Genomic DNA, 288,358 nt, shown 5'->3' with positions numbered 1-288,358 from the left:
CTTTTGTAGCTATTTTGATGTATACATAATAGACTTTAAACCAAAACTAATCAAAAGATTCAGAAAGACATCACATACTCATCAAAGGAAAATCCCACCAAGATGATAATTCAATTCTCAACATTTATGCTCCTAATACAAGGATACCCAGGTTTGTAAAAGAAAAGCCACCACATCCCACATTGACACTCACATAATGATTATGGGAGACTTTCAACAAACAGGCCATTCAGACAAAAATTAACCTAAAAGTACGCTGGAGCTAACAATCATTAAAAATCAATGAACCTAACACATCTTTATAGAACATTTCACCCAAATATCAAGAATATACATTTCCTGAACCTCATGAAACTTTCTGTAAAATTGACCACATTCAGACAAAAAGCAAGTTTAAATAGGTACGAGAAAATTGAAATAATACCCTGGATCCTATCAGACTATCATCCATTAAAGCTGAATATCATCAACATCAAAAAATGCAGAAAACGTACAAATTCCTGGAAATGGAATAATTTTCTACTGAATGAAAATGAGTCAAGACAGAAATTTAAAAAAAAAGAAATGAAAGACTTTATAGAATTGATTGAAAATAAATATACAGTATATGGACACATGGGACACAACAAAAGATCACAGAACACCTGAAAGATCTAGAACATAATGAAGAAATCACACGCAGAAGACTTAGATAACAAGGAACAATCAAACTTGGGCCTGAAATCAATAAAATAGAAGCAAAGAGAACAATAAAAAGTGTCGATGAAACAAAAAGTTAATTCTTTCATATTTTAACAACAAGATAGATAAAACCCTTATCGAAACTAAGTAAAGATGGACAAAGAATATCCAAATTTACAAAAACAGAAACAAAAAGGGGGACATAAGAACAAACACTGATGAAATCCAGAGAATCATAAGGATATACTTTAAAAACCTGTAGAACACAAAATTGGCAAATCTAAAACAAATGGATAATTTCCTAACCAAAGTTAAATGAAGATCAGATATACAATTTAAATAGATATATGATCCCCAATGACATAGAAGCAATCATTAAAAGTCTTCCAACCAAATAGAAGTCAAGGCTTGGTAGATTTAGTACAGAATTCTACCAGATTTTAAAAGAAAAGTTAATGTTAATACTGCTCAAATTACAAAACAGAAACCAAAAGGAACATTGTCCAATTTATTTCAGGAGTCTACAGTTTTCATGATACTCAAAACACATAAAGAAGCAACAAAGAAAAGAAATTACATAACACCATACAGTATGAATACAGATGCAAAAATACTCAATAAAATACTTGCAAACCGAATCGAAGAACACATCAAAAAACATCATCCACCGTGATCAAGTAGGCTTCATCCCAGAGATATATGGATGGCTCAATATACAAAAATCAGTCAGTGCAATCCACCATATCATAAACTGAAAGAAATACAAGACACATCATCATTTCATTAGATGCTGAAAATGACTTTGACAATATCTAACACCCCTTCATGATAAAAGTCCTGGAGAGATTAGTGATACAGATGGTATAACTAAACATAATAAAAGCATAGAGATGACATAACTAAACATAATAAAAGCAATTTTCATCAAACCCAAATAAAATCATATTAAATGGATGGACATTTAAAACAATTCCACTAAAATCAGGAACAAGAAGTGTTGTATACTTTCTTCAAATCTATTCAATATAGCGCTTGCAGTTTTACCTCTAGCAATACAACAACTGGAGTTCAAGGACATACAAACTAGAAAGCAAGAAGTCAAAGTATCCTTATTTTCAGATGATATGATAGTATACATGAGTGATCCTAAATATCCCACCAGAGAAGTCCTACAGTTGAAAAATATCTTCAGGAAAGAAGCTGTATCCAAGAATAACTCAAAGAATGGATCAGCATCCCTCCTATATATAAATGACAAATGGACTGAGAAAGAAATTAGAGAGCAACACCTTTCACAATAGCCTCAGATAATAGAAAAGATCCAGAGGTAACAAGTGAGTAAAAGACTTGTTTGATAAAAACTGCAAGTCTTTCAAGAAGATATCAACAGAGTAAAAGATCGTTTTGCTCATTGATGGGTAGGGTTAAGATAGTAAGGATGGCCATTTTACCAAAAGCAACCTAAATATTCAATACAATCACTATCAAAATTGCAACACAATTCTTTACAGACCTTGAAAAAACTATTCTGTATTTCATATAAAAAACAAAAAAATGCAGGATACCTAATACAATAATGAACAATAAAAGGACTGCAGAGGAATCACCATTTTAAGCTGTACTACAGAACTATAGTTTTGGTGTAAAATCAGACATGTTGATCAAATTAGAGACCCAGACATTTATCTACACACTTATGAATACTTCAAATATGTTCAACAACTATGGAAATTAATTTGGTGGGTGGTTCCTCAGGAAAAGTAGAAATCACTCTATCTTAAGATCCACCTATACCACCCTTGGGTATATACCCAAAGGATGCGCTATTCTGCCTCAAGGACACTTGTATAACCATGTCCAATGCACTTTATTCATTATAGTCAGAAACCAAAAATAACCTAGATGTCCCTCAACTGAAGAATGGGAGAACAAAATAGTTATGTAATGGAGTAGTGCTTGGCTGTCAAAAATAACATTATGACATTTTTACATAATCAAACAGAACTAGAAAATAATTATCCCGAATGAGGTAGCCCAAAATCAGAGATATAAATATGGTGTATGTTCATCTATTATTAGATATTAGCCATTATGTAAATGATACCTACAACCCACAGATCCTGTGAGGTTAGGTGAAGATGAGCGATCTGGAGAGGATGCAGAGATAGCCCTAAGAGTGGGTGGGAAAAGGATCTGGAGGTGGTGTCAGCTGTAGGATAGAGATATGGTTGAAGGGTCTAATGTGGGGAGAGATGGCTGGAATTGTGAGGACTTTGGGAAAAAATGTAGGAACCTTATGCAGTGGAAACTTCCTGGAATCTATGAAGATGATCCTAATGAGAACTCCTGTAATGGGGGATATGGAGACTCAACAGGCCATCTCTTATTGCCAGGAGAGACTTCAAATGGTGGAACTGGGTTGCATTCAGTTGAGTTGTTGGTTAACTGGGCCCCATGGACGCCCTGAAATAACTTAGGCTATTGCTAAGGTAAAGGGTTGCTTTCCACAAAGTCATCAGTGCCTCCTTGCTGAGGAAAGCATACACACATCTCATTGAATGTGGAGGAGTCAAGCTGGCACCTACAGAAGACTTCAGCTCTACTTTCTAGTTGCTTTGGAAATGGAAGGTACATTGAAAGCTACTAAAAGAGAAATGTGGAAACCAATCCAGTACCAAACACTTTGACCTACAATCTGTCAGGCCTGTTAAATATGATAGCATGAATGTGGTATAACAAACCAATTTTTTTTTTAATTTAAGGCCTACTCCACAGGAAGGAATCCATACCTGAGGCTGCAGAGAGTAGATATCCCAGACACCTATGGTAAAACCAAACACTATCAATTAAAAAAGGAAAATTAAAATTAATCTCAATATCCAGCTAGTCAGATCAGTGCCTTATGTACTCATCTTTAGAGAGGCTTCACGGTAGCAGACGAGAACAGATCCAGAGACCCACAGCCAGGCATTATTCAGGGAGAGTCTAAATGGGAGGTCTCCATCAAATCCCTCCCCTCAGAGCTCAGAGAATCCTGTGTGGAGGAAGAGGCAAAAAGATTATAATAGCCAGAGGGAGCAGAAGGTACCAGAAGAAGAAAATGCTCTGAATCAACTAAGCAGGGCACATATGAGCTCTCAGAGACTAAAGCAGAGATCCTAGGCCCTACATGGGTCTGCACCAGGTCCTCTGTGTAAATATCATAGCTATTAGCTTAGTGTTGTTATGGACTCCTGACTGTGAGAACGAGTGTGTCTCTTTTGACTGCTTTGGAGACAGTTTTCCTCCTGTTGGATTTCTGTCTAACTTGGATATGGTAGTTTTTGCTTCATCTTATTATACTTTTTGTCATTGCTTTTCCAAAAAGGAAACTGTGTGTAAGCTCATGTAGTTATTTAAACTACTATAAAGTAAAAGCTTTGTTATGCGCTATCAGAATCCACATTAGAATCAAATGTCTTTAAGTTATAAGAGGTAACTTATTGAATTGAAAATGTTTTTGACTTGTCCCTACTTTAGTGGACACTGTATTAGGGATATGACATTTTACCATGAAAGACGTGCTGAGGGTCTGAAGAGTTGGTCCTTGTCTAGGCACTAGGATGGTTTCCAATCAATCTTCCTGGCGTTTTCCTGAGAGCTTTTGAATAAAAACCATTTCCATTAACTCGGATTATCCCACATCTGAACCATGATTCTGGAAAGTGGAAAATTATTTATTTGCTAGCAAAAGTGTACAATGGTAATTTCTTACTAAATTCTAATTTTTCCCACACCAGAAGCTGCATCTGCCAGTAATCCCCAGGTACCAAACTCACTGGGCAGATTTCTTCCCCCAAATCTCTTTCCTGAAATCGTTCTGTCTTCTGTGTGAGTGGATATGCAGATCAGGGGCAGAACTTGGCCTCCATCAGCAACCCTCCAAAAGAGATCAGTTAGCCAACAGAGAGACTCTCTAATTGGAGGTTTATGGTAATAGGAACGCTCCCCACCTTCAAGGCAGCTCTTAGCACTTGGAGCCTGCAGGAGGACTGTGAGCCAGCTTGATAGACAGCTAGTCCCTCTCCAGCCTCACCTATGTTGGAGAGGCCCAAGGTCAGCAGCCTGGTGATGCCAGGCTCCGAATCAATGTCTACTGCAATTAGTACTGCTTCCAAATCTTGTCAACTCACCTATGCTGCTGTGTTCTTGACCCTTGGGCTCAGGCGCTTTCTCCCAATAACAGAGCTGAAGAGAAAGGAAAAGAAAAATAGAAAAAGAAAAGGTTGGTCTGTGTAAGACATGAGTGTGTAGCCTTTGAAATCACACAGGGTTTGATGGTAGGAGGGATTATTCAGGCCTAGGGAGAAAGTAAGAGCTAGCAGTGTTCAGACACACTTGGAAAGTAGGATTCAAGTCAGAGTTCTTAAACCATTCCTGTCATTATGCAGCTGTGAATCTGTTCTGGAGAATGGGGCTAAGTTCTGCTGGGATTGAATACAAAGCAGTGTGTAGTTTTCTAAATATTAATACTTCCTTAAATTCTTCTGTCTCCACTTTTTTTAATGGGTAGCAGATTCTACAACTTCACAATCACTTTGTTATTAAAATCAATCTGGTTTGCTCTAAAACTCCATTACTATTCTTGCTTGCCTTGCTGTAAGATTTTAATTGAGGCTCTGAGGACTAATATTTCCATTTTATTGACGGCATGGTTTCAAATTCAGTTCATGCCCAACAATTCTGGCCTCTGGGTGGAGAAATGGTGGAAAGGGATTAGAGGGGTCTCTCAGAAAAGACCTCAGGAGTCTCATCATCAATTCTCTCTCTTAGAGGATGTGGATCACTGCTTTTAGGACATTTACAGATAGATGGTGGATGTGGTTTTCATGGACCAGGATGCAAACTTACAGTTGAACTTCTAGTGGTAGAATACCACTATTCTTTCTGTAATCTGACACTGGTCCAGATGCTGGGGTGTCTAAGGACTACAGTACTGTCCTGTTGAATCTTAGCCTTGTTTTACTAGACCTCTCTAATCAGTGCCACCAATCCCTTCATATTTTTTTCCCAATGAGGTAAGACCCCTAGGAGTACTCCCTCTTAATGTCCCTGTATTAAAAGAGTGATCCCACAAATAGTGATGTGAAAAGATGAGAAAGAGAGAGCATATGAATAGAAAAGACAACTCCTTGAGCAATGGAGGAGGGAGTCCTTTAAAAGGAAAATAGGATTCTCCCCTTGCTCTTTCCTCTTCTTCCTTCCCATATCTTTTCATTTTTGTTTCCTCTACTCTCTTACTCTACCTCTCTCTCTCCATTTCTTAAATTCTTCACTTCCCTTCTTTTTCTCTTCTGTTCCCATACTCTTCAGTCGTTTATGCTCTCTTTCCCCTTCTTTTCTTCTCTACCATATCCTTTACTCCTCTTAGTCTTTCTGTCTCTCCATTATGTCTGTCTTTTCTCTGTGTAAATTTTGTTTTCTTTGTGTATTTCTTATCTCTCCTCTCTGCTTCTCTCTTTGTCTCTCTTTCTTCCTTCTGTCTCTTTCCATCTCCTCTCTCTTTCCCTCTACCACCTTCTCCTTACTGGCTGATGAGATGGGTAATTTATTCTGCCTTGCTGTTCCCACCTTCACCAGGGGTAATGAACTCATCTACAACATTCTCTCTCTCTCTCTCTCTCTCTCTCTCTCTCTCTCTCTCTCTCTCTCTCTCTTTCTAGTTTAAAGGCTGAGGAATATTGTTCATACAACTGTCACCCCTTATAATATGTATTATTTATATATTCTCTCTCTTTTCTTAATGAGGTAGGACCTCAGTTTTACAGTGAACACAATCACACTCAGTAGCCTATTCCTCACAGCGTTGGACTCCACCTCACAGGCAACATCCTGCCCAAGCCTCCCAAGAGGCTAGTGCATGAGTCAACACGCATGCCCTTTTTTCTCTTATGCGTTAACTGTCTCACATATTTTCTTGTAGTAATTGGAACCTCACAGACACAATCCCTTTCAGCATCAGCCTCAGAAAACACTGAATATTTTTTAATACTCTAGGGGCAAGAGTGGAATGATACTCACTATCTCCTTGATATCACTCTCCTTTTCTTAATTTCTCCAGAATCAAAGATGATACAGGTATGTGTACTCATATAGGCCTTCTGTTTCCAGGTTCAATGTGTACACACTCTGCAAAGATCCACTTTCCTAATCAAATCCTCTTATTCTACTGTCCAGCATTGTCAATGTGGCCAAATCAGTCTGAAGACGAACACAGAGGATGAACTTGTTTCATCTTCATTCTTGTTACAGCATACGAGTACAGCAGATGTTGACTGAAGAATGATCACCCAATTAAAGGATCACCAGACTATTTTTTACATGTAACGTAAAAGAACCCTCCTAATATTATTTAAAAGGAAGCTATGAAGACACTGGTTAGGAATATATTTTTCTCTACTTTCATTATAGGAATATATTATTTCCTATAACGAAGGAAAGCTGCTACAGTTTAAGTTTGGGAACAACAAGCTGAACGAGAGGTATGCAGAAGTGTAGACAAAAGCTATTTCTAATACCAGGAGGGAAAACAAATCAAAAGAGAAAGTATATACATCCATAAGGGTTTCTAGATGTCACACCTAGGCAGGCAATGTTATATAAAATATTAAGCAGTTCTAATGCTGGCTGAGGAAATTTATGGAGTCTGAAGTGCTTCTCTTAAATCATATCCAGTCTTTAGCCAGGCCTGCATGAAGACTTAGCTATGATTCTTTGTTTCTTGAGTTTGGCTAAAACTATAAAGAAATGAGAATTACCTGGGGAGGAAGGATATTAAACATTGAGAAGATGTGGCCCTAAGCAGAACTGCACAAGTTTCTGTAAGCTCGAGATGTTTGTTTTTCTGTCAAGCTTGTTTTATGAATATATATATATATATATATATATTATTGCTTTAGTTATTCCTATTCAATTTTTTCATTTACTTTCCAATGAATATTTTTTAGCAATTGTTAGGGATAAAGGGAGATGCTGGAAGACATAAGGAATGACAGTTGTATGAACAATGTTCTCCAGCCTTGAAAAATCTCTTTGCTTTGGGAAAAATGTATTTTACGTGTGGACAACTACTATAATGAATTATTGTTATACAGGCGCTTAATTAATTGAATTAAAGATTCTAATTAAAAGAATAACTATGAAGACTTCACTTATTTATTTATCCTAACAAATGAGAAAAATTATCTGGTCCATCTTCACCCTGTTCTCATCTGGGTAATAAGAGTATGGCCTAAGTCATGCCTCTCTCTCTCTCTCTCTCTCTCTCTCTCTCTCTGTGTGTGTGTGTGTGTGTGTGTGTGTCCCTCTTTTTCTTACACACACACACACACACACACACACACACACACACACACACACACACACACACACTATGGATACCAAATGTTGGAATAGATAGATTTATAGATGGATGGATAGATAGATTGATGTGTATAGATTTTTTCCAAACAGCCTTTGCTACAAATTACTGTGTAGCTAAGAACAATCTTAATATCTGCCATACCTATCACATGCTAAAATTAATGTATTCACCTCCATATCCAGTTTAAATGGCTTGTGAGACTGAACTCAGAATTTCAGAAATTCAAGCACTATACTCACTGTCTAGTTCTCAATTATTATTAATGGTAACGTAATTTTATCAAGTAGCCTTGCTCTACAGTGTGAGATTTGTGACTTTTCAGAAATAGCGTTCTAGGGAAAGGGGTTAATAATCATTCTGTTGTTAATCTTAACTGTCAAGTTTATAAGACTTGGAATCACTAGGAAAATGGGACACTGAGTAGGCCTGTAGGAGATTATCTTGATTATATTAATTTATATGGGAAGATCTGCCCACTGTTTGAGGCACATAGTTCCTAGGGATAGTCTCATGACATGAACTGCATAAAACAGAAGTGGGTCAGCCAGCATTCTTCATTATCTGTGTCTTGTCTACCAATGCCTTGTGACCGGCTGCCCAAGCTTCTATGACTTCCCTGCAATGATAGACTACAACCTCAACTAGAATGTAAAGTAAACCTTTCTTTCTTAAGCTACTGTTTCGTGGGGTATTTTTTGTCACAGCAACAGAAAAGTAGTAAGATAAACAGATGTAAAATATTGTAGTTTAAATGCTGAGAATGTCCTCAAGTAGGGAAACTATACAGATGGATAGGTAATTAGCATGGGATTTCTTTTATGTGAGGACAGTACAATATCCCACTCAGAAAGCAGCTCGTCCAACAGAACAATCCTCAAAGAAGTCTTTCAAAAGACATTTGTGGGAAGGAGCCACCTACAGGATAGCTTCTCAGATAGGAGCTGGCTGAGGAGAACCACTAGTGGTCCTAGGCCTGTTCAAGGTAAAGCAGGGTTTGGTCCAAACTTGGCTGTAGACTACAGGAAGAAATTCTATTTGATTCCAATGTAGCATGACTGGAGCATTGGGTAAGCATTTGTAAATTAACACTCTACAATCATCTCAGGGAATGATTCGAAAAAACAAAGTAAATAAACACCATCTTTAATTCTATTCCACTGGTCTATCTGCCTGACTCTGTACCAATACCATGCAGTTTTTATCACTATTGCTCTGTAATACTGCTTGAGTTCAGGGATAGTGATTCCCCCTGAAGTCCTTTTATTGTTGAGGATAGTTTTAGCTATCCTGGGTTTTTGGTTATTCCAAATGAATTTGCAAATTGTTCTGTCTAACTCTCTGAAGAATTGGATTGGTATTTTGATGGGGATTGCATTGAATCTGTAGATCGCTTTTGGTAAAATGGCCATTTTTACTATTAATCCTGCCAGTCCATGAGCATGGGAGATCTTTCCATCTTCTGAGATCTTCTTCAATTTCTTTCTTGACAGGCTTGAAGTTCTTATCATATAGATCTTTCACTTGCTTGGTTTAAAGTCACACCGAGGTATTTTATATTATTTGGGACTATTATGAAGGGTGTCATTTCCCTAATTTCTTTCTCAGTTTGTTTCTCTTTTGTGGAGAGGAAAGTTATTGATTTATTTGAGTTAATTTTATACCCATCCACTTTGCTGAAGGTGTTTATCGGGTTTAGTAGTTCTCTGGTGGAACTTCTGGGATCACTTAAATATATAATCATATCACCTGCAAATAGTGATATTTTGACTTCTTTCTTTCCAATCTGTATCCCTTTGATCTTTTGTTGTCGGATTGCTCTGGCTAGGACCTCGAGAACTATATAGAATAAGTAGGGAGAGAGTGGGCAGCCTTGTCTAGTCCCTGATTTTAGTGGGATTGTTTCAAGTTTCTCTCCATTTAGTTTAATATTAACTACTAGTTTGCTGTGTATGACTTTTATTATGTTTAGGTATGGGCCTTGAATTCCTGTTCTTTCCAGGACTTTTATCATGACGGGGGTGTTGAATTTTGTCAAATGCTTTCTCAGCATCTAGTGAAATGATCATATCATCCTGAGTGAGGTAACCTAATCACAGAAAAACACACATGGTATGCATTCATTGATAAGTGGATATTAGCCCAAATGCTCGAATTATCCTAAATGCACAGAACACATGAAACTCAAGAAGGATGACCAAAATGTGAATGCTTTACTTCTTCTTTAAAAGGGGAACAAGGATACCCTTGGTAGGGGATAGGGAGGCAAAGTTTAGAACAGAGACTGAAGGAATGCCCATTTAGAGCCCACCCCACATGTGGCCTATACATATACAGCCACCAAACTAGATAAGATGGATGAAGCAAAGAAGTGCAGGCTGACAGGAGCCAGATGTAAATCTCTCCTGAGAGACACAGCCAGAATACAGCAAATACATAGGCAAATGTCAGTTGCAAACCACAAATCTAAGAATGGGACCCCCGTTGAAGGATTCAGAGAAAGGACTGAAAGAGCTTAAAGGGGCTTGAGACTCCATATGAACAACAATGCCAACCAACCAGAGCTTCCAGGGACTAAGCCACTTCCCAAAGAATATACATGGACTGACCCTGGGCTCCAACTGCATAGGTAGCAATGAATAGCCTAGTAAGGGCACCAGTGGAAGGGGAAGCCCTTGGTCCTGCCAAGACTGAATCCCCAGTGAACATGATTGTTGGGGGGAGGGCGGTAATGGGGGGAGCATGGGGGGACATCCATATACAAGTGGAGGGGGAGTGGCTAGGAGGATGTTGACCTGGAAACTGGGAAAGGGAATAACAATTGAAATGTAAATAAGAAATACCCAATTTAATAAAGATGGAGAAGAAAAAAAAAAAACTATTGGGCTGGAAAGATGGCTCAGCAGTTAAGAGCACTGACTGCACTTCCAGTAGGTCCTGAGTTCAAATCCCAGCAACCACATGGTGGCTCACAACCATCTGTAATGGGTTCCGATGCCCTCTTCTGGTGTGTCTGAAGATAGCTACAGTGTATCCATAAATAAAATAATTAGAAATTTGAAAGAAGAAAAAAGAAAAAAAGAAAGAAACACAAAACTCTCTTTGCATTTTTGGGAGTGATAGTGGCATTGACTGTGAACCCTTTATAGCAGGGAACAACTAAAATTTGTGTTGACTTTTCTTAGGTGTTCCTTCCAGTGAAGGGAAGATTCATAGACAGTTGTTGCACAGCTAGTATTGAGAGAACTTTTTTCTACTAAGTTATATGGTGTTGTTGGCATTGGTGAAGAAACACACAAACACACACATACCAATAGCCTTGTTGGGGCACCAGTAGAAGTGGAAGCTCTTGGTCCTGCCAAGGTCAGACCCCCAGTGCAGGGGAATATGGAGGGGCAGTAGTGGGGATGTATAGGGGGAATACCCTTATGGGAGATGGGGAGGGGAGGGAATGGGGGCTTATGGACAGAAAACCAGAAAGGGGAATAACATTTGAAATGTAGGTAAAGAAATGTATCTAATAAAAAAATTAAAAAAAGAAAAATTATTTTTATTTCTTTTACTTCATAGTAAAGTCTTGGATTCCAAGTGATCTCAACTACAAATATATCTTCTGATTTGTCAGTAAGACTCAGCCAGTACTGGTTTTCTCTTTTCTACATAGAAAGGGAGTAATTACCTGGTGGATCAGGCCCTGGGCAGCACTGGGTATTTCAGGGAAACCTAAGCACAGGAACATGAAGAAACAGTGTGTATTGACTGTTGTTTCCTTTGAAACTGGAGGAATGTTCGCTAATGCTTCACAAAAACTGTCTTAATATACAGTTACTATAGAGCTCAGATTTCTGACGGATTAAGTGCTATTAAATTACCTTCCTGGGAGAGTGCTGACAGATCACAAGATGAATTAGTTCAGGCCATCTTCTTCCGGTCTTTAGCTCCTTTCAGACTTCCCTCCTTCAGCCAAAGGAAAGAAAGGTGAATAAAAGAAACAGGATCTGAAAGTTATGACTCTCTAAATTTCTCCAGGGTGGAGGACATGAGAAATGGCATTGCCTTGCTATGGGAGGCAGATGGGTTTTTGTCAGATTGAAGGGAGATTTTCTACACTATTTTCCCACTTGTGGTAGACTATGATCCATAATGCTTCATTTTTCCCTTTAGGAAGAATTTTCCAGTTGACAGACTCAACAGTCGTATCCCATCTGTTCCAATGCCCAGGAAAGGAGGGCAGGATAGGGACAGCAAGTGGACTCAGTATTTCTACATACAGGCACGAGTGGGTTTAAGAATTCCTGATCTTTCATTGTGTTTTGATGGATGAAGCAAACGTAAAAATTTATACAACATATTGCTATTGTCATAAATTTATGTTGGAAGATTTGTATAAAAATGTATAGCTATATTGTCCACTGTGCATCCTACACACTGAGGATGTGTGACATAGAGATCATGTGTGTGCGATACCTGCAGGTGAAGAGTGATGGGTAGTACTAGTGATGTAGTTTAGAAAGAGTAGTGGCATTTTTTCTGCTTTTTTTTTTACTTTGCATGAATAACACATTTATAGAAAAGTCTCACATAGGAAAATATGAAAGCTAGTTTGAGAAAATGGGATTAATATTTTCTACAATGACAAGTTTGTATTTTTTTTTCCCTGCAGAGGTAAAATTTACACATTATCCTAGGTTTGTCTTTAATACTCCTATTTTACAGTTGGCAGATTAACTTTGTATGAATCTTGGATAGGCTTTCTTGATACCTGGTGACTTGGCTTGCAGCTTGGTTGTAGCCTTACCAAATGAATGATGGCCCCAGACTTATTTCAGCTTTGCAGATTTGGCCCCACATTAGCCTTATTTCCAGTCCACCTTTCATCCTTAAAAAAGTTACAGAAAACAAAGCAACTTTTATTACCCACCGTCATTCCAACCAACCTTTAAATTCATCTCAGACCCAGTAAATAAACTAGAAATAAGATAAAAGAAAATGGTGAAATTATAAAGAGTTGTGCTGTAACTGAGAAAGTTTAGGTAGTGGTGGTCAATTCCTAGAGACGTCTTGTCTTTCTAATTGACCTTGAGTGGGCTCTGATGATCAACTCCTCAGAATCAAAGTGAATGGGATTAAATGCAGTTTCTAGAGGACACACAGGATCAGGCTTTCTGGGGTTCTGGTTGGGTAAAGACTTCCAAGGGTCTGTCATTTCTGCTTTCCTCCTCAAGATCCATGAACGTCTGGTCTCAAGCATCCTTGTGGGCAAATCAGAGCCTGCAGTCCACAGAGCTGATGTTTCCCTTGGGATTCATGAATTAGTCACTGTGTGACAATGTTTTATGGTTTTCCTTTTAAATCATCCCAAGGCAGAACAGGCATGTCGCTGCTGTGTTCTGTGGACAATTCTTGCTCCAAGGAGGGGCTTCTGCTTTACATATACATGTTCCTCCTCTTCCATGGCTCAGTTTCCTCTATTTGAAATACTGTGTTCTTGGAATTTTTCACATCTCCTACAGAGAGAGGCCTTAAATCTGTCCCTCTCTCAGACGCATCAGCAACAAACTATTCTCGGGATAGTTTCTGAAGACCCCTTCCATAACAGACTTTTAAACCTGTAAACATGATAGTCTTATATCCTAGGATCTCCTCCCTTCTGCTTTCCCTCCTTCTCCTTTTCACTCCTCACTCTCTTTCTGTGTGATTTTGTTCTTTTACTTTTATTTCTTTAGTGCTGGAGGCTGAAACCAGGGCATTTTGTACATTCTACAGAGGTACTTCATCTCTGATATTCTTGGAAAGATGCACTCTATCGCTGATGTAAATAGGCAGGTGGATTATATTATTTACTTGGAGGTAGCATATTGAAGTAGTGAGATTATGATATATTTAAGGTCTAATTGGTCAGAATTTGAATCCTTTAGAGCTCACATTATATCTAAGTGAAAAATACTTTCTCATATGCAAACTCATCTAAGCTTACATGTTTATGAGTTCTGTCTCTTGAAAACTACCTCTAAGCCCAATTGTTCTTTAACTCCTATTTATCTACCTTCTTTCAAACTCTTCCATCATCATATGCTCATGCATCCAGTGGATATTTACCATAACATTCACTTACAATTGTTCTTTTATTGAAATACTGTTACTCATTTGTAATCTAAACAGTGGAGTGATGAGTATTAACCATGAAACCTTCTGATGTCTCTTCATTGTAACAGGAAAAAAATAATAAATGTTTGTTTTGACTGAGGAGCTCCTTGTACCATAGAAACACACCATATGCTCAGTTCCTGATAGCTTTTTTTCAAGTGGACTATACCCATTGATTTCTACCTGCAGGCCCTCTCTGTAAATAAGGGTGCTTCATCTAAAAATATTACGTGTTTTGTTCAAATGTGCAAAACCTAGTGGCTAGTACATGTTTTATCTTATGTTTTAATTTCACATGTTGTACAACATACTGCTTGTGAAATGAGTTTATAACAGCAACGTGCAAAATGCAAATGCCTGGGCTTAATGCTGTGACTCCATAGTCTACTTAGGATCTGATTTGATCATTTAAACTTGTAGGCTAAGAGGAAACAGGCAATTCTTAGATGCACTCCCCTTGAAAAGCATGAAATGATCCTGCTTACAATCTCAAGTTTCCTGGTTAACAAATGTATACTTTCAGCTGAGTGTATGTCACGCTCTGGGACTCGTCACATCTAAATATTTAACAGAACTGCTTTATACGCCTTTTGCCGATGTTGCCGATATGTGATTTGGCTTTTACCCAGTGAGTCCCTGGCTTTTCATCATGTGGTGTATATATTGGCTGCAGAACACCTGTTCAGCAAGAATAGTGGGGTTGCTGAGGCGTCTAATGCAATCAGAATGCTATTTAGAAAAGCTGGCTGAGCAATGGAGCCTCACACATATCTCTTATTACACTGTATGGTTGTGATACATTATTCTTGTTTCACAAGGTCACCTAACCCTGAGGGGGACTTGTGGTCCACTGATAGCACAGCTGAGTAATGGCTCTTCCAGGGTTAGAATTGGCTTTGGTGAATGAGTCTCCAAGAGTCCATGTGGCCAAGTCTCAGTCCCAGTGTCCTTCCGTGCTTTTCCCTCTTTTCTTGTTATTGGTGTACGAAATCGGGCAGAACAAGCAGTGGATAGTTTTACTAAAGGATTCTTTGTTTGGTTAGTTACACCAAGGTATTTTATATTATTTGTGTCTATTGTAAAGGGTACTGCTTTCCTAACTTCCCTCCAGTTTATCACTTATATAGAGCAGGGATCCTGATTTCTTTGAGTTAATTTTGTATTCAGCTACTTTTCTAAAGCTGCTTATTAGCTGTAGAGTTCTTGGATAGAATTTTCAGAGTAGCTTATATATACTATCATTTCATCTGCAGATACCAATAGTTTGACTTCTTTTTTTCCAAGTCATATCTTTATCTCCTTTAGTTGTCTTATTGCTCTAGCCAGAATTTCAAGTATGATATTAAAGAGATGTGATGTGCCCACTTTTATTGGAGATGCTTTAAGTTTCTCTCCATTTAATCTGGTGTTGTGTATTGCCTTGCTGTATATGCCTTAATTGGGTTTAAGTATGACATAAGTATGACTCTCTACAAGACTTTTAGCATAAAAGGGTGTTTGGTTTTGTCAAATGCTTTTTCAGCATCTAGTGAGATAATCATGTACTTTTTCTTTGAGTTTATTTGTATAGTAGATTACCTTGATGAATTTTCCTATATTGCATTCTTGGTCTGAAGCCTACTTGATCCTGGTGGATGATGTCTTTAATGTATTCTTGGATTTGTTTTGCAAGTTTATTATTGAGTATTTTTGCATCAATGTTCACAAAGGAAATTTATCTGAAATTCTCTTTCTTTGTTGAGTCTTTGTGTGATTTAAGTATCAGGGTGCCTGTGACCTCATAGAATGAGTTTGGCTGAGTTCCTTCTGTTTCTGTTTTGAGAAATAGTTTGGGGAATATTGTCATTAGCTCTTCTTTGAAAGTCTAGTAGAATTCTGTACTAAAACCATCTGGCCCCAGGTTTTGTTTTGGCTGGAAGATTTTAATGACTGCTTCTATTTCCTTACGGGATATAGGACTGTTCAGATATTTTACCTGATTTTGCTCTAGCTTTGGTAATTGGATCTGTCTAAAAAAATCACCCATTTCATTTAGATTTTCCAGTTTTGTGTAGTACAGGCTTCTAAAGTAAGACATAATATGTCTTTGAATTTCCTCAGTGTCTGTTCTTATGCCTCCCTTTTCATTTCTGATTTTGTTAATTACTATCTCTCTGTCTTATAGTTAGTTTAGCAAAGGGTTTGTCTGTCTTGTTGATTTTCTCAAAGAACCAACTCTTGCTTTTGTTGATTTTTTTGTATTGTTCTCTTTCTTTCTAACTGATTGATTTCAGCCACAAATTTGATTATTTCCTGGCATCTACTCCTCCTAGATATGTTTGATTCTCTTTTTCTAGAGTCTTCAGATTCCCTTTTAATTCATTAGTACGATAACCCTTCAATTTCTTTAAGAGGGCACTTAGTGCTCTGAACTTTCCTCTTAACACTACTTTCACAGTGTCCCATAAGTCTGGGAATGTAATAGCATCATTTTCACTGAAATCTAGAAAGTCTTCAGTTCCTTTCTTTTTTGCTCTTTTTTTATTGGATATTTTATGTATTTACATTTCAAATCTTATATTTCCCCCCTCCTCGCCCATTTCCCTCCCCTCCCCCTGCCTCTATGAAGATGTTCCCACTCTCACCCACCCACTCCCACCTCAATGCACTGGCATTCCCCTATACTGGGGAATCGAGCCTTCACAGCACCAAGGGGTCTCCTCCTATTGGTGCCAGAAAATACCATCCTCTGCTACATATGCAGCTAGAGACATGGGTCCCTCCATGTGTACTCTTTAATTGGTGGTTTAGTCCCTGGGAGCTCTTTGGGGAAGGTCTGGTTGGTTGATATTTTGTTCTTCCTATAGTGTTGCAAACCCCTCCAGCTCTTTTTTTATTACTTTTTTTTATTAACTTAAGTATTTCTTATTTACATTTCGAGTGTTATTCCCTTTCCCGGTTTCTGGGCCAACATTCCCCTAACCCCTCCCCCTCCCCTTCTTTATGGGTGTTCCCCTCCCCATCATCCCCCCATTGCCGCCCTCCCCCCAACAATCACGTTCACTCCCCTCCAGCTCTTTTAGTCTTTTCTCTAACTCCTCCATTGCAGTCCCCATTCTCAGTCCGAGGGTTAGCTGCAAGCATCCTCATCTGTACCATTAAGACTCTGGCAGAGCCTATCATGAGACATCTGTATTGAACTCCTATCATCAAGCACTTCTTGGCATCAGCAATAGTGTTGCAGATTTCCTGAATGTTTTGTGTAATGGATTTTTTAGATTTTTCATTTTCATTGATGTATATATTGATTTCTTCTATTTTTCTTTTACACCTGAGTTTCTCTCTTCCATCTCCTGTATTCTGTTGGTGATACTTATATTCTATCTGTAGTTCTTGTTATTTTATCCTAGGTTTTTCATCCTCAGGATTGCCTCAGTTTGTTTTTTCTTTATTGTTTTTATTTCCCTTTTCAGGTCTTAGTTTTAGTCACATCCTATCTGCTTGATCATATTTTCCTATATTTCTTTATATTTATTTGCTTTCTCTTTTAATTCCTCTACCTATTTGAATGTATTTTCCTTAAGGAATTTATTCATATCCTCCTTAAAGGCTTCTATCAAGTTTATAAGACTATATTTAAGATCTTCTTGTCCTTCAGTTTCATTAGGAAATCTAGGATTTGTTGTAGCATGATAGCTGGGCTCAGGCGGTGTCCTATTTCTGTGGATCTTGTTCATTGTGTTTTTATGCTGTCCTTTAGGCATCTGCTTTCCCCTGGTGTTGACTGGATGATCCTGATGGCAGCAGGACTTCTAGGAATGTGTGAGGGGAAGCCATGGGCCAAACAAAGGAAATCAGGGTACCCTATTATGTTGTCTGTGCCTCAAGAAGACGCCAACCTGAGGCCGTGGCCCAGTCAGACCCAACTGGGGTGGCAGGAAGGTTCAAATAGGATGGATGCTTGAGCAGGGTTCCAAGCTGGTTCGGTTTGGGGGCCTCCCAAAAGTTTCCATAGTTAGGCAGTATGCTCTTAGGGTCCTCTGCAAGGCCAGAGATAGACAATGGGGCTCCAGGGTTCTCATGTGCCATTCACCTCTTATGAAGATTTCTTAATTGTAACCCCCTGTAAAATGAAAGTCAAAGAATGAATCACATACTTTTAACATACAGTAGCACAGAATATACATTATCATTTCAAATGCAGGGAAAGGCGGTTAGTGAGGAAATACTGAACCAAAGCAAGACCAAAAACTTACTAGGCAAACTTCGAATTCTGCATTTCCATGTCTAATGTCAAGCACTCTTCATACCTCCAACTCCTTTTAGTTTTATTGACTGGGATTGTTGCCCAGTCTGTTAGCAGCTCTCTTTGGCGAGTATCCTGTGATTCAGGCATCTCCAACATCTTGCATGTCCAAATAAGAGCTTCACTCAGTGAACTTTCTGAGTCTTCATTTAGGGACACCCGTGACACACGTATAGCCTCAGCAGCTTTCCTTAGTCACAGAGGAAGATTCTACATCCCCATTTTTTGTAACCTTGACACTAACAACAGAACCACATGTCTAAATATACCAAGTTCCCTTGCTTTCTGGGGATGTAAAATGACTCTCTTGTTCAAATACATTTTTACCAGCTTTCTGTTTTTTTCTGGTTTCCTTCACAGCCTGTCCCGAAATTTGATCTGTGGGCCAGGCTGGCCTTGAACCAGAAGTCCAAGTACCTCTGCCTCCTGAGTTTAAAGATGGGTAGCACCAAGGCCAACCCTAAACTTTTCAATAGTTCCTTTTATAAGTTGGAAGCTTAGTGGGGTTGGAACTTGCCCTAAAGTCACCAAACTCTTTATTCCATTTAGTATCAGGATTTTCTTTAACCATTTTTATCTCCTTGAACACAGGAGGCTTTTGTTGTCATTGTTGGTGGCAGTTGTTTTTGTTGTCATAGTTGTTTGTTTGTATGTTTATATCTCCATTGCTTGCATATACTTCCTAGTGCCTTTTTTCTTCTTGTCATTGTTCAGATTGTTCCTTTTCATTATTGATCTTCAGAAGACTGGGCGCTACTAACCGCTGCATACAGTCGATTCTAGTTTGTTTTGAAATATCCTCTGCCAACGCTGTTAGTCCAAATCTCTGCACTTAGCTCAGGCAAGGACCAAAAACAGTCACATGCTTCACCCAAAATATCACAAGAACATTCTCTAGACCAGTTACGAGTTTTCTTCTCTAAAACTTCTTGAGCTGAGTTGTCAAACCCTTATGTTGCTATCAGAGCCACTGTCTTTCATTCTCCATGGTTCGTTAAGCCTTGCTTAATGCCGCCAATTGCCCTCCTAATCCAAGCTTCCAAAGTTCACACTAGCAAGCATCATAGTCAGGCCCCTAAGCAAGTCTCTGTGCAGGGGTACCACTATGTCTGGCTAACAAGAATTTTTATTTTTATTACTTTGCATTTTGTGTGCGGATTGTTAAAGAATGTATGTCATTGAGGATGAGCTTTGGATTTTCAAACACCCAAGCCAATCTCAGTACCTCACTGTCTTCCTTCCAGTAGAGAACTTTCAACCTCCTCTTTACTGTATCTGACTGCACTGTCTCTGTTTCTGTCTCTCTGTCATGACAATAATGAACTTAATCTCTGATCTGTAAGCTCACTTCCCCCAAATGTTTTCCTTTATGAGAGTTGCCATGGTCATAGTGTCTCTTTATAGCAGCATAATAACGAGTACTAAAAAATATTTAGTACTAAGACATGTACTGAATAGAGCATATATGTAGGTGAATAGCCCTGTTTTATGTTTTAAATAAAATTATAAAAAGCTGCATATTTAATTTTCCAATAAAAAATAAAAAGAACTGAAAAACATTTTTTCAAGAGGGCTAATCAACTATCTTAAAGTAGGTTTCTTGGGGAAGAAAGGAAAATGAATGTAGGACCTTCCTAGAAGATTGTCAGAGGCACAGAAAGTTGGTGTGTGGTGTGGTACAAATCTGTGTACTTGCTGATATTCATATTGTGAGAACTTGGCTTTGGTCTTAGCCCATCCTTTGCAGCTGAGACTTCAGTGAGTCCTGTCTGCACCCAGAGCTTAGTTCTAGCTTCCAAGCGAAGAGACAGTCTGCCATATTGCTTGGCAAGTACATGAAATTCAATAGTTATCTAACTGGATAGTTCTACTCTGATAGACCCTCTCACTAACCTACATGTCCCATCTTCTGTCTTTAGATTTTCCACTCAGCCACCAATCTAAAGATGTCTTCTCTAGAACATCATGTTTTCACCCAAAGAAAAACATTTACCACAATCTGATTGTACAAACCTGTAATGTCCCAAGGACCAGAACACAGTATCCATTTTTCTTGGCAAATACTTTGTAATTCAAGGGTTTCTCTATTTTTAAGAAGCAGTGAGGATTCTATTAAGTCAACTGAAAAAGAGTAAATGTTATTAGTACGTTCTTCTCACATCGAGATTAAACATCCGTTAGAGACGTAGAAAGGTGAATTAAAATCTTGGCTCTGGAGGCATCTGAGCAACCCGAACATTAACTTAACTTTTTGTATTTATCTTTTCTCAGTTGTGTTGATAGAATGTTACAATTCCTTACAGCTTTGGGACAATTAATGTGTGCGGCCCAGTGGTATCACCATAGCACAAATTATTTTCTTCCAGTGCTGTTTTTCCAAATGTCTCCTCAAGTCAAATCAGGAGTTAAGATCTGAACTATCCAAGCATCCTTATTAGCAGACTGTTTCCATCATCAGTATCATTCAGATAAATCAAAATGCTATTTTCAGTGGCATGTCGGATACATAAAGTTGGCCAATGTATACGAGTAAAATGGTACTACTTTTTCCTTTGGAAAAGAATTTGGTTATTTCAAAGTGATTTTACTCTGTTATTAGCTCCAGGCTAAAAAAAGGATAGTCTATTTTTTTCCAAACATATTTTCTTTTAACCTAACCAAGTCAGTGTATTCTATCAGGCAAAGCAGCTGTTGACAGCTAGGTGAGGAAATGGGAGGAATTATGCAGGCATGTGGCAGGGTAGATGTTAGAGAGACTCCGCTGTATGTGTGCTCAGGAGACTTCAGTAGCTTCAGTCGGCACAACTCAGAAGTGAAATGACATCCTCCCTTAACCATTATGCTAATGGTGAGACAGAGGGTATCTCTGGATCCAGAGGGAGGAGAGTTGAAGAGGCTTCTGAGCTTGGATCTTACTGACATCTCCATCTCCTGCTGTGATCTTGGGTGTATTGATCAAGTTTACTGTACTTTAGTTCTATCTCTCCACCTACAACCCCAGGCAAATAATAGTCACCTCGCCGTAGGGGAGGTACAAAGATTAATGAGTTAATGAGCAGAACGTTCAGTGTGAGAAGGCTGGCTGAGGAGTCATGATTGCTTCCCCAAATCTTCTATTTGCACCATGGAGCCTGCCACAGAAGCTTCAATGAGTGTATTGCTTTCTTGAAGCAGAACTATCTATCTGGTTTCTGCTTCTTTGAGATATGGATGCTGTTCTCGAAGTGATGAGTCCTTCTATGCCCCTCCCAAGCCAAGGTTCAATGCTACTGGGAAAATGAGGGGGGTAAGGGTGTCACAGAATGTGAGAGAGATGCTGGAGAACCTTATCCTACATTGAGAACACTTTATGATTTTGTAGGTATGAGATAATTTTATAGGGAGATTCTCACAGCAAATGAATATTGCAGCATCAAATGTGCAATAATCTAAATATAAACTTTTAAAATTTATTCATGGTATAACAAGAATCAGTATCTTGTCATATGTAGTAGGGATTAGTGTAAACTCTTCCTTTGCTACAGTGCTCTGTCTTTCTCTTTCCAGTGAAGTTCATACTTAGGGAAAGAAAACACACACATACACACAGACACACACACACACACACACACTAAGTAGCAAACAAAACTATTAACTACCTTATATGATTTAGGTTTGGAAAAACAGAAACAAAAGGAAAATAACTATTACACAACAATCTAGTTTTAAGATCATAAAGTGAAGGAAATCTATTGAACATAAAATAAGACACACACATACACACACACATATATAATTATATACATATATAATTATTCCATATCATTTGTGCGTTTGAGAGTAGGAGAATCAGTGTATGAAACTGGAGATTCTGAGTGGGCATAGATGTACATAACAAATTGCTGTGGAATGTGAAACTAGCAGCACTGTCACGTGTCTGCATGTCAATTGTCTTTCCCCTAAATTCTGGGTAGACAAGGACTCACTGGTGGAGACATTCCATCCAGTTGATACTAAGCAAGTCTCTAGTGTCAAAACATTTCACCGTTCATGTTATCAGTAACCAAATATTTCACAAGTACTGATTATAAGTTGAAAGACTACAGAGCTGATGGGTCTATCAAGCAGAAAAGGTGATCAGGATGATTTAAATAAGCAAAGCTGAACTTTGACCCCACCTGCCCTTTCTCTTGTCTGTTTATATGGTATCTCAGACCAGAGGCTTTGATCCCCAGACAAGTGAAGCTTTCAATAAAATTCAATCCTACCTATAGATGGTAAGATATGAAGATATTGTATAGATTTCTTAACAAATTGCATTCATTATCGCTTTTTACCAATACTTCAAGGTTTAAATATTTTAATCCAGTAAAGGGATATGTAAGGATCTAGTTTATTCATATTTTAACTGCAAAATCCACTGGCTATATTCTTATATATCCATACTGGGATATCTTATACCTGAAGCCATTTGTTTCTGGCCCAGAAAATAGCGCAACTCAAGAGCTGATTTCTTTGTTCCCTCTTTTCTAAAATAAAGCTTTATGCCTAGTGTCTACTTGACAGCACTTATCATTTGGGTTCATCAAAGGATTTATTTGGGCCTGGGGAATTATAGGTAATGGAGTTTTGTAGCTTTGTGATACTTGAGATTGAATAAAGACTAATGTCAAGAGATCCAGGTATCTCTGACATACTAAAATGAGGTATACAGTTGACATGATAAAATCTCTTTCTGGGCATGTTGGTAAACACTTGTAATTAGAACAGGAATGAGTCAGGAGGATTTCTGTGACTGTGAGGTCAGTCTGAGTTTAAGCCTACCACATAGGAAGATCTTTTGTTTTTAGTCTTAATTGTACCAGTGTGAACCAGTTGATAGAACTCTCTTCTATGCCTTGGGTATTCTACTTATCTGGCACATAATCGGGTATGTTATGTAACTTTTTACTTGTGTTTTGTATAAGAAGAGTGCAAAAAAAGTTGAAAGTTACAGGTAACAAGATTTAGAGGAATCTGGATTATTACTTAAGTAACCATGGCATTAAAACTCTGAAACTCTCTATGAAGAGAAACCTTTGTCCTTTAATCTGCTGTTCTCAAGTATATTTTCAGTAATATATATATATATAATAGATAGATAGATAGATAGATAGATAGATAGATAGATAGATAGATAGACAGATAGAGGTAGAGAGACAAATAGATAGTGGAGACTGAAAGATATATCAGAGAGAGATACACCTTTTCCTGCTCTAATGGAGTTTATGTATGTTCCAGCAACAGGAGCTACGCTAAACATAAAAAAGAAAAAACCTCAATAAACAGGATCCTTGTATAAAAGTGGAAAATGTCTGAGGGACTGTAGAGTCAATGATGGTTGCTATAAACAAGGCTCATTTATGCTGAGACCTGAATGATAAAGTATGCGTCAAACACTGAACCAGGTGAAATCAATACTCAAAATCTAAAGAGGTTAGGAGTAAAGGTCAGAAGTATCAAAGCTTACTTCACAACGGGTGTATTCTCACAATATGAGTTGGGCAAAGACAGCTGGAACTGGCAATATAATATATATATATTGCCTGTAGAAAAGTCTATCCAAAGAAAAGAAATGACATATCTCTTTAAATGATGTCTCTGGCTGAAGTTTCCGTGAGCCCTTCGCTCTATTTAGTTATAATAACTAACATGTACACAGAAAAAAAAGTTCTGTAAGATCAGGTTTATTAGCATGATACTTGCAAAATATCAGAGAAGCTTATCAAAGACAGCAACAGTCTGTAAGCTCACAGCATTCTGTATTCCAGATATAGAAGCTGGGAGAACGCATGCATTCTACACATGCCAATGTTTGACTTTCCACATGCTACAACCTCTCTTGGCCTTAGATGAGGAAGTTTGAATGGGATAATTTCAAAGATCTCTTTCAGTTCTAATGTTTCATGACCATGAAATTAGCGAATTAGAAACTGATTAAAATCTAAGATGCTATGAAATAACCCTGCTTCTCTGTCTTGTGAATGAAATGAATCCGTTTCGCTACCATTCCTGACAATCAACGATGAGCTACATATTTTTGTCACCCCAATATAAAGTGGATTTATTGAGTTTTTTTTCTATCTTTATTAAATCGGGTATTTCTTATTTACATTTCAAATGTTATTCCCTTTCCCGGTTTCCATGCCAACATCCCCCTAACCCCTCCCCCTCCCCTTCTATATGGGTGTTCCCCTCCCAATTCTCCCCCCCCCATTACCACCCTCCCCGCAAGAATCCCATTCACTGGGGGTCCAGCCTTGGCAGGTGCTACATTTTATTGTCAGAGAATATCACTGAACCAATTGAAGTCGCATAATGCCAACTAGAGAATGCCTATATTGCTTGCATTTTTTCCTGAAGTTGGGTAGAACGTTTGGTGAAATTTGTGCCATAAATGAGACATTTTTCCTAAGCCATGAAACAAGGTGAGCATAGAAATTATCTGCATGGCCAAACTGAGAACATTTAATTTTATGTTGTCTTTGTCACTTTTGATAGCTGTATAGGCTTGCTTAAAAATTACCCTTCAACTTCTTCTGCAATTACACCGATTTTATTTCTTTGCTGTTTATGAACAACTATTTTGAGGGATCTTGGGGTCAGAAAATTCTGCATTTTATTACAGCTGAAAATAGGAGAAATGAGAACAACATAGTTTAATCCACTTCAAAGATGGATTCCACCCTGAGGGAATTAGATAATAGGAAATTAGATAATAGCCACGAGTTTACAGTTTTCTCTGAAGACAGGGAATGTTTTAATTTAGGAAACACATCCATTTATACTTTGTTTGATTTTGATTTGCCAGGCTTCCTGCACTCCACATGCTCATATGTTGCAACTACATACAGACAGGTTTCCTCCGCCTCCACTCCACCGTTACAGACATTATCAGCCTGAGTGCTTAAAGGGCTTCACTCTATCTTTTCTTTGCAGGAGGCTCTATTAGTTCAGATCGAAAAACTTTCAAAATTTTTCTCTAGCCCTTCTTTCTACCCCTCCCTTCCAGGTATGCATTGTAAAGTTTACTGCATGGCTTAGATGCCTTTTGTATACTAGCATGTGCTATTCGTTGTCAAAAGCCAAATATATAATGTAGATCATTATATATTTATATTTATAACTATGATGGACTCAAACTTCCAGAAACCTAGAGACCTCATAGAAATCACATAAAGTTTGAGGAGAAATGCTCTTAGAATTACCCAGCAGTGATTGGCAGGAAAAATATTTCTAACACAAACCTATAGGAATGGCTTAATTCTGTCAGCCTTCCTGGAACGCCAGCAGTCTTTTCCCCTCCCTGTCACTTCTCTTTTCCTTTGTGTCAGGCTGTTCTATGTTTAAAATTCCTGAGTCTACCATGCATGTGCTGTCGTTGTACATGCGTGCATCTCTCTTGAGGGAAGATTTCATCCTCGTGGCAAAACTGAAGAAAGTGTGTGAGAATGCTGTCGGAGAGAGAACCTTCTTTTCTACAACTGTTTTTGGATACTAGCCAGAATTTCCCTCTCTAGCTTTTCCTCTTGACACTATCTCCCCGTGGAATAGAAGGATATTTTAGTAACTGGCAGGATTTAACCATACCCTTCAATGCTACATTCAGAGCACTATTCTGTCTTAGTGTCGATATTAAATGAGTATGCCGTTTTAAGACAACACAGGGCAACTTTTCTTTTGAGGCTATCTGGGAGATTTTTTATTTTATTTTATAAAGGGTTTTATATAAGACATCAAATAGTTATGAGGAACGTGGCTGTGCTTTTTATAACATGCGAAAGGTTAAGAGCAGAAATTTTTATAGACACTGTAAGAACTTTCAAGGGACTAAAAAGCTCAGTGGAACCTGAAGACAAAGTTCACCTTCAAGAAGCAGATTCAAGTTCACCCAAGGAATGAATCAGTACAAGGGTTAAGAAACCAGGCATGGTCCCTGGTGTCTGGTGAGGACTCCCACTGAAATCTACTTTGCAGCTAATTGAAAGAGGATTGTTTCCTATGGAGTAAAATTTGTGACAATATACATCCAAAGGCTGTTGTTTGGGAATGGTCAAACTCTAGAGATTTACTGGAAGCAATACTTATTTTATTTTGACTTTTTCAGGACCCTAAGAAGGAGGATTCTGCAGTGGTATAGGCATAGAGAGGTTACTTTGACAAAGGCATTTCCCACGTTCAGCTAAGTGTGGGCAGGGTTCTCCCAGTGGTCTCTTTGCACTGTGGGTTACATTTACGAGATACATACTGGCAGATGAAATTCCCCGAAACATAGAGGAGCTGGATGCAAAGGGGAAAGTTTTTACAGAGACAGTCTCAATTGAGAATGAAAGGAAAGTGTGCAACAAAAACCAGAAGAAATGGAAACAAGGAAATGCAGCACTAAACAAAAGGCAGGGATGATTCACAGGAAACGAATGTGGTTAGGCTTCAATATGCATATATTCTTAGAACACAAATCAAATGTGATAATGTGACAGAGTTTCAGCATACCATTTGCAGCAAGAGTTCAACCCATAAAGGATGGTTAGTCTCAAACCTTGGCTTGGCTAAATAAATGGTCTGATTTTTTTCCAAAACCTTTACAAAGGATGAGTTAAAAATCCCAAGAAGAAATTATTTCTTGTTCTGTCACCAGAATTCTTATTCCAGAAGAGAATCTAATTAATTTCTAGAAAATAGCTCAACAATTGATCTCCTATAGATATGTCCTTATAGTGCTTACAAACAATTTATTATTGAGTATAGTGTTGGAGTAAATTTATAATTCTAGCTGGGAATCATTTGATTATTTGCTCTTTATTAATTGAGTTATTAACTTTACATCCCAGTCAGAGCTTCCCTGCCCTCTGTTCCTCCCAGTTCCTTCATCTCCCCTCTCCTCCCTCCATATCTATGTCTCATCTCTTTTATCCTCAGAAAAGGGGAGACCTCCTATGGATATAAACCAGTCTTGGCATATTAAATTGCAGTAAGACTAGGCACATCTCCTATTGAACTAGATAATGCAGGCCACTCAGGGGAAACAGATCCTAAAGCAGGCAACAGAGGAGTCAGAGACAGCTTTTGCTCTAGCTTTAGGAGTGCTACTGTTAGAAAACCCAGTGACATAAATGTTACTATGTACAGAGTTTCTAGGTTCGTTCATGCTTACTCTCTGATTGGCAGTCCAGTCTTTATGAGCCCCTGTGGGTCCAGCAGAGTGGATTCTTTAGGTTTTCTTGTGATGGCCTTGACCCCGTTGGCTTTTATGATCTTTCTCCCCACTCTTCACAGGATTCCCAAAGTCCCTCTTAATGTTAGACTGTGGGTCTCTGAATCTGTTTCTATCAGTTGCTGGGTGAATCCTATCTGGTAGCACTTTTGCTAGGTTTTTGTCTGCAAGTATAGCAGAATATAATTATTAGTGTCAGGATGGGCTCCCTCTCATCGCATTAGTCTCAAACTGGGTCAATCATTGGTTAGCCATTCCCTTAATTTCTGTTCAGTATTTTACCCATGCACACTTTGTAGGCAGAGCAAATTGTGGGATGAAGTTTTTGTGACTGGGTTCATGTCTCAATCCCTCTTTTGGAAGCCTTGCCTGCTTGCAGGAGATGGCTGTTCCTGGCTCCATATTTCCAATCACTAGGAGTCTTTGAGTCACTGTCACAGATTATTGGGAGTCTCCATTTTCCTAGGATTCTAGCTCAGTCCAGATATGCATGCTGTCATTTCATTTGCACCTCCTAGTACTTTCTGCTCCAGTACCTGATCTCTCCTGTTCTCCTCTCTACTCCCTTTCCCACTCAGACCCCTCTATCCATTCACCCCAATTCACTTCCTGTTTTCAATGAGGATAACAATCAGGCAACGCTTCTGACCCTTCTTGTTACTTGGGGTTTGTACATAGTAGCATGGATCTACTTTACTTTATGTCTGATATCCAGTTATAAGCGAGTATAACCATGACATATATGTCTTTCTGGGTCTGGGTTACAATGTCATTGTTTTAAATGGTTGAGCAATATCTGATTATGTAAATTACCACATTTTCTTTATCCATTCTTTTGGCTGACAGACATCTATTTTGTTTCCAGTTTCTGTATATTATAAATAAAGTTATTACAAACATAGTTGAACAAGTGTCCTTGTGGTATGGTAGAACTTCCTTTGGGTATATGCCCAGGAGTGGTATACATCGGTCTTGAGGTAGATCTATTCTGTATTTTCTGAGAACCACCTATATTGATTTCTAAAATGGTTATCAAAGTGGCTGCCATCAATGGAGAAGTGTTCCCATTGCTCCACATCATTACCAGCATGAGCTCCCGCTTTAGCTTTTTAACTTAGCCATTTTGACAGGTGTCAAATGGACTCTCAGAGTCCTTTTGATTTACATTTTCCTAATGACTAAAATTGTTAACTACTTCTTTAAGTGATTCTCAGTCATGGTCATGATCATGAGAAATTCTTCTGTTCAGAATTCTCTGTTTAGATCTGCATATCATTTTTAATTGGGTTATTTGGGTGGTTTATGTCTAGTTTCTGAGTTCTTTATATATTTTGGATATCTGCCCCCTGTCGGATGTCAAGTGGTGAAGATCTTTATCCATTCTGTAAACTGTCATTTTTTTTTGTTTGTTTTGACACTGTCTTTTGTCTTACAGGAGCTCTTAGCTTAATGAGGTTCCATTTATTAATTGCTAATCCTAGTGCCTGAGCTGTTGGTGTTTTGTTCAGGGAGTTGTCACCAGTGCTAATACATTCAAGGATAGTCCCAATTTTCTCTCCTAAAAGGTTTACTGTATCTGCTTTTATGTGGAAGGAAGTCTTTGATCCGCTTAGACTTGAGCTTCATGCAGTGTGATAGATATGGATATATTTGCATTCTTTTACATATAGACATCTAGACCAGAAACATTTGTTAAAGATGTTCCCCCCCGCCCCATTGTATGGTTTTTGCTTCTTTGTCAAAAATCAAGTGTCCATAGGTGTAAGGATTTACTTCTGGGTCTTTAATTGGCTTCCATTGACCAACCTATTGTTCCTATACCAATACCATGCAGTTTTTATTACTAATGCTCTGTAGTATACAGCTCGAAGTCAGGGACAGCAATATCTCTGGAAGTTCTCTTATTGTGCAGGATTGTTTCAGCTTTCCTGTTTTTGTTTTTGTTTTGTTTTGTTTTTTTTCCAAAGAAGTTGAGAATTTCTCTTTCAAGGCTTGTGAAGAATTGTGTTGGAATTTTGGTGGGCATTGCACTAAGTCTATAGATTGCTATTGGTAAGATGGTCATTTTCACTATGATAAACTTATCGATCCCTAAGTATTGGAGGTCTTTTTAGCTGATATCTTCTTCAATTTCTTCTTCAAAGATTTGAAGTTCTTGTCCTACAGGTCTTTTACTTGCTTGGTTAGAGTTACACCAAGATGTTTTATATTAATTGGGGCTATCATGAAAGGTATTGTTGTAGTTTGAATATGCTTGGCCCATAGGCAGTTGAAGTGGAAGTTTCTAGTTATGTCATGTAGACATACATGACATACATATATACATGTTTTTCTGAAGCAAGGCCCATGGGAAGAAACATGATGTTTGGAGAGAGTATAAATAGCTCTTAACAGTGACTGTATGCTTACTTGCATAGCTAGCCTTGCAATACCTTGTCAGTCTCTAGGCTTCACTGACCTTCACTTCATTGAGAGAGTTGGCACAGAGAACTTCTGGTGTCCAGACTAGATTTGGTCACTCCGTTGACTAGCGCCTGAGGCCTGACTGTTTCTGGTGGATTGTGGCACCACTGCTGATTCCTGCTTGGCATCCTCACACTACTGAACTGGATTGCTTGTATCTTGACAAAGATTAAAACCGCCCCATAGGACTATGTCGAAACAGGTCCATGTACCCTTACCCTATTTACCATATTTTCACCACTATCTTTGGATGATGGGTCAAAAATGGGTTCAAAGTGTTTCAGAACCCTTATTAAAAGTAGGTTTTGAAAGACTAAAGCCTACAGTGATCAGCACTGTTAAGAGGTGTAGCCCTTTGGAGGAAGTGTGTCATTGCAGGTGGGCTTTGGAGGTCTCCTCCTATGCTCAGGATCCACCTACTGCGAAAGAGAGCTGCTGTCTCCTAGCTGCCTGGGAATACCAGTCTCTCCTGGCCATCGACAAATCAAGGTGAGGGACTCTCAACTCTTTCTCCAGCACTATAGGTAGCTATCTGGTGCTCTGCTTCCTCCCATGATGATAATGGACTGAACCTCAGACACTGTAAGCCAGCCCCAATTAAATATTGTCCCCTCTCAAAATTGTCTTGGTCATGGTATCTCTTCTCAGCAGTGGAAACCCTAAGACAGTATTGTTTCTTTCTTAGCCTATTTATCCCTTGTGTATAGAAGGGATTCTGATTTTTTTTCTTAATTATGCCTCCAGCCACTTTGCTGAAATTGTTTATTATGTGTATTAGCATATCATCTGCAAATAGCAATACTTTGCTTTCTTTCCAATTTGTATCCTTTGATTGCCTTTAGTTTTCTTACTGCTCTAGCTAAAAGTTCAAATACTATATTGAATAGGTACAAAGAGAGTGGACCACTTTATCTTGTTCCTGATTTTAGTGGTATTGTTTCAAGTTTCTCCTCATTTACTTTGATGTTGGCGTTTGGCTTGCTCTATGTTACCTTCATTGTTCCTACATATGCATCTCATATACCTGACCACTCCAAGACTTTTACCATGAAATCATGTTGGATTTTGTCAAAGACTTTTCATCGTGTAAAGGTCTTTCTTTTTCTTTCAGTTTGTTTCAGTTTGTTTATGCTGGATTACACTGATGAATTTTCATATGCTGAAACTTCCCTCAAGTTCTGGGATAAAACCTCCTTGATCATGGTGGTTGAAGTCTTTGATATGTTCTTGGAACTGATATATAAATGGTTTATTGACTATTTTGTATTGATGTTCATAAAGGAAATTGGTCTGAAATTTTCTTTGTTGAGTCTTTGTGTGGTTTAGGTATCAGGACAACTGTAGCACCCCCAGGGTGCTTCTCCTCCCAACTACCCACTCCCACCTCACCCCCATGGCATTCCCCTACCCTGGGGAATTGAGCCTTCACAGAACCGAGGGCCTCTCTTCCTAAAATTGCCAGACAATGCCATCCTTTGCGACATATGGAACTGAAGCCATGGGTCCCCACTTTGGTTGGTGGTTTAGTTCCTGGGAGCTCTGGAGCTCTAGCGGGTCTGGTTGGTTGGTATTGTGGTTCTTTCTATGAGGTTGCAAACCCCTTTAGCTCCTTCAGTCCTTTCTCTAACTCCTCCATTAGCATCCTCATGCTTAGTCCAATGGTTGGCTGTGAGCATTCACCTCTGTATTTGTCAGGCTCTGGCAAAGCCTCTAAGGAGACAGCTATAACAGGCTCCTGTCAGCAGGCACTCCTTGGCATGAGCAATAGTGTCTGGGTTTTGTCTTTATATGGGATGGATCCCCAGATGGGGCAGTCTCTGGATGGCCTTTCCTTAGGCTCTGCTACACACTTTGTCCCCATATTTTCTTTAGACAGGAGCAATTCTGGGTTAAAATTTTGGAGATGAGTGAATGGCCCCATCCCCCAATGAGGGTCCTTGCTTAACTTCTGGCTATGGTCTCTATAGGTTCCCCCTCCCTTTTATTGCACATTTCAGCTAATCTCATCCCTATTCGGTCCTGGGAGCCTCTTGCTTTCCTGGCATCTGGGACTTGCTGATAGCTACCCCCAGTTCCCCACCTCCCATTGCTACACACCTCTGTTGAAATTTCTGACCCTCTGTATATCATCCTGTCTCCTCCCATACCTGATCCTGCCCCTTTGTCCTCTCCCCCTCCTCTCTTCCTCCCAAGTCCCTCTCGCACTCTCCTTCCTATGAGTATTTTGTCCCCCCTTCTAAGAAGGACTGAAGCATCCACATCCGATTTCTTTATGAAGGCACATAGTGCTATGAACTTTCCTATTAGCACTGCTTTCGTGTGTCAAAGAAGTTTGAATTTGTTGTGTGTGCCTTTCTTTCCAGTAAATTCTAGGAAGTCTGCAATTTCTTTCCTGACCCAGAATTCATTGAGTAGAGAGTCGTTCGGTTTCCAGGAGTTTCTCTCTTCTATTATTGTTGAACCAATGGTATCCGATAGGATAAAAAGGATTGTTTCAATTTTGCCCTCTCTGTTGAGGTTTGCTTTGTGACAGAGTATATGGTTAATTTTGGAGAAGATTCTTTGTACATTTTAATATTCTTTCTTATGCCTGTACAGTTAGTGTTTTGTTTTTCATGTGGTGAAATGATGTTTTTTATGGTCCAATCTATTAAGTGTTCTGTAAGCTTATTGTATGTTTATAGGCCTTTTTTTTCTTAAGTTTGGGAAATTGTCTTCTATGATTTTGTTGAAAATATTTTCTGGGACCTAAAGCTGGGAATCTTCTCTTTCTTTTATTCTTTTGATATTTTAGATTTGGTCTTTTCACAGTGTGCCATATTTCTTGGATATTTTGTGTCAGGAACTTTTTAGATTTAACATCTTCTTTGACAAATTTATCAGTTTCTTCCATTGTATCTTCTACAACTGATTATGTGTTCCTGTATTTCCTCCAGGGATTTATTCATTTCCTCTTTAAGGACTTTATCATCTTCATAAGGTTGGATTTAAGGTCATTTTCATGAACTTCAGCTATGTTGGAATATTCAGGGCTTGCTGTAGTAGGAGAGCTGGGCTCCAGTGGGGCCACATTGCCCTGGCTGTTGCTGACTGTTCTTGTGCCGATTTCTAGCCATAAGGGTTTGGGGTTATTATAGGTTTAGGTGGTGATTTCTGAGTTTATCTTTGTTGGATGAGTGTCTTTTGGATTCTGTTTCCTCTTGGTCTTCTGGCCTGCAGGACCTGGGGTAACTAGCTAGTCTTCAGTTCCAGTCAGCATGTCCCTGCTGGGTTTTTTGTGGCCTATGTGGCCTTTGAGGTTTTGGATGTTAATCTTGCCTCTGGGGCTTTTAGTACCAGTGTGGCCTGTGGTTCCTGGTATCAGAATGGACTCCAGGAAAGTTAGCAGAGTTGTGGGCTGGAAATGGAGCCTAGGTGGTGGGGTCCATTTGATTACTTTCATATCTCCATAAATAGAGGCTTTATAAGTTCTGTAGAAAGTCATATTTCTCTTTTGTTACTCATCCACAGATATCCATTTTATGATAAAACATATACCTAATATTTAAAAATGCTAATTAGCAATAAATTAAAATATAGGACTCTGGTGGTGCCTGCCTTTAATCCTAGCACTCAGGAGGCAGAGGATATCTGTGGGTTCAAGGTCAGTCTGGTGTACAAACTAAATTCCAGGAGAGCCAGGGCTACACAGAGAAATCCTGTCTTGAAAAATATTTATAAATGTAATTAAGTTATATGCATTAAACATTCTTAATAAAATAGATATTTAACTTATTTAAAATATGCATACATTTCATTTTATTTATTGTGTGTGTGTGTGTGTGTGTGTGTGTGCATTTGTAAGTGTACATGTGTTTGTGTACATATGAAAAGAAAAGTATGTAGAGGTCAGAAAAGGGTGGATCTCCAAAACTAGATTTACAGATGGTGGTGAACCTCCCCTGCTCTGCAATGGCAATATGTGTTTGTAACTACCGAGCTATCGCTGCAGTCCTACATACATATGTTTAACAGACATACATTTTTATAATAAATATAGATGACATTGTAGTCCACTTTTTACATTTAGAGGTAATTAAATACTTGCTAACTTAGGCTTTTTCCCAAGAATCACATATGGAAAACACATCGGTACAAACTCTGGAATGTTTGCTTATATATTTTATCCTCTCATTAGTAATAGCTTAGAAATTTTGATTGTTCTTTCAGTATGTATAATTCTATAATAGTAAAAAGCCTGTCTTTCAGATGGGTGCCCTGTGTGGAAAAACCTGGACTCAGTTTTATTTTATAAGATTGAATGTTACTATTCAGTTTATTGAAATCTTGCCTGACCAGTGTCTACTATTACCCTTCACCTTTTGTTCCTTAGTATTACTTGATAAAATATCTATACAGGTTTTTATTTTGTTTTCAATATTGTGCTAACATATTTTTGTTTTGGATCATGATATTTTGGCCCATGATAATTTGAAGCTCAGAAGTATCTCACAAAATGATGATTTTTTTTCCCCTAAAGTCTTACACTCACACACTGACTTTCTTTCATAAAAAAAGTTTTTCTTGTTCTGAAGGTTCACTGACTTCCTCTAGGCTCCTCCTTTATTATAAAGAAGAAAGAATTAATCTTTTATTATATGTAAATGTTTTCACCTCACTTTATTAAATACATTTGTCCAAACAATTTATTCTTACCACAATTAATTTATAATGTTAGTTTAACAAATTCTTTTTCAGTTGTTGCCACCTTCATTTCTGAATAGTTTTGTTATTATTCTTTCTTTGTTTCTCCTTTTTTGCTTTCTTTTTTTGCTTTGTTTTTCTGAAAGAAACATCTGTGAAACAAGCTGTCAGACTAGTTTCCAAGGAAAGACACTGCAGTACTGTTGCCATTAGTCCTGCTCTGCTAGCTCTGTCAAGGGTTAGGAACACATCAGCATCCTACAGGTCAGCATCAGCACTCAGGTACTGCTTCTTCTCCCTTAGAGGTATTTCTTCCTCTGAGGCTTATGTTATTTCTTACTACCTGTCTCATTGCTCCTTGTTGAAATAGAATCTGCACAAGAAACTACATATGAAATTAAAATAGTTCCAAGATGTCTCACCCTTTTTGTTAAAAAATCATTCTTTGATGTGTGTATATGTGTAGACACGAGGAGGAGTGTTACTGCTGTGGTTGCATGCACTGATCTCAGAGGACAGCCTCACGCACAGGTTCTTTCTCTACCTTGACGGTCCCAGGGCGATTTGTTTTGCTGCTGTGTGACCAAGCTAACTAACACATGATTTCCAGATATTTAGTTTTACCAAGGAAGGGCTGGGATTGTAGATGTGTACTATTTGTCTGAATTTATATGGGTTCTGGTGATTCAGTCAGCTCCTCACGCTCACAGCGCAAATGCTTGGAACCATGGAACCACCTCCTCAACCATCATTTCTTTTCTTGAGCTAACTTGTCCACAGCAACATTTTTTTTTCCCTCAATGTCATCTGATTGCTGTCCTTTTGAATGGCATTTACTTTGGATTGGACACATCCTTAATATGCATACTGAGACCCTCCTGGTCTCCCTCATAATAGATCTTTGCATTGTTTCTGTCTTTGACTAGCAACAAAGACCAATTACAGTAAGAACAACAGTTCTTTTGAAAGCACTCACTATCGCTCTCTTCTCGTACTTCATGGTACCCATTAGCTCAGTATGGCTGTGGGAATGTGCCTGGTATACAGTGAGACGGATCTGAGATGTTAAATACCTGCTACATTTCTGCAAAATGCAAAATATCTTGTTAAAATTGTATATTACATTTTGAAAGAATCATGTTTTGGATATTCAAGCTTAATAAAAGTATACATTTAAAATTAGTGCTAATGATATCCTTTTATATTTAATATGGTGCTTCTGGAATTTTAAATTCTGTTTGTGGCTTACAGTTTGGATGGCATTCTCTCTCTCTCTCTCTCTCTCTCTCTCTCTCTCTCTCTCTCCATCCTAACCTATCCCTCTCTCTCCCTCTCCCTCTCCCTCTCCCCGTCTCACTCTCTTTCTCTCTCTCTCTCTCTCTTGCTCTCTCCCTCTCGAGACCAATGTGTAGAAGTTTCACAGTGTTTATTTTTAGTACCATGACTGTGTCCTCACAATTAGAAGAACATCTTTCCATGTTCTGAAAACAGGTTGCCTGCTAATTTTCAGGTCCCTCGTATGAACATATGTCCCGGATCTTTATAAACTGATTCTCCGGATAAACTTGGCTTGTCATCTTGAGTGCTGATTTCTGCTTTATTGGTTAAACAAAGCAATTATTTTGTCCTACTTTTCTGAATTTTTAACCAAAAGCTTAACTTTGTATGTGTGTGTGTGTGTGTGTGTGTGTGTGTGACTATGTATGTTTGTGTGTGTGTGTGTATGTGTATGTGTGTGTGTGTGTGTGTGTGTGTGTGTGTGTGTGTGTGTGTGTGTCTTTCTGCAGTCTTTCAACTTCATTTGGCAATGGAGATAGAGATGTGTTTAAAATCCTTTCAGCTGGATATCAATCATTTGTGTAAAGATGTTGATTTCTCCACCTGTCTTCAGCTACTCTGAAAAAAATGTAATTTTGCTTTCTGCATCCCTCAGAGAGTGTGTCTCTGATCCTGCAGCCAGTAAGTTCTGATCGCTAGCCTGACACCTTTGAGCTTTATGGTGATTTTAAAAATTATTTGTTTTGTCTTAGCCTCAGTTAACTGACATCACGCAGGCAATGGTGATTTTATTAAAGAATTCTATCTCTCCTGTCACTATTAGCTTAGATCTGTGCCTTCTACTTTCCATTAATTTTCTGTATTTAAATCCACTGGCACAGGACCAGTTGTCACCAAGTCGGATTAGGGATATGATGCGGACAGGAGGGACTGTGGTGGGGTAACTTGCTAAGCATGAATACTCTAATGCTTGTTAAAACAGGACCTGATTCCAAATGCAACTGTCAGAATTTTACATATTTTTATGCACTAGATTACAGAGAATAACAACGGAGCCCGCCAACCTTGGCATCGGGATGCTTCTGCCTTGAGGGTGATGCAATCCCTTTAGGAAATACCAGGGATGGATTTGCCTTAAGCTTCTCTCTTGAAAGAGGCCAAGAAATTTCAAAGCCTTAATTTTTTTTGCCAACTAAAGAAGTGATGCTGAGTTCCTTACATACACACATGGAAAATAAGATTTCAGCACAGCATTTGACAAATTATCATAAATGTGAGAGCAATCACTGCTTTAAACAGGAACTGCAGGTTGACTGCCAAGGGTACAATGTGTATTGGCCTGATTGTGGGCAGGTGGTAGCTGCTGTCAAGGCAGACAGCCTTTCTGGACAGCCTGAGTAGGAACTCAGGGATGTTAAATGCTGTGATGAGGGCAGCACCCCCACAAGCCATGATATTCTTCTTGCCTATCTGAAGTTCAGCACTTATGCCTCGCCAAGTTTGTCTGCAAAGCTGTGAGCTGACCATTTGGTATTCTTTATTAATGTTTTTCAAGTTTTATAATAGAAAAGGTGGGGTAGAAGGGGACACTGTCCTTTTTCTTGGGTTGAGGGAGAAATCTTCTGATTTGAGTTCTAGATTTTTAAAGAGTTCCTTATTTTTAAAGAACAAAGAGACCCTTCAATGCTGGATGATGGAAGGCAAGAGAAGGAGACTGTTGTCTTGGAGTAGAACATTCATGTTCTTCCTCATTCCACACGTTTACATTTCTTTAGTTACTATTTCTTGCTTTCTCTTTCTGTTTTTCAGTTCTACACTTTCAAGATTAAATTCTATATGAGCCTAAAGTTTAAAGGATTTTCACAGGATGATAGCCTTTGGTAGGCAAGGACGTTTAACTATGTAGGAATCCCCCAGTCCAGAAGCATCAGAATGTCAGGAGAAGGGAAACACTTATAGGGTGGGGCCTGGGTAATTGTTGCAAGAAAGCCATCAGGTATTTTAAATTTGTTGGATTATCAGAACATAGAATATATTATATAAAACATGAGCTGGTGCTACACGGAGAGAGGACATGTAATTTTTGCCTTTCTGAATCTGAGTTGTCTAGATTAACATAATATTTTACAGATTTACTAATTTTCTGTAAATTTGTAAAACAAAATAAAATATTATAGATAAATGTTATTTTTAAAATTATGTATTCCTTTGTTGATTAACATCAAGGCTGTTTCAATTTCCTTGTTAGAAAGGAGACCAAGAGGGAGAAACATGCATTGGGGAAGGGGGCAGAAGGAAATAGGACATATGAGATGCCAAAGCAGAAAGGAAGGCTATATGGAAGGGTGGACTAAGAGGAAGAGGAGAGAAGAGGGAGGGAGTCTGGGAAATAGCTTTTCCTGGAAAATGCCAGGATGAGACTTAATGCTGTGCATCTTGATTTCAAAATAAAATAAAACAATAAAATAGCATATGCAATTGCCAATTCTGTTTGAGAAGAAGGTCTCTGGAGCCAAGCTGACCCTCCCTTCCCACTTCCTCCCCTCTGCTTGTCTTGCAGAAATCATGCTTTGATTACACAGCACCAGGACTTTCCTGCATCTATTAGCAGGTTGCCAGTGCACCACAATTAGCTCTCATATAAAATGGGGAAAACAACCAACCTGGCAAGTTTGAGTTTAAACAATTCATTGAGTGTGCTATGCCTACCATATGGTACCAGATTAAAAAAATAAAGAAGAAGAAGAAGAAAGTAGTTTATGGGCTGTTTCCACTGATAAATTGTAAACAGCTCTGAACGGGTCCATTGAGCCCTGCCAGTCATTTGCCGTATGTGAATAGATGCATTCAGTTCCCTTTGCCTTCTGTGTTGCTGAGCCTGAGCCTGGCCACGTGAAAGGGACAAAGAACCTCAGCACATACATCCATGGGAGAGCAGTCCTAAAAGGTCATATGAACAAGCACTCTGGTCTCCATGGATCAGTAAGTATGGCAATCTTCCATCAGATACTTAACTTCTATGTGTGATCCCACTCATGTCAGAAACAGTGGTTTTCTGGCCTTTATTTTATTCCCAACTGGTGTGAAAAATTGTACTTCATAAAATGTTCTCTTGGTCTAGAGAGATAGTTCAAGTAGTAATATGCTTGCCTTGCAAACAGGAAGAGCTCCATCTAGGTTCCTAGCACCCTCCTAAAAGCCTGGCTTGAAACACGTCCTTGAAAGATCATCACTAAGTAGGCACAGGCCTATGGCTTGATGAGCGACTAACCTAGTCTATTTGGCAGGCTCCGGGCCACTGACAGAGCTTGTCTAAAACAATATAGTGAGAGACCCCGAGGAACGAACACCCTGGGTCTTCTGATCTCCATATTCATCTATGCATATCCACATGCACCTGCATTTGCATCTGCACAGGCACACACCTGCCCCCCCCACACACACACACTGAGAGAGAGAGAGAGAGAGAGAGAGAGAGAGAGAGAGAGAGAGAGAGAGAGAGAGAGAGGCTCTTCTAGAGAATCCCAAAGAGTAATACCATTTTGGAGAGAATTCAGACATTCTGGTTGAACAGACTTTAGTGGCCTGAAGATGATTTTATATCTTAGCTACTGACAACATATATGACCCTATTATATTTTAATATCTTTGGTATGTTCATGAGTATTTGGAGGAAGTTCTCATATTGCCTTGCATGCAGAAATAAAATGCATGAAAATACAGAATTAGTGGAGCACGTACGGGTTAATGGGAATCTTGAATATGCAAGAATTGGCATTCCTGGGCAAAGGAGAGGTACTGTATAACATGGACATTAGTGTCATTGTGGAAGGGATCAGATATGTGGTGGAGTTTAAGGAAGCTAAAGCAAGGAGTATTTTTTTTTCCATCTCCGTGGCAGGATATTGTGAATTAAAAGTGTGTTAGGGAAAAAACGGTTTGTTTTAGCCTGTTGTACTGGGATATGTGTGGAGATATGGATACAGTTTATCAAGGCAGAGAAGGCTTGGCAACCAGGGTGTAAAGCCAGTCTGGCAGAAAGCCGAGAGTCTCATTTCATTTACACACAGGCAGTAGAGAGAGAACAGGAAGGGGGTACAGTCTATCAAACCTCAAAGCCCATTTGAAGGGAAATACTCCTCCATCAAGTCTCTGCTTTCTAAATATTTTAAAACATTTGCCAAAATGCACTACCAGCTTGGGCCAAGTGTTCAAATATAAGAGCCTACAGGGAACATTTCTCATCCATAATTTTCTACCCTGGGCTGTATAAGCCCATGACCATAGCATGATACAAAATGAATTTATTCTAACTTCACAAGTCCCAACATTCAGCAATCCCAAATCAGTTATAAAGTCCCAAGTCTCTTCTGAGATCCAAGGCACAAAAGATTGGAATTGTGGTTAAACTAAATTGTCTTGTATCCAGTGGTAGGGATGCACCAACGTATGGCCTTGTAAATTCTATCCAGTCCCACTTGAGCCCAACCATAAAAGTTCTGTTGACAATTGTGTTCTCACTGTTAATGCTCATGTCCCTGGACTCTAGTAGGCATATTTATGCCTTATGCAATGTGTCTTTATCCACACTAATCCATTTCTTTAATACTCTTTTACATCACCTTTCCAAGGTTTCTAAAATAGTATTGCATTTTAAAAGTAATTTTTCATCCAAGACATACATTTTATTTCAAAAGTTAGTTTGAAAACAATGTTTCCAAGCTTCACTCCTCTCTAGCTCTCCCTTCCTCAAGGTTGTTGCTTCTTAACTCGTTTGACTTGTTTCTTTCTCTCTTCATCCTTATGTTTAGAGGCGTCACTTTCATTCTCATATTCCTAACTTAAAATTCTAGCTAAATCGATGGCATTCTCCTTCTAGTATGTTTTTCTATTTTCATGGTTTCAATTTTCTGTGGTCAACTGTGACCTAGAAATGTTATATGGGAAATTGCAGAAATGATGAATCCATTTTAAGTTGAAAGCTGCTCAGAGTAGCACAGTAAGAGGCTCACTCTGTCCAGCTACCCCTGTCCAGGTTCCTCATCGTATGCATAAACTCGTCTCAGTCACATGGCCACCATCTCACTCATACCATTGAGTGCTTCTCTTCAAGCTGTTCTTTATCATCATCATCATCATTGTTATTATTATTATTATTATTATTATTTAGTGAACAATGGCCCCATTAAGCAAAGGCAATGATGCTAGCAATACAGATATGACAAAAAATCAAACTGCGTCAACTAAAATGTGAAATTTCTCAGTGAAGACAGAAGAAAAAGAATAAGCTGAAGTTTCTGAGATTTCCATAAAGAGCAACTCTTTTACCCATAAAAATGTGAAGAACGACACAAAAATTGTTTCTAGTTTTTAGTGTCATGCCTCAAATTGCACCAGGTCATGTCAGCGGTTGATTTGTGCTTGTTTAAGACGAAAAGGAATTGAACTTTAGTTTCCTTAGAAAAGTTATGGTATGTGCATATTTCAATTTTGGTATCCCCAAATTCAAGGAACATATAACCTAATTTAGAGAAGAGGGACAATAATCTTGTGATGTTTAATGGTGTTTGTCAGCTTGACAAAAGTCTATCATCATCTGGGAGATAGGTCTCCATGTATACATGTAGCTGATTATCTTGAATGCATTAATTAGGGTGGACACTCTTCCACTGATTGATAAAAAGGAAAGAAAGTAAAGAAAAAAGAAATAAGGAATATTTACTTCTAGACAGTAATGGCTGGGATCTGGAGCTCTGTAAAAGGAGCAGGAGGCCAAGCAACAGATGCACTCAATGCTCTGTTTATTGACGATAGATGCAATGTGACAAGGTGTCTCAGCTCCCACTGCCTTGGCCTATCGGTTCTGATAGACTGTCTTCTTGAACTGTAAGTAGAATAAACCCTTTCAGTCATAAATGGTTTTAATCAGAGTATTTTATCAGAGAAATAGGAGAAAAAACTAAGACAAATCTCTTCAGATTCCTCATTTGCAAATTTAAGTTTGTTACACGCTTACACATAGCAGCACTCCGCTCTCCATCCCTACTGTCCCCACATAACTAGGCCATGGTTCTGACATTACAACGAACTGTTCAGCTCATTATATAGTCATTCCCCACAGCTATGCTGTGTGAAATAATGTTTTTTCCTTTCTTCAACATTTTATTTTGCTTTATAATTTATTTTCATTACACAATTGCTTACATCGAATGGCTCTGATTTTTTGTACATTAATCAAGCAAAGATTTTCAAATAATTTGACCATCATAGAAATCTCTTCAGTTGATTTCAGTGAGTCAGATAGTCTGTTTTTCCTGGTTGTACCCCCCTAACTTCCAGAACACTGTGTTGTGAACTTCCAACCCACTTCTTACTTGAGACAACAGCCCTTGGTGCTTGCTACTATCTTGGCTCATAGGAACCCACAAGTCTGCATCCGCTTCTCTGCGTCCACTCCTCTTTTCCTTCTCTGTTTGATCAATAATTTTATTAGAAATAGAATCATCCACCTCTTAGTTTAGCAAAATATATGGTTGGGAGACGGATGGCATTCTGAATCCTGAAATGACTTCATTTGTCTCCTTGTAAAGTCAGTTAGGGCAGTCACTGTCTACAGGACTGTGAGAATTCAGAACCACACACCTTGATGTACTTAATTTTTCTACACTCAGTTTTTGTCCCACTATGTTTAGTATTAGGTGGATCCCTTTTAATAATTTTCTAAAAACAAATATTTTTTTATTTCTGGTACTATTAAAAATATTTTAAGCATAATTATCATCTTCAGGAATTTAGTTTGTTTTTATATTTGTGCTTTTGAATTAACTAAATTCTAAATTTGTTATTAAATTTAGAATTATAAGGTCTCTTCTTTTGACTGATCTTTATAATCCCTTTCGACAAGGTGCTTTTTGTATTTCATATCTATACAAAGCCCCAGAGCTCTCCATGTGGTGCCAACAGGAATCCATCCATGGATGTCAGCAAAGCCTTAACAGAACTGGGGACGTGAACCAACAGAGGAAGTAGCTACAGGTGATTCCAAGATAAGTGGGAGTGGGTATGGGCTAGGCCTGTTATACAAGTCTTCCCATTCAAAATGTCAAATATTCTAGTCAAGTATCTTCTTACATATTGGGGGAGGCTGTATTTCAGCTTCTTTTGTATTGAAAATTTCATAGACGAATATAATAAAATATAATCAACTACTCCCTTATTTCTTTCAGCAATCCTTCCTTCCTCTTTCTTTCTTTCTTTCTTCCTTCCTTCCTTCCTTCCTTCCTTTCTTCCTTTCTTTCTTTCTTTCTTTCTTTTTCTTTCTTTCTTCTTTCTTTCTTTCCTTCCTTCTTTCTTTCTTTCTCTCTCTCTCTCTTCCTTCCTCCCTTCCTTCCTTCCTTCCTTCCTTCCTTCCTTCCTTCCTTTCTTTTTCTCTTTGTCTCTGTCTTATTTACTGTTCAAGCTGTGGAGAAATACTGTGGCCACAGCAGTTCTTATTGACCGAAGCATTTAAATTGGGCTTGCTTACAGTTTCACAGGTTTAGTCCATTATCACGTGGCAGAAGACATGGCTGTGTGCTGGTCACATGACACTAGAAGAGTAGCTGAGACTTCTGCAACCAGGTCTGCAGGCAGCAGAAAGAGAGAGACACTGGGACCCACCCGGGCTTTTGAAGATATACTTCCTCCCACAAGGCCACATGTCTTAATCATTTTAAATAGTGGTACTCTTAGTTAATAAAACATTAATGTATATGAGCTTATGGGGTACTTTTATTTAAAGTACCACACCATTTTATGTTTCACTGAACTAAGTTCAGTTAGTGCTTCCTTTGTATCTGGATGTAAGGCCATCCCATGGGGCATGAGAATTTCACCAGGGATCACAACCTCAAAGAAGAATGATTCTTCTCCCTTAATGATTATCCACTGCCAATACCTTCTCAGAAATGGATGGGGCCTAGAGAACAGCTATCCCACCTATGCTTACATTTGGGCAAGGTTTGACTTGTGCAGCTCTTGTACAGATAGCCGTAGAGATTATGATATTATGAGTGTGTGTAGCCATGTCCCGTCCAGCAGATTACATTTCACCATATCCTTCTCTATCCTGAACATTTTATTTGTCCACATCTGTCAAGTTTCCTGAACCTTTGTACTGGTACTACAAAGCTGATACAGTTTCCCATTTAGGACTGAACACTTAGCCAACATTCTTAGCATTTTGACCACTTATACATCTATCCATAGACTGCTATCCACTGCAAAAGGAAGATTCTCTGACCAAGGCTGAGAGTACCCAAATCTATGAATATCAACATAAATATTGCAAAGGCAATTTGGCAGCATGACTACTAAGAAAAATAATAATATTAAGTTCAACCCTAAAGCCTAGGACCATGCCAGCCATGGGTGTTTAAAAAAAAAAAAAAACTAGGATTATAGTACCAGTGATGAAATTCACTCTTGTGGAACAAGCTTCAGATGAAATCCAGAAGTACTAAGTCACCTAATAGTAGTCATGTACTAGTATACCAGTGTTACCTTGCATGTCTGTACTGACACAGGCATTGAGAAATTAACATGCGAGACTAGAACTGTAGACTTAAAATATCACATACAAACATACACACACAGTCACACAGACACACAGACACACACACACATGAGAGAGAGAGAGAAAGAGGGAGAGAGAGAGAGAGAGAGAGAGAGAGAGAGAGAGAGAGAGAGACGCTTTGGATAATTAAAACAATCCAAATCATGAGATGGAGAGATTTAAGACAATCTTGGAAGATCTCATTATGTCAAAGACCCCAGGTACTTCCAATCAGTCTCATCTTGTTTCAAAATGGATCAAGGTCCAATCAACCTGAAAAGGGTTGAGCAAGAGGGTTGACAATGGAAAAATAGTACCATGCATATTTGATATGCCCATTTTTAAATTTATAATGATATTTGTGCAATTTATAATGATATTTATGGAGGATGCTAGAGAAATGACTCATTAAATCAGTTGATAATGTCAAAATTGAAGGTTTATCAGCCTTCCTTATATAAATATATCATAAGGAGATTGAACGTATAATGAAAGGAAGTTTTGTCAATGTATTACAGCTAATAAAAGTAAGGAAAATTATGGAATTGAGGCATTTTGTAAATTTTGGATAAGCAAACAGTAATTGCCACAACTCAAAACAGCACAAAGGATCTCGACCAGGCAGTAAATTCCCTTCCGTTCTCCTGATTAGAACACATATCAAACAGAAAACGATTTAATATGAAATAAGTCTGTCTGACTCTCTAAACAGAATTGCTCGCTGAAATAATTAGCAATAATACAAGCACACATTTAGTGATATCATAGAGCTGCGAAATATAGACAAAAATATCTGCAAGAAAACGAACATATGTTCACATACAAATTTTAAGGATAACGAATTAATGGGAGGGGAAATAAAAGCAGAGGTTGAGAGACATATCACAAATTAAGAAGTCTGACAGGCTCATGACTTACAGATGTCACAATCCGAGTTTCTATTTAAATGAACACAGATTAAAATAAGTCAAACAGACAAATGGAAGGTTTGAATCTCAAGTAGTTTCTAATGATATAAAATAATGTTTTGGGGGTGGTGGCAGTATTATAGTCATAGAAGATCATCCCATAAATGTATCTGGACTTCAAACAGATGACAGAGAATGGGTAGAAATACAATCTAAAATACAGAATGAGATATGCCTTGATATGTCCTCTTTTCAAAATCATGATTCTACTGATCTTGGCCATGATAATTACGAGAGATTTTAAATACACTTTCTACCCAGAATGTTTTTATATTCTTCTAGGGTCATTTGGCATTTCTGTTGGAAAGTAGGCTTTCATCTTTATCTTCATGTCAGAGGACATTCTCTATGGTTGGTGGTAACAGTTCCATTGATCTGAGGTTCTCTCTGTTATTCTCCTCTCAGGTCTAATTCTCTAGAAATAATCTCTCTCGGTACCTATCTTTGTTTTTGCATCTGTATTCATCTACCTGCCTGCTTATGTATATATCATCCTCTGTAATCAATTCTTCAATCCGTCATCTATCAATTATACATATATCATATACTTATCATGTTTTACTCATATATTATCTATCATCTATCTTTATCATCATTGATTTTGGTCTATCCATACTTTCCTTTTGATTTTGAATATTTCCCAAAGAGATTCTATAAATGGCTCACCATAAGAGAAATAAGGGCTAAGTGGAAGAGGTTAAAGTGTGTAAGCCTGAACACAGAAATCTGGAGGCTGACATGGAGAACTCAGGTCATAATAATCAGATTTAACCTATTTTTTCCTCTACTTTTCTGAATTCTCAGTTAAGCCAAGCATTCCTGAACACAAAGTAAACATTCTTGAGCTTTGCAACATTAGAGGCCACGCAGGAAAGTCTCGCAATATTATTTTAGCATAGAAAATGCGCTAAGAAGTCCAGAGAATGGCGTCCAGAACTGATGGCAGGTGTAAAGGATGAACATTGTTAGTCTTTCTTCACTAAGGACATAGAGCTTTTGCTGTCGCATGCACTCTGGAAGTTAGCATCAAATGGCAGCTCCTCATAGGCCTAGCCTTCATTGGTCCTTTACCAGGGCAGAATTTCCAAGCGTTTCCTTCACTTGTCACTTTAACAAGAGGACACAAAAATCTGAATCAATAGCAGAAGTACTGGAAATTAATCGAATGATTATTCTTGCTTTGACCCAATGCTATCTTTTTCTAAGTTGCAAGGACCTTAGCAAAGGTCTGGCTCATCGATACATTCTATACTTTAGCTCCTCTGTCCTAGGGCGGGGGGGGGGATGTTGGTTAATAATTTTCCTTCTAAGCTTATCTTATAGCTTAGAGTTTTCACAGAGCCTCTGTTTTCTCTTACTTCTCTGTGACACTGGCTTCTGTATGCTTGTTAATTTGCAATGCTCATATTGTTACTGATTTTATATTGTCAGTGATGTCTGCAGTTTACTAAACACAGAGTTCACCCTCTGTTTAGCACCATCTACTTCTCTCTCATCTCAGATCCTTGGTTTTCTTTGAGGATTGGCTGAGACAGTATGCCAGCTTTTATAATATCCCTTGAAAGCAGCCCTCCCGATAATCCTCTTATCTTTTCAAATATGTAATTCAATAATGCATTTTCTTTCCATCTCGCTCATTGAAATGGCACCAGTAGAACACAATTAGCACCCTGCATTTGTACAGTGCCTCACACTCTTTCAAAGCAGAAGTTCATCTATTATCATCCTTTACTTTCTTTTCTGTCCCATTCCAATGCATCGGTAGAACAAGCATTTGCTATTCATAGATGTAAGAGACTAAGCAGAGAAAAAGCGCTTTTCTGGAGACACCATCTATTGAGTGGTGAGCCTGCAATGAAAATCCCACTATTTGGACTCCCAGCACTACCCAGTTCTTTATCACTCTTTCCTGTCCTACTGAACACTTTCTCTCCCTCGCCATTTGGATTGCATCCTGAGGCTGACTAGACTAGCTGTCACCACCCTCAGCCACTAACTTGTTGTTTTGCTATTGAATTATTTCTTCATTTATCATCCCACGGTGACCTGCAGTATCTCCACACCTACAGGTGGGGAGAGACCTTTTAAACCTGCCATAAATCAGACACATTCTTACCTTGCTGTTGTCTGTGCTCTTTGAAAAATCTATTTTTCAGTAAAGACATTTTTCTTAGGCAAGTACAAGTCTCTTTTGACTTTAATGAAAACATTAAGGTCTATATGATGTCCTCGGACTTTGGTGTGTGGTAATGACCATCTGTACAATAAGCTCCCAGCTCCTGATCGAATTTACTAACTAACATCACCCATGTCGTTTCCTCATTTTTGACTCCACTATTTAATATTCTAAATTGTTGCATTTCAAGAAAAGCACGGAATCAGTTGAGATCAGCTATACAATAGTGCATAGATTCATCACATTCTCTGTTTGTCTTCATCTGTCTTTGTCCCACTTACCTGGAAGGAAAACAAGAGTCAACACACTGATTATGCTATCAACCAGAGAAAACAATCGTATTTCTCAAGAGACTGTCACTCCAGCAGGAAGAAAAATGTCCATGCTTGTGAGAGACTGTAGTACCATCAGAACCCCATGTCTGTCCTCAGGCGGCCACACCTTTTTCCATAATGGTGCTCCATCTGGGCATTTTGATGTTTAAGTTTTGTAGTTCATGGTAGTCATGGTGTCCAGATTAGAATGAGCAGCCAGAGCAGAAACCAAAACTTTCTGTGGGTGCCAGTTTTAATTATGTGATAGGCACTGGTCCAGGTAATTTACACTGCAGTACTGCCCTGTTCTAAAGTTTCATGAGCAAAGTAAGAAGGTCTACACTAGCTCATTTCTTGTATACAGGGCTTTGTTCTTGTGTGCATGGGAGGATAAATATGATATCACAAACAAGATGCAAGCGGGTGGAGTATCAAACGTCCTGGCTACACATAGTCCAAACCAGAATTCCAGCAAAGAAAAGGCGCTTATTTCAGGGTAGAGGGTGTAAGTATGTCTAGACGGCAGAAAGTCTATGTCCAGCTGAGGAAGTCAAGATTGCTTTACTGAAAAGTTTCTTACTGTTGCCTTTGAAGGACTGCTACATTTTGGCAGGCAGAGAGACAGAAGATGTTGGACAGATGAATGGGAAACAGGAGGCATGGCAACTAGAGAGAGCATGAGCAGCAGACCACAAAGGAAAGGGCTTGTCTGAGAAAGCAGGAAACTCTTGTAGGATCTTAGAAACCTCTAGAAATTAAGTCTCTAGGGACCTTTACAGTGATCTTTCCTTTAACTCACACTGGATGATAACCAATTTTCAGAGAGCCCCATTTGAGTGCTTGGCTTACAGAGTGACATTCAGTTGACATTTAATAGTTTGCACACATTTTGCAAAGCCTTTCGTTTCCATATATGAAACCAAACTGGGTGAAGACAAAAGGCGATTGTATTGAAATTGGAGTGAGTTTTAATCTAAGTATTGTTTTACGCAAAGCGGTCCTTCTTTCAGTTGTATGGTCTCAGATCTGAAGACAAGGATAATGTTCTTTGCATCCTGATGTGAACAAGAGATACTTTAATCCCATCTTGTTATCAAGAGCAACACACAGTTTTCATAAGCTTCATGGGAAAAGGCTGTCTATTGAACCTAAGGTCTTTCCAAAGAGTGGGCATGATATTCTTTCAGAAAAAAATTTCTTTAATCACTAGTGTTATAGAATTCTTAACTATTATACACTTGAGTACAATCTGAGGGCTTATGAACCCAAAGTGTTCATAATTTTCATTTTGTCAGTCATGTAAATAAGAACCACTTCCAATCTGCCTGTCAAAGCCAGGATCTCCACTGACCTCACAGATAGATAAGAGTTGAGGGTTTGTACTGTCGCTCACCATTCAGAATGCTCACACATGATACTCATAGTTCTTAGTAGCCTGCAAAGGCCCACAGCAGACTAGCTGCTAAGTTTGCTGAAATTTAACAAATAAAAAGAAACAAAAAGTACCTTCAGAAGAAGACTTCTTGTCTTTTAGCTACACTATACCAATGTCACCTTGTACACATCATTTAGTGGATGTGATGATTTCTCTACCAGGATGCTTTATTTTCTTTTTCATTTAACATGAGAAATCGCTATTTGCCTTCTAATCCATAGTAAATGCTGACTTGACCTCACCAGTGCAACAAATGGAGACTATTCCAGGCAGTTCTGGGTTCTCTTATTGAAAAGTATTTAACGGTGGTTTCTGAGGCTAGAGAAATGTCTCCAAACACAATACTAGGAGCTAGGACCCCTGTTCAAGTTGCAACTTCATGTAAAATGTAAACTTGGCCTCATGTGCATGTAACTACAATGGCAGAGGAAGGGGTAAAGACGGGAGGATCACTGGGTTTCACTGACCACTAGTTCAAGTCCAGTTTAAATAAAGACCTTGTCTCAAAGGAATATGGTATAGAATAGTAGAACAGGCTATTTCATGTCTTCCCCTGGCCTCCTTGCATATGCACAAGTATGTGCATACACAATACACACACACACACACACACACACACACACACACACACACACTCACACAATAAAATACATGAGAGAAAATGAACTAAAGTAAAATGACAGTTCTCTAACTGGTGTGGAGACAAAGTCAAGACCATATTGTTTCTAAACACAATTACTTCTCTTGAATGGCTTTTGTTTCATTTAACAAAGTGACTTTTTCCATTACTTTCAAGGATTCCAGAATATGTTAGGTCAGGAAAGGTCAGGTTGCTTTAGTGGAAACACATTGTTTCCGTGCTCTCAAGTGTTAGCTGACACCTACTGGATTTTGCTGAATATTAAGATGAATACAATTTCATTCATTCCACAAGAAGCTTGCTGTGGGAAGATACATATTTGGAGTTATCTTTACTATAAAAGAGAGAGAGAGAGAGAGAGAGAGAGAGAGAGAGAGATTGAGTCAGTGGAGAACTCCAAGCTTCACCTCATCTACCTTTATTTGCTGTGTGTGTGTGTGTGTGTGTGTGTGTGTGTGTGTGTGTGTGTGTGTATTACTGCCCTGAGAAGTCTCTAATTTTTACAGATTTGCCTCTTTACCTTTCCGTATACATTGCTGTACTGTTGACCTGGCAACACTTTCTTGTGCTAGGTGACAGGGAGATATTTCGGAATATTAACAGATAAGTCAAATACAGGAGGAGGTGTTGGCGTGGCTCCCAAGATGGAGAAGCAGGAAGGGCCCAAGGGTAAGCATGCTTTCTGCTGAGCTCCAAGCTACTATAGGATGGGAAGAAGACTGGGGCTATAAAAAAACAGGATGATCTCAGGGCAGGGGAAACTCACGGACACAGGTGAGTATTAGATAGACTTGGGCACTGTTCTGTAAAAATGACACACCTTCCCCTGCTGTTGATTTATTGGGTACTTATGACAATGCATGTTTCTTAATAATACAGATTTTGTTTGTTCAAGCTGATGCCAAAATGATAGTGGTCTGGAATAAAACGAAAATAAATATGGTAAAGTTCCCCTCCCCTTTTTTCCCACTAGGACCTGCCACAGGCTGTGCTTTTCAGCTTAACTGATCCCCTGCTCCACTCTGTGAAGGGAGAAGATTTGATGCGAGTATTGCAAATTTCCTTTGATTATAATCTGCAACACTAAGCCCTTGTTTTATATGCATGTTTGTGATACAACCTTAGCAATCTGTGCTGCTTAGGGCTGGGATGGGGGTTGTGTTTTTTTTTTTAATTGACCTTCATGGGTTCTGAGTTTAGAGCTGAGCTCCAGCCTGTGTGTGTTCCAGTCCAATTATGCCACTGAAACGTGATTTCATTGTTCAAAGGAAATAGCTTCCTTTTTTAAGGCCCTTAGACATTGAATAATTCCTTTAAAAATAAATTGAAAACGAGTCAAACCAATACAGAATTAACTCACCCTGAAATAAACGAGTTCCACAATTAAAGAGGAAAAATTACTGAAGAAATTATGCAAAGAACTTGTCAGTCAATAACACACACACACACACACACACACACACACACACACACACACGAACATGGATTGTCTGCTGCGACCTGCCTCACTATTACATAGGGGATGTAAACGGGTAGGAAATGGCGCTCATCACTGCAGAACCATCTGTTGACAATCATGGTGAAACTGGTGAGACAAAAGGCACATCTTAGTATCAGCCACATCCCCTAGGGCATAGCTCTCTGCACAAAAGAAAATTCTGACACACATCCAGTCTCCACTGTAAAGTATTAATCCAGATCAGCATGATTTGATATACTTCTAGGATTGGCACTAGAGTCTGAGTGGGGCAAGAGAGATATGCGTTCTTCTTGCAAGAGGCAGGGAACTGAGGACCGAAGATGAATGTGGCCAGAGGACCTGAGGTGAGACCAAGATGTGGAAACTAGCCAAGAGCCAGAGTGGTGAGGTAAGGTCATCTGGAAGGCAGCTCCATTCACTCTGTCCTGAGCAGGTTAGGTTTATGAAAAGGCAGAAAGAAGTGGAAGGGCCAGAGAGTACATTGGCAGCCATCTTCTTCTTGGCTTTCTTTCAGTTACCTGTCATCTAAATCTCATGATGCTTAAGTAACTACTCTCTATTTGGGCTATATTTTAAATAACGGAGAAAGGCAGCATACACTGTTTGAGTTTTAGAGAATGGCTTATTACGATAGTCTCAGTTGTATCCATTTTCCTACAAATGTCATAACATTATTCTTCCTCATGACTGAAAATATTCCATTATGTACAGAAACTTCATTTTCTGTATCCATTGCTATGTGGATAATCTCCAGTGCTGGATTCACAACTCCGTTCCAGTGCAAACAGAGGCAGAAAACACTAATCTGTTCTGAGTGAGCTTGAAGTTCGTACCCAGAATACCAGGTCAATACCCAGAGTATGCTACAAAGCTTGACATTCCTGTTCTGGAACAGAAATTCTGAAACTTAAACACTGAATGTGCAATAGTCATCTCACTTCAAAGCTTTCATTTGACTGGTCATGAGAGGGAGAAATACAATTTGCCTTAGAGGAATGTTGACAGACCAGACTGGTCAGAGCACCTGCCCTTAGAAAGACCTGATACACAATAAGAACTGAGGCTGCTGGCCATTGTTACTAGCACAGGCCCCCCAGGAGAAGCATGCGAGAAAACCCTCATTACTTATAGAATAAGCCCTAATTTTGCTATGGATGCAGACCCAGGACCCTGTGGAGAATGTTGAATCTCTATAAACTGTATTTTTATTGTAAGTACACATTCATGATGATGTTTAATATATAACTTGGGCCCAGAGAGAGACTAACCAATAGGATTATTTAAAAAAAACGACTTGGGGAATGGGAAGATAAATGGGGTGTGAAGACAGTACAATGGGGGTGAATATTATTTAAAAACATTATACGTATGTATGCCATATCACAAAAACCATATTGTTATGTATATTGGTATATGTTAAAGTGAAAACTTAAAAAGAAAATCACATTTAAAGTGTTTGGAACTGGTCTGGAGAAAAGGTTTCGCACTTAAGAGCACTGCTGCTCTTTCAGCGGACCTGGGTTCAATTCTCAGCACCCACTTGGAGGCTTACAATGATCTGTAAATCCAGTTCCAGGGAATGTGATCCTCTCTTACCCTTATAGTCTACAGTCTAAGCGCATATATAATTATAGGCAAAACACTAATATATAAAGTAAAATGAATAAGTCCAATTTAAAAATAAAGTGGAACTATATGGACCAGAGATAACTGAAACTACAGAAAATAAACCTTCTGGTAAGGGAACTTCTGAATGTTGGAGTTCACAGATAACAGATCTTTCTAACATCACTCAAGATTTTTTTTCTCTCCCAGATCATCAAAATGTGGAAGGACCTATTAGTTCATATTACAGAAAAAGATTCAGAATATAAATTATACGCCATTGCAATATATATTATGCTGTGGATAATGTTTGTCCCTGGGTCTATTTTGATAAAGAGTAGAGTATTAGAGAGAGAAAGGGGAGCTGCAGTTGAAGGGTAGGCAAAGAGAGAGCAATCCCACGGAGAAAGCGCTGTGTTGCAAAGCTGGAGGCAGTCATGCAAACCTTATTCACCTTGTGATTTTGCCACCAGGCAGACTGAACTTAGATATGAACATTAATAACACTTACAGTAACACATAAAAAGTACGGAGTTTGTGGATATGAAGGCTGAAAGTGTTGAAAATAAATTGTTTTCTCCTTTTCGTTCCTCTTTAAGTCTCCAGTTTCTAAATGTGTTTGGTCATTTTTCTCTCTTGGATGCTACTGTTACTTTATATCTGCTAGTAGTTTGTGCCTGTGCTGAATATTTATAGAGAAACTCAATACACCATAGATCTTGGAAGTACCTCGAGGGCAGGACCTGGGTTAATAAAGTCATAAAATTATTCATAACCATTCTGGGTGAGAGCCACATAGTATTACAAAACTATATGAATGTTAATAAAAGATACAGAAAGAGACTTAAATCACAGATCAGTGAAGCAAAAATGGCGGCCATTGCAGGTTTTACTGCTCAAGCCAACCTACTGTCTTATGTCAGAAGATACGACAGTTTATAAACCAAATGGTTTATAAAACCATCAGGTTTTTCTGTGGGAAGCAAAACTCTCAGCTGCTTAAAGCCTATGTAACTTTTCAATCACATTAAATGTCTACTAGGGGTCACCCAAATGCTCTGTGCATACTATCTTTGCTCTGGAATCCAGAATCCTGGGCAATGGCCACAGGAAGCCTCACCATTTCCCAGAACAGAGTGAAAATATGTTCGTAATCCTGTGCTAGGTGTTGAAATTCCTTCCTCAACGTTACACCCATTACTTAGGCTGTCTTCCTTAAGTAACTGTCTTTGTCATGTGCAACTGAGTCCACCTCAACCATACACTTCTGACAGGGTACCTTGAATGATGCAGGCCTGACAGTTAGGGACCCTATAAGCTAATATTTTTGATATTACAAATCACTATTTCATTGCCGGATTACTTATGCTTACTTGGGGCTTCACAAAAAAGTAATAACTGGGCTGGCTATGTTTTAGCTCTTCATTGCGAACATAACATGATAGAAAGTATACATGCGCATGCCTGCTGAGCATTGAACCCTTACTGGCAGTTAAAAGCATCAGGCTCCATTGGTTAAGCAAGACACAGAAGACACTTTGTATGAAATATGCGCTTGCAGCACGGGGTCAATATGGTATACTTTCACCCAAGTAGCCAAAACCAGCCAAGTGTAACTTCTTTTATGCTGCAAGAGGACCGTAGAGCCATAGTTCCTGGCATTAGTTGTGCTGTCCTACCTGCCACAGAGGATGTATAGGTTACACACTCTGTGCATTGGCACCCTGAAAGTACTGCCCATTTCCCTTCACACTTGGTGGATTGGGACTAGATCTATTCGTTGAAGTTCAGAGCATGCTTTCTTGAATAAAAAGTGGAAAAGAAGAAGCGGGAACAGCATTAGCTGTGTGTATCACTTTAATAACCATCAGAAGATGTCCAGAAGGTTTCTGTCATGTAACTCTCAGAGCCCAATGAACATTAAGGACCTCAGTCCCTAGTAAAGTGGGAAAATACGCTCATAATAAAGTTGACTTTTACAATTTCTCTGAAACCTGTAAAAATACTTTGAACTAAAAGTTAAACACAAGGCCTTTGTAAGCAGAGGAAAGGGGGGTCACAGAATGAATACAAGAATGTTGGTCAGTGGATAGACACTGTGCAACCACAGGTGGGAATCTAAAATTAGCCAGAGTGGTCAGCAACAACTCTCTCAGGGTGACATCTGTGTAAGGATCTGGGATGGCAGGGTTTGCTAGGTCCATTATAAGGAGTTCATTGGATTAAACAACTTAGAAAATGGAAACTATTTTCCTCAACATTGTGGTGGTTAAGAATGAAAGACACCTTCTCCTAGAACTCATGAGACTGACACAGAAAGATTGTTGCAAATTCAAGCCAGTTTGCATGACAATGTAAGATCCTGTCAAAAAAGGAAAGAAGCAAAGAATGAAAGGAAGGAAGAAAGGAAGGAAGGAAAGTAAAGGAAAAGAAAAAAGGAACAAAAAGAAAAGAGAGGAAGACCAAAAAGATAAAGCTATCTCCCTAGTTTCTGACTATTTGTCTCCTATCTCAAGGAAGCTTTGTGCTCATGAAATCATAGGATTCACTCATGTATGTCATGGATTCATGGGATTTACTCTCAGGTGTCATGGATTTTTAGGATGTACCCTGGTGTACCATGGGTTCAAAGGATTTTCTCCTATGTGTCATGGGTTCATAGGATACACTCAACGTATGTCATGGGTTCATGGGATGTTCAGGTATCATGGGTTCTTGGGATGTACTCCTGTATGTCATTGGTTTATAGGATCCACTCCTTCGTGAACATCTCATTAATCTCTTTAGATAAGCTACCTGTTCGACTGGATTAGGACCTATCCCAACGGCTTCATTTTAACTCAATTTCATCTGTAAACATTCCATCTCGGAATCCAGAGGTGCTGGATTTTAGAATATCAATGTGAATTGGTGGGAAGGTTAGAATCAATTTTTTTACAGGAGAGAGCAGCATGGACAAATCAGAAAGAAATTCCTACTTTATGCAAAATTATCACCTATGTGATATACTATTGTCTGAGGCGTAAAAGAATGGCAGGGACAATAACAAATAGTGTTGAGACCCAAGCTGACTGTTTTGTTTACTATCAATAAAGCAACAACAACTCTGGAGAGATGGCTCAATGATGAAAAGCATTGGCTGCTCCTACTGAGGACATGAGTTCAATTCCCAGCACCTACATGGTAGCTCATAAATGCTGATAACTCCAGGTTCGGGAAAGCTGACACTCCTGTCCTCACTGGGCACTAGACACACCCGTGGCGCATGGATATACATGCAGACAAGATACTATATCATAACAATTAATAAATAAATCTAAGTAAAAGCTTTAAAACTACACAGGAGAACATTTTGTAAGAAGACAAATGTGAGAACATGGGTATCTGCAAATGTTGAAATGAAAACAATGGTAAGGTCCTAAAACGAGACTAGTATACCTGGGAATTAAATACTGACAGCAGACATGGGAAGCACCACCAAAGTGCAAACATTATACTTTTGCAATACACTGAAATCATGAAGGAGAAAAAAAAGACATCAAAGCAAACACTACAAGTCAGAGGAACATGAGAATGCACGACTTTTCTTCTTATTCCTCCCATTCTTTATTATGTAAAAAAATCGGCCAAACAGGGAGTGGACACACCTTTTCGAGTTTCCGGAAATGTGTTTTTTTTCCTCTTTCTTCTATATCTGATGGTGTTTTGCATGCCATGGATTCAAATGAGGTAATTATAAGACATCTGAGAGGAAGTGCCTGATTGGAGATAAAAGCCTTGAAGTCGCAGAGGAATCATTCAGGTAGAAGTGATGGATACAGTAAAACATTAATAGCGGAGTGATGATTGTTATTTAGATGCTTGAATAATAATAGTAATTACCCAGCACCCACCAGGTGCCAGGACCGTTAGGCACATTGTTTCATCAAATCTTCACAAGGACTCTGTAAAATAGGTGTATTATTTCTGCTTTACAGATGAGAAGGCTGAGTCTTTGAGACATTAAGCAATTTTCCAGGGATCATATAGCATGCAAGGGTGGGAAGAGTGAGCCTGCAAACCCTTCCCTGTCAGACAAACTTTATGTGCTTCAACTGCACTTTGCTTGAAGATAATTACTTCACGTGTGGATAATGAATTCTCTTCTTGGGGCAGCCTATTAGGAATTGCAGAGGAAATAAAACTTAACTCTTTTCTACAGGTGGGTGGAACAATTACATTCCCTTGTCTTAATGTGGCATGGGCCAGATGAGGGGCATACAGAATAAGAGATGTCTGACAGGAGGAAATTATTGCTTATTAAGCTACAGAAGCTCCACTCAAAGCAAAGATGAGATTGTTCTTGAATGGTGAGAGGGACCGTACTGGAAGGAGTAGTAAAATTACTGGGCACAACCTCTGAATTCCCTACACTGGATGTGTTAATTCAGCGATTCCTGATTTGGGGAGATATCTTTCATCATATTATGCCAAAGCTATTTTGAGCAAGAATTAGCACTTCGAAATGGGCATGCAAATTTCTCATTTCAATAAAAATGCCATTGCTCTATAAAGAGAGATGGAGGGCTAGGATAAATTTGCTCGGTTTTGGAATGGACATGGGAGGAAGAAACTAAAGCCTTATTCTATTTGAGTCTCTATTGAATAAGTGGAATGGAAATCTGACAGGAGCTCAATAACTGCCTGGGTCTTGGCAACAAAACTGGAAAAGAAAAAGGGGACCTTAAACTCTCTGTAGTCATGTTGTTAAACCTGTCCTGGTTACACGGTCAAAATCTTAAGTGATAATTATTTTGAAAAAAAAAGCTTTATTGTATTCTTAACTGCATTGACCAAATTACTTGAAATTTCTTTGTGTGGCATGTTCATGTTCCCTGAGGAGACAGCAGCCCTGATCTGATCATAGAGATAGCAAAGTACACTGGAGGAGGACGTCACAGCCATATCGACACATTAAAATAATTGTCAGTTAATAAAAGAAAGTGTTTAATATATTGAAGACTCAGACCACCGACTTTGAATAGATAATATAATGACATAAGGATAGGCTATGTCCCCTTGATGACTTTTGACCCTTATTTCACCTTTTCCTATCCCAGCTCTGTTCACGTCTGCAGATCCTCTGATTTTGTGTGCACTCCCACCCTGAATTTGGACGCTCCAAATACAACAGTGGACCATCCTTGAGACAGGAGGGCAAAGGGCAGTCCACTAAGTTACAGTTGATTGCTGAGAGGAGAGAACTAAAGGAGAGATATTGACGAACATTGAAAATGGGTTTAGGGAAAGCTACAGGAGGCTGTTTTTACTTGAGTCCAGAAGGAAAGCTTATAGGGAGAGATAGAAAACACAGCCCCAACTTTATTCTAGCAACCTCAAACTTGTCTTGTGGTCAAGAAGCCCTGTGCAGAATTATGGGACTATCAGACGAGTAGTACAAGCAAGGGGCAGTAAAAATACCAACACTCCCTACAAAGATTATAATACATAATGCTTTACAATATCTGTGAGACAGTAAATCTTCTCTTAGGGCCTTGATGAAAAACAGTTGCCCCGGTGTTCAGTCTTTAGTTATAAGTACAGTGGGAATGGTTTTTCTTTAGCTAGTTGGGTAAATACAAAGTTTTTCTTTCCGAACTCTTAGGCCTACTCATTTCATCATAATTTTGTAGAAAATGTATATAAACTAATGTATTTATGCAAAATTATTTCTAATTTTCCTAGCTCACTTGGCTAGGAAATATGAAAATATGTTCCTATCCTTCAGTAAATGCACACGGTGCCACCGGGACTCGGGAAGTTCTTCAAAGACAGCTGTGTTGAGTCAAGTCTCCATTTTCATCTTTGTTCTGACATTCATTTGCTGCCAAGAGGCTTTTCCTTCCTTCATGCCTTTCTTAGTTTCAACTGAAGACTGTGTATCTTGTTTTCTCTCAAGTAGTGTTGTCAGGTGCATGGTAAACCCAAGGGAGAGCCGGGACTGATTACCTGATAGGCAGCTTCACAGCCAAGGCACTAACCACATTGATTTTGAAAGATGAGGCCCAAAGGCATGGCGAAATGTTGTTCCTGATTCTGTGCCATAATTAGTGCCATGTCCATCATGATGGTTGTTAAGTGGAATAGAAGCTGTTCTCTAACTAGACAGGCTAGGAACATGAAGGGAGCATGTTATGAGCTATCTGTGCCGTGACCAAGAAGGAATCTAACAACCTCAAGATGAAAGCCATTCTGGATGTGTGTAGTTTAAGTTGATAAATACATTCTCAATGACCATGGATATTTATCATTTAACATTAAATGCCACACTTACTGTCTCTACCCTAAACAGAAATCAGCAAAGTTTAACATTAACAATCATTTGGTATTAGTTGAATCTAATATTTAACACTTGGAACCATGTTGCAAAGTTTAATCTGAAAAGATTCAGAGTTATTTGCAGGACAATAGGCAACTCTGTGCATGACTTAGAAAGGATATGCGGTGCTTCTAAAAACAACGTGAAATTGCATTTGAAGGTCCTGTGATGTTGTTCGGCCTCAATTTGAGTCCTGTTGAATGCAAGCCAGATGGGACAAACTGATAGGAGCTAAACAGCAGATGTCAGTAGATATCTTGGCAGCTGTTTGATATCCAACCACATGAATTATCAAAATAGAGCCTTATCTTCAGGGATTCTGACAAGAATGGAAATGTTGTGGGATAATGCTGCCACAGTCAAATCTGCTGTGAAGACAGATCTAAATGAAGGTGTCCTCGGGCAAAACACGGTTTATTTGTTGGGAAATGAAAAAAATAAATAAAATGATTCTTCATGTTCCCAATGTGGTACTGAATTCAACAACTGCAAAAATTTAATTTGCTTGGATGAAGAGAGACTTAAACTTCCTTTCCCCAGAGTAACTGTGCAAGGTTGGAATTCCCTGTGACAACAAGAGTGGGGAAAGTGCTCTCAATCATTTTCACCTTGAAAAACTGTCATCATGTTGAACATCAAAACTGTTTTTGAACAAGATGGTTTTAGAATCTGTGACTGCTTTTACATTTTTCTTCATACTCACAGATATTATTTACATCTTTGGAAAAATATACTTGCAACAGACAATTAAAGTGCCGAATAGGGCTTCCTTACTCTCAGCAAATGTCCTGTTACCCCAGTGGCATCTCTATTTTGTCAAGCATTTCTTAATATCTGAACTCTGTGCTGCTTCTACAAACTCCCTTTCAGACCTGCCTATGGCCCAATCCTTGTCTATTCACCAGTGACTTTCAGATCTGAAAGAATGACTGGATAGCACACGCTTGGTAACATGAAACTGAGTGTTCTTCAGTAGACCTTACTCCTTCAGGAATTCTGGAATCACCTGCCCTGTGTTTAATGGTCCTATGTTGGAGCTTAAACTTTTTTGTTGTAGTAATGTTCAATCCATAAAAATTGGTGGCTGCTATGGCGTTGGCTATTTCCACTGTAAAAAAAAAAAAAAACTTTTGGTCAAAGTCCACCAGTACAGCATTAGACAGAGAACTCTTAGACATTTTATCTGTGATGCCTTGCCTTGCCTTGCTTTGTTTTGCTGTTGTCTCCATCTCCGTCCCACAGAAAGGAGCGACACCACAGCGTTCTTCTCAAAGCAGTTTATTCAGGAACCTTTCTTTCTGCATGCAAGCAGCAATCTCTCTTTTCCTTTTTCTTCTCTCTCCCTCCTTCAGCCCCCGAGCACACTCCCTTATATCCTCCCTCAACTCTGCCTCCTCAGTCCAGACTGCATAATCTCAGTTCATAGGTCCACGTTACATGGCCTGATCTTGTGTCATGGTGCGCCTGCGCAGATCTCACAATGGACGTGGTTAGTTTCAGGTGTGTGAGGAAGTCAGATGCTAGTCATGAGACCTAGCGGCAGTCCCGGGCGCCATCTTGGGACTGCCGCCACACCCGCTCCCCACATTTTGCCAGCCAACTGTGGGTCTTCACTCTCTGTTCCAGCAGGGTAGTATGTCCTCTGATGTCATAGCATTTCTTGTATCATTTCGCAGCATGTTTTCTATAGGTTCCAGCACAGTGGGTATTTTCTTAGTAATGGTTAGCAGGTAAAGACACTCTCAACTTCAGTAAGAACAGCTACTTAGTTTTCCTTTTAGTAGCACCAGTCTGAACTTGGCAAATGTCTTTTGGAAACATACTTTGACTTCTTAAACAAAAACTGTCACCAGTGAGTGAACTCTTTAAATATTTCTAAATAGATGGGTCAGATGACTCAGTCATAGACAAATGGCACCAGGAACTGATCTTGATAACTCTCAGTTCAAACATCTATGGAACTGTACATTTGTCTTTGACTTATGATGGCTTTGTCATTGTCTCATAAGTTCACATTAAGATATACACCAAACCTATTGAACAACCAAGCTTGAGTTTTAACTACAAGAAGTCAAAGTTGGTTTGAGCAAGTGTTTTGCAAAGAAAGGTAGGCCCAAGCAAAGAGTCCAAACACCATGAATTAAAATAATAAAGTCACTTATTGTCTGTCTTACATTTTCTTTTGCTAGAGATTTGGCAATTCAAGGTATGGCCATATGCATTCCAAGCAAGCAATTTGCCTTTGAGGTCTTTTCAAATTTTTGAGACACTCTTTCTTGGAAATTCAGTCTCTTTCTTAGGCTCCTGAGTATCTGTGATTATAAGCATGTGGCCTGGCACTGGGCTGAGAAGACATTCTTAACTCTCAGTTCTAGGAAACAATCATTTATATCTATTAAAGTAGAAGAATGTCTGCAGGCAAGCCCTCCATTTTCCAGTGTGTAAGCATGCAGAAGTGAAGTCAATTCTCTTACATGTTGCTGCAATAGTTCTACTCTTATGGTCATGTAAACCTGTGCATTTTCTGCTTTATTAACAAGAAGTTCTTTATGCCCTGCCAGCTATGTGGACTTTTCTTTTCTTTTGCATTTTAATGACAATATAAATGTCCTGGTGTTATCACTAGCCATGAGAAGCTAATGCTTCATTTCTTCCCCCTAAATGAATGGCAAATTATTCCAGTTTTATTTAGAATGGAGGATATCATTTGAAACAGGAATATTGAGTTATAAGCTCTACCCTTCTCCATTAGTTTGACCACATAGTAACATACACAAAATATAGACTTGTTTAGCCTTAAGAATGATTATCGTGATGAACCTGGAGATCACATACAATTTCTATGAGAAGTCAGAATGGACAGTAAATAGAAAGGAAATTTCAAAAGAGAGGTAGGACTGAAAAAAGTTACAATTAACTTTTACATATCTGCTTTTAAAACCAACCCATGATTAAATAATAAACTTAAAAAATATTTTTAGCAATGTACCATTATTGAAAACTCATGTCAATAAGATACTCAGTCATTTGTCTTAATGTGCCTGACTTATCAACAGAAAGACAAAACCAACCAAAAAATAAAGACAATACAATTAAACTAGAAAACGTGCAACAACAACTTTAAAAGCTGTAGGGATACAAAGATGCAGAAGGGGAGGAGGATGTCAGAGTAGATGAGAGACACCTCCCTGGGTTAGGAAGAGTATGGAGAGAACCCAGTAGAGGTTCACATTTTGACATATGAGCTTCCTCTTTCAAAAAGCAGATGCAAAAGTGCTGATCCTCTTGAGAGGTTTCTACTTAGAAACCAAACTGGGTTTTGAAAATATGTTCCTGCCCTGGTGAAATCATTTGGCTTCAATGGATTCTACAGAAGGATATCACTTGTTCCTTAGCACTGCCTTTTTCTTAGTGTGTCCTTCCTCCCTGGTGCATCAGACTGAAGTAAATAAATAGTGGAAGGAAGGATCTTCATCTTTCATTAACCCCTTGGCTAAAATGATGACAATGGAACCTTGGTAGAATGATCTCGCTCATCCTGAAACAGCAGAGGCTGCCCAAACAAACCAAGTTTGAAAAACCAAAGGGCACATCAACATAGAAAAAACAAAGGGCACATCAACATAATGTACTTATTGTGGGGATTGTTGAAGGTCAGAACATGATCTTTTGCTTCTTAGTGACATATCATGCCAATATTTGTCAGCTCTTACTGGAGGCTAGGGCTCAAGCAGTGAACAACATGCATTGCTTGGCATTTGTTTTCTGTCCCCCTGCTTTGAATATCCTATTGTTATAAGCTCACAGGTTTGATGATTAAATAGTTGGGGTTAAAGCATTTTCATGCATCACTGTCCAAAACACATTTATAATGAATTGCAAGAAGTCAGCCCCATGGACTACAATGAATCATTTTTTCAAACTATCATTAAAGAATTAAATGAACATAAATGTTACATTTACTTTTTAAATTAAAAAAAAAGTGTTTGTCACCTGAAACAAATTATTTTCCCCTTTAGGGGAGATTTGTTCTTAAGGTCTCAAAAACCTTCAAAATATGAGTTCTGAATGGTCCTAGGCATACCTCTTAATAACTTAAGCAGGATGCATGCTGTGATCGTTTGTGAGAATCTGGTCCAGATTTGTGTGTTCAGGAACAACCTTTTAGTTGGATGACCAATTTAGACTTAAAGGACCACCGGAATTTTTGTGATGGTGTCTCTATTAAAAAATGTAAATATGGATAAAACTAGACCAGGGATCCACAGGCATGAAATATATTTAAGCAGAAACATTTGTAGTTTTCATCTCTACTTTTATAACTGAAACTTGAACAATAGTTAAGGACTGCTAAGGACAGTCACATTTGATGAGAGGAGTTTGCAGAAGATGGTCATGATCTATCATGGTTTGTAGTGATAGGTACCAGAGGATGGGGTTCACATCTGTGAGTAAAGGCAGGATCCTTGGCTAGTGTGATGGTTCAGCAGGCAAAAGGTATGACTGCAGTTCACTCCCACCCCAAGAATCAACATGATGGAAAGAAAGAATAGACACACAGGCTGTTCTCTGACTTCCACAGGTATACCATGTACTATGAAGTTTGTGAACTCATACACGTAGAAAGACAAGTAGATGATGATGATGATGATGATGATAGATAGATAGATAGATAGATAGATAGATAGACAGACAGACAGAGTGAGATTGTAGATAGATAACAGGTAGGCAGGTAGATGATAGATAGATAATTATAGTAGATAGATAGTAGATTGATTGTAGATGGATATATATATATGTATATGTATGTATATACAGACAGACAGATGGCAGAATAAAAAGACAGGCTTTTTCATATAATTTTTCCCATGTACATTTGAGGCATGAATGGCCTCACTTGAATCCTGAGATTTAAACATAGTTTGCCTACTACAACTCAGTCTTCCAAAAAAGCAAGTTCTTCATAGCAGTCTTGGTGACAACTGTGGGCCTGCAGGTGACAAAGCGCAAAGGAAAAGCTTCTCAAATCATTTCTTTAACCTGAAGACACACTGCTCTCCTAATTTGAACAAAATAGAAGACATTGCTCTAAATATCTTTAGATTGTATGACCTTGAGATCAAAATAAAATAGCTGTCAATCTACAAAGATAGCGACTCCTTCTCCATTATCTTCTGCTCTTCCTGATCCTGGCTGCCCATTTGAGTTTGGGAAAACTTTATCTTAAAAAGCTCGACTTCATTTTCTTGTTAGTCAGCTCAGTCTTTCTTTAGATTCTGCGTTGTCATCAGCTGCTATTACTTCACAGTGATGAAGCTGTGGGCAAGTGGACATTCACACAGGCTCCATTGGGAGAGATTACTTTAGATCCATATTCCCAGAGAGTTGACTAGAAGGTGTGTGAGTGCTAACATCTAAGTTTCCCCTTTACCTAAGAAGTGTACAATACTCCCATTCTGACCATATGGTATCCAAAGTCCTTATGGCCTTTGTTTAAATTAGATACAATTTTCACTAGCAAAAGGCACAGTAAGAGAACAGAGGGGAAAAAAGAACTGGGTAGTCAAGTCAAATTAAAATAAACCTTCAAGGAGAAAATAAACCTAATATTTGTCTGGCAAGGATTTCATCATACACCGGCCTAATTGTGTGAATTCATTAGGATCATGGTCCTTTCAATCAGGAAAGTTAGCTGATGACAGTGATCAGAACACTATCTAGAAATAATGTGTGATTAACATACATTCAACCCAGAAAATAGTGGAGAATTATTCAAGTATGCATTAAGCTCTTAACCATAATCCGATAAGCAGTTTAAAATAATTTTTATGCAGAACTTGGATTTTACTTCCTCAGCAGAATTCGCCTTTTCTCCTAAGTGTGGGCTGCTAGGGAGTCATTTCTAAATTCTTATGCATGAGTAATCATGCCATATTCAGTAATATATTCCTCTTGTGAGTATGTGATCAACTACAATGCAATTGATGGCTTTCCTGATTCATTATCAGCAATTCGTGATCAATTTTACCACATGGTGACAGCCTGGAGTGGAAGCTGGTGGTACTGTGTTTGATGTGGAGCTTGCCAGCTAAGTAGAAAAGGCGCATGCTGAAGACCACCCCCCTTCATGGGCGAGGCACAGCAGCCGCCTCGCGGTGGTACTAAAGGGAAAATTGAAAAAGTTTCCAGGAGATTAAGCAGAGAGCTTACAACTTGCATGAGACTCTCAATTTTCCAGCGGCTCTGACAGGAGGATAAATCTTCAGCTATTTTAACTAAAGTGTAAGCAAAGCCAGTGTCTAACTAGGGTAAACAAAATTTATTATGATTCGGACACAGCAGTGGTGTTTACATCTGGGTTGACAAAATTGCCAATGTGTGAGACCCTTAGTTAAGAAAAATGTCGCCGTTGTCTTCTCATTTGTCAGCTAAAGGACTGTGTGTGTGTATATGTGTGTGTGTGTGTGTGTGTGTGTTCTTGAGATTTGTGGAGAAAATGATTTTGAACACTAGACTTTGATATCTTTCACATTTCAAACTTGGGTTAGTGCTAAGGACATGTGAAGTACGTGTACATGGTGCGCTTTGCACCTGCCTCTACTTTAAAACAAGATTTCATACAAAGCACAACTAACATATGCTATGAATCTACTCTTAAGGTGTGCTTTCTGGTGTTGCTCATGATACTTTAAATGAAAAAGGCTACCAGTCTATCTCTCTGTCACTTTGAGAAATGATTCGAAGGCAGATTGATGAGAATCTCATATCTTCTAGAGATCCGGGCTGCCCTGACCATCTCTCCATCAGTGGGAGTCCCCTGACGACAGGGAAGTTCTATTCAAAGTTGGTGAAGCTAAGAGTCTGTTGGGTACTTCAGTCTTCCTGACCCTTCCGGTAGTTCGTGATTCCATTTTGGCATGTGCTGGGAACACTGGAGCCTGGAATTTCATAATATTCTTTACAGATTTCTTGTGCACCCTGACAACAGGACCTACCATTTCCATGACAGCTTCTTGGCTAGGAATGGTCTAAAGCAGGAGTTTTCAGCCTATGGTTTGAGATCCTTTGTGGGTTGAACAACTCTTCCACAGGGGTCACTGGAAAACATAGATATTTACACTATATTTCCTAATAATAATAAAATTAGAGTTATAAAGGAGCCACAAAAATAATTTTATGGTTGTCATTTCATAGGTCCAACATACCATGAAGACTGCATTATAAGTTGCATTTCTCTAAATGAATGGGCACAGTCTGGAGGATGTGGTAACTACATACTTAACATCACATAAGAATAAATGGGAAATTTCCAAGCCTTTCCTGCGTTTGTGCTGGTGGTGGCTGGGCACCATTCTGGGTAAGTGTTATTTTACAACTATAAAAATATTAAATCCCAGTTGAGAATAGTACTGTGGCAATTGCAAGAGAAAATGGGAAATGCCATTTTCTCTCCAGACTTTAGATCACATCAGTGGCTAAAAGTTATCGCTCTTCTTTTCATGAGTCTTACATCAAATTGGACGCCCAGGAAATCAAAGGTCAGCTAGACTAAACCTAAGCCTCGCTGTAGAATCTTGGGTTCCCAAACATTTCATATCTCAGATTAGAAGTTGTTAATATTTGTACCTAACCAGAAGTGACTGTACCAAACAAGTAGAGGGTGTATTGAAGGAGGAGAAAATGAAAACATTGTCAGTTATTACTGTGCATGATTACATAAGGCCATTTTCATGCATGTGTGTAGCGGGCTTTGGGTTCATCTATCCATGACGCACTAAGTTACCTCTCTTTCTTTCCACCTTCCCATTAGTCCAGTTTGTGCAATCAGACAATTTTACATCTACTTTGACTATATCTGCTTGTGCATGATTTTGTATAACCTAAGAACTGGGTCATGGAAATTAGAGAAAAGATGATTTTACACTTCTGAGACAGACTTAATTCAATTAATGTGATTATGGCTGATATGTCTGTTTTTCTTCCAACACAAAACCTCATCCTTTTTAATGGCTGAAAAAATTTCATTGTGTCTATAAGCCCCATTTTCCATAGATAGTCTCTTGTTATGAAGCACGGAGGTTAGTTCTATGATATAGCTGTACAAACAGGGCTAGATCAAATGCTAATGTGGCAATAGCATTTTTAAAAGTTATGTTATGTGGGCAACAAGTCCTTGCCCCCCAATGCCTTCCCCACTTGTGAAAAACCAATTGAAACTTTGATGTTCAGCTGGTTTTCTTCTGGACTCTTCCATAGTTACACTATCAAAAATCTAGTATATGTTCCCTAGCCAAGGTCAATCTCAGAGATCTCCTTGGTAAATGTGATAACATATACACTAAGTCCACTAACTCCTGCCAGAAGATTCACATTTATTAGAGATTTCTACAGAAGAGTCCATCTTCAATTTAAAAGGAACTGGTTTCATCTTGACGTTGATATTGCTCTTACCACTGTCATTTTTACATGTACTTACTCTATGTCTCTTGTTTGGCTCTGTATAGTTATGAAGTTTAAAAGGATTCATCTAAATAACTGTATGTGCAAGGCAAACATTTATTTGGAATTAACTTTTACTTGACATTTTATTTTTCTTTCTTTGTGTCTTTCTTTCTTCCTTTCATTTTTTGCATAACAGTCTCTTGCTTCAGATTCTTGTTCTTTCTGGGCTTTCAATTCCAGTTGTGTTCAGATCTTCACAGGCTATAGACTCATTGTTCTGATGGCTGCAATTATTTTCCGGTATTTTATGTACTAGTTATTCCAGAATTGTGGTTTCATTTTAGTATGGAAATAAAAATTTCTCATTCCAATACCTTAAAAAATTAATAGCTTCAGCCTATTCCCCTTAATGTCTTCTCTCTATCAAGATTAGTGTCTCTTCTTCAAAGTCACCATTATGAGACCTTATGTGTTGGCATCTTCTTAAATTTAAATTGTCTGAAAGTTAGACTTATCTTTTCCAAGTATTCATATTGTTCATTTCTCTAACTATTGACATAGAAAAGTTACCCAACCATTGTATTTCTATCATGTATAAGATTTGCAATTAAGAACTTAATAACATGAACCAAATTCCTTCGACTATTTTGTCACTGATCATGAAATGTCCACTTTCAGAATGACTAATTTTTTCTGAGAAATACATACTTATGTACATACATACACAAGTACATTCATGACTATTTTCTGTGTGTATTCATACATACCGCATATTACAAATGTATATTCATTTGGAAGTGTGTTCACGCATCTGTGAAATCCTTTCTTCACCATCTTGATCAAAGTCTGAGGCTTTTCACATAATAAGTGTCAATATTTTTCTAAAGTTTTTGGCCAATGCCAGTTTTACCATTAATATAAGCTACTAATTTTCAAAATGCAAACTTAAAATCTTAACCTTATTATCACAGTTAAGAATCTCAAATGCCTGAATACACATTTACTATTTACCATATTTAAATGTTCACTTTCAATTTCCTCTAATTAAGATAATTTAGCTCGAAGTTAAATAGCTGCTCTTAACTATCAACTGATGGTTTTTGATTGATAGATGGTTGCTGCCTCTGGAGAGTTATTTAAAGTACTCTTGTCAGTCACCGTAACCTTTTATAAGTTTGAAAAAAAATCTCTAGTGAAATCTCAATAATTTGGAAATTTCTATTTCTTAGAGTTGAATTAAGTTGAATCATGTTATGTCCAGTAACTTTTCATTTTGGTACTATATTATTAATTCTTTAACTATATTGAATTGTGAGCAATTTTATATAGTGTAACTCATTCACCAAAGGCAGACAGATGATTCATAGTGTAACAAAATCTCTTCATTGCATGTGTTCTATGTGCTAGAAGGAGATGCCTGCCAGGCACTACCTGGACAGTTAGGTAGTATAGGCTATAAATTCTGGGTTAGTCATTTATATGCTGACTGTTAGTCACATACATTCCTGTGTGTATTAGGAAGGCTAAGCTGTAATCTGTAGGGAAATACAGGAGAAGGAAACTTGTGTTCTCTGAATGGAGAATAATACCAAATACAATAGGTCCTGATCAAATGTAGATTTGCTAAAAACAAAAAAATTTTCCCTCCACACACAAACAACAAACAAAGAAACAAAAAAAACCTACTTATTTTGTGAAGACTGAAGAATAGTGTGTTTTTAAGGTATGTTGTTTTTAAATTCAGTAATTTATTAAGGTGAAGAGTGCAGGAACTTAAGTCATTTATTGAATAAAGCAATGTGAGAGCTGGGACCTAACTCACGTCCCTGGATAAGCTTTGGTCTGTCATTGTGCCTTTGGATTAGGAGTGACATGGAAGAGAAAATGTGGGTTATTTATTGAAAGAAAGAGAGAGAGAGAGAGAGAGAGAGAGAGAGAGAGAGAGAGAGAGAGAGAGGAAGAAGAAGGAAGAAAGAAAAGTAGGTAGGTAAAGGAAAGGAAAGGAAGGGAAGAGAAGGGAAGGGAAGGGAAGGGAAGGGAAGGGAAGGGAAGGGAAGGGAAGGGAAGGGAAGGGAAGGAAAATAAATGAAATCCAGGGATGGCAGAAACTCGTGTCAGGCTTTGTTCAATTTAACTTTGATAAGGAAAAATAAGTACTGGTCCTTTATCAGGATATCTGACACACACCTACTCAAGAGCTGGGGAAACTAATGGAAAATCCCAAGAAAGATGATGTTATTTTTCCAACATGGCTTGGGCCAGGTCATCCAGAGAGGAATTAGTAGTAAAGTGAAAACCTGGTTGTTGTCCCTCTGTTTCTGCCCTGAAGAGGCAGAACAATTCAACCAAGACCCAAACATACTCATCACTCAAATGTTAATGGATTCATTATGACTTAGAGCAAGACCCCTGAATCTTGCTTTACTTGGAGACAGACAGAAGATCTTCATGCTGAACACAGTCACTGTGCAGCCTGGCCAAATGACACAAAAGTTCTGTATTCACAATTTTTCATGTGAATGTCTGAAGTACAATGAAGAAACAGAAAAATGAGCATGTGGAAATAAGAATGTTATGTGTGTCACACTTAGAGACTGCTTCTCTAAATTATCCAGCAATACCTTGTTAAGTTACTACTCCATGATGCACGTCATCATTCTTGGCAAAAAATTAAAAACATACATACATAGGTTATAATCAATCCATACAACAAATTTGAGTGGTGACTATGTTTGAATCTTAGTTTTTTCTGGGGATCCTGATACTGCATGTTTCTCTTTTTCTTTGTGTATATTACATAAATAATGTACTGATGAATAAAGAAATGTGGATGCCTATTTTGTGTGTTAGAAGACCAAAGCTTGGAGTGATGACATTTTAAATTAGATCTTCTAAACACTAAGTGGCAATGTACAAGTTCATTCCAAGACCACAAATAATATGCCTACTATTTAATCACAGAATATTTCTGTGTTGTTCAATAACCTCCAAGTTCATTAGAGGCTGGTACATGGGTCTCATTCACTGTTTTGTGCTCCTTTCCCATTACCTACCACAGTATAAAATGCACCAGCCTAAACAGCTTCTCTCATTAAATATTCCTACATTGGTGCATTTATCCTATATTCTTATAAAGAATTTCTTTAGCCTTCTTTATGTCATGCCCTTTTCCAGGGACTATAGTAGATGCTATGCATGGACGAAGTTCTGAAGCCAATACTGATGTAGAAAGGTGGACAAAACAGATGTGACCTGGTCTCTTCCACGAAATGTCCGATGGTCTTTAGTAAATTAGTTAACATCTCTGCACTAATAAATAAGCTATGTAAGGCACAGTTGTAAGATTTGTCAATTTCTTTGATCAAAGTTTGTCCTTCTTTGGATGCTATATCTTGACTTTTCAAAGCCTCTATAAAGACATAACTTCTAGAATTTTGCATCAAGTTCAAATCTTAAGACACTACAGAGGGGGTATTGCAGAAGTTCCCATGTAGAGTATATGCCAAAGGAGTTTACTTAAAACTACATACCCAACTCTTCTCTGGATTTCTGGTCCTAAAGCAGGGTCTAGTGTTCTTAGTTAGGTACAAACACCCAAGTAATACCACAACCAGTTCAGGAGGCCGTTAAATAGTTCTTTCATCTAATATTAATATTAATAATTATTAATAACATATTAGATTTCAGCTAATAATAGTTTTCTACCTTAAGTTTGAAAAACTTTCCAAACTCCTAAATAATATTCTAACATACAACTTAATATGTTTAACTTGAATACACACACACATATACATACATACATATATATATATACCATGTATGTACCTGGTATTTACAGAAGTCATAGGAAGGCATGGGATTCCCTGAAACTAGAGTTACAATTGTGAGCTGCCATGTAGGTGCAGGAAAATGAACCTAGGTCCTCTAAATGGAGAATATGTCTTTGTAACCATTCAACAAGCTCTCCAGCGCTTAACTTAATACATCTTTAATGAACCATATTAGAGACCTTGAATCCAAATTCTACTGTAATGTCCTACAGGCAGATGCTTTTTTGGGCCAGGCAAACCTCTTGGCAGATCACACAGCTGATAGAAGAGAAGCAGACAGCAGATACAGGTGATATGTTTCAACTGTTGAGAACATGTCCTTTGCTATGGGTACATTACATATCATCATGTAGTCAGGCTTCAGAACCAGTGGCTTAGGACCCATAACAAAAAGATTCTAGCCTCTTACTGGCTGCAAGATTATTGCAAGATCCATGGTTTCCCTTTATTCCATTTACTGAAATAATATTCCATTTACTGAAGTTATGAATGCAAGAGGAATGGTATGTTCCTGAGAAATATAGGGATGACTAAAGTAAATGAAAAATAAGGAATTTAGAGTCTCTGAATTGGGCATTCTTGTTGATGCAAATGCAAAATGCCAACTAGTCCAGGTAACAGCACTCAGACATTGTCCTAAATGTGTTAATATTTGTTAAGAAATATTGTTAAGATTATATTCATCTTATATGTAAACTTGTTCCCATATGACCCCACACAGATTCATATGATATATATATATATATATATATATATATATATATATATATATATATTGTATCTGTGATATATGTGACAGAGGCCCCTTAAGTCAGATTGAAGGTTGTGTCTAGTGACACAACTAGTAAGTGGAAGAACCAAGGTGGAAAACTATCTTCCCATCAAAGGACAAGCATGGTGTTGTCCTCACATTCTTTCCATGTTACCTAAATTCTTGACCCTCCTTTACCTCAGTTTTATTCTTTGTTAAAGAGCAAGCTAGATGAATTCCAGCATGTTCCTTTCAGCTCAAATTCTCTTTGAAGAGAAACGTAATTCCCTTTAGCCATAACATTTCCTGTGAGGTGAGAAAAAAAAGTGTATTTATATCATCTATCAATTCTCTCTCCCGACTTATATTAGTTTTTTTTTCCTGTATGCCTCGGCCTCCTGGGTCCAGCATCCCTGTCTTTCTGTCAACTTCTCAAGTAAAGTAATGTGTTTCATTACATTTTGGATGCCACACCAACTTAATCCCATTGATAGAGGGCTATGCAATCAAGCTGACAGTTGGATGATGATTCGAATCGTCCCTGACTCATTACTTTGTGAAGGATTTGGCATGCCAATCAATGGGGAATGATGTGGCGTGCCTTGAAGAATGACAGTAATCCATTTTCCACCAATTGACGTGATGAGTCTTTGACAGACTCACAAGTTATAGGGCCAAAGCCAAACACAATTTGGCACACACCTCCCAGCACTGCCATTTTGCAGACCCTGAGGGTATTTGTCAAAGCTGTAGCCTTCTTGTCTTCCACAGTCTTCAGCCCAGTGTCTCAGGAGGCAGACAGCATTAATAGGCTTTTGCAGGTTAGTAATGCAGCAGTGTCCATGACCCCACCTGGTGTACTAGTCCAAGGTGAAAAAGTAAAGAAATAAATTAGACTTCCTAATTGTACCCATCCATGCAGACACCCCTAAATTTATACACCCCAGCAAGAGCTGTCTTTCAAAGTCATCATTTGGGGAGTGCAGCCATTTATTCTAATGAGGCTGTCAACCTTTAAAATGCATTTGCGATAACCTTTAAATTTTTTCTTCAGAACTAATATTTAAGGCATGCTATTTTCCTGCCTTGACGTCAGAAACGTAGCCTCAGCTTGATCATGTTCTATATTAATCTAATTTTCACTTTGTCTATTTCTCTAAACAATTCACTCTGAAGTTATGTAAAATATTCTTAAGAAGTGCTGTGGCTTCCAGCAGAAATCCAGCAGAAGAGCCGAAGTGTTGCTAGCACATGATCTCTAGACTCAGGGTCTGGATCCCTAGAGTAATTGCTTTGGAAACATGCACTGGCACATATGAAGCTAAAATTTCCCCATATGTATAATGTTCATCACAAATTTCTGATATAAGATCCTGAGTACCTTCAAATTTCCCCAATATTTTAAAAGTATGCTTTCACATCACTTGGAGACACAACAGAAGGGAGAGGATCTCTTCCCCGAGCAGAGCAAAGCCATTGCTTGTCCAGTGCCAAACGGCGAGCCCTTGATAAGTAGCATCCTATGAACTTAACAGGTTACATTTATATTTAGAAATATATAAGTATATACCTTTAAGCATGCAATAACTATTTCTGACAAAAAGCCCATGAATTTGAAGGAAAGCATGGATGGGCATATGGCAAGATTTGGAAGAAGAAATATAATTATATTATGGTCAGGATCCATACTAGAACAAGCTAATAACTAGCAGGTGATCTTCCTGAGATTGTCTGCTTCAGATTGTTATATAATCTGAGACAATTTCACTCTTACAAGGCAAGGCCATAGGAGATTTCATTTTAGGAAATATTCCTGCTATTAATATGTTTTACTGTTATTATTAAACATATATAACTAACTAAACATAATCACTATGTAATAGCCCACCCGTTTAGAGCAGATCTCTGCAGACCTATGAAGATGTATTATTGTCCTGTAGTGATGCTAGATAGACAAATAGATGACTTCTTAAGTCTTAATGATGATCCTATAAGAATTCCTAAAATTATATCAGTGATTATCAAGCTCTTTTATAGTGGGACTGCTATTAGGTCTTTTTCTGATAGTCGAAAGTGAAGTAACCCTGCCAGTCTCCCAAGTAAGTGCCACCAATTAATTGCTCTTAGATAGTATCCAGAATTTCTCCCACTCAGAGCACATTCCAAGAGGTTGTAAAACAATTAGCTAGAACAGAAGATAAAATATTGGTTGAGCTTATCTATACAAAACTTCACTAATAACTTAGTTATGGTTTTAAATCTTCACGGAACCTGTGGAGCTGTGGCAGGTGATGGATGTTTAGCCATATAATTGTTCCTACATGGATATGCATGTAAACATTCTCTATTGTAAACTTCCATTTCAATTTATAATTTGATTTTTGTGTGTGTGAACTTGTGATGAACTTTTTAACACGTGATCATGTATTCTGAAAGATGTATAAGTACCAACGACAAAGAGATGAGAAAAGGAGAGAAAAGTATTTTCCCTTTCCCTGCTTAGAGAATTTTTCCCTTTCCCTGCTTAGCATCTTTTTGTTTTTCCTCTTAGTTAGCATTAACTTAGTAATAAATGCTATAATCCCTTTCTCTTGCTGTGACTTCTGACCAGCAGACTGAAAGTTAGAGCTGTGCAGTTCCTGCTGAGATGGGACAAAGGCCACATTATTTAATGGCCTGCTGTTAGGCTACAGGCTAAGCCTTTTACCCTTAGAAAGAGCAGGAAAGTTTTTAGGATGTTTTACAATTATCATCAGCATTTCAGTACAGTTAGAGAGCTAGAAGCCCTGAGACCCTCAGACTTAAAGGCACACCAGAATCCTACTCTGTGCTCCCTGCCACTCTCCTCCCTGGGCTGGGAAGCTCCTGGCACATTATATCTATAAAAAATAAATAATAAATGAAAAGAGGTACTCTCTTTTCCATCTCATGGTCTGCTTTGCAAAAATATTCTTGGGATGTATATCCCTATCAGAAATCAGTAAAGCTGCATTTTCCTTCTCACATATCTAAAATATTGACAGCAGGACAGCTATCCATTCACTAGAGTTGCAGGTTAGAAGTGTTTCCTTTTGAACATGTTGAACAAAGAGAAAATTATTACCCCTCCACAACTGATAGAATCATTACAAAACCAAATGGAACTATAACCAACCAACCAAATTGAAAAACCATGGTACGATACTTAATCAAACAGTTCAAATACTCATCACTTCTGACTCTGTGCCCATACACATTAGGATTTCCAATGAAGTTTTCATGACTTCCTCTTAAACATGAACAGTCAAAACACACTAATATTTCAAAAATATTAAAAGTAAAAGATAAAGCCCCAAAGAGAAAGAAATGCTGAGGCACTGGTGATACTGGTTTACAGTCATTGTTTTTTTGATTCAATCTTAATTTCATTTCAGTGTAATCTCAGACAATAGTGTGTGTTCCTTAAATTTTTTTTGTAACTTATTAAGTCTTGCTGGAATGCTCTGGATATTTTGGAACTTGGTGGACATTCTGTGTGTACTTGAAAAATCAAGTCTGTTCAACAAAGCATTTCTCAAGTACCTATTGGTTAAGGGTTTAGTTGACCATCGGAGAATTTCTAGATCACATGTAGATTAACATTTGTTCTTACAGTGGCCTAGTATTTGTCAGTTGTTCTTTGGAGCCATGCTTGCAACCACATACTCATTTGAGACTGCAGTGTATCTCCAGTGACTTAATCTTCTTATATTTCTAAAGCCCTCATATATAATAGTGCTTCTATTCTTTACTATTATATAACATTTTTGCATAGTAACAGGATTGTCAAGATTCTTTTAATTAATGTTGGTATGGTATGTTTTTTCTCATTATTTTTTATTTATAAGTTTTGTATATGTTTTATTTCAAATTAACTTCTTTCAACTCATAGAGTTTTTTTTAAATTTCACAACTCAATATTATGTTTCTGATTGCCAATGGAAGCACTTATATTTTCATGTAATATGATTCTTAACTTTAATTTTGAATTTGACTGCTTGGCTTTATCTGTTTTCTGTTTTGTTTTACCTTCATATTTGACTTAATTTGAAAAGTAAACTTATTATTTATGTTGTTATCATTACTGACTTCTAGTTATAATTTTTGCAGCCATTTTGATAGTTGCCCTAAAGGATATAACATATAATTTTAGATTATCAGAGTCTCTCTTCAACTGCTTTTGCATCAACTCCTGGAGAGTAAGAAGATGCCAATATTCACTTTCCTTATGAGATTTGGTACATGTTCGTGTGTTTTATTTGAGGCTATACACCATTTAGTTTGACCCCAAATCCATGGCTATTGATTTATTTATTATATATCAGTGACATTTTCATGCAAGTCTACAAGTAAACTCTCTTCTAAAGAGATTTAAATAACAAGAAAGAAGTCTTATATACTTCTGCCTGTATGTTCTGGTGCTACTCACTCCTGTGTGGATTGGCACTTCTGGCTGCTATGTTCCTCCTACCTGGTGAACTCTGTAACATTTCTTAAGATAAAATCTATAACCAGAGCAGAAGTCCATCAAGGAGAGCTACATTTGGTTAATTGAAATTCCTTGAGAAGAAAGAGGCAGGCTGGAAAGGAAGGAGAGGTCCAGCAAACTGATGGCGTTTTAGAGTCAATGAGTCCCTTCAGTGATCATGGTTTTAGATCAAATAGTGCCAATATAAGGGATAAAAAGAATCAAGAAGCTTCTAGATGTCAGAGAAAAATAAGACCACTTAAAAACTGATGAGGAGTCTGACTATTATGTTCATATTGCTCTGGTGAGAAATTAAACGTAATAATGTTTTCATCAGATTTAGGTGCTGTGTATTTCTACCACCAGTTCACTCATTCTCTATTGCCCACATGAAACTGATCACAAGGTTAGAATTATATAGCACAGTTCACACCTAAGTTATCGATGCTATAACTGTGATGATGGATGGTTTGTGGTATGCACTAGGTATGAAATATCCCCTATAGTATCCTGGGCCAAACATGCAAAACCTTTAGTTCTATATGCTGTGGCTCTTTCCTGCAGCTTTTCTTCCTTATTTTGATATTTTTTCTTTTATTGAATATTTTATTTACATTTCAAATGTTATTTCCTTTCCTAGTTTTCCCTTCAGAAACCTGCTATCTCCCCCTGCTTCTATGAAGATGTCCCCCTACACACCCTCCTACCTCCCCACCCTGACATTCTCCTACACTTGGGCATCAAGCCTTGAAAGGACCAAGGCCTCTCCTCCCATTGATACCAGACAAGACAATCTTCTGCAACATATGCAGCTGGAGCAGTATGTCCATCCCTGTGTACTCTTAGGATGGTGGTTTAGTCCCTAGGAGCTCTGGGGAGTCTGGTTGGTTGACATTGTTGTTCTTCTTATGGGGTTACAAACCACTTTAGCTCCTTCAGTCCTTTCTCTGACTCCTTCAGTGGAGACCTCATTCTCAGGTCAACAGTGGGCTGTGAGCATCCCCATCTATTTGTCTGTCTCTGGCAGAGCATCTCTGGAGAAAGCTCTATCCAATCAGGCTCTTGTCAGCATGTACTTCTTGACATTCATGATATTGTCTGGGTTTCGTGGCTGTATATGGGATGGATACCCATGTGGGGCAGTCTCTGGATGAACTTTCCTTTAGTCTTTGTTCTATACTTTGTCTCCATATTTTCTCCTGTGAGTGCTTTTGTTTCCCCTTCTAAGAAGGACTGACACATCCACACTTTGGTCTTCCTTCCTCTTGAGCTTCATGTGGTCTACAAATTGTATCTTGGATATTCCAAACTTTGGACTAATATCCACTTATTAGTGAGTGCATACCACGTGTACTCTTTTGTGATTGAGTTACCTCAATGACGACGGTATTTTCTAGTTCCATCCATTTGCCTATGAATTTCATGAAGTCATTGTTTTTAATAGTGAGTAGTACTCCATTGTTTAAATGTACCACATTTTCTGTATCCGTTCCTCGGTTAAAGGACATCTGGGTTCTTTCTAGCTTTGGCTAGTATAAATAAGGCTGCTATAAACATAGTGGAGCATGTGTCCTTGTTATATGTTGGAGCATTTTGGGGTATATGCCCAGGAGTGGTACAGCTGGGTCCTTAGGTAGTACTGTGTCTAATTTTCTGAGGTACCTCCTGACTGATTTCCAGAGTGGTTGTACCAGTTTGCAATCCTACCAACAGTGGTGGTGTGTTCCTGTTTCTCCACATCCTTGCCAGCATCTGTTGCTGCCTGAGCTTTTGACCTTGTCATTCTGACTGGTATGAGGTGGAATCTTAGGGATTGTTTTGATTTGCATTTCACTGATGACAGAGGATGGTAAATATTTCTTTAGATGCTTCTTGGCCATTCACTACTCCTCAGCTGAGAATTCTTTGTTTAGCTCTGTATCCCATTTTTTAATATGGTTATTTGATTCTCTGGAGTCTAACTTCTGAGTTCTGTGTATATATTGGATATTAGCTCTCTATCAGTTTGGTAAAGATCTTTTCCCAATCTGCTTGGTACCACTTTGTCTTATGACAGTGTCCTTTGCCTTACAGAAGCTTTGCAATTTTATGAGGTCCCATTTGTCGATTCTTGATTTTAGATCATAATTGGTGCTCTAAAATCATTTGTTCAGAAAATATTCCCCTCTTTTTTTTCTATTAGTTTGAGTATATCTGGTTTTATGTGTAGGTTCTTGATTCACTTGGACTTGAGATTTGTACAAGGAGATAAGAATGGATCGATTTGCATTCTTCTAGTTAAACCAGCACTATTTGTTGAAAATGCTATCTTTTTTCCACTGGATGGTTTTAGCTCTTTTGTCAAAGATCAAATAACCATAGGTGTGTGGGTTCATTTCTGGGTCTTCAATTCTATTCCATTGATCTACCTGCCTGTCTCTGTACCAATAACATGCAGTTTTTAATCACTATTGCTCTGTAATACAATGGGATGTTAGGATGGTGATTCTTCAAGAAGTTCTTTTAATGTTGAGTATAGTTTTTGCTATTCTGGGTTCTTTGCTATTCCAAAGGAATTTGCAAATTGCTTTTTCTAACTCTGTGATGAATTGAGTTGAATTTTTAAGAGGATTGCATTGAATCTGTAGATTACTTTAGGCAAGATGGTCAATTTTACTATATTAATTTTGCCAATCCATGAGCATGGGGGATCTTTCCAATTTCTGAGATCTTCTTCGATTTCTTCCTTTACAGACTTGAAGTTATTGTCACATAGATCTTTTACTTGCTTTATTAGAGTCACACGAAGGCTTTTTTTATATTATTTATGACTATTGTGAAGGGTGTCATTCCCTTAATTTCTTTCTCAGCCTGTTTATCCTTTGAGTAGAGAAAGGCTAGTGATTTGTTTGAGTTAATTTTATATCCAGCCACTTTGCTGAAGTTGTTTATCAGGTGTAGGAGTTCTCATTGTAATTTTTCAAATCACTTAAATATACTATCATATCGTCTGCTAATAGTGATATTTTGACTTCTTCCTTTTCAATTTGTATCCCTTTGGCCTCCTTTCATTGTCTAATTGCTCAGGCTAGGATTTATACTGAATAAGTAGGGAGAGTGTGGGCAGCCTTGTCTAGTCCCTGATTTTAGTGGGATTGCTTCAAGTTTCTCTCCTTTTAGTTTGATGTTGGCTACTGGTTTGCTGCATATTGCTTTTACTATGTTTAGGTGTGGGCCTTGAATTCCTGATCTTTTCGAGACTTTGAACATGATAATCAGAGTCACATTAATACAGTAAGGCATTTCAGGATGTTTGAGATGAAGAACAAAGGGTTAGGCTTCACTTTCAGATCTAATATGCACTTTCCTTTGTCATGGGCCAGCACACATACTGTTAATGATGTACTTGTTATTAGCTATTTTAAATGTAAGATCTGGTTAAAAATATTTTTAAAGTACTGGGGGAAAATAAAATTGATTTAATTAAGAATTGTGGGAAATTATCAGATGTGAGTGATTATTAAATAATAAAAAAAACCGATCAAGAATCAAAAAGTTGACCCGCGGATCCCGGCCCGCAGCAGCTCTCTGCTTCCAGACCCTGTGGGAAAGAGACCTCAACGCCTGGTCAGGTGGGCACTCCTAAGGCTGCAGAGCGGAAGAGACCACCAACACTGCCCACCCCTGCCCACATCCCTGGCCCAAGAGGAAACTGTATAAGGCCTCTGGGCTCCCGTGGGGGAGGGCCCAGGAGCTGCAGGACACCTGCCTGAGACATCGCCGGAACCTGAAGGAAACAGACCAGATAAACAGTTCTCTGCCCCCAAATCCCGTGGGAGGGAGAGCTAAACCCTCAGAGAGGCAGACACGCCTGGGAAACCAGAAGAGACTGCACTCTGCATACACATCTCGGACGCCAGAGGAAAACACCAAAGGCCATCTGGAACCCTGGTGCACTGAAGCTCCCGGAAGGGGCGGCGCAGGTATTCCTGGTTGCTGCCCCACAGAGAGCCCGTGGGCAGCGAACTTGAGCCCCGGGACCACAGGTAAGACCAACCTTTCTGCTGCAAGAAAGCTGCCTGGTGAACTCAAGACACAGGCCCACAGGAACAGCTGAAGACCTGTAGAGAGGAAAACTACACGCCCAAAAGCAGAACACTCTGTCCCCATAACTGACTGAGAGAAAACAGGAAAACAGGTCTACAGCACTCCTGACACACAGGCTTATAGGACAGTCTAGCCACTGTCAGAAATAGCAGAACAAAGTAACACTAGAGATAATCTGATGGCGAGAGGCAAGCACAGGAACCCAAGCAACAGAAACCAAGACTACATGGCATCATTGGAGCCCAATTCTCCCATCAAAACAAACATGGAATGTCCAAACACACCAGAAAACCAAGATCTAGTTTCAAAATAATATTTGATCATGATGCTGGAGGACTTCAAGAAAGACATGAAGAACTCCCTTAGGGAAACACAGGAAAACATTAATAAACAAGTAGAGCCTACAGAGAGGAATCGCAAAAATCCCTGAAAGAATCGCAAAAAATGCCTGAAAGAATTCCAGGAAAACACAAACAGTTGAAGGAACTAAAAATGGAAATAGAAGCAATCAAGAAAGAACACATGGAAACAACCCTGGATATAGAAAACCAAAAGAAGAGACAAGGAGCTGTAGATACAAGCCTCACCAACAGAATACAAGAGATGGAAGAGAGAATCTCAGGAGCAGAAGATTCCATAGAAATCATTGACTCAACTGTCAAAGATAATGTAAAGCAGAAAAAGCTACTGGTCCAAAACATACAGGAAATCCAGGACTCAATGAGGAGATCAAACCTAAGGATAATAGGTATAGAAGAGAGTGAAGACTCCCAGCTCAAAGGACCAGTAAATATCTTCAACAAAATCATAGAAGAAAACTTCCCTAACCTAAAAAAAGAGATACCCATAGGCATACAAGAAGCCTACAGAACTCCAAATAGATTGGACCGGAAAAGAAACTCCTCCCGTCACATAATAGTCAAAACACCAAACGCACAAAATAAAGAAAGAATATTAAAAGCAGTAAGGGAAAAAGGTCAAGTAACATATAAAGGCAGACCTATCAGAATCACACCAGACTTCTCGCCAGAAACTATGAAGGCCAGAAGATCCTGGACTGATGTCATACAGACCCTAAGAGAACACAAATGCCAGCCCAGGTTACTGTATCCAGCAAAACTCTCAATTAACATAGATGGAGAAACCAAGATATTCCATGACAAAACCAAATTTACACAATATCTTTCTACAAATCCAGCACTACAAAGGATAATAAATGGTAAAGCCCAACATAAGGAGGCAAGCTATACCCTAGAAGAAGCAAGAAACTAATCGTCTTGGCAACAAAACAAAGAGAATGAAAGCACACAAACATAACCTCACATCCAAATATGAATATAATGGGAAGCAATAATCACTATTCCTTAATATCTCTCAACATCAATGGCCTCAACTCCCCAATAAAAAGACATAGATTAACAAACTGGATACGCAACGAGGACCCTGCATTCTGCTGCCTACCGGAAACACACCTCAGAGACAAAGACAGACATTACCTCAGAGTGAAAGGCTGGAAAACAATTTTCCAAGCAAATGGTCGGAAGAAGCAAGCTGGAGTAGCCATTCTAATATCAGATAAAATCAATTTTCAACTAAAAGTCATCAAAAAAGATAAGGAAGGACACTTCATATTCATCAAAGGAAAAATCCACCAAGATGAACTCTCAATCCTAAATATCTATGCCCCAAATACAAGGGCACCTACATATGTAAAAGAAACCTTACTAAAGCTCAAAACACACATTGCACCTCACACAATAATAGTGGGAGATTTCAACACCCCACTCTCATCAATGGACAGATCATGGAAACAGAAATTAAACAGAGAACCCCCAGTGAACTAGACTATGGGGGGAGGGCGGCAATGGGGGGAGGGTTGGGAGGGGAACACCCATAAGGAAGGGGAGGGGGGAGGGGGATGTTTGCCCGGAAACCAGGAAAGGGAATAACACTTGAAATATATATAAGAAATACTCAAATTAATAAAAAAATAAAATAATAAAATAAAATAAAATAAGAAAAGAAATTAAACAGAGATGTAGACAGACTAAGAGAAGTCATGAGCCAAATGGACTTAACGGATATTTATAGAACATTCTATCCTAAAGCAAAAGGATATACCTTCTTCTCAGCTCCTCATGGTACTTTCTCCAAAATTGACCATATAATTAGTCAAAAAACGGGCTTCAACAGGTACAGAAAGATAGAAATAATCCCATGCGTGCTATCAGACCACCACGGCCTAAAACTGGTCTTCAATAACAATCAAGGAAGAATGCCCACATATACTTGGAAATTGAACAATGCTCTACTCAATGATAACCTGGTCAAGGAAGAAATAAAGAAAGAAATTAAAAACTTTTTAGAATTTAATGAAAATGAAGGTACAACATACCCAAACTTATGGGACACAATGAAAGCTGTGCTAAGAGGAAAACTCATAGCGCTGAGTGCCTGCAGAAAGAAACAGGAAAGAGCATATGTCAGCAGCTTGACAGCACACCTAAAAGCTCTAGAACAAAAAGAAGCAAATACACCCAGGAGGAGTAGAAGGCAGGAAATAATCAACTCAGAGCTGAAATTAACCAAGTAGAAACAAAAAGGACCATAGAAAGAATCAACAGAACCAAAAGTTGGTTCTTTGAGAAAATCAACAAGATAGATAAACCCTTAGCCAGACTAACGAGAGGACACAGAGAGTGCGTCCAAATTAACAAAATCAGAAATGAAAAGGGAGACATAACAACAGATTCAGAGGAAATTCAAAAAATCATCAGATCTTACTATAAAAACCTATATTCAACAAAACTTGAAAATCTGCAGGAAATGGACAATTTCCTAGACAGATACCAGGTATCAAAGTTAAATCAGGAACAGATAAACCAGTTAAACCACCCCATAACTCCTAAGGAAATAGAAGCAGTCATTAAAGGTCTCCCAACCAAAAAGAGCCCAGGTCCAGACGGGTTTAGTGCAGAATTCTATCAAACCTTCACAGAAGACCTCATACCAATATTATCCAAACTATTCCACAAAATTGAAACAGATGGATCACTACCGAATACCTTCTACGAAGCCACAATTACTCTTATACCTAAACCACACAAAGACACAACAAAGAAAGAAAACTTCAGACCAATTTCCCTTATGAATATCGACGCAAAAATACTCAACAAAATTCTGGCAAACCGAATCCAAGAGCACATCAAAACAATCATCCACCATGACCAGGTAGGCTTCATGCTAGGCATGCAGGGATGGTTTAATATACGGAAAACCATCAACGTGATCCATTATATAAACAAACTGAAAGAACAAAACCACATGATCATTTCATTAGTCGCTGAGAAAGCATTTGACAAAATTCAACACCCCTTCATGATAAAAGTCCTGGAAAGAATAGGAATTCAAGGCCCATACCTGAACATAGTAAAAGCCATATACAGCAAACCAGTTGCTAACATTAAACTAAATGGAGAGAAACTTGAAGCAATCCCACTAAAATCAGGGACTAGACAAGGCTGCGCACTCTCTCCCTACTTATTCAATATAGTTCTTGAAGTTCTAGCCAGAGCAATCAGACAACAAAAGGAGGTCAAGGGGATACAGATCAGAAAAGAAGAAGTCAAAATATCACTATTTGCAGATGATATGATAGTATATTTAAGTGATCCCAAAAGTTCCACCAGAGAACTACTAAAGCTGATAAACAACTTAAGCAAAGTGGCTGGGTATAAAATTAACTCAAATAAATCAGTTGCCTTCCTCTATACAAAAGAGAAACAAGCCGAGAAAGAAATTAGGGAAATGACACCCTTCATAATAGACCCAAATAATATAAAGTACCTCGGTGTGACTTTAACCAAGCAAGTAAAAGATCTGTACAATAAGAACTTCAAGACACTGAAGAAGGAAATTGAAGAAGACCTCAGAAGATGGAAAGATCTCCCATGCTCATGGATTGGCAGGATTAATATAGTAAAAATGGCCATTTTACCAAAAGCGATCTACAGATTCAATGCAATCCCCATCAAAATACCAATCCAATTCTTCAAAGAGTTAGACAGAACAATTTGCAAATTCATCTGGAATAACAAAAAACCCAGGATAGCTAAAGCTATCCTCAACAATAAAAAGACTTCAGGGGGAATCACTATCCCTGAACTCAAGCAGTATTACAGAGCAATAGTGATAAAAACTGCATGGTATTGGTACAGAGACAGACAGATAGACCAATGGAATAGAATTGAAGACCCAGAAATGAACCCACATACCTATGGTCACTTGATTTTTGACAAAGGAGCCAAAACCATCCAATGGAAAAAAGATAGCATTTTCAGCAAATGGTGCTGGTTCAACTGGAGGTCAACATGTAGAAGAATGCAGATCGATCCATGCTTATCACCCTGTACAAAGCTTAAGTCCAAGTGGATCAAGGACCTCACATCAAACCAGACACACTCAAACTAATAGAAGAAAAACTAGGGAAGCATCTGGAACACATGGGCACTGGAAAAAATTTCCTGAACAAAACACCAATGGCTTACACTCTAAGATCAAGAATCGACAAATGGGATCTCATAAAACTGCAAAGCTTCTGTAAGGCAAAGGACACTGTGGTTAGTACAAAACGGCAACCAACAGATTGGGAAAAGATCTTTACCAATCCTACAACAGATAGAGGCCTTATATCCAAAATATACAAAGAACTCAAGAAGTTAGACCGCAGGGAAACAAATAACCCTATTAAAAAATGGGGCTCAGAGCTAAATAAAGAATTCACAGCTGAGGAACGCCGAATGGCTGAGAAACACCTAAAGAAATGTTCAACATCTTTACTCATAAGGGAAATGCAAATCAAAACAACCCTGAGATTTCATCTCACACCAGTGAGAATGGCTAAGATCAAAAACTCAGGGGACAGCAGATGCTGGCGAGGATGCGGAGAAAGAGGAACACTCCTCCATTGTTGGTGGGGTTGCAAACTGGTACAACCATTCTGGAAATCAGTCTGGAGGATCCTCAGAAAATTGGACCTTGAACTGCCTGAGGATCCAGCTATACCTCTCTTGGGCATATACCCAAAAGATGCCCCAACATATAAAAAAGACACGTGCTCCACTATGTTCACTGCAGCCTTATTTATAATAGCCAGAAGCTGGAAAGAACCCAGATGCCCTTCAGCAGAGGAATGGATACAGAAAATGTGGTACATCTACACAATGGAATATTACTCAGCTATCAAAAACAACGGCTTTATGAAATTCGTAGGCAAATGGTTGGAACTGGAAAACATCATCCTGAGTGAGCTAACCCAATCACAGAAAGTCATACATGGTATGCACTCATTGATAAGTGGCTATTAGCCCAAATGCTTGAATTACCCTAGATGCCTAGAACAAATGAAACTCAAGACGGATGATCAAAACGTGAATGCTTCACTCCTTCTTTAAAAGGGGAACAAGAATACCCTTGGCAGGGAAGATAGAGACAAAGATTAAAACAGAGACTGAAGGAACACCCATTCAGAGCCTGCCCCACATGTGGCCCATACATATACAGCCACCCAATTAGACAAGATGGATGAAGCAAAGAAGTGCAGAGCGACAGGAGCCGGATGTAGATCGCTCCTGAGACACAGCCAGAATACAGCAAATACAGAGGCGAAAACCAGCAGCCTATCACTGAACTGAGAATAGAACCCCCGTTGAAGGAATCAGAGAAAGAACTGGAAGAGCTTGAAGGGGCTCGAGACCCCATATGTACAACAATGCCAAGCAACCAGAGCTTCCAGGGACTAAGCCACTAACTAAAGACTATACATGGACTGACCCTGGACTCTGACCTCATAAGTAGCAATGAATATCCTAGTAAGAGCACCAGTGGAAGGGGAAGCCCTGGGTCCTGCTAAGACTGAACCCCCAGTGAACTAGACTGTTGGGGGGAGGGCGGCAATGGGGGGAGGGTTGGGAGGGGAACATCCATAAGGAAGGGGAAGGGGGAGGGGGATGTTTGCCCGGAAACCGGGAAAGGGAATAACACTCGAAATGTATATAAGAAATACTCAAGTTAATAAAAAAAAAAGAATCAAAAAGTTGTAGTGGTCAATATTTCATTAGCAAGGTGAGGACAAAAGAATAAGTTGGTGCTTAGAATAGAGTCTAGCAGAGGGGGAAAAATAATCACCAGGACATGCCTGCTCTTTTGTATCCTTTTCAGGGAAGTTATTGATTAATACGCCAATGAGAATTAGCAGACACAAATGAGAAAGAAAGATTAGAAGCAGAGATGTACTACAAGAGAAAAACAGATGTGATTCCAGCCTAGTAGTGAATGGAGTCAGGAAAACAATTGCTCACTTCCCATAGCCGGAAGACTGGTCAGCTGGCAGGACTTGAGAAAAACCCAGACTGAGATGTAACTTGGAGAATGCCTGGAATGTTTAACTGACTTGGGGCGGGGCATGCGGGTGAATATCCATTTCCTTGGAAGAGTTCAGGTGAATTAGTGGAAGGTACATAGAACACTAAGCAACTGGAAATCCTGAGTCAAATATTAATTCATGTGTAAATACAAAATTCTACCCCAGAGAGAATGTACTCATATACTAAGTGGATTACCAGAGAGTGTTATGTATTCAGCAAGCAATGGTGAATTGCGATTTAATGAAAAAAAATGTGACAAAGGACGGGAGGCTGCGGGATGCAGACTTGTATATGTGAGCATATGCAGAACAGGCAAAAAAAAAAAAAAAGAAAATCCAGATTCTCAGAAATTCAACCAGGAACAACACAACTGGAGCAAGAAACAGAAGAGGCACACATTACTCAAGCATGCAGAAGACTGAGATAGAATGAGGTAGACACTTCTGGAAATGGAAACTTGGGGTTTAGAGGGCAAATACTTCTTTTCTCAAGAAGACTCCTCCTGGCTTATCAAACTTTGCACAAAAACAAAACAAGCAAACAAAGAAACAAACAAAAAATCCACAAATGAAAACTGAATTCTTGAGGATGGACATAAAACTCTAAATCTAATTGAATTTAAGAGTGGATATTTAATTCTAAAATTGTAATTCTCAAAGCTTATCAGCTTTGAGATAATAAAGAAAGCTGTGACTGTGACGTGCCAAGTGTGTTTGCCAGTGTCTTTTCTGTTGATACTCTACAGCCCTTCGCCAGCTTTTTCATATAATTTCACTTTATAAACCATTAGGTTACTTTTTTCCCCCATCACTTAAAAATGTGTTGCTGCATAAACAATGTGCTAGAGAAGATAAATAGGTAACTTTTTACATAAAGTCAAGGACTGCAGGGGCAGGACTCTCAGGAGACCTTTCTAATCCAATAGTGTAGACCTCAGTTTGGAAGCTAATTATCTTTAAAGTATTAGCTACACTCATTATGAGAATGAAAAGCTTCATAATGGCATTTTTCTTCAGGTGTATTACAGACTTTGGCCATATTCGTCCTAATAACTTCTGCACCCTCATAATAATATCTTTGTTCTGAAACAGTCTTCCTCCTACATTCATGTCCTATACATTCAAGCATATTGAAAACCTTCGGTTTCAGTCATTCATAAAGATTGTGCTAGTAGCTTTAAACCAGTTGGTTGTACGTCTCTTTGCCATGCTTTTTCTTTGTATAAACCCCAGTAACTTCTCTACACATTTCCTCTTCCCTGCTCTAGCTTACCCCACATTATAATTTTTCCTGGTGTGCTTAATTATCTTGATTTTATTTACAACTTTCTAAAAGGAGATTAAAAGGAAATCCTTGCTACGTGGCTAAGCAAAGTCATCCTTTTACCCTTTTTCTCAAAATAAAAAGAAAATGATGTAGACTTATGAGGGCCTAGGCAAAAGTACCTGATGATGTACAGTCATGGGAAGTGGGGTGCCAGTGTAGTTCCAGAGAAGTGTTAGGGAACCCTTATAGACCAGAAAGAAGCCGATTTGATGCAATCACATTAGGGTCTTCATGCTAGCTTGAGTCCTTCAGCCCACCGCCAACCAGCAGGACAGTTTTGGTGGAGAGGAGCCCTGAACGTTTATGGGGTAAGGGGTAAGGTTTTACAGAAAGCAGCAAGCTGCACGCACTGGACGGGTGTGTGTTCAGTGTTTTTAGCCTGGCAAGCATCTAATTGAATAGCACCTGGGGCCTTTAATATAATTGGCTGGTGCTGGGAGTCAAACCATAAACTTAACTTCCTCTTCCCTTTGCATTGGTTATTGTTAGGCAGAGGCCAGCTTGTTGGGGATTAACCTGGAAATGCTGGATTTGTTGGGGGAGGTTAACCTGGAAACAGCAGGTCTTTGTTGGTGTTAGGCTAGAAACTGGAGCTAAGCTCCAGTTTTGTTGGCAGGTAACTTGGAAACTCGTGTTAGGCACACATTGCTCTGTTTATTTACCTGAATTCAAATTTAGGTCAGGTTCTCTAAAATAGAGTCTGAACTTAAAAGATTTGGTCTCTCACTGGGATGAAAAGAAACAGCACAAAGAATGAGAGGAGAGAGAGAGAGGGAGAGAGAGAGAGAGAGAGAGAGAGACACAGAGAGAGAGACAGAGAGAGAGACACAGAGAGAGAGACAGAGAGACAGAGAGAGACAGAGAGAGAGACAGAGAGAGAGAGAGAGAGAGAGAGAGAGAGAGAGAGAGAGAGAGGAGGGAGGGGAGGGAGAGAAGGGAGGGGAGGGAGGGGAGGGCAGAAAAGAAAGTACAGGTAAAATCTAAGAAGAGAGTTAGTAAAGGAGAACTGATTATACTCCAAGCATTTAACTGAATAGTGTGTTTAACTGAATATTATTTTGTTTTGTAGTACCAAGGAAGTATTTGTGAATGCTGAAAGACCAATCAGGAGACAATCCGATGCAATCATAACAGGGTGTTTATTTATAAGCTGGAACTTGGGCTTGACTTACCACCAACCCCCAGGATGGTTCTGGTGGAGAAGTGAAGGGTGAGTGTTTCTCGCCTGGCAAGCATCTAATTGGGGTGCTACTGTGGCCTTTATTATAATTGGCCAGTGCTGAAAGCCAAACCATAAACTTAACTTTTGCTTTCCTCCTGATTGTTGGTTGTTAGGAAGTAAAGTACCAAGGGTGGACTTGTAACCTGGGGGTGGACATTTGTTGGAGGACTAACCTAGAGACTGGTGCTAGACACTGGATTTGTTCGGGGAATAACCTGGAGATGCAGGGCTTGTTGAGGAATAACCTAGAACTGGAGTTAGGTACCAGCCTGTTAGTTTACGTGAGTTTAAACCTAGGTTAGGTTTTTCCAAGATGGAGTCTGAACCCCAATATTTGGTCTCTCATTTTAATTGCTTATTACTATATCCCGAAACATGAAAATAATTGTGTTTGTCCACACCTCTGATTTATTGTCTTTATAAAGCATTAGAAATGTCACTTGCTCATTGCTTGCCTTAAACATGTTCTCTTCTGCAAGGCAAATATAGGAGTAGCCTCTTCTGTGTCATTTAAGTATGATAAAATTCTTATGAAGGAGAAGAATTATGAATGACAGAAAAATCTACTACAATCTTTGCATAACCAGCTAACCAGGCAAAGATCTGTCACTTGTCAAATTTTAGAGATTTATTACTCCTCTTTTCCTCCCCATATCCCTCCCCTTCCTACTGAAGGTCTGCATTACACAGTCTCATCTGGTGCTAGAATCTTCAAGGACAGGAGCTGCAAACTTCAATCCCTTTATTAAAAAATCTTGGCGTTGTATTTTAACTGAATTTCATTTCCTAGGGATGGAACGCTCAGACCCTTTTATTGCTTTGCTGATCTCCTGCATTATATTCTGTCTCCAAAAAAAAGGCTCTGTGGCCAAAACTCTACTGCTTTCAACCACGTAGATACAGCGTCAGAGACAACTCAAGATGTCGGATTTTATATAAAAGATAATAAATGGGTATGAATAGATGGAGAGGTTATAAACCCATCAGGATTTTAAGATATACTGGCCCTGAGTTTATTACCAAGGTTTCATGTAATCAGCATGTGTATGGAGTCATGAAATCTCTAGTCTATTGAGAATTCAAATGTTGTGTTGTTATGCCTGAGGCCTCATGAGATCACAAAATAACTTTATAGAAATGCTCGCCATGGCATACATAAATATATCACCCATTGTCACTCTCCCATGCTCAATCTATCCACATTGCCACATTTCCTTCTGTAAACCCATTTTCATCTCAATTCTTTTAATAAAATACCTCCTGCATTTCCTTTCTTCCTAGTAATAACAGTTCTGCATTTCTTTAATCTCACCTGCCTATCATCTATTTTATTCATGTCCTCCATTAATGCTCTTCAAAAATGTTAAAACATTTATCACTTTACCCCAAACCAAAAATTTAAAATATTATCTAAAAGTCACCCCTCAAAATGGAAACAAAGCTTTGGTATACTGTGCATTTGTCCAGACTGCCATGTCTCCTCACCTCACATCATGCCCTGCCCATGGCTTCCATGATAGAAGTCACTTTAAGCACACATGAATCCCCTATAAGTTGTGAATATAACAATTTTATGGCCAAGGGGGTGATCTGAGATTTTTTTGTTTTGTCTGTCTTCCTTCCTTCCTTCCTCCCTTTCTTTCTTTCATTCATTCTTTCTTTCTTTCCTTTCTTTCTTTCTTTCTTTCTTTCTTTCTTTCTTTCTTTCTTTCTTTCTTTCTTTCTTTTCTTGTAATCAGAAGACTGGCATTTGGGTCCTGAGAAAGGTGAGCAAGGGTTCAAAGAAGCAGGTGAGGAGAGGTGATTTCCACTGACCACATGGAGCCTACTCTCATGACAATAGAAGAACTCTCTCACATTAGTGCCCACAGCTCACAAGATAGTTTTGCTTCTTGATCATTCACTCAACTGCTATTACATGTACTCATTTGCCAAGTTCTTATGACTGTGCAGATGTAATTCATTTTAAACTGGGTTATTATTTTAAACATCTGATGGCTTAGTTTCATCTACATTCTAAACAACTTTAGGGCCCAGACTGTACTGATAGCTTCCCTTTTAGTGGCAAATACATATTAAAGAGGCAGAATAACAGGACATCTACTATGAGACATTCTTTCTTAGAGTCGCAAAACCAGAGCAGTGACAGAATTCATGGACATATTAATGTGAAAAGGGAAATTTTCATGGGGTCCCATCCCTAGGCAGAACTACAGCTTACTAATCCTGCTTATGGAAGATTAGACTCTTCCATGGATGAAAACCTTAATTCGATGTTGATACACACACACACACACACACACACACACACACACACAAACACACACACAGGAAAAGCTGATTCAGCATGTTATTAATAGCTATATCTGTGCGTAAACATATATACATATGTGTAACAGTGATAATCAAAAAGAAAAAAGCTATTAACTTTAGAGTTGGGGGAAACATAAAGACTGGATAGAGAGAGGATAGAGAGACATATGGAGAAGAAAGTATGGGAGTGGAATAGTTCTCTTTCAATTCAAAGCATATGAAAAATCAAAGAGAAGTATTGTTATGGACTGCATCCTGGGATTGGGATAAAGGTTCATGTATTTAGCAAGGCTGTGATGTTTGAAAATAGTGTCAGAGGTGGCCAGTGCTTAGATGCCAGCCGGGATTGTGAGGGATAAGAGATCATATATACACATCACTATACACATCACGGGCAGGGTAAATTAGAGTCTTCCAATAGTCTACTTTTATACCTGGCTTTGTAAAGTAGAAACTAAAAATGTTAACGACTACCAATAGCTGTCCTTGGACCATGACCTAAGCCCTCTGAACTACTCCAGACATCTCCTTCCTCTAACGACAAGGCATAAATAGCTGGCAATCTGACGGTCAATATGACCTTAGAGAAGCAGCCATTCTTCTGCCACATTCATAGTTAAGTGTTCATTACTTTGAATTACACCAGTATTCCACTTGAACGGTGTGGCACTTCAGATGGAGTTAATGCATTTTCGAATCATTCATACTCCGTTTTTAAGCTGGGTAAAAAGGTGCTAGGAACTGTGGGAATAATTAAGGAACCCTAATGGAGCAATTCCTAGGTCATTAGAAAATCTTCTGAGGATGGGCAACTGTGTGTTCATAATGAGAATGTGTTGCCTCTCCATTGCTCCCATTTTAGTTAGGGAGTGCGTGTTCTCTCTTGCTCACTGAACTTGTGATTTCCCTAATTTCTGAGTATTTCTCTGTGAATATATTTCAATCTATGTTCCCGATTAAATAAATCTCAGTAAAGACTGTCTGGCTGGAAAATCGAGGGACCACCTCTTTTCCTCCAGAGGCTGTGAGGTATATTATCTAGATGGAAGACGAAACAAGATCTTGAGACTTTATGTCTGGAGACGTAAGATTCATTAGATCAGAGCTCATGTTCCTCTTGAGAAACTGGTAGTATTAAAAATTAGGTGAGAGAAGTTGGCATATGGGAGACTCTTAGTGGACTAAACACAATCATGTGTTTTATTAGTCCTAAGTGCCCAATGAGATCTTTGCATTAACTTAGGCCTTTTCCGTGGGTGCATAAGGCTCATGAGTGGACACTGATTCCATGAGAGTGAAAAGTACTCATTGCTGTTTTCTGTTACTCCAGGGGAGGAGCTCGACTGGTATCTCCTCACCATTTTGGCTATCAGCTTCTCTGACATAGAACCATCTATGACAACCATGACTCTCAGCAAACAATCACGGACACTATCCACTAGTGATGGAAGTTGACTTTGTTACTATATACAATGTATATTATTTGATTTATTACATAACCTTTATGTATTATTTAGTTATTAATAAGTTCATTCGGTTAGTATGCAGCCCCATACTTCTAGGAGTATTTCTAACAAATGAAATATAACAAGATGGACTAATCGGCCATACGCGGAAGGCAAGCTAAAGTTGAATATGTAATTTCTTAAGATGGACTTATGGTGATAGATAAGTAGAGATTTAAACTGGAGACATGTTGTCTAATTATCTGCTTTCCCAGCAGGCATCTCAGGTGGAGGACGTAGGTCAGTGGCAACTGAACATGCTAAGCACATGTGAAGCTCAGGATTCAATCCCCAGCACCACATTAAATCAAGGCACTCTCTTTGGAAGTCAGCATTCATGTGGTGTTCTGTTGAATAAGTCAACCAACAATTTCACATGTTCTATGCTCCATAAACCACTAAGTACTGGCTTTTAAAATTATTGTCAAGATTTCTTAATGTTGAGCACTAAAACTACACAGAAAAGTAGAACATAGAAAGTCCTCTTTGAGAATTTTAAATCTTGTGAAATATAAGACCATGTAAGACCGACTGCAGTAGAGTTAAGTTGCTCCTCTATCTTGATAGCCTTGTGACCTATTCCAAAAATAAAATCTATGGACAACTGGTGCTACTTTCCTGTCAGTTCGAAAGGACATTTAACTGACTAATTTCTTTATAATTGCTAGTTGCTAATTACAGACGACTATGTTACCCTGTAGGGTTTTCTGCCTGGAATAAAGTAATAACAAGAGGTGAGGCCACCAAGCCAATGCTCTCTTGAGTCTGGTAAGGTCAGTGTTTCCTGATAGCAGTTCAGGAAATAGTGCCTACAAGAACAAAGGTAGGATGATTCCATATTTATTTAAATGTGCGTGCTTGCATGCGTGTATATATGTTATGTATATATGTATATATGTATGTTATGTCTGAATGTGTGTTTTTATGTATGTGTTTGTGTGTCTGTGTGAGTGCAAATGTTTGTATGTTTCTTGCGAGAGAGGCTGTGTATGTATGTGCACGCATGCATGCGTGTGCCTATGCCTGCATGTCTGTCTATGTACATGGTGTAGTAGGAAGTAATATTGGACTTTCAGAGTTCGAAGGTTACCTCAGAGACTGCCATGCTGCACACCACCATGTCAGAGGAAAAGAAAATACCACTAGGATGTCGGGTTACTGAAATATTTGCTCAAAATCATGAAAGTTATTGCCACTCTTGGTACAACACAACTCAGCACCTCTGTGAAGGGCTGTGTGTAGTTCTGCTTCCAATTCCTTTTCCAGTGTCTCCATAATCTGCCATTGTGCTGTGATGCCTCAGGAAGAAGCAGAGGACTCCTAAAATCCATTCAACTCTCCAGATTCAATCGGCAGGTTAATCGAAAACAATTTTTATGGCACAATAAAGGGCTTAAGAACAGGGAACATTAATATTTGTTTCTCAAAGAGTGGACCCTGAGTGAATAAAGCTGCTTGCAGTTGAACTGTGGTACCCAGGTGTGGGGGATGCACTTTGCTTTGCGCCATCTTATTACCATTAATCAGGCAGTGACGAGCACAGGCTGCCAGACACATCTCTGCCAGGGTACCCCAAGAGGCATGTCACCCCATCCTGGGCAAAGGGAGCAGCTTGCCCAAGTACCTTATGTGACGACAATATAGTTTTCATGATGCATTCTTAATAAAACAAAAGGTGGCCCTTTGACAAAAATATCATCTGGTTTTTATAATGTAAAATGCGGCAATTTTATCAGCATTTGCCCTGATTGGCTGTCATTAGCCCCTTGCCTTCTAATAAAATTTATGATAGTGTTCAGGAGTCCAATTTGACAGAAAGTGAGGTGATTGCGCCCTGCTTAGATATCTCTCTGGCATCTATTCCAACAATAATGCGGTAATTTTATGCATGAAATAGCACAATTGGCATAAATAGTTATAATACCGAGTGCTGTCTAAGGAAGCTGGCTGCTGGAAAATTAGAAAGCGCTTCACACTTTTGAAACAGGTAATTAGGATTTTTCTTCGTGCTCATACAAGGCAGACTGGAGTTTCATTTTATGTTTCATGTTTCATTAAAATATAGGTGTTAAAAATAAATGTTGAATTTAAAGCTGCATATATTATGAAATTAAAAGCATAGTGCACAGTAGGAGTGCACATATAAAATGGGTCCTTGGGGATTTTATATGTAGTAGTGACAGGACTATTCTGTGAAATGGTTTGAACAGGGAGTGTGCCCTTATTTGAAGCACTGTACTTTGAGAAGGATTGGTTTATGACTAAGTGGCATTCAGTCATCAGGTCTTTGGCCTAAGAACCTGTACACCACTTTCACATAAACTAACTGAATACATGTCTTTATTTTAATTGGTAAGCACAGGCAGGCTGAGGGTCACGTGGGATTCACAGACTATTTGAACTTTATGTTGGGCTCAAAATTTCCATTTTGAACTTGGCTGCCTGCTCAGACCTAAGCCAACCATTGATAGAACCTTTCTGATGCTCTTGAAGCTCACTGTGGTTTGGGGGAAGTGGCAAAAAGGCTGTAATGACACTGTAGTACTAACCTCTGCTTGTGACCCAGCTGATAGCAGGCTTTTAAGTTTTTCTCAGCGGTGTCATTAAATGTGTGGCTCTGACTCACCTGACATGACACGATCAGAGGTTCAGCTGCAGACACTGATGCTGACCACTTCGGTGAAGGAAGCTCGTGTAGAACCGAGTACACCAGCTTGGATTCAGAGTCAAGGGTGAAGGCACCAGAAAAACAGGCTCCAGCTTAAGTTTTTTGTACCTCAGTTTTCTCATCTGTGAGAACTACATCCTCACTTTCTCGGATGTGTATTATAAAGTACAGTTTCTAGGAGATTGTTTGTGACCCTAACCAAGACACATGGGAGTGGAGGGGTGGCCGGGCAGTTAGAAGGCACAGAATTAACAACACAAACTCTGGGAGTCAGGCAAGTGGCAAAAGCAGACTTGTTTATTGCTGGAACTGGGTGAATTATTTATACCTCCTCCCAGCACCTCATTGGCTTTCACGGAGCCAGACATGGTGCTGTCTCTTTCTCATTGGTTCACTCCATTGCCTGATGTAGTGTTAGTGGACGCTAGTCATGCTAGCAGGTCCTAGGTTGGCAGGCCGAGGAAGTATCAATGGTGCATACACTAGCATTGTGACTAGGCTACTTCCGTAAGTTCCTTCTACACTAGAGAAAGCGGAGAAGGGAAAATGAAGAGGCATGGCATTCCACACATGCAGTAAAACGTCGTGCTTCCATGAGACGATAGCTTGACCAAAGACTTGCTGGCTTTTTGCTGCAAATGTGTTCCACAATAATATAGGCTCCTGGGCATCATTCAGGACTAAACCTATATGTTGGTTTCACAGTTTTCCTTGAAGATATTCTGCCAGTCGTAAAGAAATCTTAGCATTAAGTTTTAGTTTCAGGTCCAAGATACCTCATCTCTTTTTCTTCCAGGCTGATCTCCTGTCCTGAGAGATCAGCGGTTCTGTGCTTCAAGAAAGCAGTCCTGCTAGCTTTCATATCAATGAATGAAATAAATTTCTCTCACTTATCCCTTCTATTTATGTAGAAATGATAATTGAACTATGGTGAGGTAAAAGGAAAGCAGCAGATGAAAGAGGAGTAAACTTGACTGTTGATTATATCTCAAAATTGCTTTCTAGGTAAGAAATAAAGGAGAAGGGTACCGAAGAAGGTAGAATGGATAAAAAATTAGAAAAAAAAGTGTGTGTGTGTGTGTGTGTGTGTGTGTGTGTGTATGTAAAAGAACATTCATATATGACATAGACCTTGAAGTACATCAATCTTTGACATAAGAAGAATTAATGGGCACAGTAGAGCTCAGCATCACATAGCACAACCATGAGACAGAAAGAACACTGCCACATGTAAGGCAGAGTACACACAGACATGTTCAATAAGTACACATAACAAGCATGAGAGAAAGAAACTTTATAAAAATTAACCTTCTCATTGGTTGGTGATTTAGTCCCTGGGAGCGCTGATGGAGTCTATCTGGTTGACATTGTTGCTCTTCCTGTGGTGTTGCAAACCCCTTCAGCTCTTTCAGTCTTTTCTCTAACTCCTCCATTAGAGTCCCCTTGCTCAGTCCAACGGTTAGCTGCAACCATTCTCATCTGAGGTGCTGGCAGAGTCTCTCAGGAGACAACTAGATCAGGCTCCTGTCAGTAAGCACTTCTTGGCATCAGCAAGAGTGACTGGATTTGGTGGCTGCATATGGGTACACATGGACTGATCCATGCCTCCAGACACATATGTAGCAGAGGATGGCATTGTCCAGCATCAATAGGAGGAAAATCCTGTGGTGCTGTGAAGGCTCATTTCCCCAATGTAGGGTAATGTCGGGACATTGAGGCTGGAGTGGGTGGGTGCATCCTCATAGAACCAGGAGAAAGGGGAGAGGGTGTGGGAGAGAGGGGAAAGGGTATAACATTCGAAATGTACATAAATAATCCAAGAAAAATAAAATGAAACAGAATAACCTTCTTTTGTTGAGCCTAAGAAAGACATGAAGTGATTGAAATTAGTGGACATATCTAGGGTATGGAGGCAGATAACACAAAAGAAACATAAATGTAATGAATCTTCCCACCACACATGCTGAGATATCTAAATCTTGGGAATAATCAAAATGGAAAAACAAACTGAAGTTATTAGATAGTGAAATGCTATTCAAAATGAAAAGAACAGTCCAATCATATCACAAAAAGCCATTGAAACTGATAAGAAAAAGATACATAGTATACAATCCAACCCGGGGATACTCAAGGAAAGGTAAAATTACAGAGACTAAAAAATTACTGGCTATTAGGGTTTGGGAGAAAATGAAGACCTACAAACAAGTAGACCAAACTCGAATATTTGGAAGGAAAAAGATTATTTATCCTATACTTTTGGAGAGTATATTCCAATATTATCATATTGAACTATGTCAGAACCCACAGAATGTGCAGTGTAAAGAGGAAGCCTATGTTAACTGCATGTTGATGTTAATACCAATATAAATGAGGCACATTGATGTGTGTTCTTAATTGGAGGAAGAAGACAAAGTAGAGACTGGCAGAACTTTTTGTTGTCTGTTCAATTTTCTTTAAAGCCTAAAGAGCTAAAAAAAATGGGTATTATTCTATAAAAAATGCAAAATAGTTGGAATGAATAGTAAGCAATAAAATGTTTCTTAGAATTTGTGCTGATGAAGACAAAGCATGGAATGAGGTAGAAAAATAATACTAATATTATGTCTCAAATTTCAAGTTGCTCTAGAAAAAGCCAATTCTCTTGTGGGTCCCCAGGTGGTGAAATGTACCCTGATTCCTGGTCGAGATAGTCGAATTCCTGGGAGACCCTAAAAGGGATGGGAGATGCATTCCCATTCTCCCAGAATATCAGGGCCTCACAGAGCTGCACCCTGCAACGACCCCTGTAGAGAGGTTTAAGATGGACCAGTAACATAGGGCAATGCCTCAAACCCCTCCTCTACAGGTGAGGATGTGACCACAAGTCACAAAGTAAAGGCTCAAGACAGTTCAGTCACAGAAACAGGACCACAGTCCTGAATATGTAGATGAGGTCTTCTAAGTTCTCAGGTCAAACCAATAGGAAGTGCCTTCTGTCAGACACTGACCCATCCAAAAAACTGTATTTAAGGGTTATGTTCAGAATTAAAGGTGTATAGGAATTATTCCATCATCTGAGAGCTTCTGTCTTAAGAGCTGTAACTTCTCAGCTTGGGGAAGAGATGTGCTTTCCCTGAAATCACGACCAGAATCTCCCCTGTACCACTCGTCAACCCATGTACCTTGCCGGCAAGAGATCTCCTTGAGCACTCTGGCGTCAGAGCCCTACATTCCCTCATTATGAATCGACACAGTGATTCTATGTTTTGATATACAAGTATAAAGCAGGAAAGTCACCATTACACTAACCACACTGGAGAGGAACACTGTCTCTAATGATATTGCCTGCCATTGGATCTCCTTCCCCTGCTTGGACTGCCTGATTGGGCCTCACTGGGAGAGGTTGTGCTTATTCCTCACTAGATGTCCCAGTGTGAGGTGGTACTCAAGCGGGAGCTTCTCTTTCTCTAAGGAAAAGGGAAGGAGGCAATGAGGTAACAGACTTTTAAAGGACGTACTGGGAGGAGGGAGGCTGCAAACAGTTGTAAAGTGAATAAAAAATAAATTATTGAAACAATGAAATAAAGGTATAGTTTGTTTAAAAAAAGTAGTTTATGAGCCAGTGCTATGGATGAGCATTGGTGCACGGGCTGACATCCTGAGCTTAATACCTTGAACTAGAAGGTGGCATCTCTGATACACATAATGATGATGATGATAATAATAATAATAATAATAATAACAATAAATATTCTAAAATAAACAGACAACAAAAAGTTTGATTTAACTGGAATATCTGGAAGCTCCTTTGCATAGTTTATAAACGCATGAAGAAAAATCATCTTCTCATAATTATAATAAATTATCACAGAAAATAGGTTTTTGAGAGAAGAAAATAATGTCCTTGAGGATTGTTTTAGGTACTTCGAATCTAGGAAGTTACTGCATACTCAGTAAGGTGTGAGTTGCAGGACAGTAATTACAGAAGGAGACTGTTTACAGTATATAGACATCGCCATCACATTGGTTCACTCTGAACATGAGGAATGTGTCTTTTCTTCTGCAGAAAGAGGAAACAGTCAGCAGGTAAAGGTATGAATCAGAAAACATCATTATACAATTTCCCAGAGCAAAAAAAACCCATACAGTTATAACTACCAATGGTTTATTTGATATCTTCTTTACTTTTTTCTTAGCACATAGTTTCTGTGTGTAATAAACTGAATAAAATAATGCCTTCAATGCAGTGGTGCAAACATGAAGTACAGTAAAATACATGGAAATTGTTTGCAAGAAACTATTCCCGCTTATATCTTCCCCTCACTCATTTATCTCCACCTTGGTATTAAGTATTGGAGAAGCAGCTGTGACCTATACATTTGATTGATGTGTGACAGTACACAGGAGAGACGGGGTAAGTCAAGTCAAGAAGCATTTGACAGCATGGCAAGAACTACCTATGTATCCTACCTATGGATTCTACAAACAAACCTTTCTTAACCTTGGGCTTCTAGCAAAGATGTTTCAGGATCAACATAGTGAGTTAAAGAACTGAATTACAGCTGAATTCAATAAAATACTAAAATTTAACTGGAAGAGTTATTCAGAGCTATGAATTATAGAACTGAATTATACTAAAATTTAACTAGTAGAATTATTCAGAACTAGGAAGAAACTGCTCATTCACCATTCACTGGAAAATCAATAAAGGTTGGAATGTCATATTATTCTATATAGTGGAACACATGGTGAGGGAGATAGATTTTTACTAATACATTTTTTAGATGAAAAGGGCTAAGAAATAAGAGAAATATATAATATTTTGTGGAGTTCTGGTGAAAATTAAGGAGGAAATTCAAGAAAGACCCTGAGGTTGTGAACTTGCTAAATCATAGGAACATTTAGGAAAACTAGGAATAACCAAGTTTAAGTTAGTATGTGGAACAGAGTTTGGCATTTAGCTTATGATTCACTAACTATTAATTCTAAAATCGAAGTAGACAGCCTGTTTTGGGAACTTAAGAGTGAATTTATTGGTTAGAAGCTTGAATGATACCATTAAGAGATTCTTTAAGACAGGAAGTGATTATAGGAAACAGAAGAGCAAGAGAGGAAGCAAATGGAGAAGGTATGAGGAAAGAAGGAGATATAACAAGGAGAGGCGGCAAGGAGGGGAGGGGACTGCCATAGTAACTGGGAAGTAGGAAGCAGCATAAAAGAACAGAGAGAAAGGTTCCCAAGAGTCAAATAAATAGAAACTGAGGGACTAGGGAGATGATAGACTCGATGCCGCAATGCGGTAGAGAAAGATCAGCACTGAGAACCAAATAACAGATTTTGAAATACAGAACTTCACCTCTGGGTCAGAAGAACAATGCAATGTCACTGGAAATATAGGTTAAAAGCTAGATTGATATAATTTCAAAAACACCATAGAGGCCTGATATTTTTTCTTTCTCGTGGTTGATTCTTTGTCCTTAGAAAGGTTTCCTATGCATTTTCTAGTACAGATATTTTTTCAGTTCCACTTTTATTTCAACTTCCGTCCTCTTTATTGTTTTTTCTTATTGAATTCTGTTCACCAGACTTGAATGATCTTTGTCATATTCATAATCCTTAAGGATGTTTTGGTTATTTTCTTGGACATTATCTAGGTATTTCTTCTCTGTAGTTGTTCCTTCTTAATGCCAATGAGCAGTTTCTTTGTGTCATCTTGAACGCCTTGAATTCTTTGAAGAAGTTTACAATTATTCCTTTAAATTATGTACTCTGGAGTTTATCTAGGTAATTTTCATTGATGTGACTTTATAAAAAAAACTGATAGGCTTTGAAGATACAATATTGTGTTGATCTTTCATTGTCTTAGTATTCTTGTCTGAGACTGGGAATGTGAACATTCTTCGTAAGTTCAGAGTTTTTGTGGAAGGAGAAGGTTGACAAATAAGAGAAGGTGTAGAGGTCTAGAGGTTCCAAATGACTTAGTTGGAATGAAAGCACCTGGACAGAGGGGACTGGGTTCATATATAGGACCTGCTTCCTATTCCAAGACTGGAGTAAAGGACAGGTAGATCTTTTTGGATGGATATGGTGGATAAGACATGAGAGATGCCTCTATTTTGGGGGACGAGGTAGAGATGATCCTTGCCTAAGCCTAGAACATTTTTGCAGTGAACTCAGGGAAGGCCAGAGTAGGCTGGTACAGTAGTTGTGGGATACAGTCCAAGTTTATGGGTTACAGAAAAAGATTTGGAAAGGAAAAGGAAATCAGAGCCACTCACCTTGTATAAAAATCATAAGAGCAAGAGGATTGGGATTGCCACAAACATGTGTCTCCTTGTAATACCTGAAGTTACAACAATAAAGTCTTGACAACGTGACAGCCCAAACTTAGCTGAACAAGGACAGTACTAGTGGTTACCTCAAACTGGAAGGGAAAAACCAACAAAGTCTCAACTCTCCCCCAAAAACTATAGGCAACTGAGAAGAGCTGGGAACAGAAATGCTGCTCTTCTCCACGAAAGATTGCATCAATGTGTTTTCTACTGACAAACATTCAGCCCTGAGAACATATATGACATTAACAGTAAATGGACCAAACATGATATTTATGAATTAGTAAACAGAGACAGCAATACTTTGAAGAACAGAGAAAGCTGTATGCTAGGGATTAGAGGGAGGAGAGTAAAGAAAGAGATATTATACTTTAATCTAAAAAATAAAGTAAAAATATACCGTTGAACAGGGAAATAGGACGAAAAGGGTATAAGAACTTTTAGTGTTTTCCTTCTGGAATGGGGTTGGGCAGGTGGTATTTGAGGGAAACTGATAAAATGAGAGACACCTGTTCACTATAGACAAATGAGGACAAGCAATACAGAGAGGCAAGCAATGTTAGGACCTCAGATTCAGACCATTCAGATCCACTTTGGAAGGGAATGTTTGGTTATAAATATACAAAAGAAACACTCACAGCAAAGTGTTTTATAATCTTGTTAAATTACAATTTTAATATTTGATTTGTGATTGAAATAATTAGAAATACCGACTGCAATATGACTGAGAAACCCATCCTTTTAACAGGATACAGGACATAAGCACATGGCAGAGAGCTCTTGGGCAGCACCCCGCGAGCAAACTTGAGCCTCAGGACCACAGGTAAGACCAAATTTTCTGCTGCAAGAGACCTGCCTGGTGAACTCTGGGCACACAGAGGCAGAATTCCTCTAGGACCGGGCACTCCCTGTGTTTACCGGGAGTCCCACACCCGCGGATCCCGGCCCGCAGCAGCTCTCTGCTCACAGACCCCGTGGGAGAGAGACCCCACCGCCTGGTCAGGTGGGCACTCCTGAGGCTGCAGAGCGGAAGAGACCACCAACACTGCCCACCCCTGCCCACATCCCTGGCCCAAGAGGAAACTGTATAACGCCTCTGGGTTCCCGTGGGGGAGGGCCCAGGAGCGGCAGGACCGCTGCATCTGAGACACCGCCGGAACCTGAAGAAAACAGACCAGATAAACAGTTCTCTGCCCCCAAATACCGTGGGAGGGAGAGCTAAACCCTCAGAGAGGCAGACACACCTGGGAAACCAGAAGGGACTGCACTCTGCACACACATCTCGGACGACAGACGAAAACACCAAACTCCATCTGGAACCCTGGTACACTGAATCTCCCGGAAACAGCGGCGCAGATCTTCCTGGTTGCTGCAGCCACAGAGAGCTCGAGGGCAGCACCCCGCAAGCGAACTTGAGCCTCGGGACCACAGGTGAGACCAACTTTTCAGCTGCAAGTGACCTGTCTGGTGAACTCAAGACACAGGCCCACAGGAACAGCTGAAGACCTGTAGAGAAGAAAAACTACATGCCCGAAAGCAGAACATTCTGTCGCCATAACAGGCTGAAAGAAAACAGGAAAACAGGTCTACAGCACTTCTGACACACAGGCATATAGGGCAGTCTAGCCACTGTCAGAAATAGCAGAACAAAGTAACACTAGAGATAACCTGATGGCAAGAGGCAAGCGCAGGAACCCAAGCAACAGAAACCAAGACTACATGGCACCATCAGAGCCCAATTCTCCCACCAAAACAAACATGGAATATCCAAACACACCAGAAAAGCAAGATCTAGTTTCAAAATCATATTTGATCATGATGCTGGAGGACTTGAAGAAAGACGTGAAGAACTCCCTTAGAGAACAAGTGGAAGCCTACAGAGAAGAATCACAAAAATGCCTGAAAGAATTCCAGGAAAACATAATTAAACAAGTAGAAGCCCATAGAGAGGAGTCACAAAAATCCCTGAAATAATTCCAGGAAAACACAATCAAACAGTTGAAGGAATTAAAAATGGAAATAGAAGCAATCAAGAAAGAACACATGGAAACAACCCTGGATATAGAAAACCAAAAGAAGAGACAAGGAGCTGTAGATACAAGCTTCACCAACAGAATACAGGAGATGGAAGAGAGAATCTCAGGAGCAGAAGATTCCATAGAAATCATTGACTCAATTGTCAAAGATAATGTAAAGCAGAAAAAGCTACTGGTCCAAAACATACGGGAAATCCAGGACTCAATGAGAAGATCAAACCTAAGGATAATAGGTATAGAAGAGAGTGAAGAATCCCAGCTCAAAGGACCAGTAAATATCTTCAACAAAATCATAGAAGAAAACTTCCCTAACCAAAAAAAAGAGATACCCATAGGCATACAAGAAGCCTACAAAACTCCAAATAGATTGGACCAGAAAAGAAACACTTCCCGTCACATAATAGTCAAAACACCAAACGCACAAAATAAAGAAAGAATATTAAAAGCAGTAAGGGAAAAAGGTCAAGTAACATATAAAGGCAGACCTATCAGAATCATACCAGATTTTCGCCAGAAACTATGAAGGCCAGAAGATCCTGGACTGATGTCATACAGACCCTAAGAGAACACAAATGCCAGCCCAGGTTACTGTATCCTGCAAAACTCTCAATTAACATAGATGGAGAAACCAAGATATTCCATGACAAAACCAAATTTACACAATATCTTTCTACAAATCCAGCACTACAAAGGATAATAAATGGTAAAGCCCAACATAAGGAGGCAAGCTATACCCTAGAAGAAGCAAGAAACTAATCGTCTTGGCAACAAAACAAAGAGAAGAAAAGCACACAAACATAACCTCACATCCAAATATGAATACAACAGGAAGCAATAATCACTATTCCTTAATATCTCTCAATATCAATGGCCTCAACTCTCCAATAAAAAGACATAGATTAACAAACTGGATACGCAACGAGGACCCTGCATTCTGCTGCCTACAGGAAACACACCTCAGAGACAAAGACAGACACTACCTCAGAGTGAAAGGCTGGAAAAAAACTTTCCAAGCAAATGGTCGGAAGAAGCAAGCTGGAGTAGCCATTCTAATATCAGATAAAATCAATTTTCAACTAAAAGTCATCAAAAAAGATAAGGAAGGACACTTCATATTCATCAAAGGAAAAATCCACCAAGATGAACTCTCAATCCTAAATATCTATGCCCCAAATACAAGGGCACCTACATATGTAAAAGAAACCTTACTAAAGCTCAAAACACACATTGCACCTCACAAAATAATAGTAGGAGATTTCAACACCCCAATCTCATCAATGGACAGATCATGGAAACAGAAATTAAACAGAGACGTAGACAGACTAAGAGAAGTCATGAGCCAAATGGACTTAACGGATATTTATAAAACATTCTATCCTAAAGCAAAAGGATATACCTTCTTCTCAGCTCCTCATGGTACTTTCTCCAAAATTGACCATATAATTGGTCAAAAAACGGGCCTCAACAGGTACAGAAAGATAAAATAATCCCATGCGTGCTATCGGACCACCACGGCCTAAAACTGGTCTTCAATAACAATAAGGGAAGAATGCCCACATATACGTGGAAATTGAACAATGCTCTACTCAATGATAACCTGGTCAAGGAAGAAATAAAGAAAGAAATTAAAAACTTTTTAGAATTCAATGAAAATGAAGATACAACATACTCAAACTTATGGGACACAATGAAAGCTGTGCTAAGAGGAAAACTCATAGCGCTGAGTGCCTGCAGAAAGAAACAGGAAAGAGCATATGTCAGCAGCTTGACAGCACACCTAAAAGCTCTAGAACAAAAAGAAGCAAATACGCCCAGGAGGAGTAGAAGGCAGGAAATAATCAACTCAGAGCTGAAATTAACCAAGTAGAAACAAAAAGGACCAGAGAAAGAATCAACAGAACCAAAAGTTGGTTCTTTGAGAAAATCAACAAATAGATAAACCCTTAGCCAGACTAACGAGACGACACAGAGAGTGTGTCCAAATTAACAAAATCAGAAATGAAAAGGGAGACATAACTACAGATTCAGAGGAAATTCCAAAAATCATCAGATCTTACTATAAAAGCATATATTCAACAAAACTTGAAAATCTGCAGGAAATGGACAATTTCCTAGACAGATACCAGGTACCGAAGTTAAATCAGGATCAGATAAACCAGTTAAACAACCCCATAACTCCTAAGGAAATAGAAGCAGTCATTAAAGGTCTCCCAACCAAAAAGTGCCCAGTTCCAGACGGGTTTAGTGCAGAATTCTATCAGACCTTCATAGAAGACCTCATACCAATATTATCCAAACTATTCCACAAAATTGAAACAGATGGATCACTACCGAATTCCTTCTATGAAGCCACAATTTCTCTTATACCTAAACCACACAAAGACCCAACAAAGAAAGAGAACTTCAGACCAATTTCCCTTATGAATATCGACGCAAAATACTCAATAAAATTCTGGCAAACCGAATCCAAGAGCACATCAAAACAATCATCCACCATGATCAAGTAGGCTTCATCCCAGACATGCAGGGATGGTTTAATATACGGAAAACCATCAATGTGATCCATTATATAAACAAACTGAAAGAACAAAACCTCATGATCATTTCATTAGATGCTGAGAAAGCATTTGACAAAATTCAACAGCCCTTCATGATAAAAGTCCTGGAAAGAATAGGAATTCAATGCCCATACCTAAACATAGTAAAAGCCATATACAGCAAACCAGTTGCTAACATTAAACTAAATGGAGAGAAACTTGAAGCAATCCCACTAAAATCAGGGACTAGAAAAGGCTGCCCACTCTCTCCCTACTTATTCAATATAGTTCTTGAAGTTCTAGCCAGAGCAATCAGACAACAAAAGGAGGTCAAGTGGATACAGATCGGAAAAGAAGAACTCAAAATATCACTATTTGCAGATGATATGATAGTATATTTAAGTGATCCCAAAAGTTCCACCAGAGAACTACTAAAGCTGATAAACAACTTCAGCAATGTGGCTGGGTATAAAATTAACTCAAATAAATCAGTAGCCTTCCTCTACACAAAAGAGAAACAAGCCGAGAAAGAAATTAGGGAAACGACACCCTTCATAATAGACCCAAATAATATAAAGTACCTCGGTGTGACTTTAACCAAACAAGTAAAAGATCTGTACAATAAGAACTTCAAGACACTGAAGAAGGAAATTGAAGAAGACCTCAGAAGATGGAAAGATCTCCCATGCTCATGGATTGGCAGGATTAATATAGTAAAAATGGCCATTTTACCAAAAGCGATCTACAGATTCAATTCAATCCCCATCAAAATATCAATCCAATTCTTCAAAGAGTTAGACAGAACAATTTGCAAATTCATCTGGAATAACAAAAAACCCAGGATAGCTAAAGCTATCCTCAACAATAAAAGGACTTCAGGGGGAATCACTATCCCTGAACTCAAGCAGAATTACAGAGCAATAGTGATAAAAACTGCATGGTATTGGTACAGAGACAGACAGATAGACCAATGGAATAGAATTGAAGACCAAGAAATGAACCCACACACCTATGGTCACTTGATTTTTGACAAAGGAGCCAAAACCATCCAATGGAAAAAAGATAGCATTTTCAGCAAATGGTGCTGGTTCAACTGGAGGTCAATATGTAGAAGAATGCAGATCGATCCATGCTTATCACCCTGTACAAAGCTTAAGTCCAAGTGGATCAAGGACCTCCACATCAAACCAGACACACTCAAAGTAATAGAAGAAAAACTAGGGAAGCATCTGGAACACATGGGCACTGGAAAAAATTTCCTGAACAAAACACCAATGGCTTATGCTCTAAGATCAAGAATCAACAAATGGGATCTCATAAAACTGCAAAGCTTCTGTAAGGCAAAGGACACTGTGGTTAGGACAAAACGGCAACCAACAGATTGGGAAAAGATCTTTACCAATCCTACAACAGATAGAGGCCTTATATCCAAAATATACAAAGAACTCAAGAAGTTAGACCGCAGGGAGACAAATAACCCTATTAAAAAATGGGGTTCAGAGCTAAACAAACAATTCACAGCTGAGGAATGCCGAATGGCTGAGAAACACCTAAAGAAATGGTCAACATCTTTAGTCATAAGGGAAATGCAAATCAAAACAACCCTGAGATTTCACCTCACACCAGTAAGAATGGCTAAGATCAAAAACTCAGGTGACAGCAGATGCTGGCGAGGATGCGGAGAAAGAGGAACACTCCTCCATTGTTGGTGGGGTTGCAGACTGGTACTACCATTCTGGAAATCAGTCTGGAGGTTCCTCAGAAAATTGGACATTGAACTGCCTGAGGATCCAGCTATACCTCTCTTGGGCATATACCCAAAAGATGCCCCAACATATAAAAAAGACACGTGCTCCACTATGTTCATCGCAGCCTTATTTATAGTAGCCAGAAGCTGGAAAGAACCCAGATGCCCTTCAACAGAGGAATGGATACAGCAAATGTGGTACATCTACACAATGGAATATTACTCAGCTATCAAAAACAACGACTTTATGAAATTCATAGGCAAATGGTTGGAACTGGAAAATATCATCCTGAGTGAGCTAACCCAGTCACAGAAAGACGTACATGGTATGCACTCATTGATAAGTGGCTATTAGCCAAAATGCTTGAATTACCCTAGATGCCTAGAGCAAATCAAACTCAAGACGGATGATCAAAATGTGAATGTGTCACTCCTTCTTTAAAAGGGGAGCAAGAATACCCTTGGCAGGGAAGAGAGAGGCAAAGATTAAAACAGACACAGAAGGAACACCCTTTCAGAGCCTGCCCCACATGTGGCCCATACATATACAGCCACCCAATTAGACAAGATGGATGAAGCAAAGAAGTGCAGACCGACAGGAGCCGGATGTAGATCGCTCCTGAGAGACACAGCCAGAATACAGCAAACACAGAGGCGAATGCCAGCAGCAAACCACTGAACTGAGAATAGGACCCCCGTTGAAGGAATCAGAGAAAGAACTGGAAGAGCTTGAAGGGGCTCGAGACCCCATATGTACAACAATGCCAAGCAACCAGAGCTTCCAGGGACTAAGCCACTACCTAAAGACTATACATGGACTGACCCTGGACTCTGACCTCATAGGTAGCAATGAATATCCTAGTAAGAGCACCAGTGGAAGGGGAAGCCCTGGGTCCTGCTAAGACTGAACCCCCAGTGAACTAGACTGTTGGGGGGAGGGTGGCAATGGGGGGAGGGTTGGGAGGGGAATACCCATAAGGAAGGGGAGGGGGAGGGGTATGTTTGCCCGGAAACCGGGAAAGGGAATAACACTCGAAATGTATATAAGAAATACTCAAGTTAATAACAAACAAAAGCAAAAAAAAAACAGAAAAAAAAGACATAAGCACACTAACCAGAGAACAGCTTATTGGATGTAGTCAACTAGCAGACTCATCCACAGATGCTAGGTTACATATGCGAGCAGGGTATTTTTCAGAGAAGGACATATGACAGAGTAAGAACTTGTTGGTACTCACATAAGAAGAAATATGAATTTTAGAGGAGATTATTTTGTAAATCAAAATCGTGCTGACTGGATGCTTGGAATAAAGTCAAAACTCGTACCAAAGTATGAATGTGGGAAGAAAGAATGCATTTAGACTTCAAGTGTAGGGATAGTTAGTAAGAATATCTACTCTGCTAGCTAGTCTTAGTCATCTTGCAACCGTAAGTTAGAAGTACGTAAAAGGGCACCTTAATTGAGAAAATGCTTCCATAAGATCCAGCTCTAAGGCATTTTCTTACTTAGTTATCAATTGGGGAGGGCTCAGCCCACTGTGAGTGGTGCCATCCCACAACTATGGTCCTCATTGCTATAAAACAGCAGGCTGAGTAAGCAGGAGTAAGTAAACCAGTAAGCAGCACCCATCCGTGGCCTCTGCATCAGCTTCTGACTTCAGGTTTCTGCTCCATGTGAGTTCCTGTCCTGACTTCCTTTGGTGATAAACAGCCATGTTGAAGTGTAAGCTGAATAGACCCTTCCTCTTCAACTTGCATCTTGGTCATAGTGTTTTATTGTAGCAATAGAAACCCTGACTAAAACGTATATCATTTTAGCTCTGTAATCAATAGCAATTAAAATTTGTTCTAGAACAGTCCTCTCAGATTGATTAAGATGGCGGATCCACTAAAACAAATTCCTAACATGGGGATGATCTTCCACGAGGGGTTTTCATCCTGAGGTTTTGCTTTGCTACAAACAGTTCTAGGAGGGGATCAAGGACACCTACTGTAGAGTAAACTGGTTTCTGAAAATCCATCTTGGAGAAAATAGCTTTAGGTGAGCGTGGGATTATGCTCTGAAAGCGGCAGAAGCAGAGAGCTCAGAGGATGTGGCTGCCTCTGCAGCATAGCTCGTCCACTTTCTAGTTTTGTTTCTCTGAGCAAATCTATGAGCAACTTCCACATTGCTTCCCTGAATCTCTGACACCCTGATAAAAATAAGAAGGAAGAAATCTCATGGTGTCATAAAGAGGATCAAAGTGGAAAATGAAATATATCTTCTGTACTTCATGACCCATTAGTAATAAATAAATGTTTGCTTTTATCATTTTATTGCGAGTCAAAATTGAGTGGGGGAGAAAATATCAGGGATGGCATGAGTACTTAGAAATTAGGAATGTCACAAGAATATGAGAGGAAACATGCAAACAAAAATGAAGGCATCAGCACATGACCATTTTTTCCCACTGTGTTGACATGGAAAGCAATTTGGATTTCCAGCAATTTTCCAAATGGACCCTGATGGATTCATACCAAGATGACCACTGTGCAAGTTAGTAACTGTATTGGTACTTTTTTCTATTTATTCGTTAATTTTTGTTAACTGAACACAGGCTAGTTATTTGAGAAGAGGGAACCTTGACTGAGAAACTGCCCCTATCTGATTGGTCTATGTGCAAGAACAGGGAGGCATTATTCATTTATTTTTATTAATGATTAATTTGAATAGGCCCATTTCATGGTGGAGCAGTGTAACAGTTGGGTTGTCCTGAGTTATTTAAGCCGGCAGGCTTAATAAGCCATGAGAAACAATCCAGTCAACATTATTCCTCCATGGTCTCTGCTTCAGTTCCTGTCTTGGGTTTCTGCCTGACTTCCTTCAGTGATGGATTTTGACCTGTGAGTTGTAATCTAAAATAAACTGTTTCTGCCCTAATTTGATTCTGGCCATAGTATATCTCAGCAACAGAAACCATGGTAAAATAGTGAACGATAAGGTAGATCTCCATATTCTTCAGGGCCTCTTGTCCTTACTTAGCTCATGACTAGCTGAACAGGAGTTACTCAGTTGTTTCAGCCATCAGTAATTGCTTATCAGATGGCTCCAGCATTGACACAAAAACTCAAGCAGTCTCACTAGTGAATAGAGTGGATGGGAGCAAGGTTGATGGGAGCACCATTTTATTTATACAGCATTTCATGGCATCACGGTTCAGAAGCATAGTCAATGGAGCTTCTCCAGTCCAACTCCCTCCTTTGTCTTCTCAAACCATCTCTCCCTGATTTGATTTTATCTTTTATTGAAATATCAGGATAGTGGACTTGCTTCTTTTCTTTCTAGAGAATGAGGTCACTCTAATAAAGTGGAAATATTTACCTTAAAAACAATGTTATTTATGGAAATATTATCTCACCATGTTGCCATTAATTTATACTAAAATCTTACTTGAAGATTATATTATTAAGAATATCATATGTTTGGGACAAAAACAAGATTAAATTATTAAGAATTATTTGAGAATGCTGGCGAGATGGTATAATGTGTAAGAGTCATAATGTATTTTTTCAAAGAATCCCAGTTTAGTTCCCAACATCCATCTGTGATATCTAACAACTGCCTTTTATTGTAGCCCCAGAGGATTCCATGTTCTTTATGGCCCTTGCAGGGACCTGTAAAGACATGGCATAAACATATATATACAATTTAAAATAAAATAGCAAAATCCTCAAAACAAAAAAGTAATCATTTTGAGAACATAATTGGGATTGTGGGTGAATTTATTAACCTGTTGTTGGCTGAGATTTTTGTTGTTTGTTAAACTTTATTAATTCAGACAATTTTTTATTTACTTTTGAGATTACACTATAGTTATTTCATTTCCACCTTCTCTTACCTCTCTCTAATCCCTTCCATATACCCCTTATAACTCTCTGAAATTCATGGTCTTTGTTTTATATATATATATATATATATATATATATATATATATATATATATATATATATGTATGTATATATATTCTTAAGTATAACTTGATCGTTGTGAATAACATTACTTATATGTATGTTTTCATGGCTGACCATTTGGTATGATCTTCCCTGGATAAGATAATTGTTCCCACTCTCTGCTTAGTTGCTTGTATTGTGCAGTGCTGAGGCCTCATGGACTTTTCTATCCATTTTCGCATGTCTGAAGCTACTGTCCTTGTTCACCTCATATTTAGGCAGTTGTGTCAGTAAGAACTTATGGGTGCACCTTCTAATGTCAGTAGGAGACACAGTCTCACAGTAAACTCCCTGATCTTCCAATGTTTCCACACAGCATTCCCTGTGCCTTAAGTATAACAGTATTTTGTGTAGTGTCCATTGGGAATTCGCTCCACAACTGTGCATTTTGGTTAGTTGTGATTTCCTGTGTTTCCGACTGATGTAGGAAGAATTTTCCTTGTTGTGAGGTGAGGACTACACTATTCTGTAGGTAGAAGGACAAATATTGAGATTTTAGCTGGGAATTATAATGATTTAGTAAAGTGGTGGTTGTAGGTTTTCCTCCTAGATTCATTCCTTCATTACCTCTGGGTACTTGGCTAGGTTTTCAGTACCAGTCATGATTTCTCTCTTCTTGTATGCACCTTAAGTCTAATTATAGAGCTGTTAATGCCTGTTGATGTATGTGTACCACGACTGCACCCTTGGGTTATCATGCCATGCTAGTCAGTGTTGTGGTTCAGAGGCATCTTAACTGAGTATGACTGTTGGTTACTTTTCTCCCTCAGAAGTTTGCATGGTGCCATCTGTTACCATGAAAGCTAGTCCTCAGGGTCATGTCCATTCTGTCTCAGGGGTCTCTGGGTCATGTTTTTGAAGCAATAATGACTTACCTTCCATCTCTGAGGGACAATCCAATGTAATAACCATAGCCTGTAATGTTTTGGGGAATTTCTTGGACAACTCTGACCAATCACTCAAAAGAGAAGTTCTCAAGTCTGCTATTAAGGATTTTTGTTAGGATGTCTCTGGCTCATCATCAGCCAAGATTAGAAATTTTCACTTAAAGTATATATGTATGTTTATAAACAGAATTATGTACAGTATAGATTTTTTGTATATTGTTAATGTTATGAATCTTTATCATGTTTTCAAATATCCACGGTGTTATTTTACCTTTTTCTTTTTTCTGTTTCTGTATCTGTATCTTTATCTACATCTTTATCTACTTATGTATTTATATCTATCTATCTATCTATCTATCTATCTATCTATCTATCTACCTACCTACCTACCTATCTATCTATCTATCTATCTATCTATCTATCTATCTATCTACCTACCTACCTATCTATCTATCTATCTATCTATCTATCTATCTATCTATCTATCTATCTACCTACCTACCTACCTACTTACCTATCTATCTATCTACCTACCTATCTATCTATCTATCTATCTATCTATCTATCTATCTACCTACCTATCTATCTTTCTTTCTATTTTCTCCCCTCCCTAGTTAGAACTCTGCCCATCCTTACTTCCTCTGTCATATTACTTGTAATCTGGCATTTCCCTCTCTACTGCTCCTAATCCCTCTACCCGAACAATGATCCTGTCTTACTTTCCTGGTTTCTGCAGTGACTCCAGGATATGATGTGCTCCCATCTGAACATTTGGGAAGGGGAACAACTGAAGAAGGAGAATGTGCAACATTTATCCTTTTGGGTTCAGGTTACCTCACTCACTATCAGATCCATTTTAAACTAAATTATGCTTAGGAGGTTTTGGCTTTGCATCTTGGTTAGGAGAGATGACAAAGAGAATAATTTAGAGAGCAAAAAAATTATGATCTCGTGCCAGTTTGTGTGCTACAGAGAGGATAATTAGGCTGGGATGCAGGTGTGAGGGGTTACTCTCGATGAAGTATCCAGCTATAGCTTCACAGAGGGCACGAAATTAAATTGAGCTTTTCTAGGTGGCTTGGTATGGAGAACACAGGAGGGCAAGAACCTTAGATATGACAGAATTTCAAAGACGAAACCGTGAAAAAACAGAAAAATATTAATACTGGCACTTGCACACCATGAAGCGATGTGGTTGAGACAACGTTCAGAACCAAGGGATTGCACCAATGCTAACTCTTAATATTGTTCTTGTTTCTGAAGTGTTGGTTTTGAAAGAAAAATTCACTAAGACTAAAGCCCAATAATTGACTTAATAATTAAATCCCACCTCTGCCGCTCATTAACTGAGTAAATTGACAAAGTATATAAAGTACATCAATCCACTCCACCCATTTCTACAATGACAAAAATCTGTGTTGATTTAATGAATAGTGTAAGAGTAAGAGCATCCACGCTAGCAGGCACTTGGTGCCTGCTACACAAAAGAACCCCTGGAGTACTTGTCAGTTTAAACTTGCCATGACTGTCGGTATTGTAACACTTGTCCTAAGATTCTGACATTTAGAATATAATTAGATTGACAAGTGGCATGGGACTATTTATAAAGTCTCAAAGAGTGAGGCGCTCTTATCTCAGGTGACTACACATTCCTTCTTACTTGAGATATTTTCCCATTTACAACTGTGGTCATAACAGGAAATTTTAAAGTGCCTCCTTTTCATTCAGAAATATGTCCATCCCTGAGCTTAATTGTTTATGTCTTTTGAGTGGTGGAGAAAAGTAAAGGGTGCCCATCTTTTTGAGCAGGAGCAAGGCTGAGATGTAAGTGGGATATTTGGGGGATATCTGTGGCTATGACATGCAAGTGTCTCAGAGAAGGAAAGGTAGAAGGAACATCAGTAAAACTGATCTTTTACCATCTCCATCCCTGTTTAGGCCTCAAGACCTCCTTACCTTCCTGACCAGAATCACAATCTCTCATTGATCAGGTAAACCACACAAGAGACGTAAGGCTTCCATTGATGCCCCCTGATCTAAGCCAAATGTGACAACTCAGAACACAGTAGGACATGTTTTCATGGGCATATTATATTTGTCCCCTGTCCATGTCCAAGCACAATGTTTGAAAATTTGCCAATCCTGTTTGATTTTTCAGAGTATGTTCGCCACAAAGGGAACAAACTTTGCTGTAAAAGCAGGGAAATTCAACTCACACCAAGAAATTTACTTACGTGAAAGGAGGCAGGTGGGATATAAAGGGAGTGTTCTCTGATGTAAGGAGGCTAGTTCAGCTTCAGGACTTGATAGAGACACTAGGTAGAGTGCGCCAGGCACAGTTCCCTGCATCACTGAGGTGTGTCCCTGGAACAGACAACTTACTTGTACAACTAGATACTGAGTTATAACACACAGAAAAGGACCTGTAGTCCTAGGATAGAGAAGTTAAGAATGATACAAACAGTGTCTGGGTATTTATGTGTCTATGATGTTTGTAGTGTTAAGAACTTTCTCCAATTCCCTAATGCAATTAATACAACAGAAATTTCTCAAAGCTGTGTGAAGTTTTACTACTTGGACATTTCTTCTGGAACTGTGGAGACGAACCTGACCAGGTCTCTACACAAAAGTCTGAGCATCAGGTGCAGTTGTCCTGGTGTCTACTCTGAACAGGAAAATCTGAAGCAGAACTCCTGGTCTGGAGATGATATATTTCAGACATTTTATGCACAGATTTGCCACTTTCATATCTGAAGGAGGGTGAGTCCATTGTGATGTCTGAGCTGGCTAGTCCTCTTGGGAGGACAGGTTTCACAGAAAGCCCCAAGTCCACTAAGCCTATAAACTTTCACATACCAAAGAGGAACTCTTAATTTCAAGACTGTCTGAGGTGAGCTTTCTGGTAAGTCGAGGGTTCCTTTTGTAATGCAAATAGACCTTCCCCTATGCCATTATCCTTTCTTGAGAGTTGGGAAAATGCATGCCCACCTGTGTTTCAGTCACCAAGTACCAGGAAAGCAGAACATAATAGATGGAGAGCCCTAGGAATATTTCAGCCCGAGCAGCGTGGTTCACTGCTGTCTATGACATGTTGTTAAATTATTGATACCAAGCCAGATTTTGGGACACAGGCTTTGTTGTTCATAGCTAACAAAGCCACTAGAGAGAAGCCTTAATGAGAGAGCCGGGACTTAACAGTGATGGGGTGAGGCTTCTGGGCTACAAGGCTCTCCCAGAACGGGGAGAAGGCTACAAATTACCTGGACTGACCACTCTTGCAAAGAGAAAGAGAAAATAAGTGCATTAATGAAATTCTTAGAACAGATGGCAAACTGTCCTTGGATTCTCTAGTGGGGGAAAAGGGGAAAAAAACTTCCAAAGAATATTTTATATGAGTGTCTCACACAGAACCACTTACTCTGAGGACTCACAGAGAGCTATCTAAGAGACATTCGGTTAAATTATTTAACAGAAGATGACAGAAAAGAATTAGAGAAAGAAAATTTCCTATCTCACTTTAAAACCACAATGTGCTCTCTATCCACGGGTAAATCTCTGGGTCCAGATGGTTGCCCAACAGAATTTCAGCAAACATTTGGAGAGATAATAAGGCCTGTAACAGTAGATAATTACTCACTTATATATGGCTCAGTGCCCCCTCATCTACATAGGTTTCTATAGCAGGGTTTTTTGCCAAAAGAAAGCAGGCAGACCCCTCTCTACCTTCTCATTTGTAGCATTTTCCTGCTTTGCTCTGGATAGGCGCCAGGTACCTCCTCTGCATCCTACTGTTCGTAGGAAGAACTTGGCCCGGAATGGCAAGGTTAGGGAAAAGGAAACGTCTTGAAATGTAGAAGCACCCGTGAGGAATCCCTCCAGGAAAATAGGAAAGGGTGCAATTTAATTAAGAGACAAGAAAACAGGAGGGAATCGCTAGAAAGAAGAGGTTCAAGGGCAAAGGGAAGGGAACAAGAGACAGTCCCCAGGGGGAGGGGTATGATTATTATGTCATAGATACTTGGATGCAATTGTCTAGACAACTCCATGTTGTACATGGATCTGAATCTTCAAAGCAAATTACAGAACAGAAGTGATGTAGCAACACTGCCATTGACGCACATGGGGTGTATTTTCAGGGTACAGTGAGAGGCTGTTAAACTCAGGTACTCAATAGATCATCCATGTTTGAAGCCATTCATTAAATTTTCTAAGTGGCCCTGGGGAGAAAAGAAAAGAATAATCAAATCAGAAAAAAAAATCAAATAATAGACCTGGGGAGAGGCCCTGCCCCAACTCTTCGCACTTCCGCTTCTCCCTTTCTCAGGCATAGCCATGAAAGGTGACATTTTGGAAATATGTGGGGTGTAATATCCACCCAGAGCATAAAAAGCAAAGGTCATGAACATTTTCTTCAGGAACTAATTTACAGTCATTTTATCAGGGGTTTAATGGGACCAATAAGCTCTACAACTCTGTGTGCTCCAGGGTTTGGGAGCAGGGATTAAGGCTGGCTCTGCTGCAGCTTTCACCTACCAGACTGGCTGTAAATGTCTCCACTGTTATAGGTGCTTCATGGAGACGGAAGTCGTGAACTCGTCTGGACTTTTACAAGGATGAATAGACCCACCCTCTCACCAGCATGGTAACTTGCCTATTTCATAGATGGAGAAACTGACTGTCAAGAGTCTTGCCTTTTAGCTGTCAGTGCATTGAGGAAACCAAGTACAAGTAAAGTAATTCCTAAGTCATTTTACCCATAGCCAGCTGAAGCTGTCTCCCAGCTCCTGTTAGATAAATTGTATCATCCACGTGTCAGAAGCAAGCTGAGTGATGAACACTGATTAATTTGAAGATAACAGCTACCATTTATTGACTACTTATGCCATTTGAGACTGACTTTGTTTTTTGTTTTGTTTTGTTTTTTGGTTATTGTCCTTGTTTTGTTTATTCTCAATAATTAATTTATTTAATTTGCATCCAGATTGCAGCTTCCCCTCCTTTACTCCTTCCTTCCATTCCCTCCTCTCACATTCCTTCCCCAATTTATCTCCCCTTTTCCATGGATATCAATCAGCCTTAGCATATCACGTTGCAGCAGGACTAGGTACAGCTCTATGGAGGCTAGACATGGCAGTCCAATTAGAGGAAAGTAATCCAAAAGCAGGCTACAGAGTCAGAGACGGTCCCTGTTTCTGCTGTTACCATTCCCACATACGGTGCCTAAGTCGGTCCAATGCATATTCTTTGGTTGATGGTTCAGTCTCATTGAGCCCCTATATGCCTGGATTCACTAGTTCTTTAAGTGTTCCGTGGTATCCGCCACTTCCATAGCTTCTTAAACCTTTCCTTCCCCTTTTCCACAAATTCTCCAAGCTCTGCCTAATGTTTGGCTCTGGGTCTCTGCGTTTGCTTCCAACAGCTGTTGGCAGGAGCCTCTCGGAGAGCAGTTATGCTAGACTCCTGTCTGCAAGTAAAGCAGAACATTATTAGTAGTGTTGGAGGTGGCTAAGTAACAAGGAGGGTTTGAGAGAGGAGGCTTGAATCTCACTGAGGAGAAATAAAATAGATATCAGTGGTAGATGGAAGGAGGGAAATGTGTTGGAGGAGTATGGGGAGGGTAATAGGAGCAATCAAGTGTGGGGAGGACAGAGGAAGAGAGAACTGGGAGAGAGACATGAAATAGGGGAGCTTATTTCTGGGATGAGTTAGAAACCAAGGAGAATGGGAGCTCCTTGGAATCTAAGATGGTGACCCTAGTTACAATCCATAGTAGTAGGGGATATGGGGCCGAAATAGCAACCTCTAGTAACCAGGTAGAGCATCCAATGGAGGGATTGGGACACCAACTCAGCCAATTTTTCCTGCATGGATAAAGATGAAACAGAAATTAGGGAAATGTTCAACCAATGAGAGGCTCACCTTGAGACTCATGTCATGGCATAACAGAAAGCCCATCCCTGAGACTGAATTTGAACTCCTGATCCTCCTGTCTCAAACCTCCTGATTGCTGGAATGATAGGGATGACCAGCATGCTCAATGAGGTCAAGACACTGCCCTACCCCTCTTGAGAAAAGTAGCTTTTCCATGGCTTTATTAGAATCCCTATGTGTCAACTTTTACAAAAAAACAAAAAAGCAAAAAACAAACAAACAAAAAAACCCACTTTATAAAACCGGTTGTATCTGAGGCTTTTTGAAGCTAAAAGCGATCACAAGTATATTTAAAAGTCTCTCAGGTAAATTCAACATGTATCCAAACTTAAGATTATTTTGGTTAAGAAGAGATGTTTGGAAATGGAAGAATATGCAGAATTAACAAAAGGTTCTTCTTTCTTTCTTTTTAAGTTTGTACTTAAAAGAAACTTCAGCTACATGTTTCAGGATGCATAGAAAGGGTCACCAGAGCTGGTGGGGGAAGAAACAGATGGGTCATTTACAATGAACCAGTTTCCAGAGAAAATGAAGGGACTGTGTTTTGGCCTCTCCTTTCTGTCTCTTTCATTCTTACAGTTGTCTGTCTTTCTACCAGACTATAAATTATTTGATGTGTGGGGCACTAGCTGGGCCATTTCTTATGCCCAGTACCTTGGGTTATGTGTAATAGGTCTTTAAATGTTGGGTCCATAAAGGAATACATTTCAGAAATTAAAAAAAGAGAGAGACTTTCTAATTGTCTCTCTCACAGAGCTTGGAATTCAACCATTTTTAGAATAAAATTCTGAGATTCTGACTTAAGAAATGTCCTCTGGATGGCCTTGTTGGGGACCAAAGGAAGGAGAAGCCCTTGGTCCTGCCAAGGTTAGACCCCAGTGTAAGGGAATATGGGGTTGGGAAGAGGGGTGGATGGGGAGGGGAACACCTGTATTGAAGAAGGGGAGTGGGAGGGGATGGGGAGTATGGACAAGAAGCCTGGAATAACATTTGAAATGCAAATAAAGAAATATCCAATTTAAAAAACAAAGAAATGTCTTCTGGGTAGTGCATTGTGTCTTGAAACCTCCAGCTATGTGACTGCTTAAATTGCATTGACTAATTAGTCAATCTGAAAGACCCCCAAAGCAGAGAGACCCTCACTAAAGACTTGGGATGAAGCTACCCCCCAAGAACTCATGTAAGACCGTCCTTGCTGTAAAAACATGAGGTTTATTGATAGGAACCAGTACACTGGGGTCAATACTCGTATCCCACACATGGGCAGAGGAGTTCAACCCTGAGCGGCTGGGAGAAGAGGTATTTAAAGGAAGAAACCACAAATGTCGAGAATACCAGTGAAAAATCACAAGGAGGAGCTTCCTGTTTCTCAAGATTGTTTAACTTTATGGTCAGCTAGTTCCTGGGAGGAGCTTCCTCTTTTTCAAGATTGTTCTTTAAGATTTTAATCTAACTTTATGGTCAGCTAGTTCCTGGTAGAAAGTTGCTGAACCGTCTGGTATAATTATCAGTTCTATGGTCAGTCAAGTTCCTGGAACAGAGTCACTGAACTGGCTAACCTACATTTTTGGCTCTACTCTGTTTGCTAGGGGGTCTGAATTTTTCTGGTTCTTCAAATCAATTACCATTAATACCTGTAGATAAAAGTCTCCTAGGTTGTTTCCATACAGCAAATTCAAGCAGTGAGAGGATGAAGCTTAGAGATTGGAAATCTACTCTTAAGCGTTTGGAAAGCAACAGGAAAAAGGCTGTATTGCCAAGATCGTGTGTGTGTGTGTGTGTGTGTGTGTGTGTGTGTGTATGTGTGTGTGTGTGTATAGCTAGAAGGTCAAGAAAAGTCCACTATCAATAAAGTATCATGTTGTCACAGCTAATCCTAGTGCCAAACTTGGGGCCACCAATCACCAGATTATTTTAAGATATCATTTGTGAGTCTGGATTCTCTGAATATAGACTATCCAACATATCAATTGATGAAAGTTGAAGATGAAAGCTTGACAGTTCTCAAGTCATTCTGAGAAAGGCTCACCCATGTCTCAGTTCTGACTGTAGCCAGCAGGAATGCCCCTTGCCTAACATCTATTCCTTTATTTTATGCCCTTGGCCAATATCCATCTTGAGGTCACATTGCCTTTGAACTGAACTACCTTACCCAAAGCCATTGCACTGCCATACTTCCAACCCTAGATGAAACTTCCTTCTCTGGAATATTTATAATTTGCATATTTCTCCCTTATCTTAAATACTTCCCTGTATAATATTTTTCTAGCTCTTCACCTTAATCTTAAAAGTATCTTTACTTTCAAAGTAGCAAGTTTAACATTATCCACAGATCCCAATTTCCCATCTTTCTAGCGTTTTGCTCTAGCGGCTTTATTTCAAATGTTTGAGTGAGTTCCTTCAACCATTTCTTGTTTTTCTATCTGTGGATTATCCTGCTTTCCCTCTTCCGTCTCAGTCAAGGCTTGATGTGTCACTATAATTCAATCTGTGCAAAGACCCATCACTGTGTTCCCTGTTCTTAAATTCACAAACTTTCAGTGAAGTGATTGGTAGGAAATATGCTTTTCTGAGGAATTATCCCTAGAACAGCATGATACCGTAGCTCCACACTTGTGCTAGCAGACTGTGGGGACCCACGTCCTGCAGTGAGTGGTACTGTACTCTCTGGTAGATTCTGCTGTGTTTATCTGGCCGGCAACCCTTCAGCTTGACTGTAACTTGTATAGAACTCCAGTTGCTACCAATCTAGCCACCTTGTCTGCATTGCCAAGTTTCAGCAGGTGATCTCATCCTTCATTTTTAGTGGAAGTAAATGGCATCACACAAGACTCCAATGGCTCAACTTTCTGAGGATGCCATCCCCTTCTCTGACAATAACGTTGCTGGGGGTGATTGATGGGTCTCAGACTGGTGCTACACTCCAAGTCCAGTTGCAGCATAGTCTTCACCAGCATTCTCATTGCAGCAAGTTGCACCAGATCCCTTATGTAATCAGCCCGGTCAGAACTTCACAACTTCTACCCTCCTGTTGATGAAATTTGGTATTTAGGCATAATTACATTTTCCTGTCCCCCCAATACTCTGATGCCGAGGCAGGGAGATAACCAGCTTCAAAGGAGCCTGAGCTGCCTATGAGGCCCAGTCTCTGAAAGCTAACACAGTTTTAAACTCCTCACCCACCTTCATTGCTATACGCCACCCTGTGACTCTTGCCATCTTAAGAGTAGAATTTCAACATGTTGTTTCAGGAGCTCATGCTCTTTTATTCTGGTTAGAATACAGCATGAGATCTGTATGCCTGTTAAGTGTGGATCGCGTTGAGTACAGGGCATACCTAGCACAAGATCTTTGGAGATTATTTATCTGACTTGACAGAAACGTCACACTCATTTCTTCACTCATACATCCATGCCTTGGCAATTGCCATTTTACTTTGATTTGATGGGTTTGACTACCTGGTGTATTTCACAATTGTAGAATTGTACAGTATTTTTGCATGTGTACCTGGTTTCTTTCACAGAACGGAATGTCAACAATCATTAGCTGGGTATCCTTTTTAAAAAAAAAATAATAATAATTTAAGTGTATAAATTGACATAGATACTATTTGTAATTGATATAATTTATATTTTATATTAATATTAAACCTTTAAAAAAATACAAGTATCATTATGTAGCCAAGGGTGACTCTGAAGAAGAGAGATCTGTCTCAGCATTTGAATGCTGAAATTAAAGCTTGGTCCATTATGCCAGACTGGCACCATACCTTGTTCATATACCAACTGCTCTACAGCAATTAAATTGTTTCCAATCATCTGCTTCTGTGAATCCAGAGCATCTGGAAGTCACTTTGCTCAAGGTCATGTCTAAAATCCATCGTTCCACTCACTTTTGCACTAAAGTCCACCACATTATATTTTTTTCTTTTCCATGTTTTCTTGATTTCTAAAAAAAAAGAAAGAAAGAAAACAAACTCTTTTTACCATCTTTTTCCTGGAGACTTCCTGTAGATGACATCAACACCATTATTTTTTTTTAACTAACTTCTAGGTAATGACCATAATGAGCATTGACGATTCAGTACTCAATCCTAAGCCTTCCTTCACCTGTTAAACTTTACTGTCTGTTCTTGGCAACCATAACCAACCACAGATAGTTCTCATGTGTTCAGTAATAACTTGAAATTCCAATCCTAACATGGGCATTCTTCTGGGCTTTATCCCCATGTGGTCAGCTGTGACATTTTCAATTTGGTGCTTGATAGATAATTCCGAATTTTTATCAAGCTCATTTGATTGAGTTGGCAACATTTCTTACTGGTATTTGATCTTGAGTGCACTGCTTCTGAGACCTCAATATTGAGTCATCCAGGAGCAGAGGCAGACAGCTGTCTCTGTAGAAGTCATGATGTTCTTTTCATCTTAACAGGTTTTTTAAATGCAGGCATATGTGCACACTAAAAGGTGAATCTTGCTTTTCAAGCTCCATCATGACTAAAAGCACAACTCTGGATAATGATATGGAATCTTCAGGATTCTAGCAATGATGTTTTTACACAGCACAGATGTGCCTCTTTCCTTGTTCTTTCTCCTTCTTTTCTAAAGTGACAGGATGCCTGTGTGAGGACCATCCTTTACTGCATTCTGGGCAAAAGCGTCAGCTGTACTAAATGGTAACATCCCCAATTTCCCATCATGTCCTGTGATGGGATGTCATACAGCCCTGAACTTATCCTTAGGTATATGTTGTTTCTTTTGTTAAAATGATTCATTTTGCCAGATATGGTAGCACATACTTTTAATACTAGCTCTAGGGAGGCAACGAATTATGGACTCACATCAATTCAAGGCTGTCCTGGTTGATAAAGACTGCCAGGCCAGCCAGAAGTACACTATGAGATCATGTCTTGATTATTTGATTTTAAAAAAAAGTCGGTGTGTATGGGCAGGCATGCACATATTTGTAGGGTGCTAAGGAGAGAAGATTAGAGGATCAGATATGGTGGAGATAGACTTATGGGTGGTTGTGAATTGCGCAATATTTACACTGGGAACTGAACTTGGATCATCTATAAGAGAAGCATGTGTGTGCTCTTGATGCCTGAACCCTTTCTCCAACTCCACATATGCCATTTATAACCAAAAATTTAGCTTATAGTGTTTGAATTAACTTGCATTGCAAATATATTTTCCAACCATAGCTCTTTCCTATTTTTTATTGTTGTTTTGAATTGTGCTTTCACATTTTATGAACATGATAGCCAAGTTCTTTTCTACTGAGCCGCATTTCTGGCCCTCAAAGAATGTTTTGGGTTTTTTTTTTTTTTTTTTTTGCTGTTTTGTTTTTTTTTTGTTTTTGTTTTTTGAATATACACAAACCTGAAGCTGGATTTGTATGTATGCTGTAAAGTGAGAAATTCAGGTGCAATTGCTTTATATGTAGAGCTCATTTTATTTATACCTGTTGCCACATTTTCCCCTTAGTGAGCTGAGAACTGTGTCTTATATTCATGAGTGGATTTGGGAGTACCTTGTTTCTCTTTTGAAATCTGTTTCTTTCTACTCTGGTAGACTTCATTTGTGGGTTTGAATGAGAGATGGAATACTGTTCAAAGTGTATACTGCTCTCTCTTAGGTGTATACTAACACCTAATTTAGTTATTTGAACATACAATGAGTGGCTCCCAACTGACTATAAATTTAGCTCTCGGGGATATGATCCTTCCTCTAGACATCTGGGAAGACCAGTGTTCTGTTCTCATTTATCTTTTCCACATTTATCTTTAGTGACTCATGGCTCATATTTTATATATCATATATATTATATATATGCTTAGATTGCATAGATGAATTTACAAATCATTTAAAATAAGAAGAAAAAATTAAAAAGTTCAAGAAGACAGATGATTTACAGGGTAAAAGTACTCACTGTCCAAGACTAAAGACCCAACTTCTACTCCTGGCACCCAAATGATGGAAGGAGAAAATGAACTCCTGCAAGATATATTTTGCCCTCTACATGTATGCCATGGCCTGTGAATACAAGTATACAAACACACACACACACACAAACATACACACACACACACACACACACACACACACACAAACACACACACACAGAGTATAAAATGAAATTAAAGAACTGACAACTTGAAATGCTATCCCTTCTTTGAGCACATTGTTTTTCCATCATGGAAAAGTCTGATCTTTTCTGAAGAGGAAACAGTGTGGGAGTGGGTCTAGAGGAGAGGAGGTTGGGGAGAAGCTGGAATGACAGGAGGTAAGGGAAACTTTGACTGGGGTGTATTATATGACAGGAGAATCTGTTTTCAATAAAAGTAAAAAAGTAACTCTAAGTACAATTTCGTATTTTTCAAAGTACAGGCTTTCCTTGTCTTTCATTAGATTTATTCTCAGTTACTTAGTGGTGTTATCACTTGTAATTTCACCTATGGAGTATGACAATTCAAATTGCCTTTATTTATTTTGTCACCCATGAGTCTAAGATTATTTATAGCTGCCTAAAATTTATGTATATGCATCTTCTTATCACCCTCAGCAATGGGGTTCTGATTCTTGCTTTCTAAACTCTCACATTTTTGTTTTGATCACACTGTATTGGAGAACTTATTCAACACAAGGAGTTGAAGGCATGAGAGATGGAATACTGTTCAAAGTGTATACTGCTCTCTCAGAACACCTAATTTAGTTACTTGAACATACAATGAGTGACTCCCCACTGACTATAAATTTAGCTCTCAGGGATATGACCCTCCCTCTAGACTTTGTGGACAACTACAGATGTGTTCATACGTATACACAGAACATACACATACACACACAGCACATAAAAAACTAAGTTTTCTAAAAACAAAAGCAAATCAAAGAGTCAAATTGATGAAAGAAATCACATTTTTTATTACTAAGCTTGGCAGGAGCATAAATGCATGTGACACACACACACACACACACACACACACACACACACACGTGTGTGTATGTGTGTGTATGTTTACCTCAAACACTTATATGAGATTTTCTTTCTTTCAATTTGCATTCCTGGAATAATTCTTAATTGGTCAGTATATTTTCTATGGGTGGATTCTGATAGATTTGTAGATTTGCCGTATGACTTGCTGCCCTTGCTTTGAATACCTTGGTTGACTTTTTCCTTCTGCCTGGCCTTCCCTTTAGAGATGAATCAGCCTGACTTTTTCCAGTGCTTTGGGCATCATTGTGATCAAGACCTGTTTTGCATTGTAGTGGCAATATAATATTTTATGTGGACAGTAATATTTAGATTATAAAAGATTTCCTACACACAGGAGCTTATTACCATAAACTTCAAACATAAAAATAAAATAACCAAAATTATGCCATCAGTTATATCCTTAACCATCTGAAGTACAATAATTTTTAATTCCTTGACTTTTCTACATTAATTTTACATGAAAGCAGCCATTTCAGAAACTGTCTTTGTATAACATTTTGCCATCATCTCTCTCCCTCCCTCCCTGTTTTCTTATTCTTCCATTTTTTGTCCTTCATTTATGGTTTTATTTCCAGATGTAGTCAAGTTGACAACCAAGAATAGCCATAACAATAGTTCTTAACACAGACAGCATTCTTCTTGTGCATCAGACTGTAACAAATATTATCTTGTTTAATATAGCCAACACGTGCATTTGAACTCTGAAGTGTGATGGTGGATAGGAGGTACTGAATGTACTAGTTTGCATAAAATATTTCTAAATTGCCATATCTGATATGACAGTAAATGTGTATTAACAAGAACTTAGGTTTGTACATTTATCCTGAATCTCAAAGAAGCTCTACATTATCTTTTAATTAAAATTAGCATTTATTTAGTTTTCTTTATTGGACACTTTATGTATTTACATTTTAAATGCTATCCCCTTTCCAACTTAACACTCTTGAAACCCCCCATCCCACTGTCCTTCCCCCTGCTTCGAGGAGGGTGCTCCCCCTCCCATTCACCCACTCCTACCTAACTGCCCTGGCATTTCCCTACCCTGGGGAAATAATCTTTCACAGGACCAAGGGCTTCTCCTCCTATTGATGCCAGCCAATGCCACCCTCTGCTACATATGGGGCTGGAGTCACAGGTCCCTCGATAGGTAGTCTTTGGTTGGTAGTTTAGTCTTTGGGAGTCCATTTTCTTTTTATACTTTTCTCCCTTCTTCCACCTTCCCTCTTTCCTTCCCTCCCTCACTTCTCATTATTTCCCTCACCCCTGTATTTTATCTCACCTGTCATCTTTCTTCCTTCTCCCTCTCCCCACCTTCCTTTTCTGTTTTTCTTCTGATATCTCTGTCTTTTTTATCTCTTCTTTTTTTTTCTCAGTATTTATTATTTGAAATTTAGGATAATGGGCATGTATTCTGTGGGAACTTTCATTTTTCTGATTTTCTTTCTAACTTTCTATCTCTCTGCTCTTCATGACTACTTATTTTGCAATGAGATGTTCTAACCTTTCAGATCCAGTTTTTGGGCTGATATGGTTATTGGGCCATTGAAAATGTTAGAGGCCTTGAGTGTCTCACTAGAGTCAATGAAGGTTTCCAAAAACAATATGCATATCTGTTTTCCAGCATATGATTTTTGAGATTACAGTACTTGCTTAATTCTCTTTATATTTAACTTAACTTATAGTACAGTTCACTATTATTGATGTATAGCCAATACCTAAATAAGTACTTGAAATCCATCAATCTCCACTATAAGACAGAACTGTACTATTAACACTCATCTGGGTGAAAGCTTTCTTCCTAGGTTCTTTTGAATCCATTTTGCATTTGCAGATACACGAATTGCTTCTGTTTTTATTTTGGTATTTATTTTTAAAGATATCCTAAAATTCCTCAATATAAGCATATCAATTTGCATTTATGTGGATAGAAATCATTTTAATAACCAATATCTTATTTTCATAACCTATTTGTAGCAATGGGAATGGATTCTGCTTTACTTTCAAACAGAAGAACATTTAGTCTCTTTTGAGAAGCTTAGTTCTAAGCCACTACCCAAAGACTATACATGGGCTGACCCTGGGCTCCAACCTCATAGATAGCGATGAATAGCCTAGTAAGAGCACCAGTGGAAGGGGAAGCCCTTGGTCCTGCCAAGACTGAACCCCCAGTAAATGAGATTCTTGGGGGGAGGGCGGTATGGGAGGAGGATGGGGAGGGGAACACCCATATAGAAGGGGAGGGGGAGAGGTTAGGGGGATGTTGGCCTGGAAACCAGGAAAGGGAATAACATTTGAAGTGTAAATAAGAAATACCCAGTTTAATAAAGAGGGAAAATAAAAGAAAGAAACTTAGTCCTTGCCAATCCCATCTGCTTCAAAACCGTAGATGATAAGACCTGAAGTTTAGCTCTGTGTTAAGTATCTGTTTGCTTTCTGTTTCATTAATATATTGCTTTTATTTTTCACTACATTACATAATTTGGGCTTGCTCACTACATGTTTTATCCCTATTAGTATATGAGAAGGCCGAAGCGGTAGAGTACAACATACAGAAAATTATCTTGAACAAGAAAGACAGAATTTTCCAGACATGCTTTGGGCAATAGAAACTTCATCTTCCATCAGAGTACCTCAGAGAGTAAAGCTTCATCCTAGTCTTCTTTACCCTTGTCTCCTAGATTCAACCATGTGCAACAGCTTGTGGATTTTTACCAGCAATCCACCAGAAATCCTTCTCCTTTTTTCTAATGTGTTCCACTTTGACCTAAGCTCTCAGTCTTCTGCAGTAGTTTTTCCTGTACAGTTCCTCTGGGTCTGAGCCATTATTCACATGGTGATGCTGGGTTATTATTCTAAGATACAGTAAGATTATATCTTTCCATATGGTATTCAATGTTCTTATGGCAACTAAGAACCACACTGTATTATAAAATTAAACCTGACATTCTCCCTTAGGAATCTGTTGCCAAGACTCTTTTCTTCGCTATGTGTTCTATTCAAACTCATCTCCTCTCTGGCCTTTATATACCTCTTACTCTGGGTTCATGTATATTATCCTATCTTTTAAAAATACTTTTTCTTTCTTTATTTTGTTTAACCTCTTTTTATAAACAACTTCTTAAAGTCTGTTAGGAGGACTTCCTGGACAGTGCAACATCCTTCAGGTTGTGATTACATGCCGTCAACATATCTCCCTTCAGAATGTTGTTGGTGGCCTCTTCCTTGCCTTGCTTATTGAATAGAATTTCTACTTGCACAGTTAGCGCTCATCAAAGACTGTTCTAGCTATAAATAAATAGCTAGAAATCACTGAACCCACACACAAACATACATATATGCACACACACTCACACATCCAAACACCTATATACACATACTTCATTCAGGTCATGTGATTGGATAAATATCGCACAGTACCCTTTTTATAAATACTCCTTGCTCATGGGCTTGCCACATCTCTTCAATTTTGACTAATCTTCTAACTGTCTAGACTCTCCATTTCTTACAGTAACACTTATGTTTGGTGCCTTTAGTGTAACAGTATTATCAGATTGTTTAGTTTCCAAGAGGCAGCCGTGTCAGAGAACATACACAACATGAGAATTTTCCAGGTAAAGATGTCAAAGGAAACTGCACTGCCTAATTCTATTACAAATGGTGTGCACACTAAATTCCCGAAGTAGCTATCATTGTAACTGTGTCATTCATATTCTAACATGGTCAACAGTTTAGGTCAGCTGAAAGGAATAAGTATTGTAAGGTTTAAATCATAGTGAGAGGCTTGTTCAGATTGCATTAACTTCATGCTCAGGTTCTAAGGTCCAGCCTAGAGTTCTTTCCATTGACAAGGTTCTTGGGCAGATATTTATGCTATAAATTAGAGGCAAATTCCATATTGTTAGCTACAGGTCATTAAGTCACTGGTGAGTCCTTGTGCTGTACTAATACCAGATAACCAGATAATAACTCATTTTAAATTTTTAACATATTTTTTGGATATTTTTATTTACATTTCAAATGTTACCCCTTTCCCGGTTTCCCATCCATACCCCCCCATCTTGTCCCCTCCCCCTTCTTGTATGAGGGTGTTCTCCCACCCAACCACTTACCTGTTCCTGCCTCCACACCCTGACATTCTGACATTCCCCCACAGTCTAGCCTTGGCAGGACCAAGGGCTTCTCCTTCCATTGCTGTCCAACAAGGCCATCCTCTGTTACATATGAGCTGAAGCCATGGGTTGTCCATGTGTACTCTTTGGATGGTGGTTTAGTCCCTGGGAGCTCTGGTTGGTTGGCACTGTTGCTCTTATGGGGTTGCAAACCCCTTCAGCTCCTTCAATCCTTTCTCTAATTCCTCCAATGGAGTTCAATGTTTAGCTGCTAGCACTTGTCTCTGTATTTGTCAGGCTCTGACAGAGCTTCTCAGGAGACAGGTATATCAGGCTCCTGTCAGCATGCACTTTCTTGGCCTCAGAAATATTGTCAATTAATTTGTTTGTTATAAAAAGCAGATATTTGAATAAGGAACTCTTGAAGATATTTATAATGCTCTAAAAGAGAGCAATCTAACCCTATTTATGAGAGGCAAGCAATCTTCTGACAGGGAAGAAAGGTGAATTTTGCATCATATTAGCAAGTAACATTGGGTGAGGAGTTGGATATTTAAAAGGCTGCAAGTGTTATGGGAGAACTCTTCATATCTCATTATTATATTTAATATTCAATGTTATGGGTTCAAGACTATTATTACCTCTAATTTATAAATGAATAAATTGTGACCCAGAAGATTTAAATAATTTACTCAAGGTCAAACTGCCAAACCAGCATGGAAATCTCCAGATCAATTAATCTCCTAGATGAATGGTAGAATTTCTGGGGTTGGCCTCTCACCAACCTCTGATGAGCCTAATAGGACTGGTTGCTAGTGTCAAACTTGCTAGAATACAATAGAAAACAATAGAAACTACTGACACGAATTTCAAAAATACTTGCCACAGCGAAGGATCTAAGTTATGTAAGACTGAGATGTAATGATGAAGCAAACCCAAACTAAGCAAAAACCCTAGGAGTAACCGCTTGTTACACCTCTAGGCCAACCTTTGCATAAGGTCAGCTAGCTGAGGGTCCAGCCTTGGGTACAGGGTAGAGGAAATTAAACTCTATCTTCTGCATTTTGGAAAGCTTTGCTTTCACATTATAACAAAGTTTCAAAAAAAATACCTAAAGTGATAGGAAGTAGTTTAGTTTCTGGTGGTACAACAGAACATATTTAAGAATGTGAGTTCAACCCAAGAAATAAGACCAGTCTTGGTGGTGTTATTACCGATTTGTAATAACAACTCAAATACCCAGAGTTTCATGCCTTGTGCCACCAAAGTTGTGATGGATCTATGTTCCTTTTGTTTATTTCTTCCAATCTCTGTTAAATAATGGTCTTTTATCCATAAACTTCTGGTTTAAAGCAAATGAGTCTCAGAGTTTTTAACTTCGATTATCTAAAGAATCCATCCTCTATCTTGCATTATGTTTTATGCTTGTATTGATCAAAGGTTTCCACTAGGTTTAAGTGCAAAAGATATGCAGATTTTAGGGTATAAATGGTGGGAAGTAGGCGAGGAATACATGTAGGGATTTATGGCTGATTTGCGACTGTTGAGAAGGGTCAGGGAAGAGCTTCCCAAACCATCATAGACCATCTGCCACTAAGGCTGATGTCACAGAGGTGCACAGTTTGTTTGGTAGCTTCTATTGTCTTCTAATTGTCTTTAAGCTATTTGAAATATTGCACAGAATATCTAACATGGAGACCATTATGTAAAGAAGTTGAGAGATTTAAAATCATTCCTGATTTGGAGATGGAAATTTGAGAAATCAAAGTGTCTAGCATTGACTAGCTCACCAATATGAAGCACGTGAGGAAACCTTTCTGAGTTCTTTACCGTAATGTACTACATGTGCATAAGGATATAGACACGGTAATATTTTTTTGGAAAATATATTTAGGGAGACTCCAGAGAGTATTTAGCAGATCTGTTTCTTCCTTCTTCTGTTCTGTTCCTTGTCTCATGCTTCTGTCTCCTCGTTTCGCCACTATGAGGGCGGGTGACTTTTTGAAGCATCTCACGGTGATCTATGCATCTAAAATCACATTGGCTAGGGTTTATAATTGCCTTTATTGACAGAAAGGTCCAAAGTAAAATAGAATTCACACCAACATATTGTTAATTGAAGAAAACCCCTCAGTGTTCCTTAGTAATGAATCGCAGTAATAGTAGAGTTGCCATCTGAACACGGGACCCTAATGGAAGAGTTAGGGAAGAACTGAACAATCTGAAGGGGCCTCATCTGGCATCAGTGGGAGGAGAAACTCTTGGTCGTGTGAAGGCTTGATGCCCCAGTGTTGAGCAGTGCTAGGGTGGTGAGGCAGAAGTGGGAGGGGAGCACCCTCATAGAAGCAGGGTAAGGGGGGGATGGATGGGGTTGCAGAGGGGAAACCTGGAAAGGTGATAACATTTGAAATGTAAATAAATAAAATATCCAACTTTAAGAAAAAGAAAGTGAAAACATGAAACATAGGCTGGTCAATGTAGTCTTTGGGACATTTTGTTTCTAGTATCATGATTTTGGAATGCAGAGCCAACTGTGGCTTGAGCAGTTGGATATGAAGGGAGAAATTCTATACGCTTGAGAGCTGAGGGCTGTTGCATGGTGCTGAAACTCAAGCAGGGCAAGCTAAGAGGAAAGGGGTCTCAGCAAGAAGAGGCAAGAGGGCTAGAAGAAAACCAGATTGCCTTTCTTCATAGCTGTTTCACTTCCGGCTCTCCATGTGCCATGTCGTCAGCTAAGATTTTCCCTCAGGCCTATAAAGATGCCAGGCAGTCACCGTTCTTACACCCTGTTTTCTTCCCAAGCAAACACTGTTTCCCCATTTTTCTGCAAATCATTTTCTTAATGATATTTAGACTAAGGTCAGATGTTTTCAATTTCAATATAGAGATTGCATCTATACTTTTAAAATAATGTCCCTGCTTCACATTGACCTCTTCAGCTTTCTTGAGACTAGTTTAGAATTTGAGAGACAGAGCTTAGAATTTGAGGGTGAAGACATGAAGTTTAGTTCCAGCTTTCCCACTATGGAGCCATAGAGATAGAGCAATGTGAGCATGCTCTTCTTTAGTTACTCTTGAGATTAAAATTGTTTCACATTCTTCAAGTGCAAATATAGCACAGTAGGTAGAGGGCTTGCTTGTCATGCCTGGGTTCAATCTCTAACACTGCGTAACACAGCTGTGTCGCACAGCAGACAAATGTAGCATTTAAGAGGTGGAGGACAAGAATCCAAATTCCAAGGCCATTCTCAATTATTTTGGAGATTTGAGGCCATCCTATGATATAAAAACTTTCAACTCATAAAGAAGAAAAAATAACAGAATTTTATGTTCTAGTGATAATAATTACAAAAGAAAGATATTAATCAAGTCTCCTAATATACAAACCACACTGAACTACACAGTTATTCCTTTGCAAACCCAGTAGATGGATCTGTAAGAAGCACCCAAGGTGGGAGAAATCTAGGTACCGGTGTAGGAGAAGCTACATAAGATGGAGGATGGCATTCTTCCTGGTTCTTAACAATAAAGCAAAAAAAAAAAACGGCTTTAATATTATGATGTGTGTGGGGGGGTGGGTGGGTGGGTGTGTATGCCCACTTGCACAAGCATGTGTGTCTACATGTGTGGTGTATATATTTTCATGCTTTTTCTTTGCTTGTTCTATTCTTTCCTGTTCCTTTTCTTTTTATTTGCCTGTTTTCTAAAGAGAGAGACAGAGAGATACAGAGAGAGACACAGAGAGATACAGAGACAGAGAGACAAGAGAAAGGGACAGAGAAGGAGAATGAAAGAGAGGGAGAATGAGACAGAGAGAGATGGGGAGAGAGAAGAAGAGAGGGAGGAAGGGAGAGATGAAGGGAGGGGGAGGGAGAAAGGCATGGAGTTGAAAGGAAGTTGGTAGGCGTTATTTGGGAGGAGTTTTGAGGAGGGGAGACTGTGATCCAGATATACTGTATAAAAATTATGTTCGATCAAAAACTAGAATCTTATAGAAGGGAGCATAATATTTCAAGGAAGCAGGAAGTCAGATCTGACTGTAGTTATGTTTCCTGTAAATGACAACCGGTATGTTTAAAGGTATTAACTGAGAGCCTGAGTACTGAGCCTTAGCCAGTCCTGAGGCCTTTAATTTCTTAGAAGGAAAAGTCATGGGAAGTGGTTTTCCAGGCCCCGAGATGCTATTTTCTGGAGAGGAGGAAAGCCAGTTGCCTTAATAGAAAACAAACAACAAACCAAGAATATAACTAACAACTAACAAAACTCTTCTCTTACATCTTTCTCTGTCTGATGAAGTAGGGATGCAGCATTTTGTTACATGAAGGGACTGAGCTCATGTTTGCATGTCTTCTCCATTGACAGATACATAACTGAGGCCCAGGCTTTAGTGGCCTTCACAGAACCACACAGGAGGACTGTGGGATTGAAAATTTGACTTGATTCCCTGTGGTACTGCTCTCAAGATCACGGAAACTTATTTCCCTTGTTCTACTTTTTGCACTCCTGAGAGAGGCTGAGTGCTTGGAGAGATGAGATTTGAGCCTGCCTTCCTTCATTAAAAGTTTGACTAGAGAGCCTGAAGAGCAGAGAGGGGTAATACTTTTTCATCATAATAATATTAGCTTTATTGGTTCACTTGTAATAAGAACAAAGAATGTAAATAACAGGATATGAATCTCTCACGCATATCACCCCTCAAGTGACTCCTCCACTGTAATGAGAATTCAGCCTTAGCCCCTCTTGTCAGAATCCAGGTAAAGAATAGCTCTGACATTTATGTGACAGAGGAGACTGAGAAAACTGGCAGATGCGGAAAGCAGATTTAGGTCTTGAACATTTCTGTGCTGTGAGGTGGGAGGGAGAGGAGAGAAGGAGGAAGAAGACTGTGTGATGTGGAGATCAGGAAGCATCAGTGACAGGTGGGGCTAGGAGGTAGAAGCAGAAGTGTACACCACCCAGGCCTTTACCAGGACCTCTAGAGAATTAAGAAATCAGGTTCTTATCTTTTCTCTAGTTTCTTAATTTTTATTTGAGTGGCTTTGGGAAAGTTATCCTTCATTTCAGATGATAGCATCATGTTCAGACAACTCAAAAATAAATGTAAAAAATTGAGAATATTTTTTTTGCTAAATATAAAGTGAGAAGTGGGACACTAATGTTCGTAGCAAGGCTAGAAACACATGGATTATCTAATGGTGTACATCGCTATTTTTACAAAACGTTTGCTAGCAGAATGTACTGGCATGGGCAAATACAAAGGACTTAGTCAATGATCAGAACCAAGTAAGGCTCAGCCAAGGTTGGCAATTACCAGATTCCTTCTCCTGGCTTTCCTTCCTTCATGCAAAGGTGGGGCAAGGATCTAAGTACTTGTTTCAATACCTGTGCTTCCCAAAGTGTGACAAGATAGAGTCCTAGGGAATGCTGGATTTGAAAATGGGATAGAAGAACCTTGTCGGTCATCTGACTGTAGTAATTCCTGTTTACAATCCAGCCTTGGGATGCCTTGCTCTCTGTCCTGTACACTGCTTTGTGTGCTATTGGCTGCTCTTAGCAACAAATCATAGCATTTTGAAGAGGAACTGCTAAGTGCCTGCTGAGTCTGTAGCAAGGAGTTATGTCTGCCAAGCTAACAGGGAAACTAGAGTGTCTACCATTGGAGAGATTCCAATCACTGGATTATCAGAGGTCAAGAAAGGAGAAGAACATGGAGTTCTGGTGGAGAAGAAGCTGCTTAAAATCATCCAGTAAAACAGAGTTCCCAACAGGCAGCTTTGCCAAAGAGGTTCCAGGTCTGGTTGTGAGCCATTGCAGGTGCAGGACTGTCTGGAATTTGGTCCATTTCCTCCATGCAAGGGAAACCCTCCTACAGGGCCAGGCAGGACACCACAGTGCCACAGTTCAAAAGCAAGAGTTTAATTAGCCCTGACCTTAATGAGAGTGTCTGGAAGAACTGTTGAGAGAATACTAAAAAATTGATGAGATGGAGGAAGGATGGGGGAAGGTTAAGAGTATGCTCTGAAATAACTGGGGAGACAAGTGGCCCCGGCAAATTATGAGTGACTGAGCAGCCCAGCATCAACATCACTGAAGGTGCTAACATAATGTGAAGTCATGTAGAAATGACAGGGGTGGGGAGGCTTTATATCCAATGTGTGTACACGTGAGATGGTTAAAAGATGTTGGTGACATCATCAAATGATTCAGGGCTGTAGACACCAGGAAAGCTTGTCAGCCTTGGAGCATGCATGTGAAATGGGAGAAAGGCTTTGCTTCCATTGAAGAACTTGGGCGTTCAAACTTCCCAGGCAAAATAGGTATTACCTGCTTTCTCAAAGATTATTTTGATAGATTTGACATTAGGTTTAGCATTTAGTCATCGAGGGTAGATATTTGTAGAAGAAATGATTAGACAGACAACTAAAAGAGATTTGGTTTTTGTGGTTGTTTTTATTTTTGGTGTGAGTGCGGGTGTGCATGTGTGTGCATGCATGAGTGCATGTGTGTATGTATGCATATGTGTGTGCATGTGTGAATACTCGTGTATGTGTGTGTGTGTGTGCGTACATGGGCACACAGATGCAGGTGTCATGTGTATGGAGGACAAAGTTCCACTAATCGTTCATTTCTCATATGGTGTTCGTCTTACTCTCTGAAAGAGAATACATAGGTACTTTATAATCATCAAGGAAGCTAGGCTAGCTGGTCAATGAATTCCAGAGATCTGTTTGTCTCTTTGTTTAAAGTCTGCATTCTGGGAGATGAACTAGGTCCCTGTGCTTCCAAGGCAAACACTTTTTCTCACTGACTTCTCACTCTAGCCCACTAAATGAATTTGTTAAGTCAATTCTAAGGTTTCAAGGCAGTTGCTTTCAAAGTAAAAAATGCTTAAAATTTCTTGGTGATAGATTTGGAAACCTCATAAACTGTTGACAAAATTTTCTTTGATGAGTACTTTTGGAGAAGTACAGTTACCCACACACAGTTAGGAACAAGTTTAAGCTGCAAATAAGGAGTGTCCTGTCATAGACTGCAGTCCCAGAGGGAGCTGGTGGCTGAGACTCTTTCAGGTTCTTTTTTAAAGCTATAAAAAAATCTCAAGACTGAACCAAATAAAATCCAGATATTCATACAGAATTTCTAATGGCTTGAAAATTACTTGGGAAAAATTTGGGAAGGCCAAATAAGAATTTATCCAAGCTCTCGAGAGGATGCAAAGAGAAGTTACCATTGTGATGAGTGTACAGTCAAGAGGTTACTATCTCTGAGAGAATGTGGAGAGAAAGTGCACTTTTGTGAGGATGTGATGAGAAAATACCACCTTCATTTTCATAAAGAAGCTCAAAGAAAGTATCTTTTCTGTGAAAGTGCAGAGAAGATAGCAAATTGCAGAGAGAATAAGACTCACGAGAGGATATCTTCTCGTCCTTGACCTTAGACTTCTTCGGCTCCCAAACATCAGCAGCTCATTGCTGCAAGCTTGGTTTTGGTTCACAGATTTGCTAGTTTCAGTCTTTGTCAGTATTTTGTTATGGCCTCCATGGCTTAAAACCACCAGTTTGCAGATTAGAAAACTAAGCCTTGTATTGGTAAAGCAACTTGACCAAAGTTGCAGTTCTATGATGTGGCAGAGAACATTAAACTCAAAACTTATTGACTACCTGGTACTTGACACCAGTAAAAATAAGAATAAATACAATCTACAGACAACTAATGTGATTCCAAGATAAATGTGTACGATGGTGCGTGGATACTGCCATGACCTCTAATCCAGCATTCAGAATGGAAAGTACAATTAACTGTTCAGTCATTTGTCACTCTGTTTATATCTGCTAGTCTTCATATTTAGTGTTTAGTAGTGTTTTGCTGGTGCACATGATTAGTTCTCTTTCTCTCTCTCCTGCACTCTCTCTCTCTCTCTCTCTCTCTCTCTCTCTCTCTCTCTCTCTCTCTCTGTGTGTGTGTGTGACATATGTATGTACTGATGTGCACAAGGGTATATAGGTATGTTAACTTCTATGAACATGCAGGAATAACACATCAGAATGTCTTCTCTCAATTGTTTCTCCGTCCTATCTTTTGAGACAGAGTCACCATTTTGGCTCAACAGGCTGGCAAGGAAAGGTTCCATGATCTGAGTGTCTCTACCCCTTATCAGCACTGAGGTCACAAACATATTTTAATATGCCCAGATTTTACATAAGTACTGAGGATCTGAGCTTTGTCCTCATCAACTGAGCTATTCCCCAGTTTCTTAGGAACATATTTTGATGGTATTGTATGGAAACTTCTTGAAGGTAGTTGCTTCTGTATGAACATCAAAACAAAAATAACAATAATAACAACAACAAAACCAAAACGGTTTATACACTCAAATTCTTTGAATTCCTCACCCCAAAACACTCATTTTGCTATTGTACCAACAATTGTGTTTATACCTACTCAGAATCAAATACCAATTTTGAAACATCTGCTTGAATTCATTAACATTTGACTTTGCTTTCTCTTCTAAAGACAGTGCCAAATGTTTGTACTCCAGAGTTCTGCTTTACAATGGGAAGCGATAAATTCAGGTTTGTTTTTTATCAAAATATTGTGTTGGTTATGTTAATTGAGCTTTTGACACAAAGTTCATTTTGGAAAGTATTCAAAATTCAAAAACCACTCATTTTCTTCTCCTTACCAGAGAGGAAGTGAGGACCCAGAGCCAGAGTATCAAAGAACAGAACTTAGGCAGACTCTACAAAGCACAGACTCTAAATTCACAACAGGACAAATGGTATAAGCTTTTACCATTGTTTACCTGAGCACAGTAGTTTCTTCTGTAGAAAAAGTTGAGTATAATGCTGTCTTAAAGAAGCAAGTCAATCTCTCTTCCTATCTTATTAAATGTATTATTTTAAAAAATAAAAAAGAAGGAATTATACTATTTCACCCAGAGAAGCCAGAAAAGGGCACAAGAAAGGTGCCACACAAGACTCCCTGTGCAATAGTTGGGGAAACAGATTAAATGTGCAGTCCATGATCACATGGGTCATCCAAGAACATATGGCTGCTGTGTGGGACCAAACAGGACAGATGGAAAAGGTAAGGAAGAGGATGGCCTTTAGCTAACCCTTACACATTTATGTTCTATCCTAAACTTCTTTAAAGGGGTCAAGTTTCATATTCCTGAGTCTTGGTTTCCTTCCTCTTAGAAAGATTGAAACATAAAGTTTATGAGTTCAAGGATGACCTGGATAATATGGGGGAATGTCCTACAGAGATTTTTAACTCTACCACTCAATAAAATCCTATAACTAATCTGAAGCTCTTTCAAGTAAACTGAGTTATACAGTGTCACATCTTTTGTGTGTGAGTGCATTTTGTACTTGCTCAGGGCTAACCTAGTTCATGTGGCATACAGCTGCTTGTGAATTGGGGGTCAGGGGTCAGTCTCAGATGTTATCTTTCAGGAGCCATGAACTTGTTTTGTGAGAGAGGGTCTCTCACGGGCCTGTAGCTTAGACTAAGCTTTCTGGTTAGCAATTCCCAGGGTTCTATGTATGTGTACTTCCCAGTACAGGCACACATCAAGTGCCTGAATATTTTGCACAGAATCAGAGGACCAAACTCATGTGTTTTAGACGTAATTACTCCAATAATTGCTATACCTCCTAAAGACCTAAGTTTTACACATCATGGGCTTTTTTGAATTATTGATTTTTAATTTTTAAAATGATTTTGTTAATTTTGATACTGTCTGTGTACCTGCTCGCTAATCTGCCTAAGGGTTTATCTATCTTGTTGATTTTCTCAAAGAACCAGCTCCTGATTTTGTTGACTCTTTGTATAGTTCTTTTTGTTTCTACTTGGTTGATTTCAGCTCTGAGATTGATTATTTCCTGCCTTCTACTCCTCTTGGGAGGATTTGCTTCTTTTTGTTCTAGAGCTTTCAGGTGTGCTGTCAAGCCGATAGTGTATGCTTTCTAGTTTCATTTTGGAGGCACTCAGGGCTATGAATTTTCCTCTTAGCACTGCTTTCATTGTATCCTATAAGTTTGGGTATGTTGTGCCTTCATTTTCATTAAATTCTAAAATGTCTTTAATTGCCAAGTTATCACTGAGTAGAGTGTTGGGTGTGGTTCCATATGTATGTGAGCTTTCTGTTGTTTCTCTTGTTATTGAAGACCAGTATTAGTTCATGGTGGCTGAAATTCGATGTTATTCAGTGTTAGAATGGCTACTCCAGCTTGTTTATTGGGACCATTTGCTTGGAAATTTTTCTCCAACCTTTTACTCTGAGATAGTGTCTGTCTTTGTCACTAAGTTGTGTTTCCTGTATGCAGCACAATGCTGGGTCCAGTTTACATATCCAGTCTGTTAATCTATGTCTTTTTATGAGAGAATTGAGTCCATTAATATTAAGAGATATTGAGCAAAAGTGATTGTTGCTTCCTGCTATCTTGTTGTTAGAGGTTTGTGTGGGTATCTTTTTGGGTTTGTTCCAAGAAGGTTACTTTCTTGCTTTTTCTAGGGTGTAGTTTCCCTCCTTGTATTGGAGTTTTTCATCTATTAGCCTTTGTAGCACTGTATAAATTTGGTTTTGTCATGAAGTATCTTGGTTTTTCCATCTATGTTAACTGAGAGTTTTACTGGGTCTAGTAGCTTTGGCCGGCATTTTTGTTCTCTTAGGGTCTGTATGACATCTGCCTAGGATCTTCTGGTTTCAAGAGAGACCTGTAACTTAAAACAAATGATTTTCTAACATTTCCTAACAATCTTTCAATAGGCTAGGCTATTGGGTTTTGAATTATCATTGTATTAACAATATTGTAAATATTTTAAGATTTGCCTTTTACATAATATTCAGGATATGTATCTACCTGTGATTAGTAAACCCTAAGCCAAGCCATAATGGTATCATTTGCCAATGATATATACCTTGTATCACTAACTTGTCAAAGACCACGTTGTTTTCCCTTGGACCAACCATGTATCCACATTATCCACACGAGCTTCTTTAAAGTTCTGTGGGTTCTTTGGATGCTAGAAATTTTCTTTGTGAACTTGTGTAGGACTATGCATTTTACTTATGGCTATGACTTCATGACCAGTACAGAGATCTGTGGTTGTGCTTATCTTGTACTTCCTTATGGTATAAAGATCTCTGAGCAGCATGGACACAGGTCTACATAAGTGTAATGTCAATACATGGCCTGATTAGAGTTTCAAAAATATTCTCAGAGTTCCCATGATGAGGGCTCAGCACCTCATAGGCGATCAGCGTTTGATAAGGGCAAGGATGTGTTTCGAATCTTGGACCACAGCAAAAGAGTAGAAAAGAATTGTTAATCCTATTACTATGCACACCTGGTTCCACATAAACACTGTAATCAAGTGTGTACAGATTGCTTTGATTTTGAGGAAAAAAAAGACCTCTCTGGAGCTAGAAAAGAAACTAATTTCTCACATATAGTATATAGCCTCTTTCTTTAGTTGTAAATCGGGAATGGGATTTACTGAAAATACTAGTTTTATAGGGAGTCACTCTTACAAAGCCAACAGGTAGTTGCCATACGGTAAAGAAGAAGCCTGTCTTCATGACCTTAGTCTCCCTCCTGTATCAGGTAATGCCAGCATTGGGTCTGTTTGGCTGTAAGGTGTACAGTGTTGATCATTCTTCCCTTCTGATTGGTACTGGGGAAGCCCTGTAGATTGTCCGTGGCGCTTGGAGCTCTGATGCTTAGCCTTCTAGAGGCACAGACACAGCGTAGGCTCTGACTGGATGACCTGCTTTCATTCACAACTAAATCAGTACTAAAGAGGCCTGAATGATAGATAGCAGCTTATCAATAATTGAAAGGAGAGGCTCCAAGATATCCCATTATCTGAATAATGAATGCTCACTTGGGTTTTGTAATTCCTTAATAAAACTGACTGATTGATTTGCTTAATTAATTCCTCCTTTGACAGGCTTATTGCTTTCTTTGGAAAGAGGGATAGGCGAAAAAGAAAAAAAATGTAAGATAATTCAAGCCAATAGGAAAGATTTAAAATCTTCATAACTTTAACCCCCGTGTATCATGGAGACAAGTTTTCTATCAACCTTATCCTCAGCCTGCTTTTCTACAGAGACCCCACACCTGTTAGCAGACACCCTGTGTCACCTGTGTTTGCCACTGAAGCAGACGATATACTGCTACACTAGGAAGCCCCATAAACTCAGAACAACATTAACTACCTTTTGAGTAGATTAATCTGGATGAATGAGTAAGGGCAGCTTTCCATCTAGAGCAACCGACTCTGAGTAAGTCCATGGCTGCTCCCTTTGCATGAAGCATCAGCACAAAGATCTGCTGCCAGGAAGCATCCCTCAGACTTTAGGGAAACCCACTGTGACCAGGCAATGCCTGCCACTAGAATTTCATCCAGTCACAGTTAGCTACCACCATTTCAATGCCTGCTAGGTTCTGCCAGGGAATGATCGTGTGCCTAAAAAGCCAAGCAATGACATAATAGGTATAGAAACAGAGAATGAGAAATGAGAGCTGGCCGGACAAATAACAGTAGAGTTAATAGAGTTAAAGTACTGTTTGGTTGATGATGACAAATATAGATATTTAAACTCTAAATCATATTTACAGTTCTCTAAAACACAGGCATCATTACTAGAATGTTTATGAAATAAGTTCCATGATAACAAATCATTCAATTGGAAGGAAGGGAATATAAACCTTAGTAGTAAGCATGCCAAGAACTTGCTAACATTTTTATTTTAGTTCAAAACTAGGATGCAAGAAGTTTCAGGGTTGGGATCGATCTCAGTCATTTATTGACCCATACCAGTGGCATCTACGAGTTTCATATGGGCATAGTTAAGGGTAGTTAAGGGGTACTGGTCCTGGTGATGATCACTGGAATCCATCAGTTCTAAGGGCAATGGCAGGGAAAGCCAGAATTTCAAGGCCAGCTTTAATTCCCACATGAAATCATGTAGACTCTAATTATTTTATAGGTTCTTGACCAATATTGTACAATAGTGATGAATTCATATCCCTCCATCTTTTTAATATCCAAATTGCCACTAACTTACCTCAGACTGTTATAGGATTTTTTTGCTGAGTGGTTGAAGGATTGGATACACTCCCATCTTTAATGGTGACCTAATTAAAACAAGCCAGCAACCATGGCCTTCGCTTTGTGTGAGATCAGACTCAACACTTTTTGTAGGATCATTTCTTTCCTGAAATGTCTTACTAGGCCAAAATAAGAAAGACCTTACCCATTATGTCGGCTCCATACTTCTTTCACCTACATTAGTTCTTAGCTTATAAAGACTGAGGTCACTGAAGTTTCATGAGGCAAAGCATATGCCATGGCCCCATTGCCTGTAGGACAGGGCCCTACTTCAGCTACAGGTACCAGTTCTGAAAGGCTACCATGGCTGTACAGTTTTTCTCAATGAAGATTTACTGATATCTGAGAAGTGTGCTTCTTACTTCTAGGTCTGATTTTCATTATTCTGTGTATTGAGTACTTAAAGACAAAAATTGTTCATGATATGAGTATGCTTAGTCAATAAGCTAGTCAAAATTACTCACTTCACTTTCATATTTGCCCAGGTGTTTCCTAAAGAGCCCAGAAGAGAATTTGCACATGTATTAGAACACCATCTGTTTCTGACTCATACAGCTCACAGAATAATCAGAGGTCTGTCTTGACTAGCTGCTATACCTTGATTTGGGTTGCATAAGGCCAACAATAGAAATAGAATATTCTGTTACCTACTTCAAGCTAGTCATTTTTAAAAATAAGTCACTGTTAATAACATCAGTCAACAACTTAAAGTAAGCCATGCATTAGTATTAAAGATTTAATGTTTACCGAATCAAAAGATGGTTTTCTGCAAAGCTTCTTGTAAGTTCAAGCTGACTGTGCAAATGTTTTGTCTTGAGTCTGCAGATATGTTTCTGCCAGATAGTATCCAAGACATCCTCCCTCCCAGTACATCAAAACAAGGTCTACAAACTTTAATAGTAGTACTTTATCACACACTTCCCCAAACATGTTGGTGTCATCAGAAACAAAGATAAGAAGTTCCTTCTCTGGTGACTTTGCAGGAATAATAGAACATTCTTTTTTTTTCTTTTCCAATATTTAATCTTATTCTCACCACATAATATTCTGTATTCCACATATCTGACTCCTATGTTATCTGGGCTTGATGGGTTTGTGGACTATGTAGCAACCCCCAGAATCTGTCTCTAGAACTATCACCCTGGAAAATAGAAAGCATGCATACTAAACAATAACTCAATTCTGCTTCCTCCTCAGTGGCTAGCCAAAGCTCTTGTTTCTGTCTATATGATTTTATGTTCACCAACAGACTTAGATAAATGATATTTTTACTTAAGTTAATGGGTATAATTTTAAGAATTAATATTAAGTAATTTTAACAACTTCATTTTTTGTTATTGAAAAATATATTTTCATACAGTATATTTTGACCATGGTTTCCCCTTCTCCAGGTTCTCCCAACTCCTGCCCACTTCCCCACTAACTAATTTCAGGCATTTTCTTTTTCTCTGTCTTTGCTACAAACAATCACAAAAAAAGATGTTAAAAAAGAAATCGAAAGGGGGAGAGATCAGGACTCTAAGAAGTGCAGACAGTCCTGAGAGCACAGTGTAGACTACCACTTCTGCTGACATTCCTGGCTCAAGAGGAATCTGCCTGGAGCCCTCTGGACACAGGAACCTAGGAATGGTCAGGGACAGGATCCTGCCAGACTCTGTGCCGAGAATTGAAAGCCAGTCTCCAGGAGCTCTGACAAACCTGAGAGCAGAGGTAGGCCCACCACGTCTGCTCTGATGGACTGGCCTGGACCCCTCAGGGCACAGGAACCTAGAAGCAGACTGGGACAGGATCCTTCCAGTTTCTCCCTGTGCCCTGAGCAGACCCAATGTCACAGCTCTCTGTACCCAGATCACTCTGGGAGAAAGCTTGTCTCCAGCAGTGCTGACATATAGGCTTTCAGGAGGGTCAAGCCACTGTCAGAGAGAGCAAGGCCAGCTAACACCAGAGATAAACAGATGTCAAGAGGCAAGCACAGGAATCTAAGTAACAGAAACCAAGACTACTTGGCATCATCAGAGCCCAGTTCTCCCACTAAAGTAATTACTGGATATCCAAGCACACCAGAATTGGATTTAAAAATCACATCTCAAGATGATGATAGAGGACTTTAGAACGATATAAATAATTCCCTTAAAGAAATACAGGACAACACAGGTAAACAAGTAGAAGCCTATAAAAAGGAAACACTTAAAAAATTCCTTAAAGAATTACAGAAAATACAAACAAACAGGTGAAGGAATTGAACAAAACCATCCAGGAACTAAAAACAGAAATAGAAACAAGAAAGAAATCACAAGGCAGACAACCCTGGAGATAGCAAACCAAGAAAAGAGATTAGGAATCATAGACACAAGCACCATCAAGAGAATACAGGAGATAGAAGAGAGAATCTCAGGGCAGAAGATACCATAGAAAACATTGATATAACCATCAAAGACAATGGAAAATGCAAAAAGTTCCTAATCCAAAATATTCAGGAAATCCAAGATAAAATGAGAAGATCAAACCTAAGGATAATAGGTATAGAACAGAGCAAAGATCCCAAACTTAAAGGACCAGTAAATATCTTCAACAAAATTATAGAAGAAAACTTCCCTAACCTAAGGAAAGAGATGCCCATAAACATACAAGAAGCCTATAGATCTCCAAATAGATTGTACCAGAAAAGAAATTCTTCCTGTTACATAATAGTCAAAACACCAAATACACAAAACAAAGAAAGAATATTAAAAGCCATAAGGGAAAATATCAAGTAACAAATAAAGGCAGACCTACCAGAATTACACCAGATATCTCACCAGAGACTATGAAAGTCAGAAGATCCTAGGAAGATGTAATACGGATACTAAGAGAACACCAATGCCAGCCCAGGCTACTATATCCAGCAATACTCTCAATTAATTAGATGGAGAAACCAAGATATTCCATGACAAAACCAAATTTACACAACACCTTTCTACAAATCCAGCCCTACAAAGGATAATAGATCAAAAACTCCAATACAAGGAGGGAAACTACACCCTTACAAAAGCAAGAAAGTGATCTTCTTGCAACAAACCCAAGAGAAGAGAGACACAAAAACATAATTCCATCTCTAATAACAAAATTAATGGGAAAAACAATTACTATTCCTTAATATCTCTTAACATCAATGGACTTGATTCTCCAATAAAAAACATAGACTACCAGATTGGATATGTAAACTAGACCCAGCATTCTGCTACATACAGAAAATGCACCTCAGTGAAAAAGATAGACACGCCCTAAGAGTAAAAGGCTGGAAAATGATTTTTCAAGCAAATGGTCCCAAGAACAAAGCTGGAGTAGCCATTCTAATAGTGAACAAAAGCAACTTTCAACCAAAAGTCATCAAAAAAGATCAGGAAGGACACTTCATACTCATCAAAGAAAAAAATCCAGCAAGAAAAACTCTCACTCCGGAATATCTATGCCCCAAATGCAAGGAAACCTACATTCATAAAAAGAAACTTACTAAAGTTCAAAGCACACATTGCACCTCACACAATAATAGTAGGAGATTTCAACACTCAACTCTCATTAATGGACAGATCATGGAAAAAGAAACTATATAGAGACAGGGAAATTAACAGAAGTTATGAATCAAATAGATTTAAGAGATATCTATAAAACATTTCATCCTAAAACAAAAAATTATACTTCTTCTCAGAACTCTATGGTACCTTCTCAAAAATTGACCATATAATCAGAAATGAACAAAATCAGAACAAAACAAAGTCAGAAATGAAAAGGGAGACATAACAACAGAGTCTGAGGAAATTACAAAAATCATCAGATCCTACTACAAAAGCCTATACTCAACAAAACTTGAAAATCCGGATAAAATGGACAATTTTCTAGACAGATATCAGGTACTAAAGTTAAATCAGGATTAAATAAATCATCTAAACAATCCCATGAGTCCCGAAGAAATATAAGTAGTTATTAAAGGTCTCCAAACCAAAAAAGACAAGAATCAGATGGGTTTAGTACAGAATTCTATAAGACCTTCATAGAAGATTTAATACTCTCCAAACTATTCCACAAAATAGAAACAGAAGGAACACTACCCAATCCCTTCTATGAAGCCACAATTATGCTTATACATAAACCACACAAAGACACAACAAAGAAAGAGAACTTCAGTCCAATTTCCCTTATAACTATTGATGCAAAAATACTCAGTAAAATTCTAGTAAACCAAATCTGAGAACACATCAAACGGTCATCCATCTTGATCAAGTAGGCTTCATCCCAGGGATACAGAGATGGTTCAATATATGGAAATCCATTAATGCAATCCACTATATAAACAAAGGAAAAAAATCTCTTTCTATTTCTGGAAAAAGTTTTATTGCAATTCTGATGAGACTTTACCAGTAACTTTGAATACTACTGATTTCATAATGAAACTAAACTGTACAATCCAAGAATATAGGCTATGACCCTTGCTTATTTCTATCAGCAACATTTTTTGTATACTTTATTATGTAAGTCATTTCCCTTTAAAAATTTCTAAATATTTTGCCTTATAGGTGCTGCTATAAATTGTTTTTCTTCTTTAATCTCTTCTCAGGTTGTTTGTTTTAAGTACTCAAAAGTGTAACAATATTTTTATTGACTTTCTGTGGAGAGCTCTTGGTGTCACTTCAAGAAAATTGGCAAGATATTGGACATTGGGCTAGGACAAGGAAGTAGACTCAAGATAAACATAGCTGAGGAATATGTTCCATGTTTCTTGATCTCCTTGTTAAGTTCCTGGATACAGTGATCATGGGACTTTTATTTATGCCTTGCTTGTTCCTTGACCAAGAACCGACCCCTATGCTTTGCATGTACTTAGAACAGTATAAATGCAGCTTGGGAAAAAAAAAACTTGCTTGAGTGCTTACTAGAGTCATGCTATAGTGTTGTATAATTGCCCTTTCTTTCCGCCCTACCTCCTCCCTCAAGACTTTGTTGATTGACTGAGCAGACTTGATCACATGGTGCCCAATGTAAGGGTCAAGAATAAAGGGCTGTGTGAAAGACACCGCAGGAATTAGAAACTTGAGAAAAAGAAAATACATTTGAACCAGTAGTGAGTAAACCCTATAAACATGGGACTGTGTAATAGTAGAATGCTTTTTATACCTATGCTTACAGATATGCTAAAATCTAAAGGAGTGATAAGTCAGAAACAGCTTACCCAGTTTCTGCTTCTTATGGAACTTTGTCCCAGGTAAATACTATACAACACATGGTGCTGAAAAAATTCCCACAGATGCCTTTAGTGTTTGGACTTCAGTTAGAAAAACTTAGATATGAAAGTATAAAATGAGGTAAGATACTAAAAGACCTAGATAATGAAAGCAAGAAGAATGACAAAGCTATTCCATCTGCACCTCCTGTTTATGAGGTTTTGGACTAGGCAGGAAACAATGATGAGCCTCTTGATCCAAGGAATGAAACTGACTTGGAAAAAAAAGCTGCTATATATCATAATGAGGATTGGTCCCCTTTTGTGGACCTTCTAAATGTATATTTTCTTAAGGATCTGGCAAAGATGTCCTGGAGACAAAAGGAAGTGAAACAAAAACAATTAGCTCAGCTTATTGAAAGATTTGAAAGGGTACTTGGCAAAGAGAGTTCAGATAGTACGAATTCAAATGATGAAAATGAAGAATAAAAAAGCAAAAGAAAAGGTTACTGTCGTACCTTCTTTAGTTGTGCTCATGAGTAAAAAATCATGAGCAAAAGCCTCTTAGTCTTAGTCCTGGTGCTTCTTTATTATCCATGCAGGCAGGTTTAAAACAGGCAGTAGATAGAGGAGAAAACCTCCAGGGCCATGTGTTACAGAGCCCAGGTTTCAAAGTGCATGATCAGCAGAGTAATCCTCAATGATATCACACTCCCATTCCTTATAAGCAGCTAAGGGAATTAAAAACTGCCTGTCCTCAGAATAGACCTACTGCTCCTTTTAACATGGCTATGTTAGATGGCCTGTCCACTGAGGCTCTTCTGCCTGCAGATTGGAACAGTTCCTGCATGTTTGCTGGGAGGAGATTATTTGTTATGGAAGATGGAATTTTATAAAATATGTCAGCATACTGCTGAGCTCAATGCTAAAGCTAATAATCCTGTTACTTATGATATGTTGGCAGGAGAGGGTCAATATTCAGATGTGTAGGATCAATTATTATATAACCCTGGAGTTTATGCTCAAATTGGTGCTGCTGCTTAAAGGGCATTGAACGCTTTACCCGCTAAAGGAGATTTAATCCAAGATATTTCCAAAATTCATCAGGGTCCCGATAAGCCTTTTCAAGAATTGATTGATACTTTAACTAAGGTTGAAGGAAGAGTTTTTGGAGATGCTAACACAAGTGTGTTATTAGTTAAACAATTGACCTACAAAAATGGTAAGTCTGCCTGCAGGGTTGTAATTAGACCATATAGAAAAGCATATTCTATTATGGATTATTATAGATTATGTTCTGATATTGGCTCTCCTTATGTCCAGGGTATGGCAGTTGCCACCACACTGCTGGGAAAAACTGCACAAGTTTTGTTTTAACAGATGGGAAAAGAAAGAAGGAGGATGGGCCTCCTGGAGGATGTTTCATGTGTGGAAAGATATGGCATCAAGTGAGAAATTGTCCAAATAGAACTATGGAAAATAAATCAGGACTTTGTCCTAAATGGAGGAGAGGAACCTATTGGGAAAATGAATGCAAGTCTAAGAGGAATAACTTAGGAAATTCTCTCCCTCTGGGAAACAGGGTAGGACCCAACCCCAGGCCCTGAAACAATGTTATGGGGCAATGCAGTTCATTCCTCACCAAAACAGTCCTTTCAAATAGACACTGATCTGTCCCTTCACCTACACAGTATTGACCCCTGGGAATGCAGGCTCCTCTTACTTGAATCCATATTCTGTTGCCATCAGGAATCATGGACTGTTATTAGGAAGAAGCAGTACCTGAATGATGGGATTAATGATTGGTCCACAAGTGATAGCTGCAGATTACACTGGGAAAATTAAGATTATGACGTCTTCGCCTACCCTGGAATTCCCCTAATGTGTTTCAAATAGAGCCTCTGAGCTCACTTGGTTTACTCTTTATCTTCGTAATGGGGGATCCTAGCATGCTGAACTCCAGAATAAAACACTTTTTGTGTTCACATAGTATTTGAATCTCGGGTATCATTCTTCAGCAAATCATCAACCTTTATCTTTCAGGGCTCTTGTCTGGGATTCCTTGGAGACCCCTTGGCCCAAATAGTAGAGTGTTTTTCTGATCAGTAAGCCCAGGGTCCTGTTGTCTTTTGTTTTATCCATCTCTTTGTTTCTGTTTTGAGTTTAATCTGGAGGCCAAGAGGGGCAAACTTGACCCATAGTTTTGTCAATTGTTCAGAGGCAATGGAAGACACTCCCAATCCCATACAAAAGCAGGAGAACTTGCTAGTTCTCATCTGGATGTTGAACTGCCTGTGGTCTGAGGGCCTTCTGTACATAGGGATTAGCCATCTGAGACAGGCTTTTGGATTTGTTTTTGTTTTCCTAGGAATGTCCTTCTTGTGTCTGGTTATATTCTCTTTGTGCTTTGTCATCTCACACCTTTTTTTTTTTTATTCCAAGGATGGGACAGGTACAAAGCACCCTACTAGTCCCTGGGCCTGAATCATTTTAAGGACTATTTTTCAACTAGTCACAGAAGACTTGTGTCTGGTTATTTGTTCCCAAAAACTAACCATTTTTTTTTCCAGGAATGAGTGGCCCATCTATGGCCTGAGGAGAGAACTTTCCATTTCCCCATCATTTACAGGGTGAAGGTTTAAGTTATGAAGCCTGGGGCACCCAGACTAAGTGCCATATATCACCATGTGGGAATAACTGGTTGAGAAGTCCCCTGTTTAAATGAGACCCTTTTTTCTTTTAAATTTTTATTAGATATATTTCTTTACTTACAATTCAAATGTTATTCCCCTTCCCGGTTTCCTGTCCATAAGCTCCCCTCCCCTCCCCTCCACCTCTCCCATACAGATATTCCCCCCATATATTCCCCTTACTGCCCCCATATTTCACTGCACTGGTGGTCCACCCTTGGCAGAACCAAGGTCTTCCCTTTCCCCTGGTGCCCCAACAAGGCTATTCTCTGCTACATATGCAGTTGGAGCCATGGGTCAGTCCATGCATAGTCTTTTGGTAATGGTTTAGTCCCTGGAAGCTCTGGTTGGTTGGCATTGTTGTTCTTATGAGGTTGCAAGCTCCTTCAACTCTTTCAATATTTACTCTAATTCCCCCCAAGGGGGTCCTGTTCTCAGTTAAGTGGTTTGCTGCTAGCATTGACCTCTGTATTGGACATGCTCTGGATATATCCCTCAGGAGAGATCTATATCTGGTCCCTTCCAATGAATTTTTAGCTTCATCAATATTATCTAGTTTTTCTGGCTGTATATATATATATGGAACGCATGTGGGACAGGCTCTGAATGGCCACTCCTTGAGTCACTGCTCTAAACTTTGCTTCCATATCCATTCCTATGGATATATTTCCCCTTTTAAGAAGGAGTGGGAGCATCTGCATTTTGGCCATCCTTCTTCTTCAGCTTCCTCTGGTCTGTGGATTGCATCTTGGGTATTTCAAGCTTTTTGGCTAATATCCACTATCAATGAGTACATACCAAGTGTGTTTTTCTGTGATTGGGTTACCTCACTCAGGATGATATTTTCTAGTTCATTCCATTTGCCTATAGACTTCAAGGAGTCATTGTTTTTGATAGCTGAGTAGTACACCATTGTGTAGATGTACCACATTTTTGAATCCATTCCTCTGATGAAGGGCATCTGGGTTCTTTCCAGCTTCTGGCTATTATAAATAAGGCTGCTATGACCATAGTGGAGCATTACACTTTGTTGTATGTTGGAGCATCTTTTGGGTATATGCCCAGGAGAGGTATGACTGGGTCCTCAGGTAGTGGAATGTCCAATTTTCTGAGCAAACTCCAGACTGATTTCCAGAGTGGTTGTACCAGTTTACAATCCCACCAACAATGGAGGAGTGATCCTCTTTCTCCACATCCTCACCAGCATCTGCTGTCACCTGAGTTTTTTATCTTAACCATTCTGACTGGTGTGAGGTGGAATTTCAGGGTTCTTTTGATTTGCATTTCCATGATGACTAAGGATGTCGAACATTTCTTTAGGTGCTTTTTGGCCATTCGATAATCCTCAGATGAAAATGTTTTGTTTAGATTTGATAGCTTGTTGGTAAGGTGAGGTCCAGCTTGTCTCCACTAGGTCATCTTCATGTGAATCCGGTGGTTATACGGTTTTGTTTTAGGGATATTTCATTTTTTAATAACGGTTTTAGCTGACATTCATGGAGAGAATGAATCCTTAGAACTGTGCCACTAGTGAAAGGAAATCCTGTCTAGAGTATGTTTCTTTACAAAGCTGTGTCACACCATCCTTTGGGCCCTCTGCTGGAAAAGTAGAATCAAGTCTCAAATAATGCCTTTTAAATTGTATCCTCTAGTATTATAGATGTAGGACAGTACTGTATCATACCTCTGTGGATGTAAAATAGCTTGTACCTGCTTTATGATACATAGTAGTGACCGTGCTTTATCAGAGCTGTTTTTAATGATGTTGCTCAGAATGTTTTCTTTCCAGATGATGATTGAGAAGCTAATTTAAAAAAAAAAATGGTGCCAGGTACCACAAGAGTAAAAAAAACAAAAAAAAAAAAAAAGAAAATGTTTTGTTTAGCTCTATACCCCAATTTTAATAGGGTAATTTGGCCCTCTGGAGTCTAACTCCTTGAGTTCTTTGTGTTTTTTCGATATTAGGTTCCTTGAGAAAATCAACAAGATAGATAAGCCCTTAGCCAAACTAACCAGAGGTCAGAGAGAGTGTATCCAAACTAACAAAATCAGAAATGAAAAGGGAGACATAAAAAATCATCAGATCCTACTACAAAAGCCTATGTTCAACAAAACTGGAAAATCTGGAGGAAATGGACAATTTTCAAGACAGATACCAGGTACCAAATTTAAATCAGGAACAAATAAACCATCTAAACAACCCCATAACTCCTAAAGAAATAGAAGCAGTTATTAAAAGTCTCCCAACCAAAAAGAGCCCAGTACTAGATGGGTTTGGTGCAGAATTCTATCAGACTTTCATAGAAGACCTCATATCAATACTATCCAAACTATTCCACAAAACAGAAACAGACGGAGATCTTCCAAATTCCCTCTATGAAGCCACAATTACTCTTATAACAAAACCACACAAAGACCTAACAAAGAAGGAGAACTGCAGACCAATTTCCCTCATGAATATTGACGCAAAAATACTCTACAAAATTCTTGCAAACCAAATCCAAGAGCACATCAAAACGATCATCCATCATGATCAAGTGGGCTTCATCCCAGGGATGCAGGGATGGTTTAATATATGAAAATCCATCAATGTAATCCACTATACAAACATACTCACAGATAAGAACCACAAGATCATTTCATTAGATGCTGAGAAAGCATTTCACAAAAATCAAAACCCCTTCATGATAAAAATCCTGGAAAGAACAGGAATTCAAGTTCCATACCTAAACATAGTAAAAGCCATATACAGCAAACTAGTTGCTAACATTAAACTAAATGGAGAGAAACTTGAAGCAATCCTACTAAAATCAGGAACTAGACAAGGCTCTCCACTCTCTCCCTACTTATTCAATATAGTACTGGAAGTCCTAGCCAGAGCAATCAGACAGCGAAAGGAGGTCAAAGGGATACAAATTGGAAAGGAAGAAATCAAAATATCACTATTTGCAGATGATATGAGAGTGTACTTAAGTTCCACCAGAGAACTACTTAACCTGATAAACAACTTCAGCAAAGTGTTGGGGTATAAAATTAACTCAAACAAATGAGACCCTTTTTATGGGCCTCGTCACTCCCCACCCTTCTTCCTCTAAAGGAGGGTCAGCTTCAGTTTCCTGCCTTTCTCCCACTTTCTGCTCCCAAAGAGAACCTTCTTACCTTTCCTTGTGTTTCTGCTCCTGCCACTGCTGTCCCTGCCTAGCCAGCATAGGTGTATGGTGGAGTATTTCCCTTACTCCTGACTCTACTTGGAGTCTACCTCACCCTTGAGCCTGTATTGCCCAGAGGTCTGACTCTACTCTGACTTTATCCCTCTGGACTATGGGTCCCCCAGATGCTCAGGGGAGACAGTTTATGAAATATGTTACATTTGCCGGCAATGATCTTTACAATTGGAAGTTACAGAACTCCGCATTTTTCAGAAAGACCATTAGCTCTCACAGGTCTTCTAGACTCAATCATTCTGACTCAGCTGATCACCTGGGATGATTGTCATCAATTGCTCCATATCTTCTTCATGACAGAGGAGAGGATCATGGGAACCCCCTGCAAATTGGTTTCCAGAGTAAATGGGCATGCTTATGAGAGATCTGCCCCTGATGCTCATGAGATATGACCTTGCAGACTGATCCTACATAGAAGGTGGAACTGGCATTTAGGAAAACTTTACGATGGACAGAATGTTATAATAAACCCCCAATGTGGTTTACTGTTTCCAGCAATATGCAAGTTATTGATTGGACTGGGAATCAATCAAACATTGGATAAAAGAGATGTGCAGAGGTCTTAGGCAATCTGATTCAGGTCATTTCCAATGGCATATTTGCAACTTAGTTTCAGCTCTCTGTGAAGGTATGTTTGCAGTAGATAAAATTTGGGACCGGATCTAGATTTTGAATAAAGATCAGTGCATGTGTTAAGACTCATAATCTTTTATTAATTGGTCATCTTAAAATTACTTCGGGTTCTTCTACAGAATTTAATGTAAGTTGTGTTGACTGTACACTTTCTAATTTTGTTACCGTATTGAAATCTGGAACTTCTGTTATGGTGGTTTATCAAACAGCTTTTGCTTTATTGCTTGTGAATATGACAGTAACTTGGTATTCTAAAAATGGCTTACAAATATTGGGAGAATTGAGTCAGACTTCAAGTAGAAGCAAGAGGGTAGTGGATTTACTACCCAAAGACTATACATGGACTGACCCTGGGCTCCAACTGCATAGGTAGCAATAATAGTCTAGTAAGGGCACCAGTGGAAGGGGAAGCCCTTGGTCCTGCCAGTGAACCCCCAGTGAACGTGATTGTTGGGGGGAGAGTGGTAATGGGGGAAGGATGGAGAGGGGAACCCCCATATACAAGGGGAGGGGTTAGGGGGATGTTTGCCTGGAAACCGGGAAAGGTAATAACAATTGAAATGTAAATAAGAAATACCCAAGCTCACAAAGGTGGAGAAAAAAAAAGAGGGTAGTAGGTTTGATTATTGCTGGTATTGCAGCTTTGATTACATTAAAGCTTTGATTACATAGCACCACTGCTTCTGTAATTTCTTTGATGCAAGAAGTTAAGACAGCCACCTTTGTTAATCATTTAGCAGAAAATATTACTAATTTTCTTAGTATTCAAGAAGATTTAGATAGGCATTTGGAACAATGAATTGATGATTTTTATGATACTGTTCAAATTATTGGAGAAGAGGCTCACAGTTTAAGAGTAAAAAGCCATTTCGAATGTGATGTTAAATACCAATGGAATTGTGTATTTAACCTCTCAAATTTACAGTGCCAGTTACTATAATTGGAAGACACGTGCAGAGTATTTGACATAATTCTAACACCTCTCTGGATATTTTAACTTTATATACCAAGATTATGAATTTAAAGAACACTGCTCAACTGAGTTTTGATGCTGTGGATATTGCTGATAAAATTATTTATGGCTTAAGATCAGTATTTCCATCTTGCTCAAGTTTCTAGAATGGATTATATTGTTTGATCATATTGGCCATTCTTGTCATGGGAATAATTTTATGCCTGCCCATTTTAATAAAATGTACCTTTAACAATATCAATATTTCATCAGCCAAAATACATGGCTTAAAACTTAAAATGAATCCCCAGACAGAGCCACTGATAGGCTAGCAGTCAATGATTTGAAGAATTTACATAGGTCCTTACCAACCTAAGACAGATGTGCATTACCTTGAATAATCAATTTTTTCAATGACAGGTAAGTAAGGCATTCTTGTCACAACAACCTAAGCAGTCTTGTTTATGAAATTAAAATGGGAATATGCGGAGAGCTCTTGGTGCCACTTCAAAGAAATTGGCAAGAATATTTGACTTTGAGCTAGGACAAGGAAGTAGGCTCAAGATAAACACAATTGAGGAATGTGTTCCTCATCTATGTATCGTCTGGATATAGTGATCATGGAACTTTTGTTTGTTCCTTGACCAAAAATTGACCCCATTCTATGCATGTACTTACAACAGTATATAAGCAGCTTGGGAAAACAAGAACTTTGCTGGAGTCATGCTATAATGTCTAATTGTCCTTTTCCTTTCATCCTTTCTCCCTCCCTCAAGCCCTTATTAACTGACTGAGTAGGCTTGGTCAACTTTCTACTTATTTTGCTGCATTTATTTAATAAGACTAATGGATTTTTGTGCATGAACTCACTAGAGTTTCCTACGTATAACAAAAGGTTTACATTTTTTTCTTATACATACATCTTTTATTTTCATACTTCTTCAACGTATCCGGTATGGCCTTTCAGTACTCTGCTGCATAGGAATTGTAAAAGCTACTATTTGCATTCCATTTATGGTCTTAAGAGAATAACCCCCAAACTTTAACCCTTGAACTGTTTTGTGAGTCTGAGTTGACATGTTTGTCAGTTGTTGAAATATTGTACTATAAAAGATGGTGACTTGCATGGATACTCTTTTTATTACCAATTGTTATGAATGTTTGATCTTTAATTCTATTAAAGACCTATGATCAGTTTGTTGGTTTTTGTATGTTGAGTCAACCTTAAATTCCAAATAGAGATCACACTTGGTCACAGAGCGGAATCATTTAAATATGCTATTTAATTTGGCTTACTAATATTTTGTTATTTGTCATCAATATTCAAACACTATATCCTCAATTTTCTTTTCTATAATTTTATTCTTAATTAAGCTCAGGACAATTTTTTGCCTAATATTATTTCTTTGTTGACAGGGAGGAAAGAAGTTTATGTGTTAGCTTTTCTTTAAATGCTCAGTATAATTCTCCAAATGAATTCATCAGGCTCAGGGCTTTTCTTTATCAAGGAATCTTTGATTATTTTCTCAATCACTGTTCTAATTATAGATCTGCTTATTTTCATTTCTGTTGCTAAGAAAAATGTAAACAAAACCAAACAGTAAAAAAACAAAACAAAACAAAATAAAACAAAAAACTCTGACCAAAGGCAAGATATGGGAGAATGGTATATTTTACTTTTCAATTCCAGGTTAGAGTTAATCACACAAGATAGCATGGGTAACTGTAACGGCTATTCTGTATTTTCAGCTTGACTATATCTAGTTTGAACTACAATCCAGAAATAAAGGGAATACCTGTGATCCAGATCTTGAGGCTGTAAGTCATTGGTTTTTAATCCTGATCTTGACATGGGTGCTACAGGTTTTTGATCCATATCTTGAGCATAGTGGCCATGAAAAGTGTTGGCCCCGGCAATGTGGTACATGCCTTTAATCCCAAAAGACAGAGGCACACAGATCTCTGAGTTCAAGTCTAGCCTGGGACAAAGAAAGTTCCAAGTAAAGCAAAGTTTAGGTACAGGCATGAGGCTACACATCTTTAATCTGGAGGACTACATAAGATCAATGCAAGAAGGAAGGTGTTATGGTTTGTATATCTTGCCATCACATCTATTGGAGCCTACTTCTTCAGGATTCTAGCTTATATAGAAGACCAGCTAAAACACCTAGACTTGTGGGATGATGAAACGACTAGATTCTTGGACTTCCCATTCACAGCAGGCCTTTGTTAGGTTCATTGAACTGCAGACTGTACGTCATTCCAATAAATTCTATTAATATATAAAGACATTGCATAAGTTCTGTGATTATAGAGAACAGTGACCAATATAGTAAACAATATCACCTCAGGAAGCAGATATTAAACAACTTCCTGCCAAGAATTCTCTTGTTCTATGAGACACTATGTCATAGAAAGTTCCTACTAGTTCATACTTTCACTTTTTAATAAATGTGAAAGGAGTAAATTGCATGTGATAAAACTTTTCCCTGGATTAAAAATTAACTTTCATGTCAAAATAAAACCATAGAATTTAATTTATCATAAAAGCTATATTCTCACATAGAATCTAATGGACCAAAACAGATAAAGCAATTAAATGCAAAATGGTATGAATTAATCTTATTTAAAGAGGCAGTCAAGATAGAATTCATATTTTCAGAGGTACAATAAGTAGTGAGTAGGGGCAGCTTTCCCCACTCAGCTAGTAATTCAGCAATTTAAAATAATAAAAACACTGTAAGTCCTAATTGACTCACTTTCTGCTAATGCTCTTTGTTAATTTTGACATTCCACTCAATCTTTATTCCTTGTAGCATTTATTTCTCAAAATATTTTCCTCTTTTTTCTGTTATTTGCTGAATTTTGTTGGTAATTGTGTTCTTGGTAACTAAACTAGAAACATGTTAAACTCTGAAATAAAGTTCACATTTAAGCATTGTACTTCTAGAGTATTCTATCTAACAATCTTCCTCTGCCAAAATTTTCTTGTGGGTCAACTAGGGAAAACCCCAACATGAACCTAACAATGAAAATAGTGTTGAAAAACCTTTGCAATTCTAGTGACCACTGGGCCTGGATATGGTTCTTAGAGTTATGATACTTGGCATTGATTTTCTGGCTTTATTGACTTTGTGGCTAGATTGTGTTGTTGGTAATATCATGGGCCAAAGTCAGAACTCCCAAGCTCTCATTCTAGTCCCAGCTTTATCTGAAAAGTGAAGATTATAACTTCATGTCAATTTTGGTCCTAGTTAGGTCAGAGTCAACATCAAATATTAATACATAATAGCTATTTTAACAGTTTTCTGTGTGTACGCATATTTTAATTGCTTCCTCTATTTTTGAAATTATAAATCTATTAGTTCCCCTTCCCATTCTCCCATTCTTTCTCCAGATAATCCTTGCTCTTTTCCTCCAAAGCATGACTTTGCTCTTTTTCAAATTCATGGTTTCTTTTTTATTATATATATATATATATATATATATATATACACATATATATAAAATCTCTTCCATTTGTATGATGTAACTTATAGATATGATTTTAGAGTTGACCTCTTGATAATGGATAAGCAATTGCTATATAATTTTCTGTGGCTTAACTCTAAAACTGTTTTAAATTCACAGGATTAGTTGTAGATTTTAGAGCCCTCTTCATTATTATACATTGAAACTAACAAACAGAAGTAAAAAGAAATAAAAAGAAAAAGAAAACGTACTAGTGGGAATTTTCTATGACACAGTTGTGTCATTGAAGAAGAGGGTTCTTGACAGGAAGTTGTTTAACGTCTGCTTGCTAGGGTGGTATTGCTTTCTGTATTATTCAGTGTCCTCTAGAGTCACAGCACTTGTGCAATGTCTCTATATAGTAAGGGGATTAATTGGAATGGCTTTGAGTCTGCCATTCAACTAATCCAAGGGCCAGCTGTCAATGGAAAGTCCAAAAATCTAGTAGTTGCTCAGTCCCACAAGCCTAGGCCTGAGACTTACAACGTTCCCCACCGGAAAATACAATTAATTAAAATGTTAGTGTCATTAAATGCAATCTCTCTCTCCCACTTAAGTGGGAAGCTCAGGCCACAAGAGAAAGCATATCTATTCTTCTTAGCCATATCGTCCTCTCACTATTCCTTCTTCTCCACAGTGTTTGTCTTCCCCTATTGTAGCAGACCTTTTGTCCCTAGTTGACAGTCATGCAGAAGGTGCAAGTCCCCTGTAGTCAGAGCTATCCATGGGAATATGGCATCTGGCAATTACCTTCCTGTCTCTCTGCTACTCTCTTTACTAGGGGCTCACTTTCTCCCTCAGCTCGGTGACCTAATTACGTTCAGCCACATTGGCATGGATGTAACAGTGGTGAGTTTGCGGGCCCTTGGGATACATCGCACTCCTCAATCTTGTGTAATACCACCCACCGTTCAAGATGCCATGCAAATATGAACTAAGCAAAGCTTTCTCTCCACCTCGCCTCCCTTGAGGTTTCTTTTGTTAAAAGCTGCAGAGTGATTAGAAAGGGTCAACTTTCCAGGCCGTGCTGTTTTGTCTCCCCTCGTATATTTTAAGAGGCTTTGGGGATAGATTCCATTTATGCCTAATAACATAAGCTTGCCGCCCTGTGTCACGATGTTATTGTTTAATTTGTTAGCACTGTTATTTTTCCTTAATTGAAATCTTTGCCTTTCTTCCTCCTTTGTACTCCCTCTCCCATTGTATATCTGTGGCTGATGATAATGTCTCCTTTCACACACACACACAAAAATTATTTATTGAAATGAGCTCTTGTAAGTTTTTACTATCCACATATATTGTCTTCATAGTTACTCCTTGGAGTCATATTAAGTTAATGGAATTTCAAAATTAACACTATGGATAAATAGCTAGTTATCTAAAGTCAAATTAGTGTATATAGTGAATTCCACTTTATAATCAGTTGTGTTTCTGCTGTGAGATTTAGCATAGTGTTTAACGGTGGTGAATAAAAGAAGTTCCATGATTATAAGAGGACAATTGACTTCATTTTCCCGAAAATGGGTGGAAATCTAGAAGATTACACTGAAGAGTTATTTTCAAAATACCTAAGCCAAAAACACCATAAATTTAGGTCCTACATATGACAGAAAAATGATTAAACTAATGAGGAACATAAATTATCTCTGATAATAAATGCTTAATGTTTATCTGTACAGTGAAATATAACAAAAACTTATTCAGGTTGTCAGGCAATGTCATTACAATAGACTTGTTTGATTGAGTAACAGAAGACCTAACATACCTTTGTCATGCAAATATTTAACAGTTAATTATCACTTATTTGGAATAAAAATTATTGACTTAAACATAAACTCTCATACTGAATATAAGTTTATCAACAGCAGACTAAGATTAAAATTAGTAAGGGAGTTAACTCTATGAGACGTTGATCATAATAGATATGTTTATAATTTATGAGGTAACTGTATAACAATCTCATTAAGCCTGAAGTCCCATCATTTTTATTTGTAAAATTTAATAGTTTCTTCAGTTATTCTTTGAGGATATTATGCAATATATTTTGATTGTTTTTCCCCTTTCTAAACTCTTTGAAGAGCTTCTTTCAACTTTGTGTTCTTTCTCATTCTTTAAAAAGGAAAAAGAACAATGAACCTTGGAGTCCAATTTGTGATGGCTGCATACTCCTGGGTGTGGGACCATCTCTGGATTGTGGTTAAAATGTCTAGTGTAATCTCATTGACCAAAACTGATTATCTGTCACCTAGCAGCAATCAAATGCTGAAAGCTTCTTATCTAGGTGTAGAACTTTGTGCCAGGCCTTCAGGCTTGGAATTTTTATTAGTTGAGCTTACCCGGGTCCTATCATGGTCTCAGTCTCTCTGAATTTATATATGCATTCATCCTTTTGTATCTGGACCTCAAAGTCTTATCCTATGCATAATATCATCATTCCCACAAATCCAATGCAATTACTTTGATTTGTATATTTTTATTTGAACCATCATTCTTACCTAGGCATCAGAAGAAGGGTGAGGAGGAAGGCATGTGGAAGCTTTGAGCAGTGGTTAAATTGACATTTCATGAGGTCACATGTCATAGAGCTGCTTGGACATAGAACAAAGGAGTACATATTTCCCATCTGGGAGACAATGAGACCTATAAGAATTCCATGGGATGACTTGAATTCATTTAAAGAAAATGAAAAAAAATGTAGAAATATCCAAATGGAACTTTAGAATGCATAAAGCACCTTTTAGATAAACATTTTTGTCATATTAACCATTTATAGAGTTGTACAATCACCAATACTACCCATTTATATCTAATATATGCTCATGCCTCTGCTCTTGTAATTTTAGAAACACTTTAAACTTCTTTATGTCCAAATGAATTTGCCTATTTTAGGGTAATTTAGGTAGCTCGAGTTAGTGGGACCAGACAACATGTGCCATTTAGAGTATAGCTCATTATACTTGCAAAATTAGTCTGTTTGTTACCACCTAACAACATTTAGTTGATATTTAGGAGGAAATAATAGGTGGAGGGCTTTTCGATGGCTGGACAGAGGCTGGCGGTGGGCTTCCTGCAGGTGCTCGCGGTGACATGAGCCTACACTGTGGCCTGTGTCCTCACCACAGCCTCAGTTGTGAGCAGGCCTGGCATGGTGGCACTATGGTTACAATCTGTAGCCGACCAGAGGGGATTAGGGATGTGGCCCGCTTCCGGGGTCTCACATGCTTCCCATCCCATAGCAGCGGGAGGTCCTCAGCCCTTCCAGCTCTACTTCAACCAGCACCTGGTGTTCCAGAAGTTCCACCGATCGTTGTGGGTCACATCTACTACTTCCTAGAGAATATCTTTCCCAACCAGCCTGGAGACAAGAGACTGTTGCTGACCCCCAGCTTCTTGAAGCTGCTAGTAGATGACCATCAGGAGGACCCCCATAACCTGCCGCTTCCAGAAGAGCATCCAGATCCCTAACTGCAGCTCCTAACAGTAAGCCTACTATGGTTAGCCCCAGGCTTCTGACAGTACTCTAGACCTCCACCTCAGTTGGACAGCTGAGCAGCCCACCCGGAAGGCTGGACCTACCAGTAGCCTTGGTGCCTCAGCCAGCAACACCCTACATTTCTCTCTACCATCTCTCTGGCCTACCATAGTGACAGGACCAGAGAGTCCCAATCCTGCCTAGAGATGCCTAGCAGAGTCCTGAACTACAGGACCGTAGGTCTCATCTTCATGCTGTCTGTCAGGGTCTTGATGGAGACCTCAGACCCAGTCAATGGGCGTTCTGCCTGTGGTGCCTATGGGATGGTGCCATCCGCCTAGCCTCTCTCTCTTCGTCTAAAGCAAGCAAGTCCTCCTCTTCTCCAGCTGATGACCCAAATGTCCCATGAGCAAGATTGACCCTCTGCTATGCTAGTGAGCCCAGGGCCTCGAGCTCTATTTAAGCCGCAGGCAATGTACAGCAGAGGTAGTTCTGGAACATTCCATCTGTCTTGCCGCTGAAGCTATGTGGGCAGGTGTTCCTATCTGGTTTTCCTAGTTGCTCTACATCTGCCCCACGGGGCTTACTCCTGGATGCCTACTCAACAGTACGGGAATTTCCCATAACATTGCCTGTCGTGTCTATGCAACAGAAATGTTTTCTACTGAAAAAAGAGAAATAAGATGGACTAATAGTCTACCATATGGAGATACCATACTTTCTTTATCCGTGCTTCAGCTAGGAGTCCTTTGGTTGATTTATTTTACCTATTATTAGCAATGCTGCTTAGAAGTTATATAAGGGTTTGACCAAATCTCTCCTTTCCAAATATTTTAAGTGTATATCAGGAAGTAGGGTGTCTGGATAACAAAGTAATCTGTTTTATCCTTTAGTATGCAAGAGTTCCAAATTCTGTATCTTTTGGAAAAAACTCACTGAACACCTCTTTGTTAACACATTGTAATTACTTTGGAATAAAATGGCATAGCTTTTAAATTTGAGCATGGAAAAAACTCGATGGATATTTAATTTAGTTAAAGAGACTACATTAAAAGGTAATTTAATGAATGAAGAAAAGAAGAAATAAAAATGGAAGGATATAACTGCTCTGAGGTGTGGTGGAGAAAAGTGTTTACTGTAGATAAAAGGGAGAGTAGCCAGAGGCAGGGAGATCTGGGTGAGTCCAGGATGAACATGACCCTGAGATATCAGAGAAAAAGAGGATAAGAAAAATCCAAACAAAGAAGCCAGTGGGTAAAAAAAAAAATATAGCCAAAATGATTGGATTATGTAGGGAAGGACAGCCCAACCCCTGGGCTAGAAAATTTAGCGTAGAGGGTGGAAGGATGTCAGCCAGAAAGGGTCCTCTAACAGGTAAGGCTTGAAGGATGCTGGGAGAATCTGACTGCCAGAGCTGCTGTGATATGTTAAATAGAGACTTTGGCCATTTATCCTTGGTATAGCAGAAAAGTTATAGCAGAATATTTTAAAAGCATATATATATGTATATATAGCAAAATCTGGTTGTTACATGTTATACAACATAGTACCATAGTACATTCCAAGTTGTGACCTTAGCTCACTGTGATGATGACTGCTGTAGAGATGGTATTTCTCCTCAGGTGACCTAGTGCAGTTAAGGAAGAGGAATGACTGAATCCAGAGGTTATGTGACACTCAAATAAAGCAAGGCATCACTTCTAGACTATGACTTCAGTATACTAGCTAATCAAGCAAAGTCTCCATGCTGGTGCTGGCTCATTTTCCTACACTAGAGTTCTTGCTAAATCCAATTTTCAGGACTTGTTATCCTTGTAAGCAATAATGTGATCACTGCCTTCCTTGTTTATTCTTAAATCTATGTCATGTGTCTGTAAAGGAAGTATAAAGGCATATGCTGTTTGTATACTGATGGAACCCATGTTTTTAAAAATAAACAATTCAGTGAACTAGTCTATGGGGGGAGGGCGGCAATGGGGGGAGGATGGGGAGGGGAACACCCATAAGGAAGGGGAGGGGGGAGGGGGATGTTTGCCCGGAAACCGGGAAAGGGAATAACACTCGAAATGTATATAAGAAATACTCAAGTTAATAAAAAAAATAAACAATTCAATCGAACAAGACAACACAATAATGCATATAGAAGCTAGAATAATACACCGAAAAGGATCTGTGCCACAGGACTTTGGATGAAGATCCGTTAAAATACGAGGAGTGCCTCAAAGCAGAGATAAGAACCCAGAGGAGCTTGCAGGATGGAAAGGATTTAACCAACTGCAAGAAGTTAGGATGAGCGTTCTGCTAATGACAACATTTATGAACAAAGACACATGAATGATCTTGGAGAACTCTTATGAAATTGAACAAAGGTGAAACAGGGTTGCCAGAAAGTTAGAAAGACTAGAGTAGGAAATCAATGTATGGTCATCTGTGCTTATTGGCAATTTTGTAGCTGTGAACACGTTCCTTGAGCAGGGCAGTACAGAAGTTTAACACCTCTTATTTGCTAGTGGTAGTGTTGTTCCAGAGGGAAGGTGGGCATCTATTTTTTTTCTCTACTGGTTGAATCAATGAAATCAAATACTATTTACATGGAAATGATATTCTCCTGCTGTAAATAATGGTTGTGATGATTATCACATAGCACGTTGTTTTGTTTGAGTAAAGTGAAATAGCCCAGGAATGGGAATGAGAGGTGTCCCTTCTGAGGTCTGATGGTCCATGAGGAGCCTTCTCACTCTGATGAGAAGGTGGTAGTCCATGGTTATAAATGTCCTTCCTGAGGGGCTGAGGATCCATGACAATGAGAGGTGTTCTGTCTGAAGATGATAGACCCATATTCTGAATATGACACTCTGCTAATGGCAAATCAATGAACTCATTCTAGGACCCTAATTCAAATGTATGAAATAGTATTGTAGTTCTCCTCTTCACAAAGAGTTCTACTTTGAAACAATGACTTAAACATTTATATTTTATAAAGATATTTATTCAGTTAGGCAGGGAATGGACAAACTCAATCCCAGAGTAGAGGGCCATAGTAGCAATCATAAAATTAGGAGCACTATTGTGCTTGTTTCTGAAGTCTTAATATTTGACAGTAGTACAACAATTTTCTCATGGTTTTAGTTGAATTCAGTTCTAAAATTATGGTTATTAGAAGAAATGTATAAGTGAAACTGTTTCCAAGCAAAGATGTGCCTTTCTTCCCACGTGTGGTAGACTGTTGGAAGTTGAGGCAACTGCAAAAAGTCATAGTGTGCCATCTGCTTTAGCCCCCAACTTACAGAACGTGGGTGAAAGCAATCCTAATCCAGGGATCCATGACCTAATTCCTTCTAAATATGAGAAAATGCCTGATCCAATGTATAGAGGAGTCTGAGAAACCTCTACAATATGGAATAAAAATAATATCTGACATATGAGCCAAAAAAGTAAGTATAATTATTATGGTATACATTGATTTATAAGGTTTCTTCATTTCGGTTGAAATGTATACAGCAATACATATTCATTTACACGCTAGATAAACTGAATTTCATTTCTAATAGTTGATTCCCCCTTTGCTGTCTCTTAAATATTCCCTATTTAAAACATGTAACTGATTTCCTATGAAAAATTTTACTCTGTAAAGAAATTTATCTTAAGTAACACCTTAAGGCTGATCTTAATATCTGTACTATAGCTGCCTTTAATGACATTGTATGATTAGTGCCACATGGTGTGCATCTACTTTTAGTGATACAGCATAGTTTTATCTGTCTGAGTTTCTGGTCAGATAAATGTTCAGAAAAGGGACTATTTAGAAAATATAATATGAATTTTCACATCTTGATGAATACATTAAATAATTCTTCAAACAGACTTTACCAATTTGTAAGCAGAAATAAGGAATTTATAGGAGCTATGGTTTCCTGTTTATTTCTCAAACTGTTCATTAGCTAGTTGTGTATTTTATCAATGTGGTCTTAAAATGATGTTTTCTGTTTTGGTTTTAATTTTTGTCTCTTTAATTTTTGTCTGAGCTTCATTAACAATCGAATTTGCGTAAGTCTACTATGCACACATCTACCCAGGGCCTTCAATATGTGAGCCCTTGGACTAGAACAGGCTTTTCCAAATTCACAACTGCGAGTCTGCTGAGCATCTGATACTCAGTATTTCTCAATATCAAAAACACATTTGAAAATATGGTTTTGCCACCCACCTATAGGCAGCACTTGAGGGACTCAAAATGAGGCTTAGAAATCTAAGGATAGCTTGGGCTACATGTCAAGAATTCAGAGAGGGGGAGGAGGAGGATGGAGGGGGGAGAGAGAGAGACAGATATAGAAGGAAGAAAGGGGGAAGGAAGGAGGAGAAGAAGGGAAAGAAGAGGCAGAAGAGGAGGAGGAGAAGGCAAGAAAAAAGAGAAAAGAAAAAGAAATAAGCTTTTGTGACACATGTCATTGGAATCTCTGCCTACTTCAACCTAGGTCTTCACTATCTTACTTTCTCTGCATTGCCTGGAATTACCTTATTTATCAATCTGTGTTTTCTATTAGGATACAAGATGCTCAGTTAGGGCACAAATTGCACTTCATTTTTTTCTAAATGTATAATTATCTTCCTCAATATCATTTATTGAATAATCAATCATTTCTCCTTATAGTAGTAATGCTATATTTTCATTTGCTGAATTTCCTTGAATTCCTGAGGCAATTTCTTAATTTATGCCTCTTTCCGGGCAGTTAGATACATATTCTGAGATGTAAGTCCATTTTTCAAGTTACTGCAATTTTACTCTCATTCACTACCTGATGGAGTATGGCTTCCCTCATAATTCCTTAAGAGCATTTATGACAAATGATTTGTACCATTAAATAAATTTTTAATGATCAATATGCATTATACAAAGCAATAATAGAGGAAATCAGAGTCCAAAGTGAAAAAACTGTACTTTAAAAATTAAAAAAAATAGATGTTATCGTTATGTGAAGTTAAACCTCCACTCGCCCAATTATAGACAGAAAATGTTGAGTAATATATAAAGTAATGTTTATTTACCAAAAGAGAAAAATCACAAGTATCATAAGAATGCCAAGCAAAACAATCATTAAACATAAAGATAATGCGTATAGACTGAAAATATTCATTTAGCCAATATAGTTAGCAAGAAATTTATACAGCTTACTAGATAATAATGGTTGAGAAAGCCCCCTTTCCTCACAATGCTGAATTTTGAATGATTTCTGTCTAGAAAAAAGGAAATGAAAAGATTTTCCTGCTCATCTCACCCTGCACAGCTTCCTGATGGTGTCATTTTTCATCATTTGAAACATAACTCCTAGACAGTTCTCTTATTTACCTAAGACAAAGTCGGAAACGGAACCTCCAAGTCTCTACTCTACTTCATTGCTATAAAATGAACTGTTTTGTCCTCCAATTCAATAGAAAGAAAGAAAGAAAGAAAGAAAGAAAGAAAGAAAGAAAGAAAGAAAGAAAGAAAGGAAGGAAGGAAGGAAGGAAGGAAGGAAGGAAGGAAGAAAGGAAGAAAGGAAGGAAGAAAGAAAGAAAATAAAGCCTGTTAACCAAACTTATGCTAGCTTCCATTCAATGTTGTTTCAAAACTTCAGTACATTTCCAACCTCCCTGTTCAGCTCTAACCACCCCTGGAATATAGACTGGCCTCGGAGTATAGCATCCATCTGTCTTCTCTTCCATCACTCCACCATATTTATATTCTGAAATTTCCACCTGTTTTCCATCTCTTACAGTAATTCAGAGTGCATGGCCAAGAACTTCACAACTGTTCCAAGCTTCCTTGTTCCCACGGCCATCTCCTTTCCTACTTTGTGGTTCTGAGAAATCCTAACAGGCAATTTCTTTGCCGTCCTACGATGCTCACATCTGCTCTGTTCCTCTTTGCGTCCTGTTTTCCTTTTTATTCCTTCACAATGGGTTGCAGGATTATTATTTTTTTTGCAAGCCAGATTCCGAACGATTAGTGGTCTATACAGTAAGATATATTTCTACAATCCCTGAGATATAAAAGAAAGCATGTTAGCTCTACCCTTGTAAACATGAGTAATAATGAAGGAGAAAAGAATTATCTTTCTTTGTAAATGGGAATCTGTATACTTACTTCAACCGGAATGTATCAAAGCTTTAAAGGATAAATACATTTTATTCTAGTAATCTCAGTTATGGAAATTGTTCTAAGGAAATTGCATGATTTAATAAAAATTTCTTTAAAGTTTTTATATGTTTGTAATGGTATTTACAATAACAAAAACACTGACGGGTAAATAACTGAAACAATCAAAAGCAAAATTATTATTGCATTCACATAAGAAGAAACCTGTAATAACTGACTTTCTGAGTGAAAAATGCCCACAATATTCAAATAAAGTATAATTACACTATGTATGTAAAGTGTAGAATTTTAATTTTAGAAAAATATTTGCATATGTGTTTAATTTGTACTTATTATTTTTGTATTGTGTACATTTTCTCTCTCAGAAATAAGTATGAATTTTTCTGTATTTAAAAATAGTCATTTTCGGGGTTGGGGATTTAGCTCAGTGGTAGAGCGCTTGCCTAGGAAGCGCAAGGCCCTGGGTTCGGTCCCCAGCTCCGAAAAAATAAAATAGTCATTTTCTTTTAAAAAGATCTGACAAACATTTAAGATTTTGGCTGTTTGTGTCTTCCACATCCTCTCCTTATGTGCACCATGCAAATTTTCTCTTACCTGCATGTCTTTGATAGGTCTCTCTCTCTCTCTCTCTCTCTCTCTCTCTCTCTCTCTCTCTCTCTCTCTCTCTCTCTCTCTGCTCCTACCTGAGATACTGTAATGTTCCTGCAGGAGCAAAAGCACAGATAAGAAATGTTAGTAACAGCAGTTAGGCCCTTAAAATGATTTGAGACAGCCCCAAGATTGCCTACAGCACAGACAGAAAATACAGAGTCAGCAAAAAGCAGATTGGTGATATTTGGCTTTGTAAAGATCTCACCTTTATTTGTTTGATCCTGGAGCTCTTAAATATTTTCTCCAAAACAGAAGGTGACCTTGGGAAACGTTACTATTTCAGGAAAAGACACCTGAACTTGTCCACATTGGCTTCTTAGTAGTCCTAGGTAAGGTGAACGCTATTCCTACAGGTTATGAGTTTATGTAGACTTTAGACTGTTATTGTTGGCCACCAAACCTGGGTCCACTGCAAGAACAATACGTGCTTATAAGGACTGAGTCATCTCTCCAGTCTCTATATCTAAATGATTGTGTATTCACCCCTAAAACAAATACCAAGGGGCAAATATCAAATACTTCAAACATCTGGATTGATTCGGTGAGACAAACAGCAGTGAGAATGCAGATTTCCCTTCTTTTCTTTCTATACAAACTTCTTCCTCCTAATGCACTTTTTCCTTCCCTCACGTGCTTTCATCCTTTCTCCCTGACCACTTCTTTTCTCCATCTCTCCTCCTTTATTTCACACTCTCTAGTCCCTTCATTTCTCTCCCTCTCTCCTTCACTGTCTTGATATTATCCCTGTTTCTTTCTCACAATCTACTTCCCACCTTCCTTCCCCTCCCCTTCATTTCTACTGTCTTCCCTTTCTCCTCTTTATTAACTTTGGTCTCTTCGCTTGCTTTTTTTCCAATCCTTGCTCCTTAAACAAAAAAATCCATCTTTCCCGAAAGAGACTCATTCTATTTAGAATTTTGTGCAGCTGTGTGTGTGTGAGACTTGGGCACTGATTTCCCACTGCAGGTTTAGTACAGGTCTGGCCGGCCATCTCTCAGGGAAGTTCCTGTTTGTTCTGGTGTCTGAAGAACTGGGAGCAGGTGCCCAGGGTCTCCACGTCTGTCTCAGCATGGGTAATTTATGAGTCCTCAGCCAGACAGGACTGGAACAAGATGCTGCATAGGGGACTCTGCTAATTGGCCCTTTCAGTTACTGGCAGGTGCCTCCAGTGGGAAACTCCCTAGGCTCCGACTTTTCGACTTTTTATGTCCTTTTCAAGGAGCAGTGAGACAGTGTAGGGCGACAAATTAAAAAAGAAAACAAGTGGGAATCACTCCTGGCTCTAGCAACAGGCTGCCATTGCTTGCTTAGTCCAGCTGTGGTGACTGCTGGTGAAACGGACCCTTAGCTTGGCTTTGTCAGAGAAGCTGGAAGGGTTTTGTGGATTGTTGTCTATATGCAAGATGGAGGCAGAGAAGGACGACCCAAGTCTGTGTGGCCTTAAAGGGCCACAGGGAGTTATGAATATTTCATAAGGGATGGATTTTTATAGGACAATTGTGTTATCTAGGTGGGCAGTTCATATCAATATTAATTGGTTCAGGGTTTATTGTGTGATGGTTTGTGGGGTGGGAATTTACTGATATAAATCTGATTGATACATTACAAGCTTCTTGAGTTTTGATTTTTTTTTTTTGGTTCTTTTTTTTTGGAGCTGGGGACCGAACCCAGGGGAGTTTTGATTTTAATGAGTTACTGTGGGTTGTGACTATAACCACAGGGGGCAGATGCTAGGAATGTAAGCAGAGTCTGCAAGAGAGCCATGAGATAGGCAGTCTCTGTCTGGCCTGTGTGGAACTGGCGTGGCAGCAACCCGCCTTGAGATGGCGAGATCACAGCAGAACCTAGAGAGTAGCCGATGACAATGTGAGATGGAAATTAGGAACTTAATGATTTGGGTGAAGACGTTTTGCTGATTGAGGTGAAAATAACCGGCAGATGGCATGTGGCCGGCAAGAGCTGGCAACCAGCTTGGGATGGTGAATACTTTGTTTTAATATTTACTGCAACAGTGTTTCCTTCCACAGATAGATGAGAGGGCTAAGTCACTAGGCCAGACTCCAGTGTATCTGGTCCCTGAGTACTGAAACACCTGGTAACCCAGAAAGAGGTATGGCATGGCTACAGTATACACCTTGATTGTCAATCTGGGAGTCCACAAAAGTAGTCAGAGATCAGGATATTCAGGTTAATAAGGATTTTGTGGGGGAGGTGACAGGAAATTTAAAAGGGCTATCAGAACTGTCTCTCTGCCCTGGGGGACACCCCAGTGTCTTATACTAATATAGGCATCCCACTGTGGATCAGATTGCCTGAGTAATTCCTATTATCCTGTCCCTCTCCCACGTATCCTAATCTCTTCCAGTGCTATTTATTTGATGCAATTTAATCTAAACAACAACAACAACAAAAATGAAGCCAGTTGAAGTGAAAGTCTTTATGGAATGACACCTTCTGTTTCCCCTTTGGGCCTTTGGACTATAGATTGACTTAGTGAGGATGTGGTGAGTTTGGATGGGATCCAAAGGCTTCCTCAATCGGGTCTTTGCTTCCAGATTTAATGAATTACAAGGGGGCTGGACAATAGTTACAAGAACACAGGTAAAGATATTTCAAATACCCTCAAACCACATCGCCTAGCTAATAAAGAAATACTAGATGCCTGCTATGGAGTTATTGACTTTGTTAATACTAGGAACTAAGCTGCCTTAGAGGGAAGGTCCCTGCACAGAAATGTGTTATTTCCTTCTTGATGGCATTGCGGCATAACGATCAGCTTCATGTAGGAGGTACACCAAGAGCCATTAAATGTAAGTGTAATAACGAGAGTTCTAACTTTACCTTGCGTTATCACAGTACATGCTTCTTTTGGGGGCATGGAAAAAACACTTTTTATTCCTTATCTATTTTCTTCTGCAGGGCAATACACACGACATGATATTCACAATGATAACATCTATTCTAATTTGATTAATTTTGCTGTTTCAGGTGTAGTGCCCAGTTATTAAGAGTAACTATTTTTTTTTTCGGAGCTGGGGACCGAACCCAGGGCCTTGCGCATGCTAGGCAAGCGCTCTACCGCTGAGCTAAATCCCCAACCCTAAGAGTAACTATTAATCAACTCATTTCACCTTGACTTTTCCAGAGGGCAAGTTTGTAAGTCTGAGTCAAAAGACTTTGTACCTCATCTTTAACTATGACCAGGCTAGTAGCTATGTGACAATCAATGTTCCGGAGCCTCCTTAAAAGACAGTATCTGATAGTCACATTACCCAGGAAAGCCCATTACAAACTTTCATATTTACTGCAAAACTTTGTCACTTTGAACAGATGAGACATGTATACAAGCTATGGTAAGAAACCCGCAGCTTAGAAGGTCACTTGGACAAACTCACAGAGCCAGTAAACACGTACATCTGGATTTGGTGTCTCCTATTATGTACACTGTCCTTTTCATCTCCTCCTCTCCTCAGAAGCATCTCACAGGCTGACATTTTAGTTTTGTGGCTCTACGATGTCTGATGACTTGAGAAATATTGTGTTATCTATGCAGGGTCACAAAGAAAGAGAAGATTTGCTTTTACGGAAATGAACTGTGGAGTCCTTTACTTGCAAACTCACCTGTTGCATTTCTGCTGGCGTCTAAAAGCTTTACCTATTTGCCCCGCTTTTGTTGTTGTTGTCGTTGTTGTTGTTTTGGTTTTGTTTGTTCGCTTGTTTGTATTTTATCTCTTTTGGGGGTAATTATAGCAGGGTACCCTGTTAAGGGGCATGGGAAGATTCAGCCGGATTGCCTAGCTCATTGCCTGCCAATGTTAAATAGTTGACTGACAATTTTCAGTCTCCGAATATGGAAAGGACTCTGACTGCCGGGCTTCATAACAACTGCCATTTTGGGAGATGAAACTCAACTTTTACCTCTAACTATGGGGAAATGCTTCCAGAGGAAGAAAAAGTGATTCTTCTTGTCTGGATTCTTGAACCCATGGCCATGTTCTGTTGAGCTACAACAGTACCAGAGGATGCCAAACAATACCCATCTCTCTTCACACCAGTGGAGAAGCTGTCAAGACCTTTGCATTATATGCTGGCTGGGGCTAATACAATGTCTATGTATTGATTGTTGTATACTAAAATTATTGGCTAGTTATCTTCAGCACAATGTAAAGAATATGCTGATGGGCAGAGATACAGTGGGATCATAACTCCTGGACATGTTTGCCTATCTTTGAGTAACTAGAACAGCCATCTTAATAACAGCATAGAAACAGAAGAAAAAAGAAAAACAGGGTAAATTTGCACCAGACACGGTCCAGGATTGAGAGTCTCTTCTCTCACAATCTCCTTTGGAATTTCTCAAAGTCCAAAATGCAATTAATCACTCCACTGAGGAAATTTGGAACCAATCAATACATTTCATCAGAGCTTTAATTGTCCTTAAAGCTGTGTGAGGACCGATGTTTCCTGCGTTTTGAAAATAAATGAATAAATGGATTCTTCATTAAGACTCTACTCGCTTTTGCTGTCACTCAAAGTAGAACTGCGGGCCCGATAGTGCACATAGCAGTTTGCTGGTCTCTTTATTGTCCTCCGTAACCTTTGCTTTTCTTTCGATTTTTTTATCCTTCCCCCCTGCTCTTATTTATGCTGTTCACCCTCTTTCCCCCATGTCACTGTCATTCTCTCCCTCCTTCTTCCACTCCATCTATAGCCCCTCATGCTTCCTCCACTCTCTTCCCTTCTTCCCTCCTGAGGGAACGAGAATCTAAAGCTTTACTATGAGGCAAATAACAGGTGCATTTTTAAACTTTGTGGACAAACAGACCTCAAAGAAGAAAATGGAGCAGGTGACCTTTTGAGAAAGTAAAATAAAATGTCAGAATTCACCAGACTTCAACTCAGCCTGTTCCTAAGATATCAACAGACACATAAGTAGTGCACACTATCATGTGTGACTTGTGCATTCAAACTTTGAAATGAAGACCTTCAGCAAAGCCAAGTCTCTCACAGTGTCCGTTAATCATTAAATTTTTAAATAAACATAGTCTATTTGCATGTAAAACAGTGCCCCTCACACACTCAAGCAGAATTATGTAGTTATGTATTTTAAAGAATGTATTCTTCACTGACCATGCAAATTAAAAAAATGAAAATTTGCCAACCTGCCCCACATCCTATCCTCCTATCCTCTGAGGTCACTCAGAATCAGCCAGGTGACAAACTGAAAAATGTTTGTTATCTATTCTGGCAAAGTAGTTCTTCTGAAGTTTCTCCTTCTGGATCAGAATTCTGAGCAGGGCTAGATGTAGGTCTTAGGGGGAAAAGGCAGATGTTTTAGCTCAAGAAAAGTGAACCCAACAATTAAGTAGTTGTGACAGTATTGAGTTTCTATTCAGTAAAATTACATCAAAATGACTGAAGTTCAAGAAAGTTTACTCCTGACATCGTGTTGTGAAAGGAGATTTACAACTTACTAGAATGTATTTTTTTCTGATTGTGAGGGTTTTGTTTTCCAAATGTTTCCATGACAACAACATCCCCTCATAATCAAAACAACCCAAAGCAAGGATCAATATTAAAAATTATACAACTGAGCCATAGTAAATATAAGCAGCATACTGGAATAAAACCAAACATGTCAACTAATAGAACTGAATCGAAGACCTAGTAATAAGCCCATATAGATAACCATCTGATTCTTGTCACCCGTACTAACACCACACACTGGATAGAGGAAGGGGCATGTATGCTAAAACAGAGTTTCCAGATGATTAAATGTCTAAATGGAAAAGATTGAAGTTTGATTTCTTTAAGTGCTACAAAACTAAACTTTGAAAAAAATCCTTAATTTATGGCACTAAATTATAAAACTGGGGGAAAATATTTTAAGCTATAGTATGACTTTCTGAATGGGACAACAAAAAACCTTCCACAAAAAAGAAAAAATTAAGTGTGAAGAGAGAACATTCAGTAAGAGAGAGAGTATTTGCCATTTACTCATCTGACAGATGATTTAATACCCAAAATATATATGTAATAAAAATTATATCCCAAATAATGTACCCCTTCAGAGTTTTCCACTGAGAGTTCCTCCCCATTACCCATCATCTTCTTCTCTGAGAGGGTGTGGACCCCCTGGGTATCCCCACATGCTGGCACAGGAAGTCTTTGCCAGATTAGGCACATCCTCCCCCACTGAGGCCAAAAGACACAGCATCTAACTGGCCAGTTACCACAGTCAGGCTACAGATTTAGGGAGATCCTCTACTCTAGTTGTTAGAGGACACATGAAGAGTTAGCTGCATATCTGTTACATATGCGCTAGGGACTTCCTTCCAGCCCCATGCATGCTCTTTGGTTGGTGGCTCAATCTCTAAGAGCTCCCATGGATCCAGGATAGTTGACTCTGTTGGTAATCCTGTGGGGTTCCCATCCCCATCCAGGGCCCTCAATTCTTCATCCAATTTTTCCTCCAGTTCTTTCTTAAGGTTCCCCAACCTCTATCCAATGTTTAGCTGTGGTTATCTGCTTCTGATTCAGTCAGCAGCTGGGCAGAGTCAATCAGACAGCAGTTATGCTAGGCTCCTGTTTATAAGTGTAACACAGTGTCACTAATAATGTTAGGGATTGGTACTTGCCATGGGATGGGTTTCAAATTGGGCTGGTTGTTGGTTGGCCATCCCTTCAGTCTCTGCTCCATCTTTTAAACAGGACAAATTTTTGGTCAAAAGTTTTGTAGGTTGAGTTGCTGTCCTTATCCTTCCACTGTAGGTCCTGCCTGGCTATAGTAGCAACCTCTTCAGGTCCCATGTCCCCACTGTTAGGCATCTTGGTTAAAATCACCCACATTGACTCCTGGGATCCTCCTCCATCTCAGGTCTCTGGGACTTCCTAGGAATTCCCCCACATCCCCAAATGCCCCATCCCTCAATCCCCTACCCCCTGATAGCTGCAGTTTTCCATTCATTCTCCTGGCTCTCTGGGTCAATCTCCTCTCTATCCCCACCTTTGCCTCCTTCTTTCCTCTACCACTCAATTCCCTTCCTATGATTATTTTGTTCCCCCTTCTAAGTGTGATTCAAGCATCCTCAATTGGGGGATCCTACATGTTTTACTTTGGGTCTATTGGGTATGTCATGGGAATTCTGTACTTTTTGGCTAATATCCACATATCAGTAAGTACATACCATGAATGCCCTCTGAGTCTGGATTACTTCACTGAGAGTGATATTCTCTAAGTCTATCATTTTTCTGCAGCATTCACGATGTTCTTGTTTGTAACAGCTAAAGAGTATTCCATTGTGTAAATAAACCACATTTTCTGTATCTATTGTTCAGTTGATGGACATCTGGGTTATTTCCAGTTTCTGGATATTATGAATAAAGCTACTATGAACATAGTGGAACACATGTCCTTTTGGTATGTTGGAGCATTTTGGGGGGGTATATTTCCAGAGCAGTATAGCTGTGTCTTCAGACACAACCATTTCTAATTTTCTAAGAAACCACCAGATTAATTTCCAGAGTGGTTGTTCAAGTTTGCAATCCCACCAGCAATGTTTTCGCCTTTCTCTGCATCCTTGCCAGCATGTCCTGTGTCTTGAGGGTTTGATCTTAGTCATTCTGATTGATATAAGGTAGGATCTCAGAGTTGTTTTGGTTTGCATTTCTCTAATGACTAAGGATGTTGAGCACTTCAGTCTCCTCCTCATTTATATATACTATCCTATCATCCATGAATAGTGATACCTTGACTTCTACCTTTTCTATTTGTATCCTCACGATCTCCTTTCGTTGTCCTATTGCTCTATCTAGAACTTCAAGTAGTATATTGACTAGATCAGGAAAAGGTGGGCAACCTTGTCTTGTCCCTGATTTTAGTGGGATGGCTTCATGTTTCTCTCCATTTAATTTGGTCTTGGCTATTGGCTTGCTATACATTGCTTTTATTATGTTTAGGTATGTGCCTTATCCCTGGTATCTCCAAGACTTATAACATGAAGGGGTGTTGGATTTTGTGGAAGCCTTTTAAAGCATCTAGTGAGATGATTATGTGATTTTTTTCTTTCAGTTTTTTTATATTATGAGATTACATTGTTAGATTTTTTTTTCTTATATTGAACCATTCACCTGGAATGAATTTTACTTGATCAGGGTGAATGACATTTTGATGTGTTCTTGGAATTGATTTGTGAGAATTCTATAAAGTATTTTGTGTCAGTGTTCATAATCAAAGCTGGTCTGTATGTTGTCTTTCTTTATTCAGTCTTTCTGTGGTTTAGATATCAGGGTAACTTTGGCTGAATAGAATGAATTAGCTTATTTTCCTTCTGTTTCTATTTCATGGAATAGTTTGAGGAGTACTAGTAGTATCTCTTCTTTGAAAGTCTGGTAGAATTCTCCATTAAAACCATCTGTGCTTTTTTTTGTTAGAGGTTTTTAATGACTGCTTCCATTTCCATAGGAGTATGGTACTGTTAAGTTTACCTGATCTTCATTTAAGTTTGGTCAGTACTATCTCTCTCAAAATTCATCCATTTGTTTAGAGTTTCTACTTTAGTGGAGTACAGGCTTTTGAAATAAGACTTGATGGTTTTTGAAGTTCCTTAGTTTCTGTTGTTATGTCATTATTTTCATTTCTTATTTTGTTAATTTGGATACTGTCTCTGTGCCTTTTTGTTAGTTTGACTAAGGATTTGTCTATCTTGTTGATTTTCTCAAAGCACCAGCACTTAGTTTTGTTGATTTTTGTATTCTTCTCCTTGTTTCTAATTAATTTATTTCAGCTCTGAGTTTGACTATTTCCTGCCATCTACTCCTCTTGGGTGTGTTTGCTTCTTTATGCTCTAGAGCATTCAAGTGTGCTGTTAAGTTGGTAGTAGAAGATCTTTCCAATATCTTAATGAAATCTCTTAGTGTTATGAATTTTCCTCTTAGTACTGTTTTCATTGTTTTCCATAAGTATGGGCATGCTGTGCCTTCATTTGCACTGAATTCTAGAAAGTCTTTAATTTCTTTTTTATTTCTTCCCTGACCAAGTTATCATCGAGTAGAGAGTTGTTCAGTTTCCATGAGTATGTGGGCTTTCCATTCTTTCTGCTTTTGAAGTATGACCTTAATTCATGGTGATCTGATAGAATACAAGGGGTTATTTCCATTTTCTTGCATCTGTTGAGGCTTGCCTTGTGATCAATTATATGGTTAGTTTTGGAGAAGATTTCATGAGGTGCTGAGAAGAATGTATGTATATTCTTTTGTTTTGGGATGAAAGGATCTGTAGACAATTGTTAAATCCAGTTGTTTCATAATATTTGTTAGTTTCATTGATTCTTTGTTTAGTTTCTGTTTTGGGGACCAGTCCATTAGTAAGAGTGAGATGTTAAAGTCCCTCACTATTATTGTGTGGGGTTCAATGTGTGATGTGAAATTCAGCAAAGTTTCTTTTATGAATGTGGATGCACTTGCATTTGGGCCCTAGGTGTTCTGAATTGAGAAGTCACCTTGTTGGATTTCTCATTTGATGAGTATGAAATCTTTCTGTCCCATCTTTTTTATTACATTTGTTTGAAAATATACTTTATTAGATATTAGAATGAAGATTCCAGCTAGCTTCTTGGGTCTCTTTGCATGGAAAAACCTTCCAGTTTTACACTGAGGTACTGTCTGTTCTTGATGCTAAGGTGTGTTTCTTATATGCAGCAGAATGATAGATCTTTTTATGTAGTTTATGTATCTAGTCTATTAGCTTGTGTCGTGTGTGTGTGTGTGTGTGTGTGTGTGTGTATTGAGTCCATTGATATTAAGAGATATTAATGACCAACATGAGAAATACAAGAAACTAGTTAATTTTGGTTATTGTTTTCTTGGGTATAGTTCTCCTCTTTGGGCTGGAGTTTTACTCTGTATTAGACAAATATTGTTTAAATTTTGGTTTTGTCATGGAATATCTTGGTTTCTCCATCTATGGTGTAGGAGAGTTTTGCTGGACATAGTAATCTGGACTGGCATTTGTGGTCTCTTAGCTTCTGCAAGACATCTATTTAGTATTTTCTAGCTTTTAGAGTCTGTGTTTAGAAGTCAAGTGTTGGTGGGATTGCAGGCTGGTACAACCACTTTGCAAATCAGCCTGGAAGTTCCTCAGAAAGTTGGACATAGTACTACCTGAGGAACTAGCTATACCACTCCTGGGCATATACCCAAATGATGCTCCAACATATAACAAAGACACATGCTCCACTATGTTTATAGTAGCCTTATTTACAATAGCCAGAGGCTGGAAAGAACCCAGATGCCCTTTAATAGAGGAATGGATACAGAAAATGTGGTACATCTACACAATGGAGTGTTACTCAGCTATTAAAAACAATGACTTCCTAAAATTCATAGGCAAATGGAGGGAACTAGAAAATATCATCCTGGATGAGGTAACCCAATTACAAAAAAAAAAAACCCTCCACAAATGGTATGCACTCACTGATAAGTAATAAGAGCCCAAAAGCTTGAATTACCCAAGATACAATCCACAGACCACATGAAGCTCAAGAAGAAGGATGACCAAAGTGTGGATGCCTCAGTCCTTCTTAGAAGGGGTAACAAAAATACTGATATGAGGAGATATGGAGACAAAGATTGGTGCAGAGACTGAAGGAATGGCCATTCAGAGCCTGCCCCATGGGGATCCAGGCATTTGCATACAGCCACCAATCCCAGACAATATTGCTGATGCCAAGAAGTATATGATGACAGGAGGCTTGTATAGCTGTCTCCTGAGAGGCTCTGTGAAAACATGACAAATATAGATGAGACTGCTAGCAGCAAACTATTGAACTGAGAATGGGGTCCCCATTGGAGGAGTTAGAGAAATGATTACTGGAGCTGAAGGGGATTGCAACCCCATAAGAAAAGCAATACCAACCAACTAGAGCTCTCAGGAACAAAACCACCACTCAAAGAGTACACATGGTCAGATTTATTCCTCCAGCTCCATATTTAGCAGAGGATGGCCTTGTTGAGCAGTAGTGGGAGGAGAAGCCTTTGGTCCTGCCAAGGCTGGAACCCCCAGCCCCAGTATAAGGGGAATGTCAAGGCAGGGAGGCAGGAAGGGGTGGGGAGGGGGAAAAACCTCATAGAAGGGGGAGGAGGAATGGAATAGGGGGTTTATAGACAGGGAAATAGGAAAGGGGTAACATTTGAAATTTAAATAGAGATTATTTAATAAAAAAAGAAAAATAGGAGAATGATGGAGACTTTAGAATATTTTAAGACAATATGATAAATGTCTATCTAAAGTAAGTGGAATATTATGTAGATATGTCAGCATTGGAAAACATAGTTAAATAATTTTTAATTTTATACTGACAAAGAACAAATAAGTGCATGATGATTAAATGCAGGAATTTAAACTGCCTGTGAACTGGTTAAGAACTGTCACTAACCAATTAAAGTGGCTATGGAGCATAAAAAAAATAAGTCAGGTGTAATCCTAATAGTTCTGCCTTTATATGTTACTTGACGTTTTCCCCTTGCAGTTTTTAAATTTTTTCTTTGTTCTATATATTTACTGTTGTGATTATTATGTGGGAGGAGGAGCATGTTTTATAGTCCACTCTATTTGGTGTTCTGTAATTGCCTTGCATGTTTATAGCCATCTCTTTCTTTAGTTGGCGAAGTTTTCTTTTATGATTTTGTTGATTTTCTTCTGGCCCTTTGAACTAGAAGTCTTTGCCCTCTTCTATTCCTATTTCTTCATCTTGGTCTTTTCATAGTGTCTCAAATTTCCTTGATGTTTCGTGTTAGGAACTTTCTATGCGGCATTTTCTTTGACTAATGTATCATTTTTTTCAATGATATCTTCTATGCCTGAGATTCTTTATTCCATTTCTTGAATTCTGTTGATGATACTTGGGTGTCTGAGTCTTGTTTTCTTTCCTAGTTTTTCCATTTCCAAAGGTTTTTCCATTTGTCTTTTCTTTATTGCTTCTATTTCCATTTTTAGGTCTTGGACCATCTATTCATTTTTCTGACCTGTTTCATTTTATTTTCCTATATTTCTTTAAGGGAATTATTTATATCCTTTTTTTCAGAGAAAGAGAGGCACCATACAAGTTTATTGGGGTAAAATGAGACTGTGGAATTCATGGGTGTATTACAATCAGGGAAACCAGGTTTAAGAATATCAAACATGCCAGATGAAAGAAAAGATATAATCCCCTCACCTGGATGCTACAATATCCATTACAGATGGAACAATAGTAACTGCATGATTGCACACTAACCTATAACCTGACGCTGGTAAATGCTTCAACCGTTGTGATCCACTGATTGCTTTTTTTCTTTTTTTCCATCTTTATTAACTTGGGTATTTCTTATTTACATTTCGATTGTTATTCCCTTTCCCGGTTTCTCTGCTAACATCCCCCTAACCCCTCCCTCTCTCCTTCTATATGGGTGTTCCCCTCCCCATCCTCCCCCGATTACCGCCCTCCCCTCAACAATCACTGAGGGTTCAGTCTTGGCAGGACCAAAGGCTTCCCCTTCCACTGGTGCTCTTACTAGGCTATTCATTGCTACCTATGAGGTTGGAGTCCAGGGTCAGTCCATGTATAGTCTTTAGGTAGTGGCTTAGTCCCTGGAAGCTCTGGTTGCTTGGCATTGTTGTTCATATGGAGTTTCAAGCCCCTTCAAGCTCTTTCAGTCCTTCCTCTGATTCCTTCAACGGGGGTCCCGTTCTCAGTTCAGTGGTTTGGTGCTGGCATTCGGCTATGTATTTGCCTTATTATGTCTGTGTCTCTCAGGAGAGATCTACATCCGGTTCCTGTTGGCCTGCACTTCTTTGCTTCATCCATCTTATCTAGTTTGGTGGCTGTATATGTATGGGTCACATGTGGGGCAGGCTGTGAATGGGTGTTCCTTCTGCCTCTGTTCTAAACTTTGCCTCCCTATACCCTCCCAAGGGTATTCTTGTTCCCCTTTTAAAGAAGGAGTGAAGCATTCGCATTTTGGTCATCCTTCTTGAGTTTCATGTGTTCTGTGCATCTAGGGTAATTCAAGCATTTGGGCTAATAGCCACTTATCAATGAGTACATACCATGTGTGTTTTTCTGTGATTGGGTTACCTCACTCAGGATGATATTTTCCAGTTTCATCCATTTGCCTATGAATTTCATACAGTCATTGTTTTTGATAGCTGAGTAGTAATCCATTGTGTAGATGTACCACATTTTCTGTATCCATTCCTCTGTTGAAGGGCATCTGGGTTCTTTCCAGCTTCTGGCTATTATAAATAAGGCTGCTATGAACATAGTGGAGCACATGTCTTTGTTATATGTTGGGGCATCTTTTGGGTATACGCCCAAGAGAGTTATAGCTGGGTCCTCAGGTAGATCAATGTCCAATTTTCTGAGGAACCTCCAGACTGATTTCCAGAATGGTTGTACCAGTCTGCAATCCCACCAACAATGGAGGAGTGTTCCTCTTTCTCAACATCCTTGCCAGCATCTACTGTCACCTGAGTTTTTGATCTTAGCCATTCTCACTGGTGTGAGGTGAAATCTCAGGGTTGTTTTGATTTGCATTTCCCTTATGACTAAAGATGTTGAACATTTCTTTAGGTGTTTCTCAGCCATTCGGCATTCCTCAGCTGTAATTCTTTGTTTACCTCAGAATCCCATTTTTTGATAGGGTTATTTGTCTCCCTGAAGTCTAACTTCTTGAGTTCTTTGTATATTTTCGATATATGCCCTCTATCTGTTGTAGGATTGGTAAAGATCTTTTCCCAATCTGTTGGTTGCTGTTTTATCCTAACAGCAGTGTCCTTTGCCTTATAGAAGCTTTGTAATTTTATGAGATCCCATTTGTTGATTCTTGATCTTAGCGCATAAGCCAGTGGTATTTTGTTCAGGAAAGTTTCTCCAGTGCTCATGTGTTCGAAATTCTTCCCCACTTTTTCTTCTACTAGTTTGAGTGTATCTGGTTTATGTGGAGGTCCTTGATCCACTTGTTTATATTCTTTTTAAAGGTCTCTATCCTATCATCTTAATGAGATGGGATTTAAGGTCATAGACTTGTTCTTCAGGCCTATTAGTATATCCATGGCTTGCTGTAGAAGGAGAGCTGGGTTCGGAAGGTGCCACGTTGAATTGTCTTTTGTCAATTATGTTCTTGCATTTTGCCTTCTATTTGTCCTGGTTGTTGGTTGGCCTATGTGTCCCTTGTTGGAGCAGGTCTCCAAGGAGACAGGAGGAACCGTATGATGTGGATTTGTGCAGGCCTCCTGGGAGGCAGGCAGAGCTGTGGGTTGAGGGGTGGTACACCAATCTGAAACCATAGATATAGGTGCTGATTGGAAGGCAGAATGAACTCCAACAGTGCAGGTAAGAGCCTGTGGCTACTGGGCCTGCTCTGGTGGCTGGGAATGGGGCAGCAGGAGTCTCCACTATGTGTCTGGGGTAAAACACATGTTCAGTGAGGAAGGCTTAGGGGTGTGGCTCTGTGGGCCAGTCTATGACGCCTAAAGGTCATAGATTTAAAGGTTTCTAGTATTTAGTCACAAGGGCAACGCAAATTAAAGTTACATGGAGACTCTAGCTACCTTATTCTAGTCAAACTGGCTCTCATCAAGAAGGGAAAGATATTTGATGTGGCATGGCATGCAGCAGTTACAAAACTGCATATACTTTTTGTGATCATATAAATTAGTTTTAGCCACTGTTGAAATTAGTCTGGAAATTTCTCAAAAAAATAGAGCTTTTGGCAAAACAGTGTATCATGGATATAACTGGACCCCTACCTTCATGAATTCATAGCAATTGTGGTTGCCTGAACAAAACCATGTCAAGCTAGTCAAAATTCCAGTGTGGTGAATTGAAGGGGCTTATAAGCCCCACTCCTAGTTGAGAAGATATTGATGATTGCTAAGGGTAAGAATGTCAGATTGTAGCTGGTTTTGCTACTTTGTATATTCTTCTTTGTCTCACCCTTTATCACCCCAGTTTTACCCCCTGAACCCCAGTTTCATCATCATTAGATAGATGAGAATAGAGGGAGAGAGGGGTCTCTGAATCTAATCTAATCTATTTCCTTTTGTTTCTTCTTTGAGTAAGACTACTAAAAAACTGCACCTAATCCTATCTTGCCTCTAATATTTAATATACCCACTGAAAAGTTCCCAGAATTCCAAACATCACACAATTGCAGAAACTATCTACAGCTGGCAAAATCATGCTTCTGCTAGAGCACAAGGCAGATCATATTCACATGCTGTGGAGAGTCCAAAGCATTCCCATACTCCACATCTGGGATTAAAATGAAAACATATTCTAATAATATTTCTTTTTTTATTTTTTAAAGAAACCAAAATTCCAGAATTGTTCCTATATCAGATCTCTTCAGAAGTATGGTATACACCCCAGTTGATTGCATTTCAGTGGACAGTGCCACGATCATGAATATATGGAAAGCAAAAATTTGTGTCTACTGATTATTAAACAAATAAATAAAAGTACATGAAGTTGGAGGTGGAAGGATAGAGGGTAGAGGTGGTAGGTGTTAGGAGTTGTTGTATATACATGGAATTCTCAAATAATATATGAAATAGTCTTATAATCTACAAATTTAAAATAATCAAAGTCAGAGTTTTACAAAGACACCAACACCCTCATGTTTATACAGTGGTATTCATAGTATCCATGTTGTGCAATAAGCCTAGGTATCCATTGACAGGTGACTGGATTTAAGAAGTAGTAGTATATATAATCAATGTATTTTTATTCAGCCAAAAAGGAGAATAAAATTATGTTGCTTACAGTAAGATACATGGAACAGGATGCTGTTTTCTTAAGGAAAACAAACCACATGCAAAAAAGATAAATATTGTGTATTTTCTCTACAATTTTGGACTTGGGTGAGGAAAGAGGAGAGGGGAGACAAGGCAGTGTTTGAATATAATTAAAGTGCATTATGGGAAATACCATAATGAAACACATTACTTTTACAATTATTATAAGCTGGGAGGGGGGGACTCAGTAAGGCTGAAAGGCAGAAAGGCAGGAAGGCAGGAAGGCGAGAGGGAAGGAAGGAAGGAGAGAAGGAAGGAAAGAAGGGTGAGCATTGAACTGAGTTTTGAAAAGGAATAGATTTTCTGATGATAATAAGTGGAGGAATTCTAAGTAGAGAACATTCTGAGAAGGGCCCATGGCTCCCTCAGCTGAAGTCTCAGGTTGGTATGATGGATTTAAAAGGCAAGCTACAATTAGACTTGGAGTAAGCTTGCCCTGGGGGGGGATAAAAATTTTAAGATATTAAACATTGGAGCAATCAAATGATTTCAAGATGTTGGAGATAAAATAAAGAGTATTCAAATCACAATATCTATAGCAGTATTCATACTAATGCTCCTAACCAGTGGTGAAGGGACAATGGCCCTAATCACAATAGAAGACCTTAAAATATAAGAAGACAAGCTAAGAAAATACCTTAAACAGAAACTTTGGAAAAGCTGAACAGAGATAGTAGTGAAAATTTCCATGCAGCTTACACCAGCTAACATGTCAGGGTGCAATCAGACACATAACCAGCATATGTATCCATTCTGAGCATGGTTATCAAGACTGTCTTTTATTGTAGAATTCCAGTGTTTTATTATCAGTAGTATAATCCATGTTATTATGTGATTTAAGAAATTATTGAGACTGTGGGATATTATCTTATAATGCCATCATCTGACAATCTTAAAAATGTATCTGTCCTGAGTACTTTTCTTATATGTGCTCCCCATTCCCACCCCAGCCAACAGACCAAGCAAACAAAAAAATATAAAATGGGCCTGGAACTGATTTCTCATTGAAGTCTTACAATGCAAGTCACCCATCCAGGGCACATCATTTTCATTAAAAAAAAAATTAGCCCAGCGATTACAGTGGCTTCTGGAATGGGATTGCCTAATTGTCATTTCTGCCCAGGTCAGTACCCATGCTCTTATACTGAATGTATTCACCTGGAAGCTTACTCATTCTGTGAAATAAATATATATATATATTATCATATCATTGGTCTGTGTTTAGAGTATGATAAGGTTCATATTTGAGAGCACTTAGACCTGAGACTGAAAGAACAAAGACTTGGTTACCATCAGCTGCTGTTATATGTAAGAATCACTTTCTCGATTGAAGAAGCTGAAGAGGTTTGTAACCCCATAAGGACAATACCAACCAAGCAGGGCTCCCAGGGACTAAAGCACCATTCAAAGAGTACACAGGGACAAACCTATGGCTTCAGCTGCATATGTAGCAAAGGATGGCCTTGTTGGGCACCAATGGGAGAAGAAGCCCTTGTTCCTGCCAAGGCTGGACCTCCCCCTTCTCTCACAACCCCCCCTCCCAAGTGTAGGGGAATGATAGGGTGGGGAGGTGGGAAGGGGTTGGGTAGGGGAACACCCTCATAGAAGGGGCAGGGGGTTGGTATAGTGGGTTTATGAATGGGAAATTAGGAAAGGAGATAACATTTGAAATGTAAGTAAAAATATCCAATTTAAAAAAGAAAAAGAAAGTAAAGATGTGTGGACAAAATGATATACTGGGATATATTATGACATACTGTGGCTTGTACAATGAGATGTTTACTGTGCTTTATTTTATTTAGTTAATTATTTTTGTTATTTATTTCATTTTGGGGGAGAGCTTGTGACAGAGTGTACATATAAAAAGCAGGGTAGATGAGAGGGATTAGGGTACATTATGTGAAATTCAAAAAATCAATAAAGGATTTAAAAAAGAAAAAACAAAACAACACCATAAGAGTCACTTTCTCCCTCAGCATATATGAAAGATATGCTAAGCTTCTGGTCAGTAGTAGAATAGGGTAAAATAGAGAAATAGTGGGAGTGGGAGACCTGGCCTCTGACATTATAGAGCACACCAGTTGGTTTTCCAGTGTCAAACGGTCTACCCTAACAAAGTAGACACAATTAACAATACACAGAGCGCGAACAGATTATATTTAAAAATGTATGCAATCACGATTAGTGGGGAAAAAGAGGCCATAAGCATGCAAAAGAGTAGGGAATGGGAACTATGGTAGGCCTCCCTCTCCTGTAGTGTAACCCATATCTTGCTCACTTCCAAGAAGGACCTTCTTAGTCTTTCATCATAAAATATCTTGTTACCTTATACCCAGAGCCATTCACTTGAACTGGACAGAGGGGTATAGTCTTCACTTGCCAGAAAACCATAAAAAGAAAAAGGTTTCCCAATGTTATCTTGACAAATCTCATATATTTTAAGCAAACTGACACTGATTTCTTGAATTTTCTGACATGAGATCTTAAGAACTGCCAAAAGCAGGTTTGACATTTAGGGAAGGAACCAAGCTTAGGATGTGGTGATCAGAAAGATGGGCAATAGTATTGAATAAAACAGACATATTATGTCATGAATATGTATTTATTTGCTATTTGATGTTGAGGATTTATAGACATGCTACATATACTAGCCTGATCTCAATTTGGTTAGAGTACTACATGTAAAAGAACCAGGCACTACAAGGTTCATTGAGTATCCCAGAATTCAGCAGGGTTGATGCTGATGTTAATCATAGTTTCCCTATCTGTAACTGATGACTCCTGCATCATCACAACACTGAGAACCGGGTGTAGGCCTGCGAGATTTAGGAAGAAACACACACTCGGTCTTCCGTGTTAGGAGAATGCACCCCCGGGGGGGGGGTGTGCTTTACTCAGATCTCCTTATATACCAGAGGCAAAAGCCATGGAAAAACAATAAAGCAGGTAAAAATCCCCAACCAGGAAAACAGGAAAAATCTGCACCATGGAAAGTACCTGCCCCAAAACAGGGGCATAAACAACTTCTTAACAACAAGCTGAAGGGCTGGGCGAGGGGGAAGGGTGTCATGGAAAGCGCAGTCCCAAATCAGGGGGTGAGAGCAGCTGCCAAGAGTGTAAACAACTTCTTGCCATAGAAGGCTGAAAGGCTCAGCCAAGGGGAAGGGAAACACCCCAAGGTAGGGCCCAATATGTAACACCATCTTTCCAATGCAAACAGCTCAAGAAGTGACAATTTAATCCATATGCTTCTTACAGAATAGAATGCTTTTCCCAAAACTTGTTCAAAGGAGAGATATTTGGAGCTAAACTCTTCCCTGCCCAATGAATTAGCCAATACAAAGGCTTCTTGTTCCTTAATCTGATACTGTCTCAAGAATGGATATATGCATTGTAACCCTTATCTGTACGCAAAGGAAAGAAAACTAAGTAATTCCTTACCCAGCCAGACTTCAGTTTATGTACCAAAAGGCTAAGTACATGTGATCTTTCTTTTGTTGATGAAAAACATATTTCTTACTCTGTTGTCTCCAATATTTTCACAAAGAGGATGTCCTGGGAAGTGTGCATCAAAAATTGATTCTGACTCACACTATTCGTGTTCCACAAGAGCCAGAACTTGCCCTAGTAGCAGAGAAGGTGACTCCCCAACTGGGAACTCAGAAGTCTGTCCGTCATTCTATTTTATTTACTTTGTATCTAAATACTGATTTTTTAGAAATAAAGTCTCATTCTAAGTTCAGATTACTCTGGGAAATGTAAATTGGCATAACATTTTTCCCTCCTATTATTTTATTGACAGGTTAGAATAGAGTTTAATGAGAAAATACATTTACTGAGAGATATTCATGTGTTAAGTACTAACTGTAGGAATACACAAGGTGGACAGGAGTGCAGGTAGCAGCCTGGGTGGTAGAAGAAAAGGGCTCTTAGTCATAATCAACTTGGCCTGTAGGCATATTTAAGAAAAGCCTGTGACCACACCCCCACCCCCTCAAGTGTCCCAATAAGGGTAAAAACAGATCCAGGTTCCTGCTGTGTTTCCTGTATACCTATGACTGTCTGCCACCAGCCAGAGTGCCTGCAGGTGCCTAAAGAGAGAAGCTGGATTTTAAGCATTTTGCTTTAAAATGTGCATTTCCTTCTGTTTACATCTGCATATATCTTCCCCCTGATGTGGCAGCTTAAATGCTTTATTTACTTTTTAGAGCTGAGCAATTGGCTTTTAAGGTGTGGTTACAGCTCCTGTCCTTTTCCAGATGCGAACCAATTGTACACAAACACATAAACAATTAAAATGGTGGGATGGGGTGGGAAAAGGGGCAGTAAAGATGGTCAGAGTCAATTAAGCCAGTGAAATAAAAAAAAAAATAAAGGGTGGAATGGCATACACAGTAACCCATATTTTATTATTTTCCCTTACAACATTGTAAAATATACATAAGACCTTGATGTATGGATGTTTCCTTGAGAAAGGTGTGCTATGGCTCAGAGGCGGATTGGCGGCATGTGATGTGGGCAGCTGTAAGGTAACAACATGTTTTCCCATAAAAAGCAAAGGAAATAGGCACATAAATTCCATATAAACTGTCAGTGTGTCAGCTATGCTAACACCAGGGGAGCCGGCGCCCGGGAGCAACACTAACTTATGCACCTTCATTTTTCAAATACACACTTTGTGAAATTTCAAAACTGGCTGAAACCAGACTGCTTATTCTTCCTTCTCCTTCTCTCCCTCCTCTCTGTCTTCTTATTCTTCCCATTCATCTCCCTCTTTCTCTTAGCCCTTTGCCACTGGTTTCTTCTTCTCTTTCTTCTTTTCTCTTCTTCCTTTAATAGTTTCTCCTTCTCTATTCTCAGTGCCTTTAGAAGACCCTGGCTGTAGGTAAAAAAGAAAGACTGGAGTAGGAGTAAAAGGGATGTCAATTGGTGACCTTTACATAGGATGGTCTTATTCGCTTGGTGCAAAATAGCTCTTTCTGTGTACTTGGTAGTAAGTGCTGAACTCCGGTGACCTGAATCTGAACAATAACACATTTAATATGTTGTTTAAATATTTAAGAAAACTGCAGATTTGGGAAGTTCCTCCTTCCTCTTCCTTTTCTCTTTCTTTCTTTTCCCTTCCTCCTTCCTCTTTCTCTTTTTCTTTTTTTTATTCCAAATAGTTTCTAGGGTATGTAGTTGATATAACATATGTAATATATAATACATATATATACATATATATTATGCAGAATGCAAAAATAAAAAGTCTTTCCTTAGTGGTAATATATATGCAGTGAGCCACTATCACAGAAACACCTTTAGGGTCATGTACAAGAATGAAACTAATCCAAATCATCATATGAATCCCCCTAGGGATGGTTATGATTTTCTAGGATCTGTGTGGTCTAAGTAACCGCAGTTTTAAACTTGTCTTGAGATCTCCTTACTTTAAGTATCTGTATAGCTATTTCCTGACATTCTAATCTAGAGTTCTAATTCTGACTTAAATTTCCACTCATATTATGACAAGAGAATGTAGTTAATTCAAGTATAAAGGATATTCAGTGTTTAATATTTTGACCTTGTATATGACCAAAGATTCTACTAGTACCTGGGCTTAAACTTCTTTAGGCTATGTGTATCAGACACCTTGATCATGGGGCATCATAAAGCTCTTGTGCGCAACATGTGAGATGTTGAACAAGAATATCATAACGGAAATTTTCTCAGAAGTGAGGGGTTAGTTCAATCTTCAATGAATTCTTAAGTTCGGGATTTGAATTAATATGTAGAAAAGCTCTAATCAAAAGGAAATTGCTACTTTCTTTAAGTGTGGGGCTCAACCCTCATGTGAATCTGAAATGTGTGTCACAGGGTCTCTCATCTAGGATTTTGTCAACACTAAACTGTTATAGATATAAAATAATTGTATGAGCTGTCAAAGAATAAACTAAAGAGATGATCTCACTCACAGCCCGAGATTTTACACATCAGTACATGACCTCATAATATCAACATTCATAATTACACGTTGAGAAAGGATCTGTCTAGATTTACTGCTGCATGCTCTAGCTATTAGTAACAATCCTATGATTCTGGGCTGTGTTGGAACCAGAATCAGACATTGATATACCAAAAGAAAAACATATCTATGATGTCCACCAAAATCACTTAGGTTAAAAAAAACCCAAAACCCCCCCAAAAAAAAAACAAACAAACAAAAAACAAAAAAACAAAAAACCCAAAACCTAAAATATCTACTGTTTACATCTCCAGATCCTAATTAGCATTTGCTTTATTAGCAAAGTTACTAAGAGACTGAGATGTAGAAGGGGATTGTCTATTCACAAATGTATTGAAGAAAGAGCCTCACATATATAGTTAATGTTGACATGGGCTTCCAAGCATTTTTTCACATTAAGTTGTTTACAATTTTGGGGTTATGTCAAGTCAAGAGAGAAGTATTATTTTTACCTACGTAATTTAAAGTTAGAACAATAATAAGAGCTTTTGGAGTTAAGAGGCAATAAAGATGGATTAAGATGATTAATGCATTCTTCTCTGTGATCTGACTATCTCTCTAAATGATGACCAAAATTATGCCTCAGTCTACTGGTAGAATTTCCATTGTGGGTTCTTTTTCTTTGAATAAGCTTTACCTACAGCGTCTCTTAAGTTTATAGCACAGCAACTTACGATGCTCTAGGACCAAGACGGCCTGACTTTAATTGTCTAGACGCATTGCTTTCTCCAGCAACCTTGCTACTGTTCCACCATTACCTACAGTATTATTAATGGCGGTTTTTCCTATTAGCTTTAAACTGTTCTTTTACGCTGAACATTTTGCCACAAAATTGTTACCAATAAAAATCCCCAAAGCTTAAAGGTTATTTTAAACACAGGGTTAGCAATGTGGGTTTCATTTCACCATTTATTTTGGTGAGTCATTATCTGTACACATTGTGTGAACTCTGTGCACATTTTTATACTGCTGTAATGTTTTTAATGACCCCATTTTAATACAAATGTCCTTAACAAAGCCATTAAAGGAAGGGTTTACAAGAACCAAGCAGGCTTTCCCTAACTACTCTCTGTATCAAATACTGTTGAATGATGACTTTTGAAGTCTGTGTTTTGAATTCCATGCTTTTATTTCATTTTAAAGTTATAATATATAATAAAGGATGCTGTAACACTTTTCTTGAAGTAAGCATTCTCTGAATCACATTCTCTAAGAGTCAGACAACCAAAAAGCAGAAGTATAGAATTACCTTCTTTCTAAATGCCAAAAACAATGAAGGCTATAGAACACATTTTAAGAATGCTTTCAGTCACTAAAAATCTCATTCAAAACCAAAATTAAACAGAAAAGGTCTTGCTCCTATTAACACTGTGCTCCGGGGTTACACTTCAGTGATTGGCATATACATCTAGCCTATATTACATAGGATTTTATAAAGGAGGCAACATTAAGTGAACCACCATGAATATATGTTAATAATAATAGATGGATGGAGGAACAAGAAATAAAAACAAATAACAACACACATGTTATTTGCCGGAGTTTTAAACTTTAAACACACACACACACACAAACACACACACACACACACAGAGAGAGAGAGAGAGAGAGAGAGAGAGAGAGAGAGAGAGAGAGAGAAAGTCTTATACCAATGCCAATAATTTACATCAGGTTATTAGTTTCTTTTTTTGTTCTTTCTCTGTGACAGAAAACCACCTGACAGAAGCATCTTACATAATCTTCATTTGTGGCTTGCAATTCAAGAGGATACAATAAGTTGTGCCAAGGATGGCATGGTGGCAGGAACCTGAATTAGCTGGTCACACAATATGTAAAGTCAATAAGGACAAAGCAGATGGAAATCAGGACCTTTCCAAATCTCATAGCCTACCTTCACTGATACTTCTATCAAAGATTCAGCACATAAAGGCTCTACAATCTTCCAAACCAGCAGCATCTTTTGGGGTCAATGTGTTCAAATACATGGGACTATGGGGATCATTTCTCACTCAAACCCCAATTGGGAGAAGACACCAAATAACAGGATGATAGGAAATCATAGTACTTCACCTACATGTAGAAAACATTCCTAGTCCACAGTACTGCTGTCTGTGTGATCTGTCTTAGTGTTCATAGAAAAGCAAAGGTGTGCAACAATCCATAGGATTCAAGAAGGCATTTCATTTTAACTGGACTAAATAGCCAGTGTCAGCTCAACCACAGGATTCTGACTCAGAGTCATTTATTTGGGGCATATTTAAGCACAGCACAATTTAATGAGAACTTTCCAGGTGATAATTAAGTCAATTCTGTGCATACAATAAAGCATCCATAAATATCCTTGAGGAAGGAAAGCAAAGTAAGGATCAGACATGAAGTATGTTAAAAATCTTTGTAAAGTACCTTTTTCATCATCCATAAAAAAATGTGTTTATAGATTGATTGCGTGTGTGACACTTTCCATAAAGAGTGACTGAGAAATGTAAGCTCATGATAAGCATCTGGAGGAGGATCTGGTATGGTCACAACCATAAAGATAGCGCAAAGGTCACCAGGCTATTAAACCACACTCCCAGCCTGCTTGGCAGATAACAGGTTATGCATTCCTCCCTTTGAAGGAACAACCCTGTTTATCTAACCTTCCAGGTTTCTCTAGTGCTTATCTGTGAGCACAAATAACTCTATGCCTTCTACAATCTGAAGTGGTATAGTAGCGAACCCTGAGAAGTTGATTAGGGTTTTTATTAACATGATCCACATAGTATATGTGGTGGAGAAGGAAGGAGTGGAATGTTCAGCCAAAGGTCTGCCATTCATCCTTACTTTTATTGACTCCGTCTTCCAGCTATTGGACTAAATGATATTAAGCAAATATCCTTTGAGTACTTGCCATAGGCTGTGCTTTTCACATTGTTTCAGTCTTGGTCTCTATCTATAGGAAACTTAAATGTTTGCAAAGTGAATTTTTCCACCCAATGGGTAATATGATCAGACATAAACATGTTGGGGATACAAGATATTTTTTTCCTTTTAGGCTTGGCATGGTCACACATTGCAGCTGGAAATGTGAATATTGGAATCTCTTAGGATTTGGATCTCACATTTTCTTATGGTACAGGAAATAGCAATGGAACTTGTCCATTAGAACAGAAGGATAAGGGGTAGTACAGAAGGAAGAAATATTTTTCTTGGTGGTCATGATATTCTCTCTGAGGAGCTCTGCTCTATTAGGTGGGCTAATGGGAAATAAGGAGACACAGTAAGAAAGCTCTCTGGCATGAATTCGTGAGAGTGGAGGGGGAGAGACTTGAAGGTAATAAAGTGGAAATCAACATGGCCAATGTACAGATATTAACATTGGAGTTGAACCTTGGGTAGAGGGATGGTAAATGACAGCGTAGAGTAGGGAGGTACAGATATTTTTGTTGCTGTGAAATTTTCCCAAAAGGAACAGTTAAAAGGAGAAAACGTTTGGCCTTGTTCCATCAGAGGTTACAGTCCATGGTCAGCTGGGCTCGTTGTTTCTGTGTCTATGGGGGGACAGAGTATTGTTTTGGGGCAGAGCTCCATACATCGTGGTGGAAAGGAAGGGGAGGAGCAAGTGTAGCTTTAGCAGGCTTCCTCTTCACTTTCCCTTTCACTAAATCTCAGCATGTACGATAGTCTGTTTGTCTTAGTTAATTACGCCAGAAAACTGCTTATAGCTTCACACCAAGGTCTTTTTTTCTAGTCTCCTAGGTACCTCCTAATTGAATCCACTTGATCATCAAGATCACTCATCCTAAAGGGTTCAGCTGTAAGTTCTCTCGCAATTTAGATGCTGTTGTTTACGTGCAGTAAGAGGTTATTGAATTCAGTGTGAGACCCATTTCCCTTTTCTGACAATGGGTTTATAAACCAAGGCCATTTGTGCTGAAATTGAATTTTTTTTTCATCTGAAAAGAGCTTGAAGGATGAAACATCTGCTCAGGGCTTATCGCTCTAACTCTTCAGCACGTCAGAGCTGACTCCCCTGTCTGCCTAGAGAGGACATGTGCATCATGAAGTGCCAAGAACATCATTTAAAGAGCTACATAGTGATGTCAAAACAAAACAATAGCTTCAGAGTCACCAGCTTTAACACTAGGTATCCAAGTGGCTTCAGTAAAAGTTAATCCTACTAAGTTTCAGTTTTTCATTGTAAAAGAATATCAATGAAAACTAGGATAACGTCAATTTTATAATGTTTAGAGAGTCTTAAAAGAATTTCTGCACTTCATAGAAAATGTCAGTGGTAACTTTCATTAACCCCCTCTCCTCTATCATCAATAAAACTAATATCTCATAGGTCAGTTTTATACACAACTTAGTTCAATACATTAGAGTTGATTTGAAGGATGACATTAAGTTCCCCATTCACAAGTGTCTTCCCCAGAATCTGCTAACACACATTCTTGATGGCTGCTAGGATCTAGGGACCTGTGATTAAATTACCTTGAAAATGAATGCATTTTCTTGACAGCTAGGGAAAGAGGTCCTCCCACTAAATTATCGAAGAATGGAAGAGGATAAAATATGGGCTATTCATGGCATTATCATATAGATTACTACATAAAGAAAAGGTTGATGTGTATCTACAACCATGTTTCTGGATATACATACTAAATTAATGTGAAAAAGCTGATTTAGCTTTGGATCCTGCAACCAACATCACTCTTAGCAGGGTGATGGTCCTCTGAGTATCGCTTGCATTGTGGGGAAACTAGTGTGCCTTGTAAATAGTGTTAATTGGGAGAATATTTGAAATCTAAAAATTGCTGAACATTTTTATGCTTAGATGGTACTTAAGATGACAGAATGGCTCAGTTTTAAACCATGTCTAGCTTTGAATATCATAGACAAATTTTAAAGGCTAACTTGTAAATTAAAAATCTTTGCAACAAATAATTACTTCTGTTGAAAATATACCCCCTCTCTTCTGAACCATAAATGACTTTTGTGCAGAACCGGATTCCTTCTTTGGTCTACACAATAAAATCTTCCTTTCCTAGTAATACCATTGGTGATACTCATCCTGGTTTTCTAGCCATAGCAAAAATCATTAAATCATAAATTTATCCAACTGAGGGCTAATATTAATCAACAACTGATGCTTTTGCTGTGAATAAGCAGATCTGGAGAGAAATGTGTGCCTTGTGCAGTGGTGACTAAAGCAAGAGCTCCTCTTACACAAAGGACACTTTTTCACATTGTTTGGGTTTGGTGGTAGGCGCAGTAAGAATGTTCCTTATAATACACAGGTGCCTCTCATTCAACATGTAGAATTTGATGAAGATTTGATCCCAGCATTAGTTGAATACCATGCTTTTTTTTCTAATATGTCGGCAGAGATGCGGTAAGTATGGCTGACTTTTAAAAGATACTTCTTTGCTAATTTTATGACCTCCTCTGTAGATCAAGAATTTTGGGGACTTCTTTCAAACAGATCTTAACTTACAAGCATTGAAAACAAACAAAGAAATTTATGGAGTTATTGGTTAAAGAAGATAATCAGAGGCCTTCTGAGATAAAGACTGTGACATTGGCTTGATTGAAAATGCTTACATTGATTTCTGGCATGATTACCATAGCACAGGGATAGAGATAATGTGTTCTATTATGAATCATTTCATTTGTGATATGGTGCTTACATTCATCACTTAATAAAAACTTAACACTCTCTTTGCTTGGGACTCACCAAGCATATTTATAGTTTTCCACATTTGGTTTTGAATAATCATTTTAGGCTAGCAAGATGCACTGAATATGAAACTTATTCACATAACTTAAACATATAGCATTTGATATTCCTGTCAGGTATACAGAATCCGGGAGAGCAAGAAGGAATACATACACACACATACACACACACACACACACACACACACACACACACACACACACACACACACATATCACATTCCAAAAAAACAAAAGGGGGAAAGGCATAATTATTATATTATCTAAAAAATAAAGTGCAGAATAATTTACAAATGGGAAGTGATTATTGAAGGGAAATTATTATGCGTGTTGAATCATTTAATGTGATCTGATCTTATTATGTACTTGTGGATTTTTTTAATTTTTATTAGTACCTTTATTTCTTTTATTTCTAGTTCTTTTGATTGTTACATGTAATGTGTGCAGAACAATTTTAAGGATTATAAAGAGAAATTTTAAACAAATTTCTTACTACCCTCAAAAACCCAAAACTGAGTCATTTAATAGGGTGCATTTAATATTTATTTGCTGCAATCTGATAGTTCTTTAAGTAATACCTGCAGAATGTACCACTTAACATATAATTGTAGCACAGGTATCTAGAATTAAAGAATTAAAATAAACTTGCTTTTAAAACCTGCTAGCAGCATCCAAATTCATCAGTGAGTATAGTCTATGAATATAATAAATTGTAAAATTTATTTTAAATTTTTAACTATCCTATCCTGTCAATCTATAACTGAATTTAACTTGTTATTTCACAAAACCTCTGTTGACATACCAATGATATGCTTAGTCCAATGTGTAATTAAAGAATATATGTATTCCTCTTGGTTTCGGTCTTAATGTGCTCTATGGAATAGTTTTATTCCTTCAGAATTCAATATGATCCTCTTATTTTCATAGTGAAGGCTCTCTTAGTTACTTTTAAGGTATCTATTAAAATTTTATCTTTCTATTCACCACTATAAACCAAACCCAGCTTCTTCATTGCCTTTACTGGTCAACAAACACTCATGTTTAGTTATCTGTCTGTGTATTGATCATGTAGAAGCAATGGATAAGTACTGTTCCACCAATAAGGATAGAAATAATCTATATCCAGGTGACCTGTGTATGTCCAATTGAGAGAAAGGACTACATAACTGCCCTCTTCCATGTTGTCTTAAAAACATTGTTTCAAGTCAGATCAAATCCAAATTCTGAACCCAACATCTTACCCCATAAAAGTTTATTTCATAGATTGGTATTTCTTTGACATCTGATATTAAAAAGAGGTTTAAAATCTTAATAGCCCCATCTCACACCTATCTCATTTTAATTAAACAAAAGGGTCATGTGATCAATACAATGTAACTGTAATAAAATTTTCCTGTATGTGATAGCAAACATGGAGTCCCTTAAATTATATAGCTTGGGAAGACAGAAGAGAAGATAAACGATGAACGGCTTGTTTTGAAGTCTTGATAACCTTAATTCTATTTATCCAGCATCTGTCACTTGTTAACTCATCTATTCAATTGTGCTGCCTGGTTTCAGACCTTCAGTTACCAGGATAATGCAAGAAGACTGTGGAAGGATCGATAGCAGGGAAGCAGAATGGGACCTTAAGGTAATTTTCAGGTAAGTTGAAGCAAGACATAAAACACAGAACTCTCTAAATTAAAGTATAGAAGTCTTTAAATAAAGCACTTTTAGATACTAAAGTCTCCTGGCAGTAGCCCCAATTCCCAACTTGACTTCATGAGAGACCTGCACTGTGCTCGGGAATTCTAGAGGAGAAAAGCAAGACTATATTTCCTGACCTTTGCTGCATACTCTTGCCTTATAAAAATGGGTCTGAGTCTCCTCAAATAGAATCCAGTCCAGATGGGAAAGAGCAATCAATGTCCAAGCTACAAGAGGTTTCCCTGGGGTTAATCTTACTAGTTATTGAAAGGCACATGGGACAACTGCTGTTCATTCTTTTATAAGGGACAGAACTCCACAACTTTTGCTATTGTCTTAGGGGAAAAAAAGAACATGTGGTGTTTCTCAGATGCATTTCATTGCCTTGTAACTTGAGGGTGGTTGTCACAAGTGGAATCAAGCAAGCAAAAAAGATCTATTGGAGCAATTGGTGGCAAACAGGGACACAGTACAATGCTTAGAGTTTCTGCACTCCATCTCTCCTCTTTCTGCCTCTGTTTTACTTTGCTTCTCATTAAATTAATACAGAATTAAAACTTTGTAAATGTATAAAATGTTTATACTGTCGATCTGAAATCCAAGTTTGATTATAGTTAGAATAATTTAGCAATGAAGGCAATGCCAATTTAAATGCCAATGTAGTCCCATGTACAAATTCTGATTTCATTAACTCTGTAATTTCTTGCAGGGATGTTATAAGATGATAGTAAACCCAGGCAGATATGTATATCTGTGATCAGAGGCCTCTGGAACAACATCTCCAGCCCTGCCCTTTGAAGTGGAAAGTATTGTCCCCTCATCAGCCAGAGCATCTGTCTATGAAATCAAAGGCAAGAATATTTAATTAGTATGAGTACCAAGAAGCCTATCCAAGGGTATCTGTGTCACTTAGAAGCCATTAAGACTAAGTCTTTCTGAGACTGAGTCTTTCTGACAGGACAGATTCCATTTTTCTCCTTTTCTCTAGAATTCCGTGAAGACAGATGACAGTCTTCACTTGTCTAAGAAAAGAAATCACTGATGTCCCAATGAAGGCCAAATTCCTGCAGAAGATGCTGCTTCAGAGTTTCTTCATGCGACAGCCAGCAGGCTCTGCTTTACATGGACTTCATCCTCCATCAACAGCAAAATCTGCCTCTGAAGACACCATATACTGCTTCTAGGATGTAGTATTCTCTTAACTCCTCTATCCTCTCCAAACCTAACACGTAAGCCCACTCTTCCAAGGCGTCATTTCCATTTCTTGGGGAGCTCGTTGCTTTCCTTTCTGAGTCATCAAATCACCTTTTGAACTTAATACTTCCTCGAGACGTTCTGACTTGTACCATTACTGGGCTCCATTTTTTTTCTTTCTTGCATATATGCCAGTATGCCTTGGAAACTAGGTTTTTGCTTCCCATGAATGAGCAAACACTTTTCCTAAGCGAAATCTGGACATATCACAAGGGGAAACTCTGCAGGCAGTAGAAGCATTTACTTCAGACTCTCAGAAGACAGTGAGGCCTTTCTTGTGGAGTCCATGAAGCGGGTCAGAAGGAATCCTGCTTCTGATATCTAACCCTTTAGGGTGCATATTTCCCATTGTACCTTCACATTCGTGAAAGCAGAACCCCAGGAACCTTTAATCAAAACCACCAAAGCTGCAACAAAGGTCAGCAAGCAAGAAGTGGATCTTAACATTTTGGTTGAGTTTTAATAAATGCTAACTATTTTTAGCCAAAATTTATGTATTCTTAAGGTTTTATTTTATTGTTTTGGAAGAGCTGCTGAAATTAGCCTGACTCTAAGAAAACCCTACATGGCTACATTACCTTTGGCCCAAAAGGGTCGCTACCCACTGGTTGAGAACCATCATGACATCTAACTCTGACTAGTCTCTTAGGAATGATGCTAAGTTGAGACTGCTTTTCACTCTCTCCCTCAACTGAAAACTTTGGAGCCTTAAAATGTTTACCAAAGTAAACACTGTGGTGTTGCATAAGCATTATCTCACTCATGGCTTTGCTTAGGCGGCTACTGAATAGATAAATGCTCTGACAGCTGAGGACAAAAACATCCTCAGGAATCACACCATTTGCTCAGCATCACCTTCACAGATTCTGCCAATGCCAGTAAACCAACCACTTAAATGCAGCTTCCTTCTAACTTGGACAGGATTTACTCTACTATATGATACTTTTGCCTCTAGCTCAAGAAGCCATTTCACAAGAGTTTTTGTTGTTGCTGTTGGTTTTGCTTGTTTGTCTGAGACATGGTCTCATGAAGCTCAAGCTTATCCCTGTCTAGCTAAGGCTGGCCTTGGCATCCTGATTCCCTCTGCCTCCATCAGTAAGTGGTGAGTTGTGAAATAATAAAGTAAATACTTTTGCCACACTCAACACAGAGAAGAGGCCCATGGCTACCTTGCAGGGGAAAGAGGAAAGAGGCAACTGGACAAAAGCTGCAGATAGTATTTTGTAATTAGCAAAAAATGATTATATTGTTACACAAAAGTTATAGAACCTTTAATAGAAGAGCAACCAGAGGGCAACTTCAGTTTCTCCGGGAAGCTGGAATTCAATGAATATGCTAATATAGCCTTGTGGTGAAAGACACTAGGCTTGAAGGGAGATGATAGCTAGTGACTTTGGGTTTTAAGACATTAATTCAACAAAGCTGGAGCTTCTGTTTCAGAGAGGAAGTCAGAGTCAGCTGGCCAGGTTCCTCCCCATGTGCTGCTGATGTTAGAAAAAGAGTTGAGGTTTTAGTTTTCTCTGAGACCTTTCTAACTCATTTTCAGATTTTTAAAATAAAAGGAGGAAAACCTGTATGTCGGCTAAAAGATCCAGTAAAAGGAGACACACTTGAGAAGCCATGTTAAAGAGCACATAGCAAAGATTACCATTTTTCATTCTCTCTTTCTCCTTTCATTGTCCCCTTTTCCCCAGACAAAAACAGGTGAACTGAGTGAGACATGGGGAGCAGTGTAAGAGCCTTCTCTCCTGGTTCTGCCTCCTACAGCTTCTACAGTGGAATTAAACTCAGGGTTTTCTGTTCACCAATGGCTTCACACCACTAGCAAAAAGTAGTGGGTTTTTTTTTTGTTTGTTTTTTTTTGCACAGATGAGCTCAATTTCATGTCATATACTAAGGAAAGGGCTGTATTCTAATTCAAATTAAAATCACTCAACTCTATGAGAGGGAGGAAAAGCCTAAAGGAACTGATGAAAACTAAGAAATGGGAAAGAGAAAGAAAGAGTTCATGTTTCTCCTTACAATCAGAATATAGAAATGTGTGTGTATGAATGCATGTGTGTGTGTGTGTGTGTGTGTGTGTGTGTGTGTGTGTGCCCATTCTGATAAGAAGCAGACTGATTACTATCCGGTGAGAGGAAGGAGCAAACATGGGAAGAAGATGGCCAGGTAAAGGAATTATAACAGGCAAGTAAGAGAAAGATATAATTATACTTGAATATAAAAATATCACAATGAAATACATTCCATATGCTAATACTTAGTATGTTGGTTTAAATGAGAATGGCCACCATCAGGTGCCTATATGTGAATACTTGGTTCTTAGTTAGTGGAACTATTTGGGAAGGATTAGAAGGTTTAGGCATGTTGAAGGTTTGAATAAGAAGAATTTGTCTGGATTCTAGGAAAAGTCTTGATGTCTCCCTGGTAAACTCTTGTTTTGGCAATTCAATTTGAGTGAAGCAGTGAGAAACAGGGGCTGGTTAAAACTGCTCTATCCATAGTGAGCACCCTCACACACAGTCTGTTCTTTTCTCGTGACCTGGGTTCTTCTGACTGAAGATACAGAATCTGACCTCAAAAAACTTCTACCGAGGCCCTAATTCCAATCCACATTTTATATTGCCTTGGGGGAAGGCTTGATTTCACTGTCTCAATTTCTTCAGTTGTAGAAAGGGAGTGACAGTGGAATCCTTCTGATTGTTATGAGGATTAGCGGAGTTGACCAAGAATCTAGGAACGGTTGATAGACCAGGTGTTACTATACCTCGGCTCCTCCCACATAGTATCTCCACTTCCACTTAATACAGGCACATTCTTCAATTTGCTGACATGTTTCTAGGACCCTTCCTTCACTGGATTCTTTTAGAATTTCCTCGTCATTTCTCTCTGTGCTCTTATTCTACAGCAAGGTCTCTGTCTAAATCAAACGATGCTGCTAAAACAGAATTGGCCAATGAATTGGCTATTATAGAAAATCAGCATGTAAAAATTATAAATTGTGCTTTCTCTCTCTTTCTCTTATCATCTATGTTAACTGTCCTTTTTTTGCTTATTCATGCATTTACTTGGCAAATACACAAACAGAAAACCATAGAATGATTGATATGTGTGGAAACATAAAATAAAGCAGCTTTCTTCTCTAGAACAATCTATAATCCAATAGTGGATAAAGCAGGCACCCGAATTGCTGTAATGTTAAGTGGACGGTGATGGCTTTATTATAGAAGCAGCAGGAAACTGTTGTAAGATCTGGACATTATAGAGATAATTGCAGACTGCAAAGCTGGAAACAGGCTTCAAGGAGGAAGTGCATGTAAGGTTGTTCTTCGAGAAATGAACATGCTTTCTGCAGACTGAGAAGATATTACCCCAAAGGGGGAAGGTCCACAGGTTAATGAATTTCGGGTAAGTATCACTGTTGTGGATGGATCCTGTCAAATGGACATTGAGAAATAGCCACAGGCCCTGGCTGGGTAGAGGAAGAGGGCACCCTGGGAGATGTGTTCACTTGCATTTTCCCTCTCCCAGTGAGTTCCTTCAACACTATCTAAATCTCTCTGAAAATTGGACAAATCAGACTGTTTTAGTTTCACTCAGAATAGAAATCAATACTGAAACAATAGTTTTCCCATCCATTATGAACAAAAAAAATATATGTTACTGCTGACATTCCTGTGAAGTTGTTTCCTCAATATTGGCTGTAGTTCTTTGCAAGGACAAAACCATTATGTATGATTCTTCCTAGAAATAATATCACTCAGTACATATATTTAGGGAGCTCCTAGCATGTTCTGCGCATCGTGTTCTCTATTGATTATTTTTAGGATCACAATATTTGACTGAAGCATGCCTTATGCAGACAAAAGTACTCGGGTTTGTAGGAAGTGCCTTCCTAAATGCGACATTGCCTACCCTGGTTCATTGCATGCATATATAAAAGACAGAATCGGCATATTCCATAAAGTTTGCTTCACCCTCACTCTCTATCAAATATGACTAAATATTCTGGGGTTTGGTCATGTGTTTATTTTAAATACTCCAATTTTTCCGGTAATGTGAATGGAACTGCATACTTTAGTTTCTTATTTTCATGCAAAATATTGTTTTAAAGCCTGCAGTGAAGTTCTATGTATCAGTAATTCCTTTTACCTGCTATCTAATTTTCTCTTGAGGTAATAGCATATTGCGTATTCTAACCCCCTTCTAACCTCATATTTAGATAGATTTTTCTTTCCCTATAACTTTTACTATTTGATGTATACTTTACTGAATGTTTTTTTGTGTGTGATACACTTGTGTGAATGTACAAAGGTGTATAGGGGTGTGTGTGTGTGTGTGTGTGTGTGTGTGTGTAGGTCACAGGTTGATATTGAGTATTCTCAGTCTTTACCAACTTTTGAAATAGAATCTCTCAATGTCGTAGAACTTACTTATTAGCTAGCCTTAGCTAGACTGGATAGGTCTTGAGCCTCTGGGATCCTCTCTAGTTCTGGGATTCCAAATGTAGAGTGCTACACCTGGTTTTTGTAAATAGATTCTGAGTGTTGGAACTCAAATCTCCATGCCTGGGTGAGAAGCCCTTTACTAACTGAGCAATCTCATGCCACCATCTTTCTAGGCCATGGGCAACTTCCTCATACACTTTCCTTAATGCTTCTTTTGGATCAGTATCTTGAGCTCAATAAAGGAAATATTTTTACCTTTGTATGTACTGCTAGGCCAATCCAAATGAAATGAGTATATTACACAGTACTGTTCTGAGAATTGGTGTGTGAGCTCTGAACTACAGTTGAGACACAGATATGTTTACTAAAGTTGTGCATTTTACTTTGTTATTGTTCTGCATTACTGATATTTGAGTATATCATATTACTACATTTATATTTTCCATTTTCTCCCTTCAAATTCTTTCATATATATCGCTCTGCACTCTCCTTCAAATTCATTGCCTCTCTTCCAGTAATTGTTATTTCATAAGTATTTGTATTTTTAAATACATAGATATTCCTAAATATAGTGTGTTGGATTCATACAATGTTTCTTGCAGTATGGTTTGGGGACTGACCATTTGGCATTGGATTACCATTTGCATGAGTTGAGAGTTCACATCTTGACCCATAAAGCAAAGACCTAACAAGAAATGGTGTGGACTTTTGAAACTTCAAAGTCCATCCTCCAGTGACATTCCTTTTCCAATAAGGCCACACCTCTTAATCCTTCCCTCACAGTTCCAAGAACCAAACCAAGTATTGAAACATAGGAATTCATTGAGCCATTCTCATTCAAGCCACTGCACTTTTAAATCAACATACATTTTAAAAGAGTTATTTAAAGTTGTAATAAGATGATTCTAATATTATCTTATATGAAAGACCAAATAAATAATCTTGTACCCAAACTCTTCTTTTGCCGGAGTCTCTAATGACTGTTTCATCTGCATGCTAATTTCCATGTACTCTGGTGACAATATAGAAATATTTTTAGTCCTGTGTGAGTGTGTGAGAACCAGACATTGCTTTGGCCACAGCTCTTCCATAGGACGTTAACCCAAGTCAATTTTATTAGTTCTATAGGCATGGACATGATGTGACTATCATTTATCAAAAACTTGAAGTAGGGCTGGTAATATTCACAGTGTTCATTTTGTTCTGATCAGTGAACTACAAATTCCAGTCACTTGTTGAATCTTAAATTCTGATTTGCTGTTTTCTTCACAGGCTCATCTTGCTGAGCTTTGCCGTTCCCCATGCTACGTTCTGGAGAGGGGCAAGGTAAAGCTGTTGAGTTGTTATGGAGTTAGTGTTGTCTGCTTCCCTTTTCATGATATTGTATTCATGTATTGCCTCTTGTCTTACATTTGAAAACAATACGCTTCAAAAATGTTACTCAATTATATACTTGGGAAGATGTTATTACTATGAGCCAACATCTCCATTGGTTTTCATAATATATCTTATCAATAATAGAGAGGTGATCTATGATAGATAACCATTACAAATAAATTAAATAGCCACAAATAATCTTAGGACAGGCAGATAAGTACAATTATATTTGACATAATTACACAAGAAACACATTCTGTTGTAGATTTTTCCCTTTGGTTCTTCAATGGAAGATTGGAATGAGAGTCCAATGACAACAAAACTCATATTGTTTAGTGTACGACATTCTTTCCAAAGAATAAAAATCCCACCAAGTCTGCAACATAGATGTCTGCAGCCACATAATAATTAATAAAATAATAATAATAATAATAATAATAATAACAGTAAACAAAAAAAAACCTCTTTTCTTTTTCTGACTGGAGCCATGGACACTGTACTAGAGAAGAAAAAGAAACTTCCTACCATGCAAGAAACCCTTAAGAAAAAGAAAAGGAATTTCGCAGAATTGAAGGTGACGCATGCGTGTAAGAAGTTTGCACTGAAGTTTGCAAAAGGCAAGGAGGAAGCTCATCTCTGACGAGGCTAAGCACTATCACAGGAGAATGGACTAAGATTCAGAGGGCTAGGATGGCAAGGAAAATGGGAGTTCTATGTGCCTGTAGAACCAAAATTGGTGTTTGTCACCAGAATCTGAGGTACCATTGGAGTAAGGCAGAAAGGCCACATAGTATTGCAACTTCTTTGTCTTAGACAGATCTTCAGTGGCACCTTTGTTAAGCTCAACAAAGCTTCAAATAACATGCTGAGGGATTGGTGAACCGTGTGCGGGGCTACCCCAACCTTAAGTCAGTAAATGAACTCATTTACAAGTGAGGCTATGGCAAAATCAATAAGAAGCAAATTGCCTCGACAGATAATTCCTTGACTGCTCGATCTCTTGGTAAATTTGGCACCATCTGCATGGAGGATCTAATTCATGATATCTGTACAGTTGGAAAACGCTTCAAGAAGCGAATAACTTCCTGTGGTTCTTCAAATTATCTTCCCCACAAGGTGGAATGAAGACAAAGACAGCTCACTGTGGAAGGTGGGGGGTGCTGCAACAGGGATGACCAAACAGACAAGCTTATTAGACAGAGGAACGAAGGTGCTACCCAGGGCATTTTGGAAATTTGATTAGTTAATAAATAGTTACAATAGGGGCTGGGGATTTAGCTCAGTGGTAGAGCGCTTACCTAGGAAGCGCAAGGCCCTGGGTTCGGTCCCCAACTCCGAAAAAAAGAACCAAAAAAAAAAAAATAGTTACAATGTGACAAATTGAAAAAAAAAACCTTAAAAACTGCATCATAAAATGCCTTCAAACTTTTAAATTTCAGCATATGCATCTGTGTATGACTATGTGAATACCCCTGTGGCTCCTGAAACCAGAAGAGGAAATAGGAATCCCTGGATCAGAAATTACAGATGTCTGTGAGCTCATTGACATGGGGACTGGGAATTGAACTCTAGTCCTCTGGAAGAAGTTCTCCTGACTATAGTGCCATCTCTTCAGTCCCATAGAATAGATTTTTAGGGATTATTTCCACAGAAGCTATAGTTAGAATTCCTTTAGGAAAATGAAAGTTGAACTCTGGATTAAAGAATACTTTTTTGTTTTTTGTATCAGAAAAAAGCAGATATGAGTTTACCCAATTCACTCTCTTCACAGATGTTGTCTTATTATTTTTTTCTTTACTTTTTCCCAGGTAAGATTTGCTTTTACTAAATGATTTTTTTGTTTGAAAATAACATTATTGCAGAATGGGCTTTCCTCAGAATAGGACTATTACATTCAAATGTTCAGATCCCGTTTACAATGTAGGATTTGGGTGTCATGACTTACTAGTATGTTATGTGAAATTGAATACAGAATGCAAAATTTTGGTATCAAATAGATTTTTAAGTTTTTAAACTATTTTAGAATTAAAACACAATTATATCATTTTACTTATTCCATTTCCTCCTTCCAATCTCTTCCACGTCCTCTTTTGTTCTCTCTGAAGTGTGTGGTTTCTTTTTCTTTGTTCTCTCTCTCTCTCTCTCTCTCTCTCTCTCTCTCTCTGTCTCTCTCTCTGTCTCTCTCTCTCTCTCTCTCTCACACACACACACACACACACACACACACACACACACACACACACACATTATATGATTTCAGAACTAATTGCAGTATATAACCCATTTAGAAGCTCTTCTCTAAAAAAACCTATTTCTCCTGCTGTCTAAATTTCTTAGTGGCCTGTAGTTCTTTATCTAGGGTTGAAACCTATGAGCTTTCTCCCTTCCTGGCTATCATGTCTATTTGGGTTGTCCTTGTTCAGGTCTTATTTAGTCTGTTGATCTGATTGCATGGGTGCAGCTCCTCTGTAATCTCTAGGAGACAAAATCTAATGCAATTTCCTTTTCAGTGGTTCTGATGGTCTTTCTGTCCCTTCATCTAGGATCTCTGGGCCTTAAGTGCAGGAGTCATGTTGTAGATGCACCACTTGGTGATGGGCAACATATAGTCACTTTTCTCTGCATTTTGGTAAGCTGTGGTTTCTGTATTCTAATTTTTAACACTTATTTATTTTTATGTGTGAATGTGTGTGTTTACGTGTGGGTGTCCTTGTGCAGATGCAGAGGTTAGAAGATATTTTGTGGGAGTTATTTTCCTATTTTAAGCATGTGAGCTCCAAGAATTGAACTCAGGTTATCAGCCTTGACAGCAAGCACCTTTATATGTTGAAACATCTCAGAATCATCCTAATATCAGCTAGGGAATTTTTAAGTTTTATGACTTTGGATTTGATTAGTTCCTATAAATTAGAGGTTAGTAATTGATACCTTGAATGATTGTCTTGAAAAAAAGAGGTGTAATATGTAAACAAAATGAAAGGTGTTTCCTAATACTACATGCATGCTAAGAGCTCTTCATTGTCTTGGGACAAATAAATACAGAAACATGAGTAGTTAAATTGATAAATTACATATATAAATCTCTATTGAATATTCAGAAGCTTGTCATGGTAATAAGCCATTCCTGCTGCAATAATTAATTTTACCTGATAACTTGGGAAACGGGTTATCAAAACAACTGACCAGACATGTTGGGTCTATCTGCGAGAATTCTTCCAGATGAGATTTCATTGAAGGCTGTAGGAAGAATAAGCTGGTTTCATATCCCAAGACTGGTGGGCTGGAACTAATCTGTTGAAGACTTGAGAGAGTAACAAGATTGGGACTGAAGATGATCACTTTATCCCTGATGACTTGAGGTGGGGCGCAATTATTCACCTTTAGAATTTAAGTTAAAGAGTCAGCTTGAATCGAGTTCAACCAGTCATTTTACAGAACAGGGTTAATGTGTTGCCTCTTGTTGGTCTTCAGCCTGTCATTGTAGGCTATAGGGCTTTGCAGCTTAGTCATATCAGTCATTACTTTAAGATAAATTTGTGCCTCTGTGTGTGTGTGTGTGTGTGTGTGTGTGTGTGTGTGTGTGTATGTGTGTGTGTGTGTGTTCTCTTTAATAGTGAATACTGGTGAATATTTCAAGTTTCTATTACTTTGAACTTTCAGGCAAATCATCACAACTCACAACAAAGAAAGTCTGTTTGTTTGTTTGTTTCTACATACCAAAGACTCACAATGAACAGATATGTATCCCAATGTTCCCTTCAGTTTCCATTTTACATGCTGTTACTCTGAAATTTAATGATAACATATTTATTTACATATGCTAAAAAGTCAGAAAGCCTTAGGGAGGAGGTAAAACTAAACTAAGGAACAATTGTTTTCCTATCCCTGAGGCCCATGGGATGAATTTATAATGTGAACAGTAGGGTTCCAGCTCATCTCTGACTTGAAAAGTGTTTGTCTTGGATACTAACTCAGCATCCTGTGATATCGCACCGTCTGAGTCACCTTCAAAGGCAAGAGAGAATTTTTAAAGGCAGGATGCCATTATTTCTCAGACACATATACACTGCCCCTCCACAAGCAAAGAAGCACATGCTAACAGAAAGATGGTGCTGCACCAAATCTGATGCTTAGAAAAAGAACAGAAAATAAGAATATAAAAGTAACACAAGGACCTGGCTTTGCACATAATTCTCTGTTCAGTAGCTAAGGAGGGAACATTTGCTTAGAACATGAAGAGAACTAGTGTACTTCTAAGTGGATGATATATCAAATGACGATTTTAGAAGTATCCATTATTCTTCAATTAAATTCAAAAAATAATAAAATGTGGTTTCATATAATAGAGAGAGGGGGGTTACATTGTTGGCCTAAGTGATACTTACAAATTACAACAGTTCTCGGAGCTCAGTGTGTTTCCAGTGAAGTAGGATACATGCGAAAATTCACAAAATAACCAGACTTTCTCTTCCGTTTTCAGCTTATGTAAGATTTACCAGTACTTAAAACAAGTAGAAAAACATGGAAATATGTCTTAGAGGCATAAGACAAAAAAGAAAGAGAACGAAAGTATAATGAACCACTGGTTTCTGCATTAGGACTCAGTAAATACCAAATATAAGAAATATACAAAAGAAGCAAGTGCCTGTTATTTATTTGTGTGTGTGTGTGTGTGTGTGTGTGTGTGTGTGTGTGTGTGTATGTGTATTAAGAAAGAAAAAGACAGAGACAAACAGAGATGAGACGGAGACAGAGAAGGTGTCAGGACAACTTATAAAAGTCAGTTCTCTCCAACCATTAAGGACCCTGGAGTTTGAACTTCAGTACTCAGGCTTGGCAGCGTCTTTATTTGTCCAACTATCTGTTAGTGACTGCTTTACCACATCTTAAATATATCCAATCATTAGCCACCCAAACTACCAAAAAAGCCCATTACTCAAAGGTACTTATTCCTTCTTTAAATGCACAAAACAAGTGACCTACTTTACTGTCAATTCAATCAATATACTATTCAATCAATTCACTTTTTATTCAACACTTTATATAAACAACACATAATCCTAAATTTACACTAAAATGAAAACAAACATGTGTTGTCCCCACAAAGCTTATAACCCAGCTGCGGAGTTAAGAATATCAGATATGTGTACACATAAGGAGGGAGAATTATAACAGAAAGTGAATGTTTATGAATGGGTTTGTCCCATTCATAAAATACTCACAGGAATGGGCTATACATTCTTCAAGACAAAAGGCTGAAGGTGTCACTGGAGATAAAGAGTCTGTGGAGAAAGCTCCAAGCAGCCTTGAGGAGAAGGGGCTAATAGCTCTCCTTGATGAAATAAGCACGTCCTGTGTCGGCTGTCAATAGAGGAGGGGTTTCAGAAGCAGACATGCAGGGTCAAAAACTGTGAATTTTATTCCATGAACGGTAAGGAACACTTAGAGGATTTTGAGTGGAGTGTTCCTTTACTGAAATGACCTTTTAGATATGAGATCTACATGACGTATGCAATTCTGTTTTCCGGGAAGCAATAGCAGTAAGTCTAGATGATGACAAAGAGGTAGATGTGAAACTCTGAAGGTAAGAAGTAATGGTGTCGAGGTCAAGAGCCCCGAACTGTGCAGGACCTGGGTCACCTGGGCCTCTGCTTGTGATCTCTTCCCACTTGAAGCAGTTTCTGTGGTCTTTTAACTTTAATTTTTAAAATTATTTTCACTTAATTTAAGTACTTCGATTTTTATAGCTTGTGTAATGAAAGTCTCCCTTCCTGTGGGGCAAGCTGACCCTCACCACTTACCTAGACAAAAACTTGCTCAGTCTTCAACTTTGTCACCTGGGCCAAGGAGTGGAGGCAGGTTTGTAGAATATTCTCCGGATTCCCTATTCATCTGAATATTGGAATACAGTGGAAGTGAGTTTTATCCTTTTGCTCTCCTGGTTAATCAAGGTCGTGCTTGACGGAAGTGGAGCTGCCATCCTTCTGGAAGCCATGCAAATCTCCTGAATATTAGAGACACACATTGAGAACTTCACTCAAAGGCAGGATGGATGTCAAAGAACATAACGGACAGAATTCTCACACACTCTTTTATTAGCATGATGCTTTCGTTTTTACACAGAAAGGGACAAAGAAGATGGGCTTAGCATCTTACAGGCTCAGGTAGAGCCCTGCAGCCTAGAAGGAAGCTACTGTGGCTCTGTGCACCTTCCTCATCTTAGAAAAGAAAGCTTTTCTTGTCCTTGCTCACATTCCCTTCCTCTTTTCCTTTTCCTCCCGACTCTGATCCCCTCTGTTATCTTTCTTGTTTCCACCCAGGTTTCTAGTTGTTCCGGGTCTCTCTCCTAAGGATAATAATTTTATTTTTCCGTTTCCCTGAACAAAAGATTGAGCACGGAGTACTGATTTCTGATTATCACAGCTCTTCCTCTCTGTTAGCAAAAATAGCATGTTCCTTTCAGAAGCCCAAAGGTGGAGCTGTTGTAAAAGGAGAAAGCCAGGCACACTGAAGGGGCCACCAGCACGCACACACATACACCATCACCAACACATACGTACTGAAACTGCATGGAGGGGATGCGGATCCCAGAGGCTTTGCTTCCAAAATATAAACATTGCCCCCGCTTTTGTCCCAATGAGAAATAAAAATCCTGATTACAGCAGATGCATTACTGCCAAATTGTGCAAAATAGAACAAGTATTAAGTGTCTGCTTAACCCCCTTTAATTGTTAATTCCATGCACTTTAGTTGATTCCAGTATTATCAAAATAACTGCAGGGAGAACGGATTGAAATTCATTTCAGTTCATTAATACCACCATTTATCAGCATAATGTCCTATAGATAATGATCGGAGGGTCATTCTATTTTCTCCATTTCTGAACTGCTGTAGAGTACACTGAAAAGCCCCAAGAGTGCTTGCATTTCCCTACAAAAGCTTTCACCAAATGTCTCTCACAACACAGAGCCTCTGCCTCTGCCTATAGTGACTTCTTGGTATTTTGCATAGAAGCAGCATTTGTTCCTTTAAGATCTTGACATTGTGTTTTTCTTTCTGCTTCCTGAGATGTGCCAAGCTTTAAAAGCCCATTTTGTGGAAAGAAAAATATTCAGAACCTCCAGAGCTATCTAAAGACAGTAGGGGAGTTGGCAAGAGGGCAGCATAGCTCAGAGCTAACATTCAGATAATATGCAGAGGGTCCTCAGCCCAATGCTGGGGGTAGGGAGAGAAAGAGACAGAGAGAAGGGAGAGAGTCCTCCTTCTAGAATCATTTGCTTGTTTCTTTGTCTGTATCCCTGAAGCCAAGGACTTCTGACTGATGTCTCAAACCAAGTAAACAATCGAGCTAATTTCAGCAAACCTCTTTTACTCTCAAAATATGACTTCACCCTTGTCACAGTAGTGTTTGCTTCTGACTGTGGCTTGCTGGACCGATCAGGGACAAAGTAACCTGCAATGCTTTATGCCCCAGAGACAAAAAGGTATTGATCGTTTTTGCCTCTGGAAAAACAAGTTTCTAATAATTTTCAGATATGTTGTAGATTGCACTGCTGTCTTTAATTAAAGCATGTAGTGAGACAGAAACCATGGGCTCGCCTGTTTTAATGGATCTTGACACCTGATTTACAAAGTGGCATGGATAATCTCAGTCTGGTGAGTGTGTGTGTGTGTGTGTGTGTGTGTGTGTGTGTGTACATGCTCAGGGTTGGTATGTGTTTGTATGTATGTTCTCTGTGCTGTATGTGTGCATATGTTCTTAGTGTTGGTATATAAACATGTAATGTGTATGTGTGTGTGTGTGTGTGTGTGTGTGTGTGTGTGTGCTGGTGCTGCTTCTGCAACTCTCTCTCTCTGTGTGTGTGTGCTGATGCTGCTTCTGCTACTCTCTCTCTCTCTGTCTCTCTTTCTCTCTTTCTCTTTGTGTGTGTGTGTGTGTGTGTGTGTGTGTGTGTGTGTGTGTGTGTGTGTTTCGTGATTCTTGTCAACTAAGATGCTTGTGCTCAGGGTTAGGAGTTTATTCTTGGCTTTGCTGCAGGTGACATTTAAACATAGGTTTATACCAATGTAGTTAAAAATGTATAGAAGACTGAGTCTGGCCAGTCATGCCCTTCCCTATCACATAGGTCACCAAGACTTCTGATACAGGCTGGAGTCATTAGAGTGGTTTTATTTGTAAAGTTTGGTTCTGTATGATATAGGGCCTAGGGAAACTGAAGAGATGGCCCATTGTTTAGGAACACACATTGCTCTTTCAGAGGATTGGAGTTCAGTTCCAGGCATGTACATCAGGTGGTTTGCAACCATCTGTAACTCCAACTCAGGGGATCCCACTCATCTATGTCTACATGTAAAGCACATGTTCACACACATATACATACCCACCCCCACATGCACATACTTAACATCAATATTTTCTTAAAGAGATAGGCTTTGAGAAGGAGGAATTAAGGCAATATAGGTTAAATAAAACACCTTGTCAAGTAACGAGTACCAGATGCAGAAATAAAGCAAACTCTTCCTCTCATTCAGACCCTTGAACCAGAGAAGTCTCTATCCTTTCAGTGAAGCCTTTCCTAGTCTCAGTGTCAGTGTCCATCCCTGGGGCCTGTCATCTGACCAGCGCTGGCCCTGGATTCTGCTCTTCCCTTTCAGATGCTTCAGGTATTCAGACATTTCCTCTGTAGCTCTCACCATCTGAAGCTGTCTGGCTTCATTACTGCTGTGTGGGCCCGGGCTCTTTGGTACTGTCATCTGCAAACATATTCATTAGTTCCTCTAGCAGAGATTCGCTGTGCCTCCTTCCATTCTTTGATCATCCAGGACAGAAGCTGCTAGTTTTACCTCCACATTAGTGCTAAGAAGATCTGTTACTACGAGGTCTAGTAAGAAGTGGTAGGCATCGCATGGGAAACCTCCTTGGGAAGGGAGGTGTAGGCTACAGGTTGTGCAGATATCTCAAAAGCACTGCAGTTGTCAGGCTGAGACACCGTCTCCTGTTTTAATGCTCTACTGCCATATAGACAATCTAATAAACCTTCTTCCTCTTTCCAGTCTTAGCATACCGGACACCACAGCTATTATCACTTCTTCAGTCATTGCCTGTTACTCCCTTCTGTGGATTAGGGACCCAGTCACGTGCTATTTTAATGAACAGAGGACAGATGTTGTGCGAAACCCTTTCTCAATAAAATGGTAGACCTGTGAAAAACATCTTCCTGTGAAGACGGGCAATAATCCACCATGGACAGACAAATGCATTTGCACATTAATATGTGCAAAACCATCCTTGGGATATACACTTTGAAGCCTGGCCTCAGATAATCCCATGGTTCTATGTGCTCTTTCAGTAACTCCAGTTGTAAATTCACAAATTGAGGGGTACATAGCAAAGAAAACTGCCTGCAGAATAGAAGTTAGGACCATACTTCAGTGTGTGGTGTCAGATCTTACAGACACTGAGCAAAAAAAGAAAGATTTTTGCCTACTTTTTCTTTAGACTGCTCCCAATACCTTCACCCCAGAGTTGCTTCTTTGATTTTGGCTGCCCTTTAATGGGTAGTATTAATGAGTGAGGGAAGGCAAAATCCCTGATCGCTCTGACAAAAAATCCACTCTCAGCTTCTGCCATAATGGCCACGTAGAGAAGGAGTAACAAAAGAGTTGTAGAGATGCAGACCTGGTTCAAAAGGCATCATTGGTCACATGTGAGAAAGCGCCATGTTTTCCCATTGATTCCAAAGGATTGCTCTGCACCAGTGGATCCACATGTCATACTGAGAATGTGGGGAGGATTGGGGAAGGAGAAGGAATTAGCACCACGAGAGTCTGCTGAGGGCATCTTTGTTAATGTGTCCTTAAGCTCTATGGCCATGTTTTCTTGATACTTTCTAGATAGAACATGGCAGTTCCTTTATTTATTTATTTATTTATTTATTTATTTATTTATTTATGTTTAATATTTTACACATAAAGAAAGTGAAGCTTAGATGGTTAAAGCACTGGACTCGGGATCCAGAAGTACAAACAGGAGACTGCAGGTCTCTCTGGTGGGCGGGCAATGCAGGTTGCATAAGGATGCTTGGGGTCTCAGTGTGTACGCACAGTTGCACGGCTATGCCCTTTCAAGTATCTTGAAGATTGAGTAGTTAAAATCTCCATCTATCAGATAGAAGGCAGGAATGTTGAGTCATAATAAGGCTCCTAAAGCTTGGAGAATGTTGTGAGACCCTGGGGATTCAGGAATGGAGAAGGGTACAGTGCCCCATGGATCTGGCATGGATCTGCTAAGGCCTGCTATGTAAAGGCAGAGTGGAGGCCAGCTCTCCCATATCCCTCTCCAAGTGCCGTTTTGAAGTACAATAAAATGGTTTTGCCCTAGACTTAGCTAATCCTCTCTTAGAAAAAAGAATTTGTAGTGGATGGGGAAATAAAAGGGTAAGTTACCAACACCTTTCCGGATAGAAGGGATCCAGTCAGGTTTAAAAATGTCATTAAATTTTCACTGAAGATGGAGAGGAAGTGAAGCACCTAATGTTGAGTTATTATTATTTTTTAATCTCTATTCTCATTCTTTATGCTCTTAAGAAAGAGATGGGTCAGTGCCCTCAAAAGTAAAGGGAATAGAAGAAAAGTGCAATGAAGCACTCAGGCAGATAAATAAAACATGTGAGAGTATAAATGGTGCTTTCTGAGCAATGGGATCCCAAATGCCCATCTTGGCATTGAGATTTATATGTCTGAATATCACAGATGCTAGCTTCCTTTATTCATACCTTGAAGAGGGAGAGGCAGGTGCCTGACCACCAGTATATCATTAAATCCCTACAGAAGGGCCATTGTTATGAAGACAGGGCTTACACATGTGCGTGTACACACTCCTCCCATGCACACAAATGTTCACATTTACGTCTTTAAATCATTACAGAAGAATCACTGTTAAAGAGTTAGCACATACATTAACCAACATAGCACACACACACACACACACACACACACACACACACATACATACACACCCCACCACCACCACCACCACTGCCACCACCACCACAACAACAACATGCATACACTCTAGTGAGAGAAAGCTGCAGGTGCCAAACCATCAGTATCTATTATTAAATCATTACAGAAGCACCATTGTTAGAAAGACAGGATTTAAACATATGCATGCATGTGTAAATATAGATACACATACATGCACATACCACATATGTATATATATCATATAAAAGTATTATTGTTAGAGAGAGTTGGGACTGTCAAATATACACACATACAGTGATGCAATACATGCATAACATACACATCATTAAACGATTATAAACACACTATTGTTATAGAGACAGCATTTCTACACATGCGCAGATACTCACACAGACACATAGAAGCATGTATAAGATGTATATGCACATCAATCACATACATATACACAGCACCACAGCACAGATATGTACATACACCCCTACAACCACCCACACACCCACAAACACACACACATACCCACACACACACGTTCATGCACACACACACACACACACACACACACACACACACACACACACTAGCATATATATTCACCAGTCCCAAATCATTAGGTAAAAACCAAAAGACATAGAAGCCACACTAAACGAACTCAGCAAGTTGTATTTATATGTGTGTCCAATAATATTAGTTAAAGAAAATGAGATATACATTTCAAAGGAAAGGAAAGGAACACCTGGAGAGTTGGAAGGTGAGAAAATGTTATGGAAAATAATGTAGATACAGCATTCATGTGTGAAATTCTAAAAAGAAAAAAATGTAAAAATGTTGCCTATGTGCACCTCCCACACACATATATACACATAGCTTTAGAGATGTGAACACCATCCTCAACCCTGTGAAAGGTACCCAGTGGTTTCCCAAGGGAAGAAGGACTGGCATTCCTTCTGAATCTCTGAGTCTAGCTCAAGGCTATCCGGACACCACCACCAGGCCCATTTTGAGGTCTCATGTAGAAATATATTTTTGTAACGAGGCTCTGATTTTTCTAATGGCTGACATAGAAAGAAAGAATTATCCGAAGTAAAATGCATTTACCTATCCTTATGTGAGAATATCAGGTTTCCTTTTGAAAAATGTTATTGTTTACCCACATATTCATTGCTTGTTGATCCTTTGGTTTCCACAAACTTGATGTGAAATCCCAACCCCATCCCTTTTGGCAGTTAGAATGTCAAGGTGCCCAAGAGGACTGAGAGTTTGGCACGATGCTGCCAGGGAGCACAGGGTACCGGTGACTAGAAGCCAGTGATGCAACTTGTTTTGAAAACATTCATTTGGGATAAAATGATAAATCTGTGTTTATCTTCTTAAAATGCTCTGAAATGTGGGGGGAGTGGGCGTGGGCTTGGTTCAGAAATCATAGAGACTGGAGAGAAGAAGGAGGCAAGATCTGCTTTTCCCAATAATTTATCTTCTTTGATACCTCCCAGTGGGCATTGGGCACACTCACAGTCTGTGTTTTGAAAGATAAGATGAATATTTCATTTAACCAGCTGTATCCCAGAGTATGTAACCATCCAAAGCCGAGTTTGGAAGAGCCAGGGAGTGCACAGTCCCTGTCACATTTGAGACTGCAAAGAAACTGGTCGTCAAATGAGACATAGTGGACTCCGCCACTGAATGCTGTGACAGCCTCCACTTTTGATGGCTCTGCTGGTTTTACCCACTACATTTTGGCATTCACATTATTTTAATTACTGTAATCACCACCAAGGAAGCCCTACCACCACTTTATATTTAAGTGGTTTTTTTTTTTCAAAAATGTAATACTCTAATGCATTAGGAAAAAGTAGAACACATGAAGAATTGTTGGACGTTAACGAATTTTTTTTCCAAAGGAGTATAACACAGTGTTGACAATGAGCTCCTACTGTAATCCTAATGTAATAATACTCCTATGGATTTACAAATCATTGCTTCTCAATATAATCTTACCAAAAACAATGCTATCAGTTTTTAGTTTTGTTATTATTTTGAAGCTGTTCACTCCATCTTGTATTCTGATTAACTTTGCATACAGAGATATTAAAATCACTCACCTAGAAGTGGGAACTGTGCTGACTCTGGTGACCCGAGCTAAATACTCAGCAACACCCTCCACTTAGCCCAGCATTCTTTGACCATAATAAAGTCAAAAAGAAACCAAGTTCCCCTCTATTCAATAATCTGCCTTTTGTTCCAACCTAGCTTTTATTCTGGACACGGTCTATAACCTAAATCATCATGGCCATCTAGTATTTTAGCCCCTACCTTGCCAACATGTACTCAACTTGAAATCTGTATCTATTATCTACTCATCATCTATCAACTATCTTATATATTATCTCCTTTCTACCACCTATTTATGTATCATCTATCTCTATCTATCTCTCTATCTCTCTATCTCTCTATCTATCTACTTACCTATCTATCATCTATTTGTCTGATACTTTCACTACAGGGAAGATAAAATGTTAGCATGGTGGGGGAAGGACCTCATTGAATACTCGATATTACCATGTTTTCTAACAAATTAAGAAAAGAGTCAAAAGAGCCAAAAAGTCAAGTTCAGAAGTAATTGAATTTCAAAGGTAAGGTGAATATCACGGTAAAATATGCTTGAATTTTTTGGCTCAATTCACAGCAAAACAGCCCCCCCACACAGAGAGAGAGAGAGAGAAAGAGAGAGAGAGAGAGAGAGAGACAGAGACAGAGACAGAGAGACAGACAGAGACAGACAGAGACAGACAGAGACAGAGACAGAGTGACAGAGACACAGAGACACTGAGACACTGAGAGAGGCAGAGAGACAGAGACATGAGAGACATGAGAGAGGGGCAAGAGAAAGAAAAGAGATTAGAGAGATACACACAGTTAGATGAGGCACAGATTTGGGACTTAAAGCTTCCTTGTCTTGCATTATGCATCCTTGGTTACTTTTGCTACCAAAAGATTCAGTATCTTTCTATAAGTAAGCAGGACTCTGACCTCATGTCTACTCTCCTTATTTTCCCATTCAAGTAACACCAGTTTAAGTTATCTATTCAGTATCAAGCTCAAAACTCCTGTTAAGGATGCTAAGGGCAAGTTTTTCTTATCCTCCTCAGGATGATGGTTATTATGCAGATGTAAAGTCTGAGACCAAGGACATGTTTATCCTCACTGTGGAAGCCAGCCAAATGGCTGCTAACACTCCTGAAAACAAGAAAGGTCTGAATTGGTCTAGCCAGGAGACTGATTCACTCTAAGACTTTTTCTTTCTAAACACAGCCACCAGTTGAATCCTGCTTTCAGAATTGCAGCTCTACGTTCTGTCCATTATTTTATGCTGACATTTTCCTGAAGTATCTTGCACCTTACAATCCTCAGGAAGGAAAATGTTATCTTCACGCATAAATACTTTCTTACATGTCTAAATATCCAAGCCAACTGTTTCATTACAGGAACCTAGTTACCTAGAAACTGTCCCTGTGGGACATAGCCAGTCCACTACTGTATTCAGTTTCTCATTAAACTGCCTATTAGTTGACCAGGAAAGACAGAACTTATGCCAAATACCAACTTAACTTGGTTTCCCTTGAATCCTGTTTGAGAAGAGGCAGTCCCTCTCACTGTTGGTGTATGCCTGCTATCACTGTGTTCATGGTCTAGTTCATTATCCAAATCTGAGCCAAAACCAACAGAAAACCATCCCAGTGCCCATAAGACTCAGATACCCTTACTGGGAGAATTGGACCTGAAAATGGCTTCTGAGGTTTCATGAGACCAACAAGTCCTCCTGATAGGACATCCCAGCATTATTATTTTTTTTTGGTTCTTTTTTTCAGGGCTGGGGACCGAACCCAGGGCCTTGCGCTTCCTAGGCAAGCACTCTACCACTGAGCTAAGTCCCCAACCCCACATCCCAGCATTATTAAAAGAGTGACTATGCATACTCATACTATAAAGCAGACATTTCTACAAAGAAAGAACAATTGTCAAATGGGAGTGGGGGGGGGGGACTCAGGCAATGCTCAGGGCAGGGTTACACAAAATATACACTGATGACACAGACACTGCAGCTTGTGACCAAACTGGGGAAACAGAATATGAAGGCCTGGAGGTGTTCGTGTGCTGTGGGAAAGAGTTTATCAGTGAATGCTCTTTGGTGCTTTCCATGATGTAGAACAAACACAGTATGCCTGCCATTTTTTCTTTTCTTCTTCCTGCCATCCTTCTTAATCTACTCTCCTATGTGTCTAATACACTTTGTGAATTGTAGCATCCAGATGCTAAGAAGGAGCCTCCTCTCCCGGACTGTTATTTCCTATACCCTTACATAATATATGTTTGTGTTGTGGGAGGTTAGATGGAAGGTGCCTGGAGTGTTTCGCTTGGATTTCTCTAGGTGGGAAGCCATGAGAACACAGACTAGAGTCTACAAAGTGTGACCAATCCTAAGGGGCAGGATGAGCATTTATCCATACCAAGCAAGGGGGACATTTTAAACCTTTGCAAGACTCAAAACATAATACCAGTATCCCAGAAACTGGGGAGATGAATGTAGAATTAATCACTGCACTAAGTTTTAGATTTGAGATTGACAAAGGGAATATGAGGAGGACAGATGAGTTTGTAACTATTACTGGTAGATTTTCCTTTGTTCCTCATACATGATAGGCACTTATGCAGTAGACAGGTAGTATGCTGTGGATTCCAGGTGAGATTTACGTTCTGTAAACATCTCTGAGAAAAGAGCTCTGTTCTTTCATGGGGTGTCCAGTAGGTCCGGAAAGGGCAATGGATACCACATAGTGAGATTGCTTGGCTCAAATTACCTGTAGGAATTCATGAAAATGTGTTGGGGCAAATACATTATTCAGAATAGATGATGTTTCTCTTGAATTTGGGAAAAATATTTTTACCAGGTATTCATGTTAGTACCTATTTGGCTGAGCATGTAAGTCTGACTTCTGATATAGCCCTCAACTTATTTGAGGCCCAGCTTTTGTATAAGTGAAATGAGACTGGAAAGAAAATACCTCCAAATGTTCTTGACCAGCTCTGACATCCTGAGAGTCGATCTCTATCATGCTATGGCCACTTCAAAGACAGAGACTCTTGTACAATTACAAGCGAAAAACCCTTTCAACCCTTGCCTGTGAGACCCGTAGGGTATTGCATTTAAGGAGTAACAACAGTCTCCTGCAAGTAGACCCCAAAGTGATCAAAAGGGGTGAAAAACAGTAAGATTTTCCTTGTCAATAGTACAAGTCTGTGTCAAGGGTTCTTGTGTTACTAAGGACAGTCTAAAAATTTTAAGTGACTTGCACTTAAAAGCCCACATTGCTTTCATCCCACTGAGCGAAATGGATCCGAAGATGAAAGTCCCATTTTTTAATACTGTCACAGATCCAAATTAAGGAGAGGTGCCTGCAGAAGCCTTTGATTATAGATCATAAAATCTCCAGCTTATATCAGACACTGTAAAATTGCTCGGTGACAAATGAAATACCTGCGCACTAAATATATCTTTTAAGCACATCGCAGTTTGGTGCGTTTATCTCTGGGATACAATGGGACTTTTGCAGGTCGCAGGGACAAGGTCAGGAGCGCTGATTCTACTGGTTCGAAGGGTAGCACTTAATGGCTGATTATTTGAGGACATAGAGCAGAGGCTTTGAGCAAATATACAGATGATATTTCATGTGGAAACTTCAGAAGCCAATAGACCAGCCACATTTAGAAGTAATGACAGACCAGACCCAGCATGTGCACACATGGTTCACAAACCACAGAGGCCCACCAGGATTAAGCATCATGACCATAGTTTGCTGCTGGGTAGAGCTTTGTGGTTAAAGAGCCTTCACACGCAGGCTTTCACTTGATCTTTTTGGCCACATGGTGAAGTGGGCAAGGCAGGTATTGTGGCCTCCATTTTTATAGCACAGGAAACTGGAGTCAGAGAGGTTAAGTGACTAAGCCAAGGTCACCCAGATGGCTTACAACACAACCATAGGATTTGAATAAATACCTGATGACTTCAAGCTTAGAAACTGATGCTTTGCAGTGAGCACAGAAGACAGCGATGTCTGTTCAGCCCCAAGCCAGCCATTTTAAGCTCTACAGTCTGCACTGTAGAGTGAGGAAAGTCAATGGGGTAGCATTTGAAAGAGTTGTTTTGTCCTTTCCTTATCTTTTCCAAAATCCTAGGAGTGGTGTAGTTTTATGTCAAAAATAACAGAGTAAAACATCCCAGTTCAGTGACCAATAAAAGTGACTTCTCCAAAAGCTTCAGTAAATGAGGAGACAGGGCAAGATATATGCTATCTTAAAATGTGTGAAAGACATGCAGAGAAAAGGGAAACCTGGACTTACCTTGTATACCAGAAGCATCCTTCCCAAGGCTATTTCCTAATCACATCTAATTGAACCTTCCTACGGCTGGTCCACAGCCATCTGTCTGTCTCTTAGTGATGCTGCCCTACCTCTTGCTATTTCTTAGCTGCTGAAGAGCAAAAAAAGCTGCTTCTCTCTCTTTGGAAAAATGAATTGGAATATCTCAAACTTCCATTCCACACATGATTCTTATTTTGTACTGTACAGAAAAATTTAGTAACTCTGGTCTACTTGAGGCATAGAAACAGAATTTTCAAGGCCAGGACTATCTTGGCTTGCAAACAAAGAAAGAGGTACAATGTACCAACTATGGATACAAACCTATTTATGGAATTTACCACCAATATAACAAAGAAGCCCATTCCAGCCATAGAACTCAGTCAAGGCACCAGAGCTTGGCATCACTCAGGTTCCACAGTTAGCAAGGATGAAGCCCAAGAGGCCAGAGAAATGAGCTCTAGTCACCCTCCCCACCAGGAAACTGGCTTTTCCTTCTATCCTAACTGAAGGTCATGTTTCACTCAGGAGGTTGTATCTCTTGCAGATTTGTCTTACTCTCATGGTCTGTCTTAGGTCTGTGCATTTTTCAGTACCTAAACAGTAGCGTGCAGCTTAAGACTGACTCACTGGGACCAGTCTGAAATCTCTAACAGTGTATGCTCAAATTATCCTTTGTTCTTTAATGCTTCTCTCTGTTCACGGACTCCTACCCCTTTGATATTAATGAAAATGCCAATCATGTGGGTGGCAAGAGAAATAATGAGCTGTGTCAGTCAGAGACTTGCACTTCAAGTATCTACCGTTGCCCGTGGAGCGTCAGAGAACATGAAACAATTCTTACTTCAAGTTTTGCTTTTCCAAACTAAAAAGAGGCCGGAGTATGTAGAAATGTTTTGATTTCTAGGCATAACTGAAGCCACTACAGCCTCTCGGTCTTCCCTAGGCCAACTTCAGGCTGCTGTTTGTTTTGAACAGGGAGACTCTGAGGACTCAGACACCGAGGACATTCCGTTCAGTGTCTGATTGTTAAAGGATTCCAAAGTTCAGCAGGTAGCCAGGAGGGAAGCGTTAACACATATGAGCAGAGGGCTGAATGTGGAGTTAGTCCTGCTTTCAGGAAAGGGATAGCAATTCCCATGTCAGAATGGTGTGTGTTCCAGAGGTCCTGCTGCTGGGAGTGAATTTTGCTCCTTCGTGCTCCTGAGAGGCTGTTTCCTACGGAAGCAAATGCAGACAAAGCTTCGGAGGAGGAGGAGGAAGAGGACAGAAACAACACGAAGAAATACATTGTCTCAAAAGCAAAGCAGACTTGGAAAGGAGCCACAGAAGAATTCTGCTGTCTGCCTTAGGTGAAGCCTTGTGAGATTCAGCGAGGTGCCTTGTTCTTAAGGTTATAACCAGAAACCAAGTTTGAACCGAAGCTGCGAATCAGCGAGAGAGGGCAGTATTGGTACATATAAGGCAGGAGCAGGGTGCATTCAGGCAGAGATGAAAAAAAATTTTTTTCTGTTCAAAATTTATGAATTCTTATTGTTGTTTTTCTCTTCCCCAAACTATTCTCCCCCACATCTACATTTCTCTTAGAAGTTTGGTCTGACCCCCTTCAAAAAAGAAAAACTAAAGTAACATCCATGGGGTCCAAGGAAAGATTTAACCCAGATCGTGAAGAAGGGAAAACAAACTAAATCTGGTAAGGAAAAGAAAAAATCATGATAGATTACTTGTTACCAAATGAAATCATTTCAATCAAAAGCATTTTTTTAATGAATGAACTTGCTTCTTAACTTGATTCGAGCTTTAGCAAAAAGGTGAAAGAGATTTATGACCTGTGTCTCTTCAAGCTTGATGCCACAAACGTCCATGTTCTCATTAATAATCATTACCTCATCAAAAGTAGTCTTTTAGGCAGACAAAGTGCACTGCTCTCACAGCTTTCTTGGTGGCAATATTATTTTTTTAGAAGTTGGATATGGCTTGTGTAAGGCATGGTATGTTGTACGTGAGAGTTTGGGGGTCTAGGACCTGGAGGGCATTTGTTCGTTTATGTATTTCAAATACCACAAACTTACCTGGACCCTACATTTCAACTTTCACGGGTTTGCCTTTTCTGTTAAGGTGGGGAATCACAGCAAGGGTAAAGGGAAATCTCAAACCCTTTGAACATGGCGACACCGTTGCTGGGTGTGGGGTGAGTTTTTCTTGGGATTTCAGACTTAACACCTGTGAGGATGACTAACATCAGGTCACACAGAAACTCAGTGGAGGTGATAGCTATGGGAACTGAAGGGAATTAAATTCTGAGCTTGAACAGTGAACCCTAACTGAACAATGGAAAAAAAGATACGTAACTATAATTGCTCTTCTCCGAGTCAAAAGACGATGTTTGGTTCCTCTTCATGGAGTGATTTCTGTTCGGGTGTTTGCTGGGTACTTTGGCCTCAGCCTGTATTGAAGGATATATTTAGACAAATAAGAAAACCATCTAGTAAGAACGAATGAAAACTTCAAATAAAAAAATAAATGTTTTTGTCACAAAATTATCCAACATACTTAAAGTGTGGATATTACAGAGCTAAAGATAAGTAACAACATATGCTTGAGAAATGTTTTCTGTGCGACATTAACACTTAGATAATGCTAAAGTATATTAACCCGTTGAGACTCCTGTTGCTGTAGGCTCACGGTCCTCCTTCCATCCCATGAGACTTGGGTGACTGTAGGAAGAATACTCCTGGCCGCTGCAATTTTGTGATTTTATGTCACTAGACAGAGACAATGCCATGTTGACTGATTTGATTCTCAAGATGTCGTCTTTGGGGTATTTATGTCTTTGACATTTAACTCTGCCATCTGACTACTTCTCAGTTCACGCGTGCCCTACTTTGTCTGCCTCCAGCATGACCACTGAAGAATTCATCACACTTGGACATGGGTGGTTCTGCTGTGCAGTTTCCGATTAAAGTTTCCTAGCACTGAGCTCCCAAATGGCATCTACGTAACAAAACATCTCCCACGTGTGCCCACCTCCGGCCTCTCCTCTGCACTTTGGATTTGTAGAGTGTTTACCACGTGCCATCATGTGCTTACCTCATAGTCATTTTAGATTATAGTAATGCAAATGGAAGCCTTAGTTTTCAATTATCCAAAGTTTCTTTCCCCAAATTTTATCAACAAAGGCTACTGCCAGTCAGTCATCTACTACACTGACTCTTACCTCTGTCATGCCCAACTCCATTCACTTAGGAACACGTAACTATATGAAGGCATACCCTGGTGTATATGTACCTTAGTGCATTTCAAGTAAATATATCTCTCTCTGTTTTTACTACTGAACCATGAAAGCCACTGCATCTCTTACCTGAGTTACCTAACATAACTTCAATATTCTTGCTAGTTCACAAAATTAGCCACTCCAACCCACCCATCATAGACCCATACTTAACACACTTGCCTGGTAACTTTGCTTCTCTCTTTTACTTTCAACAACATCTCATCTACATATCATGTTTGACAAGGTGCTGTATTCCTGAACAAATCTACCTCCCACCTCTTGGTCCCCTGATCAATTTGCTACAGCAGTCTTGACTTAGTTCGAAATTACTTGCTATATTTTTCTAATTCAGATTTTCTGGGCATGTTATTCCTTTTGTTCTTGCCAGCTATGACTCCTTCTCTTGCAAACGGAAATGTCAGCTCTCTTCATAGACTTCCCTAAGCACTATGCATCACAAGCCCCCTCCCTAATTTTATCTCTGGGACCTGTTTTTCCATTCTTGATACAATTCATGAAAGGATGAGTATTTCATTCACCAAGATCACCCAGTATCCAGTGATGTTTGTCACATATTAATTAGTTCCTCAACAAATATGTATTAAAGGGAGAATTGTTTCAAAGGAAGAAATAGGTTGACTTTTGATCTTAAGTGAATGGCTACTTTCCCAGATAGACTTTGAGATGAGTAAATTTTCTTAATAAACTGGTTATGGCTCCCTGCTGTCCACACACAAAGCTCTGTAAAATTAAATTGCTCTTGTCATTTGTGGATACTTCAGAATACAAACTCTCCCTTCTTTGTCAGGTTAAAGAAAATCTGCTCATAAGAAAAGAATAAAAATTACTTGAAGACATTTCCCCCGGAGAAAACACACTTTCTTTTTTTTTTTTTCCGGAGCTGGGGATCGAACCCAGGGCCTTGCGCCTGCTAGGCAAGCGCTCTACTGCTGAGCTAAATCCACAACCCAAAAACACACTTTCTAATCTTCTCCAAATGGCCTATAACTTGGGACCAAATATTCAAGTACCTAAAACTCGAACTACTGTAGATTCATTGGGGCAAATATACTTAATCAATTCTGAAATAAAATAATTGATTCAAAAATTGCTTGAATACAATGACAAGAAGACTTGATTCAAAGAGGATTTATCTGGATGTGGATGGCCACACATATTGGTGACTCTCTATTGTTCTTCTAGGATTTGGACTATGTCTGAGTTTTGTCACGTATGACTCCTAGTTGGGTGCTGCCCTATGAGTTTATACACACCCCAAACATCCTAAATATCTGGTTGGCCTAATTAGATAAAAAGAAATTATGAGGTGGATTTTTCAAAGAAGAAAATGAGAGAAAATTAAGGATATATTCAACATTTTATCCAAACTGTGGAAATTTAAACACAAATTAAAAAATGTCCAACAAGATAGTAAGACCTACCTATTAGAATCAGTGGATGCCAATCATGTTCTAGGAGACTACACTAGGGTGTTCTATGCTAGAGTACTGGGAGAGGTAATACACTGAAAAGAGTCAACAGCATGAAAGTAAGCAGAGTTAAGAAGTAATGAGAAAAAAAAAGAAGTAATGAGTACATATGCATAACAGATAGCAAAGCTGAAACTCCTGACCCAGTTGACTAACATGCTAAACCAGCTAAAACAGCATACACAGACATTGCTCAATTAACAAACTGAACAACTTTTTCATATGAAGATATATCTATCTATATCTATCTATCTATCTATCTATCTATCTATCTATCTATATATCACTCTGTTGCAAATACACAGAATAATAGCTTTGATTCAGAAGAAATTCTACCCAAATAATAACTTGTTAATAAATATAAAAAAAAACCCACCTCATAGTGTTCATACTGTGTCTACTAGAAGAACTCTAGGAGGGGCAGAAAGCAAGGTATCATGGTGATACATGCTTCTCATGCAAAGGACTCACATCCTTGCTCTTCTTCCTCATGTCCTGTACCACAGATAACAGCACATGCTAGGGACACTAACACCCATGTGGTCAGATTTCTAACCCTTTCTTACCTCCATTATGGTTGCTTAACTCTTAAACATGTCTCTCCTCCACTTTTGCTGGTGGCATCTTCTCAAGAGTCAGTCATTTTAGCCCCACCCTCTGTGGACAAGGACACAATTCATAACTTTTATCCAATATTTCCTGACTGTTAAATTGAGGCATGAAATGTTTCTTCTAAACTGCCATGAAAGAGTCACCTGTGCATAGAATCTGGCAGTCAACTCCACCCTGCCTTTTAATGTATTTCCCACTATTTTCTTGAAGTCACCTTATGTCTTGAACAACTTTTTTTCTTAAATTTTATTTAGATATAAAAATTAGATTATATGATTTGATTGCAAAGTTCATGCTTGTATTTATTTTGTAATTTTCATAAAATTTTGTATGTTGTTCGACAAACACCCCTCTAGCCATGATTTTCCTTTCTTGAGCCTCCTTACTTTCAGGATTTCCTTCTCTGAGTAATTGTAGGGAAAGTCTGCTCTCAGATACTGCAAATGTTTCACATCTAGGAGACACACATCATTTTAAATTTTGTTGTCTTAATTTTAGAGGGTTTTTTAATTTAAATTTCATATGAAGTCATTTGTTGCCAAATGTTAGCATCATGATGTATATGCCTGCATTTCAGATTGTGTTAGATGTTGCTGGCCTGCCTTGGAAATTATTTAGCAATTCTCAAATGTCTTGTTCCTTTTGCATTTCTCCTCCTAGAATAGGCTTTAGTCAGCTGGTTTCACTCACTCCAACTCTGTACATAGGGTGAGCTCAATACTCAGCGTCATAGATGGGGAACCCTGGGACTTTGGGCTTTAAAACAGTATCAAAAAGAAAGCTGCCATATATGGGCTTTGCTGTGTTTTGTTTTTTAAGTATGACAATTTATTTATATCTCAGACACTCATAAAACCATATACTTAGGGACAGAGTTCCTCTCTTCTCTAAGTGCTCAAGTATTGTAATCGAAATCTAGGAAAACTCTCACAACGTGTAGTGTTAGATACTGTGGGTGGGGCATTGTGACAGATAACTATGTACACCCTAGTGCAAGAGTGAGGGCTGTGACCATTCTGAAGTCAGAAGACTAACTGTGCTTCCTACTGCTTTGGGTGTTGATATCCTCACCACCGGGCTCTTTTAAATGAGTGTATCCACAGCAGATTGTTGCAGGTGATGGTTGTCTTAAGGAAGGGAAGCATGTGCATAGAGTTGCTGTGGATTTTCCCTAAGGAGAAGAAATCATACAACATAGTGTTCAGTACGCTGCAGCCAAATCCTCAGCTTATGAAGCTAGCCTGTCTAACTAAACAAGGCTGGTATGTGTGGAGTGGCAACCAGCAACCTCTCTTGATAACATTGCTAGGATATAAAACTGAGATGCATGTTAGAATGAGAATGTGATTTTAGATTAATATATATGTGTTTTTATATACATATGCATGTATATATATGAAGAGAGGGATAAACAAAACAGGGCGAGAAGGAGAGGAAAGAAAATCAAGAAAACAGTCAGTCCCTAGTGCTTTTCCTGGGCCTTACAGGCAGAGGGATGACATCACCAGCAGCCTATCAGAACACTCCTGCTTTTTTCAGGTTCAGAAGCTGATGTCATCATCCCTGATGTAGCCTAGAAATGAAAATAGAACCATCTCTAAATATACAACAATGAGAACCAAGCACTGCTTTGAAAGGGTGAGCAAACCAAGAAAAACTCCTTAACTTAGAGTCTTCTTTCATAAAGCAACTAGCATTTGGTTTCTGGAGCCACTAACCTTCATGTTCATTTCCGTCAGCTGGAGACTTTGCAAACTGGCAGTCAAAGCCATTTACCATACAAGTGAAGCCAGTAAAGCCCTTCTTGCTTGCTCTATATGTGGGACACAGGTACTGGACGCTGCTATAAAAGACAGTGGAATTGTGGCCATAGTGTCAAAGTGACAGCTTGAACTTGAGGGAAAGCATGAGGATTTGGGGTTCCCCTACACAGAGGGCAAAAGGCTGTCATTGTCAATGACCACTTAGCTACAAGCACAGTTTACAGTGGTTGAAGTTTAATTGATCTGTTGATAAACACTAATGTTTTCCAGTTGACAATTTCTACATGTTAATTTCTTTAATGCTGGCAGACCTGCCTGGCAGGGCCCTATAAATAGTATCAGTGTCATCATCCCTTTTAAGTTATTAATGAGCCATCGTGTTTCAGGGGCTGGGATTTAGGGACAGGTTGTGCTTGACTGCAGTTTCTGACATTGATACCTTAGTATTTGGAATAAGGTTTAGATGAGAACATGCTTTTTAAAAATAATTAGAGCATTGGCCAAATGTTTTCAATATAAAAGAGAGTTGTTCTTAATTAGTGACTAATTAAACTTGGAGAGAGGAATAAAATGCCAAGCTTCTATGCAAGAATGTCCTTGATGCCCAGATATCAGTATTGTTTTTGCTACAGCATCAGCTGCCCTCTGCTCTCTTTCTCCCTCTCTCTACACATATCCTGTTAACATTGAGATAAATGAATGCCTGATCAGCTCCTTCCCAGACCGTTCTGTCTGCCAACTGGTGACAGGGGACCAGAACAGACTTCCTCAATTAGCAGATCCCCATCCTGCAGCTGGATGTATTGTGTGTCTATGGACAGCACACCATAGCCACTAAACCTCTTCCACTTTAAACATGATCCTAGAACAGAGAGACAAATGTATAGAGGGCATAGCCTAGGGTCATCTTAGAGGAAGGGCATGAATAAGGAATTAGTAAGACCAGGTTGGCCTGTGGGCACATCTGTGGTGGCTTGATTGGTGATTGATTCAGGGATGCCCAGCCATTAGTGATTGGCACTAGTCTAGGTAGTTGGTTCAGGGCTGCACAAGAAGGTTAGTTAATCTTCTGTGGTTTGAGCTTTAAGGTTTCTGATTTATTTCCTATACTAACTTCTCTCAGTGATGGGCTGTGACCTGAAGGTGTCACATTCTTTTCTCCTTGAATTTCATTTGTTTATGTTTTATCACAGCAACAGAGCGAAACGAAAAGGGTAACCAACTCAGAATGTCTTTCCCAGGATAGTCAATTTCAGGAAAGGACAGTGTCTAGGGCTTGTGGAAACCCGGGGAAGAGTTGAAGCATGTAGTGCTCATGGAAGACGCCTATCTCAGCTGGGCCAAAGTGAAAACAGATCTTCTATTTCAGTGCTTGGGTCTCCCAACCTCCAAGTTCTTAGTGAGAGAACTCAGCAAAAAAATAACTGTGAACCAAAGGCAGATCCACTCTACTAGTTTTGGGGTTTTTTTTCCATCTATATATTACTATCTCCACTTAGAGACCATTACAGAACATTTGGGTTGGTGCCTTTCTGTAAATCAGCAGCTTCCAGAATGTAATTATTATCTATAAGTTGGCATGTAATTATTATCTATAAGTGGGCACCAAAGATGTACATTCCCGTGCTCAATGAGCTCAGTCATATTAAGAAACAGCACAGTGGATTTTTGAAAATAAACATCATGAATCTGTTCATAATTTAATGAGAGATGGTTTCCTGATATAGAAAAATGTTTTCTTATTAAAGGGGGGGGGATTTGAGGTCTATAAGAATAAGTAGATTCAAGTGTCTGAGGAATTAGTAGATGCCAGTGTCAGAGGAATCTCCATTGTGGTGAACAAATGATTTTTCACGTGATGCCATTTGAGAGAAAGAACAAAAGGGCAAGAGCTGCAGCCACATTCATTCACCTACCTGGTTTTGCTTTGGATAAGAATTAGGAGGTCGAGAAGTGTCAGCTTCACTAGGAGAGCTGCATATCATCGCCAACACCCACTACTATGCAAAGATCATGGATCCAGTGAGGTTACGCAATGTCAAACAGAAAACTCTTCAGATAACCACTGCCCACTTTGTGAGCATCACTAGACAACTGTCCAGTTTTATCCCGAGCAGCTAAGTGGCTAAGGGGTTGCTAAAGAAACTGTCAAAAAATAAAATAAAAAGGGGACATATTATTATACTTATTTAGTCCTAAGAAATAAATAATAGCAATGAATCCTAACCATGCCATATCGGTAATATAAAATTCCAGAGAACTGGAAAGAAATGGATCCTGCTGCAATCAGGCTCACAGAGAATTGTATGATATTAGATAAAGGACGTCACCAGGGACTTTGGACTTCTAAAAGTCTTTTTCTTAACTCCTGTGCTCATCTTCACAGTGAGAAATGCTCAACTGAAAACCTCTATTAAGATTGCTACCCTTGGGTGAATACGATTAAAATATAATGTATAATTCTTGAAGAAATAATGAATATGGTATATTTTTCAAAAGCTTGCTGCTCTCGATCTTGTGTTCTTTGTGCTAATTTTAATGGACCTCCCTGTGAGTGTAGACATTTATACATGGATGTGCACATAGAGTATTGAACTAGTGTGTGGAACTGCTTCCATTAAATCTATTTCTGTGTGAACGCATGCATAGAATACACAGACAGTTTGGTAGCACATCCTCACACTGAAATCAAAGTAGAGCCAAACAGTCAACACAGTGATCTTTCTCTTTATGACTTTAGTTTTTAATATATCCCATGACAATCTCCACAGGAAGTATGTATTTTTACATTCCAGAATATATTTCTCCACCCACAAATACTTTCAAGGCTTGATTAAAATGTCTTTCCTCAAACGTAGGACAATTTAAAACAATTGAAAGCAGAAAGAGAAAACCAATTTCAGAGCACCCCATTGCATCATTATGAGTCCTGAAGCAGTCTTGGCCAAGTGTTGCTTTTTTGTTATGGGGGTATGCAGGCAAGGGCAAATCTCCCTTGCCCTTAACCTAAGGGACATTTCCCTTGGGTTGGCAAGGTGTCAGAGGTGCTGTATGGAGGCTGTCTTGCTCTCCAGGTCAGCCCTCACCAGCAACTTTACATCCATAGTGACACTCTGGTTCCTGGAGAATTCATAGTTTAATTTGAGACTGGAAAGCGGCAAGTCACAAAGAAAGAAACTAAGGACTTCAATTTGTTTTGTATGCATACTCTCTGACTGACGATAGGCCTTATTCTTTATTATTCCAGTCTCTCTATCTTACGGACATCAAGGGAAGAAAGGTCACCATGCCTGGTGATTGCAAACATGTGATTTTTGCCTGACACCCATGCTGCCAGCTGTCAGAATGACTACTCTCTGTGTGAATAGCTATCACACTAGCTATATTTCAGGGAGAATAGAGTGTTGGCTTCCAGAACAGGTCTCCTTGTCCCTTCCTTGTATACCTTGGGTGCGATTTTTACCTAGTAAAGAAACTGTTTTGTGATTATGAACTCTATTTCCTTAGTATATGCCCTAGGATATAGGTTTTTGTCTTACTGACCACTTGTCAATCCACAGTGATGAAGTGGATGATAACATTCTGAATTACCAAAGTGTAATGCCACTCACAATAAAGAAACTCATCTCCCAGTTTCCCTAATTGTAACAGAATCCAGGCACAACAGAGGACTCAAATTAGCTGCTCAATTAATGTTCACTGATATGGATATACACATATGAAATTCTTTAAAACACCCATATTTCCAAGGGGGGAGTGAATAAAGAAAAAGGAAGTCGCATTTCAACATTTTATTCGTCAGAAATACAGAGCATTCATTGTTTGGTCTATAATAACAGACTGGGTTTTAGGGTGGGTAATTTATAAACAATAAGAATTAATTACTCACATGTTTGGAAAGTGTATTGTTCAAAATCAGGGTGACAAGAGCTTTGCGTGTGGGAAAGGCTTTTTGCTCCATGGACGACAGCTTCTTGCTGTGCTTTCACACTGCAGAACACAAGTCTTCTCTGGGACCTTTTTATGCAGGCAATAAGTTCTCAGAGCTTACCCACGTTCCAATGTATTTATCTCTTAAATGCTTTGCCTTAGGGTTCTGGTTTCTCCATATGATGGGGAATGGAATGACTTCAAACCTTCAGATTATAGAATTCTACGCATGTCTTTTAACTTCAGTCTTAGTATCCAACTGCATCAACGTGATCATATGTATTCATTATCAGTGACTATCTTGAAAGTATCTTTTTTTGAAAAGGTATTTAAAACCAGAAACCAGAGTACTGTTGAGTTTGTTCATGGAAAAAAACTGGTTAATTCTTCTTGCTGTTTGAAATATTAATCCTTCTGCACAGTCTTTAAAATGTTTTCATGAATCTCATGCCAAGATTTGGATACAACAAAATTATATTGAAAGTTTCATAGAAGAGCTTCAGAGGAAGACTGTCATCATGCTCTTAGCATACACACAGGCTTGAAGGAAACATCTTGACTGCTTAACCAGCAGCTATCAGGATTGCAGACTCTGGCTCGCATGGCTGGCCAATGTGAAGCTCACCAAGGTCCACTCATATAGATACTGTGCACTGTAGAAAGTGGTCAGGTAGTAGACTGTGCATTGTTGTCTGATCCATCCTGTTAGTGATATTCTGGCAGAAACTCCTATGGTCTAAAGATTAACAGAGCCTTAAATTTTTCTTTGCCAAAATATAAATCACATGCCCTTTAAGGTACTGCCTCTTTGGAATACTCTGTGTCTAATAATTTCCCTCCTCTCTGAGTTGCCACTGCTCTTAAATCCTGCATAACCCATTAAGAATGCTTTCCTATGCCGTCTTGAACTGTCAAATAATTGTTGCATTTGTCTTGGGCTTCGTCAAGGTGATGGTTAGTGTCTCTTGGGTAGAAGTCTTGAACTCTCTTTCTGTCACTGAATACCAAGAATGTAACTGGCTCAAATAATTCAATGAATAACTGGGTAAAAAGTGTTGCTTACAGTAAGGTTGCACTTCTGGGTTGGGCTGTATTTTTGTAGGAAGATGAACGTTGAGTCATAGTAAAAATAATATATAAGGTGTCGACTTGACACCATTTGCTCTTCTTCCAAAGATTATAATATCATCTTTGAGAATTACTTTATTCTCTTGGGGAAAAACCTTGAAAATACAGCTATAGAAAAAATCCAAATCCCAAATGGAATTTTAATTAAAAGTTGGGGATTTTAATCTGTCACTAACATCAAAGAAAAAATAATGAAGAGTTATATTTTATAATAAGGATTTCATCATTAAACACACACACACATAAGTGTAAGGATAGAAGTGTGAGAACACCTGTCTATAAGGTATTTGAGAAGCACCAAAAAGAGGCAGTTGTTCCTAGCTGACTAGACTGAAATAAACATGACTAAGGAGATGCTTTCAGAATTATGACTGGAGTAGCAATGTTCAATGGAGCTTCCGAGAGTTGCTACGGAAAGCTTATAGCACCAATTCTACCTAGGAACAAGGGGAACCAGACAGGAACTGACACAGACCATGCTACTCAGTAGAATCAACTTCAGTCACCAAAGAGATAATCAGCTATGATAAGAGATACAACTCCCAAGCAGCTCTGTCTTTCTCTTTGCCTAATGGCTCAACATTTACAGAAACAAAGTAGTAACACTGGAGTATTCCTAGTCCTAGGAAGAGTGTCTCAGGGCACTTGAGAAATTCAGGTGAGGTAGACAGACAATGATTAGGGAACCAGGAAAACACACACACACACACACAAACACACACCAGTAAAATGTATATATTTCTCTTTGACTTAACATAGATGAAACAAAAAGTCATGAGAAGCAAGATTCCTTGTCTTAAAATTCTGTTGGGTTAGGGTGATCCAATGTGGCTTCTTACCAATGTCAGCTTCAATCGTGATAGAACAGATAAAGAAGTGGGGGAAAAGAAGTCAGTGAGGGGTAATCTACAAAAGGAAATGCTTAGCTAATGGAATGGGTCATGCTACTGTTTCCTACGTCTTTAGCTGGTCACAAAGTCAAATAATAATTATCGCTTACTATTTCCGTTATCCACCTTGTTGTATCATTATGTTGTTCCTTCCGTGGACAAGATTTATTGCTTGGTAGGATAAGTCAAGCATTCATCCCACAAGATCTGCATCTTCATACCTGCCCTGATTGGCTAAGACTTTTCATAAAGTGGCACTGGAACTTTGCTAAGAATAGTGGAAATGACTCCTCTGGGTTCAAGAGTTACCTACCTTTCCCTAGACCCTTATTGTATTGCTGTGATACTTTTCCCTAGGTAGAATTGAATGGCAGATGAACCCAAAATAGCAGAGGCAAATTTCAGCTTCCAATTTAGGGAAACCATGAACATATTCTCTGGTGTTTTGAACCGTGTGAATAGGCTATTCTATACTACAGTGGTGAGCGACCTCAAAGTCTCTAAAGATCACAAATGTTATTTCTTTCATAACATGGATCAGCTATGCCTCCAATCAAAATCCTTTTCATAGCAGGATCCCAATTGATAAATTAACCTCCATGCAAACACGCAAATGTTGCTGGTCAAGCTGTGCAAAGAAAAGAGAACACATACCATTTGGAATTAGTCACTTCTCTTCTAGGTATATTTCATTAAACAAAGTACGTTGTATGATAAAGGCTTACAAAAATACAGAAGAAAAATCTAATTCTACCCAGGGATAGACAGATAATATGTTTGATCAAATATGCTACTTACTAAATTCAGAGATGCTGGAACTAGGGATAAATCCTTATATTGTCACTTGGTGACGGTTCTGCCAAGATGTATCTAGCTATTTGTGTAAGACCAGTGTCACAATTTTGTGGTAGCACACTGACCTTGAAGGCTAGTCTCTTATATGCTTCTCTGACTTTTCCCAACTGCTGAGAGACAAGTTACTAATATATTCTTTTCCTCAATCCTGTCTTCTCTTGTATACTCATTTCCTATAATTCTTAACCTTTTTTCACCTCGATTTGTGACTGAGAATAGTGACATCTTTTTGGGAATTTTAAGTTTGGTTTGGTTTGGTTTCTTTTTTTGCACTGCTCTCTCCATCTAGATTTGAACAATGGAATAACAGAAACTTAAAGGGTATCAGAAGCAGAGTTATGTTATTCATTCCAAAAATCCATGCTTTCTTTGATATATGTCAGTAATTCTTCTAAGCTGAAGAGTCTCTGTGTCAACATCTGTGCCAGATACTTCTTCATCCTGTGATAACCACTGTGAGCATCCTGATACAGTGCTTCTGCTCATTCTGAGTGGGTGAAGCTTGAAGATCCTTGGGTACTGTTTGCTTGTAGAAGATGAAAAAATAATTCCTTTTACTTTTGAAAATAGATTTTTTCCCATGCGGTACCACACAGCCACAGTTTCCCATCCTTCCACTCTTCCAAGCTCTTCCCCCACCTCTGTCTTCCCCAGATCTACTCACTGTTTCTCTCCCTTCAGAAAAGAGCAGACCAGTAAGAAATGCCAACCAAACATGACAAAACAAGATACAATAACAGAAGGCAAAATCCCTATTGGGCTTTTTATCAGCCTTTTTATCCCAATAGGATAAAAAGAATCCTAGGAATAGCTGCTAGGGTTTGCACCATGTCCTTTCCCTATATGTTATAGCTTTTAACTCAGAGTCTTTGTGGGATTCCTAATAATAAGAGTACGAAAGTGATTTACAGTGACACGTATCTTTTCATGAATAAAAGAATATACATAGAAATATTTTTATCTTTCAGTTGTCATTGAGTATATTTGAACTCATATTCCTTAGACAGTGTTAGTCATATATGATGAAGCTTCTAGGATAGAAACTTATTTCTGCTTATCTTTGGAAAAACACATACCCATGCCCACCTCAAGGTACACAGACTCCCATTCCACCTTCCACTGACTATGGCATTCGTAAATTAGTCTGATTTCATAAATCAATGATGAAAATTGCTTTCAGAGTCTGAATTCATTATATGTTATTATTCTTAGTGTGTCACCTTCAGTTTGAGTGGTAAAGTTAAAATCATGAATGCTGTGTCTATTTTTATCCAATAATATATACTTCCTTTTATATGGAGGTCCTTGATCCATTTGGGGTTTTGCTTTGTTCAAGGTGATAAATATGAATCTATTTGTATTCTTCTACATGCAGACACCCATTTTGACCAGCACCATTTGTTGAAGATGTTTTCTTTCTCCAGTGTGCATTTTTGGTTCTCTCTCCTTCCCTCCCTCTCTCCCTCCCTCCCACCCTCCTTCCCTCCCTCTCTCCCTCCCTCCCTCTTTCCCTCCCTCCCTCTCTCCCTTCTTCCCTTCCCACCCCCCATCTCTCTCCCCCCCCCGTGTGTGTGTGTAAAAATCAGATGTTCATAGATATATGGACTTATAGCTGTATCTAAACAAATTCTATTGAACAATGTCTTTGTTTTCATGTTAAGATGAGCAATAAGGAAAACCAAAACCAAAACGAAAACCAAAATCCAAAACCAAACAACAAAAATCTCAAAGGAGATAAAAAGGACACAAATAGAAAAGAAAGAAACAAAGTGGCTTTATTTGCAGAACATAGCATTTTATATATAAAAGAACTTAAAAATTTCTACCAGGAAACTCTAGGAAATATCTACAGCTTATAAACTATTAAACAAATTATCAGGATACAAATGACAGAGTTGAGAAGTATGAGAAACAGTACCTATATAATAGCATCAAATGTATATAACTCTAGCCAAGTAGATGAAAGACCTGAATAATAGACACTTCAAGACACTGAAGAAACAAATTTAAGATACCAGGAGATGGAAAGATATCCCCTGCTCAGGCATTGGCAAGATTAATATTGTGGACATTGCCATCCTACCGAAAGCATTTTCCTAATTCAGTGCAATTACCATCAAAAATCCCAATGCACTTCTTTACAGAAATTGTTAAAAGCAATCTGCAAGTTCATATGGAAACCCAAACAATACAGGATAGTTAAAAAGCAATCCTGAATAATAATAATAATTAATAATAATAATAATAATTATAGAATTATCTCCTGAATAATAATAAAAAAAACTTGTTGAATTATCACCACTACAATCTCAAGTTGTACTACTGAGCTACAATAATTCAACAAAACAAAACAAACAACAACAACAACAACAACAACTGGGTTAGGAGAGATGGCTCAGTGATAAAGAGCACTGACTGCTCTCCTAGAGGTCCTGAGTTCAATTCCTAAAAACCACATTGTGGCTCACAACCATCTGTAATGGGATCCAATGATCTCTTCTGGTGTGTCTGAAGACAGCTAGCTATACTGTACTCATATATTTTAAATAAATAATAAATAATTTAAAAAACTTAAAACTAATTAAATAGACTAATTCCTTGGAAAGTGGGGAGATTGGAGAAGGGGTTCATATTGGAAAAAGGAATGAGAGGAGATGCTAAAACCTGCTCATTATGATATTTATCATGAATGATATTAATTAGAGATATCTAATATCTACAAAGTGATATTTACATGTAGGGAGCAACTTTCATATTTTAAAGACACCACTTTAACTATCTTAGGGAAAAAGAATAGTCACTTTTATAATGTTTCTTATTAAAACATTTGAGTTGGACATAATAATGGGTTTCATTGTGACATTTTCATATATGTACATAAAGTATCTAGACCATATTTTGTTATTCTTTCTTGTCTCCCTCCCAGAAGCCTGCCTGTCCTCATTTCCTTTATAAGCAATTCTGTACCTTATTCTTGCCTTTTCGTGTTCTCCCCCTTTCCAAATGCTTTTTTCCCCCACTACATTTTTATAATTTTACCCATTTTTACAGACCCTTGCCTATACTATACACTCCAGTAAACCTTTGCAGCTCACTTCTCTCCTGATTAATCTCTCCTCTAGAGGACAGGAGTCAGTGCTTATGGGCCTCCTTGCCTAATTAATCATATACTGTTACATTCATTGCTCATCCTATTTACTCAAATTATTATTTAACTCTTCATGCATACATTTTGTCGTTCTATGGAAGAGTGGTATTGAAAAAGTAATTTTATAAGACCCATTCAATTTAATGCCCTGGAGACTGTATAATGCTTGTGTTGGTTGTATTCTCTGTGATGGAAGATGTGTGGCCTCTCCCCTGCTAATAGTCTTTTATGATCCTTTAGAGTCTCCTTAATAAACAGAACATTAGGTTGCCTTTCATACAGGAGAATCTTTCTGATATAATTATTCACTTAATTTTGTACATTGATTACAATAAATTGCAAAAGTGTGATATATATATACATATATATATACATATATATATATATATATTATGTAAGTTTTCACAAGTATGTGAGTGGAGACCACAGAAGAATGTTTAGTATCTTGCTCTGTCATTCTGCCTATTTTGATATGGACCTATTATTGGTCCTCCAGTTTGGGTGGTAACCAGGAAACTCCAATGATGGAACCTCCTGAGTTCCCTGTATAAGCACTGATGTTACAGATACAGGCCTGGCATCTTACATGTATACTCTCAATCCACATGCAGGCCCTCATGCTTGTGTATCAAAGCTGTCCTACCCACGGCTCCAACTCTTCATCCTAGGAATATTTTGTTTGTTTGGTTTGGTTTGGTTTGGTTTTTGTTATTTAGACTTGCAGCACTGAGAAAGAGTGAGGTAGAGATGTGTCCCAAGCCCCAAAATCTCATTGTGGTCAGCAGGAGTAAGGGACTGCTCCCTGACTGTTCTGGGTATTCATTGCCTGGTCAATGTAGCCTTGAGACCCTCACTTCTGCAGCGCTTGAGGTAATTTTGTAGCCTGGTGGCCATGTTTCAATCCTGGATGTCCTGGAGCTCACTCTGTAAATCAGGCTGGCCTTAAATTCACAGAGACCTGCCTGCTTCTTCTTTCAGAGTACTGGGATTAAAGTCCTGTGACACCACAACCTGGCCCCAAGAGTGTTTATAATCTAACAGAAACACTCAGGAGCATAGATGATTTGATGCTGACATGTAAGCATCCTCATATGGGGCCAGCTTTTGAAGAAAGACATGCATGCCAGTAATCCCAGGGCTTATTAGATGTGATATGGACTTTTTAGTGATAGGATTGGGGAGCTAGGTCTTTAAATGCAGAAATATTTCTGATACAATTTCTGAAAACCCTAATTGTGAATGACAGACATCCATCAGTTAGCCATGTAAATTGTAAGTCCCAGTGTATATAGCCAAATGGGTACATAAGAATAAAAAATGCAGTGACACAGTGAGTTACTCATGAAAGCATGATGTCTGATTATTAGGCAAACTTTCATGGCAGAATTGCCACAGACAAGACACAGAATTGACACAGATCTTCTAATTGTCTCCTTGCCATTACAGTATTTTTTTTCGTACTAAAGACACACATGTATCAAACTGATGGAAAATTATTTAGTAAAAACATAAAGTGCTTCAACATGTAGGACAGTTATATGTTCTGTAATAAAGTCTGCTTCATAAGCATACTGTGCAACTTTGCTGTGTGTCAACCCTTGATGGTCTCTGTGAGCCTCTGTGCTCACATCAGGGCTGCACACTGGGCATGGCATGAAAGGAGGACCCGGGCTCTCTCTTGCTGTTCACAGCCTTCGCTCTGAACAGTTGGTCTTGACCCAGTTTGTGAGAACATTCCCACTTGCTTTTGATCATTGCAGCCTCAGCTCTCATTTCCCATTCTCTCCTTTTCCATCTCACCTTGCCTTGCCCTTTGTTCTTGATGTAGTGCACTGTTTCTCAGGTCTTCCCCAGTGATACCAACTCCACTGCTATCACTAGATACTCTTTCTGTGAGGAGCAGGCCCTGGAACCCTGTGGCTCTGTGCTGTCCCCTCCAGTTCTGTTGCTTCCCTAGATCCCTCCCTCTAGGTGATATACCCTGTCAGCTCATCTCAGATCCACAGGGACACTCTGAAATAGAGCGAGCTTATTCCCTGTTTCAAAAGGACCTTGTCTTATGCTTACTTTTATTCACCATGATGCAGCATATCTCCAAAATTTTGGGCACACGAAAAGAGCTTGAGACATATTTAATAATACATTGATAATACATCTTTCATGATGCATTCATCAGGGATGGGCAGAAATGATGAAATGAAAGGTAAATTAACAAACAAACAAAATTCCCTGACTTTTTCCACTGTACTGCTTCATTAGCAATGTGAGTGTTTTGCACGCAAGAATAAATCAGTGATAGTAGGTGAAGAGGAAGACAAAAGCAGCAGTTTGGCCAGTTCCCATGTAAGTTTGATAAATAATCCATTTTTCCTTATCTTTTTCTAAGAACTCAAACTAATAAAAATCAGAAACTATTCTATGTTTTACTAGTATGGAGTTTAACTTCTAGGATTTTGGGAATTTTCTGTCCAATGAAACCATTACATGCCCTACATTGGATATATATCACTTAAACTTCTGTTACCTCTGTTATCTTCTTGACTGCTAGTATCACATGAAATCAAGAGAAGGTGTCAAGAAAAAGGTAACTCATATGACTATATATGATAGTACGTGCTGTAGTGCCAGGACTCCACAAGACTGAGACATGGGGATCAAAAGTTCAAATCTATCTGAAGAGCAAAAGGTAAAAGATGAAGGGAAGTAGGTAAAAAGGTAGAAATCATTTGGAAGAATAAGAATAAGTAATTTGCAAATGTAAAAAATGATGCATCGGCAATATGTTCACACGTACACACTCACATGAATTATACATAAAATTATTTCTTCATGTATCCCTAAAAGATAGAAAGACTCCCCGTGATTTTATTGTTTTTGTTAAGTTTTTCAGGTAGACAATCATTGCCAATATCTCTGTTGACGCTTGATCCAAAGTTAATTTCCAGATGCTCACTGACATGCATAAAAATGATACAACTGAGTTCTGAACATGTGTACTCTCAGAAGCATTTTTTTGGGCAAACAACTGGGAATGACACACCAGGACCACTTAGCTACATAGTTTGTTTTCTTCAAGGAGAGGTATTTCTGAGAAAATTAATGATTTATAGGTATTTGGAAACTTTTCAAACCCTAGGATTGAAATAAAGTAAGAATTCATTGCATGATTAAGAAACAAGTTGCATAAAATCTTCTTTTTCAGAGACACATTTTAGTCAGTTTGATCAATTTGAGTCAAGCTCTATTCAGCTGATGTATATCTCATAATTTAGATGAATCTGAGGTAAGCATGGTTGTCAGTCTGACATTCATCTCACCATGGGATACATAGGTACCCTCATCTTTTTAAATTAGTGTAGTAGGAAATTATTAAAATCCTGGGCTGGGGCTGCTACCCTGCCTTGTGTTATTGAGTTCTTGGATGAAAGACACACTCACAGCCTTTATATTTACAATAAGCCTTATGCAGTACAATCTCTGGGCAGCTGCCTTCTCTCCATGCTGTTAGAATCTACTTTCCTATTGATATCCCCAAGTTACCCCTTACTATTTACTGTGTTCCATCTAGGCTGTTCTTAACTCCAATTGGGAACCCACATGGTGATGTTTCCCATGTTAACCCGTGGCAACTCTCTGTTTTTCTCTCCTGCACATTCATTCCTCTCCACCTAGACCCCAAACCTGGGAAACCTAAACTCCACTATGTCTCTTCTGCCCAACTATTGGCTGTTGCACTCTTTACCAATCACAATAACTGGGAGCAGGTTTACTTAGCTTGAATGTATGTACAGATTCTCTCCTCTATGAGGCAACCATTTGGGGGACCCAAATTTGCATTAGAATACAAGCAGCATCAGGCCCACCCACTACAACACTGTCTTGACTTATAAACATAGGTACCCTCATCTTTTTAAATTAGTTTAGACCTCTTGATGCAAAAGAATACTTTCTAGAACTTTTATGGGAAACCGCTAGAAACACCTCACACCACAGTACTGAGATGCTCAGGTGAGTCCTTTGAATAGAACTTGGGGCAGCACACTTGAACAGTTTAAACTCTGCCAGGTCTGCAGCAATTGAAGGATTTCGAGAATCAGGCAGCCTTTCATCTAAAACTAATTATCTTCATATGCAGGTTTGGACCATAGTCATTCAGTCTTACAATGTGGTATAGCTAGAGAATTTAGAGAATTTAGAATGCTTAGATACAGTGATCTGGAAAGAAAAGCTGTTTGCTGATTCTATAAGGTACCCAGAATATCCCATTACCCTGGAATGTTATCCCATGTTCTTGCTAATATGAATTCTGAAGATCAGTCATGCCTAAAGCTTCTGGAACTAGATAAGGCACAAATGAAGACAAGTCAATCATAAACCTGAGTTTAGTAGGACACATTCCAGAAACTCAAATTTCTCTGTATCTCTGTACTTTTATGTTTTATAGCCAAGGGCTGTGTTCTAGTCACCAATCCTGAAAGGATGAGTCAACCGAGAGTTTGAAAGCTTTGTAGAATAGCTTCCAAGAACTTAGATCTGACACAGAAAGACTGAAGAGAGATAGAACAGTATCAAGAAGATGTATCTGCTTTCTCCTCTACAATAGGTCTTCACAAAGTAGTCATAATCCAGATAGGAACCAGGCAAAGCATGAAAATCCATGTGTGAGGCTAAGAAGTTCTTGGCTGCATCAGGAAAAATGGGTGGAATAAAATGAGAGTTATCGGGGCTGGGGATTTAGCTCAGTGGTAGAGCGCTTGCCTAGGAAGCACAAGGCCCTGGGTTCGGTTCCCAGCTCCGAAAAAAAGAAAAAAAAATGAGAGTTATCACACAGTAGGAGAAAACCGAGTCATGGCTTTTTTTTTAAATACAAGAGGAAAAGGTGACCATGGATTTGAATTCAGGCATACTCTGAGAACCTAAATCCCACTGAGCACTGCTCCTTATTCACCCTGAAGAGTTTTGGGTAATAGTATTCTGACTAGCTAGAAAACTGGAGCCTGTTTTCCTTAGTTTCCCAGAAGAAACTCCCCATAGAGCTTCTTAACTTTAGATTTGTTTTAAGTTTTGGGTTTCATCAGAACATCTTAGGGTACAGCTCATCTGGGAAACTTGGATTCTGTCCATCTTGGGAGTGGATGAAGAAAATGAGAACAGCTATACCTGGACCACTATTAGATAACCTTTAAGAGATACTTGAATGAGTGTTCTTTGACAGAACTCTTCAAATGTGCTTTCCTTTCTTACCTTTGCAACATATCTGACAAGCATCAACTTAAAGGAAGAAGTAGTTTAGATTTTTCAGAAACAAGATTGTGGGGAGAACAAGTCAGCAGGATTGTGGAAGCTACTTATTCACATTCGAGTAGCTCAGAAAGTGAAAGGTCAACAGAGGGAGAGTAGAACTCTGAAGCTATGCCCCAGGTAAAGTGCACTATTTTCTCCAGCTAGACTGTATCTATCAAAGTTTCTATCAACTGACAAAACATTTCCCAATCTTGCAATCAAGTCTTCAAATGTGGAAATTTATAGGACACATTTTATATCCAAAACTAGAACCCAAATAATAGGCTTATCAATTTTTATTTTTATTATCAGAAGTCATATGCTTCCTTGAAAATGTATTTAAGTGGGATATAATGAGATGGGGGAAGAGGGTTGGTAGAGAGGGTAATCAGGAAGTGGGATATCATTTGAGATGTAAATGAATGGAATGATGAATTTAAAAATATATATATTTAAAACTGTGGATTTCCAGGCCATCACAATTGTCGATGGATAAGGAAATATTTTCGAAATTTTGCCTCAATTCAAACAGCCATTTTAAATCCCTTTAAAACTCAGTTTGAATACCTTAATTATTTTTGCATGTGAGCTTAAGACCCCTGCTGTAGTCTTGCTTTAATCTGTGCATAGTACATCCCATTTATGCTAAATCTGCAACAGTGAAAGCAACATTCATTCTACTGAATGGTTTCTGAACTCTGAATTTCCAGAACTGAAGCTGTTCTAGTGGGTACACTGCATAATTCAGGGGGGAAAACAGTAGGCAGGTACTGAAAGTGATAAAAACAATTTACAAAGAAACGGTACTACACACATGGAGAAGGCAGGGATTCATGCTGCCCTAAATGGTGAGTAGAGTCATCAGAGAAGAAATAATAATCACTTAAGAATACAATAGATAGAAAAATGCTAATGTGAGAATGGGACACTTTGTACAAAACAATTTTAAATGTAAATGAATTTGGATTATAGTCATCCTTTCTTTCAAGTCCTTCCAGGGCCTTTCCCTTTCCCCACTTTCCCAAATTTAAGTTCTTACTTAAAAACAAAAACAAAACCTAAACACCAACCCTCCAAAAGATAAGAAAGGAAAACACACAAAAGGAAAACAAAACCCAAACTGTATACAAGTAGAAGCACACACACAAAACAAAGCAAAACCGAAACTGTATACAAGTAGAAGCACACACACAAAACAAAGCAAAACCCAAACTGTATACAAGTAGAAGCACACACACAAAACAAAGCAAAACCCAAACTGTATACAAGTAGAAGCACACACACAAAACAAAGCAAAACCCAAACTGTATACAAGTAGAAGCACACACACAAAACAAAGCAAAACCCAAACTGTATACAAGTAGAAGCACACACACAAAACAAAGCAAAACCCAAACTGTATACAAGTAGAAGCACACACACAAAACAAAGCAAAACCGAAACTGTATACAAGTAGAAGCACACACACAAAACAAAGCAAAACCCAAACTGTATACAAGTAGAAGCACACACACAAAACAAAGCAAAACCCAAACTGTATACAAGTAGAAGCACACACACAAAACAAAGCAAAACCCAAACTGTATACAAGTAGAAGCACACACACAAAACAAAGCAAAACCGAAACTGTATACAAGTAGAAGCACACACACAAAACAAAGCAAAACCGAAACGAAATACAACAAAAACAAAGAAAACTGTAGAGTCCACTCTATGTTTGAAAAACTACTCCTAACAGAAAGCTTGCCTTTGATTAGCTAATATAACCAGTCAAAACTAATTTTCACCTCTTCCATTAAGCATAAATAACAGGAGTTAACATTTACCCTAGTGACTTGATTTTTTTTCATTCATTCTTTTATTCAATTTTTAAAATATACCAAAATAAAATATAAGAAGATAAAACAAAAATACCACATAGAAGTTGGACAAGGCAAATCAACAGAAGGAAAAGAGCCCAAGAGAAGGGGTAAGAATTAAAGACCCATTCTTATACACACTCGGGAGTCCTATAATGACACAAAACTGGAAGCCATAATACATACACAGAGGAGCTCCTGCAGACAGACGTATGCAGGCTCTGTGTATGCTGTTTCAGTCTCTGTGAGCTCGTATGGGTTTTGCTTGTGTTGATTTAAAGGATCTTGTACTTTTAGAGTCCTCCATCCCCTTTGGCAACCCTTATACTCTTTCCACTCCTTCTTCTGTGGGGTTTTTTAAGATCTGAGGGGAGGGATCTGATGGAGACATCCTCTTTAGGGCTGAGCGGTCCGACATCATTTCTTCTCTGAATAGTGTCTGTCTCTGGGTCTTTATATTTGTTTCAGTCTGATACAGGGGACAGTTCTGATGATGCCTGAACAAGGCAATGATCTATGAGTATAGCAGAATATCATTAGGAGTCCTGTTATCAGGACGTTTCCTTTTCTTTCCTCTTTTAGACCATTATTATTTGATTTTACTTGGCTATCTAGTCTCTCGTTCTTGGTTACCTAAGCCATGTTGGGAATGGGTCCTATCTTGTGGAGTGCATCTAAAAAGAAATCACTTATTGGTTGGTTGCTCTCACAAACTTTGTGCCACTGTTGTCCTAGCATAGTTTGCAGGGAAGACACCATTGTAAGGACAAACAAAGAGTTTATGACTGGCTGGTGCTTATGTTGCTCTTTTGGTACCATTCAGTTTAGGCTTAGATTTTTTTTAAAAACCTACTTCAATTGGGGTTTAGAAACTCTTTTTTCTTCCTTCTAACCCACTGAGGAGAGGTGGTAGAAAAATAAGGTTAATAGGAAAAGGGGTTTGTTCACATGTTTAGAAATAGTTTGGTGAATGATTTCAATCTTTCTTGCCAGGATGTCTTTAAGAAACACTTAAAGATATGTTGAACATCCTTAGTAATCAAGGAAATGCAAATCCTGTCAGAATGGCTATCATCAATAAAATAAATAACAGCTCATGCTGGCAAAGAGGTAGAATAAGAGGAACACCCATCCACTTCTAATGGGAGTGAAAACTTATACAGACATGATGGAAATCAGTCTTGCATTTCCTCAAGAAGTTGGGATTCAGTCCACCTCAGCATCTAGATATCACATTCTTAGGCCTGTACCCAAAGGATGCTTCAGACTGCCACAGAGACATGCTCAACATCTTCATTGCTGATTGATTCATAATATCCAGAAATCACAAACAATGTAGATGTTCCTCAACAGAAGAATTGATAATGTGGCACAATAGAGTATGATTCAGCCATTAATAAAATGACATCAATAAATTTGCTGGCAAACAGATGGAACTCAAAAAAATCATCCTGAGTGAACTATCTTTGACTCTGAAAGACAAACATGGTATGTATTTGCTTATACTTGTGGATATAATCTTTTAAGTCAATGATAACCGAGAACAAATTGTAGAACCATATGGGTAGGTATAGAATAAGGAACTAGAGGGAACAGATAGTTAAAAACTAAAATAAATAATTATGGATAAGGTAGGGCTAAAATGGGAGGGCAAAGTTGAGAGAGAGAGAGAGAGAGAGAGAGAGAGAGAGAGAGAGAGAGAGAGAGAGAGAGAGATGGAAACCTAACACAATAGAAGGTTCCTAAAATATACGTACACATATATGAAGGTGATCTAAATGTATCTATATAATATGAGTGGCAGCATCCCAACTGGCCCTCTCTTGTCACCTTATAGGGAATCTTACCTAATCATCCAGTGAACATTGTTGATAGAGGTAAGTAAAAAGCTTGCTAAAGCACAAGGACTTATGGGAGATCTTATCATTTTGCCAAACTTGTGCTAATGAGCTGTGAAGGCTCAGGTAAGTGTCTCAAACTCTTATCTACAAGATATGTGGGGCTTTTGTCCGGAGTTTTAAAAAGGGCCAAACCTGCAGTTGAATCTCTTGTTTTGCTTATGGTCATAAATGTGGAAAGCACACCCCAAGCATATTTAAAAATAAGAAAATTTATTTTCACAAAGTCTCATTAAAGCAAGGAGCCAAAGCTGCTTGGTCATTTGAAACAAGTGAATCAATATATACCTTTAGCTTAGAACACTTAGTCTTGATAGTGATACCTGTTTATAATCCTGAGTGCCTTCTTGGAATGCTCTCACTGGAGTGGCAGCCACAGGAGAGAGCACTTAGCGAAGACAGAGGAAAGGATAAATTAAGTGTTGCAAGGTCCACAGGAAGAAGATAACACAAGAATCAGAGTTGGAGAAGGAAAGGAAATTTAATTAGCACAATGTGATAAGGTCTCTTGTCTGGCAGACACTCAAGGAGATGATGTGCCATCTAGAGAAACAATGGCAGAGCTTTCTAGGATATTGATGATTGCACTTTAGGATGCTCTTCTGGGTTTGTGCCATAATGCCAAAAAATGTCAGGCTGGGAATCTAATGACGCCCACTATGATGGTTTCATGGTGATGTCAACATGACAAGAAACTCCTAGGAGTTACGTCTTTGGGCATGTTGGAAAAAGATTTTCTGGTGTGGGTTAATTTAGGTAGGAGGGTCCATCCTACAGAGCCGAACTTCTGTTCTACACACTCGGTAGTGTACTGTATAGCCCCAGTGAAATCTCAGTCTAGCATCAAGCTTTACTGAGATATTTTGCATAACAAAGTCATTCTTCCATCTCATGGGAATGACCCAGAGTAATAGTTCTTTGTTGATCTGGTCAGAATAGATAATTTACAATTAATATAGCCATACAACACATGTCTCCTTGCTTAAATGTTGATGAAACATGCAGTCTCTAAATAAAGTACTTGTTAATTTATTGCTTAATTATTGTCTAATTATTGCATTTTACAGAATGCATTCAATGAAATAATGTATTTTATTAGAACTGCAACTAGACAGAGACACTCATCTTTGCACACATAAAGTTCCTAGTTTACAGTGTGCTCTGAAGCACACTGCTGGTTATAGGTGCTGAGATCTCTCCTCCCCATCATCATTGAGCTGCCACTCACCCAGGAACCTAAAACCCATCACAAGCTCCAGTTATTACAACAGCTTTCTGAGGTGTGGAATAACCTACAACACAGGAGACCTTTTCATTTCTGGAGTTACTTTATTCACAAATTTTCCAAAGATCCTTCACTTGAACTCTGTCTTCAGATATTTCTTTCTTCCTTTCTTCCTTCCTTTCTCTTTCTTTCTTTCTTTCTTTCTTTCTTTCTTTCTTTCTTTCTTTCTTTCTCTCTTTCTTTCTTTCTTTCCTTCTTTCTTTCTTTCTTTCTTCCTTTCTTCCTTCCTTCCTCCCTTTCTTTCTTTCTTCCTTCCTTTCTTTCTTCCTTCCTTCCTTTCTTTCTCTTTCTTTCTTTCTTTCTTTCTTTCTTTCTTTCTTTCTTTTCTTTCTTCCTTGTCTTCTGTACATTTCAAAAGGGAAAGTGATTTTTCACAAAGGAAAATTGTTACAAAAATAGATGCTTTGTTTTTGCAGTATTTGTTATAGTGAAAAGAGGAATGATGACTCACTCTTTGGTATACTCTTCTTTGTATTTAGAAAATGGTAATATAATAATTTCTTTGGCCAGAACTAGAACATTTTGCAATAAAGTTAATTGTTAACTCTCAACTTTAATAACCATTTTCTGAAAAAAAATCTACCTTTTTGAGTTTGTCCTTGTGTACTTTTACTTCTCTGTTGAGACTGCAGAGCTTAAAGTAACCCTGGTACAAGAATAGTCATTTTAGAGTATAGTCCTATTATCTGAATATGCTGACCCTGGTCATAATACAATTTATTCTTCACATTCCTGTCTCTCCTTTTAATCATAACTGAAGATTTTAGTAGTGTATATGCTACAGTTTTATTCATATATAGACCTTTGCTTAATCACCTCTGAGCACATTTAACTGACTATTAATTGGCTTCATGTTGCCATGGAAAAGGATAAATAATATACTTGGTAATACTAAATCGAATGAACGCAGTTCACCTCTGGCCTTTACCTGAAGTAAAAACACCATTTTGATTAAGAGGTTTACAGGGATTAGCAGGAAAAATTAAAAGGGGGAAATTAACAGAAAAGGCTGTGTAGAAAGCAATTGCCATAAGAAAAATCAAAAAATTTCATATGTGGAAAAGTTACATGCCTATTAGCAACTATCAAATCATAAAAACATGAATCTTTAATATTGGGTTACAGAAAATCAGTATATTTTCCTCTCATATCATTACTGTTTCAACGATTTTATCATCTAAGGTATCTTATGATTTCTCTTCTGTTCAAGAAAGTCAGTTCATGGTCAGAGAAGTGAGACAGTAGGGCCATGACCATGGAATCTATTGCTCTTACCATGACCATGATCCAGCTCTGCTTAAACAGCTGTCCAAATAGAATAACAAAATGGACTTTTGAAGACATAGTTACAATGCCAATTAGATTAGGTGGCAGCAGTCTGGAGGACTGGAGCAAGGTTTTCCAGAATGTGGTTTAAGCTTACAGTCATCTCTCAGTATATGGTAGTTTCTCTTATAGTCAGGATCCAGGGACCTCTAGGAATTAAGGGGTAGAGAAGGTAATAGTTCCACTCACTATCACCCTAGTGACCACCTAAGAACATGTTGGCATCCTGTGTGAGTCACTCCTACCAAGAGACACAACAAGCATCCACTGAACTGTAAACTCAGACTTCCCCTTCTCAGTTTTGGGCTTATATTTTTAAACCTATAGGCTAAGACAGGAAAATCAGTGGTGGTGGTGGTGGTGGTGGTGGTGGTTCACCATGTCTAAATTGCATTGTTTTTCCACAATAGAGGTAAGGAAGATTGTTTGGAATTTAGGGGATCCTTAAGGGTGCCTTGTGTTAATGTAACAGCTGATTAAAGTCAATGGAAAACCTTAACCACTCAATAAGAGCAGAATAAATGATAAATGCCACAGACCCTTCAGGAATGAAAGTACGGGTCAAAGAACAAAGAACAGGAAAAGAACAAAGACTTGTTGAAATGCTTGCTGAGGGTAGAGGAAATATAGACTGTGTGGCGATAGTTATAAACACCAACTAAGACCATGCAACTAGTTAAAAAAATGAAGATTACATAGCAGATATTTCTGTTTCCTTTCCTCTTTGTCAATGGTTCTCAACATATGGGTTGTATTGAGTTTGGGGGTCAAAATAGCCCTTTCACATGGATCTCTTAAGACAACAGAATAAACAAATATTTATTAAAATTCATAGCAGTAGCAAAATTAGTTCTGAAGTAGCAATGAAAACAATTTTATACCCTCTAGAATGTACCAGAGACCTTGGAGGTGAGAAACTCTCAGGACTCATAAGGAGGCACCTTAGATGAAATGCCCAAGAGTGGGGAAGAGGGAACTTGGAGAGTTCATCTCCAGTAGAAAGTCAGGCATGAAGTACAGGGATGGGTCTCACAGTCAAAAACTCTGACCCAGAATTGTTCCTGTCTGAAAGAACTGCAGGGACAAAAATGGGAGAAAAGCCTGGAAACGAGGGAAAGGAGGTCCAGTGACAGGCCCAAATTGAGATCCAGCTCAAGGAGAGGCCACAAAGCCTGACACTATTACTGTTACTATTACTATTACTGTGATGTGATTAGAGATAGGAGCCTAGCTTAGCTGCCCTCTGAGAGGCCCAACAAGCAGTTGAGTTAATTGCAGATACTTACACCCAACCAATGGAGAGAACCTGGGGACCCCTGTGGTTGAATTAGAGAAAAGCTGGAAGAAGCTGAGGAGGAGGAAGATCCTGTAGGGGGACAAAAAGTCTCAACTAAACTGAACCTCTGAGATCTCTGACACTGAGCTACCAACCAGGCAGCACATACTAGCTGATATGAGGCCCCCAACATATACACAGCAGAGGACTGTCTGGTCCGGCCTTAGTGAGAGAAGACACACCTAACCCTTGAGATATTTGAGGGCCCGAGGAAGTGGGGAGGACATCCTCTTGGAGACCTAGAAGAGGAATGGTATGAGGAACAGTCAGAGAGCAGAGGGTGGACCTGGAGGGGGATAACTACTGGACTTTAAAAAAAATAAAAGTAATTTATAAAATGGAATGATACTAAAAAATAATTTTATGATTGGGGTCATCACAATATGAGTGACTGTATTAAAGGGTCATAGCATTGGGAAGGTTGAGAACTACTGCTCTATTTCTTTACAATGTACTATAACATTAGTTAAAATAATATCTGTGATTATAATTTTTATGTTAGAAAATACTAAAAGAATGTCTCTCAAAGTAACTTTCCACTTATTCTCAAATAGTCTATTTCAAAATGTACATGGCATATTTATACCTTGTTAGGTAAAATTATTACTTAATTATTGTTTTCATTTGTAACTTAAACATAAGAGATTTGATTGTAAAGTTGACAAGGGATGACTTGTGATGGCTAATCTTTGTTTTTGAGTCAACTACAAACATATGTAATTATACAAACTCTAAGTAGCTGGACACAACTGCAATGGAGTTTTATAGGGTTGAGTTATTTGAGGTTAAAATGTCCCCTAAACTCGGATCATTTGAGGCCACAGGACATACCCTATATCTGGGTCATACCTTCTGGTGGCAGTACATGGGAGAAGGATGTTTTTGTTTTTTACCTATTTACTATCGTACTTGCTGGTAAGGTCATGTATCCTGTTTCTGAGACATTCCTTTCTTCTTTAGTGTAAAGTTACATCTTTCAGTTTCCCACTCACTCTTATCCTTGCCCCCTTCCTGAGTTATCCCTGTCCATTGCCTTTATTTATATTATAAAGAAATGTCTGTCTTTGAATTTTGCTCTAATGCATCTATCAGGTGGCCTGTTTCAAGGTTCTTTTTTAATTTTCCATTTATTTATTTATTTATTTAGTTATTTATTTATTTATTTACTTTACATCTCAATTGAAGACTACACCCATGTCCCCCCACCCCCCAACATGGCTCCTCCCTTATGTCCTCTCTCCTTTACCTCTGAGAAAAGACAGTTCCCTCCTTGCTACCAACCCACTCTGGCACCTCAAATAACTGCAGTACTAGAACCATCCTTCTTCCTGAGTCCAGACAAGGCAGCTGAGTTAGAAGAATAGGATTCACAGGCAGGAAACAGAGTCAGGACAAGCCCCTTATGGGGGGACCAGGATAAAGCTGCTTATATGCTACGTATATTCAGGGGTCAAGGTTCAGTCTTTGTTTGCTCTTTGGTTGGTGGTTCAGTTTCTGAGAGCCCCCAAGGGTCATGTTCCTTTAGAGAACACAGACTAATATAAACACTATATACTAAAAATAGAGGTTTTTGTATTTTAAAAAAGTAATAGTGGCATAGCTAATATTTGTGAGATATTTTATTACATGTCTAGCCCATTATCACCATGGAAAGCCATGAGTTTCTGAAATATATCATAAGATTATCTACATTGCACAGGTGAAGGGGGAGAGAGCTTAAAAATAGCATGTGGAATTTTGAGTAACAGGAAATGTATTGGTCCAGGACCACAAGACCAAGTTATCAGCACAAAGGAAATTTACTTGCCCCAGAGGATCAGAGGACACAGAATAAGAGAGAAACACATGCGAGATAGAGAGTGAGGAGGAAAGGGAAGGGAGCAAGGAAAAGGGTCAGAGGTATTTGTCCAGGAGGGGAATGGAACAAGGGACTGCCTCTGGATAAAGAGGAAACAGATATGGCACACAGAAAAATGGCAGTATGTAAAGGTAAAAGAGGAAGCCCAGTGTTAGGATGAAGTGTTTACTTTTAATTGATTATGTTAATTAGATGAGCCAAAGGGGATGTCTTTGTCAGGGTTTCTATTCCTGTGCAAACATCATGACCAAGAAGCAAGTCAGAGACAAGTAGCCATAGATACAAGCATCACAAACAGAATACAAGAGATAGAAGAGAGAATCTCAGGGGCAGAAGATACCATAGAAAAACATCAACACAACTGTTAAAGATAATGTAAAAGGCAAAAAAGCTCCTAGCCCAAAACATACAGGAAATCCAGGACATAATGAGAAGATCAAACCTAGGGATGATGGTTATAGAAGAAAGTGAAGACTCCCAACTTAAAGGGCCAGTAAATATATTCACCAAAATTATAGAAGAAAACTTCTCTAACCTAAAGAAAGAGATGCCCATAAACATACAAGAAGCCTACAGAACTCCAAATAGATTGGACCAGAAGAGAAATTTCTCCCGTCACATAATAGTTAAAACACCAAATACACAAAACAAAACAAAAAAATATTAAAAGCAGTAAGGGAAAAAGGTCAAGTGACATATAAAGGCAGACCTATAAGAATTACACTAGACTTCTCACCAGAGACTATGAAAACCAGAAGATCCTAGACAGATGTCATACAGAACCTAAGAGAACACAAATGCCAGCCCAAGTTACTGTATCCAGCAAAACTCTCAATTAACATAGATGGAGAAACCAGGATATTCCATGACAAAACCAAATTTACATAATACCTTTCTACAAATCCAGCCCTACAAAGGATAATAGATGGAAAACTCCAATACAAGGAGAGAAATTACACTGTACAAAAAGCAGGAATATAATTTCCTGGCAATGAAACAAAAAGAGAGACAAACAAACATAATTCAACCTCTAACAACGAAAATAACAGGAAGCAACAATCACTATTCCTTAATATCTCTGAACATCAACGGACTCAATTCCCCAATAAAAAGACATAGACTAGCAGCCTGGATATGTAAAGAGGACCCAGCATTTTGCTGCATGTGGGAAACACACCTCAGTGACAAAGACAGACACTACCTCAGAGTAAATTTCTGGAAAACAACTTTCCAAGCAAATAGCCTGAAGAAACAAGCTGCAGTTGCCATTCTAATATCAAATAAAATTGACTTTCAACTAAAAGTCATTAAAAAAAGATAAGGAAGGACGCTTCACATTCATCAATGGAAAAATCCACCAAGATGAACTCTCAATCTTACATATCTATACTCCAAATACAAGGGCACCTACATTCATAAAAGAAACCTTACTAAAGCTCAAAGCACACATTGAACCTCACACGATAATAGTAGGAGATTTCAACACCCCACTCTCATCAATGGACCGAGCATGGAAACAGAAATTAAACAGAGACATAGAGAAACTAACAGAAGTTATGAACTAAATGGATTTAACATATATTTATAGAGCATTCTATCCTAAATCAAAACGATATAGCTTCTTCTCAGCACCTCATGGAACCTTCTCCAAAATGGACCACATAATCGGTCACAAAACATGCTTCAACACATATAGGAAGATCGAAATAATCCCATGCATCCTATCAGATTACCAGGCACTAAGACTGGTCTTCAATAACAATAATGACAGAAAACCCACATATACATGGAAGTTGACAATGGTCTACTCAATGACAACTTGGTCAAGGAAGAAATAAAGAAAGAAATTAAAGACTTAGAATTTAATGAAAATAAAGATACAACATTCCCAAACTTATGGGACACAATGAAAGTGGTACTAAGAGGAAAACACATAGCGCTGAGTGCCTGCAGAAAGAAACAGGAGAGAGCATATATCAGCAGCTTGACAGCACACCTAAAAGCTCTAGAACAAAAAGAAATAAATAAACCCAAGAGGAGTACAAGGCAGGAAATAATCAAACTTAGGGCTGAAATCAACTAAGTAGAAACAAATAGGACTATACAAAGAATCAACAAAACCAGGAGCTAGTTCTTTGAGAAAATGAACAAGATAGATAAACCCTTAGCCAGACCAACCAGAGGACATAAAGAATGTATCCAAATTAACAAAAACAGAAATTAAAAGGGAGACATAACAACAGAATCTGAAAAAAAAATTAAAAAAATCATCAGATCCTACTACAAAAGCCTATATTCAACAAAACTGGGAAATCTGGAAGAAATGGACAATTTCCTTGATAGATAACAGGTAGCAAAGTTAAACCAGGAACAAATAAACCATCTAAACAACCCCATAACTCCTAAGGAAATAGAAGCAGTTACTAAAAATCTCCCAACCAAAAAGAGCCCAGGATCAGATGGGTTTAGTGCAGAATTCTATCAGATTTTCATAGAAGACCTCATACTAATACTGTCCAAACTATTCTACAAAATAGAAACAGAAGGAGCATTACCAAATTCCTTCTATGAAGCCACAATTACTCTTATACCAAAACCACACAAAGAACCAACAAAGAAAGAGAACTTCAGACCAATTTCCCTTATGAATATTGACTAAAAATACTCAATAAAATTATTGCAAACCAAATCCAAGAACACATCAAAACAATCATTTAACATGATCAAGTAGGCTTCATACCAGGGACTTAGGGATGTTTTAATATACAAAAACCCATCAATGTAATCCACTATATAAACAAACTCAAAGATAAAAACCACATGATCATTTCATTAGATACTGAGAAAGCATTTGACAAAATTCAAACCCCTTCATGATAAAAGTCCTGGAAAGATCAGAAATTCAAGGCCCATATCTAAACATAGTAAAGCAATGTACAGCAAACCAATATAGCTAACGTCAAACTAAACTGAGAGAAATTTAAAGCAATCCCACTAAAATCAGGGACTAGACAGGGCTGCCCCCTCTATCCTTACTTATTCAGTATAGTACTCGAAGTCCTAGCCAGAGCAATCAGACAGTGAAAGGAGGTCAAAGGAATACAAATTGGAAGGGAAGAAAGCAAAATATCACTATTTGCAGATGATATGATAATATACTTAAGTGACCCAAAAGTTCCACCAGAGAATGACTTAAACTGATAAACAATTTCAGCAAAGTGTCGGGGTATAAAATTAAGTCAAACAAATCAGTAGTCTTCTTCTACTCAAAGGATAAACAGGCTGACAAAGAAATTAGGGAAATGACAGCCTTCACAGTAGTCCCAAATAATATAAAATACCTTGGTGTGACTTTAAATAAGCAAGAGAAAGATCTGTATGACAAGAAATTCAAGTCTCTGAAGAAAGAAATTTAGGAGTATCTCAGAAGACGGAAAGATCTTTAAGGCTCATGGATTGGCAGGATTAAAATAGTAAAGATGGCCATTTTGCCAAAAGCAATCTACAGATTCAATGCAATCCCCATCAAAATTCCTACTCAATTCCTTTTAGAGATAGAAAAAGCAATTTGCAAATTCATTTGGAATAACAAAAAACCCAGGATAGTGAAAACTATCTCAACTATAAAAGAACTTCTGGGGAAATCACCATCTCTGACTTTAAGCAGTATTACAGAGCAATAGTCATAAAAGCTGTATGGTATTGGTACAGAGACAGGCACATAGATCAGTCAAACAGAATTGACGACCCAGAAATCAACCCACACACCTATGGTCACTTGATCTTTGACAAAGGAGCTTAAATCATCCAATGGAAGAAAGCATTTTCAACAAACGGTGCTGGTTCAACTGGAGGTCAGCATGTAGAAGAATGCAAATCGATCCATTCTTATCACCCTGTACAAAGCTTAAGTCCAAGTGGATCAAGGACCTCCACATCAAACCAGATACATTCAAACTAATAGAAGAAAAAGTGGGGAAGAGTCTTGATCACATGGGCACTGGGGAAAATTTCTTGAACAAACACCAGTGGCTTATGCTCTAAGATCAAGAATCAACAAATGGGACCTCATAAAACTGCAAACCTTCTGTAAGGCAAAGGACACTGTCATTAGGATAAAACAGCAACCAACAGATTGGGAAAAGGTCTTTACCAATCCTACAACTGATATAGGGCTAATATCTAAAATATACGAAGAACTCAAGAAGTTAGAGCGCAGGGAGACAAATAACCCTATTAAAAATGGGGTTCAGAGCTAAACAAGACATTATCAGCTGATGATTATTGAATGGCCAAAAAGCACCTAAAGAAATGTTCAATATCCTTAGTCATCAGGGAAATGCAAATCAAAACAACCCTAAGATTTCACTTCACACCAGTCAGGATGGCTAAGATAAAAACTCAGGACTGGAGAGATGACTCAGCTGTTAAATGCTAGGCTCACAACCAAAAATATTCAGGTGACAGCAGATGCTGGTGAGGATGTGGAGAAAAAGGAACACTCCTCTATTGTTGGTGGGATTGCAAACTGGTACAACCACTCTGGAAATCAGTCTGGAGGTTCATCAGAAAATTGGACATTCCACTACCTGGGGACCTAGCTATACCTCTCCTGGAAATATGCCCAAAAGATGCTCCAACATACAACAAAGAGACATGCTCTACCATGGGCATAGCAGCCTTATAATAGTCAGAAGCTGGAAAGAAACCAGATGCCCTTCAACAGAGGAATGGATTAAAAAATGTGGTACATCTACGCAATGGAGTACTACTCAGCTGTCAAAAACAATGACTTCATGAAATTCATAGGCAAATGGAATGTACTAGAAAATATCATCCTGAGTGAGATAACTCAATCCCAGAAAAACACACTTGTTACGCACTCATTGATAAGTGGCTATTAGCCAAAAAGCTCGTATTACCCAAGATGCAATCCACAGACCACAGGAAGCTCAAGAAGAAGGATGACCAAAACATGGATGCTCCCATTTCTTCTTAAAAGGGGAAAATATTCATAGGAGGGGACATGGAAGCAAAGTTTAGAGCAGCAACTCAAGGAATGGCCATTCAGAGCTTGCCCTACATGTGGCCAATATATATAAAGTTAACAAAAGTAGATAAGATTGATGAAGCTAAAAATGCATGCTGAAAATGATCGGATATAGATCTCTCCTGAGAGACACATCCAGAGTGTGTCCAATACAGAGGTCAGTGCTAGCAGCAAACCACTGAACAGGACCCCCTTCTGGGGAATCAGAGAAAGGACTGAAACAGCTGAAGGAGCTTACAAACCCATAAGAACACCAATGCCAACCAACCACAGCTTCCAGAGACTAAACCACTACAGAAAGTCTATACATGGACTGACCCAGGGCTCCAGCTGCATATGTAGCAGAGAATAGTCTTGTTGCGACACCAGTGGAAGGTAAAGCCCTTGGTCCTGCCAAGGTTGGACCCTCAGTGCTGTAAGGGAGATGTATGGGGGGAATACCCATATAGGGGTGGGGGAGGGGAGAGGATAGGGGACATAATGGACAGGAAATGTGGAAAGGGAATAACATTTGAAATGTAAGTAAAGAAATATATTTAATAAAAAATTTTTAAAAAGGAAAGAAGCAAGTTGTAGAGGAAAGGGTTCATTCAGCCTACACTTCCACATTGCTGTTTATCAGCAAAGGAAGTCAGTACTTGAAATCAAGCAGGTCAGGAAGCAGGAGCTGATGCAAAGGCCTTGGAGGGATGTTACTTACTGGCTTGCTTCCCCTGTCTTGCTCAGCTTGCTTTCTTATAGAATCTAAGACTACCAGCCTGGGGATGGCACCACCCAAAAATGGCTCTCCCCACCTGATCACTAATTGAGAAAATGCCTTACATCTTGGATCTCATGGAGGCATTTTCTCAAGGGAGGCTCCTTTCTCTGTGATAACTCCAGCTGTGTCACGTTGACATACAAAACCAGCCAGTACAGGGAGCTTTTGATTGCTCGGCTTTAATACTTTGATAGCTAGTCCTTGGTAGTCAGCCTTGGGAGGAGGAATTGGCCAAATAATGTAATTGACGTTGGTGGCTAGCTTTAGAAACATAATCTTTCAGTTTTTAGCAATGCAGAAGGAATGGGGAAAGATAAGGCCCACCGGAGCAATACTCAGCAGAATCAAGCTGGCCAGAACCCCTTCTCTGGAGAGATGGCTAGTTCTCCTCAGGATCGTCCAACGCTGGTTCTCAGGATCCACATCTTATGACACAGAACTACCTGGACTTGTAGTTACAGATGATTACTGCTTTCTCTTTGTTTTTGTCCAACTACCCAAAGACACACACACACGCGCACGCGCGCACGCACACACACACACACACACACACACACACACACACACACACACACGCTCCTTTCAAATAAATCTTTAAAGAGATGAGTTGGTAGACGGTTTAAAAACACTTGTTGCTCTTGCAATGGATCCAGATTTGCTTGACAACACCCACATCAGGTAACTTGTAACTGCTTATACTCCGGTTCCTCGGAATCCTACTTCCTTTGGCCTCTGAAAATATCTTCACTCATTAGGTATACATAAAGTCACATAGGTCCTCATACTCATACACAAATAATAACAGTAAACATATTTTTTAATGTTTTAGAAAGGAACTGTCTTTTAAAACAGTGATGAACAGCCTCCTTAAACATTGCATCACAGATATGTCTGAATGTCCCCAAATAACTCCAGTTCAGCTACTAGTCTTTAACTGATAATAACAAAATATAAATAAAAATAGAATTTTTATTATTAATATTATTATTATACCATAAAGGGTTGGCTTACACAGTAGAACATCCTCTTATTGGAAAATGAAATAAGAATCCTGAGACAAGCTACCAGGAAAATGCATTGAAGCAAAAAGCAGAGACAGAGACATTCCTTTAATGACAGATAGCACATGGATTGAGCAGGTATAAGAGAGAGTGGACAGGGATAACAAAGGCTGTGGTCAGGTATAACACAGATTAGTCAGAGATAACAGAGAATGTGGACAAGAATAACAGAGGAAGTTGTCGGAGATAACACAGACAGTGGACATGGATAAAAGAGAGTGAACAGGGTTGAGAGAGATGGGGGGGCAGGGGTAACAGAGAGTGTGGGCAGAGGGGAACAGAGGGAAATGTGACCTATTGCTTTTGCTTCAATCTACTTCTGCTTTTTGTTATGTTAAATTACATGACTGGCCATTGGTCATTATCAAAAATAATTGGCAAAGGAGGAAGAAAGGAGAGGGGATAGGCAACAGAAATTTATAAAGAAATTGTTAAACAAACCATGGCACTAAGAGAGGGTCTGTGGAAAGGAGAGTGTCACCCTGGCTTCCCATGGGTAAAATGTTCACTGTATATTTACTTTGTATAGATTATAAACTTTATAGCTGTGAACTCGTAAGGTTGTCCCAATGTCTATTGTCTTCTAATTTTGCATGTAAGTGGATTTTCTTCTACTGTTTTGTTGTTTTTGTAATTTCCTTCTCTGAAGTAGTTGAACTTGATGTCATGGAAACTCAATGACCACGCTCCTTATTAGAGTTCTAAACTATTGCAGAATAACTAAAGAAATAAATTTCTCGTCTAGATGAAATAAGCCCAACATCAATCAGTTAATAAAGTAGCACATTGTCCACTTGATATTCTGTTCTCTACAGAGTGAGATAGCAAGTCTTTTGTCTGACAGTGAGGTCTTCTTAGCCCTTGTAGGCCATCCCTGTTGTCTTCCTGACAATATCTTTTCTTTGCACAGGCTACCTGCTCTAGTGAGTTGTTATTTGGTTTTATTATATTTTGTTTTAACTAATCTGGGACTACGCCAGAATGCAACGCCCTTAGTCTTGTGTAAACTTCTTGGCTGTTACTTCTTCACTGAGGTGTCAGACTTTTAACTGAAGTGAGCCGCTTTAACTTCCAAGTCCTCAAACTAAGCACCATATGATATCACTCGATAGATGCTGACTTTCCATGCATAAGGATTCAGTCTGTAGACAAAACCGTTTGCGGTGTTCCACTTGTAGCTCACTGACTGTTGATCCAAAAAGCATCTGTCTGAACCGGTAACTTGGCTGTCTTAAACTGGTGCAGGCATCCTTTATATAGCTTTGTAAATGACTTCTGGAAAGAATACAAGATTTGAATACAAAATTTCACCATCCACAACAATGTAGGACGAAAGGTATAGGTCAAGTTCACCGCAGGAGCACCTTTGCTGCTGTGACTCGTGACTTTATGGAGAAATTTAAGTTTCTTATCATGTTTTGTTGAATACCTAGAACAGAATATCTGTCTCGTTAGATAATTCGGGGGTACGAAATGCATTTTTATCCCTTAGAGACTTACAATAGACTTCTTCATATTAAAGGTTAGGTGTGATACTGTAATGAAGGGATCTATTTTATTATGGTTAAGTCAGATTTTTCTGAAACACAATAAAAAAAAGGAGATTTACTGCTCCATTAAACTCTGCTTCCTAAGGACACAGTGAGAGCAGCTGGACTTGGAAGTGGGCTGGGCAGATTTGTTCCTCTCCAAATACAAGTTCTTTGGAAATGGGTGCAGATTGACTTCTTATACTGTATTTACTTATTTGTCAAATTTTGGGTGACTATATCAAATATGTCAGGAAAAAAACTCAATATAAAAATGGATTGCTGAATATTCACAACACATTAGAACTGAGGAGAAACACAGATGTATTGGCGCATTTGTGTTCCTGCCTTTTGGCTTTAGCATAGTTATAAAATAATTTTCTATCTCTTAGCTTTTTTATAACTATCTTCATTGTGACAACATTTACTAACAAAACAGCTTTCTGTCACCAGGTCCCATAGCCTGCTTCTAAGTTGTATAGCTTTGATCTATTAGGTTTCAGCAAAATTTAGACTGTTATTGATCTAAATAGACCCAGAACATAGTCCATACTTCTGAGACTTTTATTAGGAATTCTTCATCCTCAGTTTATTCGCAGAAGTATGGTCTAAATGGTTATGTAGTTAACTATCACACAAACTACCTTGATGCTGGTAATTAAGTATTTTGTGGCTATTTATGAAGCTAATCTCAGTTGGAAAGTTATTCCTTAAATTCTATAACTGCCTTATATTTGCCTTTCCTGGCACTTTGTGCTTATATTTAGAAGAAGAAAACAAGTTTTGGCAAATAATGATTCAAAATACACAGGCATTGTCATGGTGTTGATTAATCCATAGTGTGTGGTAAAAAGGAGTTATTGGAACATCCCTTTGTTTTCCTCACTTTTCTTTAAAACGATGCACTGATCCAGGCTGCTCGGTAGAAGGCAGTGTGGCAGTGAGAGGATAACCACGGCTGTGGCAGATCATCTGCCAACAGTTCTGCAGAGATCCCAAATATGGCTGAGAAAGCCAGTCTGTTCAGAGTTAATAATAAACATTTCTGATTCATTAACCTTTCTTTCAATCAAAACACACAAAAATATAACATGAACATTTGTTAGACAATATGTTAACAGAATGATACAAGGCTAAACCTTGTGTTTTCTGCTTTCTCACTAGTTGAGGAGCATCTGTAAATATTGCTGAATTAGGCTGATTTACCACAGAATCTAATTTATCTTGGTCTAACTTTGTGAAATTCCTATATTTCCTCTACTTTAGCATCCTATATGGCCCAGGCTTGTGAAGAGCCCAAGGTCCTTATTCTTTTTAAATACAAAGTAATTCATTGTTCCAATGTGTATTCTGTTGTTGTTAAACACCATGAAAAAGAGCCATCTAAGGAATTTATTTTCATCTACAGTTTGAGTCCAACATTGAATGAAGCCAAGGCTAGAATTCAAACAGGAACTCAAGACAAGATGATTAAGGAACACTTCCTACTGCCATGCTTCCAGATTCTTGTGTAGTTATTTATTTTTAAGATAGCCCAGTGCTATCTTCCTAGGGATACTATTACAAACAGTGGGCTTGGTCTTCATATATCATGAAATAATAAAGAAAATGCCTCAAGTCTATCTTGCACAAAGCTTGGAGTCTATTTTAAATCAGAGACTTCCACCATGTTCAATGACTCATTCTCGAGCTGAAAGAAATAAGCTGAGGTTGAAGAATTCCAAGAAAATTTCCAGCTTCTATTGTAATGCTGACTGGAGTCCTCCTTGTTTGTCTCTTTCAGTACTGGAAACGTGGAGAGTTTGGATCCTTGGACCTGTCTCCAGCCTTCAGTTTCTCCTCTTTCATCCCATGCAGACCTCTTTCACAGAAGCCAGCTCTTAAAACATCTTACTACATCTTACCAGAGAAAGCTAATGTTCGTTCATGATGTGGTAATGAAAGAAGGGAGCTGTGTGTTTCCCCTACCAGCTTCTCAACTGCAGATACTCTCTTACTAGTACTTTAAAATGCTAAAGAGTTATAAGTTGTACGTCTTGACCCAGTCTCTTTCCCTCTTGGCCCTCAGTTGCATATGTATGCCTCTACTTCTGGACCTCAGAATAAGCTGTCCTATGTCAATGATCTTTCCTTCACTTACATTCCATACACTACTCTAGTAATTTTATTCTTTGTTTCTAACACATTTCATCTTTCCATATTTGGATGATTTTCACACATCTAGTTGCATGAGTAAATGTAATTTTGCAAATTTTTTAAATTTTATAATGAATTTTACTGTTGTTTCATTTGATAATGTCTAGCATAGTGGCCTAGAAACTGCTTCCTATACAGAGTTCTCTAGTCACCAGACAAGTTATATGAAATGGTTAAATTATTTCATGATTTTAGTATGTCGTAGACTGTTTATTCGGAAGCATCTCTAACCTGCGGCCATTGACATAAACTGAAATTCCTAAGATGTGAGAGGGCAGAACCCCAAATGTCATTTCACAGAAAGATGACTGTACTCTTACCTCTTCTGCATAAAGCTGATACGTATTAAGAAGCTGCGACCCCTGTACAGTAGAGTAGAAAATGCTTATTCACTGTCATAAGCCAGATTCTAGCAGATAGTGGAACCATTTCCCCAGTTTTTTCGCCATGCTACCCTTCAAATTATAAAAAAAAATGGTAATTTTGATTTCATATTTAATTTTTGAGAGTATAATTACATCATTTGTGTGTTGATTTCTTTGATCTCAACTCTTCTATATACTTCTCCTTGTTCCTTTTCATACCCATGGCCCCTTTCATTAATTATTAGTATGTGAAAATATGAAAAAAACCCTTTAAGAGGCCTGTATGTTGCATTTCATAATCCATATAGTTTAAAAATCAAGAACAGTAGAGAAGCTAATTGACTCCTATTTAGTGAAATAGGAGATGCTATGGTCTATCCTCAATTTACCCCCATGCAACTCAAATGCCTCAAACCATCCGCTGAGAAAAAACACAATGCTCTGTATCTTAAAAGAATGTGAGTGTAGTAGGCAAATTTATCTCTTACCACAACTTATGCTTGTAAGTTTATGGCAGTGTTATTGCCCTGCTAATTAAGGTAGAAGTCTGCCATTTTCTCTATAGCCAGCAGGGCTTCTCCTTCTCTGACCTTGTCTGGGGAGTTCAACCTTCCATACAACCCCCTCCCCCTCTCCCCCGCACATACACATCTCTACCTGCAGAATGTCACATAGCCTTAGTTAAGATTACAGTTCAACTTCCTTTCTCATAATCCATGCTTCATCATGATAATGAGTCATCTTAGTACCTTAAGCCTTCAGCCAATGACCTCCACCCATCCTGGATGCTACTAGTCCACATCCCTCAAACTATATAACTCTTGAGTCACCCAAAGTAAAGTTTATCTGTCTTCCCTCAGCTGGTCCCAGTGTTTTCATTGTCGTATATACTCACGGGGCTACCAAACTTCTCTTGGGTTCTCTCCACTCCATTTGCCCTCCTGGACTGATATCGGTCAACAATCCCTTGGGGACAGAGAGGATCACAATCAATGTGTGTGTGTGTGTGTGTGTGTGTGTGTCTGTCTGTCTGTCTGTCTGTCAGTGTTGATCTGTGTGTGTGTGTGTGTGTGTGTGCATGTGAGTATGTGTGTGTGCGTATGTGTGTTGGCTTCAGTAGCACTGTTATGTCTTGGGCTTGTTTTCTCTGGGTCTTCTCACTAGCTGTTTTCTTCTCAAATTCTGTTCCATTTTATACACTGTCTTTTTTTTAAAAAATATTGAGTGTTGTGTTTTATAAAAAGAAAGAGAAAGTGAGCAATACGTTTGGTAGGTGTGCAGTCAGGTGTGGAGAAAGGGGTGCCTCTGTGGGCCCATACTGAGGTATCCCTTTCCTCTGAGGGACCAGCCACAGGATTGTACCGTATAGAATAGAGTTTATTCAGGGCATGGGAAGGGGAGTTGAGAGAAATATGAAGAGAGAGAGTAGAGAGGTAGAGGAGTAGAGAAATAGAGGCCGGCCAAGAGCACTTGGAGAGGGAGGGGGAAAGGTTAAGGAGAGAGAGGGGGATTAAGGAACAGGAGCAAGCAAAGAGAAGGGAATAAGAGAAGGACAGAGGAAGGGGCAAGCAGCCCCCTTCATAATGAGTCATGCACACCTGACTATTGCCAGGTAACTGTGGGGCGGAGCCTAGACTAAATGTCAACACTGAGTTCTCACTTATAAGTCCCTTCCCATATCTGTCTGTGTGTCTGAATCCTGCAGTAACTATCAATTTCAGTTAAGAGAATATCAAAGTTATCTCTGGAGATAGGATCAGTTAGCCTTAATGAACCCTTGAGAAATTGACAGTCAGGACAGTAATGCCTTGATTTACAGTATTTCAACATATGGGTCCAAAATTAGTCCCCCAAATGGTCTTCCTAAGTTTTGTCAAATCACAAAATCATCAAAACCAAAGGAAGCCAGAACAGATACCCAAAATATACACAAAGCCATGAAAACTCCTTAGATCAGAGTTTTAGTTTACTTATGAAGCAGTCCTGTGGATCATCCACGAATAGAAGTGGCTGGTGTTAATCCCGTCTTATATTGATCATAATTTGGTTTCTAACAGTTAATTAGCTGTTCCACCTCAAAAACCCTGTATTTTTATGACATATTCAGGATGAGGTTATTTTAGAGCTAAGGAAGAGAACTGTAAGGATGCATGAAAGACTGAAAAGGTTTTTTTTAAATAAAACGATTGTCCTTGAAAATGTCCCTGCACCTCTATCTAGAATATAGAAAAGATTTCCTGAAGATTTGTAGGAAGTGGAAAGGAGAAAGATGAAACTAAAGAGGAAGGGACATGGAGATGAAGAGAGGAAAGAACAAAGATAGGAGAAGAAAGAAGAGAGGGAGAAGGAGTGCAGATGTAATGTTTTTGTGCACTGTGTAAAGGTTATCCTTCTGTTATTCCAAGGCTGATTTCTCTGCCCTCATATTGTGTTTAAAACTGGATATGGCATTGTAAAGCTTATGTCTAGAATCTCCTGTCTTAAGTTTGTGTTACTCTCTGCCTTGTCAATAAATGCTGATCACACAATGGCTGGGCAGAAAATAGAATCTGGAAGAGGCTCTGCTAGCCAGGGGGAGGAGACAGACAGATAGAGAGAGACACACACACACCTACACACGCACATACATATGCATATGCACACAAACACACACACATACATATACTATATACTCAGAGAGAGAGAGAGAGAGAGAGAGAGAGAGAGAGAGAGAGACAAAGAGATTGATGGATGGATGGATGGATGGATGGATGGATGGATGGATGGATGGATGGATTCAGATTGGCCACAGGGAGTAGAGGGTTTGAAAAGACACCATGAGAAAAAAACACCTGAAGCCCAGAAAGTCAGATCAATAATATTGTACTATGCAAGATTCATGGGACAGGGCTGGATTAGCATAGAGGTTATTATAGAAAATGGACCACGTAACTGTCCAGTATTGAAATACATCTTGGTTTCTCTGTGTGTTTATTGGGTCTAGCAAAGATAAGGAAATACAGCTACCATATTAAATCATTGTTTACATGTATCCTAAAATTAAAAATAGTTCAGGTTTACAAATAAAAAGAGGGTGAGAGAACTAAAAGCTAAGGGAATGAGGAGTGAGGCTGGACAGTAGTCAGGGCTTGCCACTGTTTCAGTACATCAAGGAAGAGTTATCTGGCTACCTTGAGGAAAGCCTGCAAGAGCAGGGAGTGTGTCAATAAGGCCTTTGGACCCTCCAACACCTGCTACCCCATGCAGTCTTTGTTTCATACTGAAACTTTACCAATGTCCTATCAACTACAAACTAGAGCCCAAGGCTATAGAGAAAGGTAGGGACTAGAGTTGAGATCCACTTGTGGACGGGAAGATCTACAGCAAGATATTTATACAAGTTGGGGGATCTATAGTCCTATACTCAGAGAAAAGTGAGTGAGGAGAACTATAGTTTTAGAATTCATATAATTGAAAACCAAGATCTGTTGGAAATCAGATCTGCTTTACCTGCACCGATTATTCATCGGAGATCTGGAAAAGTGAGGGTTTTTTGACGTCTTCTTCCATGATATTCAGCATTCCCAAGGGAAAGTGTTGCCCTATGTGATAAAAATAAGACACTTCTCTTTGTACATATTTGGAAAGTTATTTCTTGCTTTCAAATTTATAGAGTGTGGCAGGAGGTAGGATGGGCATGGGGCACCAGGGGCAATTAAGGTTTTCCTCCTGCACCAGGACCTGGATGGGGCAAACTGGGTCTCCTTTGGAGAATTTGTGATTAGTGTGGAGAAACTTCTAATCACTGTAGTCAGGTGTTCTAATGTAAATTATTGCTGAGACTTTGGGAAAGTCATTCATGTCTCATGGATGTATAGGAGCAGTATTGTAACTGCAACAACAACAACAACAACAACAACAACAACAACAACAACAATGATGAGAAAAAAACAACAGACAATTAATACAAAACAGAATTAATTGCCTCATACACCAGGTATTTATTATGCACAGCTCAGCTGTTGGGCTGTGTTTGTCTAGCTGTTACTATCTTGTAGAATGTATTCAATAAATGACTCTTAATTCATTGCTGTCAAGTATGGTGCCCGAGATTAAATCGGGTAGAAAAGCAAGATTTAAAAATGTTTTCTTCTAATCTTAATTACTTTCTTATGTAACTCAGTCCTTACTACCACGACAACGGCAGTAATATAGGAAAAGTAGAGTGTTAATTTAGGCAGTTTTTTTCGTGACGTTGATTAATGCAGAAAGATATTTCTCGCTAATTACAGACAGAAACCCCTTATTTGAACTCAATAACAGTTCTAATTAAAATTCTTACTCTCCCAAAGCATAGTTTCCTTAACCTGGCTTAATTATTTTTGTGAGTCTTGCCTATGACCTCACATTAATTTGGATGGTGCAAACATGCTTCTTTATTTGTCTGGCTATTGTGAGGAAATTTCACATTTTAGCTGGTATCAACATTAACCCAAGATGCCAGCTGATTAATTGGGCTTGGAGATGTGTCACACATGCACTTAAAGTACAGATAAATGGTGAACATTAGTGATGACTATTTCATAATGGCATGAAAGATTTTAACTGATTCGTATCATTTTTTTAAATTAAACTTGAACTCGTTAACTTTAATTAGTACAATTTCAGAAGGCAACTTTATCTAAAAGATTCTGGAAATTTTTTTGTTTCAAGATGGTCCTCAAGTCAAATGCAACATACTTGCTCTATGGATTTAAAATGAGTTCTCAAAGTGTAAGCAAATTAAGGAATGTATTCTTCAGCCAGAAAAACCTATACAAAAGAAATGTTTATGATAGAGAAAGTGACAAAGTCCCCAATGTCCATAAACACTAAATATGTTTCTACAAGAGAAGCAGATAAGTCCATTCAAGAGACCATGTACAATGCTATATATGGGATTCAGAGATATAGAACATCTGTTCTCTCATAAGTTTGTCACTCATTCATCCATGAATGAGAACATGCTCACAGTGTGGTGGTGCCACAGGAAGGAAGGATTAGTCTTTCTTGGTATGGTTTGCCCTTCCTGCTCCATGCTTCCCCCAGGAAGACACTCTCACAGAATAGGTTTGTGCTTGTAATGAATAATGAGTTGGATGTTTGTTTTGATAAACTTAGCACCAGAATGACTACATCACAGAAAGGCAGAACAAAATTGGCATACATCTGTTCTCATCTTCGAAGTGTCTCCTTCCCAAATTATTTCAAAACGATGAGGAAAAGTATGAGAGGGAAGTGCAGAGGAGAAGAGGAGAGAGGAAGAGGGGAGACAGGAGACAAGAATGGAATGGCAAGAGAGAGAAAGAAATGGAGAGAAAAAATGATAAACTGACGTTCATAAGGTAATTCATGAGTTTACACCCACTTCAAAAGAGTAGAATAGAATTCACAAAAGTTCCAGATAAAATCATTCTTAGATGTGAGTTCACACTAGGTTGGTTATTCTTTTTCCTGTATTACCCAAATATTTTCAATTAAATATGCTAACCTTATAAATAAAATCCCAAATGTGCTAAATTTAACATTTTCAATAATTCAATTCATCACAGGTTCTCATTAAGTAGAGTTAGAAATATTAAAGCTTAATAGTACATATACTCATGTAGACATATATCTACCCATACTTAGTCAAATATACAAATACACAAAGGCACATACATGTATACAAATAAACATGGACAAATACACATATGAACAGAAGAAAGTATGCACACATATGCATATATGTACACATGCACCCAGATCCACACATAATGGTTAATTTTGCTCACCTCAGCAATGTATTAGCTATAATACATAAATGTTTTAAAGGGACTCTCGCAGATACTGAGTAATACTCTCTTACTTGTTATCTGTACACATAGGCATACATCTGTGCAGCCACAATAAAAAAATGATAAACTTGTCATAAGACAAAGGTCAAACAATTCATTTGAAGTTATTTTGCATTGTTGTACGTGTAGCGATAAATCCATATATTTGAGCATTGAGTTCTCAAGACAAAATAAGGCAAAAATATAGACTTGTAATTTAATTCATTTTAATACAACAGGATACATATTGGAAAGGAATTATGGCATCTAAGTTTTCAATTATCTACACAGTGAGTTATTATTTCAATTTACAAGAAAAAGATATAAAAATATTAACGTAGCCTTAAGCAGACTGAGGAGAACTGTGGCACATACTCCCTGCCCATGTTTTACCAGTACTCTAAAATCTGCAGTTGTTACTTAGATTTGTTAGAAGAAAAGGTACGTCCCTAATAATTGCTTTAAAACTTTTGATTGATGTATTTAAGCAATGATAAAGCCTAAATTGATAAAATTAATCGATTAAAAGATAAACATAAATTCATTACATCATATAGCAACATAAGACAGCATGTCACTTGATAAATTTATATCCTTTAGAAGATGACCAGTATTTATTACTTAAGAGTGAACAAACATGCATGAACCCACTGGAGTACATCTAGTTTGTCCATGTTTTAGTTCGGTCTCTTCAAAGACATTATTGAAACAGTCACGAATTCTTGTTAGTCTCCCAACCTCAGGTTTCAGGTCATCCAATTTCACTAGCCTATCGTTACCTATGGTCCAACAGTACTGAGTGAAATACTCTAGAAAGAAACACTGTACAAATTATTCTTGATGCCATTCCAGGCATCACATCAAGGTCTTGCTCTGCCCCCTTTGTCCTGGATGGCAAATGCTCCCTACGTACATTTGCAGGCTTCGTGCTCCTCCTTCATTTAAACACTTGGTATGTCAGAGTTTCTTTCCATGTGACACACATTTAACTTGATAATGGCCTCATGAGAAGGGGTAATATGAACTCAGAGAATATGGGAAGAAACTAGAACATGCTTTGTTTAAGGGAAAAGGGAAAAGGTAAGAACAACCAAGCGGAAAGTAAAAAAGGTCAATGAGCTGAGGTTTCTTGGATTCATGAAAGAATTGTGAAGAATGTTTTGTGTTGTCTTTTTGGTCACACTTGAAACTCTCGCAGTAGTGGCCACCCTGCATAGTGAGTATGGCGTCAGCATAGATAAGGCAGTATGGATGAAGTTTAGCACTCTCTGCTCATGGTCTGGCATACTCTGTGGATGTCATGAACTGTAAACCCATGAGTGAGGAGAAATAGCACCTTTATAGAACATCAACAGTTCACTGCAGGCAAGGAAAGTCTTGCAATGTTCTTACGCAAAACATTAAGTGTCATTGTTTTTTTTTAATTATTTAGTTGAATTACTTATGTGGCTGTGCATTTATGTAGCTGTAAGCCATGTGGGGTACTATAATTCTCAAATTCTCTTCATATCTCTTCTCAATGTCTCTCAAAATTCTTTTTAAAATGAATATACCTTCATGTCACTGATTGAGACAGTTGTCTTGATTAGATCTGGAGTGAACCAAGAAGTACACTTTTCATGTATGAGAGAACATTTACAGGAACAATTAAAGAGGGGAGGGGTTGATCCCCCAGGATAAACAACACTGGTGACAGCCCAGACATAAACAGGTCTGAGGGAAAATGGAGCTGCTGTTTCCTACCCATCTTCTCCTCTTGTTGCTGCATATATCCATTCTGCTGCTACTCCTGCTGCTCTCATTCTTTATGGACGTCAGAACTGAGGTGAAGGTCTTCTGTGGACTGAAAACCAGCAGAGCTTCAGGAACCCTCTGAACTTTCAGCATTGCATTGCTAAGGAATCCAGTCTTATTTTCTTAGTTAAGATTTTTATTGTTGTGAAAAGACGTCATGTGACCATGGTGACTTTTATAAAGGAAAATACTTACTTGGAGCTGACTTGCAGATTCACAGATTTTGTCTATTACCGTCATGGCAGGAATCACGTAGTCATGCAGGCAGATATGTTACTGAGAGTTCTACATCCAGATCAGCAGGCATCAGGACATGAGTGTGACACTGGGCCTGGACTGAGCTTCAGAAACCTCAAATCCACCACAATGACACACACCAACACGACTACACCCAATAATGCCACTCCCTGTGAACCTATGGATAACATTTTCACTCACACAGTCACACCTATGGATGGAGAAGGCACTGGGGATTCTCACTTTCTAGTATGAAGACAGCCATATCAAGTAAGCCAATCTAATAAACACCCCTTTGTAATACATATTCTTAATTAATGAACTATGCTATATTTCTGCTTTTTAGCCTTCCTCTCAGATCTCTGGGGATAATCTTAATCATGGTAAGAATTTTTCGGTTCCTCTCTCTTCTCTGTGCCATCTCATCTTTACATTTCAAAACAATGCTCCTTGCTCCCTTACGTTTCTGAGGTTTTAATTTTCTCATAATCAAGTCTGTTTCATTTTCATATGTGTAACAGAAGCAAAACAGAACTTGTCTTATATTCTCTGGGTATGTTTGCTTAAATGAGAAATGTCCCCGATAGACTCTAGAATTTGGATACTTGTTGCCCATGTGGTGGTGCTGTTTGCAGGTTAGGAGACATTTAGAATATATAGCCTCCTAAAGGAAGCATGTCATTGGGACGAATTTGAGAGCATGTAGTCTTGTCCCATATCTAGCTCATCATTTTCGCTTTCTGTGTGAGGTTGGTGTGATCTCCATCTCCATGCTCTAGCTGCCTGGTACTATGCCTGTCATCTCTTTGGAATCTCAAACAAAAATGAACACTCCATAAGTAACTTTTTGTCATGATGATATACCACAACAATAGAAAAGTGAGTGGTACACTGGGTCAATGTCCCAGACCTACCATCTTGAAAAGGTTAAAGTGTTGATTGTCATCTGGGAAGGACTTGCAAGTCTTTTCAATCTTGTAACTTTACATAGCTGTCACACTATCAAGAGTCTCTGTCATTCCCACAGCTCTAGTGTGCTCACAGACTTGTGACTAGAATCTAAACTCCCGGTCCTAAGGGAAGAACAATTTAGATCTCAGGATATGACTTGAAACTATAGAACACGTATGATATGAGAGTAATTCTGAGGATGGCTCATTGAGATCAGAGCCAACAAGGAAAATTTTCACCCTTTCATAATACAAACAAATTTTATCATCTACCAAACCTAAGAAACCTTCTCCATAAAATTTCAGAATTTACCTAAATCAATGTAGCAGCCATAATGATTTGCTGGAGTCACTACTATTTCAAAATCCCTTCTTTATTTCTTTTTGCTAGAACAGGCTTAACAGTCATGGTTTTAGCTTCTTTCGAGTTACGCAGAGGTGCCAAGAAAGTGCCATACAATGAGACCCTAGGGAATGATGAATTTGGAGGAATTCTAAACATAAGCTGGTAGACACTACACTTTTAGTGGGTTTGCATATCCAAACCAGAAATGGTTCACACGCCTTCATAAGAGAAAGAAAGAAAAAGGACTTGGCACAAAGAAAATGGAAATAAGTATTTGGTTAGGGTTACACAAGTGCCTTGTTTAGTTTGTTTCTGGAACATTCCTTACTATATAATAGATGTAGTTGGAATTAGTTCCAGATGAAATTTGTTTTCTTTCAATATTTTTGAGAAATGGCCTAAACTATCACTTATATTGGCAAATTCAGACAGGTAAAGATTGTGATTATTATTTTTTAATTAAATTTTTAAATTTGTGTGTGTATGTATGTGTGTGTGTGTGTGCAAGTATACATGATTAGAAACTGCACACACAAATCTGTACACAAGTGTGAAGAGGGCAGAGGACAACCTTGGATGTCTTTCCTCAAGACCTAAAACAAAATCTTCTGAAAGCAGATCTCTCACTTGCTGGGAACTCACCAAGAAGTGTGGGCTGGCTTTTCGATAAGTGGCAGGAATGTGTGACACTGCCTGCCCCGCACTGGGGTTGCAAATCCACTGTACGGATTCTGGCAACTGTTCTGTACAAGCCTATTGCACACTGAGTTCTCTCTCTCTCTCTCTCTCTCTCTCTCTCTCTCTCTCTCTCTCTCTCTCTCCCCTTCTTCCCCCCTCCCTCCCTCCCTCTCTCCCTCCCTCCCTCTTTTGGCAGTTTCTCAGGCTTTGTCTCCTTTAATTTATTTAACCAAGACATTTTAGCTTCCCTCATAAGAGGGGAAAAAATTTCTTCAACTCACTTATATTTTTTCATATCCCTGCTTTCCCGAGAGAAAGGGGCTATGTGTTAGGAGTCAAAGACCGGTTTTGCAGTAGCTTATAGTAAAGACACTTAAGATAAAATTCTGTAAGCCAAAATGATTAAATAAAATCTCTGGCTACTGAGGACCTTTACAAATTCTAGGACCAATGATTATAAAGTGCAAATTGTAGCTTTGTGAGGTCTTTCCTTTATACACCTTGGAAAGAGAGTCAGCACCCACACATTTAACATCTTCACACGTTTCCCAAATTTAGAGGATCAAAGGAATTTGGGGATGTAAATGGAGCTCAGTTAATGTAGAGCTTTCTTGGAATTCAGGGAGTCCTAGTGCAACATTAGTGGGATGTGGTGGGACATTTAATTCTAATGCCTGGTGCTGAAAGGCAGGAGGATCAGAAATTCAGGATGGTCATCAGCTGCACAGTGCACTCAAAATCAGCTCGGGTTGTGAATCACCCTGTTTAATAAATAAAAAAGCATTAGGTAGGTAAAATGTTTTCTATGCTCTAGATATTTGATTTTATTCTCTACTTCATGCTTGTTAAGTAGTCTCTGTAGAGGTGTAGAACTGAGAATTTCTCAGTTGCTTCCCTTTCCTGTCTTGCCTCAGTTACATGGTCCAAGAACCTTGACAAAGTCTTCCCTCACCTGCCAGCATCTTTGCATCTTTGCCCCCAACTTTCTCTGTGGCCTGCTGGAATGGATGCTTTCTCTGGGACATCTACCTCTCCAATGTCACTGTCTCCCTTTACGACTCCCCTTCTGTCTGTCTGTTACTCTTTATTCATGATTGACTCTCCCCAAGAAGCCATTTGTGATCCCTTATTATGAAGAATTTCCTATAAAAATAAATTATATTGTGCTGTGTTTGGGAGATAATCCTGATGGGGAAACAGCTGCAGACAGCAGCTTTGTGCAAACAAGTTCAAAACAAAATCCGACCAGCTGCTCTATGTGAGTCCTCTGAGAGCTGAGATCAGCTGTCCTGCTACCCACCCATCAGCCTATAGAGAACCAGGAGCTGGGAGAAAAACGAAAGAACACTGACATAGGGGCTAGAAAGGAAAAAAAAATGCCCTGTCCAAAAACATATGCAAATGATCTTTCTTTATTCATATAGTTTTGTAGCATCAAGGAAAAAAAACCCACAAGATTTGTTCTATCTAATAGAAGGCATTGAATCCACAGAGTTCAGGCATTTCTGAGCTGAGACAGACTAGAATTGAATGTTATACAACAATTGAGGAAATTTATCATATTTTGAATTTAGAAACAGATTCAAGCATATTTAATTCTCATTTTAAAACTGTACCAATATACAAGCCAGCCAATAGTATTGGAGTTTGCATGTGCTTCAAAATTTAACAAAGAACTAATACTATAAAATCGGGAAAAGAAAATTTAAAAAAGGATGTTTGGAAATTAAAGTATACTCAAATATTCACATATGAAAATGATATATGTATTTACTATCATATTCTGAGCCAAACTTTGATGTTGCTTTAACAAAATCTCCTACATCATGGAGTCAGTCCCTTGAAGCAAAACCATTTGAACAAGTTCCAGCTAATTTCTCTTAAAATTTAGGGCTCAGAATTATGTGAAATATGCAAATTGAATTCTGAGAAATGAGGATTAAAGTGTGATCATTATTTTTTAATATTAGATGGATGCTAATTTCAACCTACGTTGATTTATAATTTGGATGTTTCATAATATTTTTCTACACATTTAGGAATTTATTTAAAAAGTGCTTTCATTTCCTTATCATGTATAACTGTACTATATAGTCTCCTCCTATTCTTAAATCTGTACAGTTAGATATTGGCTCAAACTTTAGGCTTATAAAATTTTACCCAATTATTTTCAACTCACAAGTATATGAGCATGTCTATGGATCTTGACTTTTCCATCCAATATACTTTCTATTCTTTTAGCTTCTAGCTATCAAAGAAATGAAAACATCATTGTTTTCTATGATTTTGTCCATTAAACTTACAGCCCTGTGTTAGGTTATTGACACGTATTACAAAACATTTCACTTTTTCACCAAACCACCCCTCTTTTTATCCAATCCCTTCTACTTTCTTCAAAATTATAATGGAGATGCCTTTCTATGGCACTTAGGGGCCAGGGATGTCCCCATAGGAAGAACCCCTGTGAGGTTCCACAAAATTTTCCACATAAATCTCATCCATTTCAGATAATTCTCTGAGTGAAAGACAATGAGAAGCTGAGGAAAAAACTTTGTTTTTAACCAAAACAGTAAAATTATAGCTATATATAGCACAGAATCCCACCCCTCTTTGTCTCATTGTTGGGTGGCCCAGCCAGGTCTTATAGTAATTATATATACCATTTTCTTATATGAATTTTAAGTGTAGTTTGATTTCCTCACATCCTTTTTTATTTTCTTTTTCCCATTCTACAATATTAGTTGTTAGATTTTGAGGTACATGCAAACTCCAATACAATGGGCTGGCTGGTATATTGGCACAGTTTTCATGTTAGGATAATTGAACGTGTCTCTAAAATCAAAAAAGTAAGGTAGCATTAACTTATTAGCCTTGCTTAAGTTTCCATGGTTAGAATACCTGGCATATTGTAATAAATACAATTTTGTTTTCTAAGCAAAATAGCTTTATTTATATTCTCCATTATCCCACAATCTCATCTACAGGCCCCAAATTCCTAATCAGTTTTTGCTTTTGATAAATTCATTGAGTTACGTTTGCCACCCATTATCACCAGCATCTCCACGTATGCAAACTAGCATTTATTTCTCAGTTGACATTCATACTAACTCTTGGTAACACACAACACCATTTGCACAATAGGCTGTCCTGTTTGCCTTAGTCTACATAGAGGGTCTTCTTCAACCTAATTGATACTTGGAGCTCATCCCATTACATCCAAACCACACTGTTAGTTTTCCAAATTAAAAAAAAAACATAGATATTTTAGCTTTTCTTTGTTAATTTTTTATATTGTCATAGTCTCATTACTGAAGTATTTGTTGCACAATGCAAACTTGGTCCTTTGTGTTTTCTTCCGTATTCTCAATGTGCATTCATTCCATTGCATGCAGTGAGAGTCCAAGGATAGGTGAAGTACATTAGTGAAGATGAGTTTTAACTTTACAAAAATGAAATTAAAAATACAATTTAAACAAAGTCTGAAACACCTGTTATCTGTTCTTCAATATAGAGAGCACATGAGAATTTCTGTGGATACTGTTATGGTGACGGATGTATAGAGCCGTGCAGCACAACTGAGTCACTGATGGTGCTTCTGACCTCAGTGGGACAGGGACTTAGTACTCGAAGATCATGCTGTACCTTCAAAATAGCTACCTATTGTCTTAGTCAGGGTGTGCATTCCAACACAAAACATCATGACCAAGAAGCAAGTTGGGAAGGAAAGGGTTTATTCACCTTATAATTCCACCCTGTTATTCGTTACCAAAGGAAATGAGGACAGGGTAGGAACTTGTAGGCAGAAGTGGATGTAGAAGCCATGGAGGAATTATTGGTTTTCTTCCCCTGGCTTGCTCAGCTTGCTTTCTTATAGAACCCAGGGATGCTACCACCCACAAAGGGCCCTCCCCACTTGATCACTAATTGAGAAAATGTCTTCCAGCTGGATCTCATGGAGGCAGTTCCTAGAAGGAGACTCCTATCCTTGTGATAACTTCAGCTTGTGTCAAGCTGACACACAAAACCAGCCAGTACACCTATGTATCAACCCATTTGAATCCAATATTAACACAGCACAAAGATCCAAAGTCATCTGGACTTTTCAGATTAAAAGCAGGCAGCAAAAAGCAGGGAATAATTATATAAAAAAATTGAAAGAACAAAACCACATGATCATTTCATTAGATGCTGAGAAAGCATTTGACAAAATTCAATACCCTTTCATGATAAAAGTCCTGGAAAGAATAGGAATTCAAGGCCCATACCTAAACATAGTTGCTAACATTAAACTAAATGGAGAGAAACTTAAAGCAATCCCACTAAAATCAGGGACTAGACAAGGCGGCCCACTCTCTCCCTACTTATTCTATATAGTTCTTGAAGTTCTAGTCAGAGCAATCAGACAACAAAAGGAGGTCAAGGGGATACAGATCGGAAAAAAAGAAGTCAAAATATCACTATTTGCAGATGATATGATAGTATATTTAAGTGATCCCAAAAGTTCCACCAGAGAACTACTAAAGCTGATAAACAACTTCAGCAAAGTGGCTGGGTATAAAATTAACTCAAATAAATCAGTAGCCTTCCTCTACACAAAAGAGAAACAAGCCGAGAAAGAAATTAGGGAAACGACACCCTTCATAATAGACCCAAATAATATAAAGTACCTCGGTGTGACTTTAACCAAGCAAGTAAAAGATCTGTACAATAAGAACTTCAAGATTCTGATGAAAGAAATAAGAAAACCTCAGAAGATGGAAAGATCTCCCATGCTCATGGATTGGCAGGATTAATATAGTAAAAATGGCCATTTTACCAAAAGCGATCTACAGATTCAATTCAATCCCCATCAAAATACCAATCCAATTCTTCAAAGAGTTAGACAGAACAATTTGCAAATTCATCTGGAATAACAAAAAACCCAGGATAGCTAAAACTATCCTCAACAATAAAAGGACTTCAGGGGGAATCACTATCCCTGAACTCAAGCAGTATTACAGAGCAATAGTGATAAAAAACTGCATGGTATTGGTACAGAGACAGACAGATAAAACAATGGAACAGAATTGAAGACCCAGAAATGAACCCACACACCTATGGGCACTTGATTTTTGACAAAGGAGTCAAAACCATCAAATGGAAAAAAGATAGCATTTTCAGCCAATGGTGCTGGTCCAACTGGAGGGCAACATGTAGAAGAATGCAGATCGATCCATGCTTATCACCCTGTACAAAGCTTAAGTCCAAGTGGATCAAGGACCTCCACATCAAACCAGACACACTCAAATTAATAGAAGAAAAACTAGGGAAGCATCTGGAACACATGGGCACTGGAAAAAATTTCCTGAACAAAACACCAATGGCTTATGCTCTAAGATCAAGAATCGACAAATGGGATCTCATAAAACTGCAAAGCATCTGTAAGGCAAAGGATACTGTGGTTAGGACAAAACGGCAACCAACAGATTGGGAAAAGATCTTTACCAATCCTTCAACAGACAGAGGCCTTATATCCAAAATACACAAAGAACTCAAAAAGTTAGACCGCAGGGAGACAAATAACCCTATTAAAAAATGAGAGCTAAACAAAGAATTCACAGCTGAGGAATGCTGAATGGCTGAGAAACACCTAAAGAAATGTTCAACATCTTTAGTCATAAGAGAAATGCAAATCAAAACAACCCCGAGATTTCACCTCACACCAGTGAGAATAGCTAAGATCAAAAACTCAGGTGACAGCAAATGCTGGCGAGGATGTGGAGAAAGAGGAACACTCCTCCATTGTTGGTGGGATTGCAGACTGGTACAACCTTTCTGGAAATCAGTCTGGAGGTTCCTCAGACAATTGGACAGTGAACTGCTGAGGATCCAGTTATACCTCTCTTGGGCATATACCCAAAAAATGCCCCACATATAAAAAAGACACGTGCTCCACTATGTTCATAGCAGCCAGAAGCTGGAAAGAACCCAGATGCCCTTCAACAGAGGAATGGATACAGAAAATGTGGTACATCTACACAATGGAATATTACTCAGCTATCAAAACCAATGACTTTATGAAATTCGTAGGCAAATGGTTGGAACTGGAAAGTATCATCCTGAGTGAGCTAACCCAATCACAGAAAAACACACATGGTATGCACTCATTGATAAGTGACTATTAGCCCAAATGCTTGAATTACCCTAGATGCCTAGAACACATGAACTCAAGACGGATGATCAAAATGTGAATGCTTCACTCCTTCTTTAAAAGGGGAACAAGAATACCCTTGGCAGGGAATAGAGAGGCAAAGATTAAAACAGAGACAGAAGGAACACCCATTCAGAGCCTGCCCCACCTTTGGCCCATACATGTACAGCCACCCAATTAGTCAAGATGGATGAAGCAAAGAAGTGCAGGCAGACAGGAGCCAGATGTAGATCTCTCCTGAGAGACTCAGCCAGAATACAGCAAATATAGAGGCGAATGCCAGCAGCAAACCACTGAACTGAGAACAGGACCCTGGTTGAAGGAATCAGAGAAAGAACCAGAAAGCTTGAAGGGGCTCGAGACCCCATATGAACAGCAATGCCAAGCACCCGGAGCTTCCAGGGACTAAGCCACTACGTAAAGTCTATACATGGACTGACCCTGGACTCTGACCTCATAGGAGCATTGAATATCCTAGTAAGATCACCAGTGTAAGGGGAAGCCCTGGGTATTGCTAAGACTGAACCCCCAGTGAACTAGATTGTTGTGGGGAGGGCAGCAATGGGGGGAGGATGGGGAGGGGAACACCGTGAAGGAAGGGGAGGGGGAGGGGTTAGGGGGATGTTGGCCCGTAAACTGGGAAAGGGAATAACACTCGAAATGTAAATAAGAAATACTCAAGTTAATTTAAAAAAAAAAAGAAAAAGAGAAAAAAAGCAGGGAATAATGATGCTGCCAAGAGAATTCTACTGTGTAGACATCACATTTATGCTACTTGCAGAATAGTTTATAGAAAACCAAACCATTTCCACTCTTAATTCACTGTGATATTAAGGCAGCAATGCGATACCGACAATTCAAGACCATCAACTGTGTGGAATTATATCATTATTAAATTGATAGCCAAAGGACTATCTGTTTGAAGATCCTGAGATCACTTGTCGAAAATTACAAATAATAATAAAAAAATCTTTGGCAAATATTATGACAACTAGAAAATCTTGTGAATGCTGAGATGGAAAAACCTTAGAGATGTTTAGAAGCCCTTACTTCTGAAATTAAAGGGAAGTAGAGTAAGAAATAATTCAATGAGTTGCAGGTGGTTTCTGAGAACTCTGTTCAGGAGATGTGACTAAGCCATGAAATGTTAGGATTCCTAGGAACGCAATCTTTCATTGTTCCAACATGCATGTGATGTCACACCGACATCACAGTCACATTCTGTTATTGTGAGATTAGACACAACTTATTGTCTTGATTGATACAATTATCAATTAAAGAATTAATAATGACAGAGTAAACAATTAACTGAAGATTACTGCAATGTTTACAGCTCTAGCTCATTTCTGTTGTTTCCCTAATTAGTAACTTTGAATTATGTGGGGAAGGAAATTTCGATATGTCAGAACTGTAGAGGGGGTGGTGGACCAGGAAGGGAATAAAATCTGGAGTGTAAAAACAAACAAACAAACAAATCTTTTAAAAATGCATGCAAGAAGCCATAAAAACAGAAAAGAAAAGAATGTCAGATCTGCTATGAAGTAAATAAAACTAAGCCATTCCTATGCTAAATAATAAATATTGTAAGAAGATGTCATTGGAATTAGTTGCAGGACTGTGGGAAAGAAACAGGCAAAACTCAATTTGAGATGTCATCCACTGAAGGTTAGGGGCTCCTTCGATCTGAGTTTAAGTGAATCCAATGTCAGCTGATAGAATAGTTTTCCAGGTTTGTCATTAGTTGCTCTGCTGTCCAGAACAGAAACCCTTTCCAGCCACATATTAAGCCCAAGTCCTAAAATTTACTTTCAATCCATCGTATTTGTCATTTGTCTATGTTTGCTGAAAAATGAACAAAGTGATGTTCACTGTTACATGTTTTGAAGTTTATTGTTAATCACCATTAATAAAAAGTGTACTTTTTATAATAACTTTGCTCCAGCAGAAATGGAATGAATTATAGGTGGCTTAGACCACTTCAATAAATTCTTAGTCATAATTTGTCGAAGTTGTACACACCCCATTTTTTGGACATAGCATGAATAGTGAGTCCCATTCTTCAGTCTGATGGCAACAGTTTTCTAAAAGTTCAAGACAAACTTATGTTCTTACAAACTCTTGAGGTCTCACCCACAGAAAACTCAAGCCATGTATTGGATGGCCAGTACTAATACATGAGAAGTCTCTAGGGTAGGTGAGCTCCACCCAGAACAACCATTGAGCTTAGAACACTGACATCTGATGCTGGGACAGAAGTATGCAATGAGGGTAGCTTCGGTGACTAGCTCTGACTCATGTCTCCATCACTGAGGATTACCTTCCTAATTACATGTGTAGGGCTGATGTGATGTCTTCGGCACTAAGAAGAGTAGATCCAAAGCTGTTCAGTGTGTGTGAACGTGTTCAAAATACTGTGTGAAAATGCTTCTCTGCTAACTTTCACAGGCCTCATGAGTTACATCAGAAATTCTATCAGGATAGGATGTAAACAAATTTGGGAGGTGAAAGAAACTCATTAGAAAGCAAGTATTCCTTGAAAAAGAAGAGAAAAACAAAACAACACAACAACAAAACAAATAACAAAGACAAATCCTGATCTTGACCTAACAATAAATAATCTTTTGTAATGGGCTTGATAAAAGATCTTGAAGTGGGAGCCATAGCAGTTCCACTGAAATGTTTCACTGTACTTAACCTTTTTTTTTAACCCAGCCATAGGTCACACAAATGCTATGGAGAAACAACAAAGATATAAAACTGACAGAGTGATTCAGAATACCTGAGGGCAGTAACAGAACAGTAGGGGCAAGCAGGAAGGTATTCTCTCTCAGAGGGACACAAGTGCTGTCATTTCAATGCAAAGAGCTAAGGGAGATTGGGAGACTGATAATGAGTGATTGCTTAAAACAGGAAGATCAGGACAGTTTATCAGAGACCACTAATGTGCCTGTCTATGGAGGAAGGTCCGGTCCCGTTTTATCCTATGGGTACCTCTGTCTGAGACCCAGTTTTTTTCTGCACTGGTAAATTACATGAGAAGCAGACTATCCCTAAAAAGGAGAAATCCAGGGGGAAGCAGAACCTTAGTAGTGTACCCCTATCCTCCTGCCTGGGTGCCCCATGAATATGTTACGAAAAGAAAGTCGCTGAGCTCCGGAGTTGCAAGCTATAAATGGGATGAAGTCGTCGGCAGCTGTTATTAAGATAGAGCATAGCAATACCTTGGTTGCACTTGATAATATCTTTCTGTTATCTCCATTAAATTTTAAACAGGCTATCTGCTTCATACCAAAACCATAATGCTTAGTATATAGCAGACATTAAAATTTGTCTGTTGGATGAATAAATATGTTAAATTTTGTCCAGAGAAAACATGTTCTCATTGTGAAGAACCTTTTCTTTAATATCACTTGTGCCTGTGTATGTGTGTATGTATTGAACAGCACTGACCCAAGAACAAAGATGTGTAAGGGTAGTTATGACACCTTTTAAGAAGAATGCGGCAGCTGTAATGTAATCAGTAATTTTTACATCAGCAAATATTAGACACTTGGAAGGTGTTGAGTCAGGTTAAGCAAAGATAGTGCTTAAACAGCCTGAGATTTCTTAACATTGATACTTATTTCTTCCTCTGAAATGTGAACATATTTGTACTAGTTACCTTGACAGTAACTTTCAAAGCTATGAGCAAATGACTTCTAGGACTTACACTATTATCACCATTTCCACAATGGTGCATTACTACTGGCCCTCTTTAAATGAAATGCAAACTCAATTGTGCCAGGCTTTCCTCAGAGGTTCGTCTGACTATTTCAAATATTTGAAACCCTGTCATTTCACATACAATGAGATCTTCCTTCCATAAAAGGTGGGGATAGAATATGGAAAGTTCAAATTTACAAGTAAGTAGATTTCTTTTCCATTGAAGTCTTGAATATTTGCAATATTCTCAACTGTAATGTGCTATTTCAGTCATAATGTTCCTCTCCTTTGGGAATTGTCTACATAGAGCCATTTGAGCATCTAGAAAACAGTCGGATATGGGAAACTAGAAAAAAGAATTATGGGGTACAGACTATTTGCTTCTATGATTTCTTTGACTGGATATTTCTCAGAAAATTTGCATTTGATCATAAGCCCAGCTTTCTGGGCAAAAAGTCTTCAGTCTTCAGTTACCTGCATTTCTATCTTCTCACCACTAAAAACACATTTGAAGTATAGCCAACTGAGTAGAGGTTCTCAAACTTTCTCCCTCACTCACAAGTTATTAGTGGGGACAACTCACAGACATCACCACAAGATTCTGCATGTCCAATAGGAAGTTCTTTTCGTGGTAAGTTCATAGTGAAAATGATGCTGATTGGTGTTTTACCCTACAAATCATTTTTATTTTTTATTTATAGGGTTTTTTTGTCTGAATGAATGTCTGTGTATCTTATGCATGCCTGGTGCCTGTGGAGGCCAGAAGAGTTATAGGCTATAATTCAACATATGGTTTCTAGGAATCCAACCCACGTTCTCCAGAAGAGGAACTAGCAATCTTAACCACTAACAGCTATTTTAACAACATGGCAAATATAGGGAAAGAGAAAATTTAAGTAACCTTCAAAATGAGCTGAAAAATCAGTTATATGCTCAACCTAGAACCTGCTCTAGGAAAGACAAGGAGGAAAGCCCAAGTTCCTGCTCTCTTGGTTCTACCCAATGTATTTTTAGACCAAAACTTTGTGCTATGGAAAACTGAGTCTGAATGTTAGAAGAGGGTAAATGTAAAACTATGTCATGA

At 38.7% G+C, this 288,358-nt stretch overlaps 1 long non-coding RNA gene across 2 annotated transcripts; it reads left to right on the top strand.

Annotated features, from left to right (window-relative positions):
• The first annotated feature begins 118,366 nt into the window (after positions 1–118,366).
• LOC102546931 (uncharacterized) lies at positions 118,367–268,402 on the top strand. Of its 2 annotated transcripts, none has more exons than XR_015642503.1 (10): positions 118,367–118,462; positions 118,865–118,941; positions 200,040–200,123; positions 200,878–201,019; positions 201,157–201,397; positions 207,143–207,196; positions 209,791–209,876; positions 226,235–226,340; positions 250,717–250,756; positions 266,766–267,245. It is a non-coding gene; the product is annotated as an uncharacterized LOC102546931 (long non-coding RNA). The 2 variants fall into 2 exon arrangements; XR_015642502.1 differs by lacking the exon at positions 226,235–226,340 and adding an exon at positions 196,492–196,557 and having other exon boundaries at positions 118,384–118,462; positions 266,766–268,402.
• The last annotated feature ends 19,956 nt before the right edge of the window (positions 268,403–288,358 follow it).

Source organism: Rattus norvegicus, chromosome 18, assembly GCF_021556685.1.
Source record: "Rattus norvegicus strain SHRSP/BbbUtx chromosome 18, alternate assembly SHRSP_T2T, whole genome shotgun sequence".
Lineage (NCBI taxonomy): Eukaryota > Metazoa > Chordata > Mammalia > Rodentia > Muridae > Rattus > Rattus norvegicus.
The sequence above is the reverse complement of the archived record's forward strand: the minus strand, read 5'-3'. Positions and strand labels throughout refer to the sequence as shown.